The sequence below is a fragment of the Humulus lupulus genome, chromosome 1 (genome assembly GCF_963169125.1).
Source record: "Humulus lupulus chromosome 1, drHumLupu1.1, whole genome shotgun sequence".
In the NCBI taxonomy this organism is placed as follows: domain Eukaryota; kingdom Viridiplantae; phylum Streptophyta; class Magnoliopsida; order Rosales; family Cannabaceae; genus Humulus; species Humulus lupulus.
In genome coordinates, this window is record NC_084793.1 from 157,159,667 (window position 1) to 157,448,024 (window position 288,358).

Genomic DNA, 288,358 nt, shown 5'->3' on the forward strand with positions numbered 1-288,358 from the left:
ATGAAACACATATATATAAAACATAAAATTTAATATGAGAATATTATATATGAAACATATATATATATAGAACATAAAATGTAATATGAGACAGATAAGATAAACGAAATCTACAAAGAACATTTTATGCACAATGTCATATATATGAATCTATATAATTTGCATGCATATATATATATAGATTTATATATTAAGTAGAATATGAAGAAGAAAAAATATAAGTACCGAAAAATAAAGAGAATTGGATCAGTGCAAATATAAGTATAAAGTTACGGGCACCAATTAAATATAAAACAAAGAAAACCCAAACTGGTTTCCACCCTTCAACTTGTTCGTCTTCTCCGAATGAGTCAAAATCTACTTTAAGATTGTTAGAAATAATATAGTGGAGAAGAACGAAACATATATATTAATATATTTAATTGAATAATGAAAATACAAAAATACAATACAAATACTAAACCAAAGTCGAGGCACGCAAAACGTGCTTTCCCAAAAGCAGATTTGCCTCCTCTACTTGAACAGTGCTAGAGGATTTGTGAGCAACCACTTCCCAGGATACAATAGCTATCAAGCAGAATGAAAGCACCACTACGTCTGCTTAGGCAAACTCAAAACAAACCTTTCCTCTATCACCATAAAATACTACAGAGACTGAAGAGAGAAAGAGACTAAGTGTGTGATACTATGTATCTGTGTGTCTTGGAATGAGCTCCTTTTATAGGCTTCATGGAGAGTTGAAAATGTGTGAGAATCAAATGCATTAATGCTCAAATAACCAACAAATATGGAATCTTAATTTCTTAAAATCAATCAGAATCAATCACACTTATTCTGGTAATATTAGCAGTTACCCAAAGTGATTTTCTGAAAATCAATCATAATTAATCGCAATTATTCAGGTAATATCAGTTGTTACCCAAAGTGATTTTCTGGAAATCAATCAAAATTAATCACACAATATTCTAATAATTCAATTTTGACCAAGTGATTTGCCAAAATCAATCTGAATAAATCACACAATATTCAGATAATCTCATCTTTAATCCAAGTGAATTTCTGAATCATTACCATTTTAGGCATCAATTTCTCATTCACTCAATTTTTTTCCAACATGTTGTCATTTACTTCGTGTTCATTTTTTTCTTATGCTTAAGGCTTTTGCTGCTGCGTCTTTTACTGCCATTGAAGAGACCAAAAAGAGCTATTACATGCCTGATCGTATGATGATAATAGAGTACAAGAATTTTCAGGAGTCAAGAGTTTGTTTGGACCTAGTTTGGCCTTGCAATTTTTTTATAGAAATGTATATTTTTTAGGATTGGTTTTGAGATTCCATAATTGTTTTGGGTTGGTTTTGTACTCCCAACTTGAAGAAATGTAAATTTATAGATTTTTAAACTACTACAATGTTAAAATGTATTAAAGAAAGAAATATGAATGGTTTGATTCTTGTTTTTATTTATCTCTACTTATCTTACGTTCTTACACTAAATTCGAAGTCATATAAGTCTATTAGACCATAAATCAGAATATGGTCTAGGGGCTTCAAATTGTGTTTATTTATTTTTAAATAGGACGACCATTTCTAAACCTTATTGTACTTTAGGTGGATTCTCCCTGTTTGCATTAATCTGAAATGAAATGGATGAGACATATTTAAAGAAATATATACACATATATCAGAAGTTTTCAAATGTTAACAATTTATTACAAAATGTAAACCACATGATGTGTTACAAAAATGTTTAGATATAAACTATAAGCCTTAAAATGTAGACCCACAAACTTTAAAATTTAAACTGAACCAAATAAGTAGCGCCACGGCAGAAATAAGTTATGGATATATGTGTCCCTTGTGCGTCGTGACACAATTTAAAGCCTTATGGTTTAAATTTAAACTAGAAAGCTTAAATGACTTAAAATTTAAACCACTAGGCTTAAATGGTTAAACCACTAAGGTTCAAATCTAAACCAAGTCTATTTAAACTATATAGCATAACGTTGAAAATCTAAACCAAAATTCTTTAAAATTTATACCACAATGCTTAAAATTTAAACCACTAAGCTTCAAAATTAAATCATTAGGCTTAAAATTTAAACCATAAGACTTAAATGGCTTAAAATTTAAACCACAAGGCTTAAAATCTAAACCACAATGATTCAAATTTAAACCATAAGGCTTAAAATTTAAATCACGACCTTTTAAAATATAATGTGTAACATTTAAAATTTAAACCCCAAGGTCTAAAATTTAAACCACTAGGCTTAAAATCTAAAAACACGTCTCTTTACACTATAAATTTAAACTATTAGGTATAACTTATAAAATTTAAACCAAAACTCTTTAAAATTTAATCTGCTAGGCTTAAAATCTGAACTACAAACCATAAGACTTAAGATCTAAACCACTAGGATTAAAATTTAAACCACTAGGCTTAAAATTTAAACAACAAGGTTTAAATGAATTAAAATTGAATCCATTAGGCTTAAATTGCTTAAAGTTTAAACTACTAGGCTTAAAATTTAAACAAGTCTTAAATGGCTTAAAATTTGAACCACAACGCTTAAATGACTTAAAATTAAACCATCAGGCTTAAAATTTAAACCATAAGGCCTAAATGACATAAATTTAAACTACTAGGCTTAAATGGTTAAACCATTGGGCTTAAAATCTAAACAAGTCTCTTTAAAAAAATTCATTTAAACTATATAGGATAGCGTCTAAAAGTAAACCACAAGCCTTAAATGGCTTAAAATTTAAATCACTAGGCTTAAAATTTAAACCACAAAGCTTAAAATTTAAATCACTAGGCTAAAATGACTTAAAAGTAAAACCATTATGCTTAAAATTTAAACCGCAAGACTTAATTAACTTAAAATAAGTTATGCTTATATGTGCCCCTTGTGCGCCGCGACACAGCTTACTAAGAGCCACAGCGCTCGAGCAACTAGAAATTAACATAGTGCCTGACCGTTGCAGTGCACTATATGTAGCGCTGGGGCGCTATAATAACAAAAAATTTCATGGAGCCTGCGCGCCACAGCACGATATAAGTAGTGTCGTGGCGCGACCCCACACCATCTTAGGGATTTCAAAATCCAATTTCTACCCCATTTTAAAATCCCATTTGCAAATCTAAACCAAATTTCTTAAAAAAATTATACTGTAAAGCTTAAAATTTAAACCACTAGACTTAAAATTTAAACCATTAGATTTAAAATTTAAACAACAAGGCTTAAATAGCTTAAAAGTTAAACCACTAGGCTTATAATTTAAACTAGTAGGCTTAAAATTTAAACCACAAGCCTAAAATCACTTAAAATTTGAACCACAAGGCTTAAATGACTTAAAATTTAAACCACAAGGCTTAAATGACATAAAATTTAAACCGCTAGGCTTAAAATATAAACAAGTCTCTTTAAAAAATAAATTTAAACTATATAGCATAACTTCTAAAATTAAACCACAAGCCTTAAATGGAACTGAGGAATCTGCTAGAGTTGCAGTGGAGATTGCTCAGAAATTTTTTCCAGGAGTAGAATGCAAATGGGGATGAAAGCACTTAATTGAATGTTAACAAAAATTGCATTAAAGCAGGAAACTCTTGGACATTATTAAATCTGGTTATTAAAAACTAGAGAGAATTCTAAGAATGCGTTTCACAAGTTCCCATGGTCCTACTGGCTATGGACTTTACATCAAGAAAAGGCACCTTGACCCCACTGGTCATGGGAAGAAAAATGTTCATAACCCCAAGTGGCTATGGACATCAAGATGTCTCGGTTTCTGCAAGCTTCAGGGGCCATAATTGGTACTGGAGTTTCAATACTGAGCATAAGGTTTTCATGTTAACATTAACCAACGACGGGGGCTCGGTCAAAATCTATGAGAGAACAAGATTGACAGGGTATGAGATTATAGTAACTATTGATGCAGCAACATGGTTAATAGAAGCAATTGTAGAGCTACAAGATGTCAGCGAGTCACAGAGTCAGAAATTCAAGCGTTCTTTCAGGAATAACTCATTAAGATTGATGGTAGAGTGCTTTAAGAACATCAGAGGGGAGTTTGTTAAAATATCTACGTTACACAAGAATATATTAAAGTCGGTGATCATTCCAGGAGAGCAACATTCAAAATGATGGAAGGAACTGCAGGAGTGTTTGAATGGGTTAGTAGGCAGAAGGCAGATCACAAATAAGAAGGTACCTTAAGTGTCAAGAGAAACAAAGACAAGAATCACAGAAGAAAAGAAGGCAGAATCCAAACAGACATGGGCAAGCGTAGTGAAGGCAGCAGCGAATGAGTTTCAACCAGTTGAAAAGAGGGCCTTTAACAAACAAAATTGGGCTAGAGAGGTGAAGAAACCAGTAGGATCCAAGCAGAAACAGAAGGTTGGGAGCATTATCCAGCCTTCAATTTTGGGCCTCCCAAGATCAATAAAAAATTCCATACTTCTGGCTCAAAAGGACAGCCTTTCTCAGACTACTTGAAAGCAAACACAAATGATAAACAATGAAGCCAAGCCATTTTAGTGCATAGAATGAATAGTTTTGTGCCTTGGGAAGCTATACAGTATGAAATAATCAATGAATTAGGAAAGAAGTACAAGATAAGTGCATTGTATGATGATAGAGTTGTCTTATGGAGTCATAGTGAGGAGGAAAGGACGAGGCTGGAGAAATTGGGTACATTAAAACTCACTGCAGTAACCACAGTGAGCCTGGCACCATGGAATCAAGCAAATCAACTAACAAATAAGAGATTGGAATGTCATTATGGGTGGATCGGTGTAGAAGGTATCCCATTGAACATGTGGAATATGAAGGTGTTTAGAAGAATCAGATCTATCTGTGGTGGACTCATTGACGTGGACAAAGACACTGCTGAGATGAATTTCCTCACACACGCTCGATTAAAATTATGTGGTGATGAAAACAGCTTCATTCAGGAGGTTCTATCTCTGCCTTGGAAGGGATTGACGTACACCCTTAAGTGCTTCAAACTCAACAATAGGAGTTATAGATTCCATGGAGTTTGTGAGTCATTTTGGCTTATAGATGAAGAAGATGAAACTCTGAGCAAAAATCAGGCCACCGGAGGTGAGGATGATGAACGGAATGGAGGAGAGGAGCAGATTGTTGGCATCCCAAGATGTCCATTGGGCAGTGTTGAAGAACCAATAATCAACGAGGGCAAGATCTTGGGAAGGATGAAGGACTTTTAAGAAGAATTGCGACTGGGAAGATTGGCAGTCTTTTCTAATCGCTGGAACTGAGAAGAAGTACGGAATGGTGGAGTATGCAGTTTGTTTGGAGGGGGTTTATAAAAGATTTTATGATAGCATAATCTTTAGAAACCCTAAAAGCTTCTATTTTGAGGGGTCTAGAGTTTACACGTGTAGGCCCAATGGATGCCAAAGCCCCACTTGGCAGATGTCTTTTTTCGAAAGATATGCAAGCTAAATCTCAATTGGGCCATCTTGAGTGGGCCTTGAATAAGGCTTTAGAAGGAAAACAAATTGGGGTTAGTCGATTGGGCCCTAGTGAAGAGGAACAAGGCCATTTTTCTTCAATTAAAAATAGTGACAGGCCCATATCCCATAAAGGGGATACTCGACTGGGCCTAGTGTAAGGAAAAAGGCCCACTTTTTTCAAAAACAATTATCTTTAGTGACAGGCCCAATTTCACTATGAAGGCAGCAGACCCAAGGGCTGTACTTACAGCATGCTTTGACTTGAAAAAAAAAAAAGGAGTCCTGCCCAAAAGAAAGAGACGCATTCTCAAGAGCAATTATCCTCTTTTGGTCAGATTTTAATTGGTCAAAAAAAGAAAGAAAGAGCTTAGTCCTCATTAAAGAAATTGAAACTTCAGATCAGGAAGAAGAAGAGAAGACACAAGAAAAGTTGTTTGTGTACACAAGAAAGAAGAAAGTTTGTTCAAAAAAGACTAATATGGGAATAGTAGATACAGTGGACAGCCATCTAGACGAAATAGTTGGCATTGAAGAATTTCGGGAAAATGGGTATCATGATGATAGTTCGACTGGAGGCAGCTCAGAGGATGAGGAAGACTATTCTCTTACATCATACAAGGAAGAATTAGAAGAAATTATGCCAGCTATGAGACAATTGTGGGTTACAAACGAAGATATGAAGGAGGACGTGGGGGACTTGTCATTACAAGAGGAAGGTCAAGAGGCTAAATTAGATGATCTAGTTCAGGAGAGTGGTTCACACCAAAAAAAGGAGATTTCTCAACAACAAGCACAGGACTGGAGTGGGCAATCTCTGAACAATATGGGGATGTCAATGGTCCTTAAAAAAACAAGGAGGAGTAGAGAACTAAAAATTTGACATTCAATGTGAATTATGAAAATAATCGAAAGAAGAATGGGGGCTCAAGTAAGTCTAAATGAAGATAATGACTTGGAATGTGAGGGGAAGCGGGACAGTGGAGAAGAGGAGGGCCATTAAGGCAACCATTTGTAAGATTAATCCTGATTTAATTATTCTTCAAGAAGTTAAAAGGGAGAGTGTGGATAGAAGGTTCTTAGGAAGCATTTGGAGGTCTAGATATAAGGCGTGGACTCTACTTCCTACAGTAGGAAGATCAGGTGGGACCCTTATAGCATGGGACACGAGAAATATAAAAGTGACTGATTCATTTGTGGGAGAGTTTTCAATATCGGTTTTGATCGAAGCAGAAGATAAAAGTCTGTGGTGGTTCTCAGGGGTGTATGGCCCAAGTAGATATGGGGAGAGATCAACTTTCTGGGATGAAATAGCGGGGTTAAGTGTAATTTGTAGAGAAAAATGGTGTTTGGGGGTGACTTTAATGTGGTATGGAGAGTACAAGAAAAGCTGAATAGCAGTTCTACTACGAAAAGTATGAAACTTTTTGATGATCTAATAAGGGAATTGCAACTAATAGATCCCAAATTGAATAATGGGATGTACACATGGTCAGATTTTAGACAACAACCCATATGCTTCAGATTGGATAGATTTCTATTCTCTAACAAATGGAATGAGTTATACTTATTTGTTAGACAGGAAGTCCATGTAAGGATCGTATCAGACCATAGCCTGATAGTTCTTGACTCCAATCCGCCATCGTGGGGATCCAGTCCTTTTCGTTTTGACAACTCATGGTTAGAACATAGTTCCTTCAATAAGGAATTTGAAAAATGGTGGAAGAATGCACGAGCAGTAGGATGGCCAGGGTACAAATTTATGGAAAGGTTGAAACAAGTTAAAAGGAAAGGTCAAAGAATGGAGTAAGAAGGAATTTGGAAGTAAAAGATTTTTGAAACAATCATTAGAGAGGCGAATCACAGAGCTTGACAGGTTGGAGGAGAGGGGCAACTGGAACTCACAGTTTGTGGAAGAAAGAAGTAGAATAAAAAAAGAATGGCAGCAAATTTCTCTTGAGGAAAGAGGGCTATGGTTGAAATCAAGATGTAAATGGGCTAAAGAGGGAGATGCAAACTCAAAGTTCTTCCACAACATCCTAAGCGCCAGAAAAGCTAAGGATTTCATATCTAGGATTGAGAAAGATGATGGATCAATACTGGATAATGAGGATGATATAGTGAGTGAAATCACTAACTTTTATTCCAACCTTTATAATCCTCTGAAAGAAGCATCTTAGACATTGAAGGAATTGATTGGAAGAAAATGCCAGAGTATTTAGCATAACATCTTGAAAGACCCTTTGTGGAGGAGGAAATTAAACAGGCAGTGTTTGATTGTAATGGGGATAAAGCGCCAGGCCCAGATGGCTTCACAATGGCAGTGTACCAAGCTAACTGGGAAGTATTGAAGGAAGACTTGATGGAGGTATTCAGAAGGTTCTCAGAAGATGGAATCATCCAAGGAAGTATGAATGAAACATACATATGCCTCATACCCAAAAAGTTATAGTTGCAAGATCAAAGATTATTGGCCAATCAGTCTAATTACTAGTCTGTACAAGATTATTTCCAAGGTTCTATCCTACAGGATGAGGGGGGTTCTCGCTGACACAATATTAGAAGCTCAAGCTGCTTTTGTAGAGGGTAGGCAAATATTAGACTCGGTTTTGGTAGCTAATGAGGCTGTTGAGGAATACAGAAGTAAAGGAAGAAGTGGACTGGTTTTCAAAATTGACTTTGAGAAAGCTTATGACTATGTCGAGTGGGACTTCCTAGATTTGGTATTAGCAAAAAAGGGCTTCGAACAAAAATTGAGGAGATGGATGAGGGGTTGTTTTTCCTCTGTCTCATACTCTGTCTTCATAAACGAGAGACCTAGAGGGAAGTTTTTCACAACCAGGGGTCTTAGGCAGGGTGATCCCCTATCCCCTTTCTTGTTTACTGTTGTGGTGGACATTCTAGGAAGAATGGTAGATAGAGCCGTTGAGTCATCTCTTCTCCATAGATTCCTTATTGGGAGAGAAAAGGTCATAGTAAGCCACCTTCAATTTGCAAATGATACGATGTTCTTTGTGAAAGATGAGTGTTCAATTTAGAAACTACTACACATTTTGAAGGTCTTCTGTGCTCTATCAGGGATGAAAATTAACTTGAACAAAAGTCAGTTACTTAGGTTGAATATGAACGTGGAGTCAGTTGAATTTTTGGCTCGAAACATGGGATGTGAAGAGGGTCAATGGCCTCTGAAATACTTGGGATTACCTTTAGGGAGAAATCCTAAGAAGCAAGCGTTCTGGGAACCTGTAGTGGCCAAATGTGCCAGCAGGCTTGATGGATGGAAGAGTGCTTATCTGTCTAGAGGGGGGAGATTGACTCTAATTCAATCTGTTCTTTCGTCTTTATCAACATATTATCTTTCACTATTTAGAGCACCCAAAATCATTATAAACACTCTTGAGAAAATAATGAGGGATTTTTTTTTGGGAAGGAGGTGAATTCCTGGGCTCAGAACATTTGGTGGCTTGGGAAACAGTGTGTAAACCTAGATTTCAAGGTGGACTGGGAATAGGCCATTTGGAGTGGAGAAACAGAGCATTCCTCATGAAATGGTTGTGGAGATTTCCATTAGAAGACAGGTCCTTGTGGCATAAAGTGATAAAAAGTAGATATGGGGTTATTGATAACCAATGGGATACCAAAAGAGGGGAAAGATTGTCTTACAAAGGCCTGTGGAAAAGTATTGCGACACTATATGATGATTTTCTAGGTTTGGTATGTTTCAAGGTGGGTAACGATGAAAGGATCAGATTTTGGGAGGATATATGGGTAGGAGATGTTGCCTTAAAGGACCTATTTCTTGATTTGGCACTTATCTCTAATGCTCATAATAGAAGTATAAAGGAGATAGCGGTCGAGGGTGAAGGATTGTCAGCTTCTAATTGTGGGTGGAATCTCCATTTTAGAAGGAATTTGAGAGATAGGGAGGTGCCAAATTTACTGGAAATGCTAAAGATTCTTGAGCAAAAACCAATATTTCGGATGTTGAAGGATTTAAGAATTTGGATTCCAGGATCCAGTGGTAAATTTTCTTGTAAGTCAGCTTTCCATGAATTTGTATCAAATCAATCAACGGTAGAGGAACGATGGGCTAAAATAGTATGGAAAAGTTATGTTCCATCAAAAATCAAGATATTTGGGTGGTTGATAACTGTGGAAAAGTTGAATGTTCAAGAGACCTTGCAAAAGAGAAGGCCTTTCCAGTCTTTGTCACCGGGTTGGTGTGTTTGCTGCAAGAACAATGGGGAATCTCTCTCCCATCTTTTTTTGGAATGTTCATTTACATCGTCATTATGGAATCGTTTGCTGAGAGAGTTCGGCATCCATTAGTGTATGCCTCAGAAATGCAAACAGTTGCTGGCTTGCAAGCTTAGAGAAGGCACAAGGATGTCTAGGTTGTGGTTGGCAACAGTTTTAGCTATCCTATGGACTGTGTGGTTAGAAAGGAATGGTCGTATATTTGAAAATATAGAAAACAAAGTAGAAGACTTGTGGGAGAAGATCAAATTTTGGGTTGCATCGTGGGTGTATAAAACTAAAGGTTTTGTTGATTTATCTTTTCAAGATCTCAACAGATAGTGGGGCTGTATTTTGTTTTAAGATACTATATTTATGGCTTAGAAATTTTGATGTTTTATTGTATGATTTATTGCTTTAATCATTGTATTACCACGGTTTTCATCCGCCATAAGTGAGGCTCCCTAATAAACTTGGGAGGAGGTCAGTCTAAGACATTTGACCTCTGTCTCTTTTTAAAAAAAATATAACCACAAGCCTTAAATGACTTAAAATTTAAATCACTAGACTTAAAATTTAAACCATTAGGCTTAAAATTTAATCCACTAGGCTTAAAATTTAAACTATTAAGCTTAAATGACTTAAAATTTAAACCATTAGTTTCAAAATTTAAACCATTAGGCTTAAAATTTAAACCACAAGTCTTGAAATTTAAACCACAAGGCTTAATTGACTTAAAATAAGTTATGGATATAAGTGTCCCCTGTGCGCCGCGGCACAACTTATTGAGAGCAGCGAAGCTCGAGTAACCAGAAATTAACATAGCGCTTGAGCGTCGCGGTGCACTATATGTAGCGACGGGGAGCTATAACAACAAAAACTTGTCATAGAGCTTGCGCAACGCGATATAAGTAGTATCGCTACGCGACCCCACACTATCTTAGGGATTTTAAAATCCCATTTCTACCCCATTTGCAAATCTTCTTTCCATTCTACATTGCATCTGTAACACCCTACTAATCTAGGGTGTGTTTAAAACTGCGCTTAACTCGTTAAGCGAGTTGTTTAGACTCAAAAGTGTAATTTAAATAACATAAAGGTCCAGGCAGTAAAATTTTTGGATAAAAAGATTTAACTTTTCATTAAGTCTGTAAAAGAGTTTACATGGGATCCCCAAAAACTGATTAAAAACATAATTACAATTGCATTTTTACAAACAATTGACCATCATTCACCTTGCCCTTACCTGCACCACAGAGCACCCGTGAGCCGAAGCCCAGTAAGAAAACCCCACGTGGCATAACAAATATCCAAATAACTATAAGTAATAAACAACATGCTTCACAAATAATAAATGCATTCATTCCAAACATACAAATCATAAACAACTTCACATTAATTTTTCCAACCAGTATAACGACTCATGCCGAGTACATGCATAGCGCACCCCTGTAATGGCCCCACCACTACGGAGCACATCACACCCCTGTAATGGCCTCGCCACTATGACCTACATTATGCATGTAGTGCCTATAACGACCTCAAGGCCGATAACGACCTCCTGACCGATCAATAACTAGCAGCAACCAATTATTACAAATTTTTATAAAAATAGATGCTGGCATAGAGCAAACATTTACTTTAACACATATTCACAACACGTCATACTCATGTTCGATAATACAGAGCCGATCGATCTCGATCACAACCAATCAGTACAAGCAATTATAACAACAAATGTTTATACAAAAAAGATATTTAACTTTGAACAGATTCATGACACGGTCATCCCCGTGCCCTATAATTAGGGTGCATGCCCTACACTCGGTTTTCTTACCTCAATTCCTGAGCGATAAAGTAAAGCGACCACGAGCACGTTCCTTTCCTCCCAAGCCTTGCAGTACCCCCTAGTCACAACATAACAGCAAAGGCTTTCAGACCAAAACCTAGCCTTCGGGACCTTAAACTCTATTAAATCGGGTAGTAGAACCATTCTCAAGCCCTCAGGTTTGGGTTCCCGCAACCCAAAACATAATTTTCCCACTTTTCCCCTATTTGAGCCATGACTCACCCCTAAAAGGGCCGCATCACTCAACTAGGCGGAGAGCCCCACACCAAAAGTCCATGCATACGCATCGTGCACGCAACCCGCCAAACTCCACAGCGCTAAGTCAGTTCGAGGTACCTCTTGCCTCGCTGAGTTCATGTTGGTCGCGGCGCCCCAAGAACAGCGCCGCAGCACAACCCCACGAACCCAGAAATTCTACGAATCTAGAAATCGCAAACCGACCCAAACACAATTTCAATCACTTACGAGCCTAAACCCGACCACAGATCAATCATACCACCCATAAGCATCATAAAACAACATTAAAAGACACCAAAACCTAACAAAACCCCAACAGCCACAAGTTGACAAAACACTTCAAGAACTCTTAAAAAAACTTCAAGAATTGGGACTTACCTCTTAGAATTCGAATCCTCAACTGAGTCTTTAGCCTTAGCTTCTCCCTAATCCTTTTGCTTGCTACTCAATAACCCTTAAATCCTCACTTCTTCAAATCTTGGGCAAGCTAGAGCTTGAGAGAAACTAGAGGTGGAAAGGAGAGAGAGAGAGAGCTATATGATGAAAACGTGAATACTGTGGAAGGCTTGAGTCTCAGTGTAATGACCCAACTACTCTAGACTTTGGACCATTAACGAAAACTATACATAGACCCTAATCTTTAATAGAACTTACAAGTGAAAAAGATCATACTTTATTAAAAACTTGTAAAAACCAATGTTTAAACTTACATAACTCAAAGCAGGATATGGGATCCCATTGTTTTAAAAAGAAAACATATCTTAATTGAAATGAAAAGAGATTACATAAATAGGTGCAGAAAAATACACATTAACCATAAATAAAGACTACATCCTCGAAATCGAACTCTCGACTCCTTGAATCCATTCATCACCGATACACATTCCCCAAGCATCCACGAACCTTACCCGCCACTATAGCTATTTTCCTGCACATATAAACAAAAAGGAATGAGCCTAATGCCCAGCAAGGAAAATCTACCACATAGTTCATATACATAAATTTCATAAGAAACATAAAAACATAACATAACACTTATATCATACACATACTATAATGACCATTATTACTTGGGGTCCCATAGACTAAACAAGTCATATGCCCATTAGATTAGTGGGGTCCTAATAGCTAAGCAGGTCATATGCCCATAATCTATTTGGGGCTTGTTAGTCATATGGGTCATATGCCCAAGCCTACATACATACATAACATAGCACATTTCATAACATAAAAACATAAGATAACATATAAAACATATAACATATGAATTCTACCCTATTTTCCTTACCAAAATTACCGGGATAAGAGGACAGAGTTGGGACTTTGGAACACTCCTAAGAACCATTTGAAAAAGAGTGAGTATAGTGAAGAAGAGAAATGAAAGGAATGGAAGGACTAAACCATTGAGAAAATACTTACCAAAAACTTATGTGCAAGTTCTTAGATTTCCTAACCAAAATAAAGATTAAGGTTAGAAGGCTGAGTAGAAGACTATGAGAACTTAAAATAAAATAATACCAATGAACTAAAGTGTGGAAATACCTTGAAGACTTGTAAGACCAATCTAAACCTCGAACTGAAATACTATAAAACCTTACTTCCCCAAGTGTTTGATAAGCTTATGATGATCAAGCTTATGATTCCCAACCCAAGTGTTTACACTCTCACACTCACCTAGCAACTTGCAGCCTCTGAACTTAGAGCAAAAGATGAATAATGGCTGGGTACTAGGTCCTATTTATAGAGTTTAGGAATGAAAGGATCTTAATTTTACTTGAATAAAAATAATGTATTTTTAGGTGAAAATAATTTGAATTGTTGTTCAGCAGAGGCTGAAGACTCGTTCAGAAAGGTGCTGGACTTATCAAGAGGTTGAAGGGTTGAATGGAAAATGATTTCAAAAACATTCAAAATATGCTGAAGGAGGCGATATATCGCCCCCTATAGGCGATATATCGCTTGGACCATTATGCCCGAGGCAAACGTGCATCGTTTCGTGTTTTCCGTATCTACGTGCTGCGATATATCGCCCCCTATAGCTGCGATATATCGGCATACGCTGATTATTTAAACACGAAATTACACATTTTTAGCTTAATTCAAATTGAGTAAACAGCCTTGACTAAGCCCTCAAACGTATTCAAAGCTGTTGACTGACCTTAGAGCATTCAAATTTTACCCTTATTAAATTTAATCCTCTAAATACTTAATCCTTAATCACCCATACATAACATGTGCTTAAAATCCTATTGGTTCTTATCTAAACCTTATAGTATAATAAATATTATCCTCAATATCAGCCATATTAATCAAACCTTAGGTTAACATCAATATTCTTAAACTATAGGTTAAACTTAGAAAATCTACAAGTACTACTATGAGTGTCCAAATAAATCCCAGTCTGAACCAAAAATCCACAGTTATAAAGATATTACTATAATACTACTATCTAACTTAGCTAAGTAAAGTTCTTGGACTCTACACTCAGCTAAGTTCTAGCTGCCTAAGGGAAAAATACCCAATCGCCCCTGCTTATTAAGTCTCCCACCAAAGTCCACTAAGGGCAAAAAGGTCATTTCACACCAATTCCCACTAAACCTCAAATTATACTTAAAATCCCTATTAAATCCACTAATTGCGCTAAATACAAATATATTTTCCCTCATTGTAACTCATACCCCCAATAATTCGCGATAATTCACCAAATTATCAAAATACCCCTAGACTCACCCTGAGCGGGGTATTATTCCCGTTGTGACTTTTCTGCCAAATTGCTCACTAGGATTGCCTCGTGTCGAATATCTTAAATATATCCACATAATAATGTGGTCTCACTCATAAAAGCATATATAATTACAAATATACCCTTACCGAGTCAAAATTACTAAAATGTCTTTTTTAACAGAAACATGCATATAAGCACGTTTAATACACTTAAACGTGCATAAGCAGTCATATCATAATATAACTCATATAGTTCACATATATAATCACAATTAAATCATATTAACACAAACATCAAGTTATGCCATCTTGGCACAGTAATCAAGGCATTAAGCCTTATTAGCAAGATTGGGACGTTACAACTACCCCTTCTAATAGAAATTTCATCCCTGACATTTATCTGAACAGCTCGGGAAACTGATCCCACAATGTCTGATTCTAATTTGCAGGTCACCCCCTCGACCTTGTTGTTCCTCCATAACACCTTAACCAATGGTATAGTCATGTTCATTACCCTGTTATTTCTCTATAACACTCTCACTACGGTGATAGCGTTATTCCCTAAGACTTTATCCATTCTATCCAAAATCTGAGGACAAATCTTTATCCAATTCTAGATTCTCATGACCCAGTACATGTGTGGTATCTGAAATATATTTTCCTTAGCATCGATACTCGAAACACTCACCAGTGATGGGCACTTTCCTAATTCTTTCTATGATATCAAAGATCCATAAAACCTAGGGCTCCATTTCCTTTTCTTTCCAAATTATTTTATCCCTTTCATCTCTGACACTTAGTGAACACAAAATCCCCAATCTTGGAACTCCATGTTCCTATACTTGGATTTGCGTAGCTTTTTCTGTCTTTTCATTACCGCAAATATTCCCACTCTAACATTTCCAAATATATTTATTGGTTCTCTGAATTGTCTTAGTACCATAATACTTCCTTTCTCCCATTTCATCCCTAGAAATGGGTGATCTACGCTTCCTGCCCCACAATATCTTATACGGAGCCACTCTGGTCGTCGACTGATAATCGTTGATGTAGGAAAAACTCGATCAAGGGAAGGTACTTGCCCCTTGATCCCTCAAAGTCCAATACTCATACCTAGAGCATGTTCTCTAATATCTAGATCATCCTCTTAGATTACCCGCCTATCGAAGGATGATATTTGTACTAAGTTTCATCCTTGTACCCATTGCCTTCTGCAAGCCTTCCCAAAAATTAGAAATAAATAGTGTAGGATTCCAATCCGGCACCATAAACTTTGGTGTCCCATGGAGGTACACAATCTCCCTTCACATACAATTTAGCATACCAATCCATGTTACAATTTGTTTGCACAGGCAGAAAGTGCGTCGACTTGGTATATCGAGTCACGACCACTCATACCAAGACCATCTTACCCACAACTATAGGAAATCCATCCATGCTTATTCTAAAATGCCCAAAGGTCATGATAACCCCGCTGGCCCCAAGTATTTATCCCTCACTTGCAGAAAGGTTAGGCGCTTAGCCACCGATATACCGATTTTAAATCTTAATACACATTCGGGATGCCTGGGTGTAGCCAGTATGGGATGGGATAAGATTCATCCAGAATCTCCCTCTTGATGTCGGCGTCCATCAAAACACATATGTGATCCTCATATCTTAACCTATCCATGTCAAATTAGTAGAGTCCTTAGCCACTTCTACTAAGATTCCCTTCCTATGTTTCACCATTTTTAGACTTATATCTACCAATTTTCAAATCCTAAACTCCATACCAATTCTATTCGTTTCCTCAACTGACTTTGTTGTGATCTGTTTCAAATCATACACTTGGCTTGGAACTTTTCAACTTAAGGCATCAGCCTCCCACGTTAGTTTTCCCTGGGTAATAAGGGATTTCTCAATCATAACCTTTCACCGATTTAACCAATATTTCTATCTCATATTCGGATAACAGAACACCTTAACTCTCCTATCTGTGTATATCTCACTCTTCTTCCCCATATAAGTGGTGTCACCACACCTTAAGTGCGAATACCACCGCTGTCATCCCTATTCGCGAATAAGGTATCACTATTTATATTTCTTTAATTCATAAAGCAGAAGAAATCACCTTCCCAGCTTGTCCCAAAACGTCGTAGTAACCCACAAACTTTTTCTTGATTTGAAGGAAGACTGAATACTGACGCAGTAATTAATCGCCAATTCAATCCCTGAAAATTGTTCTCATACCTGCCGGTCCACCCGAACTTTAGGTTCTTACGAGTAAACTTACTCAAAGGTATTGCAATCCTCGAGAACCCTTCAACTAACGCTAAAAATACCCCACCATTCCAAGGAATCTTCTAATTCCTAAAGCACCCATTGGCCTTGGTCAATCTCTCACTGGCTCCATCTTGGTTGGATCCACTATAATATCATTCTTTCTCATAATATAACCTAAAACATTACTCGAATAAGTCAGCACTTACACTTCTTAAACCTCACATAAAATTAATGTTCCCTTAGCCTCTGTAGTACCAAATGGAGATGTTCTTTGTGTTATTCTTCTGTCTGAGAATAAATCAATATGTCATCAATTAACACCATCACAAACTTGTCCAAACGATCATTGCACTCTCGATTTGTCAATTCCATAAAAGCTGATGGAGCATTGGTCAGTCCAAAATACATCCCCAAAAATTTATGGTGTCCATACCTCATGCAGATAGCAATCCTTGGAATGTCTGCTTCCATCCTTAGTTGGTGATAACCAGATCGAAGATCACCCTTCAGAAATCTTGTCTTGCCTTGCAACTGATCACCTGAGTCATAAACCTTTAATGGTGAATACTTATCCTTGATAATCACCTTATCCAATCCCGGTAGTCAATACACATCCACAACAATTCATCTCTCTTCTTCATAAATAATAATGGTCCACCCCATGGCAAGAAACTAGGTCTGATAAATCCTACATCAAGTAGTCCTTGTAACTAAACCTCTATTTCTTTTAACCTTGTCGGTACCATTCAGTAAAGTTCCTTAGAAGTCGGTTCTATTCCCAACGCCAATTCTATCACCCAATCAGTCTCTCAATGTGGTAATAATTCAAGTAAATCTTTTAGAGACACTTTCAGAACCCTCCAACCAATCTGGTCTCTTCCAATTCAATAGTTCCCATAATAGATTTCTGGCCTTCAACACTGAAGTCGTCAGAACACAGGGTCCATCCCTAGCACTCATAATCAGAAAGGGATCTTCTCCCACAAGCTCAAAATTACCATTTGATTCCCACTAGTCATGATTTAATCCAACTCCTAAAGATTATTAACTCTCTAATAGATAGAAGGGTACCAAACCTCACACCATGCCAATCACAAGGTCTTCAAAATTCATTTATCACCATACTTGATACAACAAGATAAATGGCACTAAATTGTCACCTATGTGGTGTGCCCTCTAAATAAGTTCTCCAATTCTATTTTCCACCCTGACACTTGCCTCAAGTATCCCAAAATCGTTTATCTGACCTGGTGGTACCACAAATATTCATACCTTTCCGTCGGTAAATGGGGCCATTACCCTTACTGGATCCTGTAAACAGAGTGTTAACAGTTATGAATAGGAATAGTTTCTGTTGCACCGAAATCGATTATCCACGAAGTTTCGGTAGCAGAAGAGAAATTGCCGGAATGTGTGATGGACCCTAAACGGGTATGTTTAAAAATTTATATATCGCAAGCGCACGAATCGTCCATATAGAATAGTGATCGTAAGCAAGGATGTCGAACCCAAAGGAGTTGTCTAAAATCGAAAATGAAACTATTTTAAATCAAAAGTAATAAATTCTAACCTAGTTCCAAAGATTTATAAGTTTCAATAGTATGAACATAAAATGAAATATTGAAAAATAAAGCTTTTTAAGATAATGAAAATATACCAATAATGAGTTGAAAATAAGTATTAAAAGAAAAGATTATTAAGATACTAGAATCCACAAAATGTAAGTTTAATAATATTTATTAGTATATTGATTCCCAAGTTTTAGTGATAGTTAAAATAATTTAAACTATCATTTTCCAAAAATATTTATAATTTTAAGCACAATTTTCTTATAAAAAGATAGGATTTTTCTTCACTTTTCAAAATTATAATTTCAAAGCATTTAGTGTAAATCAATCTAATGAAATAACAAATAAATCAATGAACATTATTTATAAGGCAAAACATAATATTTTTGTTCTAAGCATGGATGTGTACAATTTAATGACACATCTTACACAAAGAATATTATGTTTATGCACTAATGAAGAACAAAGTGTAAAAATGTTCTAACAATCTAAAATACAAGATATTTAAGATGAAAGAAATATATGAAGAAGAAAAATCCATAGACTTTGTTGCATTACAAGGGAAATCAACATACAACATAAATATTACCTAGTTACAAGTTGCTTCATCATGATCTTAATAATCTTATGAAAAAGATTAGAAGCACATAACTTAGAATAGAAATTACAAAATAAATGACATACATACTTGCAAAATGCTCTTGAAAAACCCAAATGGAAGAGAGAATGGTAGAGAGAAAATGAGAGAAAAAGATGGTAACCAAAAACATTAAGCACCCCAAAAATGGTCTTGAAAGTCCATATTTATAGCCAAAGTGAGTTTATTAAAATAATCAATTTAAATTAATTAAATTGATTAGATTAATTAAATAAAATAAATATGGTATGTAGAGGTAAATTATAGGGTGTAATGATGATGTTGTGGTGAAAATGTGTAGGAAAAAGGGTAAAAAGTTGGCATTTTTGTCAAAGGGGACAAAGGGACAAAATGCATTTTTGTTGGGCTCAATAAGGGAAATGGCAGCAATGTGGTGGTTGGGTGTTGGAGGGGGGGCCACGGGTTGGGCCTAGAGTGGGCCTCACGTGGTTGGGCTTTTGGAGAAACACCATTTTTCTTGTTACTTTCTTTCAAAATTACCATCTTTCCTTTGATTTTCTTGCTTTTCAAGGGCAATAATTTTCCTACACAATAAATTATAAACTAAATTAAAATTAAATATTTTCATTAATAAAATATATCATATAACTCCCATGAAAACATTAATTAAAATTTAATTTACATAACATTTAATTTCAATAAAATCATATTTTTAGCATTCAAACTAACAATACTAATTTTAAATAATTAAACTACAACATATTATAATAACATATCTATAAAAACATATAAAAATCTAGAAAACTACAATAAGACTAATAAATTAAAAATTACATAAAAACTTAATAAGTTAATTAAAAACTCATGAACTAAGCAACAATTAGCATGTAAAACATGTTAAAATAACTCTATTTTGTAGAGTTATCACACCCCCAAACTTAAAGTTTTGCTAGTCCTCAAGCAAAAGAAAAATTAAAATACACATATATATTTTTTTTTATTGGTGATATAAAAATGATTTTCTCAAAAATTGCACAATGAAAATAACTCTCAGAAATTATTATGAATAAAAGTTAAGCTTATATAATTAATTAAATTGTCAATTTTGCTTTTAGAAAATATGTTTTTATTAAAATTATTTTTCACTTAAACTTATAGGAAATAAGAGTTTTTATGAAAAATGTAATTTTTGTTACAAGCAAAATTGACCCTATAATTAAAAACAAAGCTTAAAAATTATTCATATTTTTAAGAGAATTAATTTCAAACTCAATCAGAATTTTTATCATTGAAAATGAAAAATATCACCAAATTTTTTTTTTTTTTGTAAATAATTTTTTGAATTTTTTTTTTTTTTGAATTTTTATGAAAATGAACAAATAAAAAAAAATTAACAAAACCACAACATATAAATAAATAAATAAAAATTCAAACAAACATTTTTTTTCTTTTCAAACAAGCATACATAAAATAAAACACAAAACATTAAAAACAATGCAAAGCAAACATAAATAAAACACAAAACAAACACAATAAAACTCGATACCCCCAAACTTAATTTAAGCATTGTCCTCAATGTGTCAAAATATAAATATAAATTAAAATTGACAAGAGTGTAAAGTTTAGAATGGTCGTACCTCGATATTGTGCATTGCGAAGATAGAACAAGATAGAACAGGATACAACTAACAAAAATTAAATCGCACATAAAACAACAATACAAATAAAACACAAGTTATCAAGATCACACAGGAATCAAAGAGCATGGTAAACAGGGTCCTCAAGGAGTATCTCATCCACTTCATCAGTTTTTAATTCCAAAAATGGTTTTAATTTTTGTCCATTAACTTTAAATATATCACCATTTTTAGGATTTTCAATTTCAATAGCTCCATGTGAAAAAACAATACGAACAATGTAAGGACCAGACCACCTAGAGCGTAACTTTCCCGGGAATAAATGCAAACGAGAGTTGTATAAAAGGACTTTCTGACCTGGATAAAAATCTTTTCTCAAAATATTTTTATCATGGTAAAATTTCATGCGATCCTTATACTTTTTTGAATAGTCATATGCATCATTCCTAATTTCGTCTAGTTCATTGAGTTGAAGCTTTCGTTTCTCACCTGCTTTGTCTAAAGAAAAATTTAACTGCTTAATTGCCCAGAAGGCTCTATGTTCTAACTCAACAGGTAAATGGCACGCCTTCCCATACACAAGTCTGTAGGGTGACATGCCAATGGGCGTTTTGTACGCGGTACAATACGCCCATAATGCATCAATGAGTCTTAAGGACCAATCTTTCCTAGTTGGATTCACAGTTTTTTCTAAAATGTGCTTAACTTCCCTATTAGACACTTCAACTTGACCACTAGTTTGTGGGTGATATGGTGTTGAGACTTTATGTGTAATGCCATATTGTTTCATCAAATGTTCAAATGGCTTATTACAAAAGTGAGTACCGTTATCACTAATTATAGCACGTGGTGAACCAAAACGGGAAAATATATTTTCTTTCAAAAAACGAAGCACAACTTTGTGGTCATTAGTGTGGCATGCAATAGCTTCAACCCATTTAGATACATAATCGACTCCAACAAGAATATAAAGATTACCAAAAGAGTTAGGAAATGGTCCCATAAAATCAATGCCCCAAACATCAAATATGTCAATAATAAGAATAGGATTTAAAGGCATCATGTTTCTTTTAGTTAAACTTCCTAACTTTTGGCAACGTTCACAAGCTTTACAATAAACATATGTATCATGAAAGATAGTAGGCCAATAAAAACCACATTGTAAAACTTTAGCAGCTGTTTTCTTACCACTAAAATGTCCTCCACATGCATGATCATGACAAAAAGATATGATTTTAGACTGATCACAGTTTGGAATGCATCTTCTAATTATTTGATCAGGGCAGTATTTAAACAAGTAAGGATCATCCCAAATAAAGTTTTTCACCTCAGAATAAAATTTAGATTTATCATGCTTAGACCAATGAGATGGTATTTCTTTAGTGACCAAATAATTAACAATATCAGCATACCAAGGTAATGAAGAAATATGCATTAATTGTTCATCAGGAAAAGTTTCAGTGATAGGAGTGGAATCATGTATAGTTTCAACAACTAGTCTAGATAAATGATCAGCAACAACATTTTCAGATCCTTTTTTATCACGTATTTCTAAGTCGAATTCTTGTAAAAGCAGGATCCAACGGATCAAACGAGACTTAGCATCTTTTTTCGATAAGAGATATTTTAATGCAGCATGATCAGAATAGACAATAATTTTAGATCCTAACAAATAAGATCTAAATTTCTCCAATGCAAAAACAACAGCAAGCAATTCTTTTTCGGTTGTGGAGTAATTTAATTGAGCATCATTTAAAGTTTTGCTAGCATAGTAAATTACATGAGGTATTTTTTCAAGTCTTTGTCCTAAGACAGCACCTATAGCATAATCAGAAGCATCACACATTATTTCAAAAGGTATTTTCCAATCAGGAGGTCGAATAATGGGTGCAGTAGTCAACAAATTTTTTAATTTTTCAAAGGCAACATGGCAATTGCTATCAAAGACAAAAGCATTTTCTTTTCCAAGTAAATGGCATAAAGGCCGAGAAATTTTGCTAAAGTCTTTTATAAATCTTCTATAAAAACCGGCATGGCCTAAGAATGATCTAATTTCTTTCACAGTTTTAGGTGGGGGAAGTTTTGAAATAAGGTCAACTTTAGCTTTATCAACTTCTATTCCATCAGATGAGATTACATGACCTAAAACAATTCCTTTTTTAACCATAAAATGACATTTTTCCCAGTTAAGCACAAGGTTTTTCTCTTTGCAACGAATTAAAACAAGTGAAAGATGGGGCAAACATTCATCAAAAGAGGAACCAAACATAGAAAAATCATCCATAAATACTTCAAGAAATCTTTCAACCATGTCAGAAAAAATCGAAATCATACATCTTTGAAAAGTCGCAGGTGCATTACATAATCCAAAGGGCATGCGACGATATGCAAAAGTTCCAAAAGGGCATGTAAAAGTAGTCTTTTCTTGATCTTCTGGGGCGATGGGGATTTGGTTATACCCCGAATACCCATCAAGAAAACAATAATATGCATGGCCAGCTAATCGTTCAAGCATTTGATCAATAAAAGGCAATGGAAAATGGTCTTTTCTAGTAACATTATTCAACTTTCTATAATCTATGCACACTCTCCACCCTGTTTGTACTCTAGTAGGGATTAATTCATTTTTCTCATTTTCAACAACTGTGATCCCAGACTTCTTAGGCACAACTTGAACTGGACTAACCCATTGACTATCAGAAATAGGGTAAATGATACCTACGTCTAACAATTTTATGACCTCTTCTCTAACTACTTCTTTCATATTTGGATTTAATCTTCTTTGACATTCCCGAGAGGTTTTAGCATTCTCTTCTAGATGGATTCTATGCATACATATGGATGGGCTAATTCCTTTAATGTCTCCAATGGTCCAACCTATGGCTTCTTTATGTTTTCTAAGGACATCTAACAATTTACCTTCTTGTTCTTTATCTAAAGCGGATGCTATGATAACAGGTAAGGTTTCAGACTCTCCTAGAAAAGCATATTTTAAATTTTCTGGCAAAGGTTTAAGGTCTAACTTTGGAGACTCAGAAATTGATTGAACATGACCTAAGGGTGAAAAAGGTTCAACTTTGGTTTCATTTAAGGGTATAGGCTCTACCAAAGAATTCACATCATCATTAGAGTCATCAACATGCAAGTTCATACCAAAGTATTTTTCACAAAAATCAAATAAGTCATTTCCATCATTTTCACAAATACTATCTATCATGTTAACTTCATGCACTTCTTCACACTCAACAGATTTAACCACATTAAAAACATTCAATTCAACAGTCATATTTCCAAAAGATAATTTCAAAACACCATTACGACAATTTATGATTGCATTAGATGTAGCTAAGAATGGTCTACCTAAAATGATAGGAATTTGAGCATGCATATTTTCCACAGGTTGAGTATCAAGAACAATGAAGTCAACAGGAAAATAAAATTTATCAACTTTTATCAAAACATCCTCTATAATGCCTCTAGGAATTTTTACAGAACGATCGGCTAATTGAAGAGTTATAGAGGTAGGTTTTAGCTCACCAAGACCAAGTTGCTTATAAACAGAATAAGGCAATAAATTTACACTAGCACCCAAATCAAGTAAAGCTTTGTTAATAAAATGATCACCAATAATGCATGAAATTGTGGGACACCCAGGATCTTTATATTTAACAAGACTCTTATATTGAATAATGGAACTAGCTTGTTCAGTTAAAAACGCCTTTTTAGGAACATTAGTGTTTCTTTTAACAGTACAAAGATCCTTTAAAAATTTAGAGTAGGCAGGAATTTGTTTAATGGCATCTAAGAAAGGGATATTGATACTAACTTGTTTAAAAACTTCTAAGATGTCATTATATTGGCTGCCTTTTTTAATTGGAAGTAATCTTTGTGGGAATGGGGCTTTTGGAATGAAAGGATGGATTGGAGTTTCTTTGTTTGATGAGTCATTGAGATTAGAACTAGGAGGCTGACTCTTTTCTTTTTCTTTTTCATTTTCAACCTCGGGTATGTAATCGGGTTTGACAATTTTCTTTCCAGACCTAAGAGTTGAAATTGATTTGACTTCTCCATTATGACTAGACTTTCCTATCTCATATTGACCTTTTGGATTAGGGATAGGTTGACTAGGGAATGTTCCTTTTTCTCTATCAGCTAAAGCAGTGGCGAGTTGTCCTACTTGTGTCTCGAGTTTGGTAATAGATTGAGATTGATTTTGTAGGATTTGTTGGGTGGATTGCATAAATTGTTGTAAAGTATCTTCTAAGGAAGGTTTTCTTTGTTGCGGATATGGTTGATTTTGTGGGGCATGAGCTTGGTTTTGTGTGTTGTATTGGTGCCCTTGATTCATTTGGGGTTGGTTTTGTCTCCATGAAAAGTTCGGATGGTTTCTCCAATTTGGATTGTAGGTGGACGAAAATGGGCTATCATTTGGTTTCCCATAAGTATGAAGTGCATTGGCCTCCTCAGAAAAGGCTTCTTGGTAGGAAGGGCATGATTGTGCATTATGGCAAGGACTAGAACATATAGAACAAACATCTTTTCTAGGTTGAATTGGAGAGTTTATAGTTTGGCTTATGGCTAAAGCTTCTACTTTTCTCGCTAATTTATCTAAGGATGTTCTTAAGTCTAATTCTTCTTTTACTTCATACCTTCCTCCTCTTTTTGGTGAATTAGTTGACCTAGACCTAGGATCAAAATAATTCCATTGTTGTGAATTGACAGATAAATCTTCAAGGGCGTCCCACGCCTCTTGTCCTTGAAATTTTAAAAATTTTCCAGTATGCATAGATTGAATCATTTGACGATTAGAGGGAGTCAAACCATCATAAAAATATTTTACAAGTCTCCATTTTTCAAAACCATGATGAGGACATTTTAATAATAAATCTTTAAATCTTTCCCAACATTCATAAAACTCTTCATTATCTTTTTGAAAAAACTCGGAGATTTCTCTCCTTAGACTATCAGTTTTAGACATAGGAAAAAATTTCAGTAAGAATTTATTATAAAGTTGATCCCATGTAGTTATAGACCCCGTGGGAAGGGAATTTAACCAGGCTTTTGATTTGTCTTTTAATGAAAAAGGGAACAATCTTAGTTTGACCGACTCATCAGAAAAATTTTGAAATTTAAATGTTGAGCAAATTTCTAAGAAATCTTTGACATGCATGTAAGGATCCTCTCTATCTAACCCATAAAAAGATGGCAATAATTGAATGATTGCGGGTTTAAGCTCAAAATGAGTAGCAGAAGTAGTAGGTAAAACAATGCATGAAGGAGCATTAGATGAAATAGGTGCAAAATATTCAAGCAAAGTTTTTTCAGGCACAACATTTTCATCAACAATATTAGCAATAGGTTCCATGATGCTCAAATTTTTACTAACACTTTCAATTTCAAACAAAGATAAACGTCTTTTTACTAATCGTTTTTTAGAGTTACGTTCCCAATGATGCATACAATTTTTCACAAACAAGGCAACAAGGATAATCTCAAACAAACAATTTTCTGATGTGGAAGATCAGTTAAAACCGCAACCACAGAGCATACTTAGAATTTTTAGAGATTTCACAACAATATAATTCTTATGGTTTACTTGTCCCCAGGCCTATTTGATTCCACTTACTCGCGCACTACTAACAACTCCCCGAGGTTAATTAGTAGAGGCGGATGGGAATTTTGGTCAAATTTCCTTTAAGCAAGAATTGCTTATGGTGAAAGGACAAGATTTAGGTTTTTTTTTTTTTTTTTTCAAGTATTTTTCACAATATTACGCTAAAATATTAAAGAAGACAAAGAAAAATAAGGCAAAAATTAAATAAGACTAAAATTTAAGCAAGAGTAGGGAGGCATAGCATGCCATCAACCATAACAAAATTAAGGTAAAAACTAGGAGGCACAAGTGCCATCAACTTAAACATAAGATAGAGGACTAGGAGGCAAAAATTGCCATCAACTAGCTAGGAGGAAAAATTGCCATCAACTAGTAATTTGCGGAAATTAAATAAAATAAAAATTACAACAATATAAATAAAGAAAATTACAACAAATGTCAAGAGGCACAAGTGCCATCAATTAACAAAGATATAAAAGAAATAAAATTACAACAAAATTATAACAAAATTAGGAGGCACAAGTGCCATCGACTATAAAAATTAAAAGGATAGATAGGAGGCACAAGTGCCGTCAACTAAAAAAAAAAAAACAATAAATATAAATATAAGTATATATTTTTTTTGATGGGTGGTTGAACCGTCCCAAATTTCTTTTTATCTTTTTTTTTTTTAGATTTTATAGATATATATTTTTTTGTTTTTTGTTTTTTTTTAAGTGTAAAAAAAATTAAAATAACTAGTAGAAGAATTCACTAACCTTGAGATAAATTCGTTTCTTTTCTCTTGCAACTCCCCGGCAACGGCGCCAAAAACTTGATGGACCCTAAACGGGTATGTTTAAAAATTTATATATCGCAAGCGCACGAATCGTCCATATAGAATAGTGATCGTAAGCAAGGATGTCGAACCCAAAGGAGTTGTCTAAAATCGAAAATGAAACTATTTTAAATCAAAAGTAATAAATTCTAACCTAGTTCCAAAGATTTATAAGTTTTAATAGTATGAACATAAAATGAAATATTGAAAAATAAAGCTTTTTAAGATAATGAAAATATACCAATAATGAGTTGAAAATAAGTATTAAAAGAAAAGATTATTAAGATACTAGAATCCACAAAATGTAAGTTTAATAATATTTATTAGTATATTGATTCCCAAGTTTTAGTGATAGTTAAAATAATTTAAACTATCATTTTCCAAAAATATTTATAATTTTAAGCACAATTTTCTTATAAAAATATAGGATTTTTCTTCACTTTTCAAAATTATAATTTCAAAGCATTTAGTGTAAATCAATCTAATGAAATAACAAATAAATCAATGAACATTATTTATAAGGCAAAACATAATATTTTTGTTCTAAGCATGGATGTGTACAATTTAATGACACATCTTACACAAAGAATATTATGTTTATGCACTAATGAAGAACAAAGTGTAAAAATGTTCTAACAATCTAAAATACAAGATATTTAAGATGAAAGAAATATATGAAGAAGAAAAATCCATAGACTTTGTTGCATTACAAGGGAAATCAACATACAACATAAATATTACCTAGTTACAAGTTGCTTCATCATGATCTTAATAATCTTATGAAAAAGATTAGAAGCACATAACTTAGAATAGAAATTACAAAATAAATGACATACATACTTGCAAAATGCTCTTGAAAAACCCAAATGGAAGAGAGAATGGTAGAGAGAAAATGAGAGAAAAAGATGGTAACCAAAAACATTAAGCACCCCAAAAATGGTCTTGAAAGTCCATATTTATAGCCAAAGTGAGTTTATTAAAATAATCAATTTAATTAATTAAATTGATTAGATTAATTAAATAAAATAAATATGGTATGTAGAGGTAAATTATAGGGTGTAATGATGATGTTGTGGTGAAAATGTGTAGGAAAAAGGGTAAAAAGTTGGCATTTTTGTCATAGGGGACAAAGGGATAAAATGCATTTTTGTTGGGCTCAATAAGGGAAATGGCAGCAATGTGGTGGTTGGGTGTTGGAGGGGGGGCCACGGGTTGGGCCTAGAGTGGGCCTCACGTGGTTGGGCTTTTGGAGAAACACCATTTTTCTTGTTACTTTCTTTCAAAATTACCATCTTTCCTTTGATTTTCTTGCTTTTCAAGGGCAATAATTTTCCTACACAATAAATTATAAACTAAATTAAAATTAAATATTTTCATTAATAAAATATATCATATAACTCCCATGAAAACATTAATTAAAATTTAATTTACATAACATTTAATTTCAATAAAATCATATTTTTAGCATTCAAACTAACAATACTAATTTTAAATAATTAAACTACAACATATTATAATAACATATCTATAAAAACATATAAAAATCTAGAAAACTACAATAAGACTAATAAATTAAAAATTACATAAAAACTTAATAAGTTAATTAAAAACTCATGAACTAAGCAACAATTAGCATGTAAAACATGGTAAAATAACTCTATTTTGTAGAGTTATCAATGTGCCACTGAAACACTATGAGATTCGAATCCAAATTTTGGTGCAATGGAAGATCGACTCAAGAGAGTATACAACAGTTCAATTTGTGCATTACTGAAGGAAGGGACATCAGTATTTTTAGTTTCACTCTGAACTTGGTTGGCCTTTTTGTCATTCTGGAGACGAGGAGTCCAGTTTGGTGGTTTCCCGTGAATTTCCCAACAAGTAGACCAGGTGTGACCATGACGTTGGCAATGATCACACGAAGGTCTATCGCCCTTATGGTTAGGTCGAGGATCAGGATTGGATTTGCCAGATGGTGGTGGACTAGTTTTGGAAAGAAAAGTCGAACTTTCAATAGATTGTAGTTCTAGGTTAGTGAGCATGACACGACGACATGCTTCTTCACGTCTAACCTCAGAGAATGCTTCTTCAGTATCAAGAAATGGAGAGCAACTAACTAGGCGACTTCTTACTTCATCCAAATTGTTGTTCAACCCAGTAAGAAACTCAAAGACGCGTTCTTTCTCTAATTGTTGTCACTAGATTGTGGTGCAATCAACACATAGTGTTGTGGTATCCAAATACAGATCAAGTTCCTGCCACAAGTCTTGTAAATCCAAAAAATATTGGGTAACAGTTTGACTACCTTTCTTGATCTCTTTGAGTTTGGTGCGGATCTCAAAAATCTGAGAAGCATTACCAAGGTCAAAATACATTTTTCGAGCAGCATCCCACACTTCCTTAGCAGTCTTAAAGAATAAATATTTGCGGCTAATTTTATGATCCATCAAATTAATTAGCCACGCAAGAACTATAGAATTTTCAGCTTGCCATACCTTGTACGTAGGGTTAGTGGAAGATGATGTCAGGAGATCACCGGTGATGTACCCAAGTTTCCCATGTCCACAAATGACGAGTTTGACTGACTGGGCCCACTGAAGGCAATTTTTTCCATCAAGTTATGGGTTGTAATATGAAGAGAGTTATTGTCATGGCTATACAGAGAGTCTATAGAACCTCCAGACTGAGTTTGTGATGGAGGTGATGAGTCTAGTTTTTATGATGTCTTGGTGATGTTTTTAGTAGTCTTTTATTTTGTTTTTCCTTGTTTTAGTGCGGGTTTACGCTTTGTTTGGTTGTTTTTGTGAATATCAGGAAGAATTGAGCATGTGGAAGGAAATGCCAAAGAAAGGGAAGAAATAATCGAGTTTTTCATCATATTTTGATCAAGAATGGTTCTCAATACCATTTGGAAGTGTTGGTGAAATTTTGGGATGAAAACTTGAAGAATTGAAGAATTCCTTAAGAGCCACGGCATGATCAATGTAGGGCCGCGGCTAGGGGGAGAAACAGAAGCATGGTTTTTGAGGACATCTTCGGGCCGCGGCATGGCTAGGTAGAGTCGCGGCATGGATGGGCATTCTGCCCAGAAGACAATGATGCGGGCCGCGGCATGGCTTCAGAGAGCCGCGGCATTGAAAGGATAGTCTGCCCAGAAATTTTGACACGGGCCGCGGCATAGTGTACGTAGAGCCGCGGCCCGCCTCTCTAAAATCTAAAAAATCCTAGGTTTTAAAGGACGAAAAAGAAGAGAGAGGGGGGTACGGACGAAGGGAGGAGTTCTGGTGTTGAAGGCTCAAGCTTAGAGTATTTTTACATGTTTTTCTTCTTGATGTTATCTTTAAATTCTGTTGTGATTAGCACTATGACTATGAACTAATTTTCTGTTTAGGATGTTCAATTGAATCACTTGAATTTCTATTATGACCTAATGCAATTTTAATTTCCTCTTTTCCAATCTTCTTCAATTCCTTATAACCTGTTCTTATAGATTGATTATTGATTGGCCATCTTTAGTCATATATATATATATATGTTTTTAAGTCAAAATCTGATAAGTGAGATTTAATTATGCTGTGGTTATATTGGACATAATTCTAATTTAGAACGAAAGTATCTGAATTAATTGTGTAACTGTTATTAAGTTGTGGAATTTAATGCTACCTTTGCGGTTCAATTTACCATAGAAATATAGGAAATTGTCACCTAGGTTGAGTTTATAATTCATAGAATGATTATAGGCTGCTGTCTCAACTTGTTAATTGAATTAGGTTAAAATAAGAAGAATTCATACTTGGCATTAGGGAATAATAGGAAGGATAGTTGATGAGATTGAATATCCTAATTGTTTCTCAGTGATTGAATTACGAGTTTTTTTACTATTAGTTATTATTCTATTTAATTGTCGATTATTATTTCTGCACTCTATCGATTCTTTTGCTGTATTTTACAAAAAAAAAAATCAAGAAATTTTAATTCATCGAATAGAACAAGAGATTAATTGACTGGTAATTGATAATTCAGTCCTTGAGGACGATACTTGGTTTTACCATTTTATTACAAGTTTGCGACTGTGTGCACTTGCATAGCAAAATTATCGCAACAAGTTTTTGGCGCCGTTGCCAGGGACTGAAAATTATCAATATCAGTCTAATTAATTTTTATTCTAATTTGATTTTAATTTCTCTCGTTTCTAATCTGTTTAGTTGCTTAATTTGTCTATCTCAGGTGAATTTTGGTATATGCGTGGCAGAAAAGGAAAAGCCACACTTGTTCCTCTGAATCCCGAGATCGAAAAGTCTTGCAATCAAATCAGAAAGAATAAGAGAGAGACCCAGAATTCTGTGAAGATGGCACAGAATGATGGGGATGGTAGGAATGGTCTAAATCCAGGAGTTGTCCAAGGGGTTCAGGCTCAGACCAACGCTGAGAGGAGTCTGAGAGATTATGTGCTACCCACTCTGACGGGAGTACAAAATAGTATACGCCCACCAGCTGTAGAGGCCAACAACTTCGAAATCAAGCCTGCTATTTTACAAATGGTGCAGTCCTCTGTGCAATTCAATGGGTTGCCCTCTGAAGATCCTCACACCCATTTGTCCAACTTCCTGGAATTGTGTGGAACCTTCAAATATAATGGGGTGAGTGATGACGCAATCAAGCTTAGGCTCTTCCCATTTTCTCTAAGGGACAGAGCTAAAAGTTGGCTGAATTCTCTGCAGCCAAACTCCATTGTCACTTGGCAAGATCTGGCTCAGAAATTTTTATCCAAATTTTTCCCTCCGTCAAAGGCTGCTAAATTGAGGGGAGAGATAAATAACTTTTGCCAGAATGACGGAGAGTCACTGTATGAAGCTTGGGAACGGTTTAAGGAACTCCTGAGAAGATGTCCTCATCATGGCATAGAACAGTGGATGCTAGTACAGAATTTCTACAATGGTTTATGTCCGACAACCAGAACCATTATTGATGCTGCAGCGGGTGGCACTTTTATGAACAAGAGCGCAGCTGGTGCTTATGAACTGCTGGAGGACATGGCTACAAACAACCATCAGTGGTCTGAGGAAAGATCATCAGGAGTCAGAAAGGTAGCTGGGGTGCATGAACTAGATGCAATCACTGCCTTAACAGCGCAAGTAGCCTCTTTGACCAAGCAGTTGCAACAGAGTAGTGTGTCTGCTAATGCGGTTCAGATGGCAGTGAGATGTGAAATGTGTGGTGGTGCTCATTCTGTCGATCAGTGCCCTATCTGTATGAATAACACCCCCATGGATCATGCTCAAGTTCAGGCGGTGGGAAATTTTCAGAGGCCACTCAATAATCCATTCTCCAACAACTACAATCCTGGGTGGCGAAATCATCCCAATTTTTCGTGGAAGAATAATCAAGGCCAACAACCTCAGTTTCAGGGTCAATTTCAGAATAACATGCCTCAGCCACCTATGAATCAAGCTTCGTCATCAATGCAGCCTAGGCCTCAACAATCAATGCCTCAACCTGAGAGACCTAATGAACTGCAAGCAGCCCTGTTGACTCTTACTAACACTCAGACTCAATTTATGACTGAGACAAGATCCTCCATTCGAAACCTTGAGACACAGGTTGGGCAGTTGGCAAATATGCTCAATAACAGACCCCAGGGAAACTTGCCAAGTAATACTGAAGTCAACCCCAAGGAGCAAGTTCAAGCAATCACTTTGCGGAGTGGGAAGCAAACAGAGCAACCTAGACCTCCACAGGCAGTGGTTCAGAAAAAAGAGATGGGTGCACAGTCTGATTCAGAAAGGGTTACTGAAGACCATCAGAAGTCAGAACAGAGTCCCCCAGTTGTCATTGAGCAGCCAGTTAGAGTTCCATACCCTCAGAGGCTTAGAAAGACTACCCTTGATAAACAGTTTTCTAAGTTTCTTGAGGTGTTTAAAAAGCTGCACATAAACATTCCTTTTGCGGAGGCCTTGGAGCAGATGCCCAGTTATGTTAAGTTTATGAAGGAGATTCTGTCAAAGAAAAGGAGAATGGAGGACTATGAGACTGTAGCACTCACTGAAGAGTGCAGTGCTATTTTACAAAGGAAGTTACCCCAAAAGCTGAGAGATCCGGGGAGTTTCACCATACCTTGCACCATTGGCAAGTTTGAATGTAAGCACGCCTTATGTGATCTGGGGGCAAGTATCAATTTGATGCCCTTATCAGTGTTTAAAAGACTTGGTTTGGGGGAGGCAAAACCAACAACTGTCACTTTACAGCTCGCAGACCGATCGTTAACACATCCACGAGGTATTATTGAGGATGTTCTTGTGAAAGTGGATAAGTTCATATTTCCCGCTGACTTTATTGTTCTGGACATGGAGGAGGACACAGATGTTCCTATTATTCTTGGTAGACCATTTTTAGCCACAGGCCAAGCTCTTATTGATGTTCAAAAAGGAGAGCTTAAGCTGAGAGTTCAAGGAGATGAGGTGGTCTTTAATGTCTTCAAGTCTATGAAGTATCTGGTGGCTAGTGACAGTTGCTTTAGTGTGGATATGATAGAAAAGGCAGTCTCCAAGAGAAGGATGAGCAGTGATGCCTTAGAGGCAGTATTATTGGGTGATGAGGGCGATGATGATGAGGATGCTGAGATCAGAGAATGTGTAAACTGGATCAACTCTTTCTTACCATATTGGAAAAAGTTCCAAGAATTAGCGGATGCGACTGATAAACCGCTAACCTCCATTCAGCAGCCACCACCGTTGGAATTAAAGGTCCTCCCAGATCACTTGCAATATGCTTATTTGGGAGAGAATGAAACTTTACCGGTCATTGTGTCAGCTGACTTGTCAAAGGTAGAATTGGAGAAACTGTTGAGGGTTCTAAGGGAGCATAAATTGGCCATTGGGTGGACATTGGCAGATATTAGAGGAATAAGCCCAGCGACAGTGATGCATAAGATTTTATTGGAGGAGAATAGCAAGCCATCCATAGAGGCCCAGAGAAGACTCAATCCAGCCATGAAGGATGTAGTATTGGATCAGATTCTTAAATGGTTGGATGTTGGGGTGATCTACCCAATTTCTGGTAGTGCATGGGTGAGCCCTGTGCAAGTGGTACCTAAGAAGGGTGGAATGACTGTGGTGAAAAATGAGAACAATGAACTCATTCCAACAAGGACTGTAACGGGGTGGCGGATTTGTATAGACTACCGCAAGCTCAATAAGGCAACAAGGAAGGATCATTTTCCTTTGCCTTTTCTTGATCAGATGCTTGACAGATTGGCAGGCCACAGCTACTACTGTTTCTTGGATGGGTATTCTGGGTATCATCAGATCGCTATTGCACCAGAGGATCAAGAGAAAACAACCTTCACATGTCCTTATGGCACATTTGCTTTCAGGAGAATGCCATTTGGACTATGCAATGCCCCTGCAACATTTCAACGGTGCATGATGGCCATATTTTCAGACATGGTAGACCGGTGTATTGAGATTTTCATGGATGACTTCTCTGTTTTTGGCTCATCATTCGACCTCTGTTTGGGTAATTTAAAGAACGTGCTGCGTCGTTGTGAGATGGCTAATCTGGTGTTGAATTGGGAGAAATGCCATTTTATGGTGAAAGAGGGGATTGTCCTTGGCCATAAAATTTCAAGTGAGGGAATTGAGGTAGATAGAGCGAAAATTTCTACCATTGAAAGGCTGCCTCCACCAGTTTCAGTCAAAGGAGTTAGAAGTTTTCTTGGTCACGCTGGGTTCTATCGAAGATTCATCAAAGATTTCTCAAAGGTGTCTAAGCCTCTCTCGAATCTGCTTATGAATGGAGTTGTCTTTGATTTTAATGACGAATGTTTGAGGGCGTTCAATTTCTTGAAAGAAAAGCTTATTTCTGCTCCAATTGTGATAGCTCTGAGATGGGAATTGCCTTTTGAGTTGATGTGTGATGCCAGTGATTACGCAGTGGGGGCAGTTCTGGGACAGCGGATTGATAAGGTATTCAGGTCTATTTACTATGCTAGTCGGACTCTAAATGATGCTCAGCTTAATTATGCCACTACAGAAAAAGAGTTGCTAGCTATTGTGTTTGCTTGCGATAAATTCAGACCATATCTGATTGGTAACAAGGTGATTGTCTACACTGATCACTCTGCCATTAAATACTTGATGTCAAAGAAAGATGCCAAGCCCCGCTTGATTAGATGGATTCTGTTGCTTCAAGAATTTGACATGGAGATTCGTGACAAAAAGGGCAGCGAGAATGTGGTAGCTGATCATCTCTCTAGACTTGAGGTGGAGGAGACTGAAAATAAGAAAGCAGTGCAAATCAATGATCATTTTCCTGATGAGCAGTTGTTTGGGGTAAGTGAGACTTTAGCTGTCCCGTGGTTTGCAGACATAGTGAACTTTTTGGTTGCAAAAATTGTGCCTTCTGAAATGTCAAAGCAGCAATTAAAGAAATTCTTTTCTGAGGTGAAACACTACTATTGGGAGGAACCTATTCTCTATAGGCACTGTGTTGATCAGATTATCAGAAGGTGCGTTCCTGAAGAAGAGACGCAGTCCATTCTTAATCACTGTCATACTCAACAATGCGGAGGGCATTTTGGTGCATCAAGAACGGCGGCTAAGGTATTACAAAGTGGTTTCTATTGGCCTTCATTATTCAAGGATGCAAATGTGTTTGTCAAGGCCTGTGATAGATGTCAGAGAACTGGCAATATCTCGAGGAGAAACGAAATGCCTCTACAAGGGATTCTTGAGGTGGAAATGTTTGACGTATGGGGCATCGATTTCATGGGGCCTTTTCCACCGTCTTACAACAATGAATATATTCTCTTGGCAGTGGACTATGTATCCAAATGGGTGGAGGCTGCAGCAACTAGAGCCAATGACGGTAAAACTGTGCTTAATTTTCTGCATAAACATATTTTTACTAGATTTGGCACTCCCCGAGCTCTGATCAGTGATGAAGGGAAACACTTTGTGAATAAGCAACTGGATGCACTGCTGGCTCGTTATGGAGTTTATCACCGAAAAGCTTTGCCTTATCATCCTCAATCAAATGGGCAAGCTGAAGTTTCGAACAGAGAAATCAAGAGCATCCTTGAGAAGACTGTTGACAGTTCGCGGAAAAATTGGTCGAAAAAGTTAGATGATGCGATTTGGGCATACAGAACTGCATTCAAAACACCAATAGGCATGTCTCCTTATAGGTTGGTGTTTGGTAAAGCGTGTCATCTACCAGTTGAATTGGAGCATAGGGCATTTTGGGCTATGAAAAAGTTAAATTATGATTGGAGTGCCGCTAGTGAAAGAAGACTGTTGCAACTGAATGAACTTGACGAGTTCAGAAATGAGGCTTATGAGAATGCTAAGATTTATAAAGAAAGAACAAAGGCTTGGCATGACAAGAACTTAATCAGAAGGGAGTTCCAACCAGGGCAGCAAGTACTTCTGTTCAATTCAAGACTTCGACTGTTTCCTGGCAAATTGAAGTCAAGATGGTCCGGACCATTCACTGTAGTTCAAGTTTTTCCATATGGTTCTGTAGAAGTTCGGGGCAACTCAGGTGATTCATTTAAAGTCAATGGCCAGAGATTGAAGCCCTACTTGGGTGGTAGTTTTGATCAAGCGAAGTCTATCCTCCTTCTGAAGCCTCTCTGAAGAGGGTTCCGCGTCCGGCTAAATGACGTTAACGACAGCGCTTGTAGGAGGCACCCTATATTTTACTTGTTATTTTTTTACTTTTGTATTTGTAAACAATGGATATTTGGTTTATTTTTGGACTTTTAGAATCGTGAAAAACGTGAAAAATGAAAAAAATTTAAAAAATCAAAAAAATCAAAAAAAAATTAAAAATTCCTTAAGGGCCGCGGCATAGCCCTATGATGCCGCGGCATTGGGGGGTTCCAGAGGCTCACGGATTTGGAAATTTGAGGAGGGCCGCGGCATAGATGAGGAGGGCCGCGGCATTCCAGTGTGGAAATTTGATGCGGGCCGCGGCATAGTCAAGGTAATGCCGCGGCCCTAGTCCGAAAATTGGGATAAAAAGCCCTAAATCAACCATTATCCCATTCATTCACTCTCACAATCTTACTCACACTCAAAACTTCTTTTCTCTCTAATTTTGTTTGAGACTTCCATCAGTCAAGGAGACCACAAGAAGGATTTTTGTGCCATTCAAGTAAGTATATCTTCTCTAATCTAATATTTTTGATTAGAGATTAGATTGCATTGTGGTGTTGTGGATTGTTCTTTGTTGTTCTTGTGAGAAGATTAAGGGTTTTGTCAATTTTTGATTGTGGGAATTATTGTTAAAGGCTATTGATTGTGGGAATTAGTGTTTGGGGTGTTGATTGTGGTAATTAGTAAGTTTGGGGGGGAGTGACACCAAAAAGGAAAGTATACTCAAGTTCTTGAGAGCATATTTGGGGGTTTAGTTGGTTCTTTTTTAAAGATATTATGGGTCCTAAGAGAAATCCCCCTAGAGGCACCTCCTCCAAGAAAGCATCCTCATCACGCACTCAACCACCACCAACACCACCTGCCCCAGCTGAGTATGACACGAATCTTTTTGTGAGTAAGGATGCTGCCGATTTGTTTAAAAAGATTTATAAAAGATCGGTGGTAAGGGAAAGGGGGTTTGACTTTGATGAGGCCCCTGCTGTACAGCACCCTGGTTATGAACTTATAAAAGCTGAAATAGTGCGTCGAAGATGGAATTTGTTTTGTGACTCGAACCATGTGGATTCATCCAACTGCTCTATTATATATGAATTTTTCGCCAATTTCTCCTATCAAGATGCAGAGCAGAATAATTTTGTCAGAGGCAAATTGGTGCCTACATCAGCCTATGCATTCAACCAATTACTGGGTCTTCCCTCTTTTTCTGCACAAGAGGATGAATACTGGCAGTTGGCCCATTTCGAGGAGCCAGACTATGATGCGGTGGCTGAGGTCTTAAGTATGGAAGGGGCACGTTTCAGTTATCATAATGGGAGGCCCAAAGAGTTGTTCAGGTGGCAGCTAAACCCAATTGCAAAGGCGTGGTTTTATTTTGTGTGTGCACGTTTACTGCCGACGTCTCACCTGTCCTCTGTTGATCGAGAGCGTTGTTTGTTAGTGTACGCTATCATGACTCAAAAGAAGGTCGATGTGGGTCGCATTATTCGATATAGCATACGCAACATCAGTCGATTCAACACTACCGCTGGTGTCGCCCATGGTACCTTCCTTTCGACTTTATGTAGCACTTATGAGGTACCAACCTTTTCCAGCGATCTAGTCCGGAGGCCAATGGGGGCCATCAATCAGACCTTGTTTACAGCCTTTCCTCCAGCCTGTCTTACGCAGCCTGACTCTACTCAGCCAAATAAGCGCAGCCGGGCTGATGAAACAGGGGGCCCTGATCGCGCTGAGGAGGAGGAAGTAGAAGAAGCGGGTCCCAGCAACCCACATGAAAATTTGGCAATTGGAGGACCGATTGACGAGCACACACAGAGTACGCATGCTCGATTGGATTACATTATTCAACAAAATCAATATTTAATCCAATCGCAGCAGGCGCAAAATCAGCACTATAATGACTTTATGGTGCAACAAAATGACTATGGCCGGGCTCATATTGAGGAGTTGAATACTTTGGTCACAAGGTGGACTATGAGTTCAGCCGATGAGAATTATTTCACTCCACCGCCACAGTACACTCCATATCAGTGGCCACCTCCACCACCTCCACCGCCATACTGATGTGGCGTCAGGTAAGTTTTCTTCCCTTGTTTTTTTTTTCTTTATCACATTGGGGACAATGTGCGTCTTAAGTTTGGGGGGGAGCTTATTTTGTTTTATTTTTGTTTTCTGCGTTGTTTAGTTTAGTTTAGTTTTCTGTAGTGTAAAAGTTAAACCATCATTCTTGTCTGTACTTGCTTTGTCTTTGCTCGTGAAAAGGAAATTGAATTCAACTGTGTGCTTGGTTCAATTGTTTTAGAGTTGAATTTAAAAAGTTCTGTGGGAAATTTTTAATATGTTTTGAAAAGACAACATTTTGGATTGTATTATATGAGTTTGACTAGGGTTGGTGGAATGACAATTTGAATCTAATAGAACTTGCATTATTTGGCTTTTGAGGCGAAATTCTTGATGACATGTGTTTAGAAAAGTGATTTAGGCAATTTTTTTTGGATCGATTGTGCCTTTCAAGCCGACCTTGAGTTAATTATCCTTAGTTACCCTTTTGAGCCTTGAATTTGGTTTTTGTTCTTGATCATACTATTTGAGCCTAAATTTCTTAACTTCTTTATTTTTGTTTTCCTTTCCTTTTGTTATCATAAGCATATAATCTGTGGGAAAGAAGAAGGAAAAATAGTAAGAGGTTGTTATGATTGGAATACAGTATGATTGTACAAAAAGAAGAGAGAGAGAAGTCTTTGAAAGAAAAAAAAAAAAAAAAAGAATAATATCACTTTGTCACACTCCTTGATCATATATATATATAGAAAATAATAAGTTTGGGGGAGTGTGATTTGAAAAAAAAAAAAAAAAGAAAAAAAAAAAAAAGTGATAAGTCTAGAAAAAGAAAAGAAGAAAATAATGAAAAGTGTTGTCATCTCTCTCTCTAATTGTATAAAAGGGTGATTTTTGGTGTGGAAAAGAAAATTTTGGTTGGTTTTAAGGTTTTATGCTTATGGTAACGATTGAGCTTAAATGAGAATTTCATCTACCCTTACCTAAGCCTAACACTATAACCTGTGAAAGTCCTGTTGATTTCAAAACATGTGTTGTTGACATTAGTGGAGAAGGTCGAGTAATGCAAGCATATTGTAGATGTGGTTTGTGGAATTGTATGGAATGAGTTGAGCATATATGATCGAATGCAAGTGTTGTAGTCATTTTCATGATATATTATTGATTTCCCTAATTGAACTGTATAAGTTGGACTTTAAGGCAATTGAGCTGAAATTCTGGTTATAAATATTGCAATTGAGGTTTCATGAGTGTTAGCAAAGCAGTGTAGATGGTAATGATGGTTTAGCTTGTTCGTTTTTGTGTTTGTTTCTTTTTGTTAGTGTAACTTGGTCTTTACTCGAGGGCGAGTAAAGGTTAAGTTTGGGGGAGTTTGATGAGTCTAGTTTTTATGATGTCTTGGTGATGTTTTTAGTAGTCTTTTATTTTGTTTTTCCTTGTTTTAGTGCGGGTTTACGCTTTGTTTGGTTGTTTTTGTGAATATCAGGAAGAATTGAGCATGTGGAAGGAAATGCCAAAGAAAGGGAAGAAATAATCGAGTTTTTCATCATATTTTGATCAAGAATGGTTCTCAATACCATTTGGAAGTGTTGGTGAAATTTTGGGATGAAAACTTGAAGAATTGAAGAATTCCTTAAGAGCCACGGCATGATCAATGTAGGGCCGCGGCTAGGGGGAGAAACAGAAGCATGGTTTTTGAGGACATCTTCGGGCCGCGGCATGGCTAGGTAGAGCCGCGGCATGGATGGGCATTCTGCCCAGAAGACAATGATGCGGGCCGCGGCATGGCTTCAGAGAGCCACGGCATTGAAAGGATAGTCTGCCCAGAAATTTTGACACGGGCCGCGGCATAGTGTACGTAGAGCCGCGGCCCGCCTCTCTAAAATCTAAAAAATCCTAGGTTTTAAAGGACGAAAAAGAAGAGAGAGGGGGGTATGGACGAAGGGAGGAGTTCTGGTGTTGAAGGCTCAAGCTTAGAGTATTTTTACATGTTTTTCTTCTTGATGTTATCTTTAAATTCTGTTGTGATTAGCACTATGACTATGAACTAATTTTCTGTTTAGGATGTTCAATTGAATCACTTGAATTTCTATTATGACCTAATGCAATTTTAATTTCCTCTTTTCCAATCTTCTTCAATTCCTTATAACCTGTTCTTATAGATTGATTATTGATTGGCCATCTTTAGTCATATATATATATATATATGTTTTTAAGTCAAAATCTGAGAAGTGAGATTTAATTATGCTGTGGTTATATTGGACATAATTCTAATTTAGAACGAAAGTATCTGAATTAATTGTGTAACTGTTATTAAGTTGTGGAATTTAATGCTACCTTTGCGGTTCAATTTACCATAGAAATATAGGAAATTGTCACCTAGGTTGAGTTTATAATTCATAGAATGATTATAGGCTGCTGTCTCAACTTGTTAATTGAATTAGGTTAAAATAAGAAGAATTCATACTTGGCATTAGGGAATAATAGGAAGGATAGTTGATGAGATTGAATATCCTAATTGTTTCTCAGTGATTGAATTACGAGTTTTTTTACTATTAGTTATTATTCTATTTAATTGTCGATTATTATTTCTGCACTCTATCGATTCTTTTGCTGTATTTTACAAAAAAAAAAATCAAGAAATTTTAATTCATCGAATAGAACAAGAGATTAATTGACTGGTAATTGATGATTCAGTCCTTGAGGACGATACTTGGTTTTACCATTTTATTACAAGTTTGCGACTGTGTGCACTTGCATAGCAAAATTATCGCAACAGGAGGAATAGATCCTCTGGTTTGAGAAGAAACTTCATCACTGGTAGACATTATTGGAGACAATGTCTGAACAATTTCTGAAAAAAATGGGCTTGGGCCTGAAACAGTTGGGCTTTAGGCTTGCAACAGTTGGAACTGTAACGACCCGACTTTTCTTAACTAGACCCACCGAACACGACTATGACTATCTGGGGTCAACTGGACCCTTACGGTCAACTTTGGTAAAAATCGGACGTTAAAAACTAATTAAACTTTAGAGTAAACTTTAGAAAATTTTACATTGGAGTACTTTGAAATAAAATAGTATTTGGATGGGATCCCATAGTTTTTAAAAAAACAAAATGTAGTTTAAACATAACTTAAGAAATAGTCTGTAGCCACATGGCTTTCTTTAGATAACTAGTAAACATGAAACTGATGAAACTGTTACTGGACTAAGCGGAAAACTTAAGAGAACCCTGACAACCTTGCATGTCGGTTGTTTCATAGTATGCATACTTCAGACAGAATCCCCTCCAGCTCATTGCACTGCTCCTTAAGCTTTGCCCTTACCTACACACACAGAGTAACTGATGAGCTATAACGCCCAGTAAGGAAGCTAGCTACAACTCATGATTCTACTATCTAAAACAAACTTTGCATAACAGAAATGCATATCTAGAACCTACAAACTGAGCAACACATCTAGCATATTCACATAAGTCAAAGTGTTGCGTAACATAGTAAAAACATATAACTGAGCCATCGTGTTATCTGTGGGGTTTTAATCCCAGTGTGGCCTCCACGGCCCAGAGAATACTCATCTCCCGTACCAAAGGGGTACACTCCGCTAAAACATGACGACTTTACTGACTTGGCGGATAACCCCACTGTACGGCTGCATGGGGAATCCGCCTTCACAAGGCCTTGTACTGAGCCATCGAGTTATCTGTGGGGTCATGATCCCCGGGTGGCCTCCGTGGCCCAGAGAATACTCACCTCCCGTGCCAAAGGGGTATACTCTGCTAAAACCCGATGACTTTACTGACTGGACGGCGAACCCCACTACACGGCTGCATGGGGTCCACCCTCACAAGGTTTCCCTTGACAGTCACAAACATTGCACATGCATTCATGATACACTAAGCACATTCAAACCCGATAGATGGGTACTATCATGCGCATCCAGCCATATAATCACACATATATATAGCAACTAGAATTTAACCAACAGTATACAAACATGCAAACAATTCACTCAGATCACAACAAGCTAAGTTACTCTTGGTGTATACTTCCTTACCTCTTGTCCTTAGCTTTCGCGAATTATGTCTTTGTGAGTATTTTCGATCGCGTTTAGACCCTATAATCATATTGGGGACAACATGTCTTAGTTTATGCTTACTAAGATTCTAAACTATATAAGGGAATTTTAAAAAAACAAAACTGAAATTCCCGACCCTGGCCCAAACCCGAGCCCTTGGGATAAATTGACCATAATACCCCTCTCAGAATCCCAAACTCAACTTAGAAAATTATTATTTCCAATAATAATTTTATCCTAGGCCATGTTCGAAACTTCAAGTCAAAACTCCAATTATTTCTTAAAATTCTGTTTTCCGATGCTCGAGTCCAATTCACGAGCCCCGAGCCCACCTCTTGACCTTGAGACTTAAAATTGGTAATATTGTACTTCCTAAAATATTCTCTAAGTCCTTGAAAATATTTCATAGGTTCTAAGTCATCAAATCTAAACTTAGAAACTAACTGCCAAACTTAGAATTTTTCTTGAAGCTTACATAATAATTCCCGAGCCTAGCTTGTAAATTATTATACTTGGACAATAAACTAGAGAATTTTTATCCTTAATTCCCATAATCATATTTTGATCTTAGAATACCTAATCCCAAACCTTGCAGTAACTTCCTAAAGTTTCAGGACCAAATACTACTTTTTGTCCTTTTGGTTACAAATTTGTAACCATTTGTAACCAGCTGGGTCATGCACACATGCATGCATGTGACCCCATTCTCATCAACCTCATCACATATTCAGATATGGCCATCCGAACCAAGGTTTCTCACCATGGCAGCCACGATCTCACTCCCTAGACCACCATGCTCATCACTTCGGCCACCATTGGCACCACCACCGGCCTCCACGCTTTACCACCCAAAGTGGTATCCCCCACGCACGGCCAGCCATCACCACCCATCTTCAACCAACACCAAATCATCTCAAACTTCAAGAACACATATATTAAACTATCCCTAGCACCTTAAGGATGTTCTCTAGTCCTAAAACGCTGATTAAAACCATACATAACAGCCCATAAATTCATCACCATCCTAAGAAACGAAAATGAAAAATCGGAAACTTAAAACTTCGAAGGAAATCTATGAATATATACCTCTTACTGTGGCCGGTTCTTGGTGTGTTCTTTCTTCTCCTCAACTTAGTCCAAAACACTATGGACACAACAAAACCATTCGACATGAATTTGGTACTCAGAATATAAGAGACAAATTAACGCAAAGTAGGTTCGTACTTACGTCTTTCCTTCGAACTGTTCTTGTACCGAAACCTTCAAGCATACTCTCCTTTCCCTTGCTTTCTTCTACAATGGATTAAGAGGTTCTATGAACGTGTTGAGGTTCTGTAACTTCAATGAAAAACCCAAAGAACAACCAAAGAAAACTCACCTTCGATTCCTCCTTCTTGGACCCGAAGTGAACGTACACCAACAACAGAACTATAAGTGTTCTTCTTCTTAATATCTCAAACTCTCTTTGTTTTCTCTAATAACTCCAACATTGACTGAAGCAAATGAGGGGAAAATGACATCGGTTCCCTCCCTTGTAACCTCCAAAACTGCCAAGACCATTTTTAAAAAATGGTTTCCCTCCACTCCACGGGGTGGCCGAGACACCCACATGAGAAGCACAATAATATGTGTGCTGAAATGTTACATGCATTTTATCCAAGATAATGCATTAAACCATTGCTTAAAAATAATTTAACATCAACTATGGTCTAAGCACTAAATAATGCAACTTTGGTATAAACTTATGTCTATAATTTTATGTGAGTCCTTTCGACATAAAATCATAATTTTAATCCCATAAAATTCCTCTTGAATTATTCATAGACTCTTAGTGAATAAGTCACAAGATCATAGTCTAAAATAATTCTAAGATTTTATGTGGATTCCAAACACATAAAATCATATACTTAAACTCTTTGAACAAGATGTCCATCTTAGATTTATTTCACATCTAAGTTCTCATACTATGGTCTAAAGCGATCAACTCACAGTTCTTTAATTGAAATAATATTCACCAAATATTATTTTAATTATTACTCATACACTTGATAAAAACAAGATTCATAAAATAATGTTTACATAAAACACAATAAATAAATAAAAAATCGGGTTATTACAGGAACAATTTCTAAAAAAAAAAATAATGAGACTAAGACACTGAGGAAACGAAGGAACGGAGCTTCGTTTGGATAGATTGCAGGACTGGGTCAGGTGTCGAACGACTTTGCTGGAGTGTCTGGAACGTCACCAGATTGATTCGTCCGAGTGCATAGAGTGTCATCGGAATGCTTCGTCGGAGTGTCTGGAGTGTTGTCGGACTGCTTCAGAACATGCGATTGGAAGGAGGGACAACTTAAGGGTGCTGGAGAGAGACAACCTCACCTGGAGCACATTTGAACGTTGTTGGAGAGTAGAGGAACAACCGCCGAAAATAATGGAAAAAAAACAGAGAGTGGTCGAAAGAGAGGGAATCGAGAGCCTTAGTTCTCTGATACCATATAAAAAACTGAAAAAAATAAATTGTATTTTATTTCTAGGTTGTTCACAACCTAAAATAGAGAGTATATATAGGGGAAATACAATTAATCACTCTAAAGAAACTGAAACGATTAGAGTACTAAATAAATGAAATATTAAAAAACAGAAACTATTCCTATTCATAACTGTTAAATGAAATATTCAAAAACATAAACTATTCCTATTCATAATTGTTAACAAGTCACAAATCCTCATCATAGTAACTGCTAAGGAAGTGTGAAATTTGGGTGTATTCCAGAAGAAATAAACAAGTCACAAATCCTCATCACAGTTAAGAGCCTGATCCGGTGATAGAACCACTTCCCGCAAATGATTCAGGATCTCCTCCCTCAATCACTCAGTCAAATCTAGACATTCATATTGCATTAAGAAAAGGAACTAGATCTTGTACTCAACACCCTATTTCAAAATTCATCTCTTATTCAAGATTATCATCTCCATTTAAAGCTTTTACCTCTAGTCTATCAGATGTTGTGATTCCCAGGAACATCAATGAAGCACTTGATACTCCTCAATGGAAGGTAGCAGTTCTCAAAGAGATAAAAGCACTTGAATAGAATGGAACTTGGAGATTGGTGGAGTTACCACTAGATAAGAAGATAATAGAGTGAAAATGGGTGTTTACAGTCAAGTACAATGCAAATGGATCCATTGAGAGGTACAAATCTCGATTAGTTGCCAAGGGATTTACTCAAACTTGTGGAATTGACTACACTGAGACATTTGCTCCGGTTGCGAAACTCAATATTATCAGAGTATTGCTCTCGTTACCAGCCAACTTGGATTGGGAATTGCATCAACTCGCCTCTGGGTTTTGAAGAATCTCCTAATTCAACTAAAGTCTGTAAACTAAACAAATCTCTCTACGGTCAGGGGCTTGGATACATGCAAGGTCCCTCGAGCATGGTTCAATTGTTTTCTAAAGGTTGTCAAGGGGCTTGGATACATGCAAGGTCAGACTGACCATACTCTATTTATCAAACACTCAGTCGAAGGGAAAATGTCAGTTCTGATCGTGTATGTTGATGACATAATTGTTACCAGCAACCATACTGAAGAGATGAGTATGATTAAAGAAAGGTTGGCAAAGGAGTTCAAAGTCAAAGATCTTGGTGCTCTCAGGTATTTTCTGGGAATGGAATTTGCTAGAAGAAAAGGAGGGATTTCTATGTCCCAAAGGAAATACACTCTTGATCTCTTAAAGGAGGCAGGAATGCTCGGTAGCAAGCACAACAAGAATCCAATTGAGCTTGGAGACAATAGGAGAATGTTCGAAGGAAGTCCAGTTGACAAAGGGAGGTACCAACAGCTAGTAGGGAAGTTTATCTACCTCTCACACACTATACCTGACATTGCCTTTGCGGTGAGTCTAGTTAGTCAATATATGCATAATCCTTGTCAAGGACATCTCAATGCATTATATAGAATTATGAGGTATCTCAAGCAAACACCAGGAAAATGTCTTTTCTTAAAAAAGACAAACGAGAGAAAGATTGAAGTGTTCACAGATGCAGATTGGGTTGGGTCAGTTGATGATAGAAAGTCTACATCTGGGTATTGTACGATTGTTTGGGGTAATGCAGTTACATGGCGAAGTAAAAAGCAAATGGTAGTTGCGAGGAGCAATGTAGAGGCAGAATATAGAGCCATACCCCATGGAGTATGAGAAGAAATTTGGATTAAACGCCTACTGAGTTAAAAATTGAGTATGTAACTGCCATTCAGCTTTATTGTGATAATCAATCTACCATCAGCATTGCACATAATCATGTACATCATGATCGAATTAAACATGTAGAAGTAGTTTTTCACTTCATCAAAGAGAAGATTGATGGAGGAACCATAAGTATTAGATATGTACATAAAAATCAACAGCTAGTTGATATTCTCACAAAGGGGTTGTCCGAGTGAGTATTTGATTTTCTTGTAAACAAGCTTGGACTTATCAATATCTATAGTTCAGCTTGAGAGGGGGGGGGGGGGGTGTTAATAGTTATGAATAGGAATAGTTTCTATTTTTTAATATTTCATTTATCTAGTACTCTAATCGTTTCAGTTTCTTTTGAGTGATTAATTGTATTTCCCATATATATACTCTCTATTTTAGGTTGTAAACAACACAGAAATAAAATACATTTTTTTTTAGTTTTTTATACAGAGGAGTCGTTCTCTTAGCATTGTGCCTTACGACACCCTCTCCAAATCCCTTGTTCTCTATCCTATTAACAATAAAGGAATTCTCTACCACCCGAGCATATGGAGTAATTCCCAATACAAACGCAACCCTCCATCGCCATCCATCATAAGATTCAACCCCTAAACACATCTTTCTTTTATTGTGACATTTTTCGGCAATATACCATTTGTAATCCTTGCCAACCTATTAAGCTTCCATGCATTTTCAGTTGTAGTACTATTGTCCTAATCTGACTAGTGTCCTTATCCACCTTCGTAGTCCAACTACGTCAATATAATACTTTCCATTTAATATTTATCGGAATCCTCCCCGTCTCATTATATCAATATTCTTAATCTGGGTTATAGCCTCCCACCATATCAAAGCACCATCTCATGGCATAAAATTTGTATAAGCCATCCTATCGTAATTCACCATCCTTGTAAGATCTAGGATGGAACTATCCATACTTATTTGTCATTCAGTTTCGCTCTAACAGAATCTACGCCTCTCTCAAAACAAAAGGGTGTTGCTTTCATAGTCTTTCTCACTGTAATGATATGTGAAGAGAATTGTATATTGTATTGAAAATATAACATCTATTTATACACAACTAGAGAAGTTATTCTAGGAAACTAAATCAACTAATTAATCCTAATTGTCAACTAATAAACAGGTAATATGCACACTATTACACAGCTAATATTCACACTATAACACTCACAATGGTTCCAACCGATTCCCTCACTTCAGGTTGCACCACCAAACCTATTGGTGTAGGAATCACATGTTGGGCAACATTCTCTGACAGTCTTTATTAAGCATCAATAATCTGAGATTACATCATATACACAGTTGAGAAGACAAGCACACTCAAAGTACAACAGTTCACACACAAGCACTCGAGCTCTCACACCCTGTACCCCAATATACCTTAGCTCTCAATCTGACTAGAAGTCTTAAAGTCTAATAATCTCTCAGGAATACAATGTGTTGTCTTAAATAATCACCACAAGTTGCGTAGTTATCTATATGATAGAATGAAGTACATGTCATTCTCTTTGTTTTTCACATTAGTTGGCATCTAATTTGGTTTCCTTTGTTAAGGTTTTTAGAGTACTTTTCATCCTCTAAAAAACAACTGTCAGTATAAATTATTGTTAATACCCTTAGAAGAATAGCCTATCAAAAAAAATTGATCTCGAACAAACTCCCATAAAATAAATATATATTCTAATTTTGTGGCAAACAATTCATCATACCTTCAAATTTAAAGAAAAAAACATCAAGTTAAAATAAAATAGTATTACTAAAAGAAGGTTCCAAATGTACATTCACACATATTCTTTATCAACAATATTAACCACTTCTCAATTGAAAAACATGTGAATAAAGTAATAATATCATATCCTAGTTGTTGTGTTATTAACCCCTGCAAAAACTTATTACAAACACATAGAAAAATAACTAACAATATCGAAGAACAAGTTAGTTGGCAGGAATTTAATCATACACCACAAGCACACAAGTTTACTTGGTTTGGACTTGACCAAATTAGGTTAATCCTACATCCAAGGCAAGGCCATAGAGGTCCTTAGTCAAATTCAATTTCAAAAATCAACTTCCACACTTTAAGTGCGATGGAGGTGGCTCGAAAAATAGGTTGAAGGGAATGGGAGAGTTGTGAATTAGAACTAAGATTCAAAATGAAGAAAACTCACCATGATAATGGTTGTAGTTGCAGTCGCAGAGGGATGATGGTGTTGTTGGGAGGCACAATGACAATTGTGGAGGTGCAGTATCGATGATGGAAGCGGAGGCAAAGGAGTGGTGGTCCGATGTAGCTGGCGGTAGAAGTTGATTTAAAGGGAAGTAATTTTTTTTACGCTAAACTGCTAAGTAGTGTTTTTAAGGGTAGAATGGGGAATGACTAAAAAACTGGGTAATATTGAACTAAATAGAATTAGTAGCTAAGTTTGGTTAACTATCCCTAAAAATGGGTACTTTTCAAGTTACAAAAATTAACTTAACATGCAATACATTTTTTATTTAAAAAAAACCAAATAAAATTAGGCAACTAACTTGGATGTAGAATCCAATGTACAGTTGTCCCTATTTTCCTAGTGCATTATATGTTACCACTTAAAATACAAACGGAAAATTTTCAAGCTTTATGCGTCATAATATACATAAATTAAAGGGAATTTACTCATTTGGTACCCTATTTTTTTGCAAAGTATCATTTTGGTACCCTCTGTTTTCAATAATGCTCATATGGTACCCTGTATTTTAAAATTATACATATTTGATACCCTAGACTCAGATTTGATAGATAAATTTTTTTCAATATGATCAAACTGTCATCAATTATATGTAATTAAGTAATTAAATTTAAATTTGGAACTTACATAATTGACAACAGTTTGATTATATTGGTAAAATTTTATTAATTAAATTTGAGTTTAGGGTACCAAATATGTACGCTTTTAAAATACAGGGTACCATATGAGCATTATTGAAAACAGAGGGTACCAAAATGATACTTTGCAAAAACACAGGGTACCAAATGGTCACCTACCCTAAATTAAAAAATATGGCAATATTATTAGGCATCCTCAAAATAGGTCTTTTTGTAAAATTTTGACATAGTACCCATGACATTAATTCTTTTCTCTCTCTCTCATAACCTATCTTTCACATTCTCTCTCTCTACCAAGGCGACACTACCACCACCAACATCACCACCACCACCACAACACTACTTTACCTTGAAGCTCTTTTTCTCTCTCACGCATCGTTTCTCCTTCTAATCTCTACCCACGACCATATCCTTGGATTGAAGCACCATGTCCATTAATACCACCATTGAAGCATCCATTGAAATTGTATATTCTACATACACATTTTAAGATTTTACATGATCTAATCATTTAGATCTCGAAAAATAGCAAATTTTTTTTAAAAAAAAAAAAATCATCTGAAACAGACAATTGAGTAAAAAGATATGAATCTCCAAAATTTTCGTCAAATTTCAGTGCAGAGCATCGAAAAATCATCGTTTTGGTCGAAAATCAAGTTTACATGATTGCATCGCAAAAGCATCGAACAACATCAATTCTGCATCGAAAAAGCATCGTTTTGGCAACAACAAAAAATCAAGTTGTCATGATTGCATCGCAAGACCATCGAAATTGCATCGATTTTGTATCGAAAAAGCATCAATGGTAGTATTAGTGACCATCAATCCAAGGAGATGGCTGTGGGTAGAGATTAGAAGGAGAAATGATGGGGAGAAACGATTTGTGAGAGAGAAAAAGAGCTTCAAGGTGCCTTGGTGGAGAGAGAATGTGAAGGATAGGTTATGAGAGAGAGAAGAATTAATGGCAGGGGTACTATGGTCAAAATTTTACAAAAATGCTTATTTTGGGGATGCTTAATAATATTGTCATATTTTTTAATTTATGTATATTATGATGCATAGAGCTTGAAATTTCCCAATACAAATCCTGATCAAAATTAAAGTAATCAGAGTCCCAAGAAATTAACTTCGCCAACTATGGATTTTGCCTTTGGTTATATTAAGTACTTGAAAATTTTGGGTCTCTTTAATTTTTTTTTTGAGATTGCATTTAGGGGAGGCAATTTGGGTCACGATGCAAAGACACAACACGACACGAAAATAAAAGTTTGGGTGACACGTTTAATAATTGTGTTCATGTTCTTGTTTTAGGTTTTCACATATTTAATAATCGTGTTGTGTTCGTATTTACCTTAATCGTGTCGTGTCATAATTCATATTGACCCATTTAATAATCGTGTCAACATGATAACACGAATAATTATCATAGATTTTATAATTTTTTTCATATAGTTGTGATTAATTGTGTCAATTTCATATTGTGTCATAACAAATTAATCGTGTTATCGTCTTAATGTGTTCGTATCGTATTGACTTGTTTAATAATCATATCGCGTTTGTGTTTTTGACATGTTCAATAATCGTGTCGTATTTGTGTTTACCTTAATCATGTCGATACAAATCTGACACGTTTACACAAATTGTCAACCCTAATTTCATCTCATAATTGGTTGGGGAAGGATAGTTGGCGTAACTGTTACTCAATTACTTGATGAGCAATGGTGTGGGATGGGTATATAATACCTTGATAACAATTTATAAATATCAACATTGAAAATAAAAAGAAGATATTGATCGAAAGAGCAATCACAAGGATTACAACAGACGAGATTAGACTATCTATTCCACGGCACTACCTTATGGATTATATCTAGTAGAGTACAATTATAGGACCCATTAGGGTACCCACGACCATGAGTACCCCATTAAAATTTAAAAATTTGTAATTATTTTAATAGAATAAAAAATTAAGTATATTAATATGTAGTAGTGTTATATATATAATTACATCTCTGAAAACATTTTCTTATGTAGCATCAATTGAGGGATGGGATGCTGAGGGATCCAAAGTTGAGCACTCTCGGCAAGATCTAGAAAGATTGAGATTGTGTTAGAATACACTTCCACTTCAACTAGTTAGGAGCAAATTTACTGCATAAAATACTATACCTCTCCCAGTCGAGCGTTGATTTTCAAAGGCACTAAATCATCAGCTCGCGTCTCACCTATATTTACAATTGCAGTGGCAGCTCCTGCTTCATGAGCAGCTCTGTGGAATTGAAAATTGAATCACTTAACAGACCAGCCTAACAAAACCTTGGAAAAATGAAAAAGAAGTGGATTGTCTTTATTTGCTTCCCTCATCACTCATCTCTTTTATCTTTCAGAGGAAAAGCTGTGTTTCACAAGATTGGAACAACATTATTTTTGGCAAAACTTGCTTCATTAGTCATTACACATTGCTTTCAATTATGAGAGTTAGGCATACTGTTTAGCCAAGACCATTACACTGTGTATTTTAAATAGTGCTTAACTCACTAAACAAGTCATTAGGCCATAAACGTCCATCAAAATGTGATTAACGATCGAGGGTTAAAAATTTCGGTTAAAAGGAATGGATATTTCACTAAAACGTTAAGCTATACATGGGATCTCATATAAACATTTATAAAGTTGTTTATAGTTCCAAAAAGGTCATTACAAATCAAAAGTTACAACCCGCCGACTTAAGCGGCCAAAATAGGGTTTAACCCTAGTTCCTCTGAGAAACCTTGGTCGTGGTGGTCAAGCGACTGCATATGTACACGTCGCCACCTAAGCTCTCCAACTCATGGTTGGTCCAGCTTTTCTTTCCCCTTACCTGCACCACATAGCACCCGTGAGTCAAGGCCTAGCAAGAAAATTTAAACATGCTCATAAGGAGTGAATAATACATTATCAAACCATAATAAGCATGCCTAGCAGTAATCACCCTACTCATGCACGCATACCATTCATATAAATGACTACAGCGTCATAGGGATCAAATGCCCTAAATAAATTATTAACTTGATCATATCGAGGCCCGTTGCCCGAGTTACATGATTAATAAACAACACTGGGGCCCAGCCTTAGGACTTGGGACTAATAAGTCACCCCGGGGCCCATTGCTCTATCCTTTGAATAATCAGCCTTAGAGCTAGCCCAGTGTACCTGGCGCTTTAGTTCTCCATGACCATTGGGCCGAACAAGCGTATGATTTACTCTTGATTAGATCTAACCATATCGACAAGCGCTCTACGCACTATTGCCACCCTTGGCTCATGAGTAAATGCTTTTCGACCAGCGTTCATCGCTATTTCCATCCTTGACTGATAAGCCAAGCATTTTTCCAATTATACAATGCTAACAGGCATTCATCATATAACAAATATCCATATACAAAGCATTCAGCATGCCTAATCAATAATTCACATGCATAATCATAATCATGCACATTTACAGGGTTCAATGCCCTAATCAAGACTATGTTTAGCTTTCGGGCCAAGCCCTAATCATGTACATCACATAATGGGTGAAGTTTTCTTACCTCAGGTCCAAGTGTAATGAAAAATAAGAATTACCCTCGAGCACGATCCTAATCCCGAGCCCCTAGCGATAAGCTCTAATTATGTCATTTTTCCGCTAAATCCTCTGGCTCTCAAGCTTCTAATCTTTCCTAGAATCGTTATGACTCTAACCTTGCTTGAATCTGAGCCCTAAAACGCGAGTTTCCTTCAAAAATGCAACGAACGGTAAAAAGGAGAACAGGAGAGAGATAAAGTGTTTAAACGTACTTTTCTGTTTCTGTCAAGTTACTTTAAACTCAAGTAACCTTAAGTAAAACCCAAGTCTTGGGGTCCCAAAAATGCCCCCTAGGGTAAAATATTCAAAATTCCCAAAATTTCCCCCTGATCTCACTAACTCCCAATATATCCTCAAATATTCACTCCCATTACCCAATACCCCAGTAATGTACTAAATACCCCTTGACTCACCCCGAGTCAAGTATTAGTCCCGTTGTGACTTTCCCGCTAACTTGCTCTCTAGGATCACCTCGTGCCGAGTAACCCAAATATATCCACATAATAATGTAGTTTCACACATATATCACATATATGCCAAATATACCCATAACGGGCCAAATTACGAAAATTGCCCTTCTGATAAGAAACGGTCCCACATGCGTATTTAATACACCTAAATATGCACATCAAGTCATATTATAATATAACTCACATAATCATGCAATGATACACATATATATAACATAAACACATAATTTCATAGTTTGCCATCCTGGCCCCCTAATTAAGGCCATAAGCCTTATTAGGTAATTTGGGACGTTACAGTCAAGGACGGAGCTAACCATGCCTGTCCTTTGTTCAACTCTGGACGGGTCCAAACCTCCCTCAGAAACTAGAGGATGATACTTTTGGAATCTTTCATATAGAAATTCTCATCTATTTCCACCCTCAGGTTAAACTGTAACTGGTGCCATTGTTGCCAACACACATAGGGCAGCGTTCCCTGACAGAACTCGCTTTCTCAACCACCTAATCTCTTCCTCTTGCCTTTACAATCTTGCTTGCATGCTAGCAAACATCTGTTACCAATCCCAGGGCCGATGAATGATTATGGCCTCAGTTGCCATCATTAACACTGCCTGATCCAATTGATTGCCTTGGTTACAAAACTTCCAAATCTATCTACAACCGGTAACCTAACCTACCAGCCCTGATATTCTTATCCAGCACTATACCATTAGCAAGGCCAAACAACACAATAGCCATATAATACACGTACCAGGATGCCAATCCATAATACTCAAGCATCACTCACCAAACCTCAATCCCACAATACACAAACATATCCATCATGCTCCCTATTCTAGTAGATAAGGCAACTCATATAAGTAGTTAAATAGATATTGCATTTAATACCAACCAACCCTAAGTCGTGCTTGTCTCTTGCAGCGAGCGTACATGTTTGGTCAATCTCCAGGAACCATAAACCTTGGTATGCTCTGATATCAAGTTGTAACACCCTACTACCCTAGAGTCGTTACCATGTGATTTTAAAAGGTGCCATTAGCTCGCTAATCGAGATATTAGACTGAAAAGTGTGATTAAATCAAAATAAAGACTCGTTTAATGAAAATTAAGTATAAAGGGTTGGACATTCATTAAAATTATAAAAGTGTTATATTGGGATCGCAAAATATTGTTTTGAAATACATTTACAATCCAAAGATGTGGTACAATCGACCTAAGCAACAAAATTGAACGTTTACAATGTGTTCCTCAAAACAACCCTAGTCGTGGCGGCCAGGTAGGCAAAACATGTACATACCGCTCCATGCCCTCCAACTTATGGTTGATCGACCCTTTCCTTGCCCTTACCTACACCACATAGCACCCGTGAACCGAGGCCCCACAAGAAAACTTCACAGCACAGCATATAATAATTTACTTTAGTAAATACATAATTAATCAAACACGTCAAACAATTTACAAGTTCCTATCTGCATTCACAACAGCACAATAGCATAACAGCACAACATCATAGCAGCATCACAGCACAACATCATAGCAGCATAACAACACAACACCATAGTAGCATAACAACACATAAGCACAACAGCGGCCTCTGCCGATCAGGGTACACTACCAGGCACCAAGTCTACGGTCTTAACCGAGCGAGTGAGTATAGCACCCTTTCAGGGTCTCGCCCTGGCGGCCTACATTCAGCATGCTTAATGCCAATCCCGACCCTTGCCACTCCCAGCCCTTGTCGATCCTGACCTCTGCTGCTCCCGTCCTTTGTCGATCCCGTCACAAACACACGTATGACGTAATAGATACAAATTATACACATAATACTAAGCACAATCAAGCTCTACGGGCACAGACAATTTTCTTACCTTGTGTCCCAAGCTGACAACCCAAAGCGATCCCGAGCACGATCCCTAAACTTTAACCTGAGCAGCAAAACCTAGTCACAACATAATGATAAATATCCATCACGATCTAAACCAAATAAAAACCTTTGGAATAACATACTAGCCTCTAGGACCTCGAATTCTACTAAACCGTGTAGTAGAATCCTTCACAAGCCTTAAGATTTTAGTTTCCGAGCTTAAAACCCTTAATTGGGCAATATCCCTTATTTGAGCCGCGGCCCAGGCCCTTAGAGTCGCAGCACGCCACAAGTCAGAGGGCCTTGAGGCTCTCCTCTAGGGACACGGGCCACACGCACCTTAGCTTGCGCCGCGATGCTTGGACCAATTCAAAGGCTCCCAAGCCTCCTGGGTTCATGCATGTCGCGGCTCGAACCTACAAACCTAGTTTTTTCCCTGAGTTTTCTCAAGCTAACATCACCAATTCCTACCTAAACTTGCCCCAAACTCATAATTACATCCCAATCTTATAACAACACAGTATGACCAGCATATGACCATTAAAACTAAGCTAAAACCTCAGCACAATTTAGAATCCCAATCTTTAAGTTCAAAACCCTAGAACATCCAAAACAAATAGATCAAGCGTAATGTCCCAAATTACCTAATAAGGCTTATAGCCTTGATTAGGGGGCTAGGATGGAAAATTATGGAAATTACATGTTTATATGTGTTTTATATGCGTGTAATTATGTGATTATGTGAGTTATATTATTATATGAATTAATGTGCATGTTTAGGTGTATTAATTAAAAATGTGGGCCCATTTCTTATTAGAAGGACAATTTTGGTAACTTGGCCCGTTATGGGTATATTTGGCATATATGTGATATATGTGTGGGACCACATTATTATGTGGATATACTTGGGTTACTCGGCGCAAGGCGATCCTAGGGAGCAAGTTAGTGGGAAAGTCACAACGGGATCAATATTTGACTCGGTGTGAGTCAAGGGGTATATTGGGTATTTAGCACATTACTAGGTTATTGGGTAATGGGAATGATTATTTGATGATATATAGGGAGTTAGTGAGATCAGGAGGAAATTTTGTGAATTTTGACTATTTTATCCTCTGGGGCATTTTTGGGACCCCGAACAATGGGATTTACTTGAGGTTACTTAAGCTCGAAGTAACTTGACAAAAACAGATGTACGTTCAAAATACTTTTTCTCTCTCTCCCGTTATTCCTTTTTACTGTTCATCACATTTTCGAAGGAAACTCGAGTTTTAGGACTCAGATTCAAGCAAGGATCGAGTCATAGCGATTCTAGGAAAGATTAGAAGCTTATTAACTGAAGGATTTAGCAAGAAACAGCATAATCAGAGGTAATTTACACTTTGAATTTTTTACTTTTCTTTTTCTAAAGTTTCTTAAGTTTTGAGGATGGATTCTATGTTTTAATGAGTTTTTGAGTTATTTGAAGCTTGGGTTTTGATGGTTTTGGGCCATTGAGATGATTGGGAACTTTGTTTTTGGGATTCAGATATGTTTAGATAGGTCTATGGGGTGTTTTGAAATGGGAAAATGGAGTTTTATGGCTGGGTTTTAGGTCGGGTTGCGGCCCTGTTCCTGGGCGTCGCGGCCCAAGCTTGACGAAGAGAAGAAACTTGGTTGTTCGGCATTAGGGCCGCGACGCGAGGCGCAGGAAAAACGGGGTAGGGGCCTCTATCTGGAGGCAGGTCATGGCTTAGGGGCGTGGGGTCGCGGCGCTTAAGGTGAAAGTTTGCCTTAGGGAGATTTTAGGTGTGGGAACTCAAACCTAAGGGCTCGGAGTCGATCATACTACCCGGCTTAGTAAGATTCGACGTCCCGGAGGCTAGGACTTGTTCCGAAATCCTTTATCTACTCATCATTGTTGGGATTCTATACTTGGTTGTGACTAGGTTATTGCTAGGGACTCGGGATCAGGATCGTGCTCGAGGGTCGTTCTTATTTTACATTATACTACTCGGACCTGAGGTAAGAAAACTGCACCCATTATGTGACATACATGATTAGGGCTTGGCTCGAATGATGAATATGGTTTTGATTGGGCATTGGCCCCTGTAAATGCACATGATTATGATTATGCCTGTGATTATTGATGAAGCATGTTGAGTGCTCTATATATGGATATTTGTTATATGATGAATGCTTGTTTGCATTATATACTTGAGAAAAGAATTGACTTATCAGTCAAGGAAGGCAATAGCGTTGAGCGTTGGTCGTAAAGCATTGACTTATGAGTAAAGGGCGGCAATGTTGGGGTTTTATGCCCTAATTAAAACCCAATTTCTTTGTAATCTCGTTTATTATCAATAAAAGAATATAAATCATTTTTTGACTTGGTCAATCACTTTGCTCACATGTTTTATTTTCATGATTATTTGTTTAATATAAACTTCTATTAAATCCCGAGCATATAGCAAATCGTATTTATAGTGACGTAATCACAATGGAATATAAATATGATTATATGTTCAAAATAAGTTAGTCCTAAGATTAATCAGTGCACAGGATTAGTATTCTAATTGATTGTATTATTTGAGTTCTTTCACTTGTTCATTACCAGCTTACCCTACGGACTAGCCCATACTTACATCTTGGGAACTCGGTAGTATAATTGGGTGGGTGTTAATCATAGATATGAACATCTATAGCTTCTGGTGAAGAAGTAAAACGATGATTTCCTTTTAGTTTGGTTCAAGGTGTTAAATGATAGAGATCTTATTTCAATATTAATATTAGTTTACTGAAATATCATTTTTTTAAGGATAAAATACAATGAGGGTAAAACGATATTTTAGTCTCATCTCATTGTAGACCGTCTATAGAGGATTGAGTGACAATTATGGTTGTAACAATGGATAATTAATAGCATATCTATATTTGTTATAGAGCGTTCTATGAATTCAAGAGTCCAATTCCAATCCCAAGTCTTTAGTAGAGTCACGAGGAATTAATAAGTTCGTAAATTTATGATAACTTATTGGAGCTTAATTTCATAGGCCCATGGTCCCCACTGTACCTTGAATAAAATCATCTAGATAGTCTCAATTAATTGATTTAATTATCAATTAGAATTATCAAAGTTGACCATGTCAATTTTGGATAGTTTCACAGAGTTATACAATTTAGAGAAGAAAAGAGAAATTAGGGCAGATTTATTAATTAAGATAAATTTGTATCTAAATTAATAAATAAGTTTTAATCAAGGTTCAAATTATAAATAATTAATTTGATAAAAGATTTAAATAATTATTTAATTAATTAAATCAATAGAAAATAATACAGATTTTAAGTCCAATGGGCTTATAATCAAATGGGAAATTTCATGGGCCTAAAGCCCATGATAATCTCGACCTAGGGCTGTTAATTGGCTATTATTTTATTGATTTTTTAATTAAATAAATGACCAAAATGAGTCTATAAAATGAATGTTAAGTGAGAGTTGAAATCAGATGGCAAACACTAGTTTTCTGATAGGTTTTAGATTCTCTCTAAACATAAGTTTTTTTCTAAGCCTCATTATTCTTTCTCTTCTTCTCTCTGTATCTATCTCATGTGTTGATAATTGCTCACTCTAGTCTAGGTGATTCTAAGGATACTTTGGAAGACTGTGAAGATAATAGAAGATTGGTTCAGTATCTTGGTAATACTCTAGGACAAAAAGGATACAAGGGTTAGAGAAACTGAAGGAATGACTCTTTCATTCCGCTGCGTATAATGTAAGTATCCTTATCATTATTTCTCTTTGAATTCAATTTTAGAAATATGTTCTAGGTTATCTCATATTAATTTGTTTAATATTAGATCTACATGAAAATAAATAAAGATCATGTATAAGTTTTCCCAACAACTAGTATCAGAGCCTTTGGTAATCTTTATTTTTATGCATGAACATGGAAAAAAAATTGGATTATTTGATGTATTTGAATAATTAGATGGATTTTCATGTTTTTATCAAGCATATTGATTTTATGTAAATATTAGCAATTTTTAAGTTATTTGTAGTTTTTCTATGCCATTAATTTTTATATATGCTTTATTTTGTGTAAAACATGTAAAAAAATTAATAGAAAACGTTTTTGGTTTGAAAAATTGCAGAAAAAAAAATTTCCTGAAATTTTTGGCCTGGCTGCCTATGTGTGCGTACACCAGCGCGCGCACACCTACACGCATCCACGCGCGCTGCCCTACACGCCTGCATGCATCTCCTCGATGCCTGCCACCGCGCGCGCGCGCGCCCTCTCCAGCCGCACGCCCAACCAAGTGAACAATACCTGTTTTGGGTTCTGTTCATCAATTTTTTTTTAATTAAAAAATAAAAGTGTGGAAATTAATTATTTATAATCAAAGCCAAAAATATTAGATTTGTTTTATCATTTAAAATTATTTGTTAAAATAAGATATTTTTGTTGGTTGAGATTTAAATAATTAGATATTTTTACAAAGATTCAAATTCAAATTAAAAAATAGACTATCAACTTAATGTTGAATATTTTAATATATTAAAATATTAGAATTAAGATATCATATATTTAAGATATTTTCTTTTAAATACTTAGTACTTTTATAAAATCTTTATTTGAAAATATAAATACATGTTTATTCTATAGTTTTTAATATTTAAATTATTTTAAATTTGTTATTTAGATATTTTCATGGATATTTGAATTTGTTTAACTGTTTTAAGATATTTTAGGGTTGTTATAAATATTAATATTTTATTTTTTTAAATGGTTAAAATATTAGCTTATTGTTGTAACAACACAAGATATTTTTTAAAAACAGTTAAGATATTGATTTTAAAATTTAAAATTGGTTAAATTTTGAAAAATATTATTTTTTTCAACCAATTAATTAAATATTTTTTTAATAAATGGGATTTAAATTAACTTTGGTTAATTGTTGATAAATCCTATTTAAATTAAATTAATATATATTTTTTTCAAATTAACCTAAACTAAGTTGGTTGTTGATAAATAAAATTTAAATTAACTATTGTTAATTGTTGATAAATTTCATTCCAATTGACTTATTTTTTGGTAAAAATTTAATTAATTCAAATTTTTTGATAAATTTTAGAAAATTAATTGTGGTATTTTTGCAAATAAAATAAATTGTGGTATTTTTGCATAAATTCATAGAATTGCTCATATAGTAACATGATTAGGCCCATCCTTTAATGGCGCCAAGGGCAAAATCGTCATTTGCCACATTTCCTGCTAATCCTCAAATAGTCCTATAAATTCTCAGTTAATCCCGACGTACCCAAACAACCACTAAATAATTACATGTTACCCGATCAACCTTGGATACATACTACATTCCCAAAGTACCCCTAGGGTCACCCCGAGCCGGGTATTTGACCTCGTTATGACTATTTCGCTAATCCACTCCCTAGGATCGTCTCAGACCACACATCTCAAATATATCCCCATAATACTAGGGTCTAACTCATAATACAAACATAATTACATTTATGCCCTCAACGACCCAAAATTACAAACATGCCCCTATTTATAGAAATGGGCCCACATGCACATTTAATACACATAAACATGCATGTCTAATCACATTACCACACAAGTCATTTATGTCACACAATCACCCGTATAACCCATTAATCACACATGTAATTCCAATTAGGCCCTTCAGGCACAATAATCAAGGCACTCAGCCTTAATAACAAATTCGGGACGTTACAACAGGTTTCGACAATATTGAAGGATTTTCCATGTGCACTTTAAGTTGTTGGAAAGCTAGCTCGCATTCTTCCATCCACTCAAATCTTTGGCCTCCTCGGAGGGTCACCTTCAATACAAAGCGGCTGAGAGCCACTATCCTACCAGTCAAACTTTGCACATCTTTATGCTTCCTGGGGATGGCATCTCGATCAATGCTTTGATCCTCTCGAGGTTCGCTTCTATTCCTCAAGCGCTCATGATGAATCCCAAGAACTTCCCAGAGGCTACTCCAAACATGTATTTTTGGGATTTAGTTTCATCCCGAACTTGCAGAGAACCAAGAATGCTTCAGCCAAGTCTTTTACATGCTCTAGGGATATTTTGGATTTGACCAGCATATCATCTACGTACACCTCCATGTTCCGACCAAGCTCATTTTTTAACATCTTGCTCACCAATCTGTGGTAAGTGGCCACTTCATTTTTCAAGCCAAATGACATCACCTTGTAGCAATAGACGCCCTTGTCTGTTCGGAAACGTGTGTGCTCTTGGTCTACAACATGCATGGAAATCTGATTGTACCCTGAGTATGCATCTATGAATGTCAAAAGCTCATATCTAGAGGTAGCGTCTACCATCTGGTCAATCCTCGGCAAAGGGAAGAAGTCCTTGGGGCAAGCCTTATTAAGGTCAGTGAAATCAATGCACGTCCTCCATGTCTCATCAGGCTTTGGGACCAACACCAGATTTTCTAACCACTTGGGATATTGGGCCTCCCATATGAATCTGTTCCCGAGAAGCTTTTCAATCTCTACTTTCAGCGCCTCCGCCCTTTTCAGGTCAAGTAGCCGTCTTTTTTATTGCACTGGGGCAACATTAGGGTCTATGTTTAAGGCATGGCGGGTGATATGGTCAATACCCCTCATGTTCGCATGAGACCAGTCGAACACATCCTGGTTCTCTCGAAGAAAGCTCACCATTGCTTCTCGAACTTCCACCTTGATCCTCCTCCCAACCTTCATTTTTTTGGATTGGCTTCATCGAGGATAACCTCTTCTATCTCCTCCAGGGGCTCTATTGCCCTATCATCTCCAACTCGGGGGTCTAATTCGTTGGGTTCCTTTCATTCTTCGAGGACCATTTGGACCTCCATCTCCTCTGGAGGAGGCTACTCGGGAGCTACTACTCAATTACCATTATGGGTGCTTGAGGGACACAATGTAGCACTGGCGGGCCTCTTTCTGGTCCCCGTGGACTGCGCCAATTCCTAATTATGTGGGGAACTTCATACATAAGTGTCTGATGGAAGTGGCTGCTCCAAACTCCACCAGGACTGGTTGGCCCATGATGACGTTGTAAGCGGAGGAGCAGTCCACCACCATAAAATTGCAGTATTTGAAGGCTTGTCTAAGCACTTCTCCAAGTGTCAGCAGCAATTTAGCTCCCATTGTCCACCAGGATCCAAGAAATCAATTTGTTGGCAATTTGGGTCTCGATTACCTAGGGATTGTGGTGTGGAAAGTGCATTCTCTGAGCATCTTCCTCAGTGAATGGGATGACCTAGTCCGTCATTTGGGGGCATCTGTGCCAAAAGCTAGACCAGCACACAAACTTCATCATTGTGATTAAGGGTTCGTGCATATTTGTTTTGTGAACTCCTCGATGTTCCCCCCAGATGGGGTCCACCTAAGATGGTCCTCACTTTTCCATTCACTGGAGGAGGACCTTGGCGCATAGGTTGCGGAGCAGCGAGTACCTGACCTTTGTTATGGGGAGGCGCTCCCAACTAGTTTGGGGGTGGCACTCCTAAAAGAGCCTATGTAGGGCGTGCTCCACCCCTAGTGTGTTGGTGTAGATGCCCTAACTTGATGAGGTCTTCTATCTCATCGCGCAACTGCCTGCACTTATTGGTATTGTGACCAATGTTATTGTGGTACTTGCAGAATTTTCCTGCATCTCGCTTCTCCCTTTCTCTCCGGATAGGTTGAGGCCTCTGGTAGTGGATTTGTTGTTCCGTGGCCATGTATATGTTTTCTCGAGTATCAACTAGGTCAGTGTACTTGGAATATTAGGCTGAGTATTTTTCTTCGAGAGCCTTCTTCGCTTTCTTGCTCCCTTTACCTTTGCCTCCACGTTTACTCCCACTAAGGCCTTCACCAAGCATCACTGATTGGGAGGGATCAGTTGCTCCGATACTGAAGGCAGGATATTAAGCATTGAATCCAGTGGGAGTTGCTCCGTACCCGGTGGGCATGGCACTGTAGCCAGCTTACGGAGCAGTGGGGTTGTACTGCAGGGCACTCATCATACTTGTTTGTGCCGGAGTGTACGGTAAGAAATGGGAGTTACGCATTGTAGTCACTGGGATGGTAGGAGCTGGAACGGAGATTGATCCTCCAAAAGCTCAAATTTGGGCATCTTCTTAGTGTATGTATTCTTGGGCCCATCAAATGAAATCATCGAGCTTGTGGCATCCGCGTCTTTGTAGGTCGTCCCATAGTAGAGAACCTAGTCTGATACCAGCTTGTAAGGCCATAACCTCCTCACCATCATAGACCATCTTGGTCCTCGTAGCTTCCTTCTTAGGGTCTCGAACGACCATTGCTTGATGTTAGTCAAGGCGTTGACATCGAAGCCAACCTTCCGAGCTGCTATGAACTGTCTCTAGAACTCAGAGGATAGTTGGGACAAGGAATGAATGGAGCCTGGTCTATGTTTCTTGAACCATTCGTCAACTGCTCCCCTCAAGGTTAACGGGAAGTAGTGACATCTTATGTCATTAGAGACGTGGTGCACAGACATCAACCGGTTGAACTTGGAAAAGGTGGTCTGATGGGTATGTCATCTCGCTGTATGCGGTAATGTCTGACATTTTAAAGCCTCTAGGTAATGGGGCTTCAACTATGTGCTGGGCACATGGCTCTCCATCTTCGTCCTCAGAGTCTGAATCATGGCTTTGCTTCTTAGACATCTTTAGCATTATATTTTTCAAACTCTCTAGCTCTACCTGGAAGGATCGTTATTGTCATTGTGTGTCGGGTATGCCCCTAGTCGAGCATTGCTTATTTTGCGAGTATTCACAAATGGCAGCAGGAGGCGAGCGAACCTATTCTCCTCCTATGGCAGCAAGGAGGTCTTCATCAGGGAGTGTTCTACGAGTATTCCAAATTGATATGAAAGCACCAAAATGTTGACTAGTTTTTTTGCTAACAACTAAATAATAGAAAAGTTTAAAGAAATGAAAATGAAACACAAATTTTTACATGGTTTAGGTTATTAATTAACCCTAGCCCACGAGTCACTTGTATAAGGATGATCAAGAACTTGCACAGTTCAAGCTCTCTTGGGGTTTTCAGGCAGCATTTGTGCTCACTCTAAAAACTAGGAATCAAATCCTTTACAATGTGTTCCCTAGCCCTATTTATAGGTAGCTGGGGCAATTAAGCTCATTAATTGGAGCTGATCACAATTACATTCTCTTAATAGAGGTTTGTTACAAAATAAATACACATTTTGTTCATTAAATAAGTTTGTGGGCCCCAGTGTATCTTAGTGGGCCCAATACGAAGAAATCTAACCCACTACTTTATTGGGGAAACACCCCTAACAATGTCAGGGTTGTAGCTGCACGTTTTCCCATGTCAGGCGACGTCATGGGACATCCTTTTTGTCTCTTGTACAGAGTCGACACCACGATCCATGGGATAGTAGGTGTCAGAAGGTTGTCTGTGGTCTAGGGTCACGATGCTTAACACCTAGAACTGTCTGGTCTAGTTTTAGTTTTCTTTCAATGTCTCAAATCTATTGAGAATTTAGTTGATACTCGGTCCATGTCTCTTAACCTCACTTCTTCAAAAAATGAAATCTATACACTTTCTGAGAGCTCTAATGAGTCCAATCTAGGTTTGAACACATTTATTGTTGAAAGTCCTTGTCAATAAACCTTATAATCGAGACGCTTTAAAAAAAAACCATATCTTCTATGTGTGTTGTACCCTAATCTTAGCACGAGTTCATTCACTCAGCTCGGGTACAACTAGCAGATAAATACGTGGAAAAGTAATCAAGTAGAATATATGATTATTATCTATACGGACAGCTCGAGGTTCGTAATGGTCAGACTTGGTGTTAAGCGTCCTGACTTTACCACGAACTACGAATAAGATAAGTCATCAAAGCACTAGCTTGGGGTCAGATAGCTGTCAGAATACAAGCCCGTGGAAGATACATAGCTCGGGTGATTCAGATATAACACATACTTCATACTAAAGGATTCCCAAAGATGCGGGATTTGCTTATACACTTATTCATAACCAGGTTGTCATATTTATTATCCAAGATAATATGACATATTTAATTTGTGATCAAATCATATTTCAATATAAATGGGAATGATTTATATTGAATGTAGACATTATGTAAATGCATGATTGACTCACGCGGTTAACCAAACCTGTCCATGGAATTCCCCTATAAATGCAGGGAATATTGGACAGGATTAGGGGGATGATTCTGTAATACTGAAACTCTGCCAAAATAGAGAGAGAAACAACAATAATATTGACTCATGGACAAGGTGGATTTTAACCACTGAACCACGTAAAAGTTCTGGGTTCTTGAGTGAATTCTGGTTATGTTTCATTATGGTTTACCATAAAGCACTGATCTGCCTTTATCATTTCTTAATACACTGTTGGCGAAAAATCGCATCAATAGTTAGGTGCTTTCATTGAGAGCAAATTAGTGCTTCATCAAAATCTCAGTCGATTCTTATCATGGTGCTCACTCGCTCAATGCAAGATAATGAGATAGAACAACCCAGTGGGTAGGAGGTCCATCGTACCGTCGTTTCAAATGAACATAGCTCTGAGATTCAGCAACGTTTGGGAAAATAATTGGCAGAACAAGGCGACACTAGGAGTTCAGCGTCATTGTCGCCGAATCCAAATCCAAACTACCTAACTGTCGTCGAGTTGGAAAACATGCAATTGAGGAACCATCTCGCAATGGAAAACAGGCAGATTGAGGAGGTTTTGGCTCGGTTACCCCCTCTGGCAACCGTCGTTAATGTCGGAAAGAGGCAGAGTGGGTCTCATAAGTCCCACAGGAATAACCGATCCAAACTGAGTCGATCAGTCAGAACCACCACTCCAAGTTCTGTACCTACGGGGCAAGATCGCCAGAATGCTCAACCCAGCGATCATCATAGGAGTCATCAGCATGTAAGTCGATCGGTTAGGACTGCAACCCCAAGTTCGGTGCCTTCTTCACCAGCCCCCAAGGATGCCCATGAAAATCCACGAGGGGTGGTTGGGACAGGCTCACGAAGACAAAATCCTCCAACAAACCCTCATACGCTGCGATCAGATCACCAGGCACAGAGAACTAGAGACATTGGAGTAGAACATAGGCGGGCTAATTTAATTTGCCCTGATGAAAAGAGGATAGCCTCACCAATAAGGCATCCCCCATCACCTATAAGACATCTGATACCACCTCGTCCTCAACGGGACATTCCAGCTTATGGAGGCAGTAGGAGAAATCCTCCCCCATCTGCCAATACTTACGTCCCACAAACACGTGTCGAAAATCCAGATCCTTGGCCCCAACCGCAAGCTGTAAGCTTCGCAAATAGGAGTTAATGGACCGAAAGTCGATGTAGCGGTAGGTCCGAGGGCGACCTAAGAAATCAGTTGAGTTCAGCAAGAGCCCTCGATATGATCTGCAACCCGATTTACGCAGTCGTCTAAATTCGCAGAGAAGGAATCCAGCTCGGAATGAAGATATTAGTTATACTCGACAAGAAGGAGGTCCATCCATAGTACGTAATAATGGGAATGCCCCACAAAACCAAGCTCGAGCTTGGAGGGACAATAGCCCATCAAACGCATACGATAGGATGGGGGATCAAACCCTCGAAAGACTAGCCTTAATGGAAGAGAAAATGAAGAGGCTTTTATCTGGAAAAGAAAAAGATGATTACAATTTAGATGAGGAGCTCGAGCCTTTCGCTCCAAATATTGTGGCGGCCAAATATCTGGTAGGCTTTAGAATTCCACACCTGTCAAATTTTGATGGAGATGAAGATCCGTCAGATCACCTCAGAATGTTTAACACCATGATGATGGCACACAATGTCGGGCTCGATCTAAGGTGTATTTTATTCCCTACAACTTTGGTCGGGCCAGCTAGGCAATGGTTTAAGCAATACAAGAGGCATTCCATAAGCTCGTGGAAGAATTTGTCTTCTGATTTCAAAAAAGCATTTTAAGCTTCACAGGCAGCTCGGGTTGATACTGATTCATTGGCCAACGTAAAGAACAACCTAGCGAGACGTTGAAAGCATATCTAAGTAGATTTTCTAATGTCGCTTCACGAGCTAGGGATGCTGATGACAGCTCTAAGCTAAAGGCAATGAGGACAGGAATCCTTGTCAGGGGCGACCTGTGGCAGGAACTCCAAAGAAAAGGAGTTAAGAGTGTGGATGAATTCTTGGCCTGAGCTCAAGAATGGATTAACCTAGAGGAGGTGCGAGCTTCTATGTAACGTCCCAGAGATAGGGCATTGATAGACTATAAGAAGAAGATGGTAACTTTTGAACCAGAGGGTGAGGATCCCTTTGTTTTTGTTGGCACTGTGCATGACCCCGTATACCTATGATATTAGTACTTAGAGCTAGAGACCTGTTGCAGGGGGGATGCATAGGGTTCTTAGCTAGTGTGGTGGATACCACTCAGGTCGTGCCAGTGGGACCAGAACAGACTCGATTAGTCTGTGAGTTTCTTGATGTGTTTCTAGAGGACCTGCCAGGGTTACCTCCACACAGGGAGATTGAGTTTGTGATCGAATTGGTGCCAGGGACAGAGTCTGTGTCTAGGGCCCCTTACAGGATGGCTCCAGCAGAGCTGAAAGAACTGAAGGTTTAACTACAGAAGTTACTGGACTTGGGTTTTATCATGCCCAGTTTCTCGCCATGGGGGGCACCGATTCTCTTTGTGAAAAAGAAAGACGATTCTTTAAGGATGTGCATCGATTATAGAGAACTTAATAAGTTGACTATCAAGAACAGATATCCTCTACCAAGGATTGATGATCTGTTTGACCAGTTGCAGCGTAGAATGGTATTCTCTAAGATAGATCTTCAATCTGGTTATCACCAGCTGAGGATCAAAGAGGAGGATATACTGAAGACAGCTTTTTGCACTAGGTACGGGCATTATGAGTTTTTGGTGATGTCATTTGGGTTGGCTAATGCCCCGGCAACATTTATGGATTTGATGAATAGAGTGTTCAAGGATTACCTGGACTAGTTTGTGATCGTCTTCATTGACGATATATTGATATACTCTCGGACGGAGATAGAGCACAAGCGTCACTTCAGATTGGTATTACAGAGATTGAGAGAGCACAGGTTGTATGCGATGTTCAAGAAATGTGAGTTTTGGTTGCCACTGGTGACTTTCTTGGGTCACATAGTTAGTAAAGATGGTATTAAGGTGGATCCAGTGAAGATTGAAGCGGTCAGAGATTGGCCAAGACCGAAGAATTCTTCAGAGATCAGGAGTTTCTTGGGTTTGGTGGGGTATTACAGGCGCTTTATGGAAGGGTTCTCCAAGGTTGCATCATCATTGACAGAGTTGACATGCAAGAATCAAAAATTTGTTTGGTCAGACAAGTGTAAAGACAGTTTTTAGAAGCTCAAAGAGAGTTTGATCACCACACCAGTTTTGAGCCTTCCTACAGATCAAGGAAAGTTTGTGGTGTACTGTGACGCTTTGAGGTAGGGTCTGGGTTGTGTACTTATGCAGACGGGAAAGGTGATTGCCTATGCATCACGTCAGTTGAAGGACTATGAGCAAAGATACCCCACGCATGATTTAAAGCTGGTAGCGGTTGTTTTTGCACTGAAGGTTGGCAGCATTACTTGTATGGTGAGAAGTGTGAGATATACACTGATCACAAAAGCCTGAATTACTTTTTCACTCAGAAGGATCTGAACATGAGGCAGAGGCATTGGTTGGAGCTGGTAAAGGATTATGATTGTGATATCCTCTATCACCCGGGGAAAGCCAACGTGGAAGAAAATGCTTTGAGCCGGAAGGGGCCGGGACAGTTATTTAGTGCCAGATAGATATCGAGGAAGTTGGCTGATGAGATGACTTGAGTGGGGATTGAGTTAGTGGTGGGCCAGTTGGCCAACATCACTTTATAGTCTACTTTCTTGGAGAGAACTAAGCAGAGACAGTTAGATGATCCACAGTTGGGGCGGGTTAGGAAGGATGTCCTAGCTAGAGTAGCTAAGGACTATACGGTGTCGAGTATGGGTTTGCTGAGGTATAAGGGTCAGATTTGCGTTCCGATGGACACCGAGATCAGACGAGAGATTTTGGATGCATCTCACACCACCCCTTATTCTCTATATCCGGGCACCACAAAGATGTACCAGGACCTGAGGGTGTTATATTGGTGGCCTGGGATGAAGAGGGATGTGAATGATTATGTAACAAGGTGCATGACCTGTCAGTAGGTCAAGGCTAAGCATCAGAGGTCAGCGGGACTGTTACAGCCTATGGATATTCCAGAGTGGAAGTGGGAAGATATCATGATAGATTTCATGGTAGGCTTGCCCAAGACAGTAGGCCAGCATGATTCTACTTGGGTCATTATGGACCGGTACACGAAATGAGCTCATTTTCTACCAGTGAGGACGAATTACACAGTTGACCAGTATGCAGATCTCTATGTGAGAGAGATAGTTTTCCTTCACGGGACTCCGAGGTCTATCGTGTCTGATAGAGACCCTATCTTTACTTCCAAGTTTTGGGGAAGTTTGCAGAGGGTGATGGGTACACAGCTGAAGTTCAGCACAGCTTATCATCCTCAGATCGATGGTCAGTCTGAGAGGACTATCCAGATATTGGAGGACATGTTGAGAGCATGTGTGTTGGACTTTGAAGGGTCCTGGAGTAAATATTTTCCTCTGATAGAATTTTCTTATAAAAACAGTTACCAGTCTACCATCGGGGTAGCACCTTATGAGATGGTGTATGGTAGGAAATGTAGATCGCCCATTCATTGGGATGAGATGGATGAGAGGAAATATTTAGGTCCGAATGAAGTTCAGAGGACCATTGAGGCTATTGAGAAGATTAAAGCTCGGATGCTCGCTTCTCAGAGTAGGCAGAAGAGTTATTCTGATCCGAGGCGGAGGAACGTAGAGTTCCAGGTGGGAGACTATGTCTTCCTTAGGGTTTCACCTCTGAGAGGGGTGAAGAGGTTCAGAGAGAAGGGCAAGCTGAGCCCCAGGTTTGTGGGACTATTTGAGATCCTGGAGAGGATTGGGCAGGTGGCCTACAGGTTGGCCTTACCCTCTGCACTTTCTAGTGTGCATAATGTATTCCATATTTCCATGTTGAGGAAGTATATGTCATATGGAACTCATGTATTGAGTTATGAGGATCTGGATCTGGAGGCAGACTTGTCCTATGAAGAACAACCAGTTCAGATACTGGACAGGAAGGACAAGGTTCTGAGGAACAAGACTATACCTTTAGTTAAGGTATTATGGAGGAACAGCAAGGTCGAGGAAGCAATCTGGGAGTTGGAGGCAGATATGCGAGCTCAGTTTCATTAGTTGTTCATGTAAAAGTTCGAGGATGAAATTTCTATAAGGTTGGGATAGTTGTAACGTCCCAGAATTTCCTAATAAGGCTTAGGGCCTTGATTAGGGGGCCAAGATGGCAATATATGGAATTATGTGTTTAATTGTTATATTAATTGTTATTATGTGAATTATGTGATAATATGACTAGTTGTGCATATTTAGGGGTATTAAATATGCATGTGGGCCCATTTCTTATTAGAAGGGTGATTTTGATAATTTGGCCCGTTATGGGCATAAATGTGTATTTATGTGCATATATGTGATATAAGTGTGAGACCACATTATTATGTGGATGTATTTGGATTATTAGCACGAGGCGATCCTAGTGAACAATTAGCGAAAAAGGTCTCAACGGGAATAAATACCCGACTCGGGGTGAGCCTAGGGGTTTTTTGGTAAATTAGTACATTATCGAGGATTATTGGGTAGTGGATATTTATTTGGTGTTTATTTAAGATAGCTGAGATTTATTTAAGGAAATGTTGAGAAATGGTGGCAAATGACTATTCTGCCCCTATGGGCATTAGAGGGCAAGCTTTGGACTTAAGGGCATTTTAGTCTTTTATGGGCTTTGTCTATACTTAGTCAAAATAGGAAACTGAAGAAACAAAGGAAACAGAGCAAACACTTCCCCTTTCCCTCTCTTACCCGTGTCTCTCTCTACTACCTTGGGATTTTGCCATTTTGAAAGAGGAAAGCTTGGAGTTTGGAAGCTTGCGACTAGGAATTGGTGTAGCAACAACCTAAGGTCGTTCATAACAACAGGGGTAACAATTTAAACCTTTGAATCTTTGAGTTTTCTGTGTTCTTGGTGTGTTCTTAAGTGTGAGGGTTTGATTAAGGATTTTGGGGATTTGTTGGAGTTTGTGGGGGGTAGGTTTTGTTGCCTTTGATGAGTAGAGTGGATTTCTATGGTTAATTCTGGGTTTGGAGGTCTTGAGGGATGGATTTTTGGAGCTTTGGCTCAGGGATATTCGAAGAGAGAAACCCAAAAAATTGCATTTCTGGTATCAGCGTTGTAACGCTAGGTTGGGAGCGCTATAGCGCTAGGCTGCGATTTTGGGGGCTAGAGTCTCTGACTCTAGCGCTGTAGCGCCCTATAGGTAGCGTTGTAGCGCCCTATAGGTAGCGTTGTAGCGCTACTCAGCTTTCAAAACTTGATATTTGGGTACTTTTTAGGGTTTTGCTCAGGGGCTCAGGGGACAATTTCACTACCCCATTTGGTGGAATTAGAGGTCCTGAGGGCGCAGGATTGGTCCCGGGATTGGGCTTTGGATTTTTTAAAACTCATCGAATTACCTTTTATGGATTGTGACTAGGTGTTCGCTAGGGCTCAGAATGGGATCGTGCTCGAGGGTCGTTCTTGTATACTCTTACTTGGACCTGAGGTAAGCAAACTGCACCCAATACGTGTTATATGTGATTAGGGCTTGGCCCGATTGTTATATGTTATTATGAATAGGGCTTGGGCCCCAAGATGTTTATACTAGGCTATTAGTTCACATGTTTACTGATAAATGCTTAAGTGTTTTATAGCCGTTGCATGAACTCTATGGTTAGGGCTTATGGCCCCGTTAAATGGGTATGTTTAGTCTTGTGGAAATGGCTATTCAGTGGTATTATACGATTAATGTACATATGTGCTTTGTTTATCGGGATGTGCCTATCCACATCGGTTTTCTATATTGAGGTATGTAATCCTGGATCGGGGCTTGACTTATGAGTCAAGGACGGCAATAGCGCATTGTACGCTGGTCGAGAGGCTTAGGCCTAAACCAGCAATGTACTATTACGTTGATCGACTCTAAGGTCGATGATAAACCAAGGGGGTTGGGCTAGCTCTATGGCTAGTGAGACAGAGCTAAAGGCGAGGGCCCCAGGTGACTCTATGGTCATGTAGCTAGGGCGTAGGCCCCGAGAATTGGCTCTAAGGCCAACTAATTAGGGCAGCGGCCCCAGGTTGATCCAATGATCACGTGCTTGAATCTAAATGATAATATTTACTGGTTGTTACTACTAATTGTATTAAATGGTTATTTCAAGGTTTATATTCTTTATTCATGCTTATGTTGAGTTTTCTTGCTGAACATTGGCTCACGAGTGCTTTGTGGTGCAGGTAAAGGAAAGGGAAAGCTTGACCAACCATGAGTTGGAGAGCTTCAGTGGGGCGTGTACATATGCGGCTGCGAGACCACCACGGCCGGGGTTATCTTAGAGGAACTAGGATTATAACCCTGTTTTTCCGCTTAGGCCAACTGATGTAACTTTTGATGTGTATAATTACCTTTTTTAAAAGTTTAGTTGTAATATTTTGGGATCCTATGTTTATGTGAAACTTTTTAAATAAAAGTCAACGGTTCTTTGACCAGATTTTTAACCCTAACCCTTGTCATTAACCTTAGTTACACATTTTAAACCAAATGACCTAGTTAGCAGGTCTGACACAATTTTAAGTACACAGTGTAACGATCCTTGATTAGGAGGGCTTAACATTTTGTTGCAGGAACCAGCCAGACCCCTGTCCAGCCCGTTGGAGCGGTAACAGACGTTGCAGCTACGGCTCAAACCGTTACCCAAAATAACCAAGGGGGGAATAACAAAAGGAAGGGAAATAGCGAGGGCGACCATAATTGGACGAAGAAAAATAAGTCTGTGGAGAAGTTCAAACCTATTTACGCTACTTATACTGACCTAATGGACACTAGGGAGCACATCTTCCTGGAAAATTCAAATCGCCTTCCATGGAAGAAGCCAGAATCGTTAAAGAACCAGGGGGCGAAGAGAGATTCATCAAAGTTCTGTCGATTCCACAATACATCGATCATAACACTGATGATTGTCGGCAACTAAAGGATGAGATTAAAACCCTCATTAGGGCGGGACCTTTGGCCCAGTACGCCCGAAATCGGGTGAATCCAAGTCAGCCCATTGGTCAGACCCTGCTGCCTATTCCAGAAGCTCTGAATAACCAACCTGGAGCTCAAGAAAATCAGGTCGACCCTCCCCCGATAATAGGGGGAGATATAACCACCATTTCGGGAGGACCTCATTTGGTAGGCATGAGCAGCAGGGCCCAGAAGAGGTACATTAACGAACTGAAGTCCCATAACGGGATAGAGTTCATCCTGGAACAATGGTTATCAAAATAGCAGCTATTGGAAAAGCAACCAATCATTTTCACAAAAGAGGATGCTAGCCACGTCCAATTCTCACAAAATAATATGTTGGTCATAACCATTCAGCTCGCCAACTGGAGGGTCCGAAGAACACTAGTGGATAACGAAAGTTCTATGAATCTACTTTTTAGGTCCACCCTAGAAAAAATGGGGTTATCTGTAACTAATTTGAAGGCAACCTCAATGACTCTGTACGGGTTTTCTGGTGAAGGGTCAGCATCCATCAGGATGATCGGATTGGTGGTGACATTGGGAGAAGAATCGCGAACTATTTCCAAGTTACTTGAGTTCGTGGTAATCGATTGTTCGGCTCCATACAATGTGATTTTGGGCTGACCTACGCTGATGGCGTTTGAAGCCATTACCTCTATCTGCCACCTATCAATGAAATTCCCCTCAGCCGTGGGAATATGCACCGTCAGAGGTGATCAACTCGCCGCCAAGGAATGCTATAGCATTTCTATGAAGGGAAAATCACAACCCAGGCAGCAAGCGATGGTCATAAATGACGGAGGTGAGGAGTCCCAGGAAGTAGAAGTTACTCACGAGACGGAAGAACCTCAACAAAAAGAGGATAGTGATGTCACCCAACGCGATGACATTGACCCACGAGTAGGTGAAAACAGATTAGAACTCCAAGCCATAGAAGAGCTTGAGGAAGTAAACATCGACCCCAAAGATGCTTCAAGAGTCGTAATGATTGGGAAAAATCTTGACGATAAAAGAAAGAAGGAGCTAGTTTATTTATTACAGGAAAACCTGGACGTTTTCGCTTGGTCACATGAAGATATGGTGGGAATAAGTCCAAATGTAATCATGCACACCTTAAATTTGGACAAGAATGTGCCTGCAAAATCTCAAAAATGGAGACGTTTGGGAACAATTCAAGCTGAAGCCCTTGAGGAAGAAGTAGCTCGATTATTAAAATGTGGGTTTATCCGGGAGGCAAAATACCCGATCTGGGTTGCCAATCCCGTGCTGGTCCCGAAGCCAAATGGGAAGTGGAGGACCTGTATCGACTTCTTCGATCTAAATAAAGCTTGTCCCAAGGATTGTTTCCCATTGCCAAGGATTGATCAGTTGGTAGATGCCACAGCAGGTCACAAGCTCATGTCCTTCATGGATGTGTATTCTGGATATAACCAGATCACGATGAATCCTGCGGACCAAGAACATACTAGCTTCATGACCGAACATAACGTTTATTGTTATAAAGTTATGCCCTTCAGGCTGAAGAATGTCGGGGCTACATATCAACGCTTGGTCAACAAGATGTTCGCTAGTCAGATCGGGAAAAGTATGGAAGTGTATGTCGATGGCATGCTTGTCAAATCAAAAATTGCCAACAACCATGTGTCTGATCCAGAATAGTGATTTGGAATATTAAGGAGGTATGACATGAAGCTGAATCCCCATAAATGCACTTTCGGAGTGGCATCTGGAAAAATCCTGGGGTTCATAGTCCACACGAGGGGGATCGAGGCGAAGCCTGAGAATATCAGATCGTTGTTAGAAATGCCCTCACCCAGGTCGCGTAAAGAAGTTCAAAGTCTAACTGGAAGGGTGGTGGCTTTGAATCGTTTCATTTCAAAATCTACTGACAAGTGTCTGCCATTCTACAACTTGCTCAGAGGAAACAAAAAATTTGAGTGAACCGAGGAGTGCGAATAGGCATTCCATGACCTAAAAATGCATCTAGCCGAGCCCCCCGTATTACCTAAACCTATGTCTAGAGAATCTCTATTCATTTATTTGGCCGTGATAGAGAATGCAGTCAGCGTCGTGTTAGTTCGAGAAGAAGACCGTGCTCATAAACTAGTTTATTATGTAAGCAAGAGACTTCTCGGAGCCGAGTCACGATATCCACTAATAGAGAAGCTGACATTCTGTTTGATATTGGCTTCTAGAAAGCTCCGGCCATATTTCCAGTCCCATCCAATCAACGTCTTGACCGACCTACCTTTAAGGCAGGTTTTGCAAAAACCTGAAACGTCGGGACGTCTTTTAAAATGGGTCATCAAACTTAGCCAGTTTGAGATATTGTAAGTGCCACGGACCTCAATTAAAATTCAGGCCCTTACTGATTTTATGGCTGAATGCACCAGTTTTCAAGAGGAGCTCTTGAGGGAGCCGGTGTAGGAATTATGGAAAATCTTCGTTGACGGATCGTCAAACGAGAACAGATCGGGAGCTGGGATCATCTTAATCTCACCAGAAGGGCATCGATTTCATATAGCTCTGAGGTTCGGATTTGAGGTATCCAACAACGAAGCCGAATATGAGGCCTTACTAGCAGGACTGAGCGTAGCAAGAGAACTCAAGGTGAAAGCCTCCAATGCTATAGCGATTCCCAACTCATGGTCAATTAGGTGTTGGGAGAGTATCAAGCCCGAGGTACCAAGATGGCGGCCTACCTAGCTAAGGTAAAGGGAGAACTGTCAGAATTTGAGTACAGCTCTGTTGAACAGATACTCCGCGAGCATAATTCTAATGTTGATGCTTTGGCACGGCTTGCTACCACAAAAGAGGCTGAGACATTGAATGTGGTGCCAATGGAGTTCTTGGAGAGCCCGAGTGTGACAGGAGAAATGATGGAGGTCAGAATGATCGACATAAGGCTGACCTGGATGACTTCCATAATGGAATACCTCGCAACTGGAAAGTTACCTGATGACAGAAAAGATGCGAGAAAAATACTTTATCAAGCTCCATGGTACGTAATAGGAGATGGAAACTTATATAGGCGTGGTCATTCGCCTCTCCTATGATGTGTTCTACCCGAGGAAGCCAAAACCATTTTACAAGAAATACACGAAGGATTTTGTGGAGATCATGCTGGGGAGCAAAATCTGGCACTGAAGATACTGAGGTAGTTTAATGAAAGACTCAATCTCGTATGCTTAGAAGTGCGACAAATGTCAGCGTTTCGCAATGGTTGCCTGAGCTGCTCCGGTCGAGCTAACATTGATTTCATCCCCATGGCCAATTGTGGTATGGGGAATCAACCTAATAGGCTCCCTACCTATGGGAAAGGGGGGAGTTCGTTATGCGGTGGTGGCGATCGACTACTTCACAAAGTGGGTAGAAGCCGAGCCTCTGGCAACCATCACTTCAAAAAGTGTAACGCCCTGGATAACCAAGACCGTTACACTATGTGTTTGAAATAGTGCGAGACTTGCTAATCAAGTCATTTAAATAAAAATGTGAATCTAAAGAAATGGGTTAGGTTTAAAATATTTTGGTTATAAACGATTAATTTTCATAAAAGTGTTTGGTACATGGGATCCCAAATCAGGGTTTAAATGACATAATTACAGAATTTCCAAATGTTATAAATATTTAAGCCACTCTAATGGCAAAATACACATTTTAGATTTCCGTCCCTGCACAATCCCTCGGCCGTGGCGGCCTAGCAGCTAACGATGTACACCCCGCCCCTAGAGCTCTCCAACCCATGGTCAATTCATCTTACCCTTGCCTTTGCCTGCACCACGAAGCACCCGTGAGCCGAGGCCCAGCAAGAAAACATAATATCATAGCATGATCAATATCAATAACCAATTATTCCACAAAGCATAACCAAGTACTCAACTATTCATAACATTCACCTATTCAGTGATAACAATCAGCAAACTAACAACTTGTCGTTCAGATAGTCAACATATCATATCCATCAGGCAAATACAGTAACCACGTTCATAATCAGTAGTTTATCACAACCATTAAACAATATTCAGGGTCGGCGCCCTTAGGTTGCACCCTCTATTAGCCCATTGTCTTCGGCTCACTTAAGTCGTCCCTAGTGTTATATCCACTGACTCCGGCTAGTGACAAATAAGTTGTCCTCAACTACCAGTGGCTGAGCCGCGCCCTGTGCGCAAGTACTGATTCTGGCACTCTCAGGCCATTTATCACATGTCCCCATGGCATAATACCACCTCATGACATTTATACAATTATAGGGAGCTCTTAGTCCCCAACATATTCACATGGTTTATCACAATCATACAACAGTGCATACGAATATAGGGAACACTTAGTCCCAACCTATACACATAAACAGGTGCAGTTTTCTTACCTATAATTCCAAGTGCTTTAATTAAGAAAGACGACCCCCGACCACGATCCTGCCCCGAGCCCAAGCGTACACCTAGTCACAACCATGATAAAGGATTCCATCAATAATTGTAAAAAGGTTTTCAATTAAATTCTAGCTTCCTGGACGTCGAATTCCACCAAACACGGTAGTAGAATCGATCTTGAGCATCCTAGACTAGGTTCCCGCACTTAAAACCTCCAAAAGGCCAAAAGTGCCCTTAAGGGTCGCGTCCCTAAAGACCCATGCCGCGACCCGCCCCCTGAAACAGAGGCTAGGCCTCCTTGATCATAGATACGCGCTGCGGCCCTGCCCCTGTGGCGCCGCGACGCTCCCTTACCTCAGAGCCTTCCTGGCTCTTCCTTGCTCCGTAGGGCCGCGGCACTCTAGAACAGAGCCGCGGCCCAGCCCCTCGAACCCAGAAAAACGACCATTTTTAACATTGAAACCTCACCCAAATCCACCCTAAACCATCCCAATGACACAATTCAATTATCACAACTCTCTAACATACTTCCAGCAGCAAAACCCAACAGAAATCTAGTCTAGAATAGGAGTGTACAGGTTTTGGTTTGGTGCGGTTTAGAATAATTTTGAAACCAAACCGCTCGTGCGGTTTTTTCAAAATGAAAAACCAAACCATAAATAAACGGTTTTGTTTGGTTTTAACCATATAACCAAATTATTAAAATTTAAAACTTTTTTTATTATAAAATAATTAACTAAATAATTGTATTTAAATAATAGTTTTAGCTTTCTACAAGAAGCTTATTGTCTTTGTTGTTGTAAGTGTAAGTATTTTGAATCATTTTATAGAAGTGAGAAAAAGAAATGTTTACTTTCTAAACAATGTGGGACTTTACATTTCTCTTTTTTTTAGTTTTAGAAACTTGTGCATGTATTAAATACTACTAAAAACATATCCTAAACAATTGAGTTGTTTGGCTTGGATGGTTTGGTAGACTTTATATTAACTTAAGTGTAGGGGTTCAAACATTTGAACCATCATTTCTAAAAATTATTTTTTTAGAAAAAATTACGGTCCGGTCCGGTTTAATTGGTTTTAAAAAATTAGAAACTATGAACAAACCATTAAAGTTGAGTGGTCCGGTTAAACCGAACCATCAAAAAACGGTTTCACCGATTACGATTTTTGGCAGTTTGGTGCGGTGCGATTTGGTTCCAAACCGCGGTTTGCGGTTTATATGAACACCCCTAGTCTAGAAACTCATCAAAACAACATTTCAATCTTTGAACCCACAAGCTCAAGAACACTCAAACCAGTCAAAGAAAACATAGAATTTAATGACCAAGAATATAATTCGAAGCTTACCTCAACTCCTGGTTGATTCCTTTAGCTATCACTTAGCTAACCCCAAATCCTTAGCCTCAAATTGATCTTCAATATCACTACAAAATTTAGTCAGCTAAACCACAATTAAATGCTTACCTAGATTCCCTTTTGAACCTCCAGATTACCACTGAGATATCCCCCAAGATTCCAGCTCAATAATTCATCCTTGATCTCAGAGTAAGCTTGAGAAATGGAAAGTCTAGAGGGAGCTGAAGTGAGAGAGAGAAAAGAGTCGGTTTACTCAAGTTCTACTGTTTTCCTTAGTTTGTTTTATCCACTCTTAGTTAATTAAGTCAATCCCAAAGCTCGGGGTACCCAAAAACATCCCCGATGGCAAAATGGTAAAATTCCCCGGTATTCCCACCTAGGCTTCCTAACCTCAAATATATCTCCAATTATTTATTTTCATAACTCCATAACCCAAATAAATGTCCATTACCCAAAATACCCCTTGACTCGCCCCGAGTCAGGTACCAGGTCCAATTGTGACTTTCCCGTTACTTGCTCCCTAGGATCACCTCGTGCCAAATGCTGCAAACATAAATATATCCACATAATAATGTGGTCTCAACAGTTTATCACATTTATGCCCTAACGGGCCAAAATTACAATTATGCCCTTACAAGCTAAACAGGGCCCGCATTCTTATCTAGTACTCCTAAACATGCACTCCACATATCCATATAATCATAGGATCATGCATATCACATAATCATGCATTTTCACCATTAATTCACATATCTTCCAATTATGCCCTCCCGGCACACTAATCAAGGCCATTAAGCTTTATTAGTAATTTTGGGTCGTTAAAAAAAGAGTCTTAGACTTCTTGGCAAAGAATATTATATGTCGGTTTGGGCTTCCTAAAAAGATCGTGTCAGACAACGGGACACAGTTCGACAGCGATCTCTTCACTGACTTCTATGAAAAATATGGCATCACGAAGAGTTTCTCGTCAGTAGCATATCCGCAAGCCAACGGGCAGGTCGAGGCTGTAAACAAAACCCTTAAGGCAAGCCTGAAGAAGAGGTTAGGTGAAGCCAAAGGATTATGGCTCGAACAGCTCCCGCAAGTACTTTGGGCCTACCAAACTTCTAACAGGACCTCAACGGGGCATACTCATTTTTCCTTAACTTTTGGAAGCGAGGTTGTACTTCCAATCGAAGCCATGGTAGCTACTCACAGGAAAAGGACATTTAATCAAGAACAAAATGATGTAATACTTAACGCATCTCTCGATCTGATTGAAGAAAAACGAGAGGAGTCGTAGTTACAGCTCGCCCATTATCAACAAAAAATCACTCGCTATTTTAATTATAAAGTTAAGGGGCGCAAACTTGGATTGGGCGACCTAGTTCTCCGAAGAGTCTTTTTGGCAAATAAAGACCCCAAGGATGGTGTATTGGGCCCAAACTGGGAGGGACCATACCAGGTCATAGAAGTTTTGCATGAAGGAACTTTCAAGAGAGCTCGACTAAATGGAGAAGTCATCCCACGGACTTGGAATGCTCTGCATTTGAAAAAGTATTATCAATAGTACCACCATTAATGTAAGACTTATTTATAAAAGTCATTTTTATTAAATAATAGATGGAATGTTAAATAGCTATTTCTTAGTGTTGTTATTGCATGCTCGTATTCTTGTATTTGTAAAAACAACCAAGAAAGTTTATACATTCTGGTTATTTGGGGGGCACATAACCAAAGTTGGCAAAATTAAGCCTGCTCGGATAAGACCAAAAAACTTAGAAGCTTGGAAAAATTTATTATTCAACAGCTTTTTAAAGCTCAAGTTTTCAATAAACCTAGCACGAACTAAGTTTAAATCATTTAAAACCCTAGACATAACCAGGTCCGAAACTTAGAAGTTTGGAAAAATTGATTATTCAACGGCTTTTTAAAGCTCGAGTTTTCAATAAACCTAGCCCGAACTAAGTTTAAATCATCAAAAACCCTGGATATTGTAATGCCCTACTACCCAAGGACCGTTACGGTGTGCATTTTAAACAGTGCTAAACTCGCTAACCGAGCCATTTGGCCATAATCGTGTAACTAAATGTGATTAACGGTTTAGGGTTAAAATTTTTCGTTAAAGATATAACGTTTCACTAAAATGTTTACTGTATACATTGGGATCCCAAAAATATAATTTAAAGGTTAATTACAATAAAATATTTACAACCAGCTGACCTAAGCGGCAAAATAGGGTTTAACCCTAGTTCCACTTTAAACCCTCGGCCGTGGCGGTCGAGTAGCCGCATATGTACACATCGTCACCTAAGCTCTCCAACTCAAGGATGGTCCAGCTTTCTTTTGCCTTTACCTACACCACATAGCACCCGTGAGCCGAAGCTCAGCAAGAAAACTTAATTTGCTCATGAGCAGTAATAACATGTTACTAAATCATAATAGGCATGCCTAGCAATAATAGCCCTATTCATGCATGCAAATAAGTTCAAATAATGATTGTGAATCCTGCCCTCCTGCATGGATGACTATCAAGTCAATCCTAATCAGGTGAGTGATTAACACTTTGAGATTCTGATAATCATGTTGGGGCTTATAGCCCTAATCAGATAAGTGACTCATGAGTGAGTAACGAACTTGAACTAGATAAGTGACTATGGAGTTGCGAACTTGAACCAGATAAGTGACTATGGAGTCACGAACTTGAACCAGATAAGTGACTATGAACTCATGAACTTGAACCAGATAAGTGACTATGGAGTCACGAACTTAAGCCAGATAAGTGACTATGGAGTCACGAACTTCAGCCAGATAAGTGACTATGGAGCCACAAACTTAAACCAAATAAGTGACTATGGAGTCACGAACTTGAGCCAGATAAGTGACTATGGAGTCACGAACTTGAGCTAGATAAGTGACTATGGAGTCACGAACTTGAACCAGATAAGTGACTATGGAGTCACAAACTTAAGCCTTTAGACTAGACAAGCGCTTTTGTTTTCATCGAACTTAAGGTCGGTCAAGCATTTCATGCTTATGTCGATTAGATCTAATCTTTTCGGGTCTACGTTCATTACGTTTATGCCGCTCTTGACTAATGAGTCAATTCCATACGACCAGTGCTCAGTACTACTACCAAACTTGACTAATGAGTCACGGTTTCATTGTCAATACTGACACCCTTGTCGATTCCTGACTCATAGGTGAGTTTCATTCAAAAGTAAGCAATGCAACCAGGCATATATCATATGTCAAATATTCAAATGTAGGGCATTCAACATGCTTACTCAACAATCACTAGCATAATTATGATCATGCACAATTATAGAGACTCAAGCTCTGATCAATCTCATATTTAACATTCATGTCATGCCCTAATCACATGTATCTTATGCATCACATGCATCACATACTGGGTGCAGTTTTCTTACCTTTGGTCCAAGCATAGGTTACCAATAAATGAGCCACAAGCACGATCCTGTTTCCAAGCCCCTAGCGATAACCTAGTCACAACCATAATATAAAATCCCATAAAAAATGAGTAAATAAATACTTCCAGACCCAACCCAAGCCTCCAAGACGTCGAATCCTACTCAACTGAGTAGTAGGATCGATCCCAGGCCCTTAGAGTTAAGTTCCCATGATTAAAAACCAAATCTAGGCAAAAATGCCCAAGCCGGTCGCGACTTGGCCTAGTGAGTCGCGACTTGCCCCAAGTCAGAGAGCTCCCTTGCCTGGGCACTAGGGCGGGCTGTGACTTGACCCCTCCTGGGTCACGATGCGCCCCCAAGGCTTCTCCTTTCTGACATTTGACTTCATCCAAGTCGCGACTTGCTAGAACCAGGTCGCGACTTGACCACGAAATCAGTCATATCCTTCGATTTTTCCCACTTAAATCCTTCCAAAATCCTATCCAAACATATCCTAATTCAAAAATCAAAGTTCCCAAACATCCTAATTATCCCATACCAATAAAACCCAAGCTTCAATTCATTCAAAAAACTCATCAAAACACAAAATCCAATCCAAGCTTAAAAACTTTAAGAACCTAGAACTTAAAACTTGGATTACCTCTGATTGAGTTGTTTCCCAGCTAAATCCTCCGGCCAATAAGCTTCTAATCTTCCCTATAATCGCTATGCCTCGATCCTCGCTTGAATCCGAGTCCTAAAACTCAAGTTTCCTTCGAAAATGTGATTGGGTGTCGAAAATGGAACTTTGAGGGAGAGAAAACGTTCTAAACGTTCTTTTATAACTTTGATAGGTTACTTCAAGCTTAAGTAACCTCAAGCAAATCCTAATGCTCGGGGTCCTGAAAATGCCCCCCAGGGTAAAATAGTCAAAATTCCTAGAATTCCCTCCTGATCTCACTAACTCCCAATTTATCATCAAATATTTATTCTCATTACCCAATATCCCGGTAATGTGCTAAATACCCCTTGACTCACTCCGAGTCAAGTATCAATCCCGTTGTGACTTTCCCACTAGCTTGCTTCCTAGGATCGTCTTGTGTTGAGTAACCCATGCGTAACCAAATAATAATGAAGCACCACACACATATCACATATATGCCAAATATGTCCAAAATGGCCAAAATATGAAAATTGCCCAATTGAACAGAAATGGACCCACATACATATTTAATACACCTAAACATGTATATCTAGTTGTGGATGCTCAAATTCCACCGAGGGAAAATATGGAGGTTTACCCTCATTAGCCTCAGGCAATCCAAGCAACCCAATATTTTTCCCACAACCCATGTCTCATAAGAGGCCTTAATAAAGATGCACTGAGAGATCTGAGGGGTCACGCGAGGCCCAACCTCGTTCGGTCCTGCGCGCTGAGCCATGCCACGCGAAACCCCCACCTCGCTCCTCCGCGCGTGCCCACGCGAGGCCCAGCCTTGTTCGGCCCCGCCTCACTCCTCCACGCGCGCCCACGCGAGGCCCCCGCCTCGCTCCTCCGCGCACCCACGCGAGGCCCCACTTCGCTCCTCTGCACTCGCCCACACGAGGCCCCGCCTCTCTCCTCCGCGCTCGCCCACGCGAGGCCCCTGCCTCGTTCCTCTGCGCGCCCACGCGAGGCCCCGCCTCGTTCCTCTGCGCGCCCACGCGAGGCCCCGCCTCGTTCCTCTACGCGCCCACGCGAGGCCCCACCTAGCTCCTCCGCGCACGCCCACGCAAGGCCCATCCTTGCTCCTCCGCACGCGCCCACGGAGGCCCAGCCTCGCTCCTCCGCGCCCCCACGCGAGGCCCCGCCTCGCTCCTCCGCACGCGCCATGCCGCACCAACAGCAGCCCCCGCGCGTGCCGGGGGTGTCCATAGGGGGTCTCGCGGGGGATGGCCTCGCTTTGGCTATGTACATGGGCACTCCACAAGACCTCTCACGTCTAGCCCCCTTAGCCCAACCAGCAAAGTTTAACTCTCATGCATATCTTTTGGAATGTACCTGCAAACTTAAGGGAGTCAGCGTACGAATGCGGTACCCTTGCCAGACAAGTAGTGGGGGCGCCAGGAGAGGGGGGCGCGGCATATGTGTCTGAGGCGAGATGTCAGAGTCGACACCACTACCACCTGCACCACTCCTCTGACATTCGTACGGTCGCGTAGTGGAGACATCCTCATGGTACCTGGCCATGTACTGGTACCAACACCACTACCTCTGAAACCACTCTCCTGATAGTGTACCTGCGTACTGCCTGGTCCCCTGGACCACATTGTATCAGGGGCCACTAGAGCCCATTATAAAAGAAACACCACTTCCACTTGGAAGGGGGTTGGAAAAATTACTGTAGCATTGCACCATAATCAATACAAACTGATTTCACCATTTTTCTTCTGCAATTTTTCTTGGAGTTCGTACTTAGATTTTTAAAGCTTTTCTTTTGATAATCTCGACGTTGCAATTTTTCTAACTTAACTTAGTTGACGAGTTCTCACCGTCAACACTAGTCATATTGTAATATAACTCACATAATCTCATAATGATACACATAAATATCACATAATCATATAACTCCAAGATTTGCCATCCTGGCCCCCTAATCAAGGTCTTAAGCCTTATTAGGAAATTTGGGTCGTTACAGATATAACCAGGTTCGAGGCCTGATTCTTAACAGGTATGATACAAATAAGCAAACGAAAACTTGGTTATAACCAAGTTCGATAAGATCTATCTCGATTTAAAAGTCGATTCCTAAAATCTCGAATGTACAAGAGTCTAAGAATTCATAAGCATGAGAAGCTAATAAAGGAAAGACGAATGGATCAAAAGATTGATAAATATTAAAATAAGATAAACAAATATATTGTCACATCAAGGAGAAAAAACCTCGAACTAAGCCCAAAGGAAATTGTTTAATATCAAAAGACTTAGACAATTACAAAGAAAATCATATCATTGGACCCCATAAGCTTGCCCTGTAGAAGTGACCTCCTCACCATCTCCCTCTGTCGCTCTGGATGCCTCACCAGTCTCTGAGGGTTCTTGCAAGAACCGAGCCTTGAATTTAGCAAGGTACAGATCCCACAACTCGGGTTCCATAAAAGAGAAGTTCCCATCCTAGTTGAAAGCCCAGCAATGGTATAGCATATCCTCCATGGCTGATGATGACGCCACCTTTTCCTCCTCGGCTTTAACTTCGGCCTCGAGTAGTTTCGCTTTGAGCTCACCTATATCGATTTGAAGCTGCTCAGCTCAATGGTTCGCTTCTACGGTCTGAGTTTGGGAGGCAGATAATGCGGTATTTGCGGCCTGCTCATTTTCTTGGGAAGAGGTAAGAGCAGCCTTTGCAGCCTGCTCATTTTCTTTAGCAGTCTTCAAAGCGGCCTTGGCAATAGCCAACTCAGCTCGGACTTCTTCATTTTTGGCCTTGGCACGAGCTATGCTCTGGTATTGGGCCAAGACAGACTGCAAAATAACAGGACAAGCTCAGAGATATATAAAAAAAAAGGAAAAACATATTAAACAAAAAAAAAGAAAAAAAAATCAGCTATGGAAGGACTCACTGTGAGGTTCATCCCGATGGAATATTCAAGAACATCCTCTGGGTTGTGCTCTTCTATGGCCCTCAGGTCCCTCGTACTGGCTTTGTATGCGTGGCCCACCATATGAGTCGCCGTCTCATATACTATACCCCTAAAGGCTTCAAGGATCTTATCCAGGTCTTGTGTTTCCATCGGTATTCAGACAATGGGGGCCTCAGCTTGAATAACTTGGGGAGGTGGAGGCATATGTCGAGAGGGGAGAGGAGGAAGTTGCTCAGTAACGACATTAGCCACCGGAGCTGGCTCCCGAGCTGAGCTTGTGTCCTTACCCTTAGTAGAGGATTTTGAAGTATTCCCTATTGCAGGGGTGGCCTTCTTTGTTACTCTGGGCCTCTTCACAACGGGGCCCGAGCTGGTTTTCTTAGCCTGAAAAATAATCCGTAGGTCGGGAGCTCCGGTCGATTCCATCTCTTCGCCTAAAAATAACAAAGGGAATTAGTTCAGATAAATGATGCTTTAAAAACATATATAAAGAAAGAGGAGGAAATAAAGATCCTACCCTCCAAACTGGGGGAGGAATCTATTATCACCAGCTCAGGTGTTTTGACCGAGATAGGCACGACCTCCAACCCTGGAGTTAATGGAGGAGAAGGGGAATCTAAAGTTAATATGTCTTGGATCCTAGGGGGTTCAAGTCCTTCCTCGAGGTTGGATTCATCTACATACTATTTGAACCCAGGGGCAAATGCACCCTGGACCAAAGAAGGCTAGGTCCTACGGTTCGTCCCGTACTCTTCAAAAATGGCGGATCCAAAGTTTAGGGTATTATAGTCGTAGCATACCACTAGGTGATCTACGCATTGGAGAAGGGTTACATTTAGATCCAGGTTGGTAGGGTGATGGCTAACGAGCTGGCTCGAGTTATAACGAATTAACCTAAAGTTGGCAACAGCCCTATCTAACTCCCTAAAGAGGTATGGGTTACCTTGGCCGGAGGGGCCGACTGCTGCCCCTGACGCAACTCAGTTTGAGTTGGGTCCTTGATCTACTTCGGGAGCCCGTCCTATTCCTTGTCGGTGTCCTCAGCAGTTGGCACAGCCTCTTGTGAGGAGGGAAGCTCAGGGATCGTCGGAAGTGGAACTCGAGTCCTCAGGGCTATTGTCTGACCTTCACCAATCACCTTACATGCCAACATGGTGGCATCATTCACGACCTGGCGATAATCCTTTTCACCAGGGGGAAGGCCAGATAATTTCTCGTATTGACCCCCAAGGGTCACAGATTTTTCTGTCCTCGCAAATATGGCTGCACGAGAAACAAACTCAATTAAGACATGTACAAAAAGAAATATTTTAAAGGAACAAAAATTCACGAGCTGAATTTGCAAAGATAGGAGACTTACGAGGTCGATTGAAGTATCGATGTTCACAATTCCTGAAGCCATCCGACATAAAGAATAGATCTTTGTAGTCATTTGGATGACTGGGAAGCTCAATGACGGGGGCAGAGTTTGGAAGCCGTGTGAGGTAATAAAACCCATCACCTCGTCCTCTATGATCAGGACTAGCTTTGAGGTAAAAGAAGTATAATATGTCTGCTGGGGTGGGGACCTCCCACTCGTGCTTCAGAAATAAATACTTTAGCCCCGCCATAAGCTTGTAGGAGTTTGGGGGGAGCTAGAAAGGAGCCAGTTTTATGTAGTTTAGGAAATCTATGAAGTACTGGTCCAAGGGAAGGAAAGCACCAGCCTTCAAATGCTCATCGCTCCAGGCCGCGTAGTCATCTTGGAAAGGGGCACAACTCCTTTCCCCTTCGAACGCAAGTCAGGCGAGGAGAATGCCAGCTCTGATCTCTATGTTGTGGCGCAACATAATCTTATTCACCTTCCCTTGAGTCATGATTTTTTAGATGATGTGCTCGGCCTCGAAGAACGCATTGGGGTCGATGGGAATTTCTTTCTCCATTACCGGACCGAAGTGTAGAATGGGAAAGTCAAGGACGACCTACTTCCCTTTGTCCTTGTGTTGGGTAGATGAGCTCGCAGATTTCTTCTTTGGGGGGGCCATTAGATCGCCTGATGACAAAGCGGCCTAGTTAGTAGACGACCTAAGATGATCTATTACTATGTCACGAGGGTACGGAAGAAATGGGTTATTTTTGTTATACGATCTAAAGTTAGCCTCAACCCCATCGCATGATGCCACGCGATATCCTAGGATATGTATGCGCCTCGGTTTCTCAACAGTCCCCTGATATTTAGGGATCCGTGTGTCAAAATCATCAGGCCACTACTTTCCTCTGAAAAGTGGTTTTGTGCAAAACCGATTAAGGAATCGTAACCCTTAAGCTACCTGGTATTAAACCTAGAGACCTTGCGATTTTTATGCCCCAAACAGGTATTTTCTAAACCTATTTGACATTAGAACTACCCCAAATTAACCCAGAAAGTTACCTAGTTTTATGAATAATTCTTTTATAAAAACATATTCTGTTTAACTCATGGAGCCTAAAAGCCGAAACCTATTCCCTATTGGCATTCATAGAAGCCTAACAATAATGAACGATGAATATTGCTAAAAAAAAGATGAAAAAGAAGTTTCTTTGGGTCATGAAAGATAGAGATACTTACAGGAAATGTGTTTAACGACTGGGGGATATAGATTCTAATCACGGAAAACTCCTGGAACGCTTCTGAGTAATCTAAGCACGACGAATAGTTCTGGGAATTCGGGGGAAGAAGAAGGAGAGTTTGAAAAGTGTGAAAATGGTTTTTTTTTTTAATGCAAAGGTGGTGAGGTCTTAGACTGGTCACCCTATTTATAGGTAAACTATGGAAATCGATCTAGACCATTCGGTGGGGTTAATTCGAGATCCAAGGACCAGGGTTAAATAGACCACATGGCGGCAAAAAGTTGACAAGACAATTATTGCAGTCCTCAAAACCCGAACAAACGCCAATTGCAGAAGACCACGCGTCTAGTACTCGAGTAGTAGGCAAGCATGGTTTTATGTAGTAGAAGTTTAAAAGCCCCTACTGTGTAGGTCAGAAAATGATGACATCATACACGAGCAGGAGCTTGGGGGGCAAATGTTGTACCCTAATCTTAGCACAAGTTCATTCACTCAGCTCAGGTACAACTGCAGATAAATACATGGAAAAGTAATCAAGTAGAATATCTTATTATTATCTATACAAACAGCTCGAGGTTCGTAATGGTCAGACCTGGTGTTAGGCGTCCTGACTTTACCATGAACTACGAATAAGATAAGTCATCAAAGCACGAGCTCGGGGTCGGATAGCTGTCAGAATACAAGCACGTGGAAGATATGCAGCTCAGGTGATTCAGATATAACGCATACTGCATACTAAAGGATTCCCAAAGATGTGGGATTTGCTTATATGCTTATTCATGACCAAGCTGTCGTATTTATTATCCAAGTTAACAGGACATATTTACTTTGTGATCAAATCATATCCCAATATAAATGTGAATTATTTGTATTGAATGTAGACATTATGTAAATGCGTGATTGACTCACGCGGTTACCCAAACCTATCCATGGAATTCCCCTATAAATGCTGGGAATATTGGACAAGAAAAGGGGGATGATTCTGTAATACCAAAACTCTGCCAAAATCGAGAGAGAAACAACAATAATATTGACTCGTGGACTAGGTGGATTTTAACCACTGAACCACGTAAAAGTTATAGGTTCTTGAGTGAATTCTGGTTATTTTTCATTACGGTTTACCATAAAGCACTAATTTGTCTTTATCATTTCTTAATACAATGTTGGTGAAAAACTGCGTCAACAATGTGGCAGGGTCGATTCTCAGTGACTATTTCTATTGTTGAGCGAGGCCTTTATTTGGTAGAGTTTGGTTGTGACGGTGATATAAATAGAGTGATTCAATGCCAGCCATGTAATTTTTCTCAAAATCTCATTTTCATGACTTTGCTTGATTATAATACCCCTATTCTACCTGAATCTATAATTCATACTTCTTTTTGGGTACAAGATTTAAGGGTTCCTTTCCTTAAAAAAGTATCATAATCTTGCAAATCTGATTGGAATAGCTTTGGGAAGGTTTATTGATCTTGAGGAGGGTTCTCTTAGGGAAACTTGGGGTCCTTATATGAGGATTAAGATTTTGTTGATACTACTCAACCTTTGCTTAAAGGTGTTACTGTTTTGTTTCCCAATATGGCTCGCCCTGTATGGTTGGAATTGAAATACGAGTCCCTACTAGACTTTTGTTATTTCTATGGCTGCCTGGGTCATGTTTATAGTTATTCCTGCTTCTATCTTGAAAATCAATACTTTTCTTCCACTACTAAAAATATCGTCATTTTCATAGGGGTACAACTAAAAATCTCACAAAAATTTCTCCACCTGTCACAACTACTACTTTTGCTGGTCACACCTACTCCACTAGTCGACCTCTTCAATACTTTGCTCTTCCTTAATTTCCTCATCAGTTTTCACTCATTGATTTGGACCCTGCTACTACTGTTCCTTTTTGTGTATCCCTAATCCTATGATTCATCCTTTACCTCCTCAAACTTTGGAGTCTACCACTATCATTTCTAGTTAGTTTCATGATCTTAACTACCCTATTTATGATTGTAACTTTAATGCTAGTATGTTTGTAGTCTCTTCTGCCCAATTGGTGTCTTATTATTTAAGATACTTTTCAGTTACCTTCAAGCCTATTTCAGAAAATAATGAGTTTCCATATAGTATAACAAGTTACCATATAACTTATTAGCAAAGTTTACTTTCGTATACTACATAGTAACTTTTGAATTAAAAGTTTTAATACATTTTTTTGTCACTCATGTAATTTACATGTGAGTAATAATAGTTTTCTTATTAATCAAACAGAAAAGAAACTTAGAAGTTACTTTCGAATTATAATTAAATATACACATGTTGGACAATTAAATAATAAGATACCATAATATAACCTAAACATGAAGTCATGTTTTTAAAGGTAACTAATCAGTATCGTAAGACAACTAATTTTCTAAAAATAGGTTTTGGATAACGTGAAAATATCTTAAATAATAAGATATCATAATATAACCTAAAAATGAAGCCATATTTTTAGAAGTAACTAATTGGTATATTAAGATAACTATTTTTTTGATAAATAGGTTTTGGAGGTTACCAAAATGTATATGAAATGATATGATCTAAAAATAAAGTTTTTTATGAAATGTAACAAATCAGTATTTTATCGGTATCATAGGCAACTGAAATGTTACTTTTGAATTGTAAAAAAAAAATGTTACTTTTGAATTGTAAAAAAAACACGTGATTCAAATAGCAAGATTGATGCTTTTTTTCTGTGTCAAGTTGGCAAAATTCTCCAATTCTAGTTTTAGGTAGTTTTATTTGGGAAATTTAATGTTCTATGCATAATAACATAGTAAAAAATTTTAATATGCCAACATAAAGATTCTTCCCACTAATGTGCCCTTACCATATTTTGGACAAAAATACAATTTTTATTTAAAAATAGGCCTAAAAATATCAGATTCAACATCACACACATTTCTTTCTCTCTCTCTCTCCCTCTCCATCACTCACAGCCATCATTCTTGGCGTTTTTTAAGAGAAAAAATCATGGGTAAGTATCCTGTCATTCTATCTACTTGTGAATATAAAATGCCATGGTTAGATTGAGGTTTCAAATTGTTCTGGTGTTGAGTGTGGTATTGTTTTTTTGCATTTTTTTATCTGTTCTTTGGATCTAAAAGATTTGGAAATATGTGGGTTGCCATTCGAATTCGATGATAAATCAATACCAAATCGATGGTAAATCGATGCCCCATCGATGTTATTTCAATGCTGAGATGAACATATAATTTGGAGATTATTTTCAATATAATATCGATGATATATCAATACTGAATCGATGCCATGTATGTTGGTGTGTTTCAACATCGAAATGGCATTGATATACCATCGAAAATGCATCACGTACATATGCCAACTAGCAGCATTGATTATGCATCAATGTGGCATTGCAATGTGGATAGCACTATATAGGCATCAATTTTCATCGATTGTGCATCAATTCATCATCGATTTTACTATATTTTTATAATTTTCTTAAGGTTTTTTTTTTGTAAATTTTCAGGTTCTAGAGTTAATATAATTGTTTCTTACAACAGTGTTTGGGAACAGAAAGGAGAGAAATGGAATTTCAAAGGTGGTTTGAACACTATAATACACGTACCAATTGATGTTGGTTACATGGAATTATTGGAGAAGTTGTATTCAAAGCTGAAAGTGGATAGGTCATTGTTTGACTTAAAGTTGGAAGTGTCGTTTACATGCAATAATTTTAGCTTAGATCCCATTGAAATCACAGATGATGAAGGAGTGAGTGCTCTTATTCTTGACAATTTGAAGTCCTTAAAACATCGGGTTCCTTTATGCGTCAATTCGATTGCAAAGAACATTGCTCTTCTTGATCTATCTCCTAGAGCGAGTGTTAATAAGGATAATTATAATCAATCTTGCATGGTTGTTCCACAAACAACTCATTGGCCAAGTGTATGCATCAGAGGTCCTAGTCAAAATAAAACTTTTTTCCCCAAACAAATCTCCCGCGTGATGATGGGTATGAGTACAAGCCTTATGTTAATGACAATCTAGTTGCCCATTTGGGTGATGATGATGAAAGAGTTGAGGGGAGCAATAGTTCTGATGATAACTCTGAGGATCGATTACCCATGCTACATGTGGAGTAAGTGGATAATTTAAATGTACGACCCTTGCTAAGATGTCAAGAAAACCAAGGATGCAGGACTCCTGCCTCAGAGGGCAGTCGTCTAACTACACAAGACGATAGAAATAGATGGAGTTCTCCGACATATACTGTTGAAAATATCCCATGCTCCTCTTAAGTTATCCCCCACGTTATCTGGAGTGAGTTGTGGAGTAATAGAAGTTGGGAAGGTTTTTGAGAACAAGTTAGAGTTGAAGACGAAGGCCCACTTGTATGCAATAAAGCATAACTTTGAGTTTGTGGTGAAGAAGTCAGGTACTGAATTTTGGTATATTACTTGCAAGGATCCTGATTATGGATGAAGATTGAGGGGGAAGAGAATGCCTAAATCTGATATGTTTGAGATAACTCGTTTCACCAATAAACACACTTGCTCACTTGAACTTTGACATAAAGGCCACCACCAAGCTGCACCTTGGGTTATTGGTCATTGCATAAAGACAAAATATCATACTGGATCGAATGCGTACATGGAAAACAACATAAGAGAAGACATTAAGAATGATTATGGCATTGAGTTGTCATATGGAAAAGCTTGGAGATGTCAAGAGATGGCTCTGGAGTATGTTTGGGGGACACTGTAAGCATCCTACTAGAAGTTACCAGCGTACTTGTTCATGCTTCAATAGAAAAATCCCGAGATGTTGACAGATTTTGTCATTGAGGATGATCGGTTCAAAAATTACTTTTTCTCACTCGGAGTTAGTAGAAGAGGGTTTTGTACATGTCTTCCTGTATTATGTGTGGACGACACTTTTTTAAAGACAAAATACGCTGGGCATATGTTATGTGCAGTTGCTTTGGATGCAAATAACCATCTGTATCCAATTGCATTTGCTATTGTGGATAATGAGAATCATGATTCTTGGAATTATTTCATGTCAAAGCTAAAGGAAGCGATTGGGGAAGTTGAGGTCCTAGCGTATGTATTTAACAGGCATGCAAGTATCGCACATGCCTTGGAAACTATTTTCCTCGATGCCTATCACGATGCTTACTACCACCACATTAGTATGAATGCGATTGCTAAATTTAAGACTGATCATTGTCATGCGCTGATGTATAATACGACATATGCTTTTAGGATATCCAAGTTCCACGTTCACTTTGACAAAATCAAATGAAAAGACCCAACAATCACTCAGTACCTAGAAGGCGTAGGTTTTGATAAGTGGTCCCAAACTTACTTTCCTGGAAATAGGTATGTCATTGTGAATTATAATTTAATTTATGAAATCTTTTAAATGTATTAGTTTTCTTATATACTAAGTACAATATAATGACAAGCAACTACGCTGACAATAAGACCCGGGATGCAAGGAGCTTTCCGATAACTATATTTGTCGAATTTATCTACTTCACACTTTAGTCTTGGTTCTGTGATAAGAGAGAAACTAGCGAGAAGACTACTACAACTCTTGCACCGATTTACGAGAAAGATTTGGTGGATATGGTTGAGCAAGCTCGATTCTTGATCCCTTATGCAATAGGGAGGCATGATCCATGTGTTAGATGGTGAGCTAAATGGTGAAGTCGACCTCCTCAATAAGACATGCACATGTGGTGTGTTTCAGCTTATTGAAATTCCATGTGTTCATGCACTATCTAGATCCCTTAAGAGAGGGGTGAACTTTTATTCTTTGTGTTCAGATTACTATAAAATTGAGACACGAAGGTACTCTTACACATAAACTATATATCCTACTGGTAACGAGGAAGAGTGGATTGTTCCACATGACATCAAGTCAATGAAAGTGAGAACACCCGCAAAAAAATCTGGTTGGTCGTCCAAAGAAGAAACAAGGTAGGCCTAAGAAGAAACGTCATCCTTCCAATGGAGAAAAATTGGTTGTAGAATGCAAGTGCATCACATGTGGAGGTCGAGACAATAATAGGGCAATTTGTAAAGTTCGAGTTTGAAATTTATGAGACTTTGTTAGACTTTTTATTTGTGTACTAATGGATTTTGTTAGACTTTTTATTTGTGTACTAATGGACTTTGATGGACTTCTAATTTGGGTGGTGTGGATGCTCAAAATTCAACACCGGTAAAGAACCCACATCTAATGCCTAAGGTCTCCGGAAGGTCCAAGGCAACCATGTTTGAAGTCCATTTGAACCCTCAAATTATTGCTCAAAATGACCCTGCTCAAATTGACCAAAATGACCCAAGCGTCTCGCGCACGCTGCCTGCGCGCGCACCCCACGCGCACGCCGCCTCGCGCCCGCGCGCCGCGCGCCCCGCGCGCCCCGCGCGCCTCGCGCCTCGCGCCCGCGCGCCTCGCGCCTCGCGCCCGCGCGCCTCGCGCCCGCGCGCCCGCGCCCGCGCGCCCGCGCGCCTCGCGCCCGCGCGCCTCGCGCCCGCGCGCCTCGCGCCTCGCGCCCGCGCGCCTCGCGCCCGCGCGCCTCGCGCCCGCGCGCCTCGCGCCTCGCGCCTCGCGCCCGCGCGCCTCGCGCCCGCGCGCCTCGCGCCCGCGCGCCTCGCGCCTCGTGCCTCGCGCCCGCGCGCCTCGCGCCCGCGCGCCTCGCGCCTCGCGCCCGCGCGCCTCGCGCCTCGCGCCCGCGCGCCTCGCGCCTCGCGCCCGCGCGCCTCGCGCCTCGCGCCCGCGCGCCTCGCGCCCGCGCGCCTCGCGCCCGCGCGCCTCGCGCCTCTCACCCGCGCGCCCCGCGCACCCGCGCGCCCCGCGCGCACCAAGGGCTCGCAGTAAGGTCACCTCACCTCGCCCCCAAAGGCCTCGTCCAAGGGCCACGTGTGCCTCGCTTCGCTCACCGGCCACGTCAAAGGCCTCAAGAAACATAGCCTCCACTAAACACCCTTCGGCCATGTATCAGGAGCCTCGTAGTATGGGGGATGCAAAGTTATGGTTTCACAAGATAAGCCCCTCATCTCATTTGTAGGCGTCATGCCTCCTCACACACGCAGCTGGCCCCGTTGAAGAAGCCTTATCTCTTTTCCTTAGCTTCCCTACCCTTAGTAGGACGAGGAATAACCATTGGGTACATGGTACCCGTACGTGTACGGGTGCATGACGCACAACCATGGGGAGGACAGGAGCATGACCCTGACACCTGTACCACACAGGTAGTGGAGGTACGGATCAGTCCAGAGAGTGGAGGCACTATATGCACGCCTCTGACTATGTACCAGGCTGACACTATGATCCTCTGCTCCACCACTCTTCCCACACCACTGCCACCTGTGCTATTACCCTGACATGGTACTTTTGTACTATTTTGTCTCACGGGACCACCATGTATAAGGGGCCATTAGAGCCCAGCTATAAAAGGGGCTTGACCCCTCAGAATGAGGGGTTGGAAAATTCATTGTAAGGAGAGGCTATTGAGAAATATACCAGGACTTGCTCCATCATTTATCTGTGTTTACTTTTCCTTAAAGTTTATTCTTAGTTCTTATATAAACATCACATAACTTACCTTTGAGTTTTCCGATCTAATTTCGTTGGCGAGATTTCACCGTCAACAGTTTGGCGCCGTCTGTGGGAAGAACAAGCATCAAGCCAGTGTTCTTCCATCACTTCCAAAAAAGAAAGATGCTAAGACGTTCAAAACGCCTACGGCAAATACAAGAGGTTGAGGCTCACCGAGACGAAGTAGAGCGAAGGGCCTCCAAGAAAGACTCCCCTCCGCCCGGGCATGGAGGTGGGCCGGAAGAACCTCTTCCCCCAGGGGAGGAGAGGGAAGCATCGTCCCCAGCTATCCAGCCCAACGGAGGTCATTCAGAACCACTAGTGCATCCACTTAATCGGCCCCGGTTGACCCCACACTCAGGCCACCAGGACCCCGGTCCCTCGACACACTGGCTAGGCAAGGGTCCCGGGGTACGCCCGGTAAGTTCCTACTCAAGGAAGCACTTCTACAAGGGCGAGATTCACGAGTTGCGTAAAAAGACTCGAAGGCTGGAAACCATGATAGAGAACATGCAGGAGGTTTTAAATGACCTACTACAAGGGAAGTCAAGCATACCCCTCCCTAAGCGTAAAGGGAAGGAGTATGAAAAAGGGGAAAGCACTGTCCCCGTAGACAATGGGGGAACCAAAATTTCCACCAGCAAAACCCCCCAGACAAAGTACCAGGAGGGACCTAGGCCAATGAAATGTCCCCAGGAGCCAAGGCGGAGGGAAGATGATGGTCGTAGGAACGAGGCCGAAGTCCCCTCACAAGAAGCACCCCCTGGCCTAAGAAAAGAGCCCCATGGAGAGAGGTCAGAAGTAAGAGACGTACCCCCCGCGGTTCCCCCGAGGGACACAACCAAGGCAAGGGATCAGCCCGAGAGCACGCAAAACTCCTTATGCAAAAAGAGGAGGGGACTAGACACCAAAATGCGAAGCCCTCGGGGCAAGATCACCACTGCACTTGGGGGGTACATGGATGATGAAGAATTTGACCGTGAGTCACCCTTCACAAGGGAGATTCAGGTTGAGCGAATGCCCACTGGCTTCAGAGAGCCTCGCATGACTCCGTACGAGGGTACTGCTGACCCTAAATATCATTTAGACTCCTTCAATAGTCTGATGAGGTTAAGGGGGGTCAATAACAGGGCAAAGTGTCATTGCTTCGTCGTTACGCTTAAAGGAGTGGCGTATAAGTGGTTCAAGAGGCTAAGGCCAGGAACAATCAAATCATGGCAACAATTCTCTGATGAATTTCTCCAACAACACCATGCAGCCTGTGATTATGTCATGCCAACTACCAGCCTCGCTAACATAAATCAAGGCGAGAATGAAAGTCTGAAGGACTACATCCATAGGTTCAGTATAGAAGCTACAAAGGTGAGAGGTTTAACCAAAGCGGAGCACAAGATGGCTATTACAGCCGGAGTTCGTCCAGAAAGCAAGTTGTGGGGTAGCATGCTCAAAAGAGAAGTTTCGAATTTGGAAGACTTCTTCGAAAGAGCACAGAAGTACATACGTGTGGAAGAGGGCCATAAGAACTTATATGTGGAAGAAAGCGAACCTTCCTTCAGTTGCCCTACTACCAATACGTCTGAAGATTCCATATAGAAGGGGGCGTCGTGCTAGAGGGGGCGCTAACCAAGCTTGAGATTGAACGAAGACCATCTAGCCATGAAAAGTCCCGACCCGAGGGGAGATCACCTCAAAAATTCAAAAAGGGTCTCCAAAGTAGACGCTTGCAAAAAGGGTCTCCAAAGTAAATGCCTGCAAAAAGGGTCTCCAAAGTAGACGCCTGCAAAAAGGGTCTCAAAGAAGACGCTTGCAAAAAGGGTTTCAAAGAAGACGCTTGCAAAAATAGTACTATGCCTAATGACGAGAAGGACGCTTCTCGCAAGATATAATAAGCGCGCGCAAAAACATATAAAAGGATAACTAGAACCCAAGGGGTCAATATATCCTTATAGATACGATCAAGGTCCACCAAAGAGAGACCTATCGAACCACCTTTCGCATGGCCTCCAAAGGACCTCGAGAATGACAAATATATAAAAAAAAAAAAATCTCCAGTGCATGGTTAAAATACAAGACTAAAGGTCGCTTAGTCACATTATCAGGCTCTGACATGTAAGTCTTGTGAAACTGGAAGATTGTCCCAAGGAAAGCATCACCTTACGAGCCGTGAAGTATGCCCTAGCTAGGCTAAGAGGCCAAGCTACGCATCATGAGAGGACAGGGGCACGAGGCCCTCCCATGGCGAGGCCCCGCTTATCTTGACGCTAAGAGATGTCGAGGGCACCAGAGCTGTGAATGTAGGAATTCTTCTTTTGTGAATTCCATCCAAGAGAGCAACCCTCGCTACGCAAGGCTCACGACTAGCCTCCTACGCGCATCGTCTCTATGCGAGACATCGCGCCCTGCCTCCAAGTAATCGCATGGGGGCGGCCTCGCTAAACTTCTCGTGTCCGGCATGCATAGACTCACGCATCCAAACATAGATCCCAAAGGGTCGCCTAGAGTTGCGAGACATTCTAAGGGCCCTGAGTTCGGCACCCTGGAGTTCGGCTGCTAGGCTGGTGACCTATTCCAGCAACATCGTGGCCTTGGCAATTGCCCTCTCCTACTTTTTCGATGAGGAAGAAATTTTCGCCAAGGCCCTTTCTAACATAGACCTGGTTTCAGCAAGCTCCTAGACCCGAACCGCAAGACGGTCCCTCTCGGCATTAGACATGGAAAGGTTAAGAGCTGAGTCGGCAAATCGCTGAGCCACAGTATAAGCCTCGCATGGAGATATAAGAATTAAAGAGAATAGTCTACCAGAGCACCTAAAGGTCCTCTCCTAGACTGGGGGGCAAGTGTGGATGCTCAAAATTCAACACCGGTAAAGAACCCACATCTAATGCCTAAGGTCTCCGGAAGGTCCAAGGCAACCATGTTTGAAGTCCATTTGAACCCTCAAATTATTGCTCAAAATGACCCTGCTCAAATTGACCAAAATGACCCAAGCGTCTCGCGCACGCTGCCTGCGCGCGCACCCCACGCGCACGCCGCCTCGCGCCCGCGCGCCCCGCGCCGCGCGCGCCACGCGCCGCGCGCGCCGCGCCCCGCGCGCCCCGCGCCCCGCGCACCACGCGCCGCGCGCGCCGCGCGCCGCGCGCCCCGCGCGCCGCGCGCGCCCCGCGCGCCTCGCGCCCGCGCGCCTCGCGCCCGCGCGCCTCGCGCCCGCGCGCCGCGCGCCGCGCGCGCCCCGCGCGCCTCGCGCCCGCGCGCCTCGCGCCCGCGCGCCTCGCGCCCGCGCGCCCGCGCGCCTCGCGCCCGCGCGCCTCGCGCCCGCGCGCCTCGCGCCTCGCGCCCGCGCGCCTCGCGCCCGCGCGCCTCGCGCCTCGCGCGCCTCGCGCCCGCGCGCCTCGCGCCTCTCACCCGCGCGCCCCGCGCACCCGCGCGCCCCGCGCGCACCAAGGGCTCGCAGTAAGGTCACCTCACCTCGCCCCCAAAGGCCTCGTCCAAGGGCCACGTGTGCCTCGCTTCGCTCACCGGCCACGTCAAAGGCCTCAAGAAACATAGCCTCCACTAAACACCCTTCGGCCATGTATCAGGAGCCTCGTAGTATGGGGGATGCAAAGTTATGGTTTCACAAGATAAGCCCCTCATCTCATTTGTAGGCGTCATGCCTCCTCACACACGCAGCTGGCCCCGTTGAAGAAGCCTTATCTCTTTTCCTTAGCTTCCCTACCCTTAGTAGGACGAGGAATAACCATTGGGTACATGGTACCCGTACGTGTACGGGTGCATGACGCACAACCATGGGGAGGACAGGAGCATGACCCTGACACCTGTACCACACAGGTAGTGGAGGTACGGATCAGTCCAGAGAGTGGAGGCACTATATGCACGCCTCTGACTATGTACCAGGCTGACACTATGATCCTCTGCTCCACCACTCTTCCCACACCACTGCCACCTGTGCTATTACCCTGACATGGTACTTTTGTACTATTTTGTCTCACGGGACCACCATGTATAAGGGGCCATTAGAGCCCAGCTATAAAAGGGGCTTGACCCCTCAGAATGAGGGGTTGGAAAATTCATTGTAAGGAGAGGCTATTGAGAAATATACCAGGACTTGCTCCATCATTTATCTGTGTTTACTTTTCCTTAAAGTTTATTCTTAGTTCTTATATAAACATCACATAACTTACCTTTGAGTTTTCCGATCTAATTTCGTTGGCGAGATTTCACCGTCAACAGGTGGTAATGGACTTTGTTTTCCTTTTAAATTGACATATAAAAATGACTTCAACACTTAGAATTTTTAAAATATTAATCTGCAATATGTTTCGATACACCATCGAAATGTGTAAAAGAACTGATTTTAAATGATTTAGTCAAAACCATCAATGTGGCATCGAAATGGTGACATGTAATCTATAAAAAATAATCGCCATCGATATACCATCGAAATGGCATCGATGTACCATCGAAATGGCATCGATGTATTGTATAAAAATTTTAATTACAAAATATATACCATCGAGTTACCATCGATTCGCCATCGAAATGACATCAATAAGACATTGTTTATATACAAAACAAAGCAGAAATCAAAATAACTGTTCTAACAGATAGAAAAAGTCAAGGGTACACATTCTCATAAAGAAATATCTATGCATAATTTATCCCTGAAGTACTAAATGTGGTCGTCGATGACATATGATAAAGGAATGTCTCCAAGAATAAACTCCAAGTGCTTGATGGCGAATACGCCACTATCTCTGCTGAAATCAATAAATCGCATATGTGAGTTTATTGAAAATGAAAGGAAAACAGGGTTATGACACACTAAAGTTAGTACGTCTAAATACCTAGATCTAGACCGTGGGACAATATCCTTGGACATGCGCCGCCAATCAATGTATGAAATGGTGATCTTCAGTCTAGCTATTTTCAACTCGGGGTGTCCTTTAAACATACCGGAAGCATTGAGTAAGGATGTAAGCATCTTAAACCAAGGCTCCATTAAACCAATCAAATGATCATTGCTAACGTTGGATTGGTCTGAGTCAAATACAGTGATCATCCAATATGTCACATTTACCTCACAAAGGACCCAATGACTCCCTTTAATGCACCAGTGGAAGTAGATCTCGATGCCATCACCACAAGGCTATTTGTATATTTTCTTATCTCCTTTCGTGAACTTAAGAATGTCTTCATCCCATTGGTAAGACCTGCTACTGTTCTTGAAGTCGTCATATCTAGCAGGAATATACTGTGCAAATGATGAATCAAGTATGGTGGCAGTCATGGGGTACATCTTCGACAACTCAATAAGACGTCTGCATATAGGATAATTCATAGTGTCGAGATCATGCAAACAAATAGATTATCGTTAAAATAGAGTATTGTTAAAATGAGATGAATGTGTTAACAATGAATATAAAGACTTACAGTTTCTACCAACCATTCTTTTGCCACCTTCAACTTCAGGAACCAAATAGGGGTGCCATCACAACCTTCCAACTTCCTCGGTCTGTTGTTGTCAATCTCACCGAGTACCCATCGGTTAAAAGTTGTCCAAATATATTGATCCAAATCCTTTAGAGGATGGATCACCACTAGGTCCTAGAACTTTAGACGCTTGGCTACTGGAGTATAGTCTTCGTACCTCAATGGTCTCTGTCTAGTGCGCTTACCTGTAACAGGAGCCATTAGTATACAATCTACTTCATTTTTTTTAAAATGTAATAATTCATGGATTAGTAGTACCTAAGGCCGTCTGCACTGGTTGAGGAGATGTGGCTTCTCCAATAGGAGGCTCGTAACATGTGGGGAGGATGTCGTGTTCTACGCCTTCTCCTGGAGTATGTGTAGGAGTAGGTACACCACCAAGTGCTTCCAGCTTCTCCAATATAACTTCTTGATTCTTAAGGACGATATCTAGAGTAGCCTTAGCCTCGTACACTGCACCTGATAGTTTGCCCATCTCACCCAACAAAGCCTCATAAGCCCTAGGAGCAGGAGCAGGAGCTGGAGCGGGAGCAGAAGTAGGTTATGCACTAGTATCAGGAGCAGTCTCCGTCAGGGCATCCTCCACAAAAATGCTAGCCTTCATGGCTATCTCAACCACCACAGCGGCCTTTGCCTCAGGATCGCAGGGTCTTCCTTCCTCAGGCACAGGCTGGATCATATTCCGCAGCATCGCATACCTAGGAGCATCCCCCTCTGTCCTTTGATATATAGTGCCGAAGAAGTCTCGCTTGTCTGGCCGAGGCCTGAGGATAGAAATGCATGACAACTATAATGGAAACAAAACAAGAAAGTTAGAAACTTCTGAAGTTGATTGGTATAAGGAAAAAGTTTATGGATTTTTAAAATTTAAAATAACTTACACGTCTCCTCGCAAGTATATCTTTCACATGTGAATGCTTCGGTTGGCCCATACTCTCCCACCTCTGGTCTTCTTCACCTTCTTGCCAGGTATCATAGCACCAATTGTTTTCATATCTCTACTGAATTGTTTCATAGTTGTATCGAATGAAAAGGATCCCCATGGATACTTTTTAAAATACTCTAAATCCTCGACCATTGACAATGAATCTCGTAAAATAACATTTTTGTTCTCAGCAACCAATAGTATTCCCTCCACAAAATAAACCAAACCGAGCTTGTACAAATCATCACGTACATCGCACATACCAAGAGCTCGTTCCAACATAAAGAACCTAATGTCTTTCTCGAGTAGGAGGGAGGACTTTAGGTGAGGTTGAATGTCAGCAACAAGGGATGGACAAGAGCACCTCAGACCAGTCATAATGGCAAAATCGTCCACCCCAAACTTACATAAGTTTGGGCTCATCAAGAAGTGCACCTCATCGTCATGCAGAGACTTCACCTTCCACAAAAGTATTGTGTGCACCAATGCCCAAGAGAACGAAAAGGTAAGGGTTATGAAAAATGGTCCAAAAACAGACTCATTCACCCTCTCCAGCAATCCATGCTCCTCTAACATTTTCTTCAATTTAGTTAACCTCCCGGAACCCCTATAAGTCATACGACCGACAAAATGATCCTCTATGGGGAACTCAAGCGGTGGGATACGTTGGGTGGCATCTGTAAAATATCAAAAGAGAGAGAGAGAGAATTAATTAAAATTACAAAAAAAAAACTCAATACATCGATATGCCATCAAAATACCATCGATTTGGCATCGCAGCAATAAAAAAAAATCAACATATACACATATGTATCAAAATACCATCGTAATTGATGTTACCAAACAACAAACAAACTATTGATATGCCATCGAAATATCATCGATTATGCATCAAATATCTTTCAAACATATAACAAATAAAAGCCATTGACACCGCATCGAAATAACATCGATTTAGCATCAATACATCATCATCTAAATGTATGGCATCGAATAACCATCAACATGGCATCCAAATAACATTGAAATTATTATATTTATCAAAAGAAAACTAAAACTTGGAAAGCATCGATACACCATCGAAAATAACATCGATGGACATTTAACAAATAACAACTGAAAACGAAGCAATCAACGAATCAACATCGAAATGACATCGATGGACATTTAACAAACAACAACTGAAACTAAGCAACCATCGAATCAACATCAAAATAACATAGACATTGCATCGATTTTATACAAATTAAAACTGAAAACTATGCAAGCATCGAAATACCATCGATTTAGCATCGAAATGCTATCGATTTACCATCGTCTTTATTTATTGATGCATCAATTAAGCATCGATTGAGCATCGAAATGACATCGAATGAACATCGACCAACCAAAAATTTATAGAATTTAAACTCAATCTTCCAAAATAATGCAGATAGAATCTAACCCATTTCAAGCAATATTTTTGCAAAATTGAGATTAAAATCCTATATTAGAATTGTTTGAAGTGGTGTAATCTCTTTCACTATTCAATTTTTTTTTAGAAAAAAAAATGGAGCTTATCGTTGATGTTGATGGAGAAGATGGCGGCCGACAACAGCAGAGTGCCCCTCAGTTTGTGAGGGTCTTGGAGAGAGAGAGTTCCAACTAAGGGAGAGAGAGAGTGTTTGAATGTTAGAGATATTTTTGTAAAAAAAAATTGAAACTGTCATCCATATATATTTGACACATTAAGTTATGTTGAAATTTTAAAAAGTTTCACTATATTAGAGTACAAATACCTTGAAATTTCCCTTTTACTTTGAGTTGAGGTATAGATGGATGATGTTGCAAAATATATCTGTTAATAAAATTAAAATTTTTGTTTTAGAGAAAAAAAGAGAGAAAAGAAAAGAAATGAAAAGTAGGGCGGGAAACCCCATCGGCCGTTGTCACTTACACAATCCTGTCCAGTGTCTGTAACCCCAAACCAAAGCCGCCATGTCGGGCGGGCGTAGCAGTATCAGAGTTCTCAACGTGGCGGAGAAACCATCGGTTGCGAAGTCGGTAGCGGGCATTCTGTCTCGGAACCAAGGGCTTCGAGTGAGGGACGGGCGTTCTCGATACAACAGGATATTCGAGTTCGCTTACTCCATCAATGGCCAACCCACACATATGCTCGTCACCTCCGTCACCGGCCACCTTATGGAGCTCGAATTCGAAGACCGCTTTCGAAAATGGCATTCCTGCGACCCCGCCCATCTTTTCCAGGCTCCCGTACGCAAATTTGTTCCAGATGACAAACTCGATATCAAGAGGACGCTCGAGGAGGAAGCTCGGAGGTGTCAATGGCTTGTGCTCTGGCTCGACTGCGATCGTGAAGGAGAGAACATCGCTTTCGAAGTCGTTCAAGTTTGCACCGCCGTTAATCCTCATCTTACTATTAGGAGAGCCCATTTCTCTGCATTGATTGATAGGTTCTATCTTCTTCTTCTTCTGCTTGTTACTACTTGGTTATTGTTTCATACTGATGAATTTGTACTCTTGCTTTTTTGTTTTTGTTTTGTTTATAATAATCCCATTTCTCTGAACAGGTTCTAATGTCCTTTTTCTTGTTTAATAATATTTTTATTTTTTCTAAGCAATAAACCCATCTTTTTCTTGATTATTAAGTGTTTGGTTTTGATGAAATCTCAGAGACATTCACGAGGCTGCTCAGAATCTTGTTCCGCCTAATAAATTTTTTGCAGATGCAGTGGATGCTCGGCAAGTCAGTAGCTTTCCTCACCAAGCCAAACACTTTTTAATTCAGATTCATCTTTGTAGGTGTTTCAATTTTGTTTTCGGTTGCAGGAAATAGATCTTCGTATTGGTGCTTCTTTTACCAGGTTTCAGACTATGTTGTTGAGAGATGCATTTGTTATTGATGCTGCTAATGATGAGAGAAACCTTGTTCTAAGTTATGGTCCTTGTCAGGTATGTGTTTCATGCCAGCTTGAATACCAATGAATGACAGAACTGATTTCAGTTTTTGATTATTAGTTGTTTTGCATTTCCAATTTTTACTCCTTTTTCTCTATACAGTTTCCTACACTTGGATTCGTCGTTGAGCGTTATTGGGAAGTACAATCACATGAGCCAGAAGAATTCTGGGTCATCAACTGTTCCCACAAATCTGATGAAGGCATTGCAACTTTCAATTGGATGTAAGCTTTCCAGACATTTATGCAGAATTTTTATTCTTTTTTACTTTACTCGTCATTATTTTTACAGGACTAAAAATAATATACTTTTAAACATGCAGGCGTGGTCATTTGTTTGATTACACTTGTACTGTTGTAATTTATGAGATGTGTGTCCAGGAGCCCACTGCAATTGTAAGCGAACTTGAGATGTGCATACTGAGGTCTTTGAATTATTTATTTAAACAGATTATTTATTTATTTTTTCGGGTTCACTTTAGGTCACAGATGTTAGAAAGCAGGAGAAGCTTAAGTATCCTCCACATCCTTTGAATACTATTGAGCTTGAAAAGCGTGCTTCGCGATACTTTCGGATGAGTTCTGAACATACCATGAAGGTGAGCATTTGGCACCCCGCAGTTTCTCATCTTTGTTTTAATTGATAATATCATACCTATTGAAGTAGAAATCTAGCAGTTTATATGAATCGGTTGATAATTTTATTTTTTCCCTCTTGGTGGCGGCCAAACTTGATGTAATGAATTACACATTTTTCTTTTTATAGGTGGCGGAAGATCTTTACCAAGCAGGTTTTATTAGTTATCCTCGCACAGAGACTGATTCATTTTCTCAGAGGACTAATTTGCATGTAGGTAACTGTTTACAACTTGAAAGAAGTAAAAATTTTGTTGTTGAATTTATCTGCATAGATAATTGAAAATTGGTTGGACATTAATTTTCAGAAATGAAATTTATTGATTGTAAACAATGGTGAAGGGAATTGTATTCTTGTATATTTCATTGAGTAAATAGCATGTATTTATATACAAACTTGGGAGCTATTCTAGGAAACTAGCATAATAAAGGAAACTAATTAGTCCTACTTTGTAGCTAATTATACAGCTAATATATATCTAACACTCTCCTCAAGTTGGAGCATATATGTTAATCATGCCTAGCTTGTTACAAAAATAATCAATGCACACCCTATTTAAAGCTTTTGTGAAGATGTCCCCTAGTTGTTCTCCAATCTTCACATATTTTGTGGAAATTAAACCTTGCTGATTTTTCTCGCGAACAAAATGACAATTAATTTCGATATGTTTAGTTCGCTCATGAAATACAGAATTAGATGCAATGTGAAGAGCAGTTTGGTTGTCACACCACAATTTTGCTGTTAATGAAGTTTTAGGTCCTACTTCAGTCAAGAGTTGATATATCCACATTATCTCACACACAGACTATGCCATAGCTCGATATTCTGACTCTGCACTGGATCGTGACACAACGTTTTGCTTCTTACTCTTCCATGAGACCAAATTCCCTCCAACAAAGACACAATATCCTGAAGTGGATTTTCTATCTATTTTGGAACCTGTCCAATCTGCATCCGAAAAACATTTAATATGAGTGTGCCCATTATTTGTATGCACAATACCACATCCAAGTGGTCGTTTCATGTAACACAAAATTTACTCCAATGCTGCTCAATGATGAATTGTTGGAGATGACATAAATTGACTCACAATGTTGACTTAATATGCAATATTTGGACGAGTCACAGTAAGGTAATTCAACTTCCCAACCAATCTTCGATATCTCTCAGGACCTTCAAATAGTTCCCCATCTCCTTCAAATAGTTCCCCATCTCCTGTAAGGTGCATGTTCGGAGTCATTGGAGTTTTACAAGGCTTTGCTCCCAGTTTTCCTATCTCAATTAACAAATCAAGGACATATTTTCACTGAGATAGAAAGATATATTTTTTACTTCTCATAGTGCACGCGTCGGCGCGTGGGTGTTGTCGCCGATTCTTCAGGCGACGCATGGGGCTCACGCAGTAGGATTCTGGCGACCAAACTCTGAGGTTTTGTCGATCGGCGGCTGGGCGGTCTGATGGTGCCGACGGTGAGAGTCCAAGTACTCTCTAAATAGGGTTTCCGAAAAATGGAACCCTAAGAAAGATAAATAACAAACCCTAATTGCAAATCCCAATTTTGTGATAAATCCTAATTTCGAGTTTCGAATTATTCTCTGATACCATGTAAACAATAGTGAAGAGAATTGTATTCTTGTATATTTCATTGAGAAAATAACATGTATTTATACACAAACTTGAGAGCTATTCTAGGAAACTAGGAGAATAAAAGAAACTAATTAGTTCTAATTTATAGCTAATTATACAACTAATATATATCTAACATTGATCAAGTAGGTAAGTACGAAAAACATTAGTAAATATAAGATGCATGGGAGGAATTAAAAGAAAGTAAATTTAGAGATGATGAAACAGTATGAAAATTGAAATTTCTTATCAAAGAGTGATGAAGAAACAAACCTTGAATGGCAGAAAACTACATTTGAATGAATGTTGAAGAAAGTATCTTAATATACAGGTAGAACTGAGAGAGATGTTGAAGTCAAACGTGCTCCATAACCCTACTGGTTATGGGAAGAAAAATATTTCCTTTTCTGGTTAGAAGTATTGAAGCTTTAGAACAACACACAAGGTGTTCATGATGACCCTTTCCGGGGATGGAGGATCAGTTCGAATTTGTGAGACGACTAGGTTAACGGGTTATGAGATTTCGTTAACTTTAGACGCATCTTGGTGGCTGTTAGAAGAGGTGAAAAGGATGATTGGTACTAAAGTCAATCTCAGGGTAAATCGGAGGACAACTTTCAGAAATAATTCCATAAGGGTGCTGTTGGATTGTTTTCAGAATGTCAGAGGAGTTTTTTTGAAGATTTCAGTCCTCAAAAACAGGGTTATTAATTCGATTATTATTCCAGAGGAGGATTTCGCCAAGGGCTGGAAAGGGCTAGTGGATTGTTTGAATCATTTGGTTAGGAAGAAAGATCTTTATTCTCAAGGGGATTTCGGAAGGAAGGTGGACAAATTGGTTTCTTGGGCTTCATAGTTAAGAGGAATTCAAATCCGGGGTCCTTGGTAGAGAAGGAAGCGAATGTTACAGGTGAAAAGATGTTAGAGGAAGGCCAAGCGTTTGACTCTGGGAAAGAGTCAGTTTTTGATTGGCAATGTGCAGTTTTTATGTTTAGAAAGGATAGTCGATTACCTTGGTCAGCTATTCAAGAGGGAGTGCAGCAATGGTGGGGAAAAAAGTTAAGGGTCTCTAGATTCTCAGATGATAGTCATACTTTGGTGTGCTAATGTGAGGGAGCAGGAAAGGTTGGTTTCTATTGGTTCGGTGACCATTCAGGGTCTTTCAACGATTACTTTTGTTAAATGGAGCTGGAAAAGTCAAATGATGGAGAGGAGAATTTCGTGTAAACATGAATGGATAGGTGTTGAAGGGATCCCTTTGAATTTATGGAATCACCATGTTTTTAAGGTCATTGGTTCTCTCTGTGGAGGGTTGTTAGATATTGATAAAGACACTTTACAGGGGAAGAATTTTTTCTGCGCTCATCTTAAAATGGCTGGGGATGTTTCTGGATTTATTCCCAGCTTTATCTCCCTTCCGTACAATGGAGAAAGACTCTCTGCGCCTGTTTGGATGTCAGAAGGAAGGAGGGAAGGAGGCCAAGTGTGCCAGACAAGTCTGGATGAGGAAATTACCCAGGGAGGAGGCGACTGGACCAGAAGTTTCAGGAGGGATTCAGGCGGAGGAGATAGGGGATCTCGGCATCGAAAGGGAGATGTTTAGCAAGGGAGATGGTGGCAGTGAGGAGGGTGGCACAGTGGTCAGCGGGGTGAGAAGGCACTGATTTCTGGGCATTTAATTGCTCCGGTTTCTTCGGCAGGATTCTAGGAGCTGGTCAGCACAACCCGTAACCGATGCTTGCCATTAAAGAGAATTTTTAAGAGATTGATGGCAGATCTGTCTTTTAAAAATTTGGGATTGGCCCAACACGTGTAAGGGTATTGAAAAGGTGGAGGATGTTATGTCTTACAAGTGGCAAATTGGGGATTTTATTATCTCTTTTTCATTTGATCTTTTGGGCTGGTATTTCATCTTTGCAAATGAGCCTTCCTCTTTTAGGGTGGATTTTAGCCCGTGGGCTCTCTTCAATCCAACAGGAGCTTTTAAGGGCTTGGTTCGTTGTCATATGGGTTGTTCAAGTTCGACCTTTATGCTAAGTATTCTCAAGGGAGTTAAACCAAAAAAGCGTGATAGTTTCGTTCAAGGGAATATTGTTTTTTGGGATGACTCGGCTAGGAAGATCACTTCTTCAAAACGTTGTGTGCTGTTTGAGAATATAGAGGAGATTGATTCAGAATTTGATTCGACGAGGGCTGGTTGAAAAGTTTATTTTCGTAAGAATTCCAAGCCTAGTGAAACAAACATGATTATTTTAGAAGATCGGGGGGGATGTCTGTTCCTGACCCAGTTTTGGAAGAGGAAAATTTTGTTTATCCAGTCATTGAAGAGCTTGATTCGTGCAGTTCGGAAGATGAAGATGTGGATGGGGTGAGTGATGGTGAAAAGGTGGATGATGAGGAAAACGTGGTACAGGTGAGAAGCTTGTGGGATGATAAGAGTATTGCTGAAGGTTCCCCGTTTAGTACTGTAGACAGGGGCGAGTGCGATAATCAGTTGTTGGAGGGAGATACTAAGCAGGCTGAGCAAGTCGATCCTGAGGCTATTGTGAGAAGAGAAGAAGATATGGTGACAGAGTCTTCCAGGCTTCTCAATACCATGGTCTCTTTGGGTATTTTGGTGGTTACAAGAGATAAGGGGGAGAAGAATATAGGTAATTCTGTAAGTCTGTCTCAGAAGAGTTACCGTGAATTATGAAAGCTAAGCTTCAATGTTAATTATGAGAAAAGGAGGAAGAGAGGTATGGGGTATAGTTATGACTTATGAAGATTCTGTCTTGGAATGTGAGGGGGTGTGGCAACAAAGAAAAACGAAAAGCAGTTAAGGAATCAATCTGTAAAGTTAATCCAGATATAATCGTTCTACAAGAGGTAAAAAAGTCTTCAGTAGATAGAATATTCATCGAGAGTGTTTGGAGGTCAAGGTTTAGAGCTTGGATTTATCAGCAGGCGTTAGGTCGTTCGGGAGGTACCCTGGTAGTTTGGGATACAAGGACTGTCTCTGTTATTGACTCCTTAGTTGGAGATTATTCAGTTTCTGTTTGTTTGGAGGCTGAAGGGAAGGCTCCTTGGTGGTTCTCTAGAGTGTATGGGCCTGTTGTGTTTGGCAAAAGAGATAGTTTTTAGGATGAATTAGCAGGGTTGAGTGCTATTTGTGGTGAAAATTGGTGTATTGGGGGAGATTTTAATGTGGTCAGGCGTGTTGATGAGAAATTGAATAGCGAGACTAATACAAGGAGTATGAAGATGTTCGATGCTTTGATTAGAGAGTTAAAATTAGTGGATCCCAAACTTCAAAATGGTCGGTTCACATGGTTGAATTATAGACATAAGCCTATTTGTTGTAGGTTGGATAGGTTCCTGTACACTCCCTCATGGTTAGGAATTTATTCTTTTGTTCGGCAGGAAGTTTTGGTTAGGGTAGTGTCTGATCATAGTCCGGTGGTGTTAGATTCTTGCCCCCCGTATTGGGGGCCTTCAGCTTTCAGGTTTGATAACACCTGGTTGGATCATAAGGATTTCTCTAGTAATTTTCAGAATTGGTGGGCTTTGGCTAAGGTCCAAGGGTGACCGGGTTTTCGGTTTATGTCGAAGCTAGCTTTTGTTCGAGATAAGATTAAGGGGTGGAGTCGGGAAATCTTTGGGAATAGGAAAATGCATAAACAGATGTTGGAAAGGAGATTATTCGTATTGGACAGATTAGGGGAGGGGGGGGCGTGGAATGAGAATCTTCAATTGGAACGTTCAAAGGTGAAGGAAGAATGGCAGCTGATTGTTTTTGAGGAAGAGCGAAGTGTTTGGTTTAAGGTGAAGTGTCAATGGGCAAAAGAGGGGATGCTAATTCCAAACTTTTTCATAGTATTCTTAGTGCTCGAAAAGCTAGAAACTTCATTTCTAGGTTAGAGGAAGAGGATGGAACTATTTTGGAAAATGAGGCGGACATTGAAAAAGCTATTGTGGCTTTTTACTCTTCTTTGTACTCGGTGGTTTCCAGAATTTGGATTGGGGTGGATGGGATCTATTGGTCTCCAATTCAGTCGGTCATGGCCTCTCTTATTGAGCAGCCTTTTTCAGAGGATGAAATTAGACAAGCAGTTTTTGATTGTGATGGTTCTAAGGCCCCTGGGTCAGATGGATTTTCCATGGCAGTTTATCAAAACAATTGGGATATTGTGAAAAATGACATTTTGGAAGTTTTTCAAGGATTTTTCAATGACGGAGTCATTCATGGGAGGACCAATGAAACTTATATATGCCTTATTCTAAAGAAATTAAACAGTTGTCGGGTGAGGGATTTTAGGCCTATTTGTCTTGTCACTAGCCTCTACAAAATTATTTCAAAAGTGTTGGCTTATAGGCTTCGAGGAGTTCTTACAGACACTATTGCGGAGTCTCAAGGAGCCTTTGTGGAGGGTAGGCAAATTTTGGACACGGTTTTGATCGCTAACGAGGCGGTAGAGGAATACAGAAGCAGGGGCCAAAAAGGGTGGGTGTTTAAAGTTGATTTTACAAATGCGTATGATTGTGTGGATTGGGGGTTCTTGGATATGGTTTTGGATAAGAAAGGTTTTGATGTAGTATGGAGGAAATGGATGCGAGGGTGCTTGTCTTCCACGTCTTTCTCCGTCTTTTTAAATGGTCACCCAAGGGGAAGTTTCAAAGGATCGAGGGGTCTTCGCAAAGGGGACTCTTTGTCCCCTTTCTTGTTTACTTTGGTGGTGGATGTTTTGGGCAGATTGATTGATAAGGCTAAAAGTGCCTCGGCTTTTAGAGGCTTTGAAGTGGGGAAGGATAGAGTCGACGTCAGTCATCTTCAGTTTGCAGATGATACGATTTTTTTTGCTAACGATGAGGAGTCCTTGGATGTGCTTTTGGATATTTTAAAGGTCTTCAGCGTTGTGTCTTGATTATCTATTAATTTGAAGAAATGTTAGCTGTTGGGGATTAATCTGTCCAAGGAGTTAGTAGATCAGTAGGCTAGTGGGATTGGTTGTGAAGTGGGAGAATGGCCTATTCAGTATTTGGGCCTTCCATTGGGGGCTTCTCCTTGCTCCAAAGTGTTCTGGCAACCTGTGATCTCTAAATGTGCTAAACGGTTGGATAGCTGGAAGAGCGCTTTTCTGTCAAGAGGTGGTAGGTTAACTCTTATTCAATCGGTTTGGTCTTCTATCCCAGTGTATTACCTGTTGCTTTTTCGCATCCCTAAGAGTGTGGTGGGGGTTATTGAGAAAATGATGTGTGATTTTTTGTGGGAGGGTGCGGATCAGTCAGGTGTCAATCACTTGGTATCCTGGTTGGATGTTTGTAAGTCTCGAAATCAAGGTGGTTTGGGAATTGGAAATTTGGTGTCGAGGAACAAGGCTTTTCTTATGAAATGGTTGTGGCGGTTTCCTTTGGAAAGTAGGTCTTTGTGGCATAGGGTGGTTAAAAGTAGGTATGGTGCAGATGGTGGCCATTGGGATACAAATTTTGGGGGGAGATTGTCTGCTCGGGGTCCATGGAGAGATATCTTGAATTTGTATGAGGATTATAGGCGTCTGGTCAAATTTAAGGTGGGAAGGGGAGATAGGATTCGTTTTTGGGAGGATGTTTGGATTGGTGGTTCATCCTTGAAGTCGCATTTCCCTGATTTATTCAGGGTGTCCAAGGCTGAGAATTTATCGATCAAAGACCTTGTAGCAGTGGAGGGTGGTTGGAGTTCGAGCAACATAAGTTGGGATTTGAGATTCAGAAGAAATTTATTTGATAGGGAGGTTCTTAGTCTGGTTGAGTTGTTGCAATTGCTTCAGAATGTGGATCTACTCAATTTTGGAGGATAAGAGGATCTGGATTCCTGCAATAGCGGTGTTTTCAATTGCAAGACAGCCTTTCATAGTTTGAGCTACACTCATTTAGGCCCAGAGGTGTCTTGGGCTAAGAGGTTATGGAAGAGTGCCGTTCCTTCGAAAGTTAAAGTGTTTGGTTGGCTGCTATTCTTGGATAAGTTAAATGTCAATGATAATTTGTAAAGGAGAAGACCTTTTCAGGTGTTGCCGCTCAATTGGTGTGTTTGCTGTAAGAATGAGGGTGAGTCAGTGAGCCATTTATTCCTGGAGTGCTCTTTCTCCAGGGCTTTGTGGGGTAAAGTGTATAATGAGTTCGGGTTCTCTTGGAGTATGCCTTCATCGTGTTCTCAATTTTATTTAAGTCAGTTAGAGGGAGGAAAAAGGAAGGCCCGTTTATGGCAAAGTACTGTGTTGGGCACTTTTTGGGCAATTTGGTTGGAGAGAAATAGTAGGATTTTTGAAGAGTCTTCCTGTTCTGTGGACTCTCTTTGGGATAAAATTAGGTTCTAGGTTGCAACGTGGGTGTATAGATCGAAAGGTTTTGAGGAAGTTTATTTTTTGGATTTGTGTAGGGAGTGGGCGTTTTTGTGGCAGTAAATTATTTTTGTTTTTACCACGGTATTCCTCCGCCATAAGTGAGGGTTCTTAATGTTATTGAATAGAGATCTCCTTCGATCTCTGTCTCTTTTTTCAAAAAAAAAAAACTACATTTGAATGTATATCAAAATTTGGATTTTTAACTACGTAGGTTGACGTTTGCACAAAAAGGGATGTATGAAAGTATTTGAAATTGCTTAAGCTTCTTGTTTTAGGATATATTGGTCAAGCTTCTACCTTTTGATCCCGTCTTGATGTAGGAAATTTTACCTATCAACATTGATCTTGTATGTGCTATAGAAAAATCTTAATAATGGACTTCCTCGCATGTAAAATGTACTGGTTGACAAAGAGTACCTCAGTTCTACTCTTGTATTTTCATAACCTCCACAATAATTTGCTGAAATATTCAAATTTTATGTTCTGATCCCTATATGTGAATTCTAAATTTATAGGAAATTAATAGTTTAGTTGGTGCTCTTTTAAGTTTCACTTATTTATTTAATTTTTTCAGCAATATTTTTTGTTTATTATTTTTTGTCCAATGTTTGGAGGTTATTTTGAACTTTATTAACTTTGCGTTTTCCAGATTATAGCCAGCTTTGATTGGATATTATGAGCCAGCTTTGATTGGACATTATGTTATGTCATCCTTGTTTGCCTTTATCACCTTCATTAGTAAGCCTACTAGTTATAGTAGCTATTGAGGTAACGTACTGATCTCTTAACTTGATAGGCTATAGTGGAAGAACAACAAGGGCATCCTGTTTGGGGATCATATGCACAAAGATTATTAGACCCTGGGGCTGGAATTTGGAGAAACCCTAGTAATGGTGGACATGATGACAAGGCTCATCCACCAATCCACCCTACAAAGTTCTTCGCTGGAGAACGAGCATGGAGTCAAGATCACCTTGTAAGACACCATTTTTATATATATATATATGCCCAAGCAAAGCATTAGTATGTTTTCCTGATAAGTTACTATTTTTCAGAGGTTGTACGAACTAGTTGTTCGGCATTTCCTGGCATGTGTCTCACAGCCAGCTGTAGGGGCTGAAACTACTGTCGAAATTGATATCGCTGGAGAATTGTTCTCTGCAGCAGGGAGGGTCATACTAGCAGTGAGTTTTTTGCTGCATTCCCAGTTCTATTTTATTTTTTGAAGTGAAAATTTGCCTCATTTTATTTATGGGTTAATGAATAGTAACATCACCAGTTTTTAGGACAAGTCTTATACATCTTTAATGAAGCTCTGAGAAACCTTAATCAACACAATTTGAATTGATTTTTCATGATTTATGGGCTGATGTAATTTAAATATCTGAGATACTATCACTAATAATGACCATGAATGAATCCCCTCTTTTCAGTCGCTGACAATGGGGAATGGGGCAGGGATGAGTGACATTTATGGCACCACCTGCCCTGTCCCCTTCCCCGTTTAGAATTTTTTTATTTATTATATGTATGATTATTGTAATAAATATCTTCCTTTGTTTTTATTTTCATACAATGCATATATTTATACATATTATATTTTAAATTTGCGATCTTTTTATTAATGTGTATATATATTGATTATGTTTTAGTTTTTGTTTTAAATAATTTAATTTAATTTTCTTTGTTACATAAATTGGATCTCCATCGGAGATTAGGTGGAGTGGGGATGGGGATGGGGACGGGGACGGGGCGCTTAATTGGGAGATGGGGACGGGGAGGCATTCCCCACCTTGTTTCCATCCCTATTGACAACCAATGCTCCATTCGTTTTTAAATGTTGGGCTCCAATATGGTTGCTAATGTGACATTACTCTTATGAGGTTATTCTTTATAACTGATGCATTTTTAGTTTATTTAAAAATGTAAAGTTTCATTAGAGATCGTTATTTGACATTATACATGTGTATATTTTTCTGAGTTTCAATCACGAACATTATGCTCAATACCATTGTCTCATCCTTTTAGACAACATTATATGGTATGCATTACGATTACCTGGATTGATCTAACATCTGGTACATTTTTGTGTTACTCTTATCCAGTTTTCTCACTTCTATTTTTATGTTGGAGTTTGGCGTTACAAAATACATGTTCTATCCTAGAAACTAATGGGCATTTGTTCTACCACCTAACTCCATGATACTGATACCTAGCTTTCTTTTGTTACAGAAAAACTACTTGGATGTATATCGCTTTGAATCTTGGGGAGGTTCATTGATACCAACTTATGTTGTGGGACAACAGGTTTGCTAATGATCTTGGTTTTTGCTCCGTGTGTGTGTTTTAGCCTAGTGGAAAGTGAATCTATTAGGATCCTACGTCAGTTAAGTATGAGATTAGTTGGTGGTTATAAACACTTGGGCATCCTCCTCTCATAGGCTAGTCTTTTGAGAGTGAGTTTTACTTGAGTAGTTATAAGAAAATCCCATAGGATTCGCTTTACCTTCCAAGAGGTAATATAAAATCCATCGAAATATTCAGATTCTTTTCTGCTAAAAACCTGTTGATTTACACATAAGTAACTTAAAAAAAATGTAAAAGTATAACATTGCAACCAATATATGACATTCCTATAAGATTCTCTTATACAACCAAATACAATTTTTACAGGTTTTCAGACAATCGTTATATCTTTTAATCTTCTCATTGATCAGAAATTTTGAAGTTTTCATACGAAATGACCCCTTAATACTTTTGTCCATAATTTTTTGAAAAACCTACAGTTTAGAGATGGTTGTTCTGTAGACTTCTCATCCATTTTACTTCACTGAACACGGAACCCAAAAAATTGGGCTAGAAAAGGCCTTCCTATTTGGATCGTTTCATGCACATTTGGAAGATCCATTATCTAGTAAAAGGTTTCTATTTGAGTTTTTATGAATATTGTTTGAGAATGGACTGAACAAGATTATTCGCTTTACATAATATTTTTTTATAAGAAATGATGTGGAAAATTAGCCTTGATAATCTTTATTGATATACTGTACAGGTATAAACAAATCTGGTATTTAATACCAAATATTCTAGATTAATTACAAATATTCTAGGGTAAATCAATTAGCCTAAAACTAAATAATCCAATTATAGTTTTTTTTTTTTTGAAAAAGAGAGGCCTTTGTCATAGATTGATCTCTTCTCAAATTTATTGAGAGCCCACACTTTTGGTGGAGGAATACCGTGGTAACAAAACAAGCAAGCCACCAAACCACCCACAACAGAACCCCTTCCCCCCAACACTAAAGCCAAAAATTACCCAATCTCTACCAAGATCCAAAAGGGAAACCCCCTCAAAACACTTGGATCTATATACCCAAGTTGCAACCCAAAACTTGATCTTATCCCAAATAGACTCCACTGAGATAGAGACACCTTCGAAAATTCTACTATTCCTTTCAAGCCATGAAGCCCAAAAAGTTGCAAGCAAACTTTCTAATAATTTAGCTTGGTTTCCTTATTGGAAAGATATTGAGTAAATGCTTAATATACAATATTTTCTACACACTCCCTCAAGTTGGTGCATAGAGATTCTACATGCCTAGTTTGCAAATTAACTCGTTTAAACTTTTTGTTGATAGCCCTTTAGTTAGTAAGTCAGCCTGTTGTTGCTTGCTAGGAATATATACAACACATAGTTCCTTTCCATCAATTTTTTCTTTAATGAAGTGTCTATCCACTTCAACATGCTTGGTGTTGTCATGATGGACTGGGTTGTGTGCTATGTTGATTGCTGACTTGCTGTCGCTGTACAACTTTAAAGGCTCGGTCCTTTGAAGTTTGATCCAAATTAATTTGCATACTCCTTGAGCAAGAGCTCTGAGTTCTGCTTTGGCACTACTTTGGGCTATCACTGTTTGCTTCTTACTCCTCCAAGTAACCAAGTTTCCCCATACTTTAGTACAATATCCTGTTGTTGATCTTCTATCTTCAACTGACCCTGCCCAATCTACATCTGTGAAGGCCTCAACATCTCTTTCCTCATTTTTTTTGAATAGCAATCAATTTCCTAGTGTTTTCTTCAAATAGCGTAAAATTCTGTATACAGCTTCCAAGTGTTCTTCGAATGGAATGTGCATGTATTGGCTAACTAAGCTCACATCAAATGCAATATCGGGACTATTGTGGGATAGGTAGATCAATTTTCCCCCTAATTGCTGGTTAACTTCTTTGTCAATTGGCTTCTCTTTTGTTGGTTTATACTTGCTTTTGGTTCATCTAGTGTTGTCACAGGTTTACAACCACACATTCCTAATTCCTTGAGTAGATCTAGGACATATTTCCTTTGAGACACATCAATTCCTTGCTTTGTTCTTGCAACCTCCATTCCTAGAAAATACTTCATTGATCCAAGATCTTTTACCTCAAACTCTTAGGCTAGCAAGCCTTTAAGTCTTTCTTGCTCTCCATAATCATCACCGGTGAGTATCATGTCATCAACATAGACAATGAAAATAGTTACCTTACCCTTTTGCAAGTGTTTGAAGAATAAGGTGTGATCCGATTGAGCCTGTTTATAGCCATATTGTTTTACCATCCGATTAAATCTTTCAAACCATCCCGTGGCGATTGTTTTAAGTTGTAGAGAGATTTTTTCAGATGACAGACATTTTCTTTTCCATATCTTTTCTCGGAGCCTGAAGGGATTCTCATGAAAACTTCCTCTTCCAAATGCTCATTGAGGAAGGCATTTTCGATGTCTAGTTGTTGTAGGGGCCAATCGAGATTTGTAGCCACTGATAGTAGAAACCTGACTGTGTTTAACTTGGCAATGGGTGCAAACGTCTCGTTGTATTCCACTCCATATGTTTGGGTGAATCCTTTTACAACTAGTCTCGCTTTGTATCGGTCTATCGTTCCATCAGCCTTGTGTTTAACTGTAAATACCCACTTACATGCAACCACATGTTTATCTCTAGGTCGATTGACTATTGTCCACATTGTGTTGGTTTCTATTGCCCCAATTTCCTCGTAGACTGCTTTCTTCCATTCTTTCTGCGAGAGGGCTTCAGTTATATCCTTAGGAACTACCACTGGCTCGACTTTTGCTAGGAAAACTTTATATTTCGGAGTTAGTCTACTATAACAGACATATTTAGAAATTGGATGTAGAGTACAACTTCAAACTCCCTTCCTCATGGTAGTAGGTAACTCAGATTCGGGTTCCACCATATTAGAAGGCTCAACATTAGGAACATCATTAGGCAAGATAGGATTGAGAGAATGATCACTTATATTAGGAACAATGTGTGGGTCAGATTCATGAGATGTTGGAGCAGTAGTTTGTTGTATTACCTGATGGTCCTTTGGTCGCCAAGAGTTAGCTAAAAGTTCTTTAGTTTGGGGCTGAGATTGTTGCTCAAATGTTCCTATGTCACATAGAGAAGGAGATGAGAGATTGAGGTGAATTGTTTGATCAATTTCTAGTGGGACATGAAGGACATCATAAAGAGTAATAGAGGGAGATAAATATATAGACCCTTTACCAGCCAAAGAGGAGAGGGAACCATCAACAATCTTAATTTTTTGAAATTTTTTGAGTACCTGGACAAGGAGTGTATGTGGTAAATAATAGACACCCCATTACATTTGTGTATGCTAGGAGGGATAAGGGGAAAGGAACGGCTCAGGAGTAGTTGTGTCCAGGGGGTATTTGTCATTTAAAGTTAGTTATGAGAGCTGTTATTAGGTGGGAATGGGGTGCATAATAATACAGTGAGGCTAGGATATATATAGCTGGTAAGAGTCAGTTGAAGTTTAGGCTGGAATTGGTAATTGTAACCACTTTTGGGAGAGACCAGGCTCTCGAATACCTGGGTATCAATACAACAGTATTCTCTACATTGTTTTGTGTTCTGTTTTCCATTTTTTCTGTCACTTTCCTTGCTGTTTTGGTTGTTCAAGATAGGGTTATCCTATCAAATTGGTTTCAGAGCCAACGATTTCTATGGGGCCGAAGAGAGATCTGCCGAGTGAGGTGCTTGAGGAGAAGATGGAGCTGATGCAGTCTGAATTTCGGAAGGAATTGGAAGAGTTGAGAGTGGAATTTCAACACCTTCCCAGAGAATTGGAGACGATGAAGACTGAAGTGTTAAGGTTACCTGCGATGGAGAAGAAGATGGACCTTCTGGTGGTTCATTTGGCCCAGTTGCTTCAAGCTTCGGGGAAGACGGGAAGTGGATCTTCAGCTGGGGAGGCCGACTGTCAGAGGCCAGTTTTGGAGGAGGAGCATCGGTCGGGGGTTCGATCTCCACAACCTAGGGCACAAACTTTTTCTCCAGCACCGCCTATCATCGGAGAGCAATCCAGCGGCCACCACGAACAGCAGCAACAGTCGTCGGAACCGTGGGGAGTTGCCCAGAATTTTGGCCAGGATTTTCGGCCACCTCGAATGGAGCTGCCTCTATTTTCAGGAGAAAATCCAGACGGCTGGGTTTATAAAACAGAACGCTACTTCTTGCTGATGCATCTTACGGAACCGCAGATGCTGGAAACGGCGATTATCGGATTGGATGGTGATGCCTTGACGTGGTTCCAGTGGGAGAACCAGAGAAGGCCGATTACGTCTTGGGCAAGTTTAAAACAGCAGCTTCTTCTCCGATTCAGAGCGTCGCCGGTGGGGTCGGTCTCGGAGGAGCTCTTGTCGATCACACAGACAACCACAGTTAAAGATTACAGGCTGCGTTGGGAGATGCTTGCATCCCGAGTCCCCGATGTTCCAGACCACGTGCTGGAAGGGAGCTTTGTTCGTGGGCTTCAAGAAAACATTAAGGCTGCCTTGCACATACTTCAGCCTGTGGGCTTGGCCAGTATTATGGATACGGCCCAAAGAATAGAAGGACACCAACTTATGCAAACGGGCCAGCCCATCAGACCAAATTTACCCAAGCAAACCTTAAGCCCAATAACTCCCAACAGAAACACTTACCATACTTTTCCCGTGAAATCAGCTGTAACGTCCCCTACATCTTCTTCTTCTAAGGCGGCGGCAACCATCCGAAGCAACTCTGTTCAGTAGCCTAAACCCCCACCATTTCGTAGATTGACAGAATCAGAGTACCAAGACAAGAAGGCCCGCGGGGTCTGTTTTCGTTGTGATAAAAAGTTTCACCGTGGACATGAATGTGATCAAAAAGTTTTGCAAGTATTGCTACTTTCGGATGAGGAGGATGTGATTCCAGCGGAAGAGTCGCCGCCCTTCTCCCCAGAAACCGAAGATCATTGTGAATCTGAAGAAACGTTGGCCACCCTTTCTCTGAATTCTCTGGTTGGAATTTCGTCGGCGCACACTATGAAGTTAGCTGGGCAGATTGCTAGTCGGCCAGTAACGGTGTTGATAGACAGCGGTGCGACCCATAATTTTATCTCAACAGAGATAGTGGCAGTAGTGGGTATGCCGATTACAGCCACCACTTGCTATGGAGTGCTCTTGGGGACGGGAGGAAAGGTCCGAACAGAGGGAATTTGTGCCAATGTAGAGCTGGATTTAGGAGCGTTGCGGGTTGTCACGGACTTTTTGCCATTGGAGCTCGGTGGGGCAGATGTGATTTTGGGTATTAAATGGTTGGAGACGCTGGGGAACATGCAGGTTAATTGGCGATCAATGGTGATGAAATTTGAGATGGGAGGGTCTTGGATTACACTACAAGGAGATCCCAGCCTTTGCAAATCTCCTATCTCACTCAAGGCGATGATTTTATCAGTAGAAGGGGAGGCTCAAGGATTTTGGGTTCAATTGGGAACGCTGTCCACTGAAGTTGTAAGCGAGCAACAGGCCATTCCGCAAGCAGTAGCATCGGTTTTAGAGGAGTTCCAGTCTGTGTTTGATATGCCAGCGGGGTTACTACCTTTACGGGCGCGGGAACACGCCATCATTCTTAAGGAAGGGGCGGGGCCGGTATCTGTCAGACCATACCGTTATGCTCAAGTTCAAAAGGATGAGATTGAGAGATTAGTCACTGAAATGCTTACTGCAGGAATAATTCAGCCAAGTAACAGTCCATTTTCGAGCCCGGTTTTGCTAGTTAGGAAGAAGGATGGGAGTTGGCGTTTTTGCGTGGATTATAGGGCCTTAAATAGAGAGACCGTGGCGGATAAGTTTCCGATTCCAGTCATAGATGAGCTGTTGGATGAACTTCATGGGGCTCAAGTGTTCACCAAACTTGATTTGAAGTCCGGTTACCACCAAATTCGGATGAAGGAAAGTGATATTGAGAAGACAGCCTTTCGTACACATGAAGGGCATTATGAATTTTTAGTAATGCCCTTTGGACTAACCAACGCCCTAGCCACTTTTCAGGCGCTTATGAATGAAGTGTTCCGCGATTTTTTGCGGAAGTTTGTGCTAGTGTTCTTTGATGACATCCTCATATATAGCCCGTCCTTGGAGGACCATCTCACTCACTTACATTTGGTCTTGGAACGCCTTAAAGCGCACAAGCTTTTTGCCAATAGGAAGAAGTGCATGTTCGCACAAGCGCAGGTGGAGTACTTGGGCCATGTGATTTCGGAAAAAGGGGTGGCTGCCGACCCAAGTAAGCTGGCTGTAATGGAGACTTGGCCAACACCGAGGACTATTAAGGAGCTAAGGGGTTTTTTGGGGCTCAACGGCTACTATCGGAAGTTTGTACAAGGGTATGGGAGCATAGCAAAGCCACTTACAGACCAGCTGCGAAAAGATTCTTATGGTTGGACAAAAGAGGCAGATTCGGCTTTTATTCAACTAAAGAAAGCCATGTGTACGGTACCGGTCTTAGCGCTGCCAAATTTTTCAGTTCCATTTGTGTTAGAAGCCGATGCGTCGGGGGCTGGTTTAGGGGCTGTTTTGATGCAAAATGGACGTCCCATAGCCTATTTCAGCCAAGTATTATCACCAAGAGCTCGCATGAAGTCTATATATGAAAGGGAACTCATGGCAATTGTTTTGGCAGTCCAAAAATGGAGACCTTACTTGTTGGGACGCAAGTTTTTGGTGAGGACGGATCAACGCAGTTTGAAGTACTTATTGGAGCAACGGTTGGTGGCCCTAGAACATCAAAAGTGGTTTACAAAGCTGCTGGGATATGACTTTGATATTCAGTTTCGACCGGGTTTGGAAAACAAGGCAGCGGATGCACTATCACGCCTACCGTGTGAATCGTTTTTGGCTGCCATCTCAGTCCCAAATGTCGTTTCCATTCCGAATCTTCAAGTTCATATTGCGACTCATCCAAATTTGTCCACCATAATGAAGCAATTGAAGGAGGGGCAGCAAGTAATGGGGTATACCTTAGTGCAAGATTGTTTGAAATATAAGGGGCGATTGGTCATTCCGTCTTCATCTCCTTTTATTCCATTATTATTACAGGAATATCACAGCAGTAACATGGGTGGACATTCCGGTGTGTTCAAGACGTTTCAAAGGATGGCCGCTGACTTATTTTGGCAAGGAATGCGAAGAGATGTACAGAAGTTTGTAGCGGAATGTGCGGTGTGCCAGCAGAACAAGTATTTAGCTCAATCTCCAGCGGGTTTGCTTCAGCCATTACCTATTCCAGACCAAGTTTGGGACGACATTTCAATGGATTTCATAGAGGGGCTGTCGAAATCTAACGGGTTTGACTCTATTTTCGTTGTGGTGGACCGTTTGAGTAAATATGCTCATTTTATACCCCTCCGTCACCCATTTACAGCGAGTTCTGTGGCAGCCAGCTTTGTGAGAGATGTTGTCAAACTCCATGGCGTACCACGTTCTATTGTTTCAGACCGCGACAAGGTATTCCTTAGTTTATTTTGGAAGGAGCTGTTTAGGCTACAAGGCACAAGTTTGAAGAAGAGTACAGCCTATCACCCACAATCTGACGGACAAACCGAGGTGGTCAACCGCTGCTTGGAAACTTATTTGCGGTGTTTTGTTGGTGTTAAACTAACCCAGTGGGCGAAATGGGTACCATGGGCAGAATATTGGTACAACACATCATTTCATTCAGCAGCTGGAATGACCCCGTTTCGTGCCTTATATCATAGGGATCCTCCTCCCCTTATACGCTTCGAACCAGCCAGCACTAAGGTTTCGGCAGTGGAGCAAACACTTCAAGAAAGGGATAATATTCTGGAGTTATTAAAACTGAACCTACATAGAGCTCAACAAAGAATGAAGACACAGGCTGATAAGAAAAGGAGGGATGTGCAATTTAAGGTGGGGGACTTGGTGTACTTAAAACTGAGACCATACAGGCAGAAAACAGTCGCTAAACGCGTCAATGAGAAGCTCTCTCAACGCTATTTTGGGCCATTTCCTATCCTGGAACGTATTGGGACAGTAGCTTATCGTCTTCAGCTTCCACCGGACGCCACAATACACCCTGTGTTTCATGTATCGCAGCTCAAAGGGGCTTTGGGACAAACCCAGCAACCATCCAAACTCCCTCCTGAATTAACAGCAGAATTAGAGTGGATTTTGACACTAGAAACTGTTCTGGAATTTCGGCCAGGCACCCAGAAAGCAGCCCCTCAAGCATTAATCAAATGGAGAAACATGTCGGAATGCGAAGCGACTTGGGAGGATTTTCGGGTAATTCAAGAGCAATTCCCAGACTTTCACCTTGAGGACAAGGTGAAACTTGTGGCCGGCGGTAGTGATAGACACCCCATTACATTTGTGTATGCTAGGAGGGATAAGGGGAAAGGAACGGCTCAGGGGTAGTTGTGTCCAAGGGGTATTTGTCATTTAAAGTTAGTTATGAGAGCTGTTATTAGGTGGGAATGGGGTGCATAATAATACAGTGAGGCTAGGATATATATAGCTGGTAAGAGTCAGTTGAAGTTTAGGCTGGAATTGGTAATTGTAACCACTTTTGGGAGAGACCAGGCTCTCGAATACCTGGGTATCAATACAACAATATTCTCTACATTGTTTTGTGTTCTGTTTTCCATTTTTTCTGTCACTTTCCTTGCTGTTTTGGTTGTTCAAGATAGGGTTATCCTATCAGTAAACTGATGGGACTGACCAGTCATGTGATCCGAGGCCCCTTAACCCACAATCCAGGCATAGTTTTGAACATTGAAGGCAGCGGAGGTACCTTGATGTGAAGAGGATGATAGAGCAGATGCAGTAGCATTCTTGGAGGTATTAAGCAACTGATGGAGTTGGGTGATCTGAGCTGGAATGAATGGGAAAGACTCAGATGGAGCGGTAATGAAGGGCTGGCCTTTCGAAGGGCACGAGCAGAGGAGGGAGACTTCCAACCAGAAGAGTTTTGTTGAGAGTGGCCATAAGGAAAGAGACGAAGGCTGAGAGAAAAAATGGAGGCTTCGAAGTTTCTAGTTTAGAGAGAAATCTTTGATACCATGTGGAAAATTAGCCTTTGAGAATCTTTATTGATAGAGAATAAGACCTTTAAATAGACACTGTACATATATAAACAAATATGATATTTAATACCAAATATTCTAGATTAATTACAAATATTCTAAGGTAAATCAAATAGCCTAAAACTAAATAATCTAATTATACTAACTTTCTAATAATTCAGCTTGGTTTTCTTATTGGAAAGATCCTGAGTAAATGCTTAATATACAATATTTTCTACAAATGAAAATAGTATTATTGATATTCACTTGAGATAATCAAGAGTATACTTGTTGTAAAGTTAATATTTATGAATCACCTGTCTTAATTCTATTTCTTTTTCTTTTTCGTGTTGTGCTCTTTCCTTAAGCCATGATTCTTTTCCTTCACTTGTGTGATGGCATTTAAAAGTATAGAGTTGTAATTAAATACAATTTCATTTTTTTTATTAAGAGAGTGGAATTTTATTATGTAATCTTTGTTTTTTTTTTCTTCATGTTTTTTCGTGGCTATGTCATGTTTTGATAGTGTGATACTGGTGGATCTTTCCACACCCCTTGTATTCTTTGATTATTTTAATACAAAGAAGTTTTGTTTCAAAAAAGAAAAAAAAATAGAAATTACAATTTAATTTTTTTACAACATGATAATAACTTTTTCAACTCTGTAAAACCTAAAATTGAAACTTCTACCTGAACATAATTTTGCTCAGTCTTATTTCATTGTCTGATTGATACTTATTTCCTCTTAAGAATGACATATTTTTTGTAGGCACAGGTTCTTGAATAACGTGCATTTATTACATTTTGCAGTTTATTCCAACCACGTTGACTCTTGATTCAGGAGTCACTAGACCACCACCACTTTTGAGTGAAGCAGATTTGCTGAGTTGTATGGACAAGGTGAGTAGAATATACACTCTGTTCCATCTGCTTTTATTTCTGTTAGCGGGTTTGTATATTTCTTTATTCCGTAATTATTACCGTGATATTGTGCTGACTTCTATGTTTTTTTACACATTATAGGAGGGCATTGGTACAGATGCAACAATGCATGATCACATAAAAAAGCTGCTGGATCGATTTTATGCAATCAAGGACGCAAACACTCGTTTCTCGCCCACCAATCTTGTAGGTTTATTTGCCCGTAAATCATTATGGGAATTTCCGCTTTCCAATATTGTGTTTGATAGTATTTCTCTTTTTTTGCATGTCAACTTGGATTCCTATTATAGTTTTTTAACTTAAAGAAAAAAGCTGGTTCAATGAGAGAGCACAACACAGTCAAGTTAAAAGATTTCTGTGGCTCTTTTATGTTCCTTTTTTAGTATACCAGATTAGGATATGTAAAGTATCGAGTAAAGTTGATGAAGTGCCCTGCCCACTTTACTCTGTTGTATTAGACCATACATTTGGCACATAAAGTCAATAATTGATATATTTGGCACAACTTTTACAATTGTACTCCAATGCACAATTGTGAAAATTGATACAAATATAAATCTTTCATTAATGCTCATTTAGTAATTATTGAAAATATAAAAAAAAAATTCCTTTTTATTTTATTATTATCTAAAAATCTAATTATATAAAAAAACTTCATTTACATTAAATGCTATACTAAAAGTAATAATAAAATATTAAAAATGACATAAAAATAAATAAAAAAGTAATTAATTAATGTTGCTCCAAATATACATCATGCTATATTCTATGCCAAATTTGGCACAACTTTTGACACACTATTGGAGCAACTTTTTGTAGAGTGTGCTATATTTTAGCACTACATCACTAATTTGGCACTCCATTGGAAATGTTCTAAGTGTCTAAAATCATGTATGAGTATTACATGTGATTTATTCTTCTTTGAAAGGTCCATTCACAATCACTAACTAAAAGATGATTGATAAACCACCTCTTACTTATATGTATGCTAGGAGTAGGAAGGCTAAGGGTGAGGGGGCAGAAGGCTAAGGGTGAGGGGGCAGTAGGAGATTGTTAGTGGTATGTGGGTTGGGTCTTAGTGTGGCTAAGGTGCATGGTCGCACAATAAGGAAGAGTATTAATAGAGAGAGTGGGAGCTGTTAGTCTTTGTGAAGAGTATTAATAAAGAGAGTGGGAGCTGTTAGTCTTTGTGAAGATATTGGTAGGCTTGTAACCGAAAGAGGGAGAGACCAGGCTCTCGAATTCCTAGTGTGCAATAGAGGCATTTTCTTTCATTCATTGTTTGTGCTGTTTGGCTAACCATTTGATTAGAATATCCTATCAAAGTGGTATCAGAGCACTCGATCGGCATGGGACCCAAAAAGGATTCTCAGCTGGAAGCCTTGGAGGAGCGGGTCGAAGCAATTCAGACGGAGGTTCGAACTGAATTTCAACAATTCCCCAAGGAATTGGAGCTGCTGAAGACTGAGGTTCAGAGGCTACCAACAATTGAAAAGATGGACTATTTGGTTACTCATTTGGCTCAGTTGCTGGAAGCTCCGGGCAAGCCCAACGTCAATACCACCGCAACTAGTGCAGATTGGCAACGTTGCACTTTGGAAGGGGACATTTCGTCGACTCCAGCTCCTACATTGTCGGGGGTACCGTCCGCACCTATTCCACCTGTGACTGGTTCCATTTCGTCGCCGCCTCCGATTTAGGTGGACTCATATTACTCCGGCCAGAGCTTCGTCCAGGGCTATTGCCCTCCTAGGATGGAGCTACCACTATTCATAGGAGACAATCCCGATGGTTGGATTTATCGGGCCGAGAGGTACTTTCTTCTTAGAAGGATGTCGGAGCCATTAATGTTGGAAACAACCATTGTTGGCTTGGATGGAGATGCCTTCACCTGGTTTCAGTGGGAGAACCAGCAACGTCCGATCACGTCTTGGGCGACATTGAATAAGTTCATCATTCTTCGATTCCGAGCTGTACCAGTCGGATCCATATCAGAGGAATTGGTGTCCATTACTCAGACGATTGCCGTGAAAGATTATCAGGTCCGATGGGAAATGTTAGCTTCAAGAGTACCGGATGTACCAGACCATATTCTCGAAGGGAGCTTTGCGAGAGGGCTCAAAGATGACATCAAAGCCGCCCTGCATATCCTCTAACCCATGGGTTTGACCGAGATTATGGATACGACCCAACGGGTGGAAGAAGGCCACCAATTGCTGAACAAGGGCCCAGTATCGCGGCCCACTTTGGCTAAGCCAAATCTGAGCCCAACTCCTTTCAGACATTCCTTGAACTTGTTTCTTGCCCGTTCCTTTACACCTCCAGTCACGACTTCCTCATCGCCGACATCTTCAGTCACATCTCGGCCTGCTGCTACCCAACCACCGAAACCACCGCCATTCCGCTGCCTAATGGAAGTTGAGTACCAGGACAAGAAGGTCCGTGGGGTTTGTTTCAAATGTGATAAGAACTTTTTTCGTGGGCATGAGTGATCAAAGCTGCTGCGAGTTTTACTAATGATTGATGAAGATGATTCAACACCTCCTAAAGAGTCTCCACCACCATCACCAGACTCTGGCGAGGCCGTGGTCACTAAGGAGACTCTAGCAACCCTTTCGCTTAACTCATTAGTGGGTATCACTTCGGCACATACTATGAAGCTTGCTGGTCACATCAGGCAGCAACCGGGTACAGTCTTAATTGATAGTGGGGCTACCCACAACTTCATTTTCATGGACGTGGTATCAACTACTGGCATTCCAATCAAAGCTACTACGTGTTATGGAGTCTTATTGGGCACGGGGGCAAGGTTAGGACAGAAGGGATTTGTGCACTAGTTGAATTAGATTTGGGGACTTTGAGGGTTGTGACTGATTTCTTGCCTTTGGAACTTGGTGGAGCTGATGTGATTTTGGGAATTAAGTGGTTAGAAACTCTTGGTAATATGCAAGTCAATTGGCGGACAATGGTAATGAAGTTCGAAATGGCGGGTGCTTGGGTAACTTTGCAAGGAGATCCTAGCTTGTGCAAATCTCCTATCTCCCTCAAGGCATTATCTTATCAGTGGAAAAAGAAGCACAAGGGTTTTGGGTACACTTTGGGGCTTTATCAAAGGATACACCGACTGGGCAGCAGCAAATTCCTTCGACAGTGGGCAGTTTACTTCAAGAGTTTGATTCAATGTTTGCTATGCCAGCAAAATTAACGCCTAGCCGAACTCTTGAGCATGCGATTACTCTTCGACCGGGGTCCGAACCAATATCACTGCACAAGTTCAGAAGGATGAGATTGAAAAGTTGGTGTTTGAGATGTTACAAGCAGGTATAATTCGACCAAGCACAAGCCCTTTTTCGAGCCCGGTGCTACTAGTCAAGAAGAAGGATGGGAGTTAGCGTTTTTGCATTGATTATAGAGCATTGAATCGGGCGACTGTGGCTGATAAGTTTCTGATTCCGGTGATAGATGAGCTATTGGATGAGCTTCATGGGGCTTAGGTGTTCTCCAAGTTGGATTTGAAGTCGGGGTATCACCAAATTCGTGTGACGACTCGAGATGTGGAGAAGACGACTTTTCACTCATGAGCGGCACTATGAGTTCTTTGTCATGCCCTTTGGTCTTACGAATGCACCGACAACTTTCCAAGTTGTTCTCCAAGTTGGATTTGAAGTCGGGGTATCACCAAATTCGAGTGACGACTCGGGATGTGGAGAAGACGACTTTTCACACTCATGAGTGGCACTATGAGTTCTTTGTCATGCCCTTTGGTCTTACGAATGCACCGACAACTTTCCAAGTCCTTACGATTGAGGTTTTTCGTGATTATTTGAGGAAGTTTGTATTGGTGTTTTTTGATGACATTTTGGTCAATAGTGCTTCGTTGGAGGAGCACGTTAACCATTTGACTTTGGTCTTGAAGCGCCTTCAGCAACACCAATTGTATGCAAACTAGAAGAAGTGTATGCTTGCTCAAGAAGAGGTGGAGTATCTCGGTCACATCATTTCAGCTCAAGGGGTCTTGGCTGACCCAAGCAAGCTTGAGGCAATGGAAAATTGGCCTGTTCCTCGGTCAATCAAGGGCTTACGGGGATTCTTGGGACTTACTGGTTACTACCGGAAGTTTGTCAAAGGATATGAGAGTATTGTGAAGCCACTGACAAATCAACTTAAGAAGGATGCCTTTGATTGGTCGCTTGAGGCTCAAGAGGCTTTCGGTAAGCTAAAACAGGTGATGTGCTCGGTACCAGTATTGGTGCTCCCTAATTTTTCAAAGCCATTTGTCCTTGAGGTGGATGCTCCTGAAGTGGGACTTGGGGCTATTTTGATGCAATATGGAAGACTGGTTGCCTTCTACAGTCAAGTGTTGTCATCTCGGGCACGAACAAAGTCTGTTTATGAGAGGGAATTGATGGCGATAGTCCTTGCTATTCAGAAGTGCCGACCATACCTGCTTGGGCGTAAATTTTTGGTCCGCACGGGCTAGTGGAGTCTGAAATATTTGTTGGAACAATGGTTGGTGGTTTTGGAACATCAAAAATGGCTTACAAAACTCTAAGGCTATGATTTCGATATACAGTATAGGCCCGGGTTGCAGAACAAGGCTGCTGATGCCTTATCGAGAGTACATTGCGAGGCTTCGCTTGCTGCCATTTCAGTTCCAAATGTATTATCTATTCCAGATTTGCAAGCACATGTTGCTGCTGGCCCAGCTTTGGCAAAAGTAATGAAGGAACTATCCACGGGGCAGCAGTGTGGGGGATTCTCTTTGATGCAAGGGTGTCTCAAGTTTAGAGGCAGATTGGTGATACTGTCCTCATCCCCTTTTATTCCCTTATTGTTGTAGGAGTACCATTGTAGTAACGTGGGGGGTCACTCCAGGGTATTCAAGACATTCCAATGATTGGCATTGAATCTATATTGGCGCGGAATACACAAAGATGTTCAGCGCTTTGTGGCTGCTTATGCTGTTTGTCAGCAACACAAATACCTCGCTCAATCCCCAGTGGATTTATTGCAACCTTTGCCAATTCTTGATCAAGTTTGGGAAGACATTTCTATGGATTTCATTGAGGGATTGCCAGTGTCAAATGGATTTGACTCCATTTTGGTGGTGGTAGTCAGGTTGAGCAAGTATGGCCATTTTATACCACTTCGACACCCTTTCTCGACAGTGACAGTAGCAACGGTGTTTGTGAGGGAAATTGTTAAACTCCATGGCATTCCTCGTTCAATTGTCTTGGATAGGGACAAGATCTTCCTTAGTCTATTTTGGAAGGAGTTATTTAGATTGCAAAGGACAACCTTGAAGCAAAGTACGACATATCATCCTCAATCGAATGGTCAGACAGACGTGGTTAATCAGTGTTTGGAGACTTGTCTCCGTTGTTTTGTTAGTTCTAAAACCCAGCCAATGGGTAAAGTGGCTATCTTGGGTGGAATATTGGTATAACACTTTGTTTCACTCCTCGACTAGCATGACTATGTTCTGTGTTCTCTATCATCGAGACCCTCCTCCCTTGCTTCGGTTTGAGTAAGCCAACACTAAAGTATCAGCAGTGGAACAAAACCTTCGGGCCCGGGATGAGATACTGAGTTTGCTGAAACAGATTTTGCATCGTGCTCAGCAAAAGATGAAAGTTCAGGCTGATCGCAAGTGTCGGGATGTGCAATACAAGGTGGGTGATTTGGTTTATGTGAAGTTGAGGCCTTATCAACAACATATTGTGGCCAAGCGACAGAATGAGAAGCTGTCTCCTCGATTTTTTGGTCCTTTTCTTGTGTTAGCTCGAGTTGGTACTGCTACATATCGCCACCAGTTGCTGCCTGATGCAACTATACATCCAGTATTCCACATTTCACTCATTCGAGCTGCTTTGGGGCCAAACCAGCAGGCCACAACTCTTCCTCAGGGGTTGACAACAGAATTAGAGTGGCTATTAGAACCTGAATCCGTGCTTGAAGTCCAACCAAGCACTCATAAGGAGCCCCCCAAGCACTTATCAAGTGGAAGAACTTGCCAGATTTTGAGGCTACATGGGAAGAATTTAGAGTTATCCAAGAGCAATTTCGTCATTTCCACCTTGAGGACAAGGTGAAACTTCTAGCGGGCGGTATTGACAAACCACCTCTTACTTATGTGTATGCTAGGAGGAGTAGGAAGGCTAAGGGTGAGGGGGCAGTAGGAGATTATTAGTGGTATTGGGTTAGTTATGTGGGCTGGGTCTTAGTGTGGCTAAGGCGCATGGTAGCAGAGTAAGGAAGAGTATTAATAGAGAGAGTGTGAGCTGTTAGTCTTTGTGAAGATATTGGTAGGCTCGTAACCGAATGAGGGAGAGACCAGGCTCTCGAATTCCTGGTGTGCAATACAGAGGCATTTTCTTTCATCTCTCTATTGTTTGTGCTGTTTGGCTAACCATTTGATAGGAATATCCTATCAATGATATGCTGTCCAATGTTTATAAAGGTGGTTTTAAGTATTAAGGCATTTTGTATGGGTAAGCCTCAACAAAAGAAACATTTAATACAAAGCTACATCATTTTTAGTACAAAATACTTTCCCAATCTCTAGGAAAGATAATCCTTCAAAGCCCTTAACTTTGTGTACACATGTTGCAACCCAAAATTTAACTTTCTCCCATAATCCTTCCACTGCAACCTCCTTATCTTCAAATATTCTGCTATTTCTCTCTAGCCATACTGCCCAAAAAATAGCAAGAATGGCTGCCATCCACAATGTAGAGATCCTCTTACCCCCTTTTAATTTGCATATTATATAGATGGGTGCACACTGAATGCCAAATTCATTGATCATTTTATATTACAGCAGCTGAGTAAAAGGACATTCCAGAAATAGATGTGTGATAGTCTTTACATTTTTCTTATAACAAACACACCACCCTGGAGGCAGCAGCTGATAAGGCTGCCTTTGTTGTAATTTCTCATGAACATTCAACTTCTCTAGTGCTAATAACCACCCAAACACTTTTACTTTAGGCGGCTACAGCTTTTCCAGACTGTTTTTGCCCATTTTTCCTCAGCAAGCAAATGATGAGAGTTAAGTCTTTGAAAAGCTGACTTACAAGAGAAGATTTCGTTAGTGTCTGAGCTCAACATCCTCTTATCATCCAACAAAACATAATTTGGGGCTTGTTCTAAAATCTGCAATATGGCCATCAGATTTGAAACCTCCCTGTCTTGTAGACTCCTTCTGAAACGAAAGTTCCATCCTGTTTAGGAGCTAGACACCCCTTCAGAACCAACCACCAATTCCTTAATGTGTTTATTCTTAGCCAGTGAGACTAAGGCTAACTCAGGAAACAAGTTCTAAAAAAGCAAATCCCTTGCCCAAATATTTTCCCAAAATCTGATCCTCTCTCCCTTCCCAACCTTAAAATGGATCAGACCTAGGCAATCATCTTACAAGGCTGCAATTCCTTTCCATGCACCTCTAGATGACAACCTCCCTAGTATCCCACAAATTATCAGCCGTTCCATTTCTAGTATCCCACTTCTACATTTCCTGAAAGTATTAACAAATCATAACATAAATCAAAATAGTAGAAACTAAGACTAAAATAAAAATAAAAAACAAACTGCAATTAAATGTTCAAACACAACATAAAATGTCTTACATATTGTCTAAATTAAAGTAAAAAGTCTAGTTTCTGAGCTAGTAGATCCTACTATCCTAGAACAAAGTGAAGCAGCGGACAACTAATATCCCCATATACACATGGGGAGGCTACTATTCTAGAAGGATAAATCATCTTCGTACTCATCATTACTTGAAGGATATTTCAATTTTTCTATTCCCCTTTTCATGTGTTATGTTGGTAGAACATAATTAGGGGCCTAGGGTTTATTTAATAGTTTATAATGGGCTGATTTAAAAATAAAATAAAATAATGGGCTGATTTAACAATTCATAAATTTTTGAGTTGCTTTTATTGTGCCCAAAATAAAATAAGTGTAGATGATTAATACTTAAATGGGGTTTCGAGCAGTATTATTTAGATGGCACATCACTTTTGAGTTTTAATAAATTTTTTGTAATAGCAGGTATTGTTTTCTTTGTTTGTACTACTTTTATCTATTAATTTTATTATTTTGTCCTTTCATTTAATAACCTTTGAAGTTTATTTTTTTTAAAACTCAACCAACTTTTATGTAATTTTGCTTTTAAAAGGTGGTAAATAAGATAAATGCTGGCAAGTATGTTTAATTAGGGAAGGAAAATGGTGCCTTGCAACTTAGACCAGCAAAATAGCTCTTTTTTTGGGTTAGTAATTGCTATGTAGGTACCCAGGAGAGACTCAAATCTCAGATCTTGTAGGTGCAAACCACATGCTTAAACGTTTGAGCTACTCTTCTTGGATAAAATTCACTATGTTTTAGGAAATATTAGAAACCATTAAATGAGAATTGAAGCCCAGAAAATCGTGTTTTATGTTGTTACCTATATAATTTCGAAAGGGGCATTTATATAAAATATAAATAATAAAATGCTTTAATTATACTTATCAATGTAAATAAGGTCATTAGTTTAGTTATAATACAATTTTAAAAAAAAAGGTCATTAGTAATAATTTCTCTACTTAAATTTAGCTGTCCCATATCAGAATCCTTTTAACATCTAATTAAACATTATATTTCATTCATCTCTTTAAGTTAGGGGCTTTGTACAACTGAATTCATTTCAAGAAATTGGTTTGGGGTAGTGTTCATGTTTTCCACAATATAATTGTTGTAGATTTTATTTATTTATTTACAAAATAGTTCATCTTAGGTTCCAATGGGTCTGCAAAGAGAGCATTGCTATATAACATTAGAAATCTTTGGTTTATACTGGTGATTTCTTCTAAGATTATAGAATTGCTTAGTTCATCATGCTTTAATTAATTGTGCTGAATACATTTAAGTAGCTTTGAGATTATTTTATTTACATGAACTAGCTGGGGATAGTAGGAAAGTAACCATTTATTTATCTTTTCTTTATTAAATCAATGGTGAATTTATTTTTAAGTTGCTTGTATTTCAGGGTGAGGCTCTAGTTATGGGATATGATGACATGGGGTAAGTTTTGATTCTGTATGTACGTTTTAATTATTTTTCTTCTTTTAAAAGGAATAATAAGAAACTAATTCATTAGATAAAAAATTAATAGATAACATCAAAAGCAGTCAAATTACATTCTTCACTCCAAAGCAATGAAGTGAATTTCAGCACTAAAGTATGTAAAGAGAAAATGAGAGTGAAAATGTGTAGTATCTACGAAATCTTTAAAGATAAAGTCCAAAAGAGAATTAAATATATGTATGTTAGAATATATTAGCTGTAAATTAGTTGTAAATTAGCTAAGAAATTAGGATTAATTGTATTACTTTAGTTTCCTATTTTCTCTCCTAGTTTCCTAAATTAGTCTCTCCAATCTTGTTTAAATACATGGTATTTTCTTGAATAAAATATACAATTTGATTCACCATTTTCTACATGGTATCAAAGCAGTCATAAGATTAGAATTCGAAAATTGAGACTAAGATTTATCTCAAAATTAGGGTTTGTGTTTAGAGCTTTGTTCTTCCTTTGTTTTTAGGGTTCATTTTTCGGAAACCCTATTTGGAGTCGGTTTTTTGTTCTCACCGCCCATTTAGAAAGCTTGTCCAATCGCTGATTTGCTAAACCCCGAAGTCTGGTCACCGAATTCCTTGCGCGTGTGCCTCACGCGCCGCCCTAAGTTTGTGGAGCCCACCCCATGCGTCGGCGCAGGTGGGCGCGTCCGACGGTTTTCCGGTGGCAGTTGGTCTCCGGTTCTTTTTCGGCTCCTCTATGGCCTATTCGCATCTGTCTCAAGGTTGTGGTTTGGTATTTCTCACTTCTTCGTGTTTGGATGTTCTTTCCTTGTTGTTCGTTGTTTGTTTTTTGCCTTGTCTTTCGTTATTTTCTTTTGAGGTTATGGCAGAAACGAAATCAGATCCAAAGTCAGTGGTTGTATCTGATATGGTTCCCGTAATGTCCAAAATTACGGACCATAAATTGATTGGTTTCAATTACTTGGAGTGGAGTCAGACGGGCTCGACTTTATCTAAGAAGTATTGACAAAGATGATCATTTGAGTGATGATCCTCTAGAAGAACAAGATGATTCAAGAAAGACATGGCTACGGGAGGATGCTCGCTTGGTTCTCCAAATTCGGAATTCTATTGACTATGAGATAGTTAGCTTGATTAATCACTGTGAATTGGTTAAAGAATTAATGGATTACTTGGAGATTTTGTATTCTGGAAAAGACAATCTGTCTCGTATGTATGATGTTTGCAAAGCCTTGTACCGTGCGGAGAAATAAGGTCAATCTCTTATGAATTGCTTTATGGCATTTAAGAAAACGTATGAAGAGCTTAATGTGTTGCTGCCATTTAGTCCTGATGTGAAGGTTCAACAACGCCAACGAGAGCAGATGGCTATTATGAGCTTTCTAGCAAGACTGAATTTGACTCTGCGAAGTCACATGTTCTTTCTGGTTCTGATGTCTATTCCTTACAAGATGTGTTTACCCGTGTTCTTCGCACAAAAACTACTTTCTCCCTTAATAGTGCTTTGGTGAGTCATAATAATGCACCATGGAAAAACTCTACTCCGAGTGGATATAGAGGAGGCAATTCACCATGGAAAAACTCTACTCCGAGTGGATATAGAGGAGGCAATTCACAAGGACCTGACAATCGAACACCAGATTCTGGAAGCATTATGTGCAACTATTGTAAGAAACCAGGCCACACCAAGTTTGAGTGTAGGAAGTTATAGTTCAAGAATCAGCAAAGACATTCTGCTAAAATTGCAAGCACTAGTGACACATCTGACAAATCGGTCCTTATTTCTACTGATGAATTTGCCAAATTCTCAAGGTATTAGGAATCACTTAAGTCATCATCTCCTTCTGTCATTGCAATTGTTGATTCAAGTAAATCTAATGCATGCCTTCTTTCCACATCCTCAAAATGGGTCATTGATTCTGGTGCCACAGATCACATGACAGGTAATTCCAGTATCTTTTTCACTTTTCAGTCTCATAGTCCCACTTCTACGATTACCTTAGCTGATGGATCACCATCTTCTGTTCTTGGATTTGGCATTATTGCTCCTACACCTTTGCTTACTTTGTCATCAGTCTTACACTTACCTAATTTATCCTTTAATTTGCTTTCTGTTAGTCAACTCACTCGTAATCTAAATTGTTGCATCTCATTCTTTCCCGATCATTGTTTATTTCAGGATGTTATGACAAAGAAGATTATTGGTAAAGGACATGAATATGGCGGTCAGTATGTTCTTGATCCACTGCCACCAACCTCTATTGTTTGTCCGAGTGTCGCTTTCACTTTTGAGGCTCATTGTCGTTTAGGCCATCCATCCCTTCCTTTGCTCAAAACTTTGTCCCCAATATAGTAAGGTGTCTTCATTAGATTGTGAGTCGTGTCAATTTGCCAAACACCATCGTCTTAGTTCGAGTCCTCGAGTCAATAAACGTGCTAGTGTTTTTTTTGAATTAGTCCATTCTGATGTTTGGGGTCCTCTTTTTTTGTCTAAACCTGGATTCATGTATTTTATTACTTTTGTGGATGATTATTTTCGTGTAACTTGGTTATATTTAATGAAAAATCTTTCTGAGTTGTTTTCTATATTTTGTGCATTTTGTGCTGAAATTAAAAATCAGTTTAATGTTTCAATTCGTACTTTGCGAAGTGATAATGCCAAGGAATATACATCTGCTCAATTTCATTCTTATATGATCTCTAATGGCATGCTTCATAAAACCTCTTGCGTTGATACTGCATCCCAAAATGGTGTAGCATAACGTGAAAACAGACACCTTGAAACTGCACGAGCCTTCTTGTTCCAAATGCATGTTCCTAAACATTTTTGGGCCGATGCCGTTTCCACAGCATGTTTTCTTATCAATCGCATGCCATCCTCTGTTCTTAATGGTGAGATCCCCTATAATTTTCTTTTTCCTGGTAAGTCATTGTTTCCAGTTGCTCCTCGGATATTTTGCAGTGTTTGCTTTGCTCGAGATGTTCGTCCACATGTCACAAAATTAGATCCTAAGTCCTTAAAGTGTGTCTTTCTTGGTTATTCTCGTCTTTAGAAAGGGTATAGTTGTTGTTGTCTGATCTTAACAAATATCTTGTTTCTATTGATGTTGCTTTCGTGGAAAACACAGCTTATCTTCCGTCTTCATCTACTCCTCGTCAGGGGGAGGATGATGATTTGTTGGTATATTCTATCACATCTTCTGTCCCTGACACATGTTCTGACGAGTCTCCTGATCTTCCACCTGCTTCGGTCACAGTTCCTAACATGCCTCCGCCTCCTAATAAAGTATACTCTAGGCGTCCACCTCCCGTTTCATGTCCTGAACTTGCTTCTTCGTCATCAGATCCGGACCCAAGCGATGATGATCTTCCCATTGCACTTCATAAAGGTAAACGCCAGCGCACTTATCCTATTTCGTCTTTCCTTTCTTATAATCATTTGTCTTCTTCTTCTTGCTCCTTTATTGCTTCTCTTAATTCTTTCTCGATTCCTAAAACTGTTCGTGAAGCCATATCTCATCTTGGTTGGCATGATGCAATGATAGAAGAGATGAATGTCTTAGATGCGAATGGTACTTGGGACTTGGTTGATTTGTTTTCAGGAAAACGGGCCATAGGGTGTAAATGGGTATTTACAGTTAAGGTTAATCCAGATGGATCAATTGCTCGATTGAAGGCCCGTCTTGTTGCTAAGGGTTATGCTCAAACCTATGGAGTGGACTATTGTGATACTTTTTCTCCTGTTGCTAAATTGACATCTGTTTGGCCGTTTATTTCCATGGCAGCTACTCGTCATTGGCCTTTGCATCAGCTTGACATCAAAAATGCTTTTCTTCATGGAGATCTTCAGGAAGAGGTGTAAATGGAGCAACCTCTTGGGTTTGTTGCTCAGGGGGAGTCGGGGCGAGTCTGTCGTCTTCGCAAATCTTTATATGGTTTGAAATAAAGTCCTCGTGCTTGGTTTGGTAAATTTAGTCAAGCTGTTGAGAAATTTGGTATGTTGAATAGTAAGTCAGACCATTTTGTGTTCTATAAATGATCAACTGCTGGTATCATTTTGTTAGTTGTGTATGTGGATGACATTGTCATTACTGGAAATGATACTAGAGGCATCTCATCCCTTAAATCTTTCATTCATACCCAATTTCACACGGAGGATTTGGGGGTGCTCAAGTATTTCTTGGGTGTTGAAGTCACTCAGAGTAAACAATGTATTTTTCTATCTCAAAGGAAGTATGTACTTGATTTGTTAACTGAGACGGGAAAATTGGGAGCCAAACCTTGTAGTACTCTGATGAATCCTGCTATGCACCTTATAAGTGAAGGGGAACCATTTTAAGACCCTGAGAAATATCGCAGATTGGTTGGAAAGTTGAATTATCTTACTATGACTCGTCCAGACATTGCATTATCAGTTAGTGTTGTCAGTCAGTTTATGCCATCTCCAACAATTCATCATTGGGCAGCATTAAAGCAAATTTTGTGTTACTTGAAAGGAGCCCTAGGACGAGGTATTGTTTACACGGATCATGGGCACACCCAGATTGAGTGTTTCTCATATGCAGATTGGGCAGGTTTCAAGGTAGATAGAAGATCCACTTCAGGTTATTGGGTCTTTGTTGGGGGCAATTTGGTCTCTTGGAAGAGTAAGAAGCAAAATGTTGTGTCTAGATCCAGTGCAGAATCAGAATATAGGGCTATGGGCACAATCTGTGTGTGAGATAGTGTGGATATATCAACTTTTGACCGAAGTAGGATTTAAGACTTCAGTACTAGCAAAATTGTGGTGTGATAATCAAGCTGCTCTTCATATTACCTCAAATCCCGTGTTCCATGGGCGAACTAAGCACTTCAGCTTGAGGGGAGTGTTAGAATATATTAGCTGTAAATTAGCTAAGAAATTAGAATTAATTGTATTACTTTAGTTTCCTATTCTCTCTCCTAGTTTCCTAAATTAGTCTCTCCAATCTTGTATAAATACATGGTATTTGCTTGAATAAAATATACAATTTGATTCACCATTTTCTACAATGTCCAACTTGTTAAAAATCTTCACTGTTTTATTTATTTATTTATTTATTTTTAAAAAATGGGCAAAGCTAAAAATAAATTGTTGAAAACAGTAAAAAAATTGTGATTGGTGATGGATAATTTCATTCAATGTATTTCTGATTTAATAGTCTTTCAAAGTATGACCTTAATTAGTTTATTGATCTGTTTGGTATTGATACTTAAACATTGTTATCTTTCTCTAGAAACAGAAAATTCTTTTTGAGAACGAATCTGAGTGTTTGATATTGTTATCATATAAGAGCTTTTAAAATAGGAGTTAAAAAAAACATAAAATTATGTGAACTAGTTATTTTGTATAAGATACTAAAATTGTTGTTGAAGATTTCATATTTATTCCGGAGATATCCTAGGAAGATTTATTCTTTCCTAATCAGCTTATTTGTTTTTTATTATTCAAATAAATATCCTTTGATTTTAGGGATCTTTTGTATTATCTCTATTTATAGAGGCTGATTACTCTCTTAAATTGTCAAAACGTTTTTCATCACCTTCTATCTTATTCTCTTACATCATTTTTCTTTCATTAATATCTTTCATCACTCGCTGTCTTTAGTTTTTCTCATCACTTTCTTTTTATTATATAATATTTTTGCATAGGATTTTTTTTTTCAAAATATTATTATAGTTTTTCTATGCAATATTTTTTGGTATTTTTTTGCTAAACCCTTCTAGGTCAAATAATTCAAGAAAAAACTCTAAAAGTTAAATTAATTGAATAACAATCTATGGAAGTAAAAAATTGTAGCAAAACCCCTTCAAGTCATATTAATGTATGAAAAATAAGGTCGAATTTGGTATTTCAGTTCTCATCTTAGGATTTTAGTGTTCAACCCCTAAAGTCATATATTAATGCGAAAAGTCTCTTTAAGTCAAATAATTACTACAAAGTTCTTTGATTACTAGTGTTATACCTTAAAAATTTGTTTGGGAAATGTCATTCAAATTTATTATAAGGTAAATTTCCTTGAGGAAAAAAAAAGAAACATATATAAGGTAAACTATAATAAAAAAAAATAGAATTGGAGGTTTTTGTGTTTTATTATCATATTTCCTAATAAATTTATAACAGTGTTACTATTAGTATTATAATAGTACAAATAAAAAATGAAGAAGATAAATACAATTTTTTGTTTTTTATGAAGTCATTTAATGTATCTTTTTTATTAAGTTTTAAACATTGCAATCTTAGTTTACTTATTGACTTACAAGTTACAGGATTGGGAGATGATAAACAAAACTTGCACCTCTTTCGCACACAAATGCCAAAGCAAATTCTAATGTTGCAATATTAATTTGACTTTAGAAGGTTTTTGAGTCAATTAATATGATTTTGTTTGTTAATTATGGATTTTAGACTTTTTTGCCAATTAATTTGATTTCGAAGAATGTTTTGCCAATTAATTTGACTACAGGGATTTTAGTAATTTTTGTTTTAATTCAAACCGTTGTTTTTAGAAATCGAGCCAAACACCTTTTTTTTTTTTAACAAAACCTTTAATTTCAATTAAACTAATATTATTTTAATTTTTGTTAAAAACTTCTAATAATATACTAATTTTAATGAATTTATTATATATTTTTTAGCTAAAAACTAATATATATATATAGCTAACACTCCCCCTCAAGCTGGAGCATATATGTTAATCATGCCCAGCTTGTTACAAAAATAATCAACCCGCACCCCATTTAATGCTTTTGTAAAGATATCCCCTAGCTGTTCATATTAACTGTAAATTAACTATAAATTAGGACTAATTAGTTTCCTATTCTCTCATAATTTCCTAGAGTAGCTTCCCTAATTTATACATAAATATATGTTTATTTCTCATTGAAATATAAGTGAATACAATTCTCTTCACCTCTTGTTACATGGTATCAGAGCATTAGTCTGTAAAATTCGAATTTTGCTACAAAATTAGGGTTTTTTCTTTTGGGGTTTTCCATAAACACAAATTAAGGTTTAGTCTATTTTAGGGTTTATTTCGGAAACCCTAGTTGTGTTGGTCTACTATTCTCACCGTCCACACCAAAGGATTCCCCAGCTGTCGATCTCCATTCCCCAGAAGTCCGGCCGCTAGAACCCTTGCGTGTGGGCCCCAAGCGCCGCCGCAAGTCGCAGCACCACCTCCCACGCGCCGGCGCGTGAGCGTGTGGCATCGTCTCCGACGACCCTTTTTGTTCCGGTCCACTGCGTTTCTGGTTGATCAGTGCTTTGTTTTTGCACACCTAGTTTCCGTAGTTGCGATTGTCAAGGTTTGTTCTAGGATCTTTGTTGTGATTCTACATTGGTTTTTCGTGTTTGCTGTTGTGTTTCTTTAAGGAGTTATGGCTGAGAATAAATCAAAGACGAAATTCGTGGTTTCATCTGATGTGGTTCCTGTGATGTCTAAAATCACGGACCATAAATTGATTGGTTCGAATTATTTGGAGTGGTGTAAGACTGTTTGGCTTTATCTACGAAGTATTGACAAAGATGACCACTTGACTGATGATCCTCCTAAAGAAAAAAGATGATTCAAGACAGACATGGCTCAGGAAGGATGCTCACTTATTCCTTCAAATCCGGAATTCTATTGACAATGAGGTAATTGGTTTGATCAATCATTGTGAGTTTGTTAAAGAACTAATGGATTATTTGGAATTTTTGTATTCTGGAAAAAGCAATCTCTCCCATATGTATGAGGTGTGCAAAGCATTCTACTGTGTGGAGGAACAAGATCAGTCCCTTATGACCTACTTTATGTACTTTAAGAAGACGTATGAGGAGCTTAATATGTTGCTGCCATTTAGCCCTGATGTGAAGGTTCAACAACGCCAGCGAGAACAAATGGCTATTATGAGCTTTCTAGCAGGGCTCTCACCTGAATTTGATTTTGTGAAAGCACAGGTTCTTTCTGGTTCTGATGTTTCCTCTTTACAAGGTGTCTTTAGTTGTATTCTTCGCACGAAAATTACTCCTTCTGTTCCTCTTAATAGTGCTTTGATAAGTCGTAATAATTATGCGCATAGGAAATCTTCTATTCCAATTGGGCATAAAGGAGGCCGTTCCCAAGGAGTTGAAACTCGAACATCGGATTCTGGAGGCATTATTTGCAACTACTGTAAAAAGCCAGGCCACACCAAGTTTGAGTGTAGAAAGCTACAGTTTAAAAATCAGCAACAACACTGTTAATGTTGCAAATACTACTGATGCCACTGATAAATCCGTCCTTATTTCTGCTGATGAATTTGCCAAGTTCTCACAATATCAGGAATCACTCAAGTCGTCATCTCCTTCTGTCATTGCTATTGTCGATTCAGGTAAATCTAATACGTGTCCTCTCTTCATCCTCCAAATGGGTCATTAATTCTGGTGCCACAGATCACATGATAGGTAATTCTCGTCTCTTTTTCACTTTTCATTCTCACACTCTAATGGGTCACTATCTTGTGTTCGTGGGTCTGGCACTATTACTCCTATACCCCTGCTTACTTTGTCATCTGTCTTACATTTACCTAGTTTTTCTTTCAATTTGCTCTCTGTTAGTCAACTCATTCGTAATCTTAATTGTTGCATCTCATTCTTTCCCGATCATTGTTTATTTCAAGATCTTATGACGAAGAAGATTATTGGTAAAGGACATGAATCTGGAGGCCTCTATGTTCTTGACATACCGCCACCAACTTCTTTTGCTTGTTCGAGTGTCGCTTCCGCTTTTGAGGCTCATTGTCGATTGGATCATCCGTCTCTTCCTTTGCTCAAGAAACTTTGTCCGCAATATAGTAAGGTGTCTTCATTAGATTGTGAGTCGTGTCAATTTGCCAAACACCATTGTCTTAGTTCGAGTCCACGAGTCAATAAACGTGCTAGTGTTCCTTTTGAATTAGTTCATTCTGATGTTTGGGGTCCTTCTATTTTGTCTAAACCTGGATTCAAGTATTTTGTTACTTTTGTTGATTATTATTCTCGTGTAACTTGGTTATATTTAATGAAAAATTGTTCTCAGTTGTTTTTTATATTTTGTGCATTTTGTGCTGAGATTCAGAATCAATTTAATATTTCTATTCGTATTTTGCAAAGTGATAATACCAAAGAATATACATCTGCTTTATTTCATACTTATTTGTTCTCTAATGACATACTTCATGAAACCTCTTGCGTTGATACTGCATCCCAAAATGGTGTAGTAGAACGTAAAAACAGACATCTTTTTGAAACTGCATGAGTCCTCTTATTTTAAATGCACGTTCCTAAACATTTTTGGGCCGATGCCGTTTCTATAGCATGTTTTCTTATCAATCGCACGTCATCTTCTGTTCTTAATGGTGAGATCCCGTATAAAATTCTTTTTCTCAGCAAGTCATTATTTCTTGTTGATCCTAGGATATTTGGTTGTTTTGCTCGAGATGTTCGTCCAAATGTCACCAACTTAGATCCCAAGTCATTGAAGTGTGTATTCCTTGGCTATTCTCGTCTTCAGAAAGGGTATAGGTGTTATTGTCCAAATCTCAACAAATATTTTGTCTCCATTGATGTTACCTTCATGGAAAACACACCCTATTTTTTGTCTTACTCTATTTCTACTCGTTAGGGGAGGATGATGATTTGTTGGTATATTCTATCACATCTTCTGCCCCTGACACACATCCTGAGGAATCTCCTATTTTTGAACCTATCTGACACTACTCACGATGAGTCTCCTTTTACTCACCCTGTCTTGGCCACAGCTCCCGACATGCCTCCGCCTCCTATTAAAGCATACACGAAGCGTTTGCCTCTTGTTTCATGTCCTGCACCTGCTACTTCGTCATCAGATTCGGTCCCAAACAATGATCTTCCCATTGCGCTATGTAAATGTAGACGTCAGTGCACTTATCCTATTTCTTCTTTTGTTTCTTATAATCACTTGTCATCTTCTTCTTGTTTTTTTATTGCTTCCCTTGATTCTATTTCGATTCCTAATACTGTTCGTGAAGCCATATCTCATCCTGGTTGGCATGATGCAAAGATAGAAGAGATGAATGTTTTAGATGGCAATGGTACTTAGGACTTGGTCGATTTACCTTCAGGGAAACGGGCCATAGGGTGCAAATGGGTATTCACTATTAAGGTCAATCCAGATGGATCAATTGCTCGATTAAAGGCCCGTATACCATTCTGTGTTTTATAAACGATCAACTGCAAGTATCATTATGTTGGTTGTATATGTGGATGATGTTATTATTACTGGAAATGATAGTAGAGGAATCTCATCTCTTATCCTTCATTCATACTCGGTTTCACACGAATGATTTTGGGGTGCTCAAGTATTTCTTGGGAGTTGAGGTAACTCGGAGTAAATAAGGTATTTTTCTATCTCAAAGAAAGTATGTCATTGATTTGTTGATTGAGATAGCAAAATTGGGAGCAAAGCCTTGTAGTACTCCAATGAATTCTAATGTGCACCTTACAAGAGATGGGGAACCATTTGAAGATTCTGAAAGATATTGCAAGTTGGTTGGAAAGTTGAATTATCTTACCGTGACTCATCCAGACATTGCATTCTCAGTTAGTGTTGTCAGTCAGTTCATGTCATCTCCAACAATTCATCATTGGGCAGTGTTACTTGAAAGGAGCACCAGGACGAGGTATCGTGTACGCAGATCATGGGCACACTCATATTGAGTGTTTCTCAAATGCAGATTGGGCAGGTTCCAAAGTGGATAGAAGATCCACTTCAGGTTATTGTATTTTTGGAGGGAATTTGGTCTCTGGGAAGAGTAAGAAGCAAAATGTTGTGTCACGATCAAACACAAAGTCAGAATATAGGGCTATGGCACAGTCTGTGTGTGAGGTAATGTGGATCTATTAGCTATTGACTGAAGTAGGACTTAAGACTTTATTACCAGCAAGATTGTGGTGTGATAACCAAGCTGCTCTTCATATTGCATCTAATCCCGTGTTCCATGAGCGGACAAAGCACATCGAAATTGATTGTCATTTTGTTCGTGAGAAAATTCAGCAAGGCTTGATCTCCACAGGATATGTGAAGATCGGTGAACAACTAGGGGACATCTTTACAAAAACATTAAATGGGGTGCGGGTTGATTATTTTTGTAACAAGTTGGGCATGATTAACATATATGCTCCAGCTTGAGGGGGAGTGTTAGCTGTATATATTAGTTGTTTATATTAGCTGTAAATTAGCTATAAATTAGAATTAATTAGTTTCCTATTCTCTTATAGTTTCCTAGAATAGCTTCCCTAGTTTGTATATAAATATATGTTTATTTCTCATTGAAATACAAGTGAATACAATTCTCCTCACCTCTTGTAACAATATTATTTGTTACTACTTGCACAATTGTTTTTGCCTTTATATTACCTGCCTCATTAGAGTGAACATGTGAACAATAAAATTTTCATCGTTTGTGCTCCCAATTATGATTTGTAGCACTCCTGTTTTTTCCTTTACAGATATTTTGCTAATTATTTTGGGATGATGAATCTGGGAATTTGTACTTCTCAGGTATAAATTATGGAAGCCATATCTCAGAGCTGTTATGGAGCGTGACATGAAAGCTGTTAGTGAAGGTGCAAAGAGCAAAGATGAAGTTCTAGAAACTTGTTTGCATCAGATGAAATCCTGCTTTTTAGATGTAAGTACATAGTTGGTATCTCTGTGGCCATATGTTTCTTTTTAGTTCATGTGGTGTTCTGCGCTGACTTTGATTTCCTGGATGTGGTTCATAGTTTTGTGAAGTTTCTTTTTGTCTTGATCTCCATATTGATGATTATTATTATTGAAGGTAGTCTTAGGCAAGCAACTAACTCTCTTTGATGTTGACAATCTTTAAATTTTTAGTAGTTCTATTATCTCTGTGGTATAAAGGATCATTACAATTAATGCAGGGCCAGACGGACATGTCACACTGCTATAAGCTTGATTTATGAGAAATTATAATTAGAAATGACATTATTTTTATTAGAAGGACGATTTGCTTTTGTTGTGGTTTGTAAGAAAATTAACGTATTGGGGTTCTTTATGGAGTTCAAAAAGTTTCATCTATATTTTTTAAGGACTTGGGTGCTTTGTGTCAGGTATGACCAATATGCTTATTATTCAGTCTAATGGAGGACATTTTGCTCTCAAATTTTGGATGTGGACTTGTTCCAAAAATTTGATTTGGAATAGTTTTAAATTATAAATTTTCATTTTACTTCTGACATATTCTCCTTCGTTTCTTCATTCTTTGTGCTCTTGAAATATTTGAATAAAAATTTCTTTTCTTGTTTCTGATATGCAAATAGTTGTATGTAGTTGCAAACTCCTCTGGTTGTTTGGTAAAGCACATTGTTTATTTTTTAGATAATCGAGAGTTAACTGTTGAAGAACAGCTCCTCCAGTTCATCTTTACAGGGCTGAAAATATTTGGGGTGTCTGCGCCATGTGTGGACTTTTTCATATATCTAATTCCCATGATTATCAATATGCACAACATCAGTTATTAGTTATTGCAACATTTGGCATTTCTGCAGGCAAGGTTGAACAAAGTTAAGCTCTTGCAAGCCATGGAAATTTTCTTTGAGAGGTGGTTTTATATCTTTGTTTCTGAGTGTTGCAACCAGTGTATTTCTAAGCTTGACACAGACATTTTATATTTCATGCAGATCTAATAGATCTAGTGGAGATGAGCAGCATGCATCTAGAGAAGTTATTCGACCGTGCGGACTTTGTCAGGAATCAGACATGGTGCTTAAACAAAACCGGGTAATGAATTTTGGTGTAAACTTATTTCAATCAAATTTCCTGCATGTGATTTTTTTTATCCTCCTTTAACTATTCAATCTTCTTGTGTGCTCATGATGGTATGATTTGGTACAAAACATAGGTCCTTTGTTTTTGCTACAATATAATTAATTTTCTCACCACCAACTAGTTGAACAGTGAATATAGATTTTAGCATTGTTAGGGATATCACTTGAATTCAAGGATATTCTTTGTTTCTTTGTACTTAACGCTTTTTTACTAATATGGTTCTCATAATCTTTATTAATTATAATTAATAAGCTTTAGTAATTAAAATCTTGCGACCTTGAATTTCTAATATTTAAGCCAAACTATCATTTTTTTCATCATTGAAGTGTAAAACTATTATTGTTAGAATTTTGGAGAAATATTGAGGATATATTGATAAATGTCGGTGACACGATGATTTCGTTAAAATATTTTTCCAAAATATCGTAAATATCAGTAAAAATATACCAGTGTTAGCTGTATATTAGAAGTATTTAGTTGTCAATTAGCTTAATTCTAGTTTCCTATCCTAGTTATATATATATATCTGCATCACTTTTCAATGAACGTTATGGGAAAGTATTCTCTTTCAATCTAAGATAACATGGTGTCGAGCATTAGGATTTCAAAATTCGAGTTCTGTTACAAAATTAAGGTTTTGTTTTGGGTCCTTTGCATAAACACAACCTCGGGTTTAGTATCTTTTAGGGTTCCATTTCAGCAACCCTATTTGGAGTCATTTTTGGTTCTCACCGCTTGCCTAGAACAAAAGCCTAGCTGTCGTTCTACTCTTCCCTAGAATTTGGTGGTCGGATTCCATGCGCGTGCGCCCCATGTGTCGCCACAAGGTCCTGCGACATTCCCCACACCTTGGCATGTGAGAGCGCGTGCATCGTTCTTCGACAGTCGTTTCTTCTCCTATTTTCCTCCTCTGCTTCATTGATTGTTCTGTGCTTCGTTTGTATCAATCTTGCTTTAGTATTCGTGTTTGTCAAGGTTTGTTCTTGGTTCTTCGCTGGGGTTCTACCTTGGTTTTAGTGTTTGTTTCCTTGTCTCTTTGTTTAACTGTTGTGGCTGAGATTAAGTCTTCTATTGTGACAATTGTGGTGTCAATGATGTCTAAAATCACAATCCATAAGCTCAATGGTTCGAACTATTTGGATTGGAGCAAGACTGTTCGCCTTTGTACACGGAGTATTGACAAAGATACTCATTTGAATGATGATCCTCCTAAAGATGATTTGAAACAAACACGACTCATAGAGGATGCTCGCTTGTTCATTCATATTCGAAGTTCTATTGATAGTGAGGTAATTGGATTGATCAATCACGATGAATTTGTTAAAGAATTGATGGATTATTTGGAATTTTTGTACCCTAGAAAAGGGAATCGCTCCCGCATGTATGACGTTTGCAAAGCATTTACATTGTGGAAAAATACAATGTATGGGGAGCTTAATATGTTATTGCCCTTTAGTCTTGATGTGAAGGTTCAACAATGCCAACAACAGATGACTATCATGAGTTTCCTAAGTGGCCTCTCTCCTGACTTTGAGTATGCTAAGTCACAAGTTTTCTTTGGTTCAGAGGTCTCATATTTACAAGACATATTTAGTCACATTCTACGCACAAAAAGTGCACCTGTTCCACTCTTTGGTAAGTTGCGATAACAATTATGTGCCTGGAAGATCCACTAATCACAGTGGTAACAAAGGAGGCAGCTCACAAGGATGAAACTCGATCGCCAGAACTTGGAGGCATTGTGTGCAACTATTGTCGTAAGCCAGACCATATGAAGTTTGAATGTAGAAAGCTTCAGTGCTAAAATCAGCAAAAGCACTAATTGGTCATTTTCTCTGCTGATGAATTTGCCAAGTTCTCACAATATAAAAAATTACCAAGTATTCATCTCCTTTTGTCACTGCTATTGCTGATTCAGGTAAACCCAACGCGTGTCTTCTTTCCTCATCTTCCAAATGGGTCATTGATTCTAATGCCACAAATCATGACAGGTTCAGTCACACGCTTCCACTTCTACCATTACTTTAGCTGATGGGTCACCATCCTGTGTTTATGGATTTGGCACCATCACTCCTACCCCTTTGCTTGGTCTGTCATCTGTCTTACATTTACCTAATTTATCATTTAATTTGCTCTTTGTCTTCCAACTCACTTGTAATCTTAAAATGTTACATCTCATTTTTACCTAATCATTGTTTATTTCAAGATCTTACGATGAAAAAAATTATTAGTAAACGACACGAGTCTGGAGGTCTCTACATTCTTGACAAATCGCTACCAACTTCTATTTCTTGCTTGAGGCACTTCTTCTTTCGAGGCTCATTGTAGGTCGGGTCATCCATCTCTCCCTTTACTCAAGAAACTTTATCCACAATATAGTAAGGTGTCTTTATTAGATTGTGAATCATGTCAGTTTGCAAAATATCGTCTTAGTTCGAGTCCTAGAGTCAATAAGCGTGTTAGTGTTAAAAAATTTGGAGCTTTTTTTGGAGGAAGCTCCTCTTGAATTCAGCCTCTTTAATATCTCTAAGTTTTCCAAATTTGTGAGTATTATATATATATTTTTTTTTATTATTTTTTTTTTTTGAAAGCATCACTTATAAAATTACTGCTAGTCACACCAAAACTATGAGAGTATGAGAGAGTTCGAGTTTTTCACGTAACCCCACTGGTTATGTGAAGCAAAATATCCATTTCCCCACTGGAATTGGACGTAAAAAATATTCCGGTCTTGATAATTCTAGTAACATCCTTAATCGTTATTGGAGTTTCAAAACAGAGCACAAGGTTTTCATGGTCACCTTGACCAACGACGATGGGGCAGTCCGGTTATGTGAAAGAACAAGGTTGTTTGGATTCGAGATTAGGCTGTCTTTAGAAGGCGCAAGGTGGCTGATCGATGAGATAAGGAGTTTGTTGGCCTTGAAGGATGCCAATAGGAAAGGTTTCAAAAGCTTTTTCAGGAACAACAATCAGAGGGTGACTTTTGAATGTTTCAGAAATATCAGAGGAGTTTTTCTTAAAATTTCAACCTTTATTCACAGTGCTGTCAGATGCGTCATTATTCCGGATGAAGGTTGGGAATCTTGTTGGATGGAATTAAACAACTGCCTTCTTGGTTCGGTGGGGCGACAAGCAGGATTCAAAAAGGAGCAGAATTAAAAGGTCAGCCTATCACAGAAGTCGTGGGCCTCCGTGGTAGCAGGGAAGGAAGAGAAGGAGGTTGATGAGAAGATTAGAAGTCGAGCTAGTCAACTTTTTTGGGGAAACAAGGGTTATGCAGTGCTGGTGTTTCGCAGCAAAAGCCAGCATCAGTGGAAGATAATTTTAGAAGGATTACAGAAAGTTTTAGGAGTCAAGGTGGATTCAACTTCTGTGTCTGATGATAGAATGATTATTTGGTGTCCTAATGAAGGCCTACAACAGGAACTATTATGTAGAAGGGAGATTACTATTGCAGGAGACATGCAGATTTTTATACAACCTTGGAATTGGAATAATCAGATGGCAAATAGGAAAGTCAGTTATTTCCATAACTGGATTGGGATCGAAGGCATCCCTCTGAATATCTGGAATATTCACGTGTTCAAGGTCATTGGGGCTCTTTGTGGCGGTTTATTGGCAGTGGACAAAGGTTCTTTAGAGATGAGAGATATTTCTTTTGCCCGGCTGAGATTGGTTGGAGATTCCAACGGCTTCATTCCGAGTTCAATCACATTGCTGTATGAAGGAAGTAGCATAGTTTTAAAGTTTTTTAAATTGGATGATCAGCTTTTACAATCCAAAGTTGGTGACCGAAGATTGGGGGTAAGGAAGATAGATGAGGACAGAGGCGTTCAGATGGAGGAAAATCATATTTTCAGGAGGAAAATCTGGGTTAGAAAAAAAACCCAGAAACCGATGGCTGATTCAGAGATTTCGGAGCCGCCAGTGGAGCTTCAGAAGGAGGGACCTACTGGTGCGGTGGCGCTGGTGACAAGGGGGGCAACAGTTGAGGTGGTGCCGGAGGTCAACCAAAACGGTCCTCTGTCGCTAGGAGAATTTATTTCGGATCCGGATATTCAGGGAGTTGATCGCCGAAAAATTGGGAATGTTACGCTGAACTCTTGCTACTCTTTAAAGTCTATTTTTAATAGACTATTTTCAGACCTATCAATATCAGAAAAGGAAGAAGAGGGCACATGCTTAAGTTCTATTTTATCTGAGTCCACGTGTTCAAAAAGAAATTTTGAAATTGACCTTTATGTTGGAGATTTGGGCTGGGCCTTGTCTTTAGAAAATAGGGCCTTCTCTTTTAAAATAAATTTCACCCATGTTTGGGCTCTCTTCAATCCAACTTTAATGGGGTTTGGAGTGGGTGGCCGACCCTGGAAAGAATTTAAGAGCACTAAAAATAGGCCCACTCGAAATTTTAGAAACCCCAAACTTTGTGAGGCCTTCGGCAAGGGGAAAATCTCTCTTTGGACAGATCAGTCTGTTAAGGCTCTTAGTCGTGGGGCTGTTTCTCTTCAACAGTCACAAATAGAAGAGAAAAGCCTTGAGTTTTCAACTAAAAGCCTGAAAGTGTATCATCGTAAACCAAAAGGTGCTTTTCCACTGAGTAATTCTCTTTTAGAAGAACAGTTGGAGACAATGATGGATACAGGACAAGATTTGGCAGAGGTTGAGTTCTTTAATCCGGTGGAAGATGGCCCTTCGGAATGTCGTAGTTCAGAGGAGGAGGATTTAGACTTGGAATCTGATGTTGACAAGGAGGATATTGAAGAAATCGTAGTCCAAGCTAGGAAGTTGTGGTGCGAAGAAGAAGTGGTAAATTCTGAGGTAAATGTAGCTCCTAGTATTGAGAAAGAGGGCGGGGGCTTAGAGGAAATTACTGTGGAAGTGGCGGACAGCCCTCATGATATTTCAAGCCTCGTTCCCGTGATGGAGTCTTTTGGAATTTCTTTACTACCTAGTAATCAAGGGGAGGAAGTGAAAGGGAGTCCTTCATCTTTGCCTAAAAAGAGTGCACGGGAACTTAAAAAACTTGCGTTTAATGTGAACTATGAGAATAGGAGAATTATTGGGTGTCGAAAGTTCTCATGAAGATTTTATCATGGAATGTAAGGGGTAGTGTAATAGGACCTGCCAGTAATTCACAGAAGCACAAACACTACCAGAGTAATTACAGTAATAAACCAATGAAACAGTAAACCAGCAAAGAACAACCAGAAGCTTTCTTGAATAAAAATAGAAATGAGTTCATACACAAAAGGAGAGAGAAATCTCCATGATGCCTAGAATTCTCTTAATTCTTGCATAACAGAATAATAGCTTCCTTTTCCCACTAATAGGCTAACACTTGCCCAAAGTACCCTCTAACCAATTAACAATTTATCCACTACAAAATGACTCGGCCTACCCCTGGTTCGTGTACCCGGTTCCCCTCCTAGTATAGGTGAACCGAATGATAGGCTTATCGGGCCTATCATTGCTCCCCCCAAATTTGAGAATCTTGTCCTCAAGGTTAAAAGCTGGAAACTGGCGGCGAATGGTCTCAAAATTCTCCCATGTAGCCTCAAAAAGTGGTAAATCCTTCCAACGAATCAACACTTCAACCTCCTGCCCTGGGGACGCTGGATTCTGCCTCACATTCAACAGTTCAGCAGGTTCAACAATTAATTCCAGATCTGATGTGAGTGTAGGAGGAAGGGTAGTGGACGAATGGACGTCGCCAATAGCCGCTCGGAGTTGCGAGACATGAAATACTGGGTGAATAGCGGCTGATGGAGGCAAACTGAGATGGTATGCCACCTTGCCAACACGTTTCAGAACAGAAAAAGGGCCGTAATACCTTGCAGACAGCTTCTCATTTTTGCGTGTGGCTAGCGATTTCTGTCTGTAAGGGCGAAGCTTCACGAAAACCTTGTCACCCACCTCAAAATCCACCTGTCTTCGTGACCCATCAGCGCTGTCTTTCATCTTCTGTTGTGCATGTAGCAAGTGCATCTTCAAATCATCTAGAAAAGAGTCCCGTTCTTCTAGCATTTGATCCATCGCTAAAACATGAGTCGATCCAGCTGCATAGCGGATTAAAGGAGGTGGATCTCGCCCGTACAGCACCTTAAATGGCGTACAGCCCAGTGAAGAATGGTACGACGTATTGTACCAATATTCAGCCCATGAAAGCCACTTTGCCCACGCTTTTGGTCTATTCGAAGCAAAACAGCGGAGGTACGTTTCAAGGCACCGGTTGACCACCTCCGACTGTCCATCTGTTTGGGGGTGATAAGCGGTGCTGTGGCGGAGTTCTGTGCCTTGCATTTTGAACAATTCAGACCAGAAATGGCTGAGGAAAATTCTGTCTCGGTCTGACACAATAGAGAGAGGGATACCGTGTAGTTTTACCACATGTACAACGAATGCTTCAGCCACTGTTTTGGCGGTAAATGGGTGACGGAGGCCGATGAAGTGGCTATATTTGCTCAATCTATCCACCACCACTAAAATAGTATCCACCCCCTCGGATTTGGGCAGTCCCTCTATAAAATCCATGGTTAATTCCTCCCAAACCTGTGCCGGCAGAGAAAGAGGCTGTAGTAATCCCCCAGGAGACATGGCCAAATACTTGTTTCGCTGGCATACATGTTGTGAATTTTCTAACGATTAAAATATGCGCAAGTATACACAATCGACAACAAGTAATACAGTGATAATGTATCAAAGTTCGTCTCCACAGGGACTTTTCAACTAAATTAATGTAAAATCAACCAAAAACAACTTATAAAATAGTAACCAAAACAAAGGAAAGAGTGGGTAATTAACTCTGAAAATAATTTTAGACAAACAAAGGAATTAAACCAAAAATCAGAGATTAAAATGACAAAATACTGGGTGGTTTTCAGATATAAGAAAAATGGGTTCGGGTGATTAATTCCCCTCGGTTCGTTCCAGTTGTTACAGCAATGGGTTAGCAATTATGACAGTGTTAACAAATTTCGTAAAACCCAGCAAGTTTTTCCCAAAACGTGCAATCTAATGTCTATACTCCCCTTCTATACATTCCTGCATGAAACCAGATTATAAACATTCAATTAAGCATCAAATCTGACGTTATGCAAGGTAGCAAAACATTCCTATTCTACTACTCACAATCACCTAAAACTAGATGAATCTCTTGCATCAATTGAATGGGTTCAGCTAGACTTCCCTCTTCCAAGTTAGATCTAGCTTAGCACATGCTAAAAATGGCCAATAATTAACATTCAATAACAGTAAAGCACATTCAATTGAACAAAGACATAATCACTTAGCCATTGCATTTGTATATTGAGTTCACACTTGAGGGTTCATAATCACCCTAGCCCTTAAGAAATTAGTTCATAGTTGCAAACTTAAACATGAAAATAATACAGAAGTAATCCATGGAGTTTGCAGAAATTAGATGAAATTAATACAAAAAGAAAGAGATGGTGTAGGACGAATGAGTTGTGAGCTCAAATCCCCCTTATGGCATCAGCCTTCTTTCTTCTCTTTTGGTCGTACTCTTCTCAAATCTTCTCCCTGAAACCTCTTCTGTACTTAGCCAGAAGTTCTCTCCCTTTCTAAAATGGTCAAATCTCCCCGAATAATACGGCTCCTCCTTTAATTCTAGGGTACTTTCCTTTACCCTAATTGGACAATCCAGATCATTTGCCTACATGTACTTTGTCCCACATACTCAGCTGACTCAGTACTCAGTACACTTGCCACCTTTCTACTTCATTTAATCCAGCTGGAGCATTGTTTTCACGAAGTCCTTTTTCTCTAGCTTCAGTTTAATTGCTAAGACTGACTGCTACAGCATTGTTGAGTTAGCATCCTCCCCTTTTCAGCAACATTTCCCTTTGATTTACAGTTCCCTCAGCTCCTGTTTTGTAAGCTTCCCTTCCTGATTAACACAACACAGTAATTTACATAAAAACACTAAAAAAATATTACAATACAAACCTAACTTTTACCCAAACTCACTACCTAGAATAACACACTAAAACTGACAAAATTATAAGAAATAAGGGTTCATTACTCTTTTTAATTTTGAAAAGCAAGTTCAAAGATTATAAAAATAACTCTAAATCCTAGAGTTATCAACACCCCAAACTTGACCTATTGCTCGTCCTCGAGTAATGATGACATAGCAGTAAACACAATGAACAACACACCAATAACAGATGAGAGATTCAAAAGATTCAAAATGGCCTAGTGAACATGATGCTCTCAGAAAAATGGAATTAAGTGGAATAGAGAAATGTTTCTGCCTTAACCGTATATGCTGCTCTTTCAATTTTAGCTCACTGGATATCACTAATATCTCCTCAAAGTCACCTAATCAATAGTGTATACAATTGCATCCCACCAAAACCTTGAATTTCTCTACAACTACCCTTTGATTTTGACATTCATTATAGCTCCATATGTTGGATTAGTGCACTCCTCTCCACTAATGTAGTCTAAACTTATCCCCTTGATCATTAGGACTTTACTAAGCTTGTAATGTAAGGCTTGGGCTAGGGTATGGTAAAGGATGTCTTTTAACTAGCTTAAACCTAACCACCTCACTTGTCAAAAACCGAGCCTCTCCCTCATGATTTATCTCTCTTGAATTACTTCCCTAAACGTTTTCTACTCACAAAGACATGTTGTTGTAATATAATTCTCTTGCTATTTTTATTCTTATCTCTTTTTTTTTTTTTTTTTTTTTTTTTTTTTTTTTTCTTTTTCTTTTTTTTTTTTTCTGATATTTCATTTACTGTAAATTTTGTTTGTTTGTTTGTTTGTTTTTTTTTTTTTTTTTTTTTTGACTAAACATATTCAAAACAAGAAAGATAACACTATAATACAATTATATGATAGATAGCAAGAGAATATGCTTGATAGTATATAATGGTACGCCTTGTGAGCTAATTCCCCACCCCAAACTTACAACCCAACATTGTCCCCAATGTGGCTAAAATGGTAATCATGAATTAGCTCGCCACAAGCTACACTCACCACACTCACCCCAAACTTAGCATGAAAATCAATTTCTGACAAGTGAGAGCAATTAAGTTGGGACATGTATGGAAAGTGTATTGTAGGGGTAATGGGTATGCATGATCGGGTTGAACACAAAAATAGGCTAATCGGCTCAAAATTTGGGTGACTAAGGGAAAATATTCCTATAAGGAAGGCTAGAAAGGCTCAAACGTCCAAAGATGGCCTAAATCATGTCTTAGGGATAAGTCTAGCTAGGATTTCGCCTCAAGGAAATGCACTAACCAATTCTAGATGCTAAAATTACATATGCAGCAGTCATTTGAAAAATTCAAAGTATGGTGGGAAAACAAAAGTATAAAACTATTGAGGAGAGACTAAAAGGAAACATCCATGATATCCAGCAACTAAACAAGCAAAAGCAACATAAAAAACCAGGCAGAATGGAACGAATGGAAGGCATCATCATCGAGCAAGCCACTAGGCCAAAGGAAAATATTTTAAACCTCTCAAGGACACACTAGAGTACACAAACAACAACAAGACAACACAAAAACACACACTAACAACAAAACCTACACAGAACATAAAACTAAAACAACATAACACAGAACAGAAACTTAAAAAAAAAAAAAAAAAAAAAATAGTTAATAGGAAAGGGAACCCCCTCTACTCGGAGTCCTCATCGGGAACCTCCGGATTGGGCGCAGGGGCAGAGTAGTCCGTCCATGGGTCGAGGAGTTGCTGCGGGAACTGTGGAAACTGTGGAACCGTCCTGGGAGTTAGCTTTTTGAAAGTACGCTCCACGATGCCGTCTCTTTGCTGCTCGTACTGCCAAAATGCTTGCATTCTGTCACATAGCTCGCTCTGCCGATGATGCATTTGGTGCTGCATCATCTCGTACTGAGTAAACCGCTCCATGAGGGCACTGTCGACAGGGGCAGCAGGGTCATGCACTGAGGAGGAGGCAGAGGCACGATGAGTCCTCGAAGCTCGAGCCGGGCCAAAACTCACTGCTGCTCTAGGATGCAACAGCCCCTCTTCGGGCCATACCGGCACACCAGCATCTCTACATAAGGCAGTAATAGTGGCTGGTAAAAACAGCTTCCCTTTGCCCCTCTGCGCGCACTCAAAAATTTCTCGCGCTAAGACTGTGCCAACATCCACTGGTAACCCCTTCCGAAGGCAGTATAACATGAAAGCTCGGGCTTTGCTAACAGTGGAATCGTGCGAAGTTGGGCATAAAGTGGTTTGCACAAAGGAATAGAGACACTTCAGCTCGTGCTCTAAATCTGTTCGTCGAAGCCGCAGGTTGTCCTGTTCATCGACATCCCAGACATCACCTGGAGCGACATTTTCCATTACTTCAACCAACTCATCCCCCCGAATCTCTCCTCTGTTCTTGGAGAACACACACTGCCCTGTCTCGAGCCCAAACAGGTTATTAATGGCCTCTGCAGTGAATGAGACTGGCACTTCACGCACTATGACAATGGTGGGCCATTCTTGAGATAAGAAATTCGCGTAGAACTCGCGAACAACTTCGGTGATAGCAGGCTCCGGTGTCATAACAACTTTAGCCCAACCCCTGTCAGCAATTGTTTCCTGTAACCATTCGGGTAACTCTTGAAGGCCCTCTGAATCTGCCACAAGGCCCCGCTCCACGTACAACTCACGATGAACAACCTGATTGTTGTACTTTGCCTCTGCAGTTGGGCAATAGAACTTGGCCACTTCAGTAAACTGCCGCCTCTTGCCTTTCTCTCTGTTAGCAACTGATTTAATTCTCGGCATTTGTGGATGGTGAAAGAAAATAGCTTCGGCTGGGTTGATGGGCACGCAATTGGTTCGGGCAGAGGGCTTGATATTGCTGGGTTGATGGTTGATTTCTGGGTAATGTTGGAAATGAATGGCTGTGTATGGTTGTTAGGCAGAGTATGGTTCGTATGTATGAGTGCGGCAAGTGGCTTGGGCTCACTTCACTGGGCAGAGGCGGTGGACGAATGGGATCTTGCGGCTGTGAATACGCGTGGTGGTTTCGCAGCAGCTGGCTCGGTGTCAGTGGTCGTGGAGTGGTCGGGTTGTGTATGGGCGGCGGATATGGCAAGTGGGTCGAGGGATGTGGTGGTGCGGATTGATGCGACGGAGCTGGCTGTGGAGAGGGGCGGCTGCTGTGTTTGGTGCGGAGCAGAGGTACAGGGACATGGGCACTGGAGGCTTGGGCTAACGGCGGCTTAGATCAGGGAGGTGCGAGGTACATGGTGGTCGGTTTGGGCGGCAGGGCAGTGGGCATCGGCGCACGACTGGGTGCGAAGCAAGGGACTAGTGCAGCTGAGGCGGCTCGGAGTGAGAATGAGGAAAGGGTAGGGTTAACTTGGTGGGCCAATGGTGAGTCAATGGTGGCTTCTTGGGCCTACCGAGTATAAGAGTCAACTCAGTGTCATAGGGCCCAGTTGACTTTATATAAGTCAGCCCAAAACCCATCTGGTCTGGCCGAATATGAAAATGCATGGGGCCCTTTGTTATTTGAATAATTAATCCCCAAAATTTGCAAATGGTTCTCCTTTTGTTTTAATTCTTTAAGTGGTCCCACTAATTCTTTAAATAAGCCCAATGATTGAATACTTATCTCCCACTCATTGGCTCACTTAAAATGTTGCTTTCTTTTCGACCATGTGCCCATTAATTCTCACAGACCCAAGTACCCCAGCTTCGAACCCGATACTTCTCGTTTTTGAACCCAGCTTTGACAAATTGCTGCCCAGCAATTGCTAAATGAATTGCTATAGCAACTGGGCAATACTTCTACACCCCAAACTTAATATCTTTCCCAGATTCCAAATTTTCCAGATCCTGACTTCCTTCCAGAATTTAACTTTATTTATTTACAACTGTCTCTTTCACTCATGGGTTGCCCAAATGTGCTACAAGAAATACATGGCAACCCATAGCCTTTCTCCTTCAAACATCCTTCAGATTGACGGAGGTCTTTTCTCTGTCAACCTCTATCCCCTTGCTAGACACTTTATGCCCCAACACAATGCCTTCTTGCACCATGAAATGGCATTTTTCCCAGTTCAACACTAGATGAGTTTCTTCACACCTCTTTAAGACTTTTTCTAAATTCTCCAAGCAACCTTCAAATGAATCCCCATAGACGGAGAAATCGTCCATGAATATCTCCAAAATACTCTCAGCCATATCTGAAAAAATCGCCATCATGCACCGCTGAAATGTGGCAGGTGCATTGCACAAACCGAAGGGCATTCTTCTAAAAGCGAATGTGCCGTATGGACAGGTGAAAGTGGTCTTCTCTTGGTCTTCCGGCGCTATAGAAATCTGATTATACCCAGAATACCCATCAAGAAAACAGAAGAACTCCTTTCCCGCCAAGCGGTCCAACATTTGGTCGATGAAGGGCAAAGGGAAATGATCCTTTCTAGTGGCCTTGTTGAGTTTTCTGTAATCCATGCAAACCCGCCATCCGGTGACTGTACGAGTGGGAATAAGCTCATTGTTGTCATTAGTAACTACTGTAACGCCCCCTTTCTTCGGAACACATTGGACAGGACTTACCCACTTGCTGTCAGAAATGGGATAAATAATCCCATAGTCAAGCCACTTAATGACTTCTTTTCTAACCACGTCCTTCATTACTGGATTCAACCTCCTTTGCTGCTCCACAGAGTGAGTACAATCAGATTCCAGCAAGATCTTGTGCATACAAAGCGCTGGACTGATCCCTTGAATGTCAGCCATTGTCCATCCAATCGCCCTTTTATGCTGCTTCAGCAATTTCAGCAATGACTCCTCAGCAACAGACTCCAGACAACTAGATATTATCACAGGTAAAGTGTCATTTTCGCCCAAGTATACATACTTTAAATGGCTTGGCAGCGGCTTTAACTCCAGCTGAGGTGGTTCTTCAACAGATGGTTTAGGGGCCTGAAAGTGCTTTTCTGGCAGATTTAGAGCTTCAAACACCTTACTAAATTTCTTGGTTGGTTGGCAAGAATCTACCCATGTAAGCATCTCCTCCTCTTCACTGCTATACTCCTCCTCATCTCCAAAAATCTGAGTTTCCATAGCAGCTTTTTCCACCCTTTCATTGAACTTCTCAGCTACCAAAGTATCAACAACGTCAACTCTAGAGCATTCTTCCACTTCATCCGGGAATTTCATAGCTTTAAACACACTAAAGGTGATTTGTTGGTCATTCACCCTCATGGTAAGTTCACCATTCTGCACGTCAATAAGAGTACGCCCTGTAGCAAGAAAAGGCCTACCCAAGATTATAGGTACCTCTCTATCCGCTTCATAGTCTAAAATGATGAAATCCGCCGGGAATATAAATTTATCCACTTGAACTAACACATCTTCAATCTTGCCCTCGGGATGAGCCATAGATCTGTCTGCAAGTTGTAAAGTAACAGTAGTGGGTCGTGCCTCACCAATACCCAGCTTCTTGAAAATTGACATAGGCATAAGGTTGATACTAGCGCCTAAATCGCATAATGCTCTTCCCACATCTCTACCTCCAATAGAACACGGAATCGTGAAACTGCCAGGATCTTTTAACTTAGGAGGGATCTTGCTTTTCAACATCGCGCTACATCCTTCTGTGAGAGCCACAGTCTCAAACTCCCCCAATCGCCTTTTCTTTGTCAAAATATCCTTTAAGAACTTGACATAATTCGGCATTTGCTCCAATGCTTCGACCAAGGGGATATTAATATGCAGCTGTTTCAGTACATCCAAAAACTTTCTGAACTGACCATCCTGTTGTTGTTTTCGAAATCGCTGCGGAAATGGAAGGGGCGGTTTAGGACCAGAATTTACTGGAGCAGTTTGCTGACCCCTTGCTGTAGCAACTGGGCCAGTTTCAGCAATTTCCTGGGCAGTTTTGTTACTTGTTTCTCCTTCACTTTGGATTGAAGTGGGCTCTCCACTACCCTGTATCTCCTCAGAATTTCCCAGATTTTTACCATTCCGCAGCTGAATAGCTTTACAGTGTTCTTTCCCATCTCTCCTTGGATTTTCTGTATCACTAGGCAGAGATCCTTGCGGCCTAGTTTTCATTTCATTGGCTAGCTGGCCGAGCTGCATCTCAAGATTACGAAGAGAAGCTGCTTGGCTCTGTATGACTGCATCGTTCTTAGCCATATACTCCCTCATTAGATTCTCCAAAGAGTTCGGCTGGGAGTTTTGAACATGTTGTGAAGGTCTTGGCTGCTGTGAAAAACCTGGTGGATATGCTTGTCTTCCTTGTGCTGGTGCTGTACTTGAACTTGCTCCTTGACCCCCCCATGACAGATTAGGATGATTCTTCCATGCTGGATTGTAAGTGTTCGAATATGGGTTGTTGTTGCGGTTGAAATTCTGATTTCCCACATAACAAACTGAGGCTGGATTTGAAGGGCAATTCTCAAAAGTATGCCCGTCCCCACAATACACGCATGACACTTCTGCACTTTGAATGGCAGCAGCTGGCTGAATACTTCCTCCCAAACTCATATTCTTCAAGATGTTGGTCATTGAGGCCATTTGAGCTGTTAGAGCCGTTAATGCATCTACTTCAAGAACTCCCGCCACCTTCCTACTTGTAGGAGCTCTAGTGTTTGACCATTGATAGTTATTACTTGCGATCCTTTCCAAAATCTCAAATGCTTCGTTGTAAGACTTGGAAAGAATGGCTCCATTGGCTGAAGCGTCCAAGACCATTCGAGAGGCTGCATTGAGACCATTGTAGAATGTCTCCATTTGTATACAGTGTGGGATACCGTGGTGTGGGCACTTCCGCAAAAGCTCCTTAAATCTCTCCCATGCATCACTGGTTGATTCATCTTCAAGCTGCTGGAATGACATGATTTCACTTCGAAATTTTGCATTTCTGGTAGGAGGGAAATATTTGCGCAGAAACTTTTCAGCAAGATCATTCCAATTTGTGACGGAATCAGGAGGCAAAGTGTTGAGCCATGATCTAGCTCGGTCTCGTAATGAGAATGGAAATAGCTTCAGCCTCAATGCTTCTTCACTCACTCCTTGAAGCTTAAAGGAATCGCTCACCTCCAAGAATGAACGAAGATGGAGATGAGGATCCTCCGTTGGCATCCCGCTGAACTGCCCCACAGTTTGGAGCATTTGAAACATCACTGGCTTGAGCTCGAATTGAGCTGCTTGTATTTCTGGCCTCACAATGCCTGGATTTAACTCATTAAACATGGGGGCAGCGTATTCCCGTATTGCTCTGGCTCTGTCATCCGCCAAAACAATGGGATTAGTAACTTGCTGGCCATCCCCCTCATCATCAACACGTTCAGCCATAGTGCCTCGGCTTTTAGCCTTTTGATCTTTTCTCCTTTTTCTGAAAGTGCGTTCGATCTCGGGGTCAATAGGAGCAAGTTCACTGCCCTCTTGCTGGTTCATACACTGTAGGTACCTGAGTTTGCACAACCCGAACCAACAAGGTCAAAAACAATGAAAATAAACTGTAAAATAGTTGATAAAACAGAATTTAATTTTAAAGTCCCCGGCAACGGCGCCAAAAACTTGTTGTGAATTTTCTAACGATTAAAATATGCGCAAGTATACACAATCGACAACAAGTAATACAGTGATAATGTATCAAAGTTCGTCTCCACAGGGACTTTTCAACTAAATTAATGTAAAATCAACCAAAAACAACTTATAAAATAGTAACCAAAACAAAGGAAAGAGTGGGTAATTAACTCTGAAAATAATTTTAGACAAACAAAGGAATTAAACCAAAAATCAGAGATTAAAATGACAAAATACTGGGTGGTTTTCAGATATAAGAAAAATGGGTTCGGGTGATTAATTCCCCTCGGTTCGTTCCAGTTGTTACAGCAATGGGTTAGCAATTATGACAGTGTTAACAAATTTCGTAAAACCCAGCAAGTTTTTCCCAAAACGTGCAATCTAATGTCTATACTCCCCTTCTATACATTCCTGCATGAAACCAGATTATAAACATTCAATTAAGCATCAAATCTGACGTTATGCAAGGTAGCAAAACATTCCTATTCTACTACTCACAATCACCTAAAACTAGATGAATCTCTTGCATCAATTGAATGGGTTCAGCTAGACTTCCCTCTTCCAAGTTAGATCTAGCTTAGCACATGCTAAAAATGGCCAATAATTAACATTCAATAACAGTAAAGCACATTCAATTGAACAAAGACATAATCACTTAGCCATTGCATTTGTATATTGAGTTCACACTTGAGGGTTCATAATCACCCTAGCCCTTAAGAAATTAGTTCATAGTTGCAAACTTAAACATGAAAATAATACAGAAGTAATCCATGGAGTTTGCAGAAATTAGATGAAATTAATACAAAAAGAAAGAGATGGTGTAGGACGAATGAGTTGTGAGCTCAAATCCCCCTTATGGCATCAGCCTTCTTTCTTCTCTTTTGGTCGTACTCTTCTCAAATCTTCTCCCTGAAACCTCTTCTGTACTTAGCCAGAAGTTCTCTCCCTTTCTAAAATGGTCAAATCTCCCCGAATAATACGGCTCCTCCTTTAATTCTAGGGTACTTTCCTTTACCTTAATTGGACAATCCAGATCATTTGCCTACATGTACTTTGTCCCACATACTCAGCTGACTCAGTACTCAGTACACTTGCCACCTTTCTACTTCATTTAATCCAGCTGGAGCATTGTTTTCACGAAGTCCTTTTTCTCTAGCTTCAGTTTAATTGCTAAGACTGACTGCTACAGCATTGTTGAGTTAGCATCCTCCCCTTTTCAGCAACATTTCCCTTTGATTTACAGTTCCCTCAGCTCCTGTTTTGTAAGCTTCCCTTCCTGATTAACACAACACAGTAATTTACATAAAAACACTAAAAAAATATTACAATACAAACCTAACTTTTACCCAAACTCACTACCTAGAATAACACACTAAAACTGACAAAATTATAAGAAATAAGGGTTCATTACTCTTTTTAATTTTGAAAAGCAAGTTCAAAGATTATAAAAATAACTCTAAATCCTAGAGTTATCAATACATCGCAAGAGCGAACAAACTCCAATACTTGAGCTTTCATTCCCACCCAATACACGTCTCCTTTCAGCCTGTGATAAGTACGCAACTCCCCAGAATGTCCTCCAATAGACGAACAGTGATACTCCCTTAGAAAATGTGGCAATAAGGCTGAAGAAGAAGATAAAACCAAGCGTCCTTTATAGAGTAACCGCTGCTGGGATAATGAAAAACCAGCAATCTGTTTTCCCTGCACCAACTCACGCTGAATCCGAGACAAAAATGGGTCGGCTGTAATTTCGCGGTGCACTAACCCCCAATTCAGCCACGTGGTCGATGTCAACAGTGCGCATTCTACCTGGCTGACCCGCGATAAAGCATCAGCGGCACGATTGGTATCTCCCGGCCGATATTGTATATCAAAATCGTAACCCAATAGTTTGACCAGCCATTTTTGGTGTTCCGGAGTAACCAGCCGCTGCTCCAACAAAAACTTAAGACTTTTTTGGTCCCTTCGAACAATAAACCGCCTACCAAGTAAATAAGGTCTACATTTTAGTACCACAAGGACAATAGCCATAAGCTCCTTCTCATAAATGGATTTCAGCCGAGCTTTAGCCTTCAACACTTGACTGAAATATGCGAGTGGCCGTCCTTCCTGCATTAAAACAGCCCCTATGCCAAACCCCGACGCATCGGTCTCCACTATGAAAGGCTTGGTAAAATCGGGCATCGCCAAAACAGGGACTGAAGTGAGCCGTTTTTTTAGCTCCTCAAAGGCGATTGTGGCAGCTTCATTCCACTTAAACTGGTCCTTTTTCAGTTGCTCCGTAAGAGGCCGGGCTATTTCGCCATAGTTCTTAACAAACTTCCTATAATACCCAGTCAACCCAAGAAATCCCCTTAACTCCTTTAACGTTCTTGGTAGCGGCCAATCCACCATTGACTGGATCTTTGAAGGGTCCACGGCCACACCCGCACTTGAAATGATATGCCCCAAATATTCAACTTGCCGCTGTCCAAAACAGCACTTCTTAAGATTTGCAAAAAACTGGTGGTCCGACAGTGTTTGTAAAACAATCTCAAGATCCTTGACATGGGTTTGCTCATCCGGGCTATACACAAGAATGTCATCGAAGAATACCAAAACCTGCTTCCGTAAATGAGGTCTGAAAATGTCGTTCATTTGTGACTGAAAAGTGGCTGGGGCATTTGTCAACCCAAATGGCATCACCACGAACTCATAATGGCCTTCATGAGTTCGAAATGCAGTTTTATGAATGTCCTCTTGCCGTACGCGAATCTGATGGTAGCCTGAGCGTAAATCCAGTTTGGAGAATACTTGAGCGCCATGGAGCTCATCAATCAGCTCATCTATAACTGGTATGGGGAACTTATCGGGCACCGTGGCTCGATTTAGTGCCCTGTAATCCACACAAAAACGCCAACCCCTGTCTTTTTTCTTAACTAGAAGAATCGGGCTCGAAAAGGGGCTGGTACTTGGTTGTATCACTCCTGTTCGTAACATCTCCTGAACCAACTTTTCGACTTCGTCTTTGATGCCGTGGGGGTATCGATAGGGCCGAATACTCACAGGAGCTGCATCTGGCTGAAGAATAATGGCGTGGTCATGACGGCTCTGGGGCGGCAGCGAAGATGGGGTGTCGAATACGTTGCGAAACCATTGTAACACTTGCTGTACTCCTTCCGAATAATCAGCGAAAATCTGAGATACTTCTGTACAACCCAGTTCGGCCCACACGCCATGCTTCTCATTCTGTAGTAAGCGAATCATATGCTTCAATGATATACACGTTTCATGTAGGAGAGGATCCCTGGGTAAGACTATAGGTTGCCCGCGGACTCTAAGCTTCATAGTATGTTCTTTCAAGTGATGTGTAGTCTCTCCCAGAGTTTATAACCATTGAACGCCCAAAATCACGTCTGTACTACCCAGCTGCAAGGGAAGGAAGTCTTCCACAATTTCGATGCCTTGTAATTGTAAATGAACCGAACGACACACCCCTGCCCCCTTCACTGCGTTCCCACTGCCCATTTGTACCCCGTATGTTTCAGTCTTGGACACCGGCAGCGCAAGTTTCTGGGCCAACTCCGTGGTAATAAAATTGTGGGTCGCCCCACTATCCACCAAAACAACTACTTCATGACCCAAGATCGAGCCCAGAATTTTCATGGTCTTGGGAGAAGTTAACCCAACTACCGCATTCAACGAAACTTCCACCAACTGGGCTTCCGCATCCCCAGCCGATTCCGTCACACCCAAGGCTTCCCCAATCGGATCAGTGGCCGAATCCTCCATGGCTTCATCTTGAATAATAATGACCTGCACTTCAGCCTGCGAGCACTCATGGCCCCGCGTCCAACGTCCATCACACTTAAAGCAGACACCACGACGTTTCTTCTCCTGGATTTCTGTCTCTGAAAGGCGCCGATACGTCGAGTTCTGGGCTGGAGCCGTGACTGGTTTGGGGCTGGTGATCGTGGAAGTCGAGGCGGAGGAAGAAGGGGAAAGGACGAAAGTACCCTTGCTATTAACATTAGGAATAGACAGATTGCTTAAGGGAGGTCTTGGACTTGACCTAACGGGCCCAGCTGGCCCAGTCCGAATTCCTTTAGTTAGGGCCTGGGTTGCTTCAATTTGTTCAGCCAGCTCCATCATGTGAATCAGCTCGTTGGGCTCCAACACTCTTAAAGGGGCCTGGATTTCCACTTTCAACCCTTTCAAAAATGCAGCCCGTAAAGCAGCTTCTCCCATCTTCTCCACTGAAGCAGCTAGAGCTTCAAACTTTCTTCTGTAGTCCTGAACCGAATTCACTTGCTGCAGAACAAAAAATCGGTCATAAACCGAGCCTTCACCCGCGGGACGAAATCGCCGTAACAAGAGCAATTTCAGTTCCTCCCAATTCGTAATAAGGCGGCGTTGATTCTCCCAACGAAACCAATTCAAGGCCGCCCCCTCCAAACACAATACCGCAGCCTCTAATTGTTCGGTTGATGATAGTCTCTGCAACCCGAAGTAGCGTTCAGCCCGATAGGTCCATTCATCCAGATCGTCACCCACAAAAACTGGCAATTCAATCTTACGGGGCTGAAATTCCGACCGCCTCTCACCACAATCGACGCCACGGCTGGAAGAACCACCACCCGTCGTGGCCGAACCCTCGCCAGGCAGTCGGCGATGCGAACCAGGGCCGCCCAACGCCCCCTCTCGCAGCAACACGAGTTCGTCAGCCACCCGACCTTGAGCCGTAACTAGGCGATCCAGCACTTCCTTCATGGATCCGAGCTCCACCCCGTGCTCCTTAAGTAGCACGCCGTGATCCTGAAGCTGATGCTGGACAGAGGACAGAGACGATTCTACACCCTCAACGCGCGATTCCATCCTTGTTGATACCGGCATTCACAACACTGAACCTGGCTCTGATACCAGTAATTCACAGAAGCACAAACACTACCAGAGTAATAACAGTAATAAACCAATGAAACAGTAAACCAGCAAAGAACAACCAGAAGCTTTCTTGAATAAAAATGGAAATGAGTTCATACACAAAAGGAGAGAGAAATCTCCATGATGCCTAGAATTCTCTTAATTCTTGCATAACAGAATAATAGCTTCCTTTTCCCACTAATAGGCTAACACTTGCCCAAAGTACCCCTCTAACCAATTAACAATTTATCCACTACAAAATGACTCGGCCTACCCCTGGTTCGTGTACCCGGTTCCCCTCCTAGTATAGGTGAACCAAATTATAGGCTTATCGGGCCTATCATAGTGGTAATAAAGAGAAGCGGAGGGCGATAAAGGAAACCATTTGCAAGGTCAATCCTGACCTTATTGTGCTTCAAGAGGTGAAAAATGTTAAAATAGACAGGAGTTTTATAGGGAGCATTTGGAGGTCCAGATTTAAAGCTTGGCTTTTTCAGCAGGCTATGGGTAGATCAGGCGGGACGTTAGTTGTTTGGGATACTCGGTAGTGTTTCTGTTTTGGATTCATTGGTTGGGGAGTTCACCGTTTCCATTCGTATTGAAGCTGAGGGAAATAACCCTTGGTGGTTTACCGGTGTTTATGGGCCTGTGGTTTATGGTAAAAGGGAGTGTTTTTGGGATGAGTTGGCTGGTTTACAAGTCATTTGTGGCAGTCATTGGTGCCTGGGGGGGGGGGGGGGGGGGGGGGGGATTTTAATGTGGTTAGGAGAGGAGATGAGAAACTGAACAGTGTATCCAATACTAGAAGTATGAAGAATTTTGATGCGTTGATTAGAGAGATGAACTTGGTGGATCCTAAACTCCAAAATGGCCGTTTCACCTGGTCTAACTTCAGACAGAGGCCTATCTGTAGTAGGCTTGATAGATTTTTATTTTCGCCATTGTGGACTGAGTTGTATCCTTTCATTCGCCAGGAAGTTTTGGTTCGCATTGTCTCAGATCATTGTCCTATTGTGTTGGATTCCAATCCTCCTTCGTGGGGTCCCAGCCCTTTCAGATTTGATAATTCATGACTTGAGCATAAGGATTTCAAGGTGTTTTGTCAGAAATGGTGGAACTCGTCTAAGATGATGGGGTGGCCAGGCTATGGCTTCATGGAAAAACTTTCATTGGTTAAAGACAAAGTTAAGGGGTGGAGTAAGGAGGTTGTTAGTTCAAGATCTTTGCTTAAACATTCCCTGGAAAGAAGGATGGTCGAGTTGGATAGGTTAGAGGAAGGTGGTCAGTGGAATGAGCAACTTCTTTCGGAGCGAAGGAAGATTAAGGAAGAATGGCACTAGGTTGTCTTTGAAGAGGAGAGAGGAGTTTGGTTTAAGTCGAAATGTCAATGGGCCAAGCAAGGAGATTCTAATTCCAAGCTCTTTCACAGTATCCTTAGCGCTCGTAAAGCTAGGAATTTCATCTCTCGAATTGAGCAAGAGGATAGTACTATCCTCGACAAAGATGCTGATATTGAAAAGGCAATTGTTGATTTTTACTCCTTGTTGTATTCTTCGGTCCCTAGGAGGTGGCGTGGCGTTGAAGGCATTTCTTGGGAGCGTATTCCCTCTTTCTTGTCCTCTCTCCTTGAGAGGCCGTTCTCGGAAGAGGAAATTCGTCTTTCCGTTTTTGATTGTGATGGGTCTAAGGCTCCGGGTCCCGATGGATTCTCTTTGGCTTTCTATCAGGATAATTGGGATACGCTTAAGAGTGACCTCCAAACAGTTTTCGATGGTTTCTTTAAGGATGGGGTTATTCATGGGAGGACCAATGAAACATATATTTGCCTAATTCCGAAGAAGTTGGATAGTTGTCGGGTGTGTGATTTCAGGCCAATTAGTTTGGTCATTAGTCTTTACAAGATTATCTCAAAAGTTCTGGCTGGTCGTCTTAGAGGAGTTCTCTCCGATACAATAGCTGAGACTCAAGGAGCTTTTGTAGAGGGCAGGCAGATCTTGGATACAGTGTTGGTGGCTAATGAGGCAGTGGAGGAGTATCGGAGTAAAGGAAAGAAGGGCTGGGTTTTCAAAATTGATTTTGCTTAGGCTTATGATTGTGTAGATTGGGATTTCCTGGATTTCGTTTTGGAAAAGAAAGGTTTCGGTGTAGTTTGGAGAAAGTGGATTCTGGGGTGTTTGTCTTCTACTTCTTTCTCCGTGTTCTTAAATGGAAGACCGTGGGGGAAATTTAAGGGGTCTAGAGGTCTTCGCCAGGGTGATTCCCTCTCACCTTTCTTGTTTACCTTGGTGGCTGATGTTTTGGGTAGGATGGTGGATAAGGCCAAGAGCGTTTCGGCCTTGCGAGGTTTCAAAGTAGGGAAAGATTTGGTGGAAGTTAGCCATCTTCAGTTCGCAGACGATACGATATTTTTTGTGGACGATAACGACTCTTTGACAGCACTGTTGGATATTCTGAAAGTTTTTAGTGTTGTTTCTGGTCTTTCTATAAACTTGCAGAAGTGCCAGTTATTAGGGATTAATTTGGAGGAGGAAATAGTGAAGCTTCGTGCTAGGGAGATTGGGTGTGAGGTGGGTCAGTGGCCTATGAAGTATTTGGGGCTCCCTTTGGGGGATTCCCCCGGTAACAAAGGTTTTTGGGAGCCCGTGGTATCAAGTTGTGCTAAGAGGTTGGATAGGTGGAAGTGTGCTTTCCTGTCTAGGGGAGGCAGATTGACACTTATCCAATTGGTTCTGTCTGCTATCCCGGTGTATTACCTTTCGCTTTTTCGTATTCCTAAGGGGGTGGTGGATGTGTTGGAAAAGCTGATGCGGGACTTTCTTTGGGAAGGTGCGGATCATTCTAAGTCGGATCATCTGGTCTCATGGAAAGAAGTTTGCAAATCTCGGGATCACGGGGGCCTTGGTATCGGTAATTTGGAAGCAAGAAATAAGGCTTTCCGATGTAAAAGAACACCTTGTGGCATAGAGTGGTGCTGAGTAGGTATGGGGGGGATGGAGGTTTTTGGGACACTGGTAGAGGGAGGAGGTTGTCTGTTCGTGGCCCGTGAAAAGATATTTCTTCTCTTTATGAGGAATATCTTCAGCTGGTTAGCTTCAGGGTGGGGAAGGGGGATCGAATCCGTTTTTGGGAAGATATTTGGATAAACGGTGTCCCTTTAAAGGATCAGTTCCCAGAATTATTTCTGATTTCGATGTCCAGAAATTGTTTGATTAGGGACATGGTGGTTTTAGGAGGGGATTCGGGCCTCCAAACTCAGGGTTGGGATTTGCGTTTTAGAAGGAATCTTTTCGATAGGGAGGTCACCAGTCTCTCTCAGTTATTACTTTTGTTGGAAAGTGTGGTTTTACCGGGAGTTTTAGAAGATCGGAGAGCCTGGATACCTGATGGTAATGAAGTATTCTCTTGCAAATCGGCCTTTTGGAGGTTATGTTATGCTCAGTTGGGTTCTGTTCGGGAGTGGGGAAAGTCTTTGTGGAAAAGTGTCTCTCCCTCGAGAGTTAAAGTGTTTGGTTGGCTGGTTTTCAACGATAAACTAAACGTTCATGTCAACTTGCAAAGAAGAAGACCTTACCATTGTTTGTCCCCTGGTTGGTGCGTTTGTTGTAAGCAGGTAGGGGAATCCACTAGTCATTTATTCTTGGAGTGTCATTTTTCAAGAGAAGTGTGGGGAAAAGTCTTAGCTGAGTTTGGTATTTTTTGGTGTATGCCCTTTGATTGTTCTCAATTGTTTCTAACTAAGTTAGGAGGCGGCAAGCGAGTTTCACTTCTTTGGCAAACTACTGTTTTGGCAACTTTCTGGGCCTTATGGCTTTTGAGAGAAATAACAGACTATTCGAAGATATTTCAAATTCCGTAGAGACTATTTGGAATAAGATAAAATTTTGGGTGGCTACTTGGGTGTATAGAAACAAATGTTTTGAGGGGGTTATCTTCTCTGACCTTATTAGAGATTGGGGCAACTTCTGGAGTTAATTTTTGGGGGTGGGGTTAGTTGTGGTTTCTTGGCTGTTTGTTTTTTATTTGTTTTTGTAACCACGGTATTCCTCCGCCATAAGTGAGGGTTTTCAACTATTTGAGTAAAGGTCAGTCTTTTGACCTTTGTCTCTTTTTCAAAAAAAAAAAAAAAAAGTGTGTTAGTGTTCTTTTTGAATCAATTCATTATGATGTTTGGGGTCGGGTCATCCATCTCTTCCTTTGCTCAAGAAGCTTTATCCACAATATAGTAAGGTGTCTTTATTAGATTGTGAGTCATGTCAGTTTGCAAAATATCATCGTCTTAGTTCGAGTCCTAGAGTCAATAAACGTGCTAGTGTTTTTTTTGAATCAGTTCATTATAATGTTTGGGGTCCTTGTCTAATCTTGTCTAAACCTGGAATTAGGTATTTTGTTACTTTTATGAGTGATTATTATCGTGTAACTTGGTTATATTTAATGAAAAGTTGTTCCGAGTAGTTTTCTTTGCTTTATGTGTTTTGTGTTGAAATTAAAACTTAATTTAATATTTTCATCTGTACTTTGAGGAGTGATAATGCCAAGAGTATATGTCCGCCTTATTTCAATCTTATATGGTTCAAAATGACATGCTTCATAAAATTTCTTGTGTTGATACTCTATCCCAAAACAGTGTGGCAGAATGTAAAAATAGACATCTTGAAACTGCACAAATCCTCTAATTTCAAATGCATGTTCCTAAATTGCTGCCAAAAAAAAAAATGCATGTTTTCAAATCTTTTCAGGCCGATGTAGTTTCTGTGGAAAAATATACTCTTGATTGATTGTTATTTTTACTTCTAAAGGAATAGCCTTTAAATAGGCCGAGTACAAAGGAAATTCTAGGTATAAATTAATTTACATTAATTACACTTTAGCTGTAAAATACTAAGTAATAATTCAAATTATTTCTACACCCTCTCTCAAGCTGGTGAATACAAGTCCCACGTGCCCAGCTTGCATACTTGCTCATCAAAGCTTTCTTTTGATAATCATTTTGTTAGCAAATCAGCAGCTTGTTGTTTGCTTGGCACATAGACGACACAGTTCTTTTTCTTCAATTTTTTCTTTTATGAAATGACGGTCCACCTCCACATGTTTGGTTCTATCATGATGAACTGGATTGTGTGCTATATCAATAGTTGATTTATTGTCACTGTATAGTTTCAAAGGATTCACTCTTTGAAGTTGTAGTTCTTCAAGAACTCGTTTGATCCAGATCAATTCACATACTCCTTGAGCAAGAGCTCTAAGCTCAGCTTCAACACTGCTTCTTGCAACAACAGGTTGTTTCTTGCTTCTCCAAGTAACAAGGTTTCCCCATACCTTGGTACAATATCCAGATGTTGATCTTCTGTCCTCAATTGAACCTGCCCAATCTGCATCAGTGAAAGCTTCTATGCCTCTTTCTTTATTTTTTCTGAACAACAGACCTTTTCCAGGCGTCTTCTTTAGATACCGTAATATCCTGTAAACTGCCTCCAAGTGTTCTTCAAAAGGATTGTGCATATACTAATTGACCAAGCTAACTGTAAAGACAATGTCAGGTCTGGTGTGAGATAAATAGATCAATTTTTCCACTAGTCGTTGATACATCCCTTTGTCTACAGGTTTCTCCTTTTCTTTCTTCTTGTACTTCCCTTTGGGTTCCACTGGGGTTGCTGCTGGTTTACATCCGAGCATACCAGTCTCTGAGTAGATCAATAACATACTTACGTTGAGAGACTGAAATCCCCTGCTTGGTTCTTGCAAACTCCATACCCAGAAAGTATCTCATGTGAGCAAGATCTTTTACCTCAAATTCTTGGGCTAGTAGCCTTTTAAGCTCCTCCATTCCATTAAGGTCATTTCCAGTTAGAATCATATCATCAACATAGATAATAAGAATTACAATCTTACCATCTTGTGAATGTTTGAAGAATAGAGTATGATCCGACTTACCTTGTTTGTACCCATGCTTCTTGATCACTTGATTGAACCTCTCAAATCATGCTCGTGGTGATTGTTTCAAGCCATAGAGAGATTTCTTTAAGTGGCATGTTGTTTGTTTTCTATATTTTCCTTCGAGACCAGGAGGAATCTTCATATAGACCTCTTCCTCTAAATTTTCATTTAGAAAGGCGTTCTTAATATCAAGTTGCTGTAATGGCCAATCAAGATTAGCAACTATTGATAGGAGAATTCTTACTGTGTTTAGTTTTGCCACTAGTGCAAATGTCTCTGTGTAGTCCACCCCATAAGTTTGAGTGAACCCCTTTGCAACCAGTCTTGCTTTGTATCTTCCTATATTACCATCAACTTTGTATTTCATTGTGAATACCCACTTGCATCCTACAACATGTCTTTTGGCTCACCAACTATTTTCCAGGTACCATTTTTTTCCAACGCCTCTATTTCTTCTTCAACCGCTTTCTTCCACTCAGGAATGGACAAGGCTTCATCAATATTCTTTGGAATAATTGTCTCCTCAATTTTGGCAGCAAAGGCTCTGAATTTTGGCGTGAGTCTACTGTAGCACACATACTTTGATATAGGATGTAAAGTACAATTTCTCACTCCCTTTTTGCAATGGGCATATCTGATTCTATCACACTCGAACTAGGATTAGAATCAAATGAAATTGGACTCAAAGAATCACTTACATTGGGATTTGTCATTGGTTCAGACTCATGGGAGACGAGATCCGTAGCAGGCGGTGTTACTTGATGTTTGTCCCGTCGTCTAGTATAAACCAACAACTCTTTTTCTGAATTTATTTGGTCTGTCTTTTCCATTTCAAAAGTGTTTTGTTCAGAATTTAGCACAGAGTTAGACTCTATTGGCAGACTAGACTCAATTGGTGGATTAGATTCAATGGGTGGACTGAATTCAGGTCCTATCATTGGTAAACAGGTATCCTAACAGCGAGTATTCTTAACAATCCCTTCCTAAAGCGAAGTGTTGGGATAAAAAGGTTGCTCTTCATTGAATGTGACATCTGATGAGACACTAAGGCGACGAGTGAGAGGGTTGTAACATTTGTAGTCCTTTTTGGTGGAAGAATACCCAAGGAAAATACACTTTTGAGAACGAGGATCAAGTTTGGTATGAGTAGGTCCTAAAACATGAACATAGGCGGTACAACCAAACGTTTTTAGTGGAATATCTGAGAGTAGGTGAGTCTGAGGATAAATCTTAAGAAGAGAAAATATTGGAGTTTGATAGTGTAAGACACGAGAAGGCATTCTATTGATTAAATAGGCTCTTGTCAAAATAGCTTCTCCCCAAAAAATCTTAGGAACAGAGGTAGTAACATGAGAGCCCTAGCAACTTCTAACAGATGCCGATTTTTCCTTTCAGCAATCCCATTTAGTTGGGGAGTACGAACACATGAACTTTGATGGACAATGCCATTAGAGATAAGATAATCATCTAAGATGGAATTCAAATATTTTGTACCATTATCAGTGTGCAGAACTTGGAGATTAGCTTGAAATTGATTTTTAATCATTGAATGGAATTTTTTGAAGGTGGCTGCAGCATCAGATTTGTCTTTTAAAAGAAATACCCAAGTTAAACGAGTATGATCATCTATAAAGGATATAAACCAGCGAGTATTAGAGATATTTGTAACCCTGGATGGCCCCCACATGTCACTATGAATGATAGTGAAAGGATGAGATGCCTTATAGGGGCGAGAACGAAAAACACTTCAAGTATGTTTTGCAAATTGACACACTTCACATTGGAACATGTTCAAGTGTTTGTTTTTAAACAGACTAGGAAACAGATGTTTCAGATAAGGGAAGCTAGGATGTCCTAATCGATAATGTCATCGCATAATATCAATATTAGAAGCAGTACAACCAGAATGCAACATTTTATTACCTTGAGCAGATGAAGGGTCAACATCAAAGTAGTATAGCCTGCTACATTCTCTCGCACTTCCAATCGTCTTCCCCGAGGTCAGTTCCTGGAAATCACAATGTAAGGGTGAGAATTTCACAATACAACCTTGATCAAGGGTAACTTTGCTAATTGAGAGGAGATTACAAGATAAATTTGGCACATGGAGGACATCTTTAAGAGTAAGGAGAGGAGATAGATAAACGGAACCTTTACCAGCCACAGTTGATAGAGAGCCATCAACAATTTTTATTTTACTAGTACCTGGACAAGGACTATAAGTAATGAATTGATGAGATTGACCAGTCATGTGGTCAGAGGCGCCAGAGTCGACGATCCACGACGAAGTTTGAGCATTAAACGCAACAAAAGTGTTTGGAGTGGAGAAAAATCCCGTAGAGTTCAGATCTGGCGCGGAAGTTGACTTGAGAAACCTATGGAGTAGAACAATCTGATCTGTGGGGAAAGGGAATGTATCACACTGAGCAGCAGTCATAGCGCGCCCTTTATAATTGTTTTCAGTAGCTTAGTGGTGAAGATTAGACTGTTCAAAGTGATGGATAACAACCTCAGAGAGCGTTTTTGAGATTTCAGTGATGGTGGAATTATCGCAAGTGGTGAGATCAGTTGGAGAAGTGACTGGTAAGAATCAACCTGTCAATTTCAAATAACACAGCAACAACAAGCCAGGAAACCAGAAAAAAAATGCACAGCCAAACAGAAACAGAAAATAGTCAGAATTCTCCTTCCATAAACTCTAGGATTTGAGAGCCTAGTCTCTCCAATTACTGTTTACAAATTCCACACCTCATTTTGACTTTTTGGGCTCCTTATATACTTAGGTACCCACTGAATAAACCTACACCCCCCCTTACATAATACTTGCCATTATAACTACTTTCTCAGTCCCCAAACTACCCCTTCTCAGCTCTACTCTAACGTCTTCTAGCATAGACAAAGGTCAATGGTGGCCTATCAATACCGCCCGCTAGGAGTTTCACCTTGTCCTCAAGGTGAAATGTCGGAAATTGGTCCTGAATCACACTTTGTCCTCCCATGTTGCTTCAAAATCAGGTAAGTGACGCCACTTAATCAACGCCTGGGGAGCTTCCTTATGTGAACCTGGCCGAACTTCCAGAACTGATTCGGGCTCCAACATCCACTCTAAATCAGCCGTGAGACCTGCTGGAAGAACTGTTGCTTGCTGGTTTGGACCCAAGGCCTTCCGAAGGAGAGAGACGTGGAAAACGGGATGAATGGCAGCGGTGCTTGGTAAGTCCAAGCGGTAAGCAGCAGCCCCAATTCGTGCAGTCACTTTAAAAAGCCCAAAATACCGAGGTGCCAACTTCTCATTAACGCGTTTAGCTACTGTGCGCTGCCTATATGGTCTCAACTTCACATACACCATCTCCCCCACGTCATAATGAACATCTCGCCGTTTCTTATCCGCTTGTTGCTTCATTTTCTGTTGTGCCTGCTGTAAATTCTGTTTTAACAGTTCCAAAACAGCGTCTCTTTCCTTCAAATTCTGCTCCACTTCCGCGACTTTAGTGCTGTTATACTCAAATCTAATCAATGGTGGAGGGTCCCGATGGTAGACAGCTCTAAAAGGAGTCATTCCCGCTGCCGAATGAAAGGAAGTATTGTACCAATATTCAGCCCAAGGTAGCCACTTCACCCATTGGCTGGGTTTAGAGCTCACAAAACAGCGGAGGTATGTTTCCACACAACGATTCACCACTTCCGTTTGGCCATCGGATTGTGGGTGATAAGCGGTGCTTTGCTTGAGTGCTGTCCCTTGGAGTTTAAACAACTCTTTCCAAAATAAACTCAAGAAGATTTTATCTCTATCGGAGACAATGGACCGCGGAATGCCATGAAGTTTCACCACCTTGCGCACAAAGACAGCCGCTATCGATGCTGCTGAATAAGGATGTCGCAACTGAATAAAATGTCCATACTTGCTCAAACGGTCGACTACCACCAATATAGAATCAAACCCATTTGATGTGGGCAGCCCCTCAATGAAATCCATGGAAATATCTTCCCAAACTTGTTCCGGAATGGGCAAAGGTTGCAACAACCCAGCAGGAGATTGAGCCAAATATTTGCTTTGTTGACAGACTGAACATTCCATAACAAATTTCTGCACATCCTTCCTCATTCCTTTCCAATACAAGTCAGCGGCTAGTCTTTGAAATGTCTTAAAAACTCCCGAATGACCCCCCACTTTGCTGCCATGGTACTCTTGCAATAGCAATGGTATAAATGGTGAAGAGGATGGCAAAACAAGCCGCCCCTTAAACTTGAGACAGCCTTGAAATAAAGAAAATCCCCCACTCGGCTTGCCCATGGATAACTCCTTTATGATTCCAGCCAACGTTGGGTCGGTTGCAACATGTGCTTGTAAGTCCGGAATAGAAATGAGGTTTGGAACCGAAATGGCAGCGAGGATGGGCTCCCCATGGAGTCGTGATAACGCGTCGGCAGCCTTGTTTTCTAACCCGGGTCGGTATTGGATATCAAAATCATATCCAAGTAACTTTGTGAGCCACTTTTGATGTTCTAACGCCACCAGCCGTTGTTCCAACAGAAATTTCAAACTTTTTTGGTCAGTCCGCACCAAAAACTTCCTTCCAAGTAAATATGGGCACCATTTAAGCACCGCCAACACTATGGCCATCAATTCCCTTTCATACACCGACTTAAGCTTATCTCTGGCTGATAATACCTTGCTGAAATACGCTATTGGCTGTCATTGTTGCATTAAAACAGCCCCCAATCCCAAGCCTGAAGCATCCGCCTCCACCACAAAAGGTTCCGCAAAATTGGGCAGCGCCAAAACAGGGCCAGAACTCATGGCTTCCTTAAGCTGATTAAAAGCATCTTGGGCTTCCGTTGACCACCCAAACGCGTCTTTTCTCAGCTGGTCTGTCAAAGGCCTTGCAATACCTCCATACCCACGCACAAACTTACGGTAATAGCCAGTCAAACCCAAAAATCCTCTAAGTTCGCGAACTGATTGTGGGTTGGCCACTCTTTCATTGCTGAAATCTTGCTTGGGTCGGCTGAAACACCCTTGGCTGAAATTATATGACCCAAATATTCCACCCTCTCTTGTGCGAACAAACATTTCTTGTGATTGGCATACAATTGGTGAGTTAATAAGCGGTCCAAAACCAAGCGGAGATGGTGCATGTGCTCCTCCAATGATCTACTATACACCAAAATATCATAAAAAAAAAAACCAGAACAAACTTGCGTAAATAGTCGCAAAAAACCTCATTCATAAGGGCTTGAAATGTGGCTGGGGCATTGGTCAACCCAAATGGCATGACAGGAAATTCATAGTGTCCGTCATGGGTGCGAAAAGCAGTCTTCTCCACATCCTTGGCAGCCACTCTAATTTGGTGATAACCCGACTTTAAATCCAGCTTTGAAAACACTTGGGCTCCATAGAGTTCGTCTAACAACTCATCAATCACGGGGATGGGAAATTTATCAGCCACCGTCTCCCTATTCAACGCCCTATAATCCACGCAAAAACGCCAACTCCCATCTTTCTTTTTCACTAGAAGGACTGGGCTCGAAAACGGACTTGTACTTGGGCGAATAATACCCGCTTGTAGCATCTCTAAGATCAGCCGTTCAATCTCATGTTTTTGCACCTGAGCATAGCGATACGGCCTCACCGAAACAGGCTGCGACCTGGGCTTAAGTGTGATGACATGCTCCCTAGCTCGGCTAGGAGGGAGACCCGACGGTGACTGAAATACTTGCTGGAATTTCAGGAATGGCCGTCTCTTCCTCTGTAATTAACGCCCCAAAGTGAACCCAAAACCCTTGGGCTTCCCGTTCTACCGAACAAATCATGGCTTTCAATGTAATGGGCGACTTACACAAACTTGGGTCTCCTTGTAATGTTATCCAAGTTCCTGCCATTTCAAACTTCATGATCATTGTACGCCAATTCACTTGCATATTGCCCAGCGTTTCCAGCCATTTAATCCCCAAAATTACATTAGCTCCTCCCAATTCCAGCGGAAGAAAGCCATTTAATCCCCAAAATTACATCAGCTCCTCCCAATTCCAGCGGAAGAAAGTCCGTCACCACCCGCAAAGCTCCCAAATCCAGCTCAACTTGTGCACATATTCCTTCCGTCCGCACTTTCCCACCGGTGCCTAACAACACCCCATAACACGTAGTAGCTGTAATCGGTATCCCTGTACCCGATACAACGTCCATAGAAATAAAATTATGGGTTGCGCCGCTGCCGATGAGTACCGTTACTGGTTGTTGTCCAATATGGCCAACCAACTTCATTGTATGGGCGGAGGAAATGCCCACCAAGGAATTGAGGGACAAGGTTGCCAAAGTTTCTTCGCCGGCTATAAGTTCCTCTGAATCTGGCGAAGGTGGCGGGGAGTCATCTGTGTTCGCATTGTCCTCTTCATCTGACAATAAAAGGACCTGTAATGCTCGCTGTTCGCACTCGTGACCGCGAAAAAATTTCTTATTGCACTTGAAGCAAATACCCCGCGCGCGCTTGTCTTGGTATTCGGCTTCTGTAAGCCGTCAGAACTGCTGCGTTTTGGGTGGTTGACCGGCGACGGAACTGGGAACGGTCGTGCGTATAGGCGGAGACGAGGGCGGCGCACTTGAGGCTGGGTGTCCATACGCGTGCGGCTGAGGCACACGGTAAGCAGACTGGTTTAGGGCTTGTTTCGAATGGGCTGGAAATGACTGAGCTGATTTAGTCGAACTGGGCCGAAACCCTAGGCCCAAATGCAGCAACTGGTTTCCTTCTTCAACCCTCTGTGCTGTATCCATGATTTGGGCTAACCCAATGGGTTGCAGAATATGCAGAGCAGCTTTTATCTCATCCTTCAGACCTCTCATGAAGCTGCCTTCCAGAATATGCTCAGGGATATCTGGAACACGTGAAGCAAGGACCTCCCAACGCACTCGATAATCCTTGACTGTTGACGTTTGGATGATCGACAGAAGCTCCTCAGACAATGACCCAAACGGTGCCGCACGGAATCGCAGTAAAATCAGCCGTTTCAGCGTTGCCCAGGAAGTGATCGGCCTTCTCTGATTTTCCCATTGGAACCACGTTAAGGCATCTCCATCGAGTCCGATGATTGCCGTCTCCAACATTTGTGGCTCCGTCAAATGCATCAATAAGAAATATCTCTCTGTTCTGTAAACCCAACTGTCGGGGTTATCCCCGGAAAACAGCGGAAGCTCCATTCGAGGTGGCCGATAATCATGGCCGAAGGTCTGGCTCGCAAACAGCGGCTCCGATGATGGCTGTTGCTGATCGTGAGGCTGGCTGGAAGGTTCCCCAATGATCGGGGGTGCTGGGGAAAAATTCTGGCCGCCTAGTGAATGCTCCTCCTCCATCGTGCGTCGCTGCCTGTCGGATTCCATGGTCATAGAGCCCCCCGTCAGCTTCCCCGATGCCTGTAACAGCTGAGCCAAATGAGCCACCAAGAAATCCATCTTCTTCTCCATAGCCGGCAGCCTAAGAACCTCTGTCTTCATCGATTCCAGCTCTTTGGGAAGGTGCTGAAATTCAATTCTGAAGCCATCCAATTCCTTCCTAACTTCCGACTGCAACAACTCCATTCTCTCCTCCAATACTTCTTTTTGCAGATCTTTTTTCGGCCCCATGAGATCGAACGCTCTGATACCACTTTGGTAAGAATCAACCTGTCAACTTCAAATAACACAGCAACAACAAGCCAGGAAACCAGAAAAAAAATGCACAGCCAAACAGAAACAGAAAATAGTCAGAATTCTCCTTCCATAAACTCTAGGATTCGAGAGCCTAGTCTCTCCAATTACTGTTTACAAATTCCACACCTCATTCTGACTTTTTGGGCCCCTTATATACTTAGGTACCCACTGAATAAACCTACACCCCCCCTTACATAATACTTGCCGTTATAACTACTTTCTCAGTCCCCAAACTACCCCTTCTCAGCTCTACTCTAACGTCTTCTAGCATAGACAAAGGTCAATGGTGGCCTATCAGTGACCATGGTCGATTTTCAATGGTCAAAAAGAAAAAAATCAGAGAAAAGGTGCTGGTTGGGAAGAAAAAAAATAAAAAATTTCGTGAACAGTATTTGCCGGTGATCTGGAAGTTGGACGCCGGGGTTTTGTTGATCAGAGGCTGAGCAATCTCTCTATGGTGTAGGTGAGAAGAGAAAACAACTCCAAAATAGTTTTCTAAGGTTGAACCTCAAGAGTACCAAACCCTAATTTTTGAAGAAAGGGCAGAAAAAATAAGCTTAATTTGGAAAAAATTCTCAATTTTTAAGCTCTTAAAGCTCTGATACCATGTGGAAAAATATACTCTTGATTGTTATTTTTACTTCTAAAGGAATAGCCTTTAAATAGGCCGAATACAAAGGAATATTCTAGGTATAAACTAATTTACATTAATTACACCTTAGCTGTAAAATACTAAGTAATAATTCAAATTATTTCTACAGTTTTTGTAGTAGGTTTTCTCATCAACCACATGCCATCCTCTGTTCTTTATGGTGAGATCCCTTACAAAATATATTTTCCCAACAAGTCCTTATTTCCTGTTGACCCTAGGATATTTGGTAGCACTTGTTTTGTTTGGGATGTTCGTCAGCATGTCACTAAATTAGATCCCAAGTTTTTGAAGTGTATATTCCTTGGTTATTCTCGTCTTCCGGAAGGTTATAGGTTATTGTTCCAGTCTTAACAAATATCTTGTCTCTTTTGATGTTACATTCATGGAAGACATCTTATTTTCTATCTTCAACTAGTCTCCCTCACCAGGGGGAGGATGATGATTTGTTGGTCTATTCTATCACATCTTCTACTTCTGTCTTAGAATCAACTTTTGTCTAGCCTCCTATTATTCAAGTCTATTCTAGACGTTGACCTCTTGATTCACGTCTTGCACCAGCTCATCAAATCCAATTTCGAGCAATGATCTTCCTATTGCGCTATGCAAAGGTAAACACTAGTGTACTTATCCTATTTTTTCTTTTGTTTCTTATAACAACTTGTCGTCTTCCTCTTATTCTTTTATTGCTTCCCTTGATCATATCTCTATTCCTAAAACTGTTCGTGAAGCCATATCTCATTCTGGTTGGCATGATGCAATGATAGAGGAGATGAATGCTTTAGATGACAATGGTACTCAAGACTTGGTCGATTTACCTTCAGGGAAACGAGTTATAGGGTGCAAATTGGTGTTCGCAGTTAAGGTCAATCCGGATGGGTCAGTTGCTAGATTGAAAGCCTGTCTTGTTTTTAAGGGCTATGCTCAAACCTATGAAGTGGACTATTCTGACACTTTATTCTGTTGCCAAATTGACATCTGTTTGATTTTTTATTTCTATGGCAGCTACCCATCATTGGCCTTTACATCAATTTGATATCAAAAATTGTAATTTTGGAGAATAATAATTCTTATTATTCATTGAATAGCCGAATGGCTTTTATAAAATACAACAAATAACAACTCAGAAATAAAAAAGCCTAAAATATAGGAACTAACTAACAACTATCCCTAGGAATAAGATAATAACCTATGACTGAGTTTGACATAATTTTACACATTATTTTACGCTCAATTGGCGTATAGATATCAAACATGCTCAACTTGTGTACAAGAAATTCAAATGTATGTTTGAATAAACCTTTAGTCAAAATATCTGCAGTTTGAAGTTTGATCTTCAGATTTCACAAATGGGATACAAATGACTCCCATTTCCAAGTTTTCTTTTATGAAGTGTTGGCTAATCTCTATATGCTTGGTTTTGTCGTGTTGTACCGGGTTATGTGCAATACTTATAGCAGCCTTGTTATCACAAAATAACTTCATAGGTAGACTAACTTACAACTTTAGCTCTTTAAGAACCCGTCTTATCCACAGGATCTCACACACCCCATTGTCCATGGACCTGTACTCAGCCTCATCACTACTCCTTGCAACCACACTTTGTTTTTTGCTTCTCCATGTTACCAAATTTCCCCACACATACGTGCAATATCCCGAAGTAGATTTTCTATTAGTAACAGAACTTGCCCAATCTGCATTAGTAAATGCTTCAATACTTCTACTATCTCCCTTTTTGAAAAGAAGACCTTTACCTGGACTACTCTTTAGATACCTCAGAATTCGACAAGCAGCTTCAAGATGTTCTTTATAAGGACGATGCATAAATTGACTCACCATACTTACTGTAAACGCAATGTCAGGACAAGTGTGAGACAAATAGATAAGCCTCCCAACTAATCGTTGGTATTGTTGCACATTCACAAGTGTTCCTTGCTGAATATCACCAAGCTTCTTGTTTAGATCAATAGGAGTATCCATAGGACGACACTCACTCATTCCTGTGTCTTCCAAAAGATCAAGAATGTATTTTCGTTGGGAAATGACAATCCCTTTTTTAGACTGTACAACCTCCATAGCTAAGAAATACTTCATTTTGCCTAGATCTTTGATCTCAAATTCCTTAGAGAGCTTATTTTTCATTGCCTCTAATTCTTCTAGATCATCTCCTGTAAGAAGTATATCATCAACATAAACAATTAAAGCTGCAATCTTTCCACTAGTTGAGTGCCGAGTGAATAAGGTATGATTAGCCTGTGCTTGTATTTAGTCTTGTTTCTTCACCACTTAGTGAACCTCTCAAACCAAGCTCGTGGTGACTGATTCAGGCCATACAGTGCCTTTTCCACTTTATTTCCAAACATATGTTCAAAGCCTGGTGGTGGAAGCATGTACACTTCCTCCAATCTTCCATTTAAGAAAGCATTCTTCACATCAAATTGTCTCAAAGACCAATCTAAATTAGCTGCAATAGACAACAAGATTTGAACAAGATTAAGTTTGGCTGCCGGAGCAAAGGTCTCAGTATAATCAACACCATAGGTTTGTGTAAACCCCTTGTTAACCAGTCGAGCTTTGTGCCTCTCTATAGTGCCGTCTCCATTGAATTTGGGCGTAAAAACCCACTTACAGCCAACTGTTGGAGCACCTTTGGGAAGATCTTCAAGTCTCCATGTCCTTTTCTCCAAAGCACTCATTTCCTCAAGAACAACCTTCTTTCATTCTCGAACATTTAGAGCTTCCTGTATATTATTTGGAATCTGAACATTTGAAACATTGGTGGTGAACGTGATAAATGAAGATGAGAGTTTCGAGTTAGAGACAACAAGAGACATGGGATATTTGACACATGATCGATTTCCTTTCCTAATAGCTATTGGAAGATCAGACTCAAGACTAAGATTAGAAGGAATACAGCGAGAAGACTTACTTGATTAATTTTCCAATCTCGGTTCAAACTCTCGGTGTGCCCAGACAGTTGTGACTTCAATTCTTTGATGAGGAAGCCTTCGCGTATCACGGACAAACTTTGTTCCATTCTGCTTGTTACATACTTTTTTGTTCTTGAGATTCATTTTGTAAAACATTTTCTACCTCACAAACATTTTGTTCATTATTTTCAGAATTGATTAATTCCTGACTTTCCTCACTACTATCATTTTCTCCAACCTGGCTTGTATTATGATCTAAATTATAGCCTAAAAAATCCAAGTCTAATGTATGGTCATTAAAATTATTTTTGGCAATATTTCTGAGATTGTAATGAGGATTAAATCTATTATTTGTTATCCCAAAATCCAAATCTTTAACTTGATTCTCCCCATGTAGATTAGGATTAAAAAACGGGATATTTTCAAAAAATTTCACGTCCATGGTAACATAAGTTCTTCGAAGTGTACCCTTTTTGGTTTGAAGCAATACCAATAAAAACACTTTTTTGCTCAATGGTCGAGTTTACTAGCCTTTTTAATTAGATTTTTTTATAAAAACAAGACAACCAAATTTGTTATAGACATGTTAGAAAAGGAACGAGATTCAGGAGACTTGTTTTTTAAGAACAGATATGGGCGTTTTGAATTTTTTAATTTTAGAAGGAAGTCTGTTCATTAGATATGTAGCATGTAAAACATCACCCCAAAGATATTTAGGAGTGTTATTTAAAAAAAAGTAAAGCACGACTTATCTCAAGAAGGTGCCTATTTTTCCTTTCAGCAATGCTATTTTGTTAAGGTGTGTCATTACAAGAACTCTATTGAACAATTCCTTTTTCAACAAAGAAAGTACTTAAAACTTGTGCAAAATATTCATGCCCATTATCACTTCGTAAAATTTTGATACTCGTTTGAAATTGATTTTGAATCATGGTATAAAATTTTCTTAAAACACTTTCTACTTCCGTTTTTTTTTTAGCAAATAAATCATGTTACCCTAGTATGATCATCAATAAAGGTAATAAACCAGCGTTTACCCTTAAATGTGGAGACCCTGGATGGTCCCCATAGGTCACTGTGCACCAATGCAAATGGCTTTGACGGTGTATAATCACGTGGAGGATGTGTACTCCGATGGTGTTTAGACAAAACCCATATTTCACACTGAAAAGAAGAGGGATTTTTATTGCAAAACAAAACCAGAAATAAATACTTTAAATAATGAAAGTTTGCATGTCCAAGTCTAAAATGCCATAAATGAATCTCATCATCTTTAAAATCAGATGCAACTTGCAAGCAAGAACTTTATTCGTTAATGTTCCCTCATCTAGAGTGTACAGACCACCACACTCCCTAACACTGCCAATCATTGTCCCCAAGGCCAGATTCTGCAACAGACAATAAGAGGAAATAAATTTTGCAGTACAATTTAGTGTGGAGGTTAGTTTACTATCAGAGATGAGATTGCAAGATAATTTAGGAACATGAAGGACATTAGACAAAGTTAAAGTATTTGAGAGTTTTACATCTCCTATACCCGCAATAGCAGAAAAAGATCCATCTGCTATACGAATTTTATTATTCCTGCACAAGGCTTATATGAAAAGAAAAAACTAGAACAGCTAGTCATATAATTAGAGGCTCCTGAATCAATAATCCAGGTAGTCTTAGGCTGAATACAAACAAAAGTGGACAAAGAGTTAGAATTACCATGTTGCACAAAAGAACATGAAGAGTTAGAATTCCGTTTAGCTAAGCCATTTTGTTTAGGGGTGTCAGGAGATGAAGATTGATGTAAAAAACCTTTTTCCTTTAAAAACTGCCCAGATTTTTATTTAAATACTCTGTTCCATTATCAGATCTTAAAATGCTGATTTTGGTTTGAAATTGGGTTTTAATCATGTTGTAAAAACTTTTAAAAATTTGTTCCACTTCAAATATTTTTCTCATTAAATATACCTAGCAAAGACGAGTATGGTAGTCTATAACTGTAACAAACCATTTTTTTTTTCTAAAATTGTGGTTACCTTTGAAGGTCTCCAAACATCATTGTGAAACAAATAAAATGGTTTTGAAGGAGGATAAAACTTTTTAAAATAAGGTTTTTGTTGGCTCTTGGCCAACAAACAACTTTCACAATGAAATGATAAAGGATCTAATATTTGAAATAATGTTGGAAACAAATGTTTTGAATAAAAGAATCTAGGGTGAGCCAATCTGTAATGTCATATTATTATTTGATCATGAACAGAAAGAGAACTGATGCTACTAAGTCCTTGAGCAATTTAATATGATTTGAATTTTTAAGTTATAATTAAAATTATATATTTTTTTAATTTTAAGGCTTTTAAATGATTTATTTCAAGTTATGAATACAAATTTATAAAATGGTGAGGAGAAGAAAAAGGTTTCTTTTCTGTGTATTTTTACAAACTAGAACTTAGGCTTATATACAGATTTACACATTAGACTATCTTTAATACAACATAAATACAATAAAAGAGAATTTCTATAGACTTTAGGAAACGGAAACATCCTCCTGTAACATATTGACATTATTTTCTGACTGTTAACACTCCCCCTCAAGCTGGACCATAGATATTGATGAGTCCAAGCTTGTTTACTAGGAACTCAAATACTCGCTCGGATAACCCCTTTGTGAGAATATCAGCCAACTGTTGATCCGTAAGAACATATTTGATGTTGACAATTCCCCCATCAATCTTCTCTTTAATAAAGTGACGATCTACTTCCACGTGTTTAGTTCTGTCATGATGTATAGGGTTGCGTGCAATACTGATGGTAGATTGATTATCACAGTAAAGCTGAATGGGAGCATCATATTCAATCTTTAGTTCTCCTAACAGGCGTCTGATCCATATCGCTTCACATATTCCGTGGGCCATGGCTCTATACTCTGCTTCTGCACTACTTCTTGCAACCACTGTTTGCTTTTTATTTCGCCATGTTACCACATTGCCCCATACAATTGTACAATATTCAGATGTAGATTTACTATCATCAACTGACCCAGCCCAGTCTGCATCTGTGAATACTTCAACTTTTCTTTCAGTAGTTTTTTTGAAGAAAAGACCTTTTCCTGGTGTTTGCTTTAAATACCTCAGAATTCTATATACTGCATTAAGATGTCCTTGACATGGATCATGCATGTATTGACTGACCAGACTTACTGCAAAGGCAATATCTGGTCTGGTATGAGAGAGGTAGATAAGCTTTTCTACTAGTTGCTGGTACCTTTCTTTGTCAACAGGGTTTCCTTCAAACATTTTCCTCTTGTCTCCGAGCTCGATTGGAGTTTTGCTAGGTTTACTGCCTAGCATTCCTGTCTCATTCAAGAGATCAAGAGTGTATTTTCTTTGAGAAATAGAAATTCCCTTTTTGCTTCTAGCAAATTCCATTCCCAGAAAATATCTGAGTTCACCGAGATCCTTGACTTCGAACTCTTTTGCCAACATTTCTTTAATCCGAATCACCTCTTCAGTATGGTTGCCAGTGACAATGATATCATCAACATATACAATCAAAACTGACATTTTCCCTTTTTCTGAGTGTTTGATGAAGAGAGTATGGTCAGTCTGACCTTGTATGTATCCAAGTCCCTTGATAACTTTCAAGAATCGATTGAACCATGCTCGAGGAGATTGTTTTAGACCGTAGAGCGATTTGTTTAGCTTGCAAACTTTGGTTGTATTGGGAGATTCTTCAAAACCCGGAGGCTGACTCATGTACACTTCTTCTTCCAGCTCACCATTTAAGAATGCATTTTTTACATCAAGTTGATGTAATTCCCAATTTAAGTTGACTGCAAGTGAGAGCAATACTCTGATGGTATTGAGTTTGGCAACCGGAGCAAATGTTTCAGTGTAGTCAATTCCGTAGGTTTGAGTAAAACCCTTGGCAACTAACCGAGCTTCGTACCTTTCAATAGATCCATTTGCATTATATTTGACTGTGAACACCCACTTGCACCCTATTACTTTCTTATCTGGTGGTAACTCCACTAATTGCCAAGTACCATTCTGCTCAAGTGTTTTCATCTCTTCGAGAACTGCTGTCTTCCATTGAGGAGTACCAAGTGCTTCATTGATATTTCTGGGAATCACAACATCTGATAGACTAGTGGTAAAGGCTTTAAATGGAGATGATAATTTTGCATAAGAGATGAATTTTGAAATAGGGTGTTGGGTGCAAGATCTACTTCCTTTTCTTAAAGCAATTTTTCTTAAAGCAATAGGAATATCTAGATCTGATTGAGTGTTTGAGGGTGGAGTACCTGAATTTTTTAACTGAGGTGGTTCTATCACTGGATCGGCCTCTTAACTGTGACGAGAATTCGTCACTTGTTTATTTCTTTCTCTTCTGGTATACACCCGAATTTCTTTCTGCATGTTTTGATTTTGAGAGTCATGAGAAGAAGGTGGAAGATTTTTTGGTTTGGGAATGATTTCATTCACTAGAGAGTTGTTCTCTTGCGAGTCTGCTTTTCAGAAGCTCAGATTCGTTGACGGTCGGACTGATGTGTTGTGGGCTAGGATTTTGTGGACAAGTCAAATTCCTTCTAAAGTCAAGGTGTTTAGTTGGTTATTATTTGTGGAGAAACTTAGTGTTAACGATGTTCTTCAACGCTGTTGTCCTTATCAGTGCCTTTTTCCCAGTTGATGTGTTTGTTGTAAAGGGGGACTGAATCTCTCAATCATTTGTTTCTGTTTTGTAACTTGAATTAATTGTTATGGTCAAGAGTGTGGGGTGAGTTTGGTTTGAGTTGGTGCCTCTCGGTTTCTTGTTGTCAGATGTTTTGCTGCGGTGTAGTGGGGGATAAGCGTTTGAATAAGTTGTGGAGGGTTACGATGTTGACTTGTATTTGGGCAATTTGGTTAGAGCGTAATAGCAGAATTTTTTATGAAAAGTCATCTCAGTGTGATCTTATTTGGGAGAGGGTTAAGTTTTGGGTTTCCACCTGGGTGTCATACAAAGGATTTTGAGGAGTTATCTTTCTTGGATCTCACTAGGGAGTGGAGAAGCTTTTTGATTGTGTAGTTAGTGTTGTATATTTTTTCTTTTTTCATTTATGTTTGTTACCACGGTTTTCCTCCGCCAAAAGTGAGGTCTATTTATATATGTGAGAGAGGGCCACATTAGGGCTTTGGCCTCTGTCTCTTTTTTTAAAAAAAAAAAATTATATCTAAGATATTTTAATAAAATTTTAAATTATTTGACAAATTAAAATGGGCAAAAACAATTACTTAGCGAGTTAAGTACAACTTTTTAAACTACTTACTGACTTTTGCCGCAAACTTCTCTTCTTTGAACTATCTTAACCGGGGATGACCTATGGCCGCACCAAATTTGTGACGAAAGTGATTTTTGCCGCGAAAGAAATTACTTTGTGACTTGAGTGCAACCCTTTTTACATTATTTAGTAACTTTCGCCGCAAAATTCTTTTTTTGGAATATCATAATTAAAGGAATGCGGTATCTTCTTTATGCTTCTTATTTTTGGTGCATGTTTGTGATTCATTTTTGAGTTTCTCATTAAACTATTTTTGTTCCTCTCTGCAGGATGGCAATTTCATGGTTGGGTGCTTAGGTTATCCACAGGTTGGTAAGCTAGTCTATGAATCTGATGCACTTAGTTTACAACAACTCAGGTGGTTGATGAAACACTTATATTGGCTTCGAGATAATCTGGTTGGGAAAATACTGAAATAGTTGTGAGGGAATGAAGAGTAAGACTTTTTACATCGGCAGTCTGATATTTGTCTTCCTTGCCAGCCTTGCCCACCAAAACGTTGAAAGATACTCCCCTTATTTTGTTTAGCTGGAAGAATTTATTGAGATATTCTTATGCCTTTTATTTAGAGGAATCCTTGCCCTCCTTTGGTTAGTGTATTATGTTTTATTGTGCATACTAAAATATCTGATCCGTAATAAAAGAAATGAAAGAAAAACAGAAAGAAGTGCATTATAAAGGAAAAAAGGGGTCAAGTTGTCTGTTGTTATCAAGGAACTCACATTTTGAGTTGAAAAACATAATGGGGTTGAGTTCATTGTATGCTCACTACATGTGTTCACTGTAATTAAAATTGAAACTTCTCACCTCTCTCAATATTTATTTTTAATTTTCACATTTGTGACAAATCTTTACTTCTATTTATTACATGATTTAGTGTAGGAATGTTGTGTGGCTCCCTGGATCAGTATCTGAAGCAGCTGTAACACCCAACATCTGCAACTCATGCACTCCAGGTTTCTTGTTATTGTTTTTGCAGAAAATTTGCGCACTAATTCAAATGCTACTTAATCCACATTGAATTTGCTACTATTTCTAGAGTCAATCCAAATGGGAAATGACAATTCAAGTTTTTGTTTTTTGTCTTACTTGCAAACTGCTTGTCGTCCTTTGATGTACACTTTATTTCACATTGGAAACCATGTAGAGTGTAGTAGCCCCTGTAAGTATTCCACTGCAAAGATTCAAGAATTTCATTGGTATAATATATAAATTATAATCAACTGTCGATATAATTCACTTGTAAGTAATTAAAATATGCATATACTTAAAATGCTCATAAGCATATTCCGGGATACCACATCTTATTTCCTGCCCTATCAATATTTTCGCATTGGGCTGGGGTGATTTTTCCAACCCATGGGCTGTAAAGTTCTAGTGGCCCTTACCTCCCAAAGATTGTAAGGTTCAGCAGATGAAATAAAATTATATAATTATTGTTCATAGCTTGGTTCAAGAAAGTATCTACTCTCATTATTTGCTAGTTTGGTATGCGGTTCATGTTTCAAATCTCATTTATTCCCTAATCATATCAATTTTTGTTTCAATAGGTCCAGTTTACTTGATTCAGTTTAAGTTTCGCCGGCTCGAAATTCCTCCTGATTACAATGCTATCCATTTGGGTATGTACAATTTATAGGAATACTAAGGTGGCTGTATTTGGCGAATATTATATTGATGCCAGTCATTAATTTATTCTTCAATGTTTGACATTACTGCACAGAAATAAAGCATGTATTTTCTTTTTTTCTTTTCTTTAAAGACATAGAGCTTTTATTTAACCAAGTTGAACCCTGCATTTCTTGATATAAATTAGGTTGCATTGGAGGCTGTGATGAGATTCTTAGACAGTTGATAGAAATTTGTGGAACCGGTAACCGGACGTCAGGTTTGTTTTATTTTGTAGTTAGTCTATGAACATATTTTACGAAGACACATGATGCGAAATTCTCAAGCTCTGCATTTTTATGTTTCAATGAAATTCTGAAATCTTCAGTTGGCCACTAACATAAAGAAAACTAGTTACTGGAATTAGATTTCTTATATTGATAACATAAGCGTGGTGGAACAATCATTTGTGTACTTTTTTTGTGTTAAATCCGGAGAAATCTTTGCACAAAATATTAAACATAATATACCTATCCTCATAGTTACTTTTCTTCCCAAGTTATATAAATTTATTTTATTATGTGATACAAAAAATGATAAAAAAAATACGAAATTGCATCAAGAATTATGTAAAAAAAAAATGAAAATATCTTCTAGTGTCGAGGGGATTGCATGAATAAAGATTAAAAAAATTCGACTTGATTCAAGTCATAATCTATATGGGATTCCCAAAATTATTAATAGCCCCCCAAAAAAAGTGTATCAATTATAATTAATAATATCAAACCTTGTAATGTGTTGACAGTTATGGAAATCAAAGGGTGTGAATTTCTAGTTTCCTCATTTATAGGGATTGTTTGGTATTCTATAATTAAAGTTGTGATTAGTGTATAGTCTTTATAATACTAGCCCTAGGTTGTAAATTTGTATCACAGAAATAAAATATAGAAAGAAAGGTAATCTTTTCCTCACCAATTTTACATGGTATTAGAGCTTTAAGGCTCCTTCGGTCCTCTCTGTTTCCTTTTGTTCCCAGCCGCATCTTTCTTTGTCATCCAATCCTTCTCTCGGCAGTCAGGCGACATCTCGGTAGTTCTAGTCCAACCACCGTCACCCAGTCACACGGCCTCCTGCACTCTCTCTCTCTCTGAAGCTCTCGGCCAAACCCCATCGCACCACTCCGGCATCCTTTCCAGTTGTACGACGCCCAGAAGTTCTCGGCATCCTCTCCAACTCAGGAGCTCTCAGCCACCATCTCCGACATCACTCTCACCTGAGCTCTCGACTCCGGGTCTCTTGTCGCAGCCATCTCGTCCCAGTCTCAGTCGTGCACATTCCTTAGACGCTCGGACTTCTCAGAAGTTCAATCGGTCCCTGGGTCGCATAAGTCACCATGTCTACACGTAAAGAAAATTCATCTCAAAGGATTGGGCCTTACTCAGTCCAAACACAACCCACCGACATCCCTAATTCTAATCCCAATTTGGCCCATCATTGCACCTATCAAGTTAAGGCCCACAATCAGTTTTTTCCATAACAGTGGGCCTACCCAAATCCAAGTCCAATCTCAGGCCCATAACAAGTTCACCTTTGCTTTTATCAAAACTGGTAATTTTTCTTCAACTTTCCAAACACCATGGATAATAGATTCCGACGCAACTGATCACATGACAGGTTTCCCTCACTGGTTTGATTCAAGTTATTCGTGTTCCACTAAATCTAATGTCAAAATTGCAGATGGCTCTTACTCCTATTGTAGGAATTGACACCATTACATTATCTGCTGATTTACATCTTAAATCGGTTTTTTATGTACTTTCTTTGAAATGCAATTTAATCTCTGTCCATAAGTTAATTGTTGATAATCACTGCCTTGCTTAATTTATGTCAAATTCTTGTCACTTCCAAGATCTATCATCGGGGAGGACGATTGGCAGTGCTAGGATTCGTGATGGACTTTATTTATTTGATGGACAAAGAAGAGAGCAACCTTCTCAATTTCGTTTGGATTCAAGTTCTATTTCTAATTCCTATGTTTAAAAATCTGTTTTTGATTCAATTTCTCAAAAAATTATGTTATGGCACTGTCGACTTGGGTATCCAAGTTTTTTGTATTTAAAACAATTATTTCCCTCTTTGTTTATTCATAAAAAGGTTGCTGATTTTCAATGTGATATTTGTCAATTTGCCAAACACACACGGGTCTCCTTCCCTCCAAAAATGTATGCACCTTCCGGTCCTTTCTCTCTTATTCATAGTGACATTTGGTTCATTACATTCATTGATGATCACACACGAATCACTTGGTTTTATCTACTTAAACATAAGTCTGAAGCTGGTCCTGTTTTTCAAAACTTTCATCATATGATTCAAACGCAGTTTCAAACTTCTATTCAGACACTTTGTACTTACAATGGTACTGAATATTTCAATACTACTCTTAGTCCCTTTCTCCTTCATCATGGGATTATTCATCAAAGCTCCTGTGTGGATACACCACAACAAAATGGAGTGGCTGAGCAGAAAAATAGTTGCCTTTTAGAAGTTGCGCGTGCTCTCATGTTTACCATGCATGTTCCAAAATATCTTTTGGGTGATGCTGTCCTCACTACTACTTATCTCATTAATCACCTTCCCAGTCAACCCCTTCAGTTCAAAACACCATACTCTTTGTTTCAAACTCTGTATCCTCATGTGTCCACCAATTCTCTGCCAAACAAAGTTTTTGGTTGCACTTCTTTTGTTCACATTCACTCCCAAAATGGAAGTAAACTTGATCCTAAAGCCCTTAAGACAATGTTTTTGGGTTATTCTCCTACACAGAAAGGCTATCGATGCTAGTGTTCTCTCACTAGAAAATCCTATACCTCTCGTGATGTCACCTTCGAAAATACTCCTTCACTCCCACCTCGCTTCAAGGGGAGAATCATAATCATCACGAGCAAGAAGCTCAATTGTCGTGGGGATTAGAATTACCTCTATCCCTTCCTCTCTCTTCAAAGCCTAAAATCACTCCTGTCTCTTCTCTAGAGCCTGAAATCTCTCAAATGGTTTTTGAGCCTGACATCACTCTGTTATCTTCTTTTGAGCCTGACATCAACCCTCTCACAAAGATGGATCTTCTTCTCCTCAAGACCAATAGAAAGAACTGCGGGTATACTCCAGAAGGAATAAACAAATCACGAATCCTCATCACAGTCAAGAGCCCAATCCAGAGGTAGATTCACTGCTTTCAAAAGATCCAGGTACTCTACCCTCTAAACCTCCTTTTGATCTAGATGTTCTTATTGCATTGAGAAAGGGAACTAGATCTTGCACTCAACACCCTATTTCACAATTTATTATTTATTCAAAATTGTCATCACTATTTAAAGCTTTTACCTCTAGTCTGTCAGATATTGTGATTCCCAAGAATATCGATGAAGCACTTGGTCTCCTCAATGGAAATCAACAGTCCTTGAAGAGATGAGAGCACTCAAACAGAATGGAACTTGGAAATTAGTGGAATTGCTGCTTGGAAAGAAGGTGATAGGGTGCAAATGGGTGTTTATTGTCAAATACGATGCTAATGGATCTATTGAGAGGTACAAAGCTCGGTTAGTTGCCAAGGGTTTGTCTCAAACCCACGGAATTGATTACACAGAAACTTTCGCTCCAGTTGCCAATCAACACTGTTAGAGTATTACTCTCGCTTGCAGTGAACCTGGATTGGGAGTTGCATCAGCTTATTGTGAAGAATGCATTCTTGAGTGGTGATTTAGAAGAAGTGTATATGAGTCGGCCCTCGGGTTTTGAAAATCCTCCCAATACAATTAAAGTCTGCAAGCTGAACAAGTCTCTATATGGCTTGAAATAATCTCCTTGAGCATGGTTCAACCGTTTCCTGAAAGTAGTCAAGGGACTTGGATACACACAAGGTCAGACTGATCATACTCTGTTTATTAAACACTCCGGAAAGGGAAAAATGTCAGTGTTAATTGTGCATGTTGATGACATAATTTTCATTGGTAACAACACTAAAGAAATGAATTCAATCATAGAAATGTTGGCAAAAGAGTTCGAAGTCAAGAATCTCGGTTCACTCACGTATTTTCTAGGGATGGCATTTGCTAGAAGCAAGAAGGGTATTTTTGTGTCCCAAAGAAAATATATTCTTGATCTTCTAAAAGAGACAAGTATGCTTGGAAGTAAGCCAAGCAAAACTCCAATTGAGCTCGGAGACGAAAATAGGATGTTTGAAGGAAATCCAGTTGATAAAGGAAGGTATCAACAACTAGTACGAAAGCTAATCTACCTCCCACACACCAGACCAGATATTTCCTTCGCAGTAAGTCTTATCAGTCAATATATGCATGATCCGTGTCAAGGATATCTCGTATATAGAATTTTGAGGTATCTTAAGCAAACTCCAGGGAAAGGTATTTTCTTCCAAAAGACAACTGAAAGGAAAGTTGAAGTGTTCACAGATGTAGGCTGAGCTGGCTCAGTTGATGATAGAAAGTCTACATCTGGATAATGCACAATGGTATGGGGGAATGTGGTAACATGGCGAAGTAAGAAGCAAACAGTGGTTGCTAGAAGCAGTGCAGAAGCAGACACGTTATACATCATGACAGACACGTTGAAGTGGATTGTCATTTTATTAAGGAGAAGATTGATGGAGGAATTATCATATCATTAAATATGTCCAAACAGATCATCAACTGGCTGATATTCTGACAGAAGGGTTATCTAAACGGGTATTTGATTTCCTAGCAAACAAGCTTGGACTCATCAATATCTATAGTAAAAGGGTTTGACTTTCTAGTTCCCTCATTTATAGGGATTGTTTAATATTCTGTAATTAAAGTTGTGATTAGTGTATAGTATATATAATACCAGCCCTAGGTTGTAAATTTGTATCACGGAAATAAAATATAGAAAGAAAGGTAATCTTTTCCTCACCATTTTTACATAATGTATCTCTCAAGATTATGAATAGATACAATACTCAAAGAAATTACTTGTATATCATTGAGTACTGGTTCAGAATGGAAATAATTCAATATTTTTTTATATGGGGAGATGAATCATCAGGACAGCTAATTGATTTATGCATATTGCTTACAGACTCCCACATTGTGTATGAAGAACCTAGCAATGTAGTACATAATATCGTGGGTCTCTCCACCCATTGTGAATTGGTTGAATGCTTTTTTTTTTCATGTATACCGGACAAAATATTGCAGAGAAGAAGAGTAATTGTTGTTTAGAAATTTACGTTAGAATTGCACAAAATATAGGAGACATGCACAAGGTAATAGGAAAATAAAACTGTACAGAAAAGTGGACCAGAAAGTCTGAGACAATCTCGTATGAGTTTCTAGAAACCGTACAAATAATCACAAATAGTTTCATTGATATTTCAACATTATCTTCTTGCATATACATATGTATGTATTCATGTATGTACACTTCCATATAATATTTTATATAATTAATGAATATCGTATTTAATAGTTTACTTGAGTGGAGGTCCGTATTTGAAAATCATAGATTGAATCATTCAGTTATGATTACATGTACAATATCTACTCACCTGACAAATTCCTTACTAATTTTATGTTTTAGGCATCATAGCTTGGAATGGGTTTAAAACCCAAGTAATAACACAGAAACACCCTAAACAAAGATGCACACACACATGCACACGCACACACATTCTTATCTGGAATGGTTCTCGGCACCATGAAAGAAAATCTGAAACCAATCTAATATGATCATTGGTTTAATATTATCTTCAGCAAGAGGGCGAGTACCCACTGCATCATCAGGCAATGCCCAACAAAGTAATAGTCGACAAGGTGCTTGCATATACTGTCATCAGGGTGGGCATTCTTCAACTGATTGCCCTTCCCAGTTTTCGAGCCACCAAAGCGCTAGATCTCGTGGAAGGAACATACATCAGGGTGGTGAGTATGTAATAATGATTTATTTGACAAATCAAATACCATGGTCTAATTAAAAACCTTTCACATCCAGTCCAGCCAGTGTACAGAATATTCATGCTCACATAAAGAATCTGTCTTTGCATGATTGCATGCATCTGATCACTTTAATAAAATTGTACTTTGTAATTTATGTTTACTTGTTGAGCTAGTGGATATTGTCTTTTATTTCCTTATATTTTGAATGTACCCTACAAGGTAGAGATGCAGTTGTTATGAAGGTGACATTTTTTGTTAAAAGAATTGTTGAAAGGTTTTGCTTTCTCAGTTTATCCCTTTCTGATATGCTCTACATTTCTTCACTTGCCTCTCTTGCCTTGTTCTTTCGAAGTCTTGAATGTTACTGCATACGTGCGCTCTCTTTTCATTCTCATATCACTGATCTTTTTCTATTTTCTAGTACTTTTAAGAACTTAGTCGCTGTGGTTGCATAAATTATCATATCAGCAAGGCTGCTTCTTTATTGTTAAAATAACATAATTGCAAGTTCAAAAGGCAATGAGAACATTTAACATTAATAGGATGCTCCCTATTTCTTTCAATAGGGAATGATTCTTTACTCTAGAACAGCTTTTCCCCGACATGTGATTGCTTTTTTCCTATAGCCTTAATACTGGGACACCCACCATTGACCATGTGGCATTAAATTTAAAACTCAACTTTAGGAAATGGACAAGTTAATGCACCATTTTAAAAGTCTCTGATCTCCATTGGCAGCTAATATACATTTGATGATTTCAGTTTATATTTTGTTTCCATTTATGATTCACTAGAATGAACTTCATACTGTGCAGATGAGTCCACAATTTCATGTGATATGTGTGGAGCACTGTGTGCTTTGCGGACTGCTAATACGGCAAATAACAGAGGACGAAAGTTCTACTCATGCCAGTCACAAGAATGCAACTTCTTTGTGTATGTACACATATTACTCGAACTAGAAACTGAAGTAGTTTCTTTTAATTTGTAATTATATATTTACTTCAACTACTTTGGTTGGACTAGCGCAATGTGTTCCTAATACCTATAGTGGTAACTAGGATAATAGTGAGGTTTTTCGGCATCTAGATATGATTTGGACAGTATAAACTTAATGTAAAAATAGGGAATGTAATTTGTGTTGTTGCAGCAAAATGCAAGTTTGTATGTTTATGGAAACCTTGATTTTATCACTGGTTGATACTGTTGTGGCCTTTTTCTTATACAGATGGGAGGATAGCCTCAATAATGGTTTTGGAGGAAGAAGTGGCCAGCGTGCAACCATGAGAGCCTCAGCATCTAATCCCAGCCAGAGCAGTGGTCGGGGCAGGGGTGGTCGTGGAGCAGCACGTGGTGCTGGTGTAACTTTTGTGTCAGCAACTGGTGATCCAGTTTCTGGTAGAAGGTGCTTTGTTTGCGGCGATCCTTCACATTTTGCTAATAACTGCCCCAATCGTGGTAACTGAAAGCATTACGCATGAGCTTCATCCGTCTAAGTTTATCCAGATACTTGGCCATATTAATCTCAAGATATATTTTAGCAAGTTGCTAGCTTTAATGGCTTAACTAGAAGTGCTTGGAACGTTGCTGTTTTTGCCATTGCTGGTCACTGGTTAAAAAGATAACATAACAGTGTTTGAAAATGCATTGGAATATTGTATAGGTGAAATTCTGGGTTGCTCTTTGGACCTTTATTACTAAAGAGCTCAATTCTCTGTGGTAGACGATTTTGTAGCCTAATATGCTTTTCATTTAGCTTGTAGAAAGTTTTATTTAATGGAGGGAGAGTATGTAGACCGTGCTGGTTGATGCAAGTGTAATATGACCAAATTTTGTTGGAATCTGTATTGGGCTAAACGTATTAGCACATACTAAGTTGTAATATGGAAATTTGAGTTTTTATACTTAATGAGGGGTTCTAGGTCTAAAAAAAAATGCTAGACATTTAAATAATTTCAAATAAATGTCAATTCTTTTGACAATAGCCAATATACTCCTCTCATAATTTTCCCATTAACTTCCTCATCTCTCTTCCCTCTTTCTCAACCCGTTCTTCTCAACTCTCTCTCTAAAAAAAAATTCATGGGTAAGGTAAAAAATATAAGAGAACTCAATGTAATGGAAAGTATTCATCACTTAGGTCACTAAAATACTGCATTTCGAACATATCTGAATATGATTTTTGGGTATTATTTGCAAAAAAATTTCAGATCTGAAACTTTGAAATCTGCATAAAATCGACGTGGTTTGATGGTGCTAGGCCTTTAAAATCATGATTTTCATGAAAAAATCGATGTTGTTCGATGGTGGTTCGATGCGATTCTTGCTAGAAACGTAATTTTTCACTCAGGTGTTTGTTTGAGTGATTTTTTTTATTTTGGGTATCTTTTTTAAGATCTACACGTTTGAGATGTGTATATACACATTTGAGAAATTTAAATCTTGAAAAAAATGCAAAACATACCTCATGTTCAAGATATGTTTTGGTATGTTTTCAAGTTATAAACTTTGAAAATGTATATGTGAATATCTAAAGATCTCAAAAAAATACCTAAAATAAAAAAAATCACATCAAACGAACACTCGAGTGAAAAATTATGTCTTACAAGAATTGCATCAAACCACCATCGAGCAACGTCAATTTTTTCATGAAAATCTTGATTTTGAATGCCCAATCGAGTTAGCATCGAACACCTTCAAGCAAAGTCAATTTTCTACAGATTTCAGAGTTTCATATCTGAACAATAGCTCAAAAATCATGCCCTACTTGATGGTGTTCGATGCCAACTTAACGGGGCCTTCAAAATCAAGATTTTCATGAAAAAATTGACGTTGCTCGATGACGGTTTGATGCAATTCTTGTAAGAGACATAATTTTCCACTTGGGTGTCCGTTTGGGATGATTTTTTCTATTTTGAGTATTTTTTTTTTGAGATCTACACGTTTTAGATGTTCACATACACATTTTAAAACTTGAAAACAAATCTTGAACATGAGGTATGTTTTGCATGTTGTATTTTTTTTCAAGATTTATATTTCCCAAATGTGTATATAAACATCTCAAACGCGTAGATTTTGAAAAAATACAAAAAAAAAAAAATCACTCCAAACGGATACCCGAGTGAAAAATTAAGTATCTTGTAAGAATCACATCGAACAACATTAAACCACCATCAACCAACATATATTTTTTCATGAAAATCATGATTTTGAAGGCATCATTGAGCTGGCATCAAGCACCATCGAACCACGTCGATTTTCTGCAAATTTCAAATTTTCAGATCTAAAAAAATCGCAAAAAAAAAACTCAAAAATCATGCCCAGATTTGTTCGAGATGCAGTATTTTAGTGTCCTAAATGAAGACTACTTTCTATTACATTGAGTTCTCTTATATTTTGCTTTACCCATGAATTTTTTTTTCTAGAGAGAGAGTTGAGATGAATAGGTTGAGGGAGAGAGAGAGAAGATGAAGTGGATGGAAAAAATTATGGGAGAGGTATTTTAGGTATTGTCAAAAGATTTGACATTTTTTTGAAATGGTTAGAAGGCCTAACATTTTTTTTGATTTAGGACACTTCATTAAGCATAAAAACTCAAAATTCCCTTGTAAAAAGCCCAAATACATTGCATTGACACCATTCATTGCTTTTTATTAAGAGATTTTTTCTTAAATACACAATTTTTTTTTTTTTTTTACTTTTTTACGATTCCTATTTTTTTTTCTTAAAAAATACGCACTCTAGTTTTCAAAAATACGATTTTCAAAGTTTCATAATTACAAAAATATGGTTTTTAAGAAAAAAAACTTGAAAACAACTCACTTGACCAACTAAACATCAATAAAAAAAAGACAACCGTAAAAATATAAAAATATCCTTAAACCCGTAAAATTGAAAAAAAAAAATTTGACCGTAAAAACGTTATTTTTTTCACAAAAATTAGTATTTTATGCAAAAATCTCTTTTATTAACATCATCCATCAATACAAAATAATATATATATATATAAACTTAGGGAAATTCTAGTTTTTATGCATCATAGGACTTCAAATTAAAAAAAAAAAAAAATCCCTTAGTGTATTCACATTTCATTTTAGTGCTATTTTTTCCCTTGTTTTAAAAAATATCCCTCATTATTTTTGCACTTAACTCTTCCTATTCTCTTTTTTCTCTCTCTCTCTCCATTGGTTTTCTATGAAACTTGAACACCACCATCACTACACACCCGCATCCCTCTTTCTTTCTATGAAAATGGCAGTCACACTATCTCTCTCTCTCTCTACCCTTCCAATTCACATCTCTCCTTCTCTTAACTTCTCAATGGAAGCTACACAAAAAGAGACCCATAATAATTTTGAATGATTTGAACTTAAACTCATGACAAGTAATACTTAACACTAAGAATTGCATTTCGAATAATTCTAGACGTGATTTTGGATTTTTTTCAAATCTAAAACTCTGAGATCTATAGAAAATTGACTTTGCTAGATAGTGCTTGATGCCAGTTCAATGGGGCCTTCAAAATCAAGATTTTCATGGAAAAATAGACTTTTCTCGATGGTGGCTCGATGGCTACTTGATGGTTGCTCGATACTGCTCGATGGTGCTCGATGCGATTCTTGCAAGAGACATAATTTTTCACTCGAGTGTCCATTTGGGGTGAAATTTTTTTAATTAGATTTTTTTTAGATTTACAAGTTTAAAATGTTTATATACACATTTGGAAAGTTTAAAAGCTTGAAAAAAATACAAAAATGCAAATACACCTTATGTTTAAGACATGTTTTGGTATGTTTTCAAGTTTAAAACTTCACAAATGTACATATACACATCTCAAACGTGTAGATCTTGAAAAAAAATACCCAAATTTAAAAAGAAACACCCCAAACGGACACTCGAATGAAAAATTACGTCTCTTGCAAGAATCACATCGAACACCATCGAGCAAATTCAATTTTTTCATGAAAATCTTGATTTTGAAGGCCCAATCGAGCTGACATCGAGCAATACCGATTATCTACAGATTACAGAATTTCAAATTTGGAAGAAAAAAAAACCCAAAAATCTTGCCCAGGTCAATATTGCTCGATGCTAACTCAACTGGGCTTTCAAAATCAAGATTTTCATAAAAAAAATCTACTTTGCTCGATGGTGTTCGACGCCATTATTGCAAGAGACGTAATTTTTACTCAGGTGTCCGTTTGGGGTGAATTTTGTTTTTGTTTTTGTATTTTGATATTTTTTCAAGAGCTACATGTTTGAGATATGCATATGTACATTTGTAAAGTTTAAAACTTGAAAACATACAAAAACATGTCTTAAACATGAAGTGTGTTTGCATTTTTGTATTTTTTTTTTCCAAGCTTTAAATTTTGCAAATGTGTATATAAACATTTTAAACGTGTAAATATCGAAAAAATACTTAAATTAAAAAAAATCACCCAAAACGAACACCCGAGTGAAAAATTACACCTCTTGCAAGAATCGTATTGAGTAACCATCGAGAAAAGTCGATTTTTTCATTCAAATCTTGATTTTGAAGACCCCATCGAGCTGACATCGAGTTGGCATCGATCAAAGTTGATTTTCTACATATTTTAGAGTTTCAGATCTGAAAAAATATTACAAAAAAAACCCAAAATCATGCCCTGAATTGTTCGAAATGCAATTCTTAGTGTGTTAAATGATACTTGTCATGAGTTTAAGTTCTAAATCATTCAAAACTATCTTGGGTCTTTTTTGTGTAGCTTCCATGGAGAAATTAAGAGAAATAGAGATGAGATTCAGAGGAGTAGAGAGAGAAAGAGATGTGGTGTGTGGCTGCCATTTTCATAGAGAAAGAGAAGAGGAAATGAGAAGGATAGTTTGGGGAAGTTGGAAAAGTTTAGCATCATTTTTTAATTTACTTCCTGCCTAACATCATTTTTAATTAGCAACATCCATTAAGCATAGAAACTGAAATTTCCCTAAACTTATTGTATGAGCGTGGGGCCATGGTCACGGTCATGTTGTAAATCTCCACTCTCCAAGCATATTGCACGTGCACATGCAAACACAGTTTGAGGATAGTGAAGGCTCCTTCACAAGCAATAAAATACGAAACACATGAATTGATTCTTAAATAGTCCAAATGGGAAGGTTGGTTTTACTTAATAGTTTATACCTTTTCACACGATATGACACTTCCCCACATGTCTTCTCAGCTTTGCTAATGGACCATCTCTCTTACGTTTTCTATAATATAAAAATGCCATTATTGTTATTTTTATAATAATATCAATGTGAACTTTTCCAGTTTATAAGGATTGGTATATATTAGCATACCTGACAAAACTACCTAATCTAATATGATTCAATACTTTCCTTATCATGCGTAAGGCTTGCAAAAACTTCTAAAGGCTGGAGAAATTTGATAGTATATATAGTACGTGATCCAATTTTAATGGACGTGTGCTATTTCTCAGAAAAATTTATTGCCTTGGTTTTTTGGTTCGTTTTTATTTATGAGAATAGCTCCATTCTTGTAACGTTGATAGAACTATTAAAATTTCAAGCAAAACATACTTGAATTTTCTACGTATTTTATCTGATGTTTTTCCTCACAAAAAAATTAACATACGTGTGTGTTGTTAATCTATCAAAACTCAAAATCAAATAAACTGATTATTTGTTAAAACATCAAGAACTTATTACTGAAAGTGCATGCAATCAATGACACATTTAGTCAAACCTTTGATATGCATAAACAAAGTGGTAAAGTCAGAAGAAAAATCAAATAAACATAATCTAAACAAAATTCTAAGAAAAGAAGAGACGCCACATAACAATTATGCTGGTTCAAGACCAAAGATCAATATGATCTTTGGCTCTACATCCAGTTTGAACATTATCCATTTATTGAATAAATCTGAAGTATGGAGTAAAGCACAGTTGAGAAGTAGATCTTCAACTAAAAAGTCTTCAATGGAGAGTAATCTCAAAACACTCAGCCCCTCCCTTGAGCCTAACACATTCGTACGTTAGTGTTAGCTTAATTACAAAATCCTTTGTCCTCCCACTCTTTTTCTCTCTATCTGTACTTCTTAATTCAGCCCACTATTTCTTCTTCCAAGCTTTTTCTTATTTCGTGTATATCTCTTCAGTCGAGCCCTCTTGGCTTTTATAGCCAGCTCACGTACAACTACTCTTCCAACTGAAAAATAGAATTTGTTAAGTTAGTTGGACTTTGGAGGAATAAAAATACCAAAACTTCCACCTTCTTCCTTCAAATCACAGCTGCTTGGAATTGATGTTTACTGAAATAGAGATAGTGTTCTAAACAATCAACTTAGTTTCCAAGGTTGAGTAAGTTTAGACAACAATGTCTAAACTTACTTACTGTCAAAACTTTGGTGCCAACATCTGCAGGGTTATCTTCATATTTTACTTTGTTTAGTTCTATAAATCCTTCCTCTATCTTTTCTCTTATACAAAACAATGCGATGTCTATATGTTTGCTCTTTTCATGGTACATTGGATTCTTGCAAAGATGAATTGAAGACTGGCTGTCCGAGTAGATTGCTACTTCACCTTTCAAGATTTTTAACTCTTGTAGGATTCCTTTTAACCAGATTGCTTCTTTAAAAGCCTCTATTGTTTCCCTGAATTCAGATTCATTAGTAGATAGTGACACTACTGATTGTTGCTGAACTTTCCAACATATGCAATTATGATTAGTGAGAAACATATAGGATGTTGTAGACTTTCTCGTGTCTTTATTGGATGCATAATCTGCATCCACATATCTTTTTAGTTCTAGTTTTTCTTCAATTCTTTTGTAAATTAAACCATGATCCAAGGTGCATTTCAAGTACCTAATGAGCCATGAGAGCTTTCCAATGCTCTTGGCCTGGATTCGACATACACCTGCTTAGAACACTTAAGGCATGTGCAATATCAGGTCTTGTATTGACCATGATATACATTACACATCCTAAAGTAGTAGAGTAAGGCATTTCTTTCATTTCTTCAGCACTTGAAGGACATTGTTCCTTTGTCAATTCGAACTGGCTACCTAAAGGTACTAAAGTGCTTTTAGCATCTTGCATATAGAACTTTTTAACTACCTTCTATATGTAACTTGACTGTTTTAGGCACACCTTTCCTTCATCTCTGTTTCTCACAACTTCTATGCCAATAATCTTTTGTACTGGTCCCAATTCTTTCATTTCGAATTCTTCTTTAAGTTTGGTCTTAATGCTTTTGATCATTGCATTGTCCTTGCTTAAGATAAGCATATCATCTACATACAATAGCAAATAAGCTGCAGTAGAGGAATCTAAACCTTTGTAGTATAGGAAATGATCAAATAGAGATCTTGTGAATCCGATGTCTTGCATATAAGTGTTAAAATGTTTGTTCCATTGTCTTGGAGATTGCTTGAGGCCATATAGTGACCTTTTCAGTTTACAAACCAGCTCTGAATTGTCTTGTTCCACCTTAAATCCTGGCGGTTGTTTCATGTAAATGTCTTCCTCTATGACTCCATTCAGAAAAGCAGTCTTCACATCTAGTTGCTCCACCTCTAAATCCTGTTGTGCAGCTAGAGATAACATCAATCTTGTTATTTTATACTTCACTACAGGTGAAAATATTTCTTTGTAGTCTATTCCTTCCACCTGAGTGAAGTCCTTAGCTACCAACCTAGCCTTGTATCTTACTGAGTCATCAACTTTTATCCCTTCTTTGACCTTGAAAATCCATTTATAGTCTATTACTTTCTAGTTCACTGGTTTGGTTACTAGATCCCATGTTCTATTCTTGGTGAGTGATTCCATTTCTTCTTTCATGGCCTGTAGCCATCTGGTTTTTATCCTTTCCTCAAGTAGCTTCTTCAAAACTATTTGGTTCAGGGATTTCTGTTTGCTACACTACAGAAAGACCATAAGCAATCAGGTCTGCTTCTGCATAGTGTGTTGGAGGATGGATTTATCTTCTGGTCCTATCTCTTGCTAACTGATAGTCTGCTAGATCTTCATGTGTTTCTGTGATTTCAGTTCCAGCTTCTGTAGATGAGTCTTGATCTCTTTCTGATGCTTCCTCTTGCTTGTCTTGCTCAATCTCAGTTTTAGTAACATTCTGAGTTCTTGTACTGCCTGCAATATCAGAGAACAAACTACCCTTCTTAGCTGTTAAGTAAGGGAAATCATACTCATTAAAAATAACATTTCTTGCTACTACAATTTTAAGCCTACCCTTTTGGTTTATGCAGATCCTATAACCTTTTGTGCCTATTTGATATCCTAGGAAAATTACTTTGATTGATCTAGGTTCTAATTTATCAATAGATTGGTGTACATACGTTGTACATCCGAATACTTTCAAGTGTTTAAGGTTAGGTTGTCTACCACGCCACATTTCAAAAGGAGTTTTCAAATTTATTGACCTATTTGGGCTTCTATTTATTAGGTAGCATGCGGTTGCTAAGGCTTCTTCCCAGTAAATCTTCCCCAATCCTGAGCTAAGTAACAAACATCGAACTTTGTTAAACAAGGTTCTATTCATACGTTCAGCTACCCCATTCTGTTCAGGGGTATTAACAATTGTTCTATGTCTAGTTATGCTACTTTCTTTACACAAAATATCAAACTCATGATTAACAAACTCTAGGCCATTGTCAGTTCTAAGAGTTTTGATTTTCAATTCAGTTTGGTTTTCAATTTGTGTTTTCCAAGTCCTAAAGTGATCTAGACATTCATCTTTAGTTCTTAATAAATAAGTCCACACACATCTACTATAATCATCAACTATGGAAAGGAAGTATTGTTTACCTGTATTAGTTGGAATCTGGTAAGGCCCCTACAAATTAGCATGAACATATTCTAATATTCTCTTTGTGGTGAGTAGAGCTTGAGTGAACTTGATCTTATGTTGCTTACCAAGTATACATGCTTCACATAAGGGAAGAGCACTGGTCCTCAGCTTGGTAATTATCCCTTGACTGTGCAATTATCTAAGGCCTTGCTCACTTATGTGCCTGAGTCTTTGATGCCATAGTATCATCTCATTTTCTTGACCCTTTACAACTCCAACTTCAGCAGTAGGGACTGTTTCTCCATCCAATATATATAAACCATTTATTTTCTTGCCTTTCATCACTAGTAGAGATCCTTTAGTAATCCTCAGATTTCCATTTATTGACTTGTATGAATATCCTTCATCTTCTAGAGTTCCAAGGGAAATTAAGTTCCTTCTTAAATTTAGAATATGTCTCACATTTGACAGAATTTTCACTTCTCCATTGAACTGTTTAATGGCTATCTTCCCAACCCTGCAAGAAAAATCATTTCCCATTAGAACTTTACCACCATCAATTTGTTTATAATCGAAAAATGATTCTCGAGTTGGGCACATATGATATGTGCATCCAAAATTGAGAATCCAATCCCTGGTTTGTGTGGTTTCTGAGATTGTGAAAGCATCTCCATCTGTTGACCAATCATCAGTATCTTCTTCAGCTACTGCAACTGTGTCACCCTTTGTCTTTTGATCATGTTTATGCTTTTGATTTAACTTTGGGGTATGCTGTGATTTGAAGCTTGCTTGTTGTTCTTTATACTTGTTATAGAACCGTTGAATGTGTCCTGGTCTTCCACAGAAATAACACTTTCTGTCTCATTTTCCTCAAGATTTTGACCTGCAATGAGAATGATGTTGGTTCTTTGAATAGCTTCTTTTTGGGTTCCTTCCTCTTGCCAAGTATACTTCTTCTTTCTTAGCATCTTTTTCCAACTGTAACTCAAAATCCTTGGACTTCAAAGCACCAAGAACTTCCTATAATGCTATCACATCTCTTCCATATTTAATGGCAGCCTTTACTTCTTAATAGGTGGTAGGAATCTCAGAAGAATGATGGCTTGGATTTATTCATCTACTTTGTGTTCAATATTGGCAAGACCTACAATAATTTCATTAAATTTGTCAATATTTTCATCTAAAGACAAAGTAGATATCATTCTAAAACCATACAGTCTTTCAAGCAAGTTTATCTTGCTAGAAATTGAAGGTTTCATATGGAGTTCTTCCAGCTTATCCCAGATTCCTTTGGCTGTCTTTTGATCAGTCAACTTTCTTCGAACATTATTGGATAAGTGCATGATTATGGTGTAGTAAGCCATCTCTTCCATCTCGACAATCTCTTTAGGTTTCTTCTCAGTCAAAATTTGGTGTTACTAAGAACCCTTGCCACTTTTTGACGCACTAGAATTACTTTGAGGCTTTCCCTCCACAGAGCAAAATCGCCTGCTCCATCAAACTTTTCCAATTCGAATTTGGCCATTGTTGACATGAGTTCTTGCACAGTTTCTTGATTAATCTTGCAGCGGATATGTCAAAATCTCGAGCTGTTCTTTTTGATCATGAAACCTGGCTCTGATTTTGTTGTTAATCTATCAAAATTCAAGATCAAATAAATTGATTATTTGTTAAAACATCAAGAACTTATCACTGAAAGTGTATGCAATCAATGGCACATTTAGTCAAACTTTTGATATGCATAAATAGAGTGGTAAAGTCAGAAGAAAAATAAAATAAAGATAATCTAAGCAAAATTCTAAGAAAAGAAGAGACACCACAGAACAATTATATTGGTTCAAGACCAAAGATCAATGTGATCTTTGGCTCTACATCCAGTTTGAACACTATCCCTTTATTGAATGAATATGAAGTATGGAGTACAACACAATTGAGAAGTAGATCTTCAACTAAAGAGTCTTCAATGGAGAGTAATCTCAAAACACTCAGCCCCTCCCTTGAGCCTAACACATTCATGCGTTAGTGTTAGCTCAATTACAAAACCCTTTGTTCTCCCACTCTCTTTCTCTCTTTCTGTACTTCTTGATTCAACCACTATTTCTTCTTCCAAGATTTTTCTTATTTCGTGTATATCTCTTCAGTCGAGCCCTCTTGGATTTTATAGCCAGCTCACCTTTACAGCTACTCTTCCAACTGAAAAATAGAATCTGTTAAGTTAGTTGGGATTCGGAGGAATAAAAATACCACAATGTGCATAATTGACAATGCACATGGTATAAATGATGAGCTCATCTCAATGTCCATTGTGATCAAGCCTCAATGATTCATATTAATGGCACGAGATAATATGTTATTGGACACTAAAAAAAGTTTTTTAACAAATTAGATCGACCCATAAATAAGCAAAGTACATGCAATTAGAGAAGTCATATTGGCTCATGTACAAGTGTAAATTATTTTATTCACAAAGAATGAAATTGTGAAAATGAAAAGAATCGCCAATAATATTAATAAGAATAAAAGAAAGATTCTCCTTAAAAAAGAAAAAAATCTTGGAGCAAATTTTCGTTATTATCGTTTTAATATACATTTTGCAGGAAAATGTTTCATTTAGACCCGTATTTTTCAAAATAGGTTAAAATAATCTATTGGAGCGATTTTGATCAAAATATTTTTGAATCCGACCAAAAATATACTTGTTTTTATAAATTATTTAATCAAATAAAAACAAAAAACATATATCAAATATAAATAAATAATGTAATTATGATAACTCTAGGATATAGAGTTATTTTACCATTGTTAAACTAATATGTTGAGCAAAAATTGTGTTTCTCGAGTGATTTATAATGATTTTAAATGTAGTGTTTGTTAATTTGCTAATTAGAGCTATTAAATGTTAATGCTTGTAAATTTATGAAAAGAGGCTCATAAATGCTATGTTTATTTTTTATGTTGGGCAAGAGATCTAGTGGAAACTGTAGAGAAGATTTGGAGTTTGAATGGAGAAATAAATGATCAGATTTCTGCAGCATTTTCACAGAATTTCGTTTAGGCAGCATTAAGGAATTTCACATGTTTTGGTTTGCCACCTCATAAATTATTGAGGCTTTTGTATTTCATTAATATATTTTTTTTTTGGGCTGAAGGTTGGACTTTTATTAATTGGTGGTCCAAAAAGGTGGAGAAAGAGACAAAATAAGGGCTTGCGCGTGAATAGAGAAGTCCTAGCTCATGTGACTCAAAGGAATAATCATCATTTTCTTTTTTTGGAAGAGGGAATAGACATAAAAAAATAGAGCAGCCGCCAGGTGCAAGAAATATACCCATTTTGGCAGCCATTAAAAGAAGAAAGAAGGAAGGAGAGAGGATCCTAAGGAAGAAGACAAAAAGAGAAGGGCTATTTGGGGGACACTCCATAATATTCTTGGCTTGCTTTCTTCCCCTTCTCTCTTAGAACTTAATTCTTTCTTGCCTTTTATTTTGATTTATGGATGATTATAAGTTGGGTTATTTTGTGTTTAAAGCTATGAACTAATTCTCTTAAAGTTAGGATAATTAAGAAACTTTGTTATGCAATTGTGGAACTTTGCTATTGATGCTTAATGCTAATTGAGGTTTATTCATTCAAGTAATTTTCATGCTTAATATTTACTATTGCTTGATCACCTTTAGTAAATGATTGAAATAGTTAAGATTGTTGAAAATGATTATAATTATTGGACAAAAGACTTGAATGGTGCAAGATTAATTTATTTGATTTTAATTTTGTGAGGGTATAGACATATATCTTTGCCTTGCATAATCTAATAGAATTGGTGCTTGATATGAAATTCTTGAAATTAAATTGGCTTAGACATAAGTAATTTAATTAGAGAGTTAAACCTATTTGATTTCGACAAAAACTTGTGGACTTGATTAGATTCTTGATTAGTAAACTGTCAGTGTGCCACAACATTTTCATAACATTGTTTCCAGTAATTGCATAATATGGGGAATTAATTATCCTAGCTTACCATCTCATTACCAACTGATTTTCATTTTGCATCCCATTAATTTAGATTTTAAATTCAGCTGTTAGTTATTTTTAATTGCATATAAAAATCAACTTCCAATTTAATTTGAGTTTGGTTCTTTTATTTTTAATCATTTTGCTAGACTTTAATTTCACAATTTTTAGCTTAAAAACAATCCTTGTGGATACGATATTGGGTTCTTATCTCCTTATTACTTGTTGACAGTGTACACTTGCACTTAGTATCTATTTTGCACAACAAGTTTTTGGCGTTGTTGCCAGGGATTGTTTAAAGTCATTTATTGTAAAATTAAGTATCTCGCAATTTGGTTTAAATTTTTTTGTGCTAACTTGGGTGATTCTCATGCAATTTCAGGTTTATACAGTGTATGAACGAGAATCAAGACCCTGAAATACTTCCCATTGATTTAGAAATTGAGCGTACCTTTAGAAGAAGGCGAAAGATACAAAAATAAAAAAGGGAAGTAGTAGTGATGGATGCTGAGAAAGGGGCTCAACAGGGAGCCGCTCAAAGGGCGGAAAATCTAGCAGGAGTCGCTCATGATCCAACAGTAAATCTAACAGGAGCTGCTCAAGATTGAGAGCTCAAGGGGGAGTAGCTGCCAATAATGGGCATAATGCAGTTATTGTGGTTGATGACAGAGATCGTGCAATTAGGCAATATGCTCTCCCCCTCTTCAATGAGCTCAATCCAGGCATCGTTAGACCAGAAATTCAGGTAGCACAGTTTGAATTGAAGCCAGTCATGTTCCAGATGCTTCAAACTGTGGGCCAATTTAGTGGGATGCCAACAGAGGATCCTCACATTCATCTTCGATTGTTCATTGAAGTGAGTGATTCATTCAAGCTGCCCGGAGTTACAGAAGATGCCTTGAGACTGAAGTTGTTCCCATACTCCTTGAGAGACAGAGCTAGAGATTGGTTGAACTCTTTTCCATCTGATTCTGTGACTACTTGGCAAGAGTTGGCAAAGCGGTTTTTGATGAAGTATTTCCCTCCCACTAAGAATGCCAAGCTCCACAATGAGATTACTTCATTTCAGCAACTTGATGAAGAATCTTTATATGTGGCATGGGAGCGGTTTAAGGAGTTGTTGGGCAAATGCCCTCATCATGGCATTCCTCATTGCATCCAGATGGAGACATTTTACAATGGTCTGAAAGCTCATACTAGAATGGTAGTTGATGCTTCAACGAACGGGGCTCTTCTTGCTAAGTCCTATAATGAGGCATATGAAATCCTTGAGAGGATATCCAACAACTATCAGTGGACCACTTCTAGATTGTCTACAGGTAGAAAGGTGGTCGGGATTCATGATGTAGATGCCATCACTTCTTTGGCAGCCCAAGTGTCCTGTATTTCTAATATGCTCAAGACAATGAATATGGGGATGAATCAATCAATGGGGCAGCCTATGGGAACACAAATGGGGCCCATGGAGAACATTTCTTGTGTGTATTGTGGTGAGGGTCATACTTTTGACAACTGTCCTTCCAATCCAGCAGCTATATGTTACATGGGGAATCAAAATAGGAATAGCCCTCATTTTAATTCCTACAACCCATCATGGAGGCAACTTCCCAAATTCTCGTGGAGTAATCAAGGGGCTGGCCCTAGCAATTCTTCTATGCCTCCAGGACCAAATTTCCCACCGGGTTATCCCCCACAAGCACCACAACAAATGCCACAACAACAAGCAATGCAATCTAGCTCTCTTGAGAACATGTTGAAGGGGTATATATAGTGAAGAACGAAGCCATAATCCAAAGCCAAGCTATATTATTAATAAACTTAGAAAACCAAGTTGGGCAGCTACCTAATGAGCTTAGAAATAGACCCCATGGTATGTTACCAAGTGACACCAGGAATCCAAGAAATGGGAGCAAAGAACATTGTAAAGCTGTCACTTTGAGAAGTGGGAAGGAGTTGGAGAATTCCAAGGCAAATTCTGGGTATGAGGGTGAGCCCTCTTCAATCCAAATAAATGAGGAAATTCCAAAAGACGCTGAAATTCCTAGTGTAGAAAAATCTGCCTCTGCCCAGAATGCTGCAGGAATGCCACAACATTAGCTCCCAGACAGCTCAAGTACAAGGCAGCCACCTCCATTTCCCCAATGTTTTTAGAAGCAAAAGTTGGACTCTCAATTTAAAAAGTTCCTAGACATTTTGAGGCAGCTACATATTAACATTCCCCTTGTTGAAGCCTTAGAGCAAATGCCTAACTATGTGAAGTTCATGAAAGACATCCTTACAAAGAAGAGAAGATTGGGGAAATTTGAGACAGTGGCTCTTACCAGAGAGTGTAGCTCATTCTTGCAAAACAAGTTGACACTGAAGATGAAAGATCCTGTGAGTTTCACCATTCCATGCACCATTGGTAATTCTTATTGTGGCATGGCTTTATGCAATTTGGGTGCAAGCATTAACTGGATGTCAATGTCTATTTTCAATCAATTGGGGATTGGAGAAGTTAGGCCTACTACAATTACTCTTCAACTAGCAGATAAATCTCTTGCTCATCCAAATGGGAAGATCGAAGATGTATTGGTAAGGGTAGAAAAATTCATATTCCCTGCTGATTTTATTATGTTAGACTATGAGGCAGACAGAGAGGTGCCCATTATCTTGGGGAGGCCATTTCTTGCAATAGGAAGAACTTTAATAGATGTGCAGAAGGGGGAGCTGACTATGAGGGCCCAAGATGAAAAAGTGACTTTTAATGTTTTTAAAGCTATGAGATTTCTTGATGAGGTCGATGAATGCTCAGTGGTTTCAGTGGTAGATTCTTTGGCATCAAGGGAGTTTGAGACTAGTAATGTTGGCGATCCATTAGAGAGGTTATTGTTGTTTGATTCACACAATGAGGAAGATGAGGAGGAGTACTTAGCTTGGTTGGAGGCTAATTCTCAAGGGTTAAGAACAAGAAACCGATTTGATTCATTGGAATTGTCGTCTAGGGAGTTCAAAGCTCCTAAACCATCCATTGAAGAGCCACCTGAGTTAGAGTTGAAAGTCTTGCCATCGCATTTGTGATATGCCTACTTGGGTCCATCATCCACTTTACCTGTCATTATTTCAGCGGAGTTGAGCCATGATCAAGGAGAAAAGTTGCTCGAAGTATTGAGAAATTTCAAAAAAGGCCATTGGGTGGACTATTGCAGATATTCGAGGTATTAGTTCTTCTTTGTGTATGCATAAGATCTTGCTTGAAGACAGTGAAAAAAGTTTTGTTGAGGGGCAACGAAGACTAAATCCTATCATGAAGGAAATAGTGAAGAAAGAAATCATCAAGTGGTTGGATGCTGGCATTATTTGTCATATCTATGACAGTTCATGGGTGAGTCCTGTACAGTGTGTACCTAAGAAGGGTGGGATCACAGTGGTGAAGAATGAAGACAATGAGTTGATTCATACTAGAACTGTGATTGGATGAAGGATTTGCATGGACTACAGGAAGTTAAACAAGGCCACTAAGAAGGATCATTTCCCTCTTCCTTTCATTGATCAGATGCTAGATAGACTTGTTGGGAGAGAGTACTATTGCTTCCTTGATGGGTACTCTGGTTACAATCAGATAGCAGTGGCCCCAGAGGAGCAGCACAAGACTACATTCACTTGCCCCTATGGTACCTTCGCATTCAGAAGAATGCCCTTCGGTTTATGCAATGCTCCTGCTACGTTTCAGCGATGCATGATGGCTATCTTTACTGATAAGGTCGAGCAATTTCTGGAGGTGTTCATGGATGATTTTTCAGTCTTCGGGGATTCTTATGATGATTGTCTGAATAACTTGTCTAAGGTGCTGAAGAGATGTGAAGAGACAAACCTAGTCCTTAACTGGGAAAAGTGTCACTTTATGGTTAAGGAAGGTATTGTTTTGGGGCATAAGGTATCTAAGCAAGGGATTGAAGTTGATAAGGCAAAAATTGAAGTTATTGAGAAGCTACCACCTCCTAATTCAGTGAAGAACATTAGGAGCTTTCTTGGGCATGCCGGTTTCTACAGAAGGTTCATCAAAGACTTCTCTAAGATCTCCAAACCACTTTGCAATCTTTTAGAGAGGGATACACCTTTCCACTTCGATGGAGCATGTTTGAAGGCTTTTCAAGAGTTGAAAGAGAGATTAATTTCAGCCCCTATCATTCTTGCATTGGATTGGAGTTTGCCCTTTGAATTGATGTGTGACGCTTGTTAGGAACGAGTTTCCTAATACGCAGCAGAATGGTGGTGTGGTTGGCCCAGTGTACAACAAAATTTTTGTAACATATTTAAACTACCTTTAAATATGCGGATTAATATACATACATTAATCATAAACAAGATAAGGATAGAATTCATACCTCCTGAAGCCTATCAAGTATCATTGCTATCTTTTCGTATTTAGAACGATCTTCCTATCCAAGCCGCTCCCACGTACTCACACCAAGATCTTCCAAAGCGTTCTCTACACCTCAAGAACTGTGTGGGCACTTAGAGAATGAATGATAGTTTATTTGTGATTCTACTTGATGTACTCAACACATGAGATCAAGAGAATAGGTCTGAGAATTGGTTCTTTTTTTTTTAGGGAGAGAAAACTATCGTTCTATTTTTCACAGAGCGAATGTACAGAGTTGTCTCACATCTCTTATCTGAATAATTTTATGATTAGTCATACTTAAAAGAAAATATTCAAATTTTAAAAAATAAATCTGTAACCATTTTACAATTTACTTTTTAATTAATTAATTATTCTATTAATGAAAAAATCCAAAAACCAAATTTTGAATTATCCATTAATTAATTAATTAAATAAATAAAAATGAAAATCCCATCCCTGAAAATGCTGGCCCTACACGCCACACACAGTCCATGGACTGTGTGTGAACGTGTAGCTTCCTAATTTCTAGGGATATTGGTTTTTCAAATTTTATTTAATTATTTATTCAAATTACTTTGTCAGATAAGATCTAACAACCTGATAACTAATTCAAATTTGAATTCAAATTAATTATCTCTTTAATTAATTATCAAATATAATTAATTATTTGAATAAATATTAATCTTTTAAATTCAAATCCAATTTGAACTTATCGGATTATTTTCTCCCACTCAAATAAAGATATTTAATTAATTCTACCAATTAATTAAATCCAAAATTTTCGAAAATAAGTATTTAATTTATTATAATTTCGAAAATTATAATTAATTAATTATTTAATTAAAATTTGAAATTAATTTAATTATTTAATATAATTTCGAAAATTATACAATAATTAAATATTAATTAATTTTATTAACTACAACTAATTTGTAATTAATTAATTAATCACTATTATCATACAATTGCATATTTGGCCTGAAGAACAAATTTCTTCTTAAATATGTCTTCAAACTATTTTCCCTTCATATCATCTCTTACCTTGAACAGTGTTGATAGAGCCGCTATGGGGACCTATGGACCTATAATTCCAAGCTCCAATAAATTTGAGATTATTAATTAAACTCTTTAATTAAATAATCTTAATTTATTAATCTCATGATTATTCCACTATAAATATGAGACTGCACTCATGTAATTATAGACATTTCATTTACTGAGTACTTTATAATCATAAAGCGTCCATTGATATAATCATTGCATACAACTTGACCCTCTAATAATGGTTCATAATTAATCGGGAATTAAATTACCGTCTTACCCTTTTAATTATCTCTTGTTTCCTTAAGTACCATTGACTCTACTAGTGAAGGTTAATTCATAACTAAATTATGAATTTGAGCTCAATAACCTTTCAGTCCCAAAAGTCAACCCTTAAGAGAACCATCATTCAATCTCTTGCGAGAAGGCATGGATTCCATATCTGTATACTATGTCCCCAGCCATCTATATTAATGAGTTCCCAAAACAAAAGTTTCTAGCCTGATCATTCTGACAAACCCTAACAAGTGAATCAAAGAACTCATATAACATAAACAGGAGTTCATAGTAACTTCAGGATTAAGATCTATTTGTATATGATCATCAGTTGATATATTTGATTAATACTTCGAAACGGTATTTAACTAAGTATTAATAAACATATCTGGTCCAGTTCTATATATTCTCTAATATATAAAGCACCTCCACTAAAGTGTCCTACCACACTAGTGATCCAGATCTAGATCACATGTATTCATAATACTAGTGGACCGTACTTGCAGTAATTAATCTAAAGATTCCATAACTTTATTTTACTGCGAACTATTCAAGTTCATTTATCTCAAACACAATCCTCTCGTACCAATACGTGTTTGAGATCACATATATGAACTTAGGAATTTTCCTGATATTTACATAATATTATCATAGAATAATATAGTCTATAAAATATATGCATAACAAATTCAATTCATTTATTTATTTCATAAAAACAATGTCTACTACATATGCTTTCAAGGCACATTTCCAACAATGCTAGCAATTATGCCGTTGGGGCTGTGATGGGGCAGCGAAGGAACAAGGTGTTTCACTCTATTTATTATGCCAGCCGCACCTTGACAGGAGCTCAATTGAATTACACTGTAACTGAGAAGGAGTTACTAGCCATTGTCTTTGCTTTTGACAAGTTTTGCTCTTATCTTGTGGGAACTAAAGTGATTGTCTACACTGATCACTCAGCCATAAAGTATTTGATTGCCAAGAAGGATTCCAAGCCAAGATTGATTCGGTGGGTGCTTTTTCTTCAAGAGTTTGATGTTGAGATTCAAGATAGAAAAGGGGTAGAAAACCATTTATCAAGAATGGAGCGTGAAGAAGATTCCAACTCTCTTGTCCCCATCAAAGAAACATTCCCCGATGAACAAGTGTTTGGGGGTCAACCATTCTCATGAGCTCCCTTGGTTTGCTAATTTTGCTAACTATTTGGCTAGTGGGTTGATGCCACCAGAGATGACTAGCCAACAAAGGAAGTAATTCTTGCATGATGTGAAGTCTTATTTTTGGGAAGAGGCCTTTCTATATAAGCAATGTGCAGATCAGATGATTAGAAGATGTGTAGCAGAACATGTATTTGAGGGTATTCTGTTCCGTTGTCATGCATCTCCATGTGGTGTTCATTTTGGGGGAGCGCGCACTGCTGCCAAGGTTCTCCAATCAGGTTTCTTTTGGCCTTCTTTGTTTAAAGACTTTTATGCTTATGTGGTAAGATGCGATCGTTGTCAAAGGGTAGGAAACATCTCAAGGAGAAACGAGATGCCTCTTACTTGTATCCTTGAGGTTGAGTTGTTTGATGTGTGGGGCATTGATTTCATGGGCCCCTTCCCACCTTCATGTGGCAACTTGTATATCTTGGTGGCTGTTGATTATGTCTCTAAGTGGGTTGAAGCCGCTGCCTATCCGACTAATGATTCCAAGGTGGTCATGAGGTTTTTACACAAGCATATTTTCACTAGATTTGGCACCCCAAGGGCTATCATAAGTGATGAGATAACCCATTTTGTGAACAAGTTGTTGGCTAGTTTATTGGCTAAGTATAGTGTGAAGCATAAGGTGGCTACGACATACCATCCTCAAACCAATGGCCAAGTGGAATTGTCTAATAGAGAAATAAAGGGTGTGCTTGAAAAGGTGGTGAATCTGAATCGCAAGGATTGGTCTAAGAGGTTGGATGATGCTTTATGGGCTTATCGAACGACTCAATCTAGACTTGCAACTTGTGGGGGAGAAAAGAATGTTACAACTTGATGAGTTGGAAGAAATGCGGCTGTTTTCATATGAGAATGCAAAGATTTATAAGGAAAAGACCAAGAGGTGGCATGACAAGCATATCCAACCTCATTCATTTGAGGAAGGGCAGCAAGTTTTATTGTTCAATTCTAGACTCAAGTTGTTTCCTGGGAAGCTCAAGTCTGGGTGGTCTGGGCCGTTCACTATTACTAAGGTGTATCCTCATGGGGCTGTGGAGTTGAGAGGAAATGAAGGAGGTGAATTCAAGGTCAATGGGCAGAGGTTGAAACACTATTGGGATGGTGAGGTTGAGCGCAACAAGACCTCACTCACCTTAGTTGACCCTTAAAAAATCATGTTCTTGAGCTACTATGCTTAAAGCTATATTTGGATAGCAGTAAACAATTATATATATAGTATTATGTTTTTGTTCTTGTTTTTCATCTTTCCCCTTCATGGTCTATGTTGTGGCTTTGAATAAATTCATGTTCTGGGGTGGCTGTGAGGATTCAGGTAGTTTTAATGGTCAATTGCAGCGTATTTGGACATGTGTCAGGTCAGGACTTGGTGATGTTTATGGCTGGTTTGCGAATCATTTGATTTTGGAAGGTTTGGAAGTAATGCTGCAGAAATGCTGCAGTATTGGAGATAGGTGGAATTTTGGGAAATTTTAAGCTCTGGGACTTTTTAAGAAAATCTGTGAAACTTTAGAAATTACCCCCATAATAAAAAATTAATTCTTTTACATATCCCTAGTTTCACCATCATTTCCAGCCACAACCCGAAACCCTCCTCAGCCGCACCTCACGGCCGAGCCCATCACCCAAGCCGTGAGCCAGCCATCTCCTGCCTCCGCGCCTCCCAGCCACCATGACCCACAGCCGAGCCACCTAGTTGACCCACGAACCTAGTTGACCCACGGACCCACAGCCCACCTGGTCTCACGACCCGATCCCCATCTCCATCTCACTAGCCCACGAACTCAAACCCTCGACCTCGACCTCCAAGCAGTGACCCAGCCACCACGGAACCCACGCACCACCTAGCCCAGACGGCCAGCAACGCCACACTCAAGCATCCACGCCTATCCTTGTTCAAGTTTGTCCACCTCGAGAGACTCACGACCTCTAACTTCCCCATATATATTTTAGGGTACTCTCTTCTATTTTTGGTTCACATTAGCCTTCTTGGCCGAATTTAGTGTATAATTTTCATGGAGTTTGGTACCTTGAGCTGCTGATCTTCTGTTATATTATCTTGTGATCTACTGTGATGAATTTCTTTTTGCGGGGAGGAGATTATTTGGGTTGAGTCTACTTGAGATTATAGGCTAGTTTATTACTGATTGGAATGTGGGGTTGAATTTTGTGGCATTATTGGTAAATTTCTAGAGCTGTGGTGATATTTTCTTGGGTTTTTGTTGTGTTTCATTGTCGTTATCATGCCGAAAGCTAAAGGTTCTAAGGCTGCCAAGGCTCGCTTCCATGATTTATTTGCCACTAAACAGTTGATGTGTGAAAGAGGTTTTCGGGTTTCTAGCTCCAATTTAGAAGCCTTGCCGGATTATGTCTCCAATGTGATAGCTTAGAAAAATTGGACAGCTTTTTGTCAACAACAATCTAATCCTGATGAAGTGGTTCGCGAGTTCTATGCTAGTCTGATTTCATCAGACCAAGTGACTGTTATGGTGCGCGAACAACTTGTCCCGTTCTCTGCTGCCGCCATTAACCAACTGTTCAAATTAGAAGATATGGAAGATGACTATTCAACATTCTTAGATAACGAGGACCAAGGATTCAGATCCCAAGTACTAAACGTCATCGCTGCTCCTGACAGCAAGTGGAAAATTCATCAAGAAGGAGCTCATAAGTGCAAGCATGGCGATTTGATCCCCGTTGCTTCGGTCTGGTTCTATTTCATTCGGTACAGCTTCATGCCTACAACCCATACCACCCACTTGTCGTTCTCGCACTCTCTGCTCCTTTACTGTTTGTTGGCTAGAAAAACAATCAATGTGGGGCGCATACTTGAGCAAAAAATTAGGGAGCGCTCGCAGAAACATGTTGGAGAGTTATTCTTGCCATGCTTGATCTCTAACTTATGTTTGGTAGCAGGGGTGCCCTTGTCTACTTCTGTTGGTCCAAGTCGCCGTAAAGACATTAGTCCTGCTTGCATTAAGAAAATCCTTCATCTGAGTAGTCACTCTACTTCAGCACCAGCCTCCTCTAGTTCGGCCCCTAGTGTTAGTCCATCAAACACTCAAGTGATGGACCTGCTGCATACAGTCTATGCCAATCAGTAGGCCTATTGAAAGTATGCTAAGGTGCGTGATGCATCCTTTCGGAATGCGCTAGAAAGACAATTTCCTGACGCCTTGCGCACTTGGTTTCCATTCCCCGAGTACATTCTGGACCCTCATGAAGAGTATGGCAGTCAAGAGAGCGATGATTCTGACGAGGGAGCTGCTGCGGGTAGCGACTAGTGTGGGAGGGAGTTTCCCTTCACCCTTTTTGTTAATGCATTTTATGTCGTTTTGCTTTGTTTATTTTGCTCTTTGTTTTCCATTTCTGTTTTGTTTATTGTCATTTTTGTTGTTAGTGTTTGGCAGCAATGAGGACATTGCTTTCCTCTAAGTTTGGGGGGGGGGGGGGGGGGGGAGTGTGTTTGATTTGCTGTTATTTGTTTTACTTTATGTTATTTTCTTAATTTCTATGTGTGGTTTAAGTGTAGTTTGTCTAGAGTCTAGAGTTAAATGGAATCAATGAATGTAGTGTTGTGCCAAAGTTTGGGGGTTGCTCGATGATAAAATTTCGAAATAAAAAAAATGATGTAATGTGGTAACTTTTGTGTGTAAATGAGCTGTTAGTTCTTAAAGTTTTTGATGCTAACTAAATTTTAGTGAGAGTGTGAATTACATTTAATGCACATATTCAACCATGAAAACTCCAAATTCTTTAGAGAAGAACTAAGCATGCATGAAGGTTCAAGCTTTTAGAATTGGTTTAATAATTCTCTTGAGGCGAAATCCTAGGAGGCTTAGCAAGTTAGATAGGATTTAGGCATTTTCTTGGACCGTTTGAGCTTTTCGAGCCTACCCTATTGAAAATTTTCCCTAGTTGAACCACTTTGAGCTTAATGGCCTAAACATTTTGTTGATGAACCATGAAATTGAATAGCCCATCCCTTTGTGAATATCCTTTGTTTTTCTTCTCTTCCAAACCGTAAGCTTAGCGTGTCTTGGATATAATCTTGATTAAGTTTGGGGGTGTAAAGGAGTATATTTCTCTTTTGGGGTGTTCACAGTTAATATTCATACACATTTATATGCTTAAGTCCTTGTAGTTATGATTTTGTTCCTTTTATTTTAGTGTTATTTGTTGTTTTATTCATCGAAAAAAAGAAGAATAAAAAAAGAAAAAGAAAAGAAAAAAAAGATATATATATATATTTATATATCAGAAATATTTAAAAGAAAAAAGAGAGTGGGACTTGTTGGGTGATTTTAAGGGATCATTCTAATTGTGCATAGGGGTAAAAAGCGATGTGTTTATGGGGTCCAAGGCAAGCTAGGTTGAAGGTTTTACCTCCATCCATACCTTTAGCCTAGCCAACATTACAACCTAAGAAAGAACTATTGATCTAAATTGCTTAGCCAACTACATTAGTGGAGAGGGGTTATTAAGTCCAACATATGAGGGCACGGAGTGAACCTTAGGATTGTGGTTTAGCTTGATCTAGGGAATATGAGTTGATTGGAAAGAATTATTCACACACTCACGGGAACAACATTCAAATCTTGATTTTGTTAGCATCTTAATACTTGTGGAATCTGGCTTGTGAGCGCATTGGAGTTATCATTTGCATAATAAATTTGAGAGCTTTGTCCCCCTACTTTGGCATGACCTTTGAAAGAATTGGTTCCATTTGTCTGTTGTGTCTTGTTCTATTGTTGTGTTTGTGTCTGTATGAACTTTGTTTATTTGTTGTGTTGTTTGGTTTGTGTTCTTAGGTTCATTAGTGTCATCACTCGGGACGAGCAATGAATTAAGTTTGGGGGTATGATAACTCTAGGATATAGAGATGTTTTACCATTGTTAAACTAAAATTTTGAGCAAAAAATTGTGTCTCTCAAGTGATTTACAATTATTTTAAATGTAGTTTTTGTTAATTTGCTAATTAGAGCTATTAAATGTTAATGCTTGTAAATTGATGAAAAGAGGCTCATAAATGCTATGTTTGTTTTTGAAGTTGGGCAATAGATCTAGTGGAAACTGTAAAGAAGATTTGGAGCTTGAATGGAGAAATAAATGATCATATTTCTGCAGCATTTTCACATAATTTTGTTCAGGCAGCGTTAAGGAATTTCACATGTTTTGGTCTGCCACATCATAAATTATTGAGGCCCTTGCATTTCATTAATATGTATTTTTTTTTTAGGCTGAAGATTGGGCTGAAAGTTGGGCTTTTATTAATTGGTGGTCCAAAAAGGTGGAGAAAGAGACAAAAAATGGGCTTGCACGTGAATAGAGAGCCCTAGCTCATGTGACTCAAGAGACTCCCATCATCTTCTCTTTTGGGTGAGAAGGAATAGACAGAAAGAAAGGGGCAGGCGCCTGGTGCAAGAAGAAAATACCCATTTTGGCAGCCATTAAAAGAAGAAAGAAGGAAAGAGAGAGAGAGGATTCTAAGGAAGAAGACAAAAAAATAAGGGCTATTTGGGGGACACTCCATAATATTCTTGGCTTGCTTTTCTTCCCTTCCTCTCTTAGAACTTAATTCTTTCTTGCATTTTATTTTGATTTATGGATGATGATAAGTTGGGTTATTTTGTGTTTAAAGCTATGAACTAATTCTCTTAAAGTTAGGATAATTAAGAAACTTTGTTATGCAATTGTGGAACTTTGCTATTGATGCTTAATGCTAATTAAGGTTTATTCATTCAAGTAATTTTCATGCTTAATATTTACTATTGCTTGATCACCTTTAGTAAATGATTGAAATAGTTAAGATTACTGAAAATGATTATAATTATTGGACAAAAGACTTGAATGGTGCAAGATTAATTTCTTTGATTTTAATTTTGTGAGGGTATAGACATATATCTTTGCCTTGCATAATCTAATAGAATTGGTGCTTGATATGAAATTCTTGAAATTAAATTGGCTTAGACATAAGTAATTTAATTAGAGAGTTAAACCTATTTGATTTCGACAAAAACTTGTGGACTTGATTAGATTCTTGATTAGTAAACTGTCAGTGTGCCACAACATTTTCATAACATTGTTTCCAGTAATTGCATAATATGGGGAATTAATTATCCTAGCTTACCATCTCATTACCAACTGATTTTCATTTTGCATCCCATTAATTTAGATTTTAAATTCAGCTGTTAGTTATTTTTAATTGCATATAAAAATCAACTTCCAATTTAATTTGAGTTTGGTTCTTTTATTTTTAATCATTTTGCTAGACTTTAATTTCATAATTTTTAGCTTAAAAACAATCCTTGTGGATACGATATTGGATTCTTATCTCCTTATTACTTGTTGACAGTGTACACTTTCACTTAGTATCTATTTTGCACAATAGTACACTTGCACTTAGTATCTATTTTGCACAACAAATTATTAAAAATGTAAATACCATTTTGGCCCTGTGTTGTAAAAAAATTATTGATCGGACCCTTCATTTTGTTAAATGACAATTTGGACTCTAGGTTTTGCAAAATAGAACAAAATAATACACTGAGTCTAATTTTAGTCAAAATAATTTTAAATATAATATTTTTCTCTCAGCTACTAGTGTTAAAGAAAATAATATTGCTTTATAATGGAAACGGTAAAACCAAAAAACAACTCTATGCAAAAAGTTACAAATAGACAAGAAGATAGATAAATAAGTGTTACAACTCTATTGCAAAAATACAAGTAAATAGAGAAAGATGTTAGTGAATAGAAAGATAGATACAACTCTATAGCAAAAGATACAAATGAACTAGAGAGATATAGAATAAAAGAAGTAAATAGAAAATACAACTCTAAGCATAATAATACAAATAAATATATAAAGAAGAAGCAAGAAGTAAAAGCAATAGAAATGGAAGAACAAAAAAAAGAACAAGAACAGTAGAAAGAACTCTCACATTCACATTACCAAAGTGAAGAGTAGTGGGGATCACCACCTTGAACAAGGTTCAAGACCTTTGCCCAAAAGCTTATTTCCCTTTATTCTCTAAGCACTAAGGGAACTCACAAAATGGAAATAGCTCTATGGAATTATCAAGCCTTTTGGTGAATTTTTAGCCAAGTGCTATAGTAGATATAAATTGTGTGTCTTTCAAGTGTGCAATAGACTCCTATTTATAGAGGTTTGAGACTCCATTTTAATTTCAAATTCTACCAACCCCCTTGGCTGTTACCGATGTTTCATTGGATGTTTATGGAATTAAAATAAAGATTTGAGAGTTACTTGAGATGTAAAACCATTCAAATTGGAAAAAAGGCAAAATGGGATTTGGCTGCCAGCACCCCAGGTTGCGGTCGTTAGACCCTGACTCCTAGGTCGCGCCCTAGGATATTTGTAGCCACAACTTGAAGGCTGTTACAACCTCCCAGTTTTTCACTTTTTTCCAAATGTTCCAATCTCTTTCCCACTTGATTTTGTAACCTCCATACACACAGTGTGAGTTAAAAACATATCTTCAACAACCATATCACATTGTGGATTTATGAAATTTAATAAAAATATGTGTAACTCTCAATCTACATATTATTGGGTGATATTTTAAAGTTACAAATTTTTAAGTGATTTTGTAACTCCAAAATATGTTGCACAATTGGTTATACACATTGTCCAATTTTGTAACTCTCAACTATTATTATGTTACAATATGTGAAACAAATTTGTCACATTATGTAATCTAAACATTATATAAAATAATATAACACCTAAGCCACATTCTCTGCTTTTCTGAACCCATCGTATCCTTAGAGACCTAACAATTGATTTTATATATGAAATTATTTTAACCAAAATCATGCTGAAGGTATTATTTTTTTCCATTTTGTATAATCTAGGGTTAAATTTTTCATTTAACAAAATAGAGGTCCGATCGATAACTTTTGCACAACATATAAGCAAAAATGGTATTAACCCTTGTTTACATAAAAACTGGCGTGATGATATGGCATGAATTTTGTACACATGGCAGCTGAGAATCGTAGGAAGATTCATCATACAACTAGTAAGAATTAATTAAAGCTCCACTCAAAAGTCTACCACGCACTGCTAACAAGTCTGGTCGATCTCTTACTCGACCATTGCTAGTCTAATGCTACGGGAAAAATGCTACCAAGCTGGTCAATCTTTTACTTGACCAAGGCTGGTCTAATGCTATGGAAAAAATGCTACCAGGCTAGTCGATCTTTTACTCGACCAGCACTGGTCCTGTTCTAATGTTGCGGGAAAAACGCTACCAGGTTGGCCGATCGTTTACTCGACCAGGGCTAGTCTAATGCTGCGGGAAAAGCGCTACCAGGCTGGTCGATGTATACTCGACCAAGGATGGTCAGATGCTACGAAAAAAATGTTCAGAGTTAGTTAAAGCAGAGATATTTATTTGATATTTCTTATTTCAAATGTAAAATGTATCACTTCATAATATTTTATTATAGCTTGTTGCGCAAGTCATATAAGGCCCATGACCCAATTATGTAAATTCCTAAGTCTATAAATAGAGGGCTTAGCGAATCATTATTTTCTGAGCTGTGATTCTCTAAGCTCTAGACAAAAAGCTAGAAGCTGTCATTTACACATTTTTATACACAGAGTATTGAATCCTCTCAAGCTTACGAAACTCAGTTGACTCTAGCTCATATGATAGTGGGTTTGAGATTTTCTACAATAATAAGAGTATCTAAGTGGATGTAGGTCATTACCAATTTAGGGCCAAACCACTATAAATTTTTGGTGTCGTATATTGCTTTAATTCAGTTCTCATAATTTATATCGTATTCTTGACTAAGTGTTGTTAACCAAATTTTTGGTCAACATTTTGGTGCTTTCATTGAGAGATGAACTCAAGAACATTGACAATTAATAGTTGATTATCAACCATGCCTCCTAAGAAGGATTAAGGACAGCAGTCGGGCCAGATAGACAAGGGATCACAAGACCCTCTTCCACCTCCTCCCCCAAGAGTTGTCGAGAAAGAACCCTAAGAGGAGTTGGAGGAAGAAAGCGAGGAGATGGACGCTGAAACCCTGCGAGCAGCGTTGGGAATGATGCAAGTAGAGTTATCCACCTTGAAAGCTAACCAGGAGAAAGTGGCTGAAATAATTAGTTTGCAACAAGTAGAGATTGAGAGGAAAAAATGGATCGCCGACAAGGGGATGACCAACCTTTAAATGAATACATCCAAAAGTTTATGAGAGCAGTTGTTTGAGCCAAATCTATTGGTGATGAAGGGAAAATGATGGCCATTACAATTAGAGTAAAAAAGTAATCTCCTCTATGGAGTAGTCTACAAAAGAATGGTGTCTGAATACCCAAGAACTCTTGGATCGAGCAGAAAAATACATTAAGCTGGTAATAACTCGAACAAGCGACTTGGGAAAAGATCCCAAACTTTAGAAAATTCTACAGGATGACCATCTAGCAATGCTTCTCTAACAGCGCATACCTATCAATGTTATTTTACCAGCATATGTCTTCAGCTACTTTATAGCGACAACAATCTAGCATAACATGCTAAACTAAAAACTTGGACGTCATCAAAGACCTGCTTCTCACAACTGGTCGCTCATCTATGGGTTCGCTAATAAAGAACTGCTCCTCATAGCTGGTCGCTCATCTATGAGTTTGTCATCGAAGACCTGCTCCTCACAGCTGGTCGCTCATTTATGAGTTCGGTATCAAATACCAGCTCCTCACAGTTGGTCGCTCATCTATGAGCTCATCATCAAATATCTACTCCTCACAGTTGTTTACTCATCTATGAGTTTGTCATCAAAGACATGCTTCTCACAGTTGGTCACTCATCTATGAGTTTGTCATCAAAGACCTGCTCCTCACAGCTGGTCGCTCATTTATGAGTTCGCTATCAAAGACCTTCTCCTTATAGCTGGTCACTCATCTATGAGTTTATCATCAAAGGCCTGCTCTTTGCATCTGGTCGCTTATTTATGAGTTCGCTGTTAACGACCTGCTTCTCACAGCTGGTCGCTCATTTATGAGTTCGCTATCAAAAACTTTCTCCTCACAACTGGTCGCTCACCTATGATTTTGTCATCAAAGACCTGCTCCTCAAAGCTGGTCGCTCATTTACGAGTTCGCTATCAAAGACCTGCTCCTCACAACTAGTCTCTCATCTATGAGTTTGTTATTAAAGACTCGATTCTCACATCTAGTCGCTCATCTATGAGTTCGCTATTAACGACTAGCTCCTCACAACTGGTCGCTCTTCTACGACTTCGTCATCAAAGACCTACTCCTCATAGCTAGTCGCTCATTTATGAGTTCACTATCAAAGACCTGCTTGTCACAGCTAGTCGTTATCAATAACCTACTTCTCACAATTGGTCACTCATTTGTGAGTTTGCTATCAAAAACCTGCTCCTCACAGTTGGTCGTTCATCTATGAGTTTATTATCAAAGACTCGCTTCTCATAGCTGGTCGCTCATTTATGAGTTTGCTATTAAAGACTAGCTCCTCACAGCTGGTCGCTCTTCTATGAGTTCGTCATCAAAGACCTGCTCCTCACAGTTAGTCACTCATTTATGAGTTCGCTATCAAAGACCTGCTCCTCATAGCTGGTCGCTCATCTATGGGTTCGCTATTAAAGAGCCGCTCCTCACAACTGGTTGCTCATCTATGCATTTTTCATTAAATACCTGTTCCTCACAACTAGTCATTCATTTATGAGTTCGCTATCAAAGACCTGCTTCTCACAGCTGGTCGCTCGTCTATGAGTTTGTCATCAAAGACCTGCTCTTCACAACTGGTCGCTCATTTATGAGTTCGCTATCAAATACCTGCTCTTCACAGCTGGTCGCTCATTTATGAGTTTTCCATCAAAGACCTGCTCTTCACAGTTAGTCAATCATCTATGAGTTTGTTATCAAAGACTCACTTCTCACAGCTGGACACTCATCTATGGGTTCGCTATCAAAGACTCGTTACTTACATCTGGTCGCTCATCTATGAGTTTGCAATGAACAATGTTTTTTTAGAGGGGTGGCTTGTATTTAAGTGCATCTTATTTACAAGTTTTGAACAAGGGCTGATCATTTTTATGGCTAGTCGCTTATAAGTTTAAGACCAATTATTGTCACTCGTACAGACACAATTTGTCCTTTTTTACGAGATAATAAAAGGAACTGTGCACAGCTAGTTATTGTTGCCAATTATTATATCTTTTATACAAGTATTTACTCTTTAGTGTGTTGTTTTGCTATATTATAAAATTTATTACAAGTTCTAACAAACAACAATGTTTGAACAGGTCAGGTCTATGGCTAGTGGCCGAGGACCTTAATCCCCTCAGTCACTTGTTGGACATACGAGAAACATGGTCTAGGAAAAGCATATGAAAATATGTAAACACACGAGCAAAATAAGGGAAAACACATACAGGCACTTAGAATATTTTTTCAAATTTTTTTGGGGAAGTATAAAGTGTTGTGCTATGTTCGGTCATGCGAACATGTGTTGCAATGCATAATAATGTATTGAAATGCCAACAAGAATATTTTTACACCGCAAGGAGAAATGCTCAGATGTACTGAAAACTTTACAAGGAATACTGCATTAAGCAACCTATTGTCTCAACGTCACAAATAAGTTGTTTGGATGAGTACCATTCTCATCTTCTGAAGATGAGTATGTTGGAAACTTATACAGGATCTTTATTTATTTTCATGTAGATCTAATATTAAACAAATTAATATGAGATAACCTAGAACATGTTTCTAAAATTGAATTCAAAGAGAAACAATGATAAGAATACTTACCGTATACGCAGCGAAATGAATGAGTCATTCCTTCAGTTTCTCTAACTCTTGTATCCTTTCTGTCGCAGAGTATTATCAAGAAACTGAATCGTTCTTCTGATTTGTTCATAGTCTTCCAAAGTATCCTTAGAATCACCTAGACTAGAGTGAGCAATTCTGAATACATGAGATAGATACAGAGAGAAGAAGAGAAAATAACAAAGAGGCTTAGAAAATGACTTGTGTTTACAGAGAATCTAAAAACTATCAGAAAATCTAACTTCTAAACTTATGAACTTGTCTTTTGACTTCTCTCTAAGCACTCCTTTTATAGACTCAATTAGACCATTTAATTTAATTAAAAAATCAATAAAATAATAGCCAATTTGAAGCCCTAGGTCGAAATTATCATGGGCTTTAGGCCTGTGAAATTTCCCATTTGATTATAAGCTCATTGGACTTAAAATCAAAGCCTATATTATTTTCTATTGATTTAATTAATTAAATCCTTTATCAAATTAATTATTTATAATTTTAACATTGATTTAAACTTATTTATTAATTTAGATACCAATTTATCTTAATTAATAAATCTGCCATAAATTCTCTTTTCTTCTCAAAATTACATAACTCTGTGAAACTATCCAAAATTGACCTGGTCAACTTTGATAATTCTAATTGATAATTAAATCAATTAATTGAGACTATCTAGATGATTTTATCCAAGGTATAGTGGGGACCATGGGCCTATGAAATCAAGCTCCAATAAATTATCATAAATCTAACAAATAAATTTACTAACTTATTAATTCCTCGTGACTCCACTAAAGACTCAGAATTGCACTCTTAAATTCATAGAACACTCTATAACAAATATAGATACGCTATTAATTATCCATTGTTACAACCATAATTGTCACTCAATCCTCTATAAACAGTCTACAATGAGATAGGACTAAAATACCGTTTTACCCCTCAATGTATTTTATCCTTAAAACACTTAGTTCCTTGTAAATGATATTTCAATAAACTAATTTAATTACTGAAATGAGATCTCTATCATTTAACACCTTGAACCAAACTAAAAGGAAACCATCGTTTCACTTCTTCATCAGAAGCTATAGATGTTCATATCTATGATTAACACTCCCACTCAATTGTACTACTGAGTTCCCAAGATGTAAGTATGGGCTAGTTCGTAGGGTAAGATAGTAATGAACAAGTCAAAGAACTCAAATAATACAATTAGTTAGAATACTAACCACTCAGAATTGAGATTGAATTGACCTATGGTCAACTATATGCTATGACTAGAATAGATAATAACGGTATGTTTACTTATCTTATCAACTGTCAATATAAGTCCTGTCCGATGTAACAAATACATTTGATCTTATCTACTTTGCTAATGTTCTGGAAAGAACATAACACCACAATGTGTAAGTAAATCATATCGTAGATTGGCAAGTCAGTGTAAATCCTGTGCACTGACTAATCTTATGACTAACTTATTTTGAACATATAATCATATTTATATTCCACTATGATTACGTCACTATAAATACGATTAGCTATATGCTCGAGATTTAATAGAAGTTTATATTAAACAAATAATCATGAAAATAAAACATGTGAGCAAAGTGATTGACCATGTCAAAAAATGATTTCTATTCTTTTATTGATAATAAAATGAGATTACAAAGAATTTGAGTTTTAATTAGGGCATAAAATCCCAACAGAGTACTCTACACAAGTAGGTCTCTTGGGCATTTTTTTTTTCCCCCTTGCCATGAGACGGAGGAGGAGGAGGTGGTCGTTGGTTGTAACGTCCCAAATCGCCTAATATGTCTTAGGGCCTTGATTAGGGGGCCAGGATGACAAATTATGGAAAATTATGTGTTTATGTGATATATATGTGTGTCATTATGTGATATATATGTGTGAGTTATATTATATTATGACTAGATATGCATGTTTAGGTGTATTAAATATGCATGTGGACCTATTTCTTACCAGAGGGGCAATTTTTGTAATTTGGCCTGTTATGGATATATTTGGAGTATATGTGATATATGTGTGAGACCACATTATTATGTGAATATATTTGGGTTACTCGGCACAAGGCGATCCTAGAGAGCAAGTTAGTGAGAAAGTCACAATAGGACCAATACCCGGCTCGGGGTGAGCCTAGGGGTATTTTAGTAATTTAGTACATTACTAGGGTTTATCGGGTAATGGGAAACTATTTAGTGACTATTTAAGGTTATTGGATGTCATGAGAATTATGAGATGTTAATTATGATTAACAGGGAAAAATGGTAAAGGACAACTTTTCCCTCGAGGGGCTTTGAGAGAGGGATTTGGCCCTAGGGGCACTTTGGTCTTTGTGGACCTTTAGGCTAAGTTTAGTAGCTGTGTTTATTAGCTCAAGGGATAGGAAAAAAAACAGAGTAACAAAGGAACAACTCTCTCTCTCTCTCTCTCATGTTTTGCTCTGTCTCTCTCCCTCTCTTAGTGTTCCTTGGAGCCGTTTACCTTCTTTGTTTGAAGTCAAGTTTGGGAACTATTTTGCTAAGGGAGTTAAGGAGTTTGAGGCAAGTTTGGAAAATGTGGAGGCTTAAAGAATAGCTAGGAATTGGAATATCAAAGGTAATTCAAGGTTTAAGCTCTGAGTTTTTTTTTTGTAGTTTTTGAGTTTTTGAGTTTTTGAGCTTCTTTTGAATTATGAGTTTCAGTGGTGTTTTGGGTAAGCTTTTGGGGTCTATGAGTTGTATATGATGTCTGGAATTGTTTGTGAGGTATAGTTTTAGTTTTGGTTTGGAGTTGTGGTGATTTTTTTGAGTTTTGGCTCGAAGGAAATGTTGGAAAAACTGGGTTTGTGGGGTAGCGCCGTGGCCTTGTTCTTGGGCGCCGCGACCCTAATGAACCCAGGAGCCTAGGCGATTCTCTGATCCACCCTTGCACTGCGACGCTTATGGGCTGCGCCGCAGCCTGTGTCCAAAGAAAATAGAGCTGGGCTCTCTGACTTAAGGAGAGCCGCGACGCATGTGAGGGGCGTCGCGGCTCAACATAGGAATTTCGATCAAAGTGGGTTTTGAGTGACGGGGACTCAAACCTAAGGGCTCGGGATTGATCCTACTACCCAGTTTAGTAGAATTCGACGTCTCGGAGGCCAGGACTTGGTCCGGAAGCCTTTATTTGCTCGATATTGATGAGTATCATTTATTATGGTTATGACTAGGTTACCAATAGGGCTCGAGAATAGATCATGCTCGAGGGTCGTTCATTTTTAACCTGTGCTTGGACCAAAGGTAAGAAAAAAACACCCAATACGTGATGTACGTGTTTAGGGCTTGGCCTAGTTGTCGTATATAGTCTTGATTAGAGCATGGGCTGCTATAAATATGCATGATTATGATTATGCCTGAGAATGTTTGATTAAGCATGTTGAATTTTCTATATCTGGATATTTGCAATATGATATATGCTTGTTTGCATTATCTGATTGAAAAGACTTGACTTATGAGTTAAGAACGACAATAGTGCACTGAGCGCTGGTTGAAAGCATTGACTTATAAGTCAAGGCCGGAAATAGCACGCTGAGCGCTGGTTGATATGGTTAGGCCTAATCAGGAGCACATCATATGCTTGTCTGACCCAATGGTCGTGGAATACTAAAGCACCAGGTGCATTGGGCCAGCTCCAAGGCTGGTTATACAGAGGATAGGAAAACGGGCCTCGGGGTGACTTATTAGTCATATATCTTAGGGCACTAGGCTCCAGTCTGACTTATTAGTCAGTTAATTAGGGAAACTGGACCCCATATGACATTGTAGTCATTTATATGAATGGTATGCATGCATGAGTAGGGTTATTACTCCTAGGCATGCTTATTATGATTTGGTAACGTGATATTAACTGCATATTAGCATGTTTAAGTTTTCTTGCCTAGCCTTGGCTCACGGGTGCTATGTGGTGCAGGTAAAAGGAAAGGGAAGCTGGAGCAGCCATGAGTTGGAGAGATTTGATGGCGACGTGTACATATGCGGCTGTTTGATCACCACGGCCAGAGTTTCTCAGTGGAACTGGGGTTAAACCCTATTTTGCCGCTTAGGTCGGGTGGTTGTAACATTTGAGTTGTAATTACCCTTTTGGAGCTATAAACACCTTTGCAAACGTTTATTATGGGATCCCATGTACAACTTAATGTTTTAATGAAATAACTATTCCATTTGACATAAATTTTTAACCCTAACCGTTAATTACATTTAATTGCACATTTATGGCCAAATGACTCGATTAGCAAGCCTAGCACTATTTAAAATACACAGTGTCAGGGTCTTGGCTATCCAGGGTGTTACAACTTGGGATCATAGCATGCCAAGGTTAAGGGATCCTGAAGACAGGTTGGGCATGTACACTCGCCACTAAAGACAAGCTCGACTCAAGGTTTTGTAACTATTTATGTCGTTGTGTGTTTAACTTCTTAAATAGGATATAAATGTCTTATCTGCCTGCCTTATTAGGTAGCATGAGATATTATGATAGGGCCTCCCTTGACTGTTGCATGATTGATAAGGACATGCTTATTAGCATTGACATTGCTCGTGAATGCAAGAGAAGCACTTATTAGCGTTGTTATATGGACATGTAGCAGGACACGCTCATTAGCGTTGTCATAGATACATGTATGCAAGATTATGTTTATTAACATTGTTATTTGGTTAGGAATGTCAAAAAGTGCTTATCAGCACCCTGCTTGGATATGAATATGAATCGACATGCTTATTAGCATGATTGTTGAATGTGAATGATTATTTGTTGAGTCTTGGACCGTGAGGCGGCAAGAGGTTTAGTTATGACTACCTAACTGGCCGAATCGATTATTGCAGCAAGGTATAAGCTTGGAAGTATGCTTCCAAGGCAGATAGATTCATCAACTGGTCAGGAAGATCAGGGCCAGAATGATAGACAGGGCCAAAATGATACTCAGGGGCAAACATCTTAGCCAGCTCCTGAGAATTGACACCAAGTGCTTGCTGATATGCAAACCATATTATTGAGGCAGGAAGAAGAAATTCGCCTCTTGAGACAACAAGACGTTCCTGCAGGGAACATTTTGCCAGAGGTACCACCTATGATGGTGCCAACAGTAGAACAGCTGACAGAGGATGGGAATAGATGGGAACCTCTCCATTCTTTGAAGGCAGTGCAAATCTGGCTAAGGTCGAGCAGTGGATGAGTATGGTTACCACTATCCTAGATTTTATTAGGGTGGTTGGTAATGAGAGGGTGGCCTGTGCCACATACATGTTTTGTGAGGATGCTCGAATTTGGTGGGAGGTTAGAACTCTGGATTGGGAAGAGTTTAGAACTCTGTTAAATGAAAAGTACTACAATGATACCATCAGGGCTGCAAAAGTTGAAGAGTTCAGTAAACTGCTTCAGGGGAATATGCCAATGACAGAGTATGCACTGAGGTTTGTTAGATTAGCCAAGTTTGTTGCAGACTTGGTGCCCACTGATGGGACAAGGAAGGAAATATTCCTTAAGAGGCTACAACCTATGATAGCCCGGGATGTTCGCATTACCACTGTGCCAAGGGTGACGACTTATGTACAGGTGGTGGAGAAAGCCCTTACTGCAAAGTGCACAGAGAATATAATCAGGCGTGAGAACGCTACCAGTAGAGACATTAGGAGGACGAGACCTCCATTTATGGGCTCAGGTAGGGTCGGTGGCCCCTGTGATCAGAAAAGGAAGGCTCTAGATGCCATTTCAGCTCCAGGCCCTGATAGGAGACCACATGGTATTCAAATAGGCTGCCAGGGCGCAATGAAGGTTGGAGGAACTTTCCAGAGTGCGCCAGATGTAGGAGGTGCCATATAGGAGAGTGTCGGGAAAAGGCCTACTTTTTGTACAGGATAGTGGGACACTTAAAGAAAGATTGCCCGAAAGCAAGAAATGAAGAACCAAGGAAAGTAGACAGCTCGACCGCAACTCGAGTGTTCGCATTGACACACACAGAAGTTGAGGCTTGTCCCTCAGTAGTGACAGGTCAGTTTTCTAGTGCTGGAACCTCTTATACTGTTTTGATTGATTCTAGTGCTACATAATCTTTTGTTGCTAGTAGGATTATTGATAGACTGTGTAGGCCATGTGATTATTATGCTGTAAGGTTCGAGACCTTATTGCCAATTGGGGAGTTAGTAGTATCCAGGAGATGGGTCAGATCATTGCCAATGACAGTGGAGGGCAAAGATTTTTCAGTTGATTTGATAGAGTTGGTTATGACTGACTTCAATATGATTCTGGGTATGGACTGGTTAGTGAAGTATGGGGCAACCATAGACTGCAGGAGGAAGATGGTAACCTTTGAGCCTGAGGGTGATGACCTTTTTGTATTTGTTTGCACTGTGCATGGACCTCACGTACCTATGATATATGTATTAAGGGCTAGAGATCTATTTCAAGGTGGTTGCATAGGATTCCTAGGCAATGTGGTAGATACCACTCAGGTCGTGCCAGTGGGACCAGAGGAGACTAGATTAGTATGTGAGTTTCTGGATGTGTTTCCAGAGGATTTACCAGGGTTTCTGCCACACAGAGAGATAGAGTTCATTATCGAACTGGCACCAGGGACAAAACAAGTGTCTAGGGCACTGTATAGAATGACCCCAGTGGAGTTAAAAGAACTAAAGGTACAGTTGCAGGAGCTGTTAGACTTGGGTTTTATTAGACCTAGTTTCTCACCATGGGGTGCACCAGTCCTGTTTGTAAAGAAGAAGGATGGTTCTCTAAGGATGTGCATTGACTACAGGGAATTGAACAAGTTAACAATCAAGAATAAGTATCCTCTGCCAAGGATAGATGACCTATTTGATTAGTTGCAGGGTAAGATGGTATTCTCAAAGATAGATCTTCGATCTGGTTATCACCAGCTGAGGATAAAGGAGAGAGATATACAGAAGACTTCCTTTCGTACCATGTATGGGCATTATGAGTTCTTAGTCATGTCTTTTGGTTTGACTAATGCCCTAGCTGCTTTTATGGATCTGATGAACATGGTGTTCAAAGATCATCTGGATCAGTTTGTGACCGTCTTTGTCGATGATATTCTAGTTTATTCTCAGTCAGAGGCAGAACATGAGCAACATCTCAGGTTGGTTCTACAGAGGCTGAGGGAACACATATTGTTTGCGAAGTTCAAGAAATGTGAGTTTTGGTTACCGCAAGTGACTTCCCTTGGCCATATTGTCAGTAGGGATGGGATCAAGGTGGACCCAGCTATGATTGAGGCAGTCAGAGATTGGCCAAGGCCAAGGAATGACTCATAGATAAGGATTTTCCTTAGATTGGCAAGTTATTACAAGCGTTTTGTGGAAGGGTTCTCAAGGATTGCTACCTCGTTGACGGATTTGACACGCAAGAATCAGAAGTTTGCGTGGTCAGATAAGTGTGAGAACAACTTCTAGGAACTAAAGCAACGATTGATTACAGTTCCAATTTTGAATCTTTCGACAGATTTGGAGAAGTTTTTGGTGTACTGTGATGCCTCAAGACAAGGTTTGGGTTGTGTTCTTATGCAGACGGGGAAGGTGATTGCCTATGCATCATGTCAGTTGAAGGAGTATGGACAAAGATATCCCACTCATGATCTGGAGTTGGCAGCAGTGGTCTTTGCATTAAAGATATGTAGGCATTATCTTTATGGGGAGAAGTATGAGATATATACTGACCACAAGAGCCTGAAGTATTTCTTCACACAGAATGATCCAAACATGAGACTAAGGCGTTGGCTAGAGTTAGTGAAAGATTGTGACTGTGAAGTCCTGTATCACCCAGGGAAGGTCAACGTGGTTGTAGGTGCCTTAAGCCGGAAGGGTCTGGGACAGTTATGCAATGCGAGACAGATATCCAAGGATTTGGCAGAGGATATGACCTGAGTTGGAATAGAGTTGCTGGTGGGCCAGTTGACCAACATCACGCTACAGTCTACACTATTGGACAGGATAAAGGAAAGTCAGTTGGGTGATCCATAAATGACAAAGACCAGAGGGGACATCCTAGTGGGAGTGGCTAGGGATTATATAGTGTCAGATATGAGCTTCCTGAGATACAAGGGTTAGTTCTATGTTCCAATGGACACAGTTATCAGACAGGAGATTCTGGATGAATTTTATACTACCCCTTACTCTTTACATCCAGGCACCACGAAGATGTATCAGGATGTGAGATCACTATATTGGTGGCCTGGGATGAAGAGGGATGTGATAGAATATGTGGCTAAGTACTTGACATGTCAACAGGTCAAGGATGAGCATCAGAGACCAGCAGAGATATTACAGCCTCTAGACATCCCAGAGTGGAAATGAGAGGATATCACAATGGATTTTGTGGTTGGGTTACCCAGGACCATGGGTCGACATGATTCGGTGTAGGTTACCATGGATCGATACACCAAATCAGCTCACTTCTTACCAGTGAGGACGAGATACACAGTTGACCAGTACATCGATCTCTATGTGAGAGAGATAGTGCGCCTTCATGGGGGTCCGAGATCGATTGTGTTAGATCAAGACCCCACATTAATTCCAAGTTTGGGAGAAGTTTGCAGACGGCTATGGGTACACAACTGAAATTTAGTACTGCCTATCATCCTCAGACAGATGGACAATCTGAGAGGACGATACATATATTAGAGGACATGCTGCGAGCATGTGTGCTGGACTTTGAAGGATCCTGGAGTAAGTATTTTCCTTTTATAGAGTTTTCCTACAGTAACAGCTATCACTCGACCATTGGGGTGGCTCCTTATGAGATGATGTACGGTAAGAAATGTAGATCGCCCATTCATTGGGATGAGACAGGAGAAAAGAAAAAACTTGGGTCCTGAGGCATTTCAGAGGACCAATGAGGCTATTGAGTAGATCAGATCTCGGATGCTCGCTTCTCAGAGTAGACAGAAAAGTTATGTTGATCCGAAACGTAGGAACATGGAGTTCCAAGTGGGAGACTATTTCTTCCTTAGAGTCTCACCATGGAAAAAAGGGTGAGGAGATTTGGGAAGAAGGGCAAGCTGAGCCCTAGATTTGTGGGACCATTTGAGATCTTGGAGATGATCGGTCAGGTGGCCTATAGGTTGGCCTTACCTCCGGCACTATCGGGCGTACACAATGTATTTCATATTTCGACCCTTCGGAAATATGTATCAGATGTGACTCAAGTATTGAGTTACGAGGATCTGGAGCTTTAGGCAGATCTCTCCTATCCTAGGGCATTGGGCCCCAGTCTGACTTATTAGTCAGTTAATTAGGGAAACTGGCCCCCATATGACGTTGTAGTCATTTATATGAATGGTATGCATGCATGAGTAGGCTTATTACTGCTAGGCATGCTTATTATGATTTGGTAACGTGATATTAACTGCTTTTGAGCATGTTTAAGTTTTCTTGCTACGCCTTGGCTCACGGGTGCAGGTAAGGGGAAAGGGAAGTTGGACCAGCCATGAGTTGGAGAACTTCGGTGGCGACGTGTACATATGCGACTGCTCAACCACCACGGCCAGGGTTTCTCAGAGGAACTAGGGTTAAATCCTATTTTGCCGCTTAGGTCGGCTAGTTGTAACTTTTGAGTTGATATTACCCTTTTGGAAATATAAACAACTTTGTAAATATTTATTATGAGATCTCATGTACCACTTAACGTTTTAACGAAATAACTATTCCTTTTGACTGAAATTTTAACCCTAAACCATTAATCACATTTAGTTGCATGTTTATGGCCAAATGACTCGATTAGCAAGCCTAACACTATTTAAAATACATAGTGTAATGGTCTTGGCTATCTAGGGTGTTACATTGGTCCTAACCATGCTCCTGGATATTCACACTCGTTACTCGAGGCCTGAGTGGTTGAGACACAACCCGCGGCTGACCAAAAGGTGTTTGTTCCTTAGTGCCTTCTCTAGCTGAACTCCCAGTAGCTGAATCTTTTACATCGTGATGTGGTTGCAAAACATTGACCAGTCAAAGATTTACCAACAATCACGAGGTACTTGCAGCTATTCTTAGCATCGGTTAGGGTGGTCAAGATATGAGCCTGATTGCAATCCTTGGGTAAGCATTGGTCAGTGCCACAAACATGAATTACAGATCAAAAGAAATTACTAAACAAGAAAAAAAAATGAAGATTGCTCGAGGGTAAACCTAATGGTTTATCCGAACAGCAACATTTTAAGGCAAACAAGGTTAATCATACAACCAGAGAAGATTTCAGAACAAAAAGTGAAAATAATTTTTTTTTCAAGAAAACCTTTCATCTGCCAAAGAAGTGGGAAAAACCCTGTTTTTTCGAGCAAATAAAACTCAAATTTTTCTTCGATTTTATGTCCAAAGATGCAATTTCTCAACAACAAAGTCTACCTAATGTCTCTACACAACATATAAACTACCTTAGTTGTTTCTAAACCTCATAATACACGAAAATTTTTTGTCAAAAATGCAAGGAAAAAGAGAAGTACAAGTGAAAAGACAGGTCATGAAGGACTGTTCGCAAAAACCTATTTGAATAAGTTTATCTGATGCTGGTCACATCATGATAAACTAGGGGAAAAATGTTTTACCTAAAAACTGGTGTGACGACGTGGCATGAATTATGCACATGTGGTAGCTGAGAATCGCAGGAAGAATCATCATACAACTGGTCAAGACTTAGTCAAAGTTCCACTCAATAGTCTACTACACATTGCTGACCAAGCTGGTCGATCTTTTACTTGACCAGGGCTAGTCTAATGTTGCGGGAAAAATGCTACCAGGGTGGTTGATCTTTTACTCGACCAGGGCTGGTCTAATGCCGCGGGAAAAACACTACTAGGTTGGTCGATGTATACTTGACCAAGGCTGGTCGAATGCTACGAAAAGAATGCTCAGAGTTAGATAATACAGAGATATTTATTAGATATTTCTTATTTCAAATGTAAAATGAATCACTTCATATTATTTTATTATAGCTTGTTGTGCAAGTCATGTAAGGCCCACGACCCAATTATGTAAATTCCTAAGCCTATAAATAGAGGGTTTAGCGAATCATTATTTTCTAAGCTGTAATTCTCTAAGCTCTAGACAAAAAGCTAGAAGTTGTCATTTGCATACTTTTATACACAAAGCGTTGTATCCTCTTATACTTATGAAACTCAGTTGACTCTAGCTCATATGATCGTGGGGTTGAGATTTTCTACAATAATAAGAGTATCTAAGTGGACGTAGGTCCTTACTAATTTGGGGCCGAACCACTATAAATTTTGTGAGTCGTATATTGTTTTAATTCAGTTTTCATAATTTATATCATATTCTTGACTCAATGTTGTTGACCAAATTTCTGGTCAACAACCCTTATTAAAAATATATTTTAATTAATTAAAAATTTACAAAAAAACATTAATACAAATAAAAAATTAAAAGATAAATTTAATAAAACTAAATCAATTTTTCTTTTGTTCATCTTCTTCCTCTCTAACCTAAAAAATTAAAACCTAATCTACAATACAGAAGTGGTGTCAGAGGTAGCAAGAGAGGGTGTCAGAGGAAGTAGGATGAAAATCCTAAATCCTAATCCCTTATTCTCTCAATCTTGTACAATTGATTCCCTAAACCATCATTAAAGATATTCTCAATCAAGAAATTCATACTAATATGAAAACCTTATAACCCAACACTCTTTTTTAGGCTCTAAAACAATACAAGGTTCTCAAAATTATGTTCTCTTGTGTCTCCTCTAAGTTGTATGAAATAAGCCTTAAACATGTATGACTAAACTTTAATATAAATGGATTTTCGGTTCCAAATAATTGAGTTTGCATCCCAACCCCAAGTCTAGAATCAAATAAGGCTATTGTGCGAATTAAGTTGAGAGGTGAGTCGTGGCAAGAGATACGAGGTTGTGGCTTAAAGCAAAATGAGATTAATTTTTTTTGAAGTCATGGCACTGCGATCTAGAAAATTTTAATTTTAATACAATTGAGACCAGTCCCATATAATTGAGGTCGCATCCCCAAGTTAAAATTCCCCAAAACTTCATATCCATATTTTTTTAAATTTGCCACCTCAATAACAATATATGGAAACGAATTTTGAACTTATTCAAAAGATATATGTATAAATATGAGTGCATAAATTATATAGGTCGACCCTTCATTTATGAATTTTCTCAATATATACATAATTGTTCGTTTTTTTTCCTTAGCTACAATTTATTTTAGAGTAAATACCATTTTGATCACTATGTTGTGCAAAAGTTATTAATAGACATTTCGTTTTGTTAAATGATAATTTAGATACTGTATTTTACAAAATGGAACAAAATAATACCATGCCCAATTTTAGTCAATTTTTTTTTAAATATGACCAAAATATACCTGGATTTTAATTTTAATTGGATTTCTAAATCTTTAATGTATTTTCTTTATTCAAATAAATAAAAATAAATTTAAGAAAAACTAAATAAAGAAAAAACTTAAAAGTTAATTAAATAAAAATGATTATCTGTCATCAATCTCTCTCTTTATCTTTTTCTTTTCCCGTGTTTATCTTTCTCTTTACTAGGGATTCAATGTGCATCTTCTTCCCAACCACATTATCGAATATGGTCTTCAAACGGTGGTGGGGCTGGGTCGCAGTGGGGCTTCCTCCTTCCTCCTTCTTGTATCTGGTCTTCAAACGACGACGAGGTTGGGTCATGGTGGGGCTTCCTCTTTCTTGAATCTGGTCTTCAAACAGAGGTAGGGTTGGGTCATGGTGGGGCTTCGAACGGAGGCGAGGCTTTCTCCTTCTCAAATATGGGCCTCAAATGGAGGTGAAGTCATTCTAAACACATATGGACAACGAAGACATGCCTTTTTGCACTTCTTCGACGTACGCGGTTACCCCAAGCATTCTCTAGTTGCCCGTTAGCTCGGACAACAGGCAGTTTCCAAACCAAGTTGTGGCTTCAACAATACACAGGTAGCTTTGATGGCTATGGAGAATGGTTTCAAGAGTGCACCAGAATTGTGAGTTTTTTAGGGGACTTTTAGATCTGATTTTTTTTCCTTTGTTCTTGCCAAATCTGAGTTTTTATTGTAATAGAATGAGATCTAATTTCTGGTTTTAATTGTGAGATTGATAATTGTGAGTTTGTTTGGTGTAATTTGTGACGATGAGGAACAAATAAAGAAGAGAAAATGTTTCATTTTTTATTTATGATTTTTAGTTTTTATGGTGATGAAGAACATGAGATTAAGATGAAGAAAAAAATGTTTAATTGGTATTTTGTTTTTATTTAGGATAGAGATTGATTAGAAATTTTATTTAGTTTAAGTTTTAATTTCTTATATATGGTTGTATCTCTATTTTTTGTTTGATTTTTTTAAAATTTTAAAAATTACATTTTGTAAATTAAATTTTAATATTTAAATATAAGTTAAATTCAATATTCAATAAAAATTTAGGGTATTTTGGTTAAATTTTAAAAAATTGATCAAAATTGAGCACATAGTATTATTTTGTTTAATTTTGCAAAACGCATAATCTAAATTGTTATTTAACAAAACAAAGAAATAAATAATTTCCACAATATTGGAACCAAAATGATATTTACCTTTTATTTTATATGTTAATATAAGTAGTAGTGTCCACAAAAAAATCATATAAATGTGTATGATAGTTAACAATTTAAGTTGTCACAAATTATATTTTTTTTATCGTTGTGTTGTCACATATTTTGTCTAACTAAACATTAAATGACCCTCAAAATATCAAGAATGTAATTAATTACAGACATTATCTTTGGTAAACCATCAAATCAATTCTAAAACTATGAGCTGATGTACATGTACCCTAAACCAATACCAATGCTTAATTTTTTTAACAAATCATAACCACATTTTTTTAATGATAAGGACTTAAAACATTAATATCTAAGAAAATAAAATACAAGTGATATATGCCCCAAATATGAAATCTTGTTTTTAATTCACAAATTAACAAATAATAATTAAATAATTTGTAACAGAATGCCATGTTTCATAGCTAATATATAATTAAATATTAGGGTGAACAGATGACTGGTGAAGGTTTGGAACGTTCCCTGTGACCAAGTTGATGATATGTAACGCATGCCAATGTGAATTGCACAAAACCAAATTGGTCAAATATTTTATAAATGTCCATGTCTTTTTCATTACTTTTTATTTTTTACAATTAAAAAAGAAAATATATGCGGTGGAAAACAAAAGGACAAATCGGCCACGTTTGCTCCACTAAGATATTAATATTGTAGATGATGGAATAATTTAGAGGTAATATTATATAAATATATATATATATATTTATATATGAGCAGGTGAAAGGTTCAATCCTTAAAAAAAAAAAAACTCACTAATTGATTTTTATTTGAAATCCCATCACAAAATTGATCAAAATAAAGAAGTATATATATATATATATATATATATATATATATATAAAATAGTGATGCCTAAAAAAGAAAAGGAAAATGAAGTATAAAAATAAGGCAATATTTTTTTTTCTTGTATGATTATGCTGTTTTTCTTCTCTTTGGAATTTTATGTCTTGTTGACAGATTTGGGAGGAAAAACATAATTGAATGACGTGACATATGTATGCTTTTGGGAATGCTTCATTTGTGCACAACCATGCAATTTGCCGCGGCCAAGAAAAATAGTAACTAAAAACACAGCCACATGCCCCTTCACAACAAACACATGCTTGGTCTACATCACATGTATCATTAATATACATCTCGCGTTTAACTTTAATATTAATATTTACTTATAAATAATTATAGTTAGCAACTACAACGTATCTTTTTTTTTTTTAATATCGGTACATTGTTTTTCTATTTCAGCACCTGAATAGTTATAATCCAATTTTTTTTATATGATAATGTACATTATAACTATCTAGAATATCCTACAAATTTTCAAGAAATTCTTAATAAATTATGGTACTAAAACATGGCCTAAACTGTCTATTGCACGCGTGACTGTTTTTTGTGTGTACACGTGTAAAATTTGACAGTTTGAATCTGTTTTCGGCTTCGTAAACTATTCAGAATTTCTTGAAAATTTGCAGGATATTCTAAATACATACAATGTATACCGTCATATAAAAAAATTTTATAATTATATCTATCTAGGTGCCGAAATAGAAAAAAAAAATGCACCGGTGTTGCAAAAAAAAGGATGCGTTGTAGTCGTTCCCAATAATTATATACTATTTTAACTATTAGATTTTTGTTCAATAAGTATAATAATTTTTTTAGAAAAAAAATTCAATATCAAGTCATAAGAAAATATTAATTGAATAACAATACAATTCAATTTATTATATATATAAATATATAGTAAATGAAAACAATGCACAATGTAAATTTACTTAGTTTTATTTTGAAAATGTATTAATTTATTTTTATTATATTTTTTAATTATCATATAAAATTTAAATAAATAAACAATGTCATATATTATAAAATATGATGTTTAATATAATGTATGTCATTAACATATAAAAAAAAATTGAAACATCGTCTATAGTTTTTAAAAAAGTTGCTTCATATATATCCATCTAAATTGGATGTTTAAACTCTTAAATATTTATAATATATATTGATGATAGTACTTCTTAAAAAAATATTATATATATTTGAAAATTATATTTTATCTATTAATATTTGTTAATCACTTATTTAGTTAGAACCAAAATTTTGTAAAATAATCAAATTTATATTAAATGTTTAGTTTTTTATTGGATAAGATTAGTTAAATATTTAAAAATAAAAATAAAAAATAGGATTATATACTAAATATTATTATAATAATGATATTTTATAATAATGATATTTTATAATCTTTAAATTTATATACTTATTAAAAATCTAGTCTACGTATTTTTTAATTGGATTTAAATGTATATTTATATGACTCTTTGTACGCCCTAAATATCCATGGGTTATTAGCAAGCTGGAAATGGGCATAATCCTATCAGCCACGCGGAGCTGCCGTTACAAATCTCTACTTCTTTAGCTCGAGGTAGCCAATGGTTTAGTAAGAATACTCATGGATCGGGTCAGCAGCGTGGACACCACGAGCTGGACTACATCAAGCTCGAGATACGAGCTTGAGCTGACACGTCCGACCCTTAATAAAGTCAACCACGCAATGTAAACGTGCGCATATCAGACATCACATGTCTACTCCATTCCTGAAATCTCGGACACGCAGCTTAAACGTGTGTGTTCAGGCACCCCACGACTGGTTTGGGCCATGTGGCCCATTATCCCACTTACCTATTGATTAGACCACACTTCATTGTTAGGTTTTAGGAATTAATCATGAATGTCACAGAAGTGACATGATGGGTAAGAAGGTCACGGGATGACCTCATTTGCCAACACCCAGGTGTCCTCTCCCTATAAATATGGAGACCCTGGGAGTTGCAAAGGGTTGGCTTTGAATTTGTAAGGAAATACCCTGTAAGGAATATCAGTGATATATCAATAATATTGGCTGGTGGACTAGAAGGATTTCAACCTTTGAACCACCTAAAAAAGTATTCGAGTTATAATTTTCCTTTGAGATCATTCATCTATTACGGTTCATCATTTAGCACTAATCCCTCTCCTTATTCATATAATTATTTGTTGTCGAAGAACCGCATCAACAACTTGGTGCTTTCATTGAGAGCTTTTAGATTGGTGCTATCGCAAATACCCAACCATGGTAGTTACTCGCTCAAGACATTGTAACGAGGCGGACCAACGTGATGGGCAGGAGGCCCACCATGTCGCCATGTCCGATGATCAGAACCCTGAGGTTCAGCAGCAACCGGGCAAGCAGCCAATGGCCCAAGACGAAGCTTTACTGGCTGGGCTAAGGGTGGCCCAGGAGCTGAAGGCCAGCTTCGTCCAGTGTTACAACAATTCCCAGCTCGTGGTAAACCAAGTGTTAGGGGAATACCAAGCACGAGGAACCAAGATGGATACTTACCTAGCCAAGGTAAAGAAAGAACTATCCGCATTCGAGCGCGGATCAATCGAGCAGATACCTCGGGAACAGAATGCCAACGCGGACGCCCTGGCAAAGCTCGCTACCTCTGGGGAGACGGAGACTTTGGGGTTAGTGTCGGTAGAGTTCTTGGAAAGACCAAGCATAGAGGAAGTCGGGGCGGAGGTCGAGATGATCGACGCCAGACCGACCTGGGTGACCCCCATCCTCAAATATCTCACAGCAGGAAAGTTACCCAAAGAGCGAAGTGATGCAAGGCGGGTACTTTACCAGGCTCCAGGGTATACAGTGATAGATGGGATATTATACCGGCGTGGACACTCTTACCTCTCCTACGGTGTGTTCTGCCAAGCGAGGCGAAGACCATTTTGTAGGAGGTGCACGAGGGTTTTTGCGGAGATCACACCGGGGGGCAAAGCCTGGCCCTGAAGATACTAAGGCAAGGGTATTATTGGCCCACTTTGTCAAAGGACTCGATCTCCTATGTCAAGAAGTGTGACAAGTGCCAGTGATTCACCACAGTTGCCCAGGCTCCCCCGGTTGAGCTGAAGATGATCACGTCCCCATGGCCATTCGTGAAGGAATTTTACGGACAGTTTTATGCTGGTCGAGTACATCCGACCGAGGCCAACCAACTGGTCGAGATACGCCAGAAGGAGGGAGAAACCTTGAAGGGGTATGTCCAACATTTTGTGCGAGCCACTACTGGGGCTAAGACAGTTGGTGATGAAGGAAAGATGATGGATCTTACTGCTGGAGTACGACACCATTCATCCCTTTGGAATAGTTTTTGGAAGAATGGGGTGAAGTGCACCCAAGAATTTTTGGACCGAGCGAACAGGTACATCAAGCTTGAGGAGGCCATTGCCAACGAAGGGAAGTCACCCGTAGACGACAAGGGTCCGAAAGAAGATCCCACCAAAGTCGCCAATGGGTCTGAGAAACCCCATGGCAACGACAAAAATAATGGGAAAAATGGAGGTAAAAGGGTGAACCATGAACTCTCAACATCTTAAAACAAGCACCCCAAAAGTAACAGATATGAGCCGAGGTTCACCAATTACACGAATCTAATCGACAGCAGAGTAGAAGTGTATTAGACCTATCACACAACTATTCCCTTCAGGTGACCAGCTCCAATCAGGAAAGATATCTCCAAGAGATATACAACCAAGTTTTGTCATTTTCAAAATGACTATGGTCAAGACACCAACGAATGGAACCAACTCAAGGATGAGATTGAGTTCCTTATTAGGCAAGAACACCCGAGGAGGTATGTGCGAGCGGCTGGAGGTTCTCAACGAGAGGCTCAAGGAGGCAACGAGCAGGCACCTGTATGCCAATGCTCGCCCCCTTTACAACTAGCTCTAGTTGCTGGTACATTGCTGACCATTTGCGGGCCTACACCTGGCAGGAGATAGTGGGAAGGCAAGGGAGAGGTATGCCCGAACCTTACGCCACGACCAGTACATTGAGATGTTGAACGTAGAGGAGCGAACTCCCAAAAAAGCTCGAACAGAGGAAGAACTGATAACATTCTCTAAGCTTGACACTTAGCATGTCCCATTTCCCGATTTGAATCCTCTGGTCGTAGATGTCTAGATTGCTAATATAATGGTTAAACGAGTATTGGTGGATATAGGAAGCTAAATCAACATCCTGTACAAATCTTCGCTGGAGAGAATGAAGTTATTAGTGCAAGATTTGGAGCCATGCAACCAAAACATTTATGGTTTTTCTGGCGAAGGGATCGCACCGACTGGGTCGATCAGGCTTCCGGTCACAGCAGGAACTGCACCTGCGAACAAGACATTACTCACTACTTTTATAGTAGTTGAATGTCCTTCTGCATATAATGCTGTGATTGGAAGGCCTATCTTAGTCGACCTGCGAGCTGTGACCTCGATCTGGCACCTGTCCATGAAGTTTCCAACCGACGCAAGGGTAGGATATGTGTTGGGAAACCAGCGAGAAGCACGGGAATGCTATAATTCCTCGATCATCAAAGAAAAAAGGGGCAGATCAAGGGAAAAAGTCGAAAAAAGGTTGCTGTGTGCGAATGAAGTACAAGCCCAATTAGGTGAACAAGTCACCAAATAGGGTGTTGCCCAAAGTGAGGATAGAGACTTAGATCCTCTCTTTGGGGATTTTGAAGAGAGTGTAGGACTAGTGGAAGACCTCGAGGAGGTCCAATGTAATGCCCTGGATAGCCAAGACTGCTACATTGTGTATTTGAAAAGGTGCAAGACTTGGTAATCAAGCCAACCAGTTAAAAACGTGAATTCTAAAGTCATTAATGTGCTTGGGTTAAAAGGGTTTGGTCCCAAAAGATACTTTCCATATAATTAAACATTTACACATGGGATCCCAAAAGAAATAGCGTTTAAAAGTGTAACGACCCAAATTCACTAATTAGGCTTAAGGGCCTTAATTAGTGTGCCTGGAGGGCATAATGGAGATTATGTGTGATTTTTATGATTAAGATGCATGGTTATGATTTTTAAGCATGTTATATGACTATGTGTATTACGTTATGTGATAATTGTGGTTTGTACCACGTGGGTGCAGTGATACCAATGTGTTGCTCGTGCCGAGACGGTCCTAGAAAGTTAGATAGTGGTAACTGGTGATTTGGTAACCTGCGTAACTGTTAGTAACCATAGAGAGTAACAGGTTTTGTTGGGAAAGTGGTAGAATTGTAAAGCTGGTAAAAGGACAAGTAAGCCCCTTGAGGTCTAGTTAGAAAGGGATATTAATGGAGGGACAAATAGGACTTTTGGTAGTGTATAGGTGGGTTTGAACTGAAGGAAAATACAAGTACGTATAACACTTAGAGAAGATTGGTTTATGCTGAAAATTAGAGGAAAATCTAGAAGAAAGGAGAAGAAGAGGGAAGCTGAAGTTGGGTGACCTAAGAAGGGAATTCTGATGATTCAAGGCAATTAAGCTAAACCTAGGCCAAGATTACTCAGAGGTAAGGGTCTATCTATGATTTGTTTAAGTCTCAAGTCTGGTTTTTGGAGGATAAGCTTGAATTGAAGCAAGTTTGTGGCTTGTTTTGCATGAAAACTCAGCTGGTTATCAAGGGGAAACTCAGTTTAAAGCTTGGATTGGAGGAAGCTCAAGTTGAATTTCTAATTGAGGTAAGGGTACTAAACATGTTTGCAATCTCGTAGCTGTTATGGTTTAAGGATTTAGAGGTTTGGTTTGTACTTTTCTCCACTTTTGGTTTAAGTGTTGAAATCTGAAACTTAAGTGTGAATTCTGAGAATAGTTGTGTGATTGAGTTAGATTATGATGTCTGTAGGTTGTTGAAAGGTTTATTTGGGGTTTTGAGTTGGTTTTGAGGCTTAGGTATAAGTTTGGGGTGAATTGGAGTGAATTGGGTTCGGGAAAAACGCAGGGAAAACCCAGATTTTCTGGGCTCGCGAAGGAGCGCCGCGGCGCTGTTCTTGCGCGGCGCGGCGCGAGGCTGAATTTCTGGGCAGGCGGGTCCTCTGACTTGCTGGGCGCCACGGCCCTACAGGGCTGTGCCGCGGCGCAAGGCCAATTTCAGGATGTTAGAATTTGCAATTTTGAGCCTTTGCTCCGGGGGTTCGGGGGATGTCTTCGGTGCATTGTTTTAGGGATTTGGGGGTTCCGAGAGTGTGGGATTGGTTCCGGGGAGGTAGCTTTGGATTGATTAGTGACAAAGGATGTTTCATTTGTGTTGTGATTAGGACTTTGGAGAGGCTCGAGGTAGAGGACCGTGCTCGCGGCTTCGTGGCATCGGAAACCAGTGAATTGAAAGGTAAGAAAACTGCACCCGGTTGTGAGATTGCGATGGGACTAAGTGCTCCCGAAAGTTATATCGTGTCAATGCTGGTATTACGCCATGGGACACATGAAAGCGGTCTAAGAGTACCGTACATGATTTTAACGCACAAAGTGCGAATTGGCCACTGGGAGCCAGGGACAACGGGATAACATAGGGAGCAGCCTGAGGGCGCTAGCCCTGGTTATCGTTTGTGAATTGTGAATGATATGAACTGAAATGCTTAGTAGGTGGAATACTTGACTATACTGACTGTTGATATATCTGAGTTTATGTGATGCAATATGAGTTATTGACTTGTCTGTTTATTGTTCATGCTCTGTTGGTTTTGTGTTTTCTTGCTGGGCCTTGGCTCACGGGTGCAACGTGGTGCAGGTAAAGGCAAGGGCAAGCTGAGCCAGGCTTGAGATGGAGAGCTCCGAGGTGGAATGTACATAGACTGCGGTTCGACCGCCACGGTCGAGGAGTGGACCAGGACAGGGATCACCTAACAGCTTGTTTTGCCTTAGTATGGCCAGTTATTGTAAATAAACCTTGAGTCTTTTGTAAATGGTCTATGACTTGATATTTTTTTGGGATCCCATGTAACGGATAATACTTTTTAATGAAAATGTGGCTTTTGAGACCTAAACGCTTTTAACCCTAGTCCCTTTATAGTCTTATTAACACGATTTTATTTAAATGACTTGATTAGCAAGTCTGGTACTTTATAAACACACAGTGTAACGGTCTTGGCTATCCAGGGCGTTACAAAAAGTCTGTTTACAAAATTTCCAGTGTACAGACAACCACCAGCCTTTCTAAAGGAAAAGCAGAAGTTTATGGTTTTCCTGTCCCTGTCTCCCCTCAACCGTGGCGGCTGAGCAGCTGATCATGTACATTATGCTCTCAGAGCTCTCCAAATCAAGGCTGATCAAGCTTGCCCTTGCCTTTACCTGCACCACGAAGCACCCGTGAGCCAAGCCCCAGCAAGAAAACATATCATATTATATAACAAGCGATAATAAGATTTGGATAACCCTTTAAGCATGTTCATACACTTAACATACCACAATAATCACAAAGTATGAAGATTCAACCAAAGAGTTAGCTAATCATGTTAGGAAAAATAATATTGCCTCAATGGAAATGGTAAGATAATATTACAACTCTATGCAAAATATTACAATGGACAAGATTGATTAAAAAGTGTTACAACTCTATGACAAAAGATACATGTAAATATAAAGAAAGAGGTAGAAGATGATAGAAATAGAAAATACAACTCTAAGACAAAATATACAAATAAACTAGAAGTAGTATAATGAAAAGATATAGATGAGATTACAACTCTAAAACAAAAGATACATGTAAAAGAGTGAATAATAGAAGAAAATAAAAGCAATAGAATAAAAGAACAAGAATAAGAACAATGAACAATGAACAAAGAACTCTCACTCACACAACCAAAGTGAAGAGTATTGGGGATCACCAACTTGAACAAGGTTTGAAACCTTTGTCCAAAAGCTTATTTCCCCCTAACTCAAGCACTAAGGGATCTCTCACAGATTTTGGAAATGCTTTATGGAATAATCAAGCCTCAAGGTGTTTCTAGCCAAGTGCTCTAGTGGATAGAAATGGTGTGTCTTACAAGTGAGCATTAGGTTCCTATTTATAGAGTTTAGAGACACCCTTTGAATTTCAAATTCCACCAACCCCCATGGCTGTGACCAATGATTAATTGGGTGTTTTATGGAATTAAAATAGAGAATTGGGAGTTACTAAGCTGTTGGAATCGTTCAAAGTTGGATAAAAAACTGAAATTATAGAAGTTGTCAGCCATTAGGGCCGCGGCGCTAGTTCCAGGCGCCGCGGCCCTCAGTCAATTTCAGCAACACATTTTCAGTTTTTTCCAAAACGTTCCAATTTATTCCCACTTGATTTTGTAACTTCCATACACAATATGGGAGTTAAAATCACATCTCTATCAGCCATTTCTCATATGGCTTTAAGAAATTCATCTCAATATTGTGTAACAACAAATCTACACAATAATGGGTGATATTTAGGAGTTACAAATTTGTGATGAATTTGTAACACCAAATATGTTACATGTTTGGATATTTCACATATATCCAAATAATGTAACTCTCTATTACATGTTACAATATGTGACACTCTATGTCACATTTATTTAATCTAAAACATTATATTATAAAATAATATAATATTACATTATATTATAAAATAATATAACAAATCATCACCCAACTATACAACATAACAATCCACCAATCAATAATAACAAACAAATCACATAATAATCAGGGTCGACACCTTAGGTCGCACCCTCTGTTTACCCCACTGACTCCGGCCTGCTTAAACCAAGCTCAGTGCATAATAAGCTATCCTCAGCTACCAGTGGCCGAGTCGCGCCCTATGTGTTAGTGTAAACTTTGGCACTCTTAGGCCATTGGTTTACTGTTTACATGGTATAATACCATCATTTACAAAGCATAAAAAATAAGGAACCCTTAGTCCCATTCTAAATCCACAACCGGGTGCATTTTTCTTGCCTTTAATTCCCAAGTTTACTGATTATGAGCGACGCCTCTCGTGCACGATTCGCTTCCCGAGCCCTAGCTTAATACCTAGTCATAGCCAAGATAGGGAGTACCATTAATAATCGCGTTAATATCTCCGGATGGAGTTCTAGCTTCCGGGACATCGAATTCCCCCAAACACGATGGTGGAATTGATCCCGAGCACCCTAGGTTAGGTTCCCGCGCTTAAAACCTCCAAAAGATAAAAAATACCCTCATGGGTCACAACCCCTGAAACCCATGCCGCGACCCGCCCCTGAAACATAGGCTAGGCCTTCCTGAAGACAGACACACGCCGCGGCCCTACCCTGTGGTGCCGCGGCGCTTCCCCATTGTAGAGCCTCCTTGGCTCTTCCTTGCTTCGCAGGGCCGCGACACTCTAGAACAGAACCGTGGCCCGGCCCTTCGTGCCCAGAAAATCCACCATTCCTAACATCCTAACCTTGCTCAAAGCCACCTCAAAGAACCCTAATTCCAACACCCATTGATCATAAGACTTTTAACATGATTCTAGCAACATAATCCAACAAAAACCTAGCTTAAAAACTCATTAAAATCCCATTTTGATTTCTGAAACCCAGTAGCTCAAGAACTCTAAAACCAGTCATGCAAACTCAGAATTATGAATTGAAGCTTACCTTTTTTGATGAACCACTTCCTTAACAATTTCTGAGCTAATACCCAAGCTTTCCAGCTTCAATTCAGTCCTTAAATTTCAAAACCACAACCACTCTTAGAACCCAGCCAAAACATTGAATTCCAATAATCAAGAGTGTAATTCAGTCCTTACCTTAGTCCTGGTGAAGTTCCCTTAGCTAGAGTTGAGCTAATCCCTCAAAACTTCAGTTCAAATCACAAGGTTTCCAGCTGAGTTTCTTAGATTCTAGTGGTTTTCCTTGAAAAAGAAGAAGAAAGAAGGAGAGAGTGAAGAAAGTTAGTTCCTCTATTTCCACCAAGTTTTGATGTTTTTACTTAGTCTATCCTTAGGTAATTAAGTTAATCCCGGGACTCGGGGTACCGAAAACGTCCCCGAGGGCAAAATGGTAAAATTCCCCAACATTCTCGCCTAAGCTTCCTAACCTCAAATATATCTCCAATTATTTATTTCCATAACCCGATAGCCCAAATAATCATCTAATACCCGAAACACCCCTTGACTTGCCCCAAGTCAAGTATTAAGCCCCGTTGTGACTTTCCCGCTAACTAGCTCCCTAGGATCGCCTCAAGTCGCACGCTGTAGATTTACCCACATAATAATGTGGTTCTCACAAATATAACATATAATCACATTTACATTCATATAACCATACAATCATGTTTATCATATAATCACACGTTAATTTAATAAATTCACTCATAAACCAATTATGCCCTCCCGGCACACTAATCAAGGCCCTTAAGCCATATTAGTGATTTTGGGTCGTTACATCCAACTTGAAGAGGCAGATCCCACCAGGGTTGTGAAAGTCGGTAAAAACTTAGAGACAACAATGAAGAAGAAATTGGTGGAATTTTTGAAAAAGAACCAAGAGGTATTTGCCTGGTCACATAAAGATATGGTTGGGATTGACCTAGCAGTTATCAGCCATGTCTTAAATATAGAAAATAATTTTCCACCAGTACAACAAAAAAGGAGGCTCCTCGACAAAGACAAATCGAAAGCGTTAAAAGATGAAGTCGAGAAGCTAAAGGAGAACGGATTCATCAGGGTGGCGCTTTATCCATCTTGCGTCTCTAATCTTGTACTGGCTCCCAAGTCGAATGACAAGTGGAGGATGTGTGTGGATTTCATAGACCTCAATAAAGCTTGCCCGAAGGATTGTTTCCTGCTCCCAAGGATTGACCAGCTGGTCGATGCTACATCAGGATATGAAATTCTATACTCTGGGTACAATCAGATCAGTATGCATCCACCTGATGAGGATCACACTAGCTTTTGAATAGATACATGGTTGTACTGTTATAAAGTAATGCCTTTCGGTTTGAAAAACGCTGGTGCAACTTACCAGCGACTGGTCAACCATATGCTCATAGTGCTGATCAGCATCAACATGGAGGTATATGTTGATGACATGCTGGTCAAGTCAAAGAAGGCAGAAGAGCATATCGAAGATCTGCAGGAATGCTTCAACATGAATAAATATCAGATGAAGCTAAATCCCCTCAAGTGTTCATTCGGTGTTGGATTGGGAAATATTTTGGGATTCTTAGTAAACTCGCTAGGTATCGATGCTAATCTCGAAAAGATAAAGTCCCTGATCGAGATGAAGTCGCCTGCCAAAATTAAAGATGTTCAAAGCCTCACCGGAAGGATTGTCTCTTTGAGTAGATTCATTTCTAAGTCAACAGACAAGTGCATTCCATTATTTAATTTGCTCAGGGGCAACAAGAAATTTGAGTGGACAGAAGAGTACGAGTAGGCTTTTCAGGCGCTAAAGTCTCATATGTCGCAACCACCGATCTTGTCCAAACCGATTGAAAAACAAACTTTGTTCATCTACTTGGTAGTCACAGAATATGATGCTAGCGCAGTTTTGATTAGAGAGGAGGACCATGTCCAAAAATCTGTGTATAATATAACCAAAAGGTTGGTAGGAGCAGAGTTGCGATATCCACCCATTGAGAAATTAGCCTATTGCTTGATTTTGGCCTCCAAAAAACTACGGCCGTACTTCCAAGCTCACCCCATCATGGTACTCACTGACCAACCATTATGGCAAGTCCTGCAGAAACCAGAAGCCACCGGTCGATTATTAAAATGGGTAGTTGAACATGGGAAATTTGATATTTCCTAATCTCCACGAGTAGCTGTGAAGGGACAGGCTCTAGCAAACTTTGTCGCAGAATTCACTGGAATCCAGGATATCGAGCCGATAGATGAGCCCAAACTCCAAAGTCAAACTCCTGCGTGGAAATTGTTCATAGATGGCTCTTCCAACGAGCACAATGCTGGAGCAGGTTTGATCTTAGTCACCCCTGAAGGACATCGATTCCACTGTGCAATCATATTCGACTTTACAACGTCCAATAACGAAGCCGAATACGAAGTGCTGCTTGCAGGATTAAGATTAGCTAAGGACATGGATATAAAGTCGCTAGAGATCTACAGTGACTCCTAGCTGGTGGTTAATAAAATTATTGGAGAGTACCAAGCCTGAGGTCTCAGGATGGTTGCTTATTTGAACAAAGCAAAGGACTTATTATCACAATTCGAAAAGTATACCCTCCAGCAAGTACCTCGCGATCAAAACTCAAATGCTGATTCTTTGGCCAAGTTAGCAAGTGCGAAGGACGTTGACACCTAGTACATAGTGCCGGTTGAGCATTTGTCAGGACCAAGTATTCAAGTAGAGGAGTCTTCAATGGTGATCCAAGCAGCAGACACGTGGATGACACCTTTCATTAAATACTATGAGCGAGGAGTGTTGCCAGTGGATAGAAACAAAGCAAGGACCCTCCAGAGGTAGTCAGCTCGATTCATTCTGGTTGACGGAATTTTATACAGGAGAGGGTATTCGATGCCGCTGTTAAGATGTGTTTCTAAAGAAAAGGCCAAGTAATTGATGCAAGAAGTCCATGAAGGTTTCTGTGGAGATCACGCTGGGGGGCAAAGTTTGTCAAAGAAAATCTTATGGCAAGGGTACTTCTGGCCTACCATGAATGAAGACTCCATGGATTTTGTGCGGAAATGTGACAAGGGCCAAAGGTTCTCCAAAATACCTCGAGCATCCCCAAATGAGCTCAAACAGATGCAAAGCCCATGGCCATTCGCACTATGGGGGATTGATCTGATCAGGTCTTTACCCACAGGAAAAGGAAATGTCAAGTATTCAGTAGTTGCTGTGGAATACTTTACGAAGTGCGCCGAATCTGAGCCACTTACGAGGATAACGACCAAGAAGGTTTTAGACTTTGTTGTCAAGAACATCGTGTGTCAATATGCGTTACCAAGAAAAAATGTCTTAGATAATGGCACACAATTCGACAGTGATCTTTTCATTAATTTTTGCAAAAGGCATGGGATTATCAAAAGTTTTTCATCGGTAGCTCATCCGCAAGCAAACAGACAGGGTTAAGCTGTAAACAAAACCCTGAAGGACACCCTGAAAAAAAGACTTGAAGAAGCAAAGGGGGCATGACCATAACAACTACCAGAAGTCTTTTGGTCGTATAGAACATCCCATCGAACAGAAACAGGCCATACTCCATGGTGCTCTGGCTTATGGATATGAAGCCATGTTGCATGTTGAGTTAGACCCACTGTTGCATAGAAGGTTAACATACAACTAGAGTACTAACGATCAATTATTGATGGAATCATTGGATTTGGTCGGTGAAAGATGTGAGCAAGCTCAACTTCGAGTGGCAGCTTATCAGCAAAAGGTGGCTCGATACTTTAACTCTAAAGTACGAGAAAGAAAATTCATCGTGGGAGATTTAGTACTTAGAAGATTTTTCTTAACACACGCGATCAAGCTGTTGGAGTGCTTGGACCTAACTTGGAAGGTCCATACTAGATTGAAGAAGTCTTACAACCAGGCACGTATAAACTTGCTCGCTTGAATGGAGATCTCATTCCTCGCTATTGGAATGGAGAACACCTGTGCAAGTATTATCAATAAACAATTCTTTTTAAATAACTGGCATGTATTAATTTCATTTTTTTACAAGTTAATGAATAAGGGCTGGTTCATTATATGACTGGTCACTTACAAGTGTAAGGTCAATTTTTGATCACTCGTATAGACACGATTTTGTCAATTTATTACAAGAAATAAAAGGAACTGTGCGCAGCCAGTTATTCTTGCCATTTATTGTATTTATTACAAGTATTTGCTCATTATGTGTGTTGTTTTGTTATATTATCATTTTTTAAGTTCGCGAGCAGTAATGTTCGAACTGGTCTTGGTCATGGCAAGTGACCGAGGACCTTAAGCTCCTCAATCACTTGGGGGGCATATAAAGTACTAAGCAAGAAAATCATATCAACAAGCATATGTAAACACATGAGCAAAATAAGGGAAATCATACTATGGCACTTAGAGTATTTTTCAAAATTTTTGGATTTTGTAAAATCAAAACAAAGTGCTATGCTAAGTTCGATCATGCGAGCAGATGTTATAATAAATAGCACATATTATAATGTCAAAGCGAAATATTTTTCACCACGAGTAGTTACTGCTCGGATGTAATTTGTAATTAAAAGAAAGCTGCCCTACGCAACAAAAAATTGTCTTGGAGGATCTTGCTGGGGCTACTGGTCGATTGTGGTCCCATCATCCTCTTCGATGCCTTCAATGCCCATTTCTAAAGAGATCGTATGAGACTCCTGAGCTTTCTTCTCTTCCTCCAGGCGAGCAGCGTACTTGGCCTGTTCAGCTTGCTTCATATGCTCTGGGAGGTAGTCAAAGTTAGCCCCCGGGTCGCTCTTCCAGAACATATAGAAGCATTTGAAAGCCGCTTCCTTATAGTTCTCCAGGTTGCGAGAGTTGGCTTCCTCGAGTTGGTTAGCACACTCCTCCTGCTTGACAGTTTCTTTCCTGCTGATCACCATGTTGTGCTGAAGTTTGGAGGCCTCTTTAAAATTCAGCACCGAAGCCTCCCTATACTTCTCCTTGGCCTCGATGATCTTAACTAACGCCTCTTCGTGCTTCCTCACCTCTTCGTCCAGTTTGGCACTTTTCTCCTCAGCCGCTTTCAGCTGCTCGACATATTTCTCCTTGACAGCTTTAAGCTGCTCAGCACCTTTCTCCTCAGCGATTATCAGCTCCTCTGTGTATCTGTCCTCGACAGCCTTGACCTCCTCAGCAAATTTAGCCTCGAACTCCTCAGCTCGGCGATAGCCATGCCCCAGTGTGAGGATACTTTGCGAACATAAAAAGAATAGTAAATCAGTCAGAGATAATGGAAGAAAATGTTGTTTCATTAAAGAAAGAAGGAAAACTTACGCTGAGAACTTCAGATAGTTCGCGGTTGATGACTTGGCTATGCGATAGTGGAGGGTGGTGCGAGAAGGCCTCCTGGCTATGACGGTGCCATGAAAGCCTTTGTATCCTCTCCTGAGTGGCGTTGGCAGCACTCAGCAGGTCGTTTGTTGAAGCTTTCCTTGACTGCTCAGAGGGAAGGCTAGTGCTCGGAGGCAGAGGAGGCGTTGTATTCTTAGAAGGAGTGGGTGCAGCAGGAGGTGTTGGAGGATCCTCTACTCAAGCCTTCTTCCTGGCAGGATCACTGCTGCCCTCCCTAGGATTCCTTCTACTCGCTCTTTTTCTGCTCGGGGGAGCATCATCGTCAGCATACAAATCGAAGGCTTCTCCGGAAGGCATGACTGTAGGATGGAAACAAGCGATCAGATAATATAATTTAAGCTATTAAAAAGAGCAAGGGAATAAAGAGAAAGGAAATTCTAAGTGATATACCTGAGCTATTATTACTGGTTGATACATTATTAATAGAACTATTGCTACTGCTACACTCACTCTTTGCCTCGAAGAAGTCTGAATCTAAATTACTTATCAGAAATCTAAAGTTGCCGTCCCCGTCAAATAAATGACATGGAATGGGAAAATTATCTAAAAGTGAGAAGTCAGTACCGTTCTCGTCAGAAGACTCGAGTACGGGCTCGATGTACTATGGGAGTTTTTGCTTGCCTTTCCCATGTTAGGCAAGGGCAGCAGCAACCCGAGGGGTGCTAGAGGGTTCCCAGATGGTCACTCCAGTTACCCGCCATCTCGAGGGTTGTGGCACATCTTGTTGCTGTTCGGGGACTGCCTCTCCATTCGCACTCCCTGCGGTGGACTCCCTCACTTCCTGGTGAGGTGCCAAGAGGCCGACCAGCCTCAGATTGCTTTCTGTGACCAGATCCTTGACGCTCTTCTCGATATTCGTCAAGCTGGCCAGGGCAGCGGCCTGTATCTCCATCTTTGGAGTAGGATCTGGTCGATACCATGGACTTAAACGTAACATCAAAGTTCTAAGGACGGAGAAAAACAAACTAGCAAAAAATAAACAATAGGAAATTACGAAATTTACCTCCTCGAGTGAAGACCAGGTTATCGGTGACCAGGTCCGTCATAAGGAGATACTTCTGGAAGTTGTAATGCCCTGGTTACCCCAGAATCCTTACGGTGAACGGTGAACCAGAAGTTTGACCCGCTACCCGGGTCATTTGGTTAAAAATGTGTTATAAGTGTTATTAACAGGCTAAGGTGGAAAGTCAATAAAAAGGAAAGGATATGTTTTATTTAATACATAAAATTGTTCATGGGCTCACAAGAACATTTACAAGTTATTTACAACTCAAAAAGGTCATTACTGTTTCAAGATTTCAAACCCGCCGACCTAAGCGGCAAAAATAGGGTAAACTCCCTAGTTCCTCTGAGAACTCCTTGGCCGTGGTGGTCAATCGGCCGCATATGTACACATCACCACCTAAGCTCTCCACTCAAGGCTGGGTGAGCTTTTCTATCCGTTTACCTGCACCACATAGCACCCATGAGCCAAAGCCCAGCAAGAAAACACAGTATTGAATATAAACATTATCAAATGATTATCATTATAATCACACAGAGCTTATAGCTCATAAACAGATGAGTGAATATCACTTGAGGTTCTAGAAAATCATACTGAGTGACTGACAAGCAAGTCACTAATTTAAACAGAAGAGTGGATGCTAGGTAAGCCACTAGCCTTACACAGATGAGAGACTGATAGGTAAGTCTCTAACTTAATAGATGAGTGACTGATGGGTAAGCCCCACAAGCGCTTATAGTATTCATCGAACTTGAGGTCGGTCTGGGATTAATGCTCTTTGAGTCACCCAATGCAGATGTCCATTAGATCTAATTTTTATTGGCTTGCATTGAGCACGCTAAGGCTGTCCTGACTTATGAGTCAGCACCATGTGACCAGTGCCCAGTACCACTGTCGAACCTGACTAATGAGTCACAGCTTCACAATTGATACTGACACCTTTGCCAATTCTGAATAATGAGTCAGTGCCATACACAAGTGAGCAAGATTTGCTAAGCATTCGATAATCAATCCATGTCCACATTTACACAGTCAACATCCCTCAAGAATAATCATACATGTCACATATGGGGTGTAGTTTTCTTACCTCTGGTTCGAGCGAGAAATAATAATAAGAACGACTCCTGAGAACGATCGACCTTTGATTCCTTAGCGGTTACCTAATCACAACCAATTATAACCTCCATTAATGAAATTCAACAATGAAAGGATCTTAACCTAAGCAGCACTCTCGGGACCAAGATACATGCCCACACGGTGAGTAGATTCGATCCTGAGCCTTAAGGATTGAAACCCCAAGTCAAAAACCCTTAAAAACACCCAAAACGGGACTTTGAAGGAACAGAGTAGCGCTACAGCGCTGACCCCTAGTGCCCCAGTGCTATTCTCAAAACCCCCAACACGCCCAAATGCCCCCTGAGTAGCGCTGTAGCGCCCTAAGGTGGGTGCTATAGTGCTACCTCCAGACCAGGAACCCTCTGAAACCTCCTTCTTCATCTCCTTCGATTCTAACCTGTTTCCAATGCTTCCAAATCCCATTTTTGGTGCCAAATGAACCCAAAAACCATCCTAACACAGCCCAAACATCACAACCATAAGAACCCTAGCCAAAACTCCCAACAAAACCAAGTATTCAACCTAGAAATCTCAACTGTAAAACAGAACTAAAACAGGGCAAACTAGGGATTTCAATGGTTAGAAACTTACCCAAAGCTCAGCTTATGATGCTCTTCAATGGAGGAACACACTCCCAAACTCCCAAGGCTTAACCCAAGCTTGAATCCTCAAGAATGATTCAAAAATCCCAAAGAAAGCTGAAGAAAAAGATGGTATGGGAAGGCTCTCCAAATTGCTCTGTTTTTCTACCTCTTTCTCAGCCAAAAATGGTTATATCTATCCTACGAGTGAAATGACCATTATACCCCTAGGTCAATTTAATGTTTCTAAAGGCTACCAAGGGAAAAATTGGTATTTCCCACCTATCTCGTTAATCATAATTAACGCTCTCCAATTCCTGCTATTCTCGATAATCTCAAACACCAATGATTCATATCCCGTTACCCTTTAATTCTTGGTAACGCTCTAATCATTAAAATCACCCCGAGACTCATCCCGAGCCCCGAACTTAAACCTTTTAAGGCTAGACCGCTATTCAATAATCCAAGATTGTCTCATGCCGAGTAGCTCGAACAAACCCACATTATAATGTGGTCTCAACGTATATCATCGACATGCATACAAATATACATTTATACCCTCAACGGGCCAGATTACCATCACACCCCTGTAATTAAAGTGTGGACCCACATGCATGCATTTAACATCATATTATAATATAATTCACATATACATGCATTTATCAACTAATGGCATAGTTAAGCAAGTATGGCCCTCCTGGCCTACTATTCCCGCCATTAAACCACATCGGAGAATTCGGGGCATTACAAAAGTACTTCCCTACATTGGATTTGTAGGTGATGTCGCTCAGAAAGGTACGAGCAGACGATTTATGGTAGAAGTGGAAGAACCCCATGTTGTTGTGGTTGGGGTTGGACTTGAGATCGAACAGGTAGTTGATCTCATGTGGTGTAGGCACAAGCCATTTTTTATGATTGTAAAGGATATAGAGTGATGATAGTACTTTATATCCGTTGTGGGTAATTTGGAAAGGAGCGACCTCGAAGTAATTAGCCACCCCTAGAAAAAATTCGTGCAGAGGCAAGATTGCCCCTGCCTCGATGTGGTACATTGACCAGGCACTGAAGGCGCCTCCGGGCATGTTTGCCCTCTGGTCGGGTGAAGGTTTGATTAGAGTTATCCCAGGAAGACTATACTTCTTGAGATAGTTGTTCACCATCCTCGCCGATATGATGCTAGGAGGCGCAACGTACCAGTCAACTTCTGGCCTAAGGCCGTTGCGAGGTCGGGCTTTAGGTTGGATTTCTGGTGGTGCAATAATTATAGGTTGAGGTTCAGTAGAAGGGTCCTCAGTATGAGGGGCAGGCTGGTTAGAAGAAGGGTTGGTTGTTTTCTTTTTTCTATGGGCCGTGTATTTCACGCGACCCATGTTTGGTTGACTAGTCGGAGGGCTAGTCGCTGGGTGTTGTTGTGAAAATGGTACTTCTAAAAATAGCAGTGACAGTTGTTCTTGATCCTCGATCAGCAGTGCAAGAAGATCGTAGTCGATTGGCCTCTCACCTCCCCAAGGATCGTGCATTAATATCTGAGAACAAAAAATGGAGATGAGAATCTACGACCAACAGATAGAAGAAGTGGAAACGCTGGGATAACGTTGCTCGAGTATAAAAGTTAGGCTTTTATACGACCAGCATCATTCTAACGTAAACACTAAAAGCATGCGAGTAGTTTGGAAAAACATATAAAAAATTGTAAGTGAAAAGTTTTTTCGGAAAAACTTTTTGACTTCGAAAACAGGCAGGAAAAGCCCTGATTTTTCCAAAAGCTTAAAAATCGAATTTTTACTTTGATTTTGGGTCCTAAAATAATATCTTTACCTCCCACATCAATTTCTAAGCCTCACTTAATGTTTTTACCACTCAAAACTCCTATCCTATCATGTTTCTACCTACGAACCTGATTACCCCGAAATTTTTTCTCAAGAACATTCCAAAACTCATACCCGAATACCAGAAAACTCGTGAAATTTATTTTGCATGGTAAGACAGAGACAAGGCGATCAAGAAACTTACTTGGATTGCAGATTATGTAGAAGTCAAGGGTATTGCTGCTCAAGATTGGTCGAACACGCCTTGGATCACCGAAATTTTCTGGGTTCCTCTTGAGGATTTTCTTATGAGTTCTTGAGAGAGGAAGGTTTGGTAAAAAGTAAAAAAATGAGGCAAGTGATTTATTTATACTAATCTAGGCACAGTAAAAGAGGCAATGATGAGGGTAAGTTTTCGATGTGTGGGGAAGTGTAGTAGCCGTCAAAATGCTTTTGGGAAACTGCAACAGTCATAATTATTTACTTTTTCAAAAAAGGCGCTGACAGACGTGACATGTCAGATGGTGAGTTGGTCGATAATGTTTATTATATGCTGGTCACAGTAAAATAAACTTGGGGGGCAAATGTTTAACCAAAAAAGATTTACCTGATGACATGGCGGAATTAACAAGCACGTGGGGTACACGTGACTGTTTAGTTAAGTATGATCTGTTCGACCATCGACCAGAAGAGAGTTCACTCAGCAAATGACATATTTCATGGGCGACCAGTCTGGTCACAATATTTCAGGTATTTCCTATAGATATATGTAATCTCGCATTTATGTAATAATTGTGATTTCCATTATTATTTAGATACGCCTATATTAAAGGTAATTAATGCCCATCGGCCCATGTAGAACTCCTTGAGCCTATTAATAAGATTCAAAGGGCTCAAGAGAGAGGACTTTTCTTTTGAACTTTTGGAACTTTGGAATTCTGAGAGAGAATTATAGTGTTTTTATCCACCAACATTGTATTCAACTCGAAGCTTGTGAAACTCGTGAACCCTAGTTCATTGATCATAGTTTTTGGGATTCTACATCTATAAGAACACTCAGTGGACGTAGGTTATTACCATCACTGGGGCTGAACAACTATAAATCTTTGGTGCCATTTATCTTTTTTATCTTGATTTCATATCGTTTTGGTCGCTTTACTTGACTCTGCGTCGTTGACCAGATCAAGGGTCAACAATTATATACAATCAAGACCATTCTAATGGCAAAATACACATTTTAGGTTTCAATCCCTGTACAATCCCTCGACCATGGCAGACGAGCAACTGATAATGTACACCTCACCCCCAGAGCTCTCTAACTCATGGTTGATCCATCTTACCCTTGCCTTTACCTACACCACGTAGCACCCGAGTGCCATGGCCCAACAAGAAAACCATAACAGCATAGCAGACACATAATCAGTGATGACAATCAATGAAACACAAGTCAATCATCCAGATATTCAACTAGCCTTAAACATTAGATTGGCAACAGAAAACATATTTATATACAACAATTTATCACAATCTTCATACAATATTCAGGGTCGATGCCCTTAGGCCGCAACCTCTATTTAACCCACTGACTCCGGCTTGCTTAGACCGAGTCCAGTGTTTATCTAGCTGATCCTAGCTCACAGTGGCTGAGTCGCGTCCTGTGCGCAAATCATCAGCCCCGACACTCTTAGGCCGTTCATTTCATGCTAACATGGCATTATTACAGTTATACAACATATGTATTCAAATACAGGGAATCTCAGTCTCAACATAGCCAGACAAGGGTGCAGTTTTCTTACCTTTAATTCTGAACGGAGAAAATGAAATGGTTCTGAGCATGATCTTCAGCCCCGAGTCTTGGCGACAAACCTAGTCACAATGTCCAATGGGTAATTGTTAACCTCCAATCCAAATAAATACTTAGGAGACAGAAACTAGCCTCCGGGACCTTAATTTCTACTAAACTGAGTAGTAGAAATTGTCTCGAGCGCCTAGGTTCGAACCCTAGAGCTTTACCAATTCTAGAAACAATTCTAAGGCTAAAATCTCCAGGCGGGTCATGACTTGGCTTAGTGGGTCGCGACTTGCCCCAAGTTAGAGAGAAAGTACCCAAGCCAAAGGGGAGGCGGGTCGCGACTTGGCCTAGTGAGTCGCGGCGCGCCCCCAAGTCCCCAAACAGGCCACATAAGCCGCGATGCCCCAGGACTGGGTCGTGGCGCGCCTCCTTTGAATCAAGAAAATGTAGGTTTTCTCCTCCTTATTCCCAGCCAAGAACCTCTAGAATTCGGGGCATTACAACTATCCTTATTAGGAAATTCGGGGCATTACAACTATCCCCTCGTTACAGAAATTTCGTCCTCGAAATTTACTCAAACAGCTTGGAATAAGAATTCTGCACAATTGACACAAATTTTCAATTCTCCGGGTCGCTTCCTTTACCTCTCAGTCTCTGTAGTATTATCCAGAGCACATTCCGTTCAACAGAACCTTATTACTTAAGTCACAATCTGAGCTGGCTATTCCTTACCGAAATACTTAACCTCAACCTTCAGATTCTTATAGCTCAATTCATAAGTTCCTTTAACCCATGTCCACTGGATGGAAGTACATAACTTACTGTATACAACTGCCAGTGCCAAAGATAAAGCTGATCCAGAATCAACCTATCCAGGATTCAATTGCCGAAATGAACTAGGCCTTAACTTTCCCTAATTCCTTACTCCCTTTCCATGGTGATACCTTAAAGAAGATACATTCTCCTACCTGGAATTCCACATTCCTGCTTTTCAATTCAGTAAAACTTTTCCATTCATTCCCGAGAAGTGAGCATCCAAACTTCAATCTCTGGTTATCTCAATAGTCCCCTGAACCGTCTCAGGATCTAGATGTATATATATATTAACTCATTCATCTTATAAGATGTTCTTCCAATTATAATTGGATAACCCTCTCTCTCTGATTTATCACCAGTCTGAGAGTAATAAGCTGTACTGAATTCCATCTACATAGTCACTGCCTTCTTAACCCTTCCAGAACCTGGAAGTCGCAAACTAGTCTTCATCTGATAAGATAGACCTTGCATTCACAAAGGCGCTCTATCTTTCTCACAAAGAGACTTGAATACTGATTAACTATACTATTTACTTATCTTTACTGACAAGATGAACTCACTTGGACTACTAGTCCACATTGACTCAATACTAATTCATACTGATCCACTAACCTGGAAATCCCATCGCGAAACTCATCGCGATGCTCTCTTATTCCCATTATAAAATACTCAAAGGCTGTAATAGCCTTGCTGATTCCTGATACTCTGTCTTGATCTGCTAACAGGTTAAGAACTTTACACGCATCCCATTACATCCCTCTCCATCTCAGGCCACCACTATGAAGATTTCATATCCTGTTACGTTTCCATGATGCCTGAATGAAAAGAATAAAAGAATAACATGAGATTCATCCATCATCTCTCAGCTAATCTCAATGTTCATCGGATTCCAAGTCCGACCTCTACACCATAATAAATTCATATCTTTCACTATACAACTCTTAGCTAATCCAGCTAAAGCTTTCCATTCAATCCTTCCTATCTGTGGCTCACTTAACCATCTTTCCTTTTTTATCTTCCCTGAGATGATAATCTCAAACAATTAGCTGGCCACCTGGGCCACCAGGAACTCTACTCTAGTTTCGGTCAGATCCTTTAATCAACATGTTGCATAGGCAATCACTTTCCTCTATTACTGGGATGTCATAACAATCCACTAACTGATCCTGGTCTATAAAAGACCCAGAACACTTCCCAAGGCACCTGAAATATATTTACCACCCATGGACACTCTTGTCCCTAAGGCACTTTTCAACCTTGGCAAATCTCCACAGAGAAGATACCACAATACCATCGTCCCAAACGATCACAAATCTCAATCAAATAAACCTTTGAATGCACCATTCATATGATTCACAAACACTTAGCATTACACCAATTCTCAAGACATATTCAGCACTCACAGTGCTCTATTCTATTAACAACACAATCCTTTATATAATATCCCCTCTCTGATCTCTAACTGGTCCTAACCAGATCCAAGATCCATCTTAAAGAATCTCATCCTACTCCGTAACTAAACCTTTAATTCTTATAACCCCGTTGAGCCATTCAAAATAATGTTTACATCTGATTCCATCTCTGGCACTAGTCCAACCACCATTCTAGTCTCTTTTCATAAAAAGGAGCCCCGACAGACCACCTGGAAACACATTCAAAACCCACAGACTAATCCAGTTTGTCCTGATCTCACTGGCACAACCTAAGTGGTATCCACCACACTAGCTAAGAGTTCCATGCACCTCCATGCAGCAAAACTCTAGCTCTCACTACAGGTATCATAAGCATAAAGAGCCATGTACCATGCCAACTATCACAAGGCTTTCCACTCTCAAGCCCAAGAGTTACTATACTTTCCTTGCCATTTAGGATTACTCTTTAATTACTTAGCCAATCCATACCCTGGATCAAACCAAAGCCTGTCATAACCAGCTTTACCAAAATCACTGATGAGTCCTTTCCATAACCCAATTCATCTCTTAAGTTACCAATACCATATTGCATTTCCATCACAACATAACCATGTGATCATCATATCATCATTATGCTTCCATATATGCAACAAACAAAAGGACAGCATGGCACCAAAACCAATTAGTATAACTTAGAAATCAAAACTAGAATACTAACCTACCACCCCTGAGGAACTAGTCTCAGTCTCAAACTCTGACTGTCCTAGAATAAACACTCGAGTTGGAATCAAGCTGTCTATCCTCCTTAGCTCAAGCTCTCTTAGCCTTGGGAAATTCTTCTTGAAATGCCCAACCATGCCACAAGCAAAACATGACCTTGCTCGGCATTCTCCCAAATGACGCCTCTTGCACCGCATGCATATTGGACGAGTTTTCCAGCTTTCATTCTTACTTGCTTCAATGAGGGGAGATACCACTATCTGAGCTCCATGCTCCCTGGCACTCTTCTTCTCAACTATTATGCTTTCAACAACAAGAGCCTTCTCTACCACCTGAGCATACGTAGAGACTTCATGCACCCTGAGCTATTTCAGGATTCAACCCCTGAATAAACCGTTCCTTCCGAGCTATATCTGTGGGTATCATATCAAAGACAAACTTGGCCAACCCATCAAATTTAGTAACATACTTGGCCACCGATGCGTTACCCTGAATAAGATTCAGAAACTCATTCATCTTAACGGTCTTGGCCACATCACAATAATACCTCTCATTGAACAGCTGCCTAAATTCTTTCCAATCCATCACAACTATATCTCGTGTCTAGGACACTACCTCCCACCACGTCCGGGCATCATACCGCAATACATATGTAGCACAGATCACCCTATCGTGACCCACCAGCCCCATACTATCTAGAATGGAACTGATCATGCCCATCCATTGCTCGGCTCTGAATGGATCTAGGCCTCCCTCGAAGACTGGAGGGTAAAACTTCAGGAACCTTCCACAGAGGAATTCCCATCCACTCTCAACCCTAGGTTGAGCTAAAGCTGATGCCACTCCTGGCATAGCAAAGGAAGAGGTGCTCCCCAACAGACTCCGCTGTTGCTTCAAGTATCTAATCTCTTCCTCATGCCTTTGCAATCTTAATTGCAAATCTGTAAGCATCTGCTGCAAATTCACAGGAGCAGATGAAGAACTGATACCTTGGCTGTAACTCCCATCCCCTGTATAACCACCACCAGGCCTCATAATCTGCCTTGAATAATAACCTGGTAATTAAATCTGCAGTCAATAACTTGACCCATTAATCACAATGAGCATATCAAGAGCTTTCCCCCACGGGATAAATCTTGCCATACCACAATCATTAACCCCTTGCAGTGCTAAAAACATGCCCATGGCATTCATACATTAATCATATTCCTTGCTCTTCCAGCATTCACACCATGCCTCCAACTCCAGCATCCAAATATCACAATTATATATTCATGGAGCAGGCAAGCATATGATTACAATCATATATATATATATTCACGGAGCATATAATCATATAATCAAGAGCCAAGCTCTATCAGAATCTCATGCTCCCTAATACAATGTGTAGGTAAAGCATTTACATTCCATTTAAGCAGCTATGCACATAATTACAAAAATAGTTACCATCCCATGAGTGAAGCTATCTTCAGTGATGAGTGTACATGCCCAGCTTGTCTTCAGGAACCATAAACCTTGGCTCGCTCTGATACCAAGTTGTAACGCCTTAAACTCCAGGGACCGTTACGGTGTGCCTTGTAAACAGTGCTAAACTCGCTAATCGACTCATTTGACCAAAATCGTGTACTAAGTATGACTAGCGGTTTAGGGATTAAATTTTTTGGCTAAGATGTAATGTTTCATTAGAACGTTTAATATATATGTTGGGATCCCAAAATTATAATTTCAGAGTCTATTACAAGAAAATATTTACAACAGGCCGTTCTATGCGGCAAAACAGGGTTTAACCCTAGTTCCTTCTCAACCTCGGCCGTGGTGGACGAGCAACTGCATATGTACACCTCATCACCTAAGCTCTCCAACTCTAGGATGGTCCAACTTTCTTTTGCCTTTACCTGCACCACATAACACCCGTGAGCCGAAGCCCAGCAAGAAAACTTAATATGCTCATGAACAGTTATAACATGTCATCGGATCATAAGGCACACGCCCTACTCCAACAGGCAACAGATCCACATAATGTTGAGTATAACACATCAACCAATGATCATAATAATCATCCAAGACTCTTAGCCCCAATAAATAGGTGATAGTCGCAACAGTCACAAACGTGGGTACAGCCCCCCTCTAGCCATGTGACGATAGGGTCACTCGGGCTTAACTGATAAGAGAACCTTTCATAAGTTTGAACAGGATATGTGTATGGTGAATAGTCACCAACATAACCTTCCTCGCGACCTTAGAGTCATAACCTTGGAACAACGTTCCCTAGCCATGTGACAAACAGTCACCGGGCCATATGCCCTGGCTCTGAATAACTAGTCTCAGACTAGCCAAGCGCTTATAAGTTCATCGACCTTAGGGTCGGTCCAACGTTAATACCCCATATGAGTCATTCTTTACTGATATCGATTAGATCTAATCTTCATTTGGCTCGGCATTCATGATGCTATGCCATTTCTGACTCTTAGGTCAGTAAAACACGACCAGTGTTCAACCCATTGTGAACTTGACTAGCAAATCACCACTTCACAGATGGATCTAACACCGTTGCCGATTCTGACTAGTAAGTCAGTGCCACACACACAAGTAAGCCATGCCACCAAACATATATCACATATCCAATATCCATAAACAAGGTATTCAACATGCTTACTTAACATGTACTAGTACAATTAGGACTATGCACGAACACAGAGGCTCAAGCTCTGAACTATATCCTACTCAGTATATAAAGCATGTCCTAATCACATGTTTCTCGTGCATCATATGCATTATATTTAACAATCCAACATGCATCAATAATAGCCATGCATGCAACATTTAATAGTTAACCAACATGCATCAAGAATAACCATGCATGTCACATATACACAAGGTGCAATTTTCTTACCTCAGTTTCGAGCTAGAACCAATATAAGAACGACCCTTGAGAACGATCAATCCTTAATCCTTTAACGGTCACCTAGTCATAACCAAAACAATCTCCAATTAATGAAAATTACCAAAGATAGGGTCTTAACCTAAACCCCACTCTCGGGACCTCGAAACATGCCCACACAGTGAGTAGATTCGATCCAGGGCCTTAAGGATTGAAACCCCAAGTCAAAAACCCATTAAAACACCCAAAACAAGGTTTTGAAGGAACAGGGAGCGCTACGGCGCTGCCCTTCTAGCGCCCCAGCGCTCAAGACAAAATCACAGTCGCCCTACTGAAGCCCTGTGTAGCGCTGTAGTGCCCTCTGATGGGCGCTGTAGCGCTACCCCCAGACAGAGCCACCCCTGAAACTTCCTTCTTCGACTCCTTCAATTCCAACTCAATTCCAATGCTTCCAAACATCAAATTAACTCCCAAATGAACCCAAATACCACCTCCACATGTCCTAGGGACCACAACCCCAAGAACCCTAGCCAAAACTCCAACCAATTCCCAAGTTCCTAACCCAAAAACCAGCTAAAACTTAACTTAGAAAACAGAGCAAAATCAAGAGTTCTAGTGGCTAGAAACTCACCTTAATCTCAGCAACACACCCTCTTCAATGGTGGAGCATAACCCTAGCTCGTCTAAGCTTGATTCCTTGGCTTAATTCCTCAAACTGAGCTCGAAAATCCAAAGAGAAATGAAGAAGAAAATCTATCGGGAGAGAAAGAAAAGAAACTCTGTTTTTGTTACTCTTCTACAACCTTAATGGCTAATATATTTCCTTTGAGGGGAAAGGACCTAAATACCCTTAGGTCTAAAATAAAACCTTAACAGCCACCAAGGGCAAAACCGTCCTTTCACACCTATTTCATTAATCACAATTAACACCCTCAAATTCCCGCTATTCTCAATAACCTCGAACACCAGTAATCCTTGTCCCATTACCCTTTAATTCCCGGTAATGCTCTAATCATTAAATTCTCCCCGAGACTCACCCTGAGCCTCAAACTTAAACCCGTTATGACTAGACTGAGCACTTGCATGCCACGATCATCTCATGCCGAATAGCTCGAACCAATCCACCTTATAATGTGGCTATATTAATTAATCACAAACACGCACCCAAAATACACAATTACGCCCACAGCAGTCAAATTACTGATATGCCCTTATAATTATAATTACTCCCATATGCATGCGTTTACCTTCATATAATAATATAATTCACATAAATGTGCATATGATCATTAAATTGTATCATAATTCAATTATGGCCCTCCCGGCCTCCTAATCAAGGTCCTAACCCTTATTAGGAAATTCAGGGCATTACAGCTCCTAACCTTTGAGGCGTTCCTTGGCCTCAACCAATCTCTCACTGCCTCTACCTTAGATGGATCCACCTTAATCTCATCTTCACCAACAATATGTCCAAGGAATGTCACTTCTGGTAGTCAAAATTCACACTTCTTAAATTTAGCATACAGTTGACGCTCTCTCAACCTGTGCAAGACCTGTTGGAGATGTTGCTCATGTTCTGCCTCTGATCTGGAGTACACTAGGATGTCATCGATGAAGACAATCATAAACTGATCTAAGAAGTCCTTGAACACCCTGTTCATTAGGTCCATAAATGCGGCTGGGGCATTAGTCAAGCCAAATGACATGACCAAAAATTCATAATGCCCATACCTCGTTCGGAAGGCCGTCTTCGGTATATCCTCGTCCTTGATCCTCAGCTGGTGATAACCAAATCAAAGATTAATCTTCGAGAACACCGTCTTTCCCTACAGTTGATCAAATAAGTCATCGATCCTTGGTAAGGAGTACGTATTCTTGATGGTCAACTTGTTCAACTCTCTGCAGTCTATACACATCCTCCAAGTCCCGTCCTTCTTCTTTGCAAATAAAACTTGAGCACCCCATGGCAAGTAGCTAGGCTTGATAAACCCAAAATCAAGAAGCTCTTGTATCTGTATCTTCAGTTCCCCCGGAGTCATCCTATATGGTGCCCTTGACACTAGCTCTGTCTCTGGTGATAACTCAATGACGAACTGAATCTCCCTGTGCGGCGGCAGCCTTGGTAAATCCTCAGGGAACACATCCAAGAACTCGCGAACTAATCTGGTCTCTCCCGACCCTACTGGCAAACCTCTGGTAGTATCCACCTCACTAGCTAGAAAACCTATACAACCTCCATGTAATAGGTCTCTAGCTCTCAATGCTGATGTCATGGGTATGCCGGGTCCATATACCGTACCCACGAAAACAAAGGGATCCACTCCCTCAGGCTCAAAAGTCACCATCTTCTTCCTACAATCAATGTTATCCCCATATCTGCCTAACCAATCCATCCCAAGAATCATGTCAAAATCCTCCATACCTAACTCAATCAAGTCTACTGATAGCTCCCTTCCATTAACCATCACTAGTAGTGCTCTAATCCACCTCCTAGACACCACTAGTTCCCTTGTGGGCAGTATAGTCCCAAACCCCGCAGTATAATACTCACTAGGTCTACACAATCTATCAAGTACCTTACTTGAAACTAACGAGTGTTTAGCACCAGAGTCAATCAATATAGTAATAGGAGAGTCGGCGCTAGAAAGCTGACCTGTCACCATCGAGGGACTAGCCTTGGCCTCTGCCTGCGTCAATGTGAATACTCGAGCTGGAATCAAGATGTCCACCTTCCCTGCTTCATCTTTCTTCACTGTTGGGTAGTCCTTCTTGAGGTGTCCCACCACCCTGCACACATAACAGGCCTTCGCCCGACATTCTCCCGGATGGCGTCTTCTGCACCTCGTGCACTCTGGGTAGCTTCTCCATGTCTCACCGCCTCCCTGACAGCCACCTTGAGCACCCCATCCCCTCCTATCAGGACCAGCAGTGGTCAAAGTGTCAGGGGTCTTTCTCTGCAGATCACTGGGGCCTCTGCCTCTACCAGACCCCGAATGTGGAGGCACTGTCCTGCGAACCTCCCATCTCGCAGCGTTCTCCCTCCAATTCTTATTCTCTGCCTCCTCAGTAGTAAGAGCCTTCTCAACAGCCTGGGCATAAGTCGTACCCCCAGGTACTGTTGTAATTCTCACATCTTGGGCTATCATAGCATTAAGCCCTCTAATAAATCTGTTCTGTCTGGCTGCATCAGTAGGCACTAGATCTAGTGCGAACTTCGCAAGCCTATCAAACTTCAGGGTGTATTCTGTAACTGTCATATTGCCCTGCACTAACCCCACAAATTCATTTACTTTTGCTGCCATGAAGGTAACAATATAGTACTTCTAGTTGAACAAGTCTCTGAACCCATCCCAAGTTGGAGCAGAAATATCCCTGGTCTATGATACCACTTCCCACCAAATGCGGGCATCCTCTCTCAGCATATAGGTGGCACAGGCCACCCTGTCATTACCTTCCACCCTCATGAAATCTAGGATAGAAGTAATCATACTCATGCACTATTCGACCTTCAGTGGATATGGCCCCCCCTCAAAGGGTGGAGGGTGCTGCCTCCTGAACTGCTCATACAAAGGCTCCCACCTATTTCCAATCTCAGGTGCCTGAACAACTGGTGCCACAACAGGTGGCAAAATGGGTGTGGCGCTCCCTGACGGAGCCTGCTGTCTCAGAAGACGGATCTGCTCTTCCTGACTCTATAACCTAGCTTGCATATCTGCAAGTATCCGCTGCCAATTCTCAGAGACTGGCGGAGGGTTCTGGCGGCCCTAGTCATCATCTCTAGCCTCAGACCCCGTGCTGGCTAGTCGTGTAGATCGCCTTGGACACATAACTATCCAAGTTTATATGCAATTAACGACTCGTCAGTCAAACAATGATGATAGAGTAACAAATCTTTCCATGATCCACCATTGGAACTCAACCAATCACAAGCAATCAAGATGCAAATAATCATTCAAATATTCACTCACACGCAACAACAATGCCAATAATCATGCCTCATTATCATCACACAACAATCAAGGGCTTGGCCATATCAGTATCTCATGCTTCCTATTAATCATGTAGTAAAGCATTTATATTTTATTCAAGCACTCAAGCATATAATCAGATGTATACAATTACCAAACCATGAGTCGAGCTTGTCTTTAGCGGCGAGTGTACATGTCCAGTCAGTCTTCAGAAACCCTTAAACCTAGACCGCTCTGATACCAAGTTGTAACGCCCTAGATAACCAAGACCGTTACATTGTGTGTTTAAAATAGTGCAAAACTTGCTAATCAAGTCATTTGAATAAAGATGTGATCCTAAAGTCATAATCAAGTTAGGGATAAAATATTTTGGTCATAAGCGGATAATTTTCCTTAAAATAAATGTCTAGTGCATGGGATCCCAAAAACAGAGTTTAAAGGACAAATTTACAAACTTCCAAAAGTTATATACAATTAAGACCATTCTAATGGGAAAATACAAATTTTAGATTTCTGTCCTTGTACAATCCCTCGACCGTGGTGGACGAGCAGTTGACAATGTACACCTCGCCCTCAGAGCTCTCTAACTCATGGTTTATCCATCTTACCCTTTCCTTTACCTACACCACGCAGCACCCGTGAGCCAAGGCCCAGCAAGAAAACCATAACAGCATAGCAGACACATAATCAGTGAAGACAATCAATGAAACACAAGTCAATCATCCAGATATTCAACTAGCCATAAACATCAGATTAACAACAGAAAACATATTTATATACAACAATTTTTCACAATCCTCATACAATATTTAGGGTCGATGCCCTTAGGCCGCACCCTCTGTTTAACCCACTGACTCCGACTCGGTTAGGCTGAGTCTAGTGTTTATCTAGCTAACCCTAGCTCATAGTGGCCGAATCACGTCCTGTGCGCAAATTATCAGCCCTGACACTCTTAGGCCGTTCATTTCATGCTCAGATAGCATAATTACAGTTATACACATATGTATTCAAATACAGGGAATCTCAGTCCAACCATAGCCACACAAGGGTGTAGTTTTCTTACCTTTAATTCTGAACGAGGAAAATGAAATGGTTCTTAGCACGATCCTCAGTCTTGAGCCTTGGTGAAAAACCTATTCACAGTGTCCAATGGGTAATTGTTAACCTCTAATCCAAATAAATACTTAGGAGATAGAAACTAGCCTCCGGGACCTCAATTTCTACTAAACCGGTTAGTAGAAATTGTCTCGAGCACCTAGGTTCGAACCCCTGAGCCTTACCAATTCTAGAAAGAATTCTAAGACTAAAATCTCCAAGCGGGTTGCGACTTTTCTTAGTGGGTTGCGACTTGCCTCAAGTCACAGAGCAAGTATCCAAGCCAAAGGGGGAGGCGGGTCACGACTTGGCCTAGTGAGTCGCGGCGTGCCCCCATGTCCGAGAGCAACCAAGGCCAAATAGGCCACACGCGTTGTGGCACCCAGGGCTGGGTCACGGTGCGCCTCCTTTGATCCCAAAAAATCTGGGTTTTCTCCTCATTCTTCCCAGCCAAGAACCTCTAGAATTCAAGCCAAATATACTTCCCATTTCCAACTAAAACACAAGAGCGAGCCCATGAATCTAATCCCTAAATTCCAAGCATGTTATAACACATAAACTTTATTAAAACCACCAGCAATTCACCAAGAAATCTTAATCAACACACTAAAATTCACATCCCAACTCAGCAACAATTTCATCACCTAAATACCCAGAATTATACATGTTCTAAGCTTTACAACTACTTAGCTTAAGTTCCACCCTATCAAGCTAAACTCTTCAACAAATTAAAAGACTAAAACTTACCTCAACAGTGGCTGAATCCTCCCAAGTTCCAACTTTAATTCCTAGCTTAATCACCTCCAATCCCCTTCAAAGAATTCCCACCCCAAGCCTAAGCTCCTTCAATTCTCCAAATTGCTTCAGTTCTTTCTAGAGAGAGTGAGGGAGGAACATGAGTGAGAGAGAGATGAGGGTGAGCTGATTGTTTTCATTGTTTCTTCTGGCTAAGTCTAGAATCAAAGGGAGTATATCATTAAATCCCTAAAAAGCTATTTTCCTCCCATATAATACTTAGCCCTTTAATTACTCTAAGGGTAAAATGGTCATTACCCCCAATTCCCGCTAATTCCTAAAATGTTCCTAATATTTGCCAATTAATCCCATCACCCAATTAATTACCATTTATTCATCAAATATCTAATAAATCTCAAAATATCCTCTAAATTTTGGAAAATATCCCAGACTCTCCCCCGAGCCGGTTATTAATCCCCGATGTGACTGTTTATTCAAAAATGGCTCCTGATGATGTGGCAAGATTTTTTTCCACGTGGATGTTCTGAGTGAAGGGATTCTGTTCAACTATCGACCAGATAATTATTACTTCATCAAGTCTCGCGTTTAGGTGTGACCAATCTGGTCCCATACTTTCATTTACTCCCTTTGGTATACGCAATCTTGTAATAATTAAAATTATAATGTTATCTTTTATTACGTTGATACGCTGATTTTGATTGTGATTAAGGCCCATCGGCCCATGTAACCCCTTGAGCCTATAAATAAGAATAGGAGGGCTCTAGGAAGGGACTTTTGAACTTTTGATATTTGTATTCAGAGAGAAAAGCATAGCGTGATTATCCACCGAAAATTGTAATACTCCCAAGGCTTGTGAAACTCAAGAACCCTAGTTCTTTGATCACAATTTTGGAATTCAATACCAATAAGAACACTAAGTGGACGTAGGTCATTACCATCCAATTGGGGCCGAACAACTATAAATCACTTGTGTCATTTTTTTTCCGTGTTATTCTCTTCTTGATTTCTTTTGTTCTTTGTCGTTTATTTGACTCCATGTCGTTGGCCAATTCAAGGGTCAAATTTTTGGTGCTTTCATTGATAGATCAATCAAAAACTTCAAGAAGATCAAATGGCGAAGACATCCAAGAGAGCCGGACAGAATTTTGGCGCTGCATCCACTCAGCCTCCTCCTCCAAATGTGGCTGAAAGTGAGCCACACTTGGATTTTGAGGAGGAAGAAATGGACTCGGAAACATTGAGGACAACACTAAGTCTATTGCAAGATGAGTTGGCCAATCTGAGGACCAATCAAGAGAATGCGGCGGAGACCCTAGCGCAACAACAGAGGGAGATTGAGCGTCAGCGTTAGGAGCTGAATGAGCGGCAGGTAGATATGGACCGCTGACAGAGGGATGCCACAACCACTTTAGAAGCAGCCATTCAATACGCTAGGGGATAAGTTGCGCTGGTTTCTCAACCGGATCAGCTGCCAAATGCACCACCGCAGCGGGCCCCAATCCGAGTCCTCCGATTAAGCCAGCAAGCCCTCAAAGGTCGGAGCTACCGCCTGTTGCTCAACAGGATGTCCCAATTCAGGATCCTGAGTAACATCCACCTTCTCAAGCTAGTCGAGGTAATCCCCAGTGCCAGAGGCAGAATAGGGTTGAGCAGCCTCCCCGAAGCCCTAGACGCCCAGGGGCCGATGAACCAAATCCATCGAGCAGGGGGCAATGTCCTTCCGCTAACAGAAGGCACAATGAGTTAGGCTCTGCGATCAGGGGCCCCCCATGACATAATAATGCACAGGGACCTACCAACCAACGCAGGCCTCCCTCTGACGCTCGGGAGATGCCAGCTAGAGGAGGAAACAACGTGAACAATCGGTCGCACTATAGTCGGTCGCAGTTTAGGGATGGCCATGACTATAATGAAGCCGATTCCGGTAGGCAAAATGTTGGTTGGGGGCATGAAGGAAGAGGTGGAGATAGGACTCCCCCCCACCAAGAGAGAATAGGCCAATGAGCTAGAATGCTGGGGGGCAGCCCAGACAACATAACGTCTTTGACCGGCTGGGCGCTAGCGAGCAAAAGCGCAGAGATGATGACCTGAGGGACATGCTCAATGACCAGCGTGAGAGGCATGATGAGCACGCTCTGCCGACACCTGTCGTCCCGGTGATCCCAAACACTGTTCAGGCTCAAATTGATGCACTGAATCAGGCTGTCCAGCAGCTGGTGGGAAACCAGACATCCCACGTTGAGTATGATCAGAGAAGAGGCACTCTGTTCATATAAAGGATAGTTGTGGCAGAGACCCCCAGCAAATTCAAAATGCTAGTGTTACCCAACTTCGATGGGAATGGGGACCCAGTATCTCTTGTAAACAAGTTTGAGATACAAATGGATATTCAGAAGGTGTCGGACGATGCCCGTTGTAGAATCTTCCCCGCCACCCTAATTGACACTGCGTAGGAGTGGTTATTTAAATTCCCTCCTGCTAGTATTGTATCATGGGAAATGTTCGTAAAGGAATTTACAGAAAATTCTACATTGGTCGCATACACCCCACTGCGGCCAACCAGTTGGTCAAGATACGACAGAAGGATGGAGAGCCCTTGAATGAATACATCCAACATTTTATGCGAGCGGCTGCTGGAGCTAAAATAGTGGGTGACAAGGGAAAAATGATGGCCTTAACTGCTGGGGTAAGGCACCATTCTCCCCTCTAGAATAGTCTAAGAAAGAATGGGGTAAAGAGTACCCAGGAGTTTCTTGATCGAGCAAATCAATACATCAAGCTCGAGGACGCAATTGCCAACGAGGGGAAATCTCCTACGAAGAATAAGGGACCAAAGGAAGATCCCGCCAAGATCGCCAATGGGTCTGATAAACCCAATGGCAACGATAAAGGCAACGGGAATGGAAATGGAAAAAATGGTGGAAAAAGGGCAAACAATGAGCCGTCAACGTTAGAAAATAAACGCCCCAAAGGCAATAGATACGAGCCGAGATTCACCAACTATACGACCCTTGTCGAGAGTAGAGCAGAGGTCTACCAAGCAACCAACACCAATGTCCCTTATAAGTGATCAACACCTATAAGGAAGGATATATCCAAGAGAGATACAACAAAATTCGGTCGTTTGCACAACGACTACGGTCATGACACCAACGAGTGTAACCAGTTGAAGGTCGAGATTGAGTTCCTTATCAGACAGGGATACCTAAGGAGGTACGTACGAGCCTCAGGAGGATCTCAGCGAGAGGCTCAAGGAGGCAATGAGTAGGCACCTGCGCGCCAACGCTCGTCACCTTTATAGCCAGCTCCTGTGGCAGGTACGTTACTCACCATCTGTGGCGGTCCACACATTGCAGAAGATAGTGGGAAGGCAAGGGAGCGGTACGCTTGTAATTTTTGCCACCACCAGGACATTGAGATGATGAGTGTAGAGGATCGAGCACCTAAAAAAGCTCGAACAGAGGAGGAGTTGATAACCTTCTCTGAAGACGATACTCAACACGTACGATTGCCACACTCGGATCCGCTGGTCGTTGACATCCAGATTGCCAACATGATGGTTAAGAGGGTGTTGGTTGACATAGGGAGCTCAGTCAACATATTGTATAAGTCTTCACTGGAGAGGATGAAGTTGTCCATCAAGGACTTGGAGCCGTGCAACCAAACCATATATGGTTTTTCTGGCAAAGGGCTCATACCGACAGGGTCGATTAGGCTCCCAGTTACAGCAGAAACTGCGCCTGTAAATAGGACATTACTCACTACTTTCATAGTAGTTGATTGTCCTTCCGCGTACAATGCGGTAATTGGGAGGCCTATTCTGGTCGACCTGTAACCTCGGTTTGGCACCTTGCCATGAAATTCCCAATCGACGCAGGGGTAGGATGCATATTGGGAAATAAATGAGAAGCAAGGGAGTGCTATAACTCCTTGATATCTAAGGCGAAGAAAGGTGGATCAAGGGAGACCGCCGGAAAAGAGTTGTAGACGGCCAATGAAGTACAAGCCCAATCAGGTGATTGTGTCACCAAATAGGGTGTTGCCCAAAGTGAGGATATGGACTTGGATCCTCGCTTTGGGGATTTTGATGAAGAAGTAGAACCCATCGAGGACCTTGAAGAGGTCCAACTCGATAGAACAAATTCGACCAGGGTTGTGAAAGGTGGTATAAACTTAGAGACAACAACAAAACAAAAACTGGTGGAATTTTTTAAGAAGAACCAGGAAGTATTTGCCTGGTTGCATAAGTACACGGTTGGAATAGACTTGGCAGTTATCAGCCATGTCCTAAATATTGATAAAAGCTTTCCACCAGTGCAACAAAAAAGGAGGCTGCTCGACAAAGACAGATCAAAAGCTCTGAAGGAAGAAGTCGAGAAGCTAAAGGAGAACGGATTCATCAGGGTAGCATTTTATCCATCGTGGGTCTCTAATCCCGTACTAGTTCCCAAGTCGAATGGCAAGTGGAGAACGTGCATGGATTTCACAGACCTTAATAAAGCATGCCCTAAAGATTGTTTCCCACTCCCTAGAATCGACCAGATGGTCGATGCCACTGCAGGACATGAGATTTTGTCATTCATGGATGCATACTCCAGGTACAATTAGATCACTATGCATCCACCTGATGAGGATCACACTAGCTTTCGGACTGATACAGGACAATACTGTTACAAGGTAATGCCCTTCGGTTTGAAAAATGCTTGTGCGACTTACCAACGACTAGTCAATCACATGTTCAAGGAGCTGATCGGTACAAACATGGAAGTATATGTTGATGACATGCTGGTTAAGTCGAAAAGAGCAGAAGGACACATAGGATACTTGCAAGAATGCTTCAACATCTTAAATAAATATCAGATGAAGTTGAATCCCCTCAAATGTTCCTTTGAAGTTGGATCAGGGAATTTTTTGGGATTTATAGTAAACTCATGAGGAATTGAAGCTAATCTAGAGAAGATCAAGGCCCTGGTCAATATGAAATCGCCAATGAGAATCAAAGATGTTCAAAGTTTAACCGGAAGGATCGCTGCTCTAAGTAGATTTATCTCCAAATCAACGGACAAGTGCGTCCCATTTTTCAATCTACTTAGAGGAAACAAGAAATTCGAATGGACGGAGGAGTGCGAATAGGTTTTTCAAGTTTTAAAGACGCATATGTCATAGCCGCCTATCCTATCTAAGCCGGTCGAAAAGGAAACTTTGTTCATATACTTGGCGGTCACCGAATTCCCTGCAAGTGCTGTCTTGGTAAGAGAGGAGGAAAATGTGTAAAAAGTCATATATTATGTAAGCAAAAGGCTAATAGGAGCAGAGTTGTGGTATCCGCCTATTGAAAAATTAGTCTACTGCTTGATTTTAGCCTCCAGAAAGCTGCGACCATACTTCTAAGCTCACCCCATCACAGTTTTGACCGACCAGCCTCTACGACAAGTTCTATAGAAGCCAGAAGTCGCAGGACGATTATTGAAATGGGCAGTTTGAAATCTCTTACTTACCACGAACAATAGTAAAAGGACAAGCTCTAGCCGACTTCATCGTAGAGCTCACTGGGCTTCCAGACAGCGAGCAGGCAGAAGAGCCTGAACCTCAAAGCCAAACTTCCTCTTGGAAGTTGTTTACAGATGGTTCTTCTAATGATCACCACGCTGAAGCTGGAGTGGTTTTGATAATGCCTGAAGGGCATCGATTCCACCGCGCAATAAGATTCGACTTCATGGCGTCCAACAGCGAAGCAGAGTATGAAGCACTGCTCGTAGAGTTGCGATTAGCCAGAGACATGAACATAAAGTCACTTGAAATCTACAATGACTCTCAGTTGGTGGTTAATCAGATCATTGGAGAATATCAGGCTCGAGGTCTAAAGATGGTTGCCTACTTGAATAAAGCAAAAGATTTGTTGGCACAATTTAAAAAGTATACTCTCCAGCAAGTACCTCGCGATCAAAACTCGAACGCTGATGCTTTGGCCAACTTAGCAAGTGCCAAGGATGCTGACACACTGGATATAGTACATGTTCAATGACTGTCTACACCATGCATCCAAGTAGAAGAAACCTCTCTGGTAATTCAGGCGACGGATACATGGATGGCACCTTTCATTGAGTACTTGATGCATGGTGTGTTGCCGACGGACAAAAACAAAGCCAGGACTCTTCAGTGACAGGCTACTAGGTTCATCTTGGTCGACATAATTTTGAACCAAATAGGATACTCTATGCCACTCCTCAGGTGTATTTCAAAAGAAAAGGCGAAAGAATTGATGAGAGAGGTCCACGAAGGCTTTTGTGGGGACCATGCTAGGGGGAAAAGTTTATCCAAAAGGATCCTAAGACAAGGATACTTCTGACCAACAATGAACGAAGACTCGATGGAATTTGTTCGAAAATACGACAAGTGCCAGAGATTCTCCAAGATTCCGCGAGCAACCCCTAATGAGCTAAAGGAGATGCAAAGTCTGTGGCCATTCGCAGTATGGGGTATAGACCTAATTGGATCTTTGCCCACAGGGAAAGCCAGCATCAAATACGCCACGGTGGCTGTTGAATACTTCAAGAAGTGGGCTGAAGCTAAGCCATTTGCAACCATAACGACCAAAAAAATACTGGATTTTGTGGTCAAGAACATTGTGTGTCGCTATGGATTGCCAAGAAAAATTGTCTTAGACAACGGCACGCAGCTTGACAGTGATCTGTTCACGGATTTTTGCGAGCGGCATGGAATTATCAAGAGCTTTTCTTCAGTTGCTCACCCTCCGGAAAACTGACAAGTCGAGGCAGTCAATAAAATGCTAAAGGATACTCTGAGGAAAAGGCTTGAAGAAGCAAAGGGAGCATGGCCGGAGCAATTACCTGAAGTCCTCTAGTCGTATAGAACATCCCATCGAACAGCAACGGGCCATACTCCATTCTCCTTAGCTTATGGATATGAAGCTATGTTGCCTATTGAGTTAGATCCGCCATTGCATCGGAGGATGACATATGATCAAGGCTCTAATAGCCAGTTGTTAATGGAATCTTTAGATTTGGTCGATGAAAAGCGCGAGCAAGCCCAACTTCGAGTAGCAGCTTACCAGCAAAAGGTCGCCCAGTATTTCAATTCTAAAGTACGTGAAAGGAAATTTAATGTAGGAGATCTAGTACTTAGAAGAGTTTTCCTCAACACTCGCGATCCGACCGCTGGAGTGCTCGGACCTAACTGGGAAGGACCGTACCAAATCGAAGAATTCCTCCATCCAGGCACTTACAAACTCGCTCGCTTAAATGGAGATCTCATTCCTTGCTATTGGAATGGAGAACACCTGCGCAAGTACTATCAATAAATAATTCTTCTTAAAGAATTGACTAGTATTAATTTTACTTTTTAAAAGTTTATGAACAAGGATTAGTCATTTTTTTCATGGATCGCTTATAAGTGTAATATCATTTTATTGATCACTCATATAGACACGATTGTCCATCTATTACGAGAAATAAAAGGGACTGTGCACAACTAGTCGATCTTGCCAAACTATTGTATTTATTACAAGTATTTGCTCATTACGTGTGTTGTTTTGCTATATTATCATTTTAAATTTTCTACTACAAGCAGAAATGTTCGAACAGGTCCTAGTCAAGGCAAGTGACCAAGGACCTAAAGCTCCTCAATCACTTAGGGGGCATATAAGGTATCTAGTAAGCAAAGCATATCAAAAGGTATGTAAACACACGAGCAAAATAAGTGAAAGCATACTAGGGTACTTAGAGTATTTTTCACAATTTTGTTATTTTGTTAAATCAAACAAAAGTACAATGCTAAGTTCGGTCATGTGAACAGATGTTATAATAAAATGCAAGTAAAATAATATAAAAAATGAATCCCTTTACACCGCGAGCAGTTATTGCTCGGATGTAATTGTCTATTAAAAGGAAAGCTGCCCGTGTAGCAATAAAAATATAAATTGTTTTGACTACATGATAAAATTAAAGAAAAAAAAATACTACGAGGCATGAGGGTCTTGAGGATTTTCCTGGTCGACAGTTGTTCCAACTTCATTTTCCGCACCTTCAATTCCTGTGGCTAGGGAGATTTCTGGGTTGGCAGGAATGTTCGCTCTCTCTTCTTCCTCCAGACGAGCAGTGCACCGGGCTATTTCAGTTCACCTCAGGCGCTCATAAAGATAATTGAAGTTGGCCCCACGATTGTGCTTCCAGAACTCATAAAAGCAATGGAAGGTGGCTCCCCTATACTTCTCCAAGTTGCTGGCATTAGTCTCCTCGAGCTCCTTGACACACCCCTCCAGCTCCTAAGTCTATTTTCTTCTTGCGATCAGCTCGGCCTCAAGTTGTTTGGCGTCTTGAAATTTTAGTTTAGCACTCTCCCTAAACTTCTCTTTGTCTTCATTGACTTTGGTCAGGGCAGTCTGAAACTGTTGAAGCTCTCCGGCCATCTTGGAGTTTTGCTCGAGCAGTTCAGTGTTTTTCCCGAGCAGTTCAGTGTTTTTCCCCTCGAGCACCTTGACCTCCTCAGTATGCTTGGCGTCAGATTCTTTGGTCAGGGTGATCAAATCCCCTGC

At 39.4% G+C, this 288,358-nt stretch overlaps 5 protein-coding genes, 1 long non-coding RNA gene and 4 other non-coding genes across 10 annotated transcripts; 7 read left to right on the forward strand and 3 right to left on the reverse strand.

Moving 5' to 3' along the window:
* The first annotated feature begins 7,794 nt into the window (after nucleotides 1–7,794).
* On the forward strand, nucleotides 7,795–8,515 carry LOC133823701 (secreted RxLR effector protein 78-like). Its single transcript, XM_062256549.1, has 2 exons — nucleotides 7,795–7,856; nucleotides 8,008–8,515. Exons 1-2 carry the CDS (start codon nucleotides 7,795–7,797, stop codon nucleotides 8,513–8,515), a joined length of 570 nt encoding a protein of 189 aa, XP_062112533.1.
* A 16,932-nt stretch (nucleotides 8,516–25,447) lies between these two features.
* LOC133813459 (small nucleolar RNA R71) lies at nucleotides 25,448–25,554 on the forward strand. The gene has a single exon (XR_009884469.1). It is a non-coding gene; the product is annotated as a small nucleolar RNA R71 (small nucleolar RNA).
* A 6,264-nt stretch (nucleotides 25,555–31,818) lies between these two features.
* LOC133813672 (small nucleolar RNA R71) lies at nucleotides 31,819–31,925 on the reverse strand. Its single transcript, XR_009884677.1, has one exon. It is a non-coding gene; the product is annotated as a small nucleolar RNA R71 (small nucleolar RNA).
* Nucleotides 31,926–46,354: 14,429 nt separating this feature from the next.
* Nucleotides 46,355–47,020, forward strand: LOC133823716 (uncharacterized mitochondrial protein AtMg00810-like). The gene has a single exon (XM_062256564.1). The coding sequence runs from the start codon at nucleotides 46,355–46,357 to the stop codon at nucleotides 47,018–47,020; it is 666 nt and encodes a 221-aa protein (XP_062112548.1).
* A 4,653-nt stretch (nucleotides 47,021–51,673) lies between these two features.
* On the reverse strand, nucleotides 51,674–52,429 carry LOC133821179 (uncharacterized). The gene is made up of 2 exons (XR_009887360.1): nucleotides 52,119–52,429; nucleotides 51,674–52,039 (listed from the first exon to the last, which is right to left on the reverse strand). It is a non-coding gene; the product is annotated as an uncharacterized LOC133821179 (long non-coding RNA).
* A 52,885-nt stretch (nucleotides 52,430–105,314) lies between these two features.
* LOC133799562 (DNA topoisomerase 3-alpha) lies at nucleotides 105,315–201,777 on the forward strand. The gene is made up of 23 exons (XM_062237569.1): nucleotides 105,315–105,941; nucleotides 106,162–106,234; nucleotides 106,318–106,440; nucleotides 106,549–106,670; nucleotides 106,769–106,841; nucleotides 106,928–107,044; nucleotides 107,212–107,295; nucleotides 115,865–116,044; nucleotides 116,124–116,252; nucleotides 117,301–117,375; nucleotides 127,267–127,356; nucleotides 127,480–127,584; nucleotides 136,433–136,467; nucleotides 148,046–148,175; nucleotides 149,056–149,108; nucleotides 149,188–149,287; nucleotides 192,564–192,602; nucleotides 193,172–193,250; nucleotides 193,845–193,916; nucleotides 194,111–194,182; nucleotides 199,686–199,853; nucleotides 200,684–200,804; nucleotides 201,097–201,777. The coding sequence occupies exons 1-23, from the start codon at nucleotides 105,466–105,468 to the stop codon at nucleotides 201,332–201,334; spliced, it is 2,754 nt and encodes a 917-aa protein (XP_062093553.1). The 5' UTR covers nucleotides 105,315–105,465; the 3' UTR covers nucleotides 201,335–201,777.
* On the forward strand, nucleotides 164,103–164,209 carry LOC133813326 (small nucleolar RNA R71). The gene has a single exon (XR_009884350.1). It is a non-coding gene; the product is annotated as a small nucleolar RNA R71 (small nucleolar RNA).
* Nucleotides 201,778–214,708: 12,931 nt separating the features above from the next.
* On the reverse strand, nucleotides 214,709–214,815 carry LOC133813405 (small nucleolar RNA R71). The gene has a single exon (XR_009884417.1). It is a non-coding gene; the product is annotated as a small nucleolar RNA R71 (small nucleolar RNA).
* A 1,095-nt stretch (nucleotides 214,816–215,910) lies between these two features.
* LOC133823724 (uncharacterized) lies at nucleotides 215,911–216,729 on the forward strand. The gene has a single exon (XM_062256572.1). It carries the CDS (start codon nucleotides 215,911–215,913, stop codon nucleotides 216,727–216,729), a length of 819 nt encoding a protein of 272 aa, XP_062112556.1.
* A 4,685-nt stretch (nucleotides 216,730–221,414) lies between these two features.
* On the forward strand, nucleotides 221,415–221,732 carry LOC133823738 (uncharacterized). Its single transcript, XM_062256593.1, has one exon. It carries the CDS (start codon nucleotides 221,415–221,417, stop codon nucleotides 221,730–221,732), a length of 318 nt encoding a protein of 105 aa, XP_062112577.1.
* Nucleotides 221,733–288,358: the final 66,626 nt, after the last annotated feature.

Coding starts and splice junctions, on each gene's coding strand:
- LOC133799562 (XM_062237569.1), top strand. CDS start 105,466: ATGTCGGGCGGGCGTAGCAGTATCAGAGTTCTCAACGTGGCGGAGAAA. Junction 127,585..136,432: donor GTTTCTCGCCCACCAATCTT/GTAGGTTTATTT, acceptor CTTGTATTTCAG/GGTGAGGCTCTAGTTATGGG. Junction 192,603..193,171: donor GGTGCTTAGGTTATCCACAG/GTTGGTAAGCTA, acceptor TACATGATTTAG/TGTAGGAATGTTGTGTGGCT.
- LOC133823724 (XM_062256572.1), top strand. CDS start 215,911: ATGCCTAACTATGTGAAGTTCATGAAAGACATCCTTACAAAGAAGAGA.
- LOC133823716 (XM_062256564.1), top strand. CDS start 46,355: ATGTCAGTTCTGATCGTGTATGTTGATGACATAATTGTTACCAGCAAC.
- LOC133823738 (XM_062256593.1), top strand. CDS start 221,415: ATGCGGCTGTTTTCATATGAGAATGCAAAGATTTATAAGGAAAAGACC.
- LOC133823701 (XM_062256549.1), top strand. CDS start 7,795: ATGGCAGTGTACCAAGCTAACTGGGAAGTATTGAAGGAAGACTTGATG. Junction 7,857..8,007: donor TTGATGGAGGTATTCAGAAG/GTTCTCAGAAGA, acceptor TCTATCCTACAG/GATGAGGGGGGTTCTCGCTG.